Here is a 288,358-nt window from a genome sequence, read left to right on the forward strand (position 1 = left end):
CCAATTGATAATATCATGGTCCATCTGATTGTGGTCCCAATACCTTCCTGTCTGCCCCCATAACCCTCGGCTCCTTGTCTATAGTAACATCTGTGTCTGTGCGAGTTTGCCTTTGTCTGTTTGTGTGTGTGTATTTGTGTGTGTGTGTGTGTGTATTTGTGTGAAAATCTGTCTGTGTGTCATGGCCAGAGGGTGGGTTAGCAATGTTAAACTTGGGGAAGGGCTGACTATGAAAGCATTGATCAAATTCTGATGTTGAAAAGAGCTGTGATTGCATTGTGTGGCTAGAAGTTTTCAAAGAGGAGTCTTTTTTTGTGTGTATGTGGAAGTGTGTGTGCAAGTCTGCCTGCATGTGTATCTGTGTTAAAGTCTGCCTGTGTGTGTGTGTGTGTGTATGTGTGCATGTGTGTCTATGCAAGTGTCTGTGTATGTCTCTGCATGTGTGTATGTACGAGTGCCTGCCTGTGCATATCTGTGCAATTGCATGTTTGTAGGTGTATTTTACCTAAGTGTTTACTCCTGAGGCAAGCTCCTCCCACTATCCTGTCTCTATTCCTAGCCCCACCCCGCTAACCCTTCAACCATTCGTGCCCCTTGGATTATATGCAAATGCTGAGTGTGGTGATAGGGCTTCCTGTAATGTGTCTGCAATACTACGTCTCAACATTCAAAAAGGAAGTAAGTGATGCAGAGAAGAAACTACATGTTATCTGTGCGGTTGTTCTGGACCAGGGCAGCTAGGAGTAATCATAGCTGCGCTCCAAAATGGTGAGGAATCAACATGTGTGTGCATTTGTGAATGTGTTGACATGTTTGTGTGTGCGTTTGTGAGCGTGTATTTGTTATTGTGTTGGTGTGTGTATGTGTTTGTGAGTGTTGAGATACATGAGCATGTGTTTGTTCATGTGTGTGTTGATATGTATTTGATCTGTGTATGTTTGTGAGTGTGTTTGAGAGTGTGTTGAGGTGTGTTTATGGGTGTGTTGAGGTGTGTGTTAATTGGTATTTGATCTGTGTGTGTTTGTGTGTGTGTTTCAGAGTGTGTTGAGGTGTGTTTACGGGTGTGTTGAGGTGTGTGCGTGTCTGTGAGTGTGTTGAGGTGTGTGCGTGTCTGAGTGTGTTGAGATGTGTTTGTGAGTGTGTTGAGGTGTGTGCGTGTTTGTGTGTGTTGAGGTGTGTGCGTGTTTGTGGGTCTGTTGAGACGTGTTTGTGTGCGTATTTGTTTCTGTTTGTGGGTGTATTGCTGTGTGTGCGTGTATGTGAGTGTGTTGAGGTATGTGTGTGTTTGTGAGTGTGCTGAGGTGTGTGCATGTTTGTGTGTATTGAAATGTGTGAGTGTGTTTGTGTGTTGAGCGGTGTGCGTGTTTGTGAGTGTGTTGAAGTATGTGATTGTGTGTGTTGACGTGTGTTTGTGTGTGTTGAGATGTGTGTGTGTTTGTGTGTGTTGAGATGTGTGCGTGTTTGTGAGTGTATTGAGGTGTGTGCGTGTCTGTGAGTGTGTTGAGATGTGTGCGTGTCTGTGAGTGTGTTGAGGTGTGTGCATGTCTGTGAGTGTGTTGAGGTGTGTGTGTGTCTGTGAGTGTGTTGAGGTGTGTGTGTGTCTGTGAGTGTGTTGAGGTGTGTGTGTGTTTGTGAGTGTGTTAAGGGGCGTGTGTGTTTGTGAGAGTGTTAATCTGTATGTGGGGTCTTGCTCTTGCTAATTGTAACATTGCCCTTTCAATAATTGTTTTGGTTTATATGCTGTTGGATTGCAGTTTTGGGATGGTGGAATTTGCATTCAGTATTCAAATTCAGGATGTGTGTGAAGATTGGTACCAGTTTCTTTGACAATACGCCCATGTTAAACTTCAGTCGGCCTTTGTGCACTTGCTCTGCAGATTGGATGCTCAATTCAGGTTTTGGAGCTGTTCCCAGACTGGAAAATATTTGTTAGATCATCACATGACAATGGCTCTCAAGTACCTGACATTACATCCCTGAACGAGAGAAAGTGAGTACGAGAGGCAGGCAGGGAGGGAGAGAGCGAAAAGAATAGATTGAGAGAGAGAGTTAAGAAAGAAACAGAAAGAAAGAGTTTTGCATAGAATTTACAGCCCATAGGCCCTTTGGCCCAACTTGTCCATGTCAATATTAATACTCTATACAAGCCTGTACCCATTCTATCTACTCCGATCACCATATCCTCTTCCTCTCTCTCTCATGTGTTTATCTAACTTCCCCTTAAAGTCATCTATACTATTCACCACATTCCTTGTCAGAGAGAGAGAGAGAGAGAGTGAGAAAAATTACATAGTGTTCAAGTTCAGAGACAGACCATTTGGCCCAACTGATCTCTGCTGGTATTTATGCTCCAAAGAGATCGAGAGAGAAAAAGAATGTGAGGTGGGACAATGAAAGGGAAGTACTTAGTAGTTCTACCCACAGTTCTCTCGTTCTGTGTTTGTTGTTTCAGTTTTCCAACATATTTGCAGTTTTTATTTGGCTTTGAGATGCAACTTATTGAGACACGCAGGGCAGGGACAAACAAGGCTAGGCAAGGCCGGGTGGCTGGTCATGGAGATTGGCATCAAGGTGGTAACTGGCCTTTAACCCTCTACATCCCTGGTCACTGGATGAAGGCAAGCTCAGTGACAGAAAGCAGAGAACGAAACTGAGCTTTATCAGGGGTTTTGTGGGTGTGTGTATGTGTGTGGTGTGTGTGTGTGGAGCGGTTCATGATGTTTAGATCGAACCAGATGAGATGCATTGGTTCACAGAAGGGTGATGGGGCTGAATTTCCTCTGGAGCTTTGTTGGGACTAAGGAGGAAGTTCACTGGTAACATAGCTAACAGGGCCTCCACTGGGTTTATGGTGTGGAGCGGGTCAGTATGCTGGGGGAGGTGAGCAGCAAGCAGAAAGCAAATTCACCTGTGATGTGCATGTGTGTGTGTGTGCGTGTGTGCCTCCTGGTTGGCCTATGTAAACTTCAACTCATCCAAAACTGCAGCTCAAATTCTAATTCATTCCCCCTGTACTTGCAGATGTACTGGGCCTCGATACCTCTCATCCTTGTTTTGAAATTCCTTTGTGGTATCATCTCTGGTCTTCCCCAGTCTTACAACCCTCTGGGGTCTCTGTACTCCCCCAATTCTGGCCTCTTACACACTCCCGAATTTAATCATTCCACCATTGGTGGCGTTCCTTCAGCTGCCTTGGGCCCCAAGCTCTGGAATTCCCTCCCTGAACCTCCCCACCTCTCCTACTTTATTTGATCAAATGTTTGGCCGTCTGTCCTAATAACTTTTTACTTGTTTGGGTGTCATTTCATATTGCAGCATTCTCTTGGCACTGTGTTAAAGTGATCTATAAATGCAAGTTGTTCCAGGGATTTTCATAGTCGTGCAGCTGGAGACAATGGGTGATGGGTTCCTGAACTCTCCTTCCCCCATTAAAGATTCTGACATAAAGAACAGCACTGTGGGTATCTGCTGGAACCATGGGATGTTATCCCAGTAACAGGCAGGAAGAAGATTTTGGAAGTGGAGGATGAAATGTCAGGGAGATGATGTGAAAAACATTGGATTATTGGAACATGGCGAGAGTGAGAATCTGATCCCTTTTTGAGTTTTGATGTGCAACAACTTGTGGATTGCCAAGCACTCGGAGCAATTGGTATCTTGGCACACACAATCTTCCGATAGCCACACCTTTCTCAAGAATGAGTTATGAGTTTATATTTGTAATCATTCCTCATTATCTCCTCAACTAAGTACAAAAAATTCACCATGGGCTTGTGTCAGCAGAGAGCTATGCCCAGATCAATCTAAGCATTCGGTAATAACTCGAGGATCAAGACAAATATTAATGTTGTAAACAGGTCTTGAATCTGGTTTATCTGCCATTGATCCCCTGCTGATAGGAGTGTGAGCTGTGTCATCCCAAACAGTATCCGGTATTGAGAGAATAGAGTATTCAGTATACACCCAGAGTGATCTCCACACACTGCGATGGTACAGTCCACAAGGCGAAAAAAGTGAATGATGCAACTAACAGACAATGAGTTTATTGTGAAATCAGTTGTTGTTAGACAAGAGGATAGAATCATTAGTCTGTGAGTAGTGAGGCGGGAGAGAGGAATCTCGGCACTGTTCTATTAAGCTATAACTCATGAATCTATGTCATGAGACATATGAGGAACTGAGAAGTATAGTCCTCTAAGCCAAAAACGCCAACTCTGGAATAAATGTTCCAGTCATTGATGCAAGATGCTGACTGTGCTCCTGGAAGCCCTCCCTCTAAGCTGTTTAGAGTGAATGGCAGTTCAGCTCTGCCAAAAAGGCAGACATAAGAATTTCACACCATCCTGCCTTGCATAATTGGGTTCCAGTTTTAGTCATTATCAGAAATTTATGGACTAAAATGTTGAACTATTGTTTGATCCAAAACGCTAGAAACTCTCTGGAGATAAGAACATAAAGAGCAGGAGTAGACCATTCGGCCCCCTCGATCCTGCTCCACCATTCAATATGATAATAGCTCATCTTCTATCTCAGCTTCACTTTCCCGCCTGCTCCTCACACCCATTGATCCCTTGGGAGACTAAAAATTTCTCTATCTCAGCCTTAAATGTATTTAACAATGAATCATCCACAATCCTCTGGAGAAGAGAATTCCAAAGATTCACCACTGCCTCAGCGAAGAAACGTTTCCTCATCTCACTCTTAAATGATTGGACACTGCCCCCATTTTCCAGATTCCAAGGCAGGGAAACAACTTTCCAGTGTCAACCCTGTCAAGCCCCTTCAGGACTCTTTAGATTGCAAGAAGAGCACCCAACACTCTCTCCTCCCGCCCATCGCCGTATCAAGCTTGTTAATTGTGTATTAACTGTGTTTGGTTGAAAGCAGGGCAGTGGGCATTAACTGGGCAGTCCATTCTGCTCCAAAAGTAGGAACAGATTGAAACTGTGGTGCTTGCATTAGGAGATGCTTGCTTCTAATGTGTATCTCTATAAATACAAGTCTATAAAAATATATGACCATTACTTTTTATTCATTTGTGTGGGATGTGGGTGTTGTTGGCCAAGCCAGCATTTCCTGCCCATCCCTAATTGTCCTTGAGAAGGGGGTGGTGAGTCACCTTCTTGAACTGCTGCAGTTCATGTGGCGTAGGTACACCCACAGTGCTGTTCCAGCTGGTTCCACTTCTGACCTTCCCCACAGGCTTTCTGGAATAGGGAAGCAGCGCGGGATGTGGGTGCCATTGGAAAGGATAGGTATGCATTATCCATCACTAGCTGTACTGAGATGGTGGTTGGTGTCGGCCTGCTTTATATGACACACAACACTGTCCCCATCAAACACTCCCAGGGCAAGTACAGCACGGGGATGGATACAGAGTAAAGCTCCTTCTGCACTGTCCCCATCACACACTTCCAGAACAGGTACAGCACGGGGTGAGATACAGAGTAAAGTTCCCTCTACACTGTCCCCATCAAACACTCCCAGGACAGGTACAGCACGGGGTTAGATACAGAGTAAAGCTCCCTCTACACTGTCCCCCATCAAACACTCCCAATACAGGCACAGCACGGGGTTAGATACAGAGTAAAGCTCCCTCTACACTGTCCCCATCAAACACTCCCAGGGAAGGTACAGCACAGGGTTAGATACAGAGTAAAGCTCCCTCTACACTGTCCCCATCAAACACTCCCAGGACAGGTACAGCACAGGGTTAGATACAGAGTAAAGCTCCCTCTACACTGTCCCCATCAAACACTCCCAGGGAAGGTACAGCACAGGGTTAGGCACAGAGTAAAGCTCCCTCTACACTGTCCCCATCAAACACTCCCAGGGAAGGTACAGCACAGGGTTAGATACAGAGTAAAGCTCCCTCTACACTGTCCCCATCAAACACTCCCAGGACAGGTACAGCACAGGGTTAGATACAGAGTAAAGCTCCCTCTACACTGTCCCCATCAAACACTCCCAGGGAAGGTACAGCACAGGGTTAGGCACAGAGTAAAGCTCCCTCTACACTGTCCCATCAGTCTCAGTTAATCTTCACACTCCAATTTTAATTTCAGTAAGACACCCACATTACTGTTTTCAGAAACCAAAAATTCTAAGACTTGTGTGTTTACATTGGGGATCATTTAGTGCTAAAAACCAAAGTCACTGGGAAGTGGATTGAGATTGACAATATTATTTCATATATAGGGGTTTATCACACTTAGACTTAGTTCCTGCCTGCTGGACAATGGCAGCGAGACTCTGCCACCGGCCTCAGTCCATCACAGTTACTTTTGCTCCAGCCCAAGTCGTGTCCCCCACTTGAAGGCATGTACTTGTACTTGGCCAGGTCTTCTTTGGCTGACCCTGTCTTCTTCTTCCACCTACTAGTGTCCATTTTACTGCCGCTCTGCTGGCGTGTACATCCGGAAGGCAAAATACGTGTCGGGCTAGTTTCAGTTGTCTCTCCGTCGCCATGTCCAGTTCTCTGTCACACTTCCTCATTGGTAATTTTGTCTCTCCATGTGACCCTCAGGATCTTACTTGGGTAACGTTGGTGAATGACGCCCAACTAACGCCACACCTTTGCTGTTCTCATCCATGACTCATTGGCATAGATTACAGTTGGTATAGCTGCTTTACCGATTGTTGTGTGGACATCAATCAGTACATCACACTTCCTGGAGATTTTGCTTCCTATTCCTAGGGGAATTGGATGACATCCTTGATGTTCTGTTGTCCGACGGTGATGAGAGAGCCTTGTTGCATCCAACTGTCTCTGTCTTGGTCTTCCCGCAGTTGATGTGTAGACCAGCCCTGGCGCCGCTACTTTCAAGGCTGGTGGTCATGTCTTGGAGCGCACGATTCTTTAGCTAGCGTGGTGATGTCATTTGCAAATCTAGGTCCATCAACTGGTGGTGTTGCCGCGGGATACAAAAGCTTCCGCCCACCATTGCCTTCCTCATGGTGAAATTGATAACCAAGAGAAAAAGGAATAGGGATGACATGCAGCAAGCCGTACTCTCGTGGTGATGTGGAAGGGATCCATGGTGCCCATGCTGGTCTTGATGCAGCAGCTAGAATTGCTTTATTAGGCTTTGAGATATGAAATACTGCTCTGGGATGCTGCACTGTCTTACATTGTACACGAGTGACGGCCAAAGGATGCAATCGAAGCCTTCTTGAAATTGATGAAGTTGAGAACAAGTGGCTTCTGATACTCTAGGCTCTGCTCGGTAATGTTCCTGAGTGTAAAGATTAGCTTGTTGCATGATCTGCCAGCCTAGAAACCTGTCTGTTATTCATGAAGGATACCATCTACTTCTGCTTTCAATCTGTTGGACACCGTGCTAAAGACCTTGCCTGGTACTGACAACAGTGTTATGTCTCCCCGAGTTGCTGCAATCGCTGAGGTCCCCTTTCTTTGGCAGCTTGATGATTAGTCCTCACCTCCAGTCATCCAAGACCTCCTCCACAGCCCGGACCTTGTTGAACAGGTTCGTGAGCTCTGCTCTGACGGTGTTCTTGCCACGTTCCAATAGCTCTGCTGGTATCTCGTCAATCCCAGGTGCCATGTTGTTCTTCAGGTTCTTGATGGCCCTTTGAACCTCTGACCTGGCAATTCTCCCAGGCTGATGTTCAGCTGCTGAGGTGTGGTGCTGTCATTGAACTTGAACATGGAGCTAGGGCTCGGCTGGTTGAGCATCTCCCGAAAGTGTTCCACTCACCTTGTCACGAATCACTGGGGATAGTGCACTGTAATATCCAGCCCCACTGTTCCCCAAACTGCGACAAATGTGAAAAGTTTGATCAAACCACCAGACTGCCCCAGTTCTACCTAACTGTTTAATTTAGGTTAACAGAATACGAGCACCAGCTTTGTAAACTTAAAAAGTAAATAATTGTTTATTGAACAAACTGTCGTTAACCAGTGGCAAAAGAAAGAAATATGAACTGCTCATTTCTAAATCTACAACCTAAACTCTACCCCCCTCTTAAATCCCTATACACACATACAAGACACATAAGACACACAGAATCATGGATTTTAAGGGTGGGATAAAACAGTTCAATAGCACCAATTCCGGAGTACAGGATTCTATGGGTTGATATTGATCGATGTCTTCCAAATTCCTTTCAGTTCTTGTTGATGACATGAGGTAATCTTCCAGTATTTAGTTCACTGGTTGAGCACTCGCCTTTCAATGTCTCTAGCAGTGATTTTCCCCTTTGCCTCTTGACAGGGGTTTTCAGTGCGAGAGAGAGAAAGCAGGTTGTAGAGATATGAGAAGAAAAAAGCCAGCTTGCTATTATAATGGAATTACTGGAATCTTCCACACACAGGAGAAAGAGGTTTTAGGTCTTGTTCCTTTCAGGCTAGGAGCTATTCAGCTGAACTGCTGATCTCTCAAAACCTGGTCACCTGGTCAGGAGCCAATTAAAACATTGTTGCCAGGCAGCTCCCTTGGTCCAGGTTTCCTTTCCGGCACCATCCTGTCTTTCATGGCACACCTTATTCCAGGACTGCAACATTGTATATACCTTTCACTCTGTTCCAGTGGACACGTCTTTCAAATTGCAACCATTGTAATTTTAATCCACAATCCAATAGAAAATAAAAAGATATGTTCTTTACAACAGTCCAACAGGAATAAAAAGATATGCTCCTTACAACTTTGCCCCCGTTCCTCATCCGCCAATAGCATCCTGCCACCCTTGCCCTTGATTGGTACAGTGGTGTTGCTTCTTGCAGCAGTTACTTCCCATATGTCCCTACAAAGCATCTTGGAGTTGTTCCAATTTGCTGCTTCTGGTGCCTCCCAGCCTTTTGGGGCTAGTTCAGTAGGTAACATAAAAGAAGAAATCCAAAAGTCCTATATAAACATATAAATAGTAAGAAAGTGATCAAAGGATATGTGGGGTCGATTAGGAACCCACAAAAGAGATCTTGTTGAGGCAGAGAGCATGGCTGAGGTATGAAAAGAGCACTTTACCTATCTTCACTAGTGAAGTGGGTGCTGCCAATGAAGCATTAAAGGAGAAGGCAGGCGCAATATTGGAAGGGATAAAAATAGAAAATGAGGAGGTATTTAAAAGGTTCGCAATGTTCAAAGTAACCTGGTTGGGATGTGTCCCAGGTTGCTGAGGGTAATAAGGTTGGAAATTACTGAGGCTCTGCCACAATTTTCCAATCTTCCTTGGATTTGAGCATGCTGCCAGAGGACTGGAGGATGGCAAATATTGAACCTGGTTCTTGGGAATGAGGTGGGCCAAGTGGATCAAGTGTTAATGGGGAAATATTTAGCGGACCGTGATCATTGTATCATAAGGTTTAGGTTGACTATGGAAAAGGACAAGGAGCAATCCAGAATAAGAATGAGAAACTGGGGGAAGAATGGATCTGACCCAGATAAATTGGAAACAAGGATTAACAGGAAAAGCAGCTTTTAAAGAAGAGAAGTACAGTCAAAGTATATTCTCGCAAAGGCAAAAAGTAGGACAAACAGTTCCAGAACTTGCTGGTTGGCGAAAGAGATAGAACTTAAGATGAAGAAAAGCTATGCTTATGACAGCTGTCAGGTAGATAATGCAATGGAGGAGCAGGCTGAATATAGAAGGTTCAGAGGGGGAGTGAAAAAGCAAATAAGAGAAGGAAAGAGAGAGTATGAAAAGAGACTGGTAGCTAACATAAAAGGGAATTCCAAAGTCTTCTATAGACATATAAATAGCAAAAGGGTGGTAAAATGAGGACTGGGATTGATTAGAGACCTAAAAGAGGATCTACACGTGGAGGCACGGGCATGGCTGAGGTATTGAATGAATACTTTGCATCTGTCTTCACCAAGGAAGGAGATTCTGCCCAGGCCATGGTGACAGAAGAGTTAATTCAGACTTTTAAAGGGTTTAAAATTGATATAGAAGAGGTACTGGATAGGCTGTCTGTACTTAAAAGTTGATAAGGCACCAGGACCAGATGAGATGCATCCAAGGATGCTGAAGGAAGTGAAAGTAGGATGATACCAAGATTGGTAGGAAATTAAATTGTCAAGAGGAGATAGGGAATCTTCAAAGTGAGGTAGACAGGTTCTCTGCAACCTGTCTAATAGAGAGAGTACGTAGAGCTTGGTGGTACAGAGGGACCTGGGTGTCTTGGTACATGAATCACAAAAAGCTGGTACGCAGGTATAGCAAGTGATTAAAAAGGCAAATGGAATGTTGGTACTTATTGCAAGGAGAACCCTGTGGCTGTACAGGGCCTTGGTGAAACCACGGAGGGGATTTTCTGCACCTGCCCGCCTCCGGGATCTTCCGGTCTCGCCCACAACAGGGTCAGAAAATCCCAGCCCACATCTGGAATACTGTGTATAGCTTTGTCTCCTTACTTTAAAAAAGATATAATTGCATTAGGGGCAGTTCAGAGAAGGTTCACTCAACTCATTCCTGGGATAAGGGGCTTATCTCATGAAGGAAGGCTGAACAGGTTAGGCCTATACCCATTGGAGTTTAGAAGGACGAGAGGTGATCTTTGAAGTATATAAGATCTTTAAGGGACTGGATAGGGTGAATACCGGGAGGATGTTTCCTCTTCTGGAAGAGACTAGGACTAGGGAACACAGTTTAAAAATAAGAGGTGCCCCTTTGAAGATGGACATGAGGAGAAATTTTAATCTCTCAGAGGGCTGTTAGTCTGTGGAATTGTCTTCGTCAGAAAGAAATGGAGGCTGGGCCATTGAATTTATTCAAAGCTGAGTTAGATAGATTTTTGATCGACAAGGGAGTCAAGGATTACAGGAAATTGGAGTTGAGGCCACAACTAGATCAGCCATGAATTTATCAAATGAACTCCTGCTCCTTCCTCCTATATTCCTATGAGTGGCAATTGCAGTGTCACTAGTCATAATTTTCCAATCTCCTTAGACTCAGGAGCGGTGCCAAAGGACAGGAGAATTGTCACACCCTTGTTCAAAAAAGGATGAAAAGATAAGCCCTGCAACCATAGGCCAGTCAGTTTAACCTCAGTGTTGAGGAAGCTTCTAGAAACAATAATTCAGGACAAAATTAATAGTCCCTTGGGCAGATGTGGGTTAATTAAGGAAAGCCAGCACGGACTTGTTAAGGGCAAATCATATTTATCTAGCTGGCTTGAGTTTTTTGATGAAATTACAGAGGGTTAATACTGTTGATGTGGTGCACATCATCTTCCAAAATACAATTTGATAAGGAGCTGCATTACAGACTTGCGGGCAAAGCTAGAGTTTATTAAATAAAAGGGACAGTAACAACATGGATACAAACTGGCTGAGTAACAGGAAACAGAGAGTAGTGGTGAATGGTTGTTTTAGTGACCGAGACCTTGGTGCAAAGGGCACAATTTCAAAATTTGAAAATGATACAAAACTTAGTAGTATTGTATACCATGAGGAGGTATAGTGCGCCTATAGTGTAGTGTAGTGTAAAACTTCAAACGGACATAGACAGGATGGTGGAATGGGCAGACAGGTGGCAGATGTAATTTAATGCAGAGAAGTGTGAAATGATTCATTTTGGTAGGAAGATTGCAGAGAGACAATATAAAATCAAGCTCTGAAAAGGGTCATATGGACTCAAAACATTAACCCTGTTTCTCTCTCCACAGATGCTGCCAGACCTGCTGAGTTTTTCCAGCATTTTCCACCTTTATTTCAGATTTCCAGCATCCATAGTATTTTGCTTTTATTAAGATAAAGAGTGCTATTCTAAAGGTGAGAGCAGGGGGGCAGGGGGCAGGGTGGGTGGTGGTGGTGCAGGTGGGACCTGGGTGTATATGTGCATAAATCATTGAAGGTGGTAGGACAGGTTGATAGCACGGTTGACAATGCATATAGTATCCTAGGCTTTATTAATCGGGGCATTGAGCATAAAAATTAGTTATGTTAAACCTGTATAAAATACTGATTGCATCTCAACCGTATTGTGTCCAGTGCTGGGCACCACACTTTAGGAAGAATATGAAGGCATTGGAGAAGGTGCAGAAAAGATTCACGAGAATGGCTCAAGGGATGAGGGACTTCAGTTACGTGGATAGATTGGAGAAGTTGGGGCTGTTCTCCTTAGAGAAGGTTGAGAGGGGATTTGATAGAGGTGTTCAAAATCATGAGGGGTCTGGACAGAGTAGATAGGGAGAAACTGTTCCCATTGATGGAAGGATTGAGAATCAGAGGATACAGATTTAGGGTAATAGGCAAAAGAAGCAATGGAGACATGAGAAAATTCTTTTTCACACAGCGAGTGGTTAGGATCTGGAATGCACTGTCTGAGATTGTGGTGGAGGCAGGTTCAATCGGGCTTTCAATAGGGAATTGGATCATTATCTGAAAAGGAAAAATGTACAGGGCTACAGGGAAAAGGCAGGGGAGTGGCAAACAGTGAATTGCTCTTTCAGAGGGCCAGCACAGACACAATGGCTGAAGGGCCTCCTCCTGTGCTGTAACCATTCTATGATTCTGTTTAAAAAAGGGGAAGAGGTATAAACCCAGCAACTACAGGCCATTCAGCTTAATGTCAGTGATGGGAAAACCTTCAGAGACAATAATCTGGGACCAAATTACTTGATATTTGTAAAAATATGGACGAATAAATGAAAGTCAGCAGTTAACAGGTTTGTTAACAGGAAATTGTGTTTGACTAACATGATTGCATTCTTTGAAATAACAGAGAGTTGGTCAGGGTAGTGCAGTTATTGTTGGCCATATGAACTTTCAAAAGCAGCTTGAAAAGGTACCACATAAAGGACACGTTAGCAAATTAAAGGCCATAAATGGACAGTGCAAACATGGCTAGGAAATGGGTTAACCCAGAAAGCTTAGTTTAGTGGTGAACCATTGTTTTTTCAGGCTAGAGAGGAGTGTACAGTGATGTTCCCCAGGTTCAGTATTCAGACCGCTATCTTTTTATATATATATATATATATATATGACAGACTTCTATTGAGGTATACAGGGCATCATTTTAAAGCTTGCAGATGATATGCAACTTGAAAATGTAACAACAAAGAGGATAGCAACAGACTTCAGGAGGACGTGGACAAACTGGTAAAATGGACAAATGCATAAAATGTACTGCAGAGAATTGAGGAGTGATTAATTTTGATGGGCAGAATGAGGAGAAGCTTTATAAAATAAAGGATACAATTCTAAAGAGATGTAGGAAGACAAATTTTGTGAAGGTGGCAAGCCAAGTTGAGAAGGCTGTTAAAAGGGCACACATGAACCTTGGCTTTATTATGAGAAGCATAGAGTACAAAAACAGGGAAGCTATGGTAAAACTCTAGCTGGGCCTCAGCTGGAGAATTGTGTTCAGTTCTAGATATCACATTTTAGGAATGAAGTCAGGGCCTTTGGGAGGGTGAAGAGGAGATTTACTAGAATAGCAAGGATGGGGGACTTCAGTTATAAGGGACGGAGATACTGGGATTGTTCTCCTTAGAGCAGAGAAGCTTAAGAGAAGATTTGATTGAGGTGATCAAAATCATGAAGGGTTTAGATTCCAGTGGCAGGAGGGTCAGTGGCCAGAGGACACAAGGTAATTGAACCAGAGGCAACGTGAGGAATAAGTATTTTACACAGCAAGTTGTGTGATCTGAAAGGCGCAGTCTGAATGGACGGTGGAAGATTCAATAATCATTTTTAAAAGAGAATGGATAAATTCTTGAAGGGGAAAATTGTGCACAGCTATGAGGAAAGAGTGGGGGAGTATGATTAATGAGGTAGCTCTTTCAGAGAGCTGGCAAAGGCATGATGGGTTGAATTCCCTCCTTTTGTGCTGTATCATCATACATGATTCCATGATTCTAAGATCCTTACAACAAGCAGATAGAGAGAGATTTCATGCCAGCTTGGCTTTGAATCACAGTTGCAGAAGTTTAAACTTTATTTTTGTAATCTGTTCTTGGCAAGGCAACATTTATTGAGGGGATCAAGTCACTCATTCATGGTAGGACTGGAGTCACATACATGCCAGACCAGGCAGGAATGACATAATCACTGCCAGTGTTACAATCCCAGCTGATGTTACTAAATCCCAGGGTGGCATGAACATATGAACACGGAGCAAGAGAAGGCCATTCAGCCCCTCGAGCCTGCTCCTCCATTTAATAAGATCATGGCTGATCTGATAGTAACCTGAAATCTGCATCCCGCCTACCCCCGATAAACTATCACCCCCTTGCTTACCAAGAATCTATCCACCTATGCCTTAAAAATATTCAGACTCTGCTTCCACCACCTTTTCAGGAAGAGAGTTCCAAAGAGTCACCACCCTCTGAGAGAAAAAGTTTTGCCTCATCCCTGTCTTAAATGGGCAGCCCCTTATCTTTAAACAGTGGCCTCTAGATTCTCCCACAGGAGGAAACATCCTCTCCACATCCACCCTGTCAATACCCCTTAGTACCTGGCTTCATAGACCCTAACTTTTATTTTTTGTTTAGAAACGTGGAGGGTGGCTTTTGAACAGAGTCACAGGTGTCAGCTGATGAACTTCTAACAAAAGAATAAAACATTTATTAAAGAAGAAAAGATTAACTATATTACAATACTCCTCCACCAACAACTATACCTTTACAGGTATATATAGATTTGTAAGGGTAACACAAGTTACAAAAGGTATCTTATACTCTAATGTTCACAGTAAGTACACAGTCCATGTAAACCAGTAGGCAATCTGTGGTCAGACACACCACACTCTGAAGCTAAGTGACTGATGCAGCCCCAAACAGACCCTACAGACCCATCAGATGCTTGTCAACTGTGGGCCAACCAGCCTCACTGAACTCCGTCTTTCACATGAAGCTTTGGAATCGTCTCCCAAATGATGCTGTCTCTCAGATGCCTTCCACAAGACTCCACCTCCAGGGTTTTGATCTCTCCTTCCGATGTTCCTCTCCCCTGGATTGCCATGTGCATTCAAGTTTCACCTTCTATGTACTGTCTCTCAGATACTCAGCCGTGCCAACAGAACACCACTGCTTCCCAGGCCCAGAGTAAAGAGTTTCAGACCTTCAGCTGTCTCCTTGGATCTTCTGGCTTCTCGCAAGACTAGCTTTAAGTCTGCTTCCTGCAACTTTCTCCCTTTAATTTGGAGCCTTCTCCTTTGCTCCTCACTTTAACTTCACTGAACAGGACTTTGTTCAGATTCCTGTTCTTCTCCTTGACTTCACTGTTTCATGACAATCCTGCAGCCCTTTCAAAGAGTCATCACAGGCACAATGGGCCAAATGGCTTCCTTCTGGGCTGTAATATTGTATGAACCTGTACTTTTTGTTGGCTTGCCTTTAAGTTATTGTGCAAAGATCAAATTCCCGAAGATCTCAAGAGTTGTAAAGAGGTATTATAAAACCCCAAGTGAACCAGTTTAACATCCTATCGGAAGGAAAGTATTTCCAACAGTGTTCTCTGTCGCTAGTTTCTCACTATCTACTCTATCAAACACTTTAACCATCTTAAGCACCTCAAGCAAATCACCCCTTAATCTTCTACACTAGAGGGAATAGATGCTTATTCCATGCAACCTGTCCTCATAATTTATTCCTTTTGTAGTCCTTTTAGTTGACTCCCTGGGCAATTGAGAGGGTATGGGGTGGATTTTACAGGGGGTTGGGTATATCGCTTGCCTCCCCCTGCCCGCCACACCCCCAAATTAGAAAAGTCAGCTGCAAATGAACCGACTTTGACAAGGCTGCTCGGCAGTGGTAACACACTACATGTGGCCTTATCAAACTGAGAATGGGGCATCTGCCCCTCAGTTGAGGAAGTCCCAACTGTGAGAGCTGATGGCCAATCTGATTGGCCGGCAGCTCCAGCAGTCCTAGCAGCACCAGAACTCAGTAGTGAGTGCTGCCAGACTGCAAGCAGGCTCCTGGGGAAGGCAACTTTACAAAGTCAGGCACCTTTTTGGGCGGGCAGGGATCTGGCATCCTGGGGCAAGGGAGTGGTGAGGGTTTAGGTTTTGGAGGCCGTGGGGGGGTGGGGTCACAAAGGGGAAAAGTGCCTGTGCCCCTGATGCGCACAGGGTACCCCCTCAAAGGAGGGAGCTTCCTTCCCACCTTTTCACCAGAGGTGAAAAAACAACCTGCCCACTCTCAACTGCCTTCCACGGCCAACCCTGTTATGGAGGCAGAAGCAGAATTACACCTTTAAATGCACCTTAACTGGGCCGTTAAGGGCCTCAATAGGCCTACGGATGGGCAGGCAGGCAGGAGCCTTACCCACCCAATGTATTATGGGGATCGGGTCAGGGGTGGGTGGGAACGTGGTATGCTAACCACCATCGCACTAGAGTGCGACCTCACCGGAGTGCTGGGAGTTTGGAATTGGTTCTTGCTCTGCTACAGGGGCAGAAGCTAGCTATTTGGTGAATATCTGAGTGGTTAAGGTCTATTCCATTGCTAAGGTTTAAAATAGTACAGGAATTTGTGGTAAGATTAATAAAGTACATTAAAAAAATTAAACAATTGAATATAATTATTAAGTAGTTAATTAAAACACATTAAGGATGGCAGGACAAGTGATGTGTCACGGCTGCAGCATGTGGAAGCTCCTGGATACCGGTGTTATTCAGGGCAAACACGTCAGCAGTAAGTGTTTGTGGCTTGAGGAGCTTCAGCTCAGAGTCATTGAGCTGGAGGCTGAGCTGCAGACACTGCGGCACATCAGGGAGGGGGAAAGTTACCTGGATGCTTTATATCAAGAGGCGGTCACATCCCTTAGGTTCTTCTGATTTGGAAGGTGGTCAGGGACAGGAGAATGTGACTGCAGCTGAGGCAGGTAGGAGACCCAGAGGGCAGGAGTGCAGGAGTGTCAGCCTCTGCAATTGTCCAACAGGTTTGAGGTTCTCTCAGCTTGTTTGGATAAGAGTGGGGGCTGCAGGGTGGATGAGCAAACTGATCATGGCACCGTGGTACAGGGAGCCACCCATGTGGGAGGAGCAAAAAGGAATGTAGTGGTATGGTGAGGAGGATTGACACTGTTCTCTGTAGCAAAGAACTAGAGCCCAGGTGCCTGTGTTCCCTGCCTGGTGGCAGGGTGCGGGGCATTTGCTCAGGTGTGAAAAGGAACTCATAGTGGGAGGGGGAGGATCCAGTTGTCATGGCCCATGTATGCACCAATGACATAAGCAGCATGAGGAAGAAGGTACTGCATAGTCAGTATGAGGAACTAGACACCAAATTAAGGAGCTGATTCACAAAGATAATAATCTCTGGATTATTACCTGAGCAACGTGCAAATTTGCATAGGGCAAATAAGATTAGAGAAATAAATGCATGGCTCAAAGACTGGGTGTGGGAGAGGTGGGTTCCAGTTCGTGGGGCACTGGCATCACAGGGGAAGGTGGGGTCCATACCGTTGGGTCAGTCTACACCAGAATCATAAAAACAAAAAACTACTGCGGATGCTGGAAATCCAAAACAAAAACAGAATTACCTGGAAAAACTCAGCAGGTCTGGCAGCATCGGCGGAGAAGAAAAGAGCTAACATTTCGAGTCTTCATGACCCTTCAGCAGAACCAGAATCATGCTGGGGCTGGTGTTCTGGTGAGCTTCTTAACGAGGGCAGTGAAGAGGGTTTTAAACTAAACAGTGGGGGGAAGGGATCAAATTTGAGAAGATGTGGTAAACCAAAGTGTAGAGAAAGGCACTAATATAGAAAATTATAAGCAGACAGTGACAGGAAGGGACAGATAGCACAAATCTAAGAGTAAATCAGCAGTTAAGGCTACACGTTATGATCAGTCATGATCATAATGAATGGCGGAGCAGGCTCGCAGGGCCGAATGGCCTACTCCTGCTCCTAGTTTCTATGTTTCTATGGTACAAAAATAATAAAAGGACAAAATCAAAGGCTTTGTACCTGAATGCATATAGCATTCGAAACAAAACAGATGAACTGATAACGTAAATAGAAATACTTCTGCTCCTAATTCATATGTTTGTATATTTTATGTGCCCCAGCCCTGCCAAAAGTATACCCAGCAAGGGACCATAAAATTCTAGCAGAAGACCTCCCGCTGCTGATCATTGTGCAGTGGCCCCTTGCTGGAAAGCCTGTGTGCAGACACCAGTTTCCACCATAAGCAAGCTTGGGCCACATGCAGAGAAAGTCCACTGGATTGGTTCCCAGGGAGTTAATGCCAGCGAACGTTTGAGCTCTCTGGAGAAGTGTGGAGTAAGAAACTTTGAGAGATTGGCGAGGCTTCTTCTGTAGGTTGGAGATCATTTTCGGCCTGGACTGGACTGTTGCATTAGATTGAGAAGGCCATTCAGTCCCTCAAAACTGTTCCGCCAGCGAACAAGATTATGGTTGAACTGTATTTTAACTTCATTGAGCCACATTGGTTCTGTAATTCTTGATGTCCTTAACTAACCAAAATCTATCAATATCAGTTTAGAAATTTTCAATGAACCCCTAGCTTCAAGAGTTTTTTTAGTGCAGCAGTTCCAGATTTCCACTAACCTTAGTGTGAAGAAGCTTTAATTTTTTTAAGGTTAAGCCCTCTTGTTTTGGTCTCCCTGCATCAGAGTAAATAAGTTTCTCTCTCTAACTCTGTCCTAGATCTCCTGTAAATAATTAATTTCACACACACTGAAAGGGAAGATTTCACAGTCTCTCAGCTGGAAGCTGTGATCTGAAGGGCTGTCGAGCAACTCGCACAGACTGTGGAACTTATTCCAATCCCTCAGCTCACACCCTGGGTGAGACAGCAAGTCCAGCCCCCCACAATGATATCTAACTCTCAGCCAGGCTGCACCGCTCTGAACAACCCCTCCCGATCCTCCACATTGCCATTACAGGTCAGTACTCATTTATCAAAATACCTCCCTCCCCCTACCTGATTTTCGTTTCTTAAATGCTGGGCAGGTGAGTCTCTCTGTCATTCTCTTGGTGTCTATACCTCGCTTTATTTGTCTTTCTCTCTCTCTATACGTCTCGGCCTGTGTGTTTGTCTCTCTGCTACTCTGCTTCGATCTCTATCTCTCTCTTTATCTCTATTTGCCAGTGTCGACCCCTCTGTCTCTTTTTCTCTCGCTCAGTCTATGCCACTTTCTCGATCTCTCTTTCTCTCATTTGCTTTGCACTCTTGCTCTTAATCTGGCTCTGTGTGCCTCTCTACTCTATCGCAATCTCTTTTCCTGTGTTTTTGCCAGTGGCTATCTCTCTAAAGTTCACTCTGCCTCTCTATCACTCTCTCTCAATTTCTGCCCCTCTCTCTCTCTCTCTCTGTCTCTCTCCCGTGTCTTCCTTGCACTATCTCCCTCTGCCACCCTTAATGCCTATCTCTGTCTTTTTCTCTCTCTATCAGTCTCCTTCACTTTATCTGTCTCTCCCTCTCTTCCTCTAACCATCCCAGTACCACTCTCTCTATCTCTCTTTCACTCTGTCTCTCTGGTGGTTATTTTTCAGCAGGCGTCATCTTAATTGTTTCTCACTGAAAATTGGTGGTCAATGGAGAAAAATGAGGCCGGTGGGAGGGGGGCGGTGGTGCAGGGCATGGAAAGAGGGGAGGAAGAAGGGGCCTGTAAGTGATCCGCCAGAATTTCAGCCTGTTTCCTGTTTAAATATGCAAATTAGTTGCAATGTTGAGATGTGAATGAGCGAATAGTCTCAATCTGGTTGTTTTATTCATTTATGAGATATGGGCATTGCTGGCTGGGCCAGCAGTTATTGCCCATTCCTAGTTGCCCTTGAGAAGGTGGTGGTGGTGAGCTGCCTTCTTGAATTGCTACAGTCCATGTGGTGTAGGTATACCCACAGTGCTGTTAGGGAGGGAGTTCCAGGATTTTGACCCAGCGACAGTGAAGGAACGGCGATATATTTCCAAGTCAGGATGGTGAGTGACTTGGAGGGGAATTTCCGGGGGATGGTGTTCCCATCTGTCTGCTGCCCTTGTCCTTCTAGGTGGTTGTGGTCGTGTGTTTGGAAGGTGCCCTCCAAGAAGCCTTGGTGAATTCCTGCAGTGCATCTTGTAGATGGTACACACTGCTGCTACTGTGCGTCGGTGGTGGAGGGAGTGAATGTTTGTGGGTGTGGTGCCAATCAAACAGGGCTGCTTTGTCCTGGACAGTCTTAAGTTTCTTGAGTGTTGTGGGAGCTGCACTCATCCAGGCAAGTGGGGAGTATTCCATCACACTCCTGACTTGTGCCTTGTAGATGATGGACAGGCTTTGGGGAGTCAGGAGGTGAGTTACTCGTTAGATCAACATACAAGGGTGCTCAGACAGCGTTCATACAGGGATGCCAGGATTGCCCCAGCCAGGCTCCATAACATGGCCCCATCAGGCCATTTCCTACTGCAGTTACAAACATGGCTATACAATAAAGTCCTGCCATTCACATGGGTTACGTTCTTGGAAATCCTCACAAATGGCAAACATCTTATGATGGGAGTCAATTAGATAGGTTCCAACCATACAAAAATTTGATACTGTAATGACTTGACATAGTGGACAGGTATCCACTTGAAACAGATAACTTTATTACAGAGAGCTCTTCAGAAGCTACATGCTTGAACCAGGTGCTTGACTAGAAGCTCCGCTCCCCCTGGATTACCCGCACTTAGGGCTCATTGGTCGGAGCCTACAAGAACAATCACGTGACCTCGATAGGCAGTAGGAAAGGCTATACCCTCAATTCCTACATTTCCTCCCCCTTTAGTTTTTTTACAGGTTCTATTTACAGAGAACACTTGAATAACCCACAACATATACATACGTACAACTCAGGTGGTTAAAGATTAGGCCTCTGAGGCCCGTTCCTTATTCGGTTAGAGTGCCATAAGCTCTACCACTTGAGGTTCTCCCACTGGATCGACATGATCAGGAACTGCAGCTCCAGATACATCATTAGAAAGTGGCAGGTCAGGGTTAGATAACTCTACAAGACATCGGATATGTCTATTCTAGGTCACCCAGGGATTACTGGTTCAATGTTAATCGCAAGGCAGAATAGCTGATTATTGGAATGTCTCTCTATCCCTAAGATGATCCATGTGTTTTTGAACAACTGGGTCTTCCACTTCCAGCTGGAAGGACAAGGGACCAGTTTCTGAGACCATTATAGCAGGAACCCAACAAGGTCCACTTCCAAAATTCCGCCTGAAAACTGTATCTACTACAGTGAATCTTTCAGCTTTGCTATGACTATCGTGATTCAATTTTTGATTACGCTGATTCTTCTCTATCTTCCCCTCTAAATTTGGAAACACCAGACTTAACCTTGTACATAGGTGGCATTTCATTAACAAATCTGATGGAGTTGCATGATAATTGAGAATGAAGTAGGAAACTCAAGTTTCCAGAGTACCCTCGGATAACCTCTTCATTCCAGATTTGAAAGTTTGCACAGCTTTCAGCTAACCCATTTGATGAGGGATGATATGGGGCTGTTTTAATATGTTTGATTCTATTTAAACTCATGAATCTCTGAAACTCAGTACTGGCAAAGACTGTACTGTTATCCGAAACGATGACTCCGGGTAGGCCATGATTACTAAAACATTGACGCAGCTTTTCAATAATCCCACTCGATGTCGGTGATATGACTTCATACACTTCCATCCATTTAGAATGTGCATCTACGATCAATAAAAACATGGTACCTAAGAGTGGTCCTACATAATCAATATGTAGTTTAACACAGGGTCGACCAGTCCACTCCCACAGATGCAGTGGAGCTGAAACGAGCAGCTTCTGTTGTTGCTGACAGTGGAGACAGTGCTTGACCATGCTTTCAATGTCACTGTCAATGCCTGGTTACCAGACATAGCTTCACACAAGCATCTTCATCTTCGAAATGCCTGGACGCGCACTGTGAAGCTTTGCCAAGAGTGGTTCTCTTCCTTGTGAAGGCACAACGACTCTTGATCCCCACAACAAGATTCTATCTTGACAACTCAACTCTATTTCTCGGGCATGGAATGGTCGCATCTCTTCAGACACTGGTGAGTTTGACCACCTTTGCAATACAAGGTCTCTGACTTTCGACAAAATTGGATCTCTGTTCATCCAATTCCTAATTTGCTTCACACACACAAGTGAAGAATCCAGGAAATTTAATACAAGCACAACGTCTTGTGGCACTGGAGTATGTACAATGCTATCTGGTAACGGGAGACGACAGAGTGTGTCCGCATTTGCAATATGTAAGCCAGGATGGTGCATAAAGGTATACTCATACACATGGTCCGACACAATGGTGAAATGTCATCCACGCAGATACTGGTGGAATTTCTTCACTCCGAATATCACTGATAAACCTTCCTTTTCTAGTTGTGAATAACCCTTCTCGGCTGCAGAGAGGGTGCTGGAGACATAGCCGATTGGTCTTTCTGATCTCATTTCTGTCTTCTCTTCTGTTTGCTGCAAAGTTTTGTCTCATCCTTCATTTTGATTTCACAGTCGGCCAAATTCCTCTCTGGTGAAATCTTAACTTGGTTCAGTTCGGTAGTTGAGCTACCCATGGCTTCATTATCCACTTACATCTTGGAAAGTTCCATGACTTTTACTTCTAATGCCCCTTTTGTTTCATTTAGCTGATTCTTCAGCTCCTCAGTCTCTTTCTTGTATCTCTTGGCTTCCTCCTGGGATATTGAACATTGTTGTGTCTTTTCCACCAACTGTTTCCTCAGTTTGTTCAGAGCGGCACTAAATTCGTTTTGTTTCTCTTCTTGGTTTTCCAGAGGAACCAACTCTGACCTGAGGAATCCTTGCAGCATTTGAAGGTCCTTTGATTCTCCCAACTCATCCAGAAATACACTGTCGTATTCCCTTAGTAACTCAGGAACTCCTTCTGTTCTCAAGTGAAATATTTCAGACTAGCTGAGCTCGGTTTTTTGTAACCCGCCTTGGCCCAGAATACTAGGTCCTTCACCTATCACTGTGATCACTGGAAACTGGGCTGGCTGTTGCCTATAGAACAGGACTGTTGCCCTTTACCTGTATGGATTCTCTAGTGTATGTTTTCAATTGAGCTGCTGTTCGCTCCAGATTCAGTGGCTGGATACCTTCATTTAGGTAGTTAAATGTCTGCTCTCCCACCCACTGTGGCTGAGGCTCCTGTATCTACCTCCATTATTGGTGGCTTCCCATTCCCTTGGATTGTGATGGTAATAGGTTCAGTTTTTACCGCTGTGACATTGTACGAGGAATAGATAATGGTATCAGCAGCTTCAGGTTCTGTTACATTATTTACTTCAATCATCTTGGCCTGCTGCCTTATGGACCGTCTCGATTTTGCCCTGCATTGCTTTATTACGTGACCTTTCTTATGGCAGTAATGGCATTCTGCCTCCTTGAATCTGCAGGTATCCGGTACGTAGTCAGCCACATATTTGTGACAGATTAACTTTGGCGTTGCTGCTGAAATGCTTGCACTGGGCCTTTTCATGTTTCTAGCAGCAGAGATTGCCTCTTGCTTCACTGCTGTGTCTCTGGTTTTTGCACCACGCCTGGTGGTAGGTTCCCAGCCCACATGAAGAACAGCATCATGTACGTTCTGTAAAGCCTGAGAGTCTCTCGCAGCACTTTCCGTGCCCTGCGCTATTTCCATGGCGCACTTCAAATTGATGTTGACTTCTGCGAGTAAACAGCGCTGAATGGCATCGTCGTGAACTCCACAAACTAATCAGCCCCACAACATATCATTGAGTGTTCTCCGAAGTCACAATGCTCAGTCAACTGCTTCAACTTTGTTATATAGGCTGCGATGGACTCTCCCAGGGCCCTTACCCTGGAGTTAAACTTAAACCTCTGCATTATTACAGACGGCTTTGGCTAATAATACATCTTCACGAGGTCTACTAATTCATTGAAAGATTTAGAATTGGCCACGTTCGGGGCCATCAGACTGTGGATGAGATTGTATGTCTTGCTGCCACAGACACTTAAAAGGATTGCCTTCTGCTCCTCCCCCGCGGTAATGTCGGTCGTCACATAATAAAAACCAAGGCGCTCTACATCCTGGCTCCAGTCTTCCATAGACGCATCATAAGGATCGATTCTGCCGAAGAGTGGCATGACTGGTGAGTGTAATTTTCCTTTTTCTTAAGATCTGATGTATTCGCTTTCACAAGGCAAGGTGCAGCTTCGGAACTATTTACCCTCGTCGCCAAATGAAATGGCTTGATGTAGCAGACAGGTTTCTACTTGAAGCAGATAACTTAATTACAGGGAGCTCTTCAGAAGCTACATGCTTCAACCAGCTCCTCGACTAGAAAGTTCCAACCCCCGGATTACCCGGGCTTAGGGCTCATTCGTCAGAGTCCACAAGAGCAATCACGTGACCCCTGAGATGCAGTAGGAAAAGACTATATCTTCAATTACTACAGATACCAATAGAGAATAAAAGACAATAAAAACAATGTTCTAATAAATATAAAGATGTCCTGCTGTTTAACAAATTAAGAAATATATGGTAGTCACACTTACCCTTATTCTAAGGCTCTCCTGCAGAATGTGATGGGCTTGGAGGTGAAGTTGGTGGAGGTTTATTTGAAGGTGGAGGGAGTGGGTGAGGTGGCTGATGTAGATGTTAATATGGCAATGGATAAAAAAACAATGTTATTTTTGACTGCTTCGCCTTTTGTTCCTCAATCTTGTAAAGTTCTCTCTAAGGAGCATTGGAGTGTCAATCACTTTACAATAGATAATGCTTCTTTCCATGTCTGGCAGCATCGGCGGAGAAGAAATCAGTTAACGTTTCGAGCCTTCATGGCCCTTCGGCAGAACTGGAGCATAGTTAGAAGAAGGGAGAAATATAAATTGGTTTAAGGTGGGTGGCGGGGGGGTGGGGGGGAGCTGGAGAGAGAGACATTGAGGGTGTGGTGTGGTGATTGTGCAGATGAGCAGGTGAAGCCCAACGCAAACTGGAGGAACAGCACCTCATCTTCCGACTAGGCACTTTACAGCCTTCCGGGCTGAATATTGAATTCAACAACTTTAGATCTTAAACTCCCCCTCCCCCCATCCCCACCCCGTTTCTTTACCCCCCCCCCGCCTTTTTTTTTTTCTTTTTTTTTTCTCTTTTTTTTTCAATAATTTATATAGATTCTTCTTTCCCCACCTATTTCCATTATTTTTAAATCTAAAACTAAAACCTTTAGTCTTTCCACCCCACCCCCACTAGAGCTGTACTTTGAATATCCTGTCTTCCATTCTTAATTAGCACTTTTCTCAGACAAATCCCACCACCTTCAACACCTCTTTGACCCTGTCGTCTGTGACATCTTTTGATTATCTGCTCATCTCCACAATCACCACACCCTCAATGTCTCTCTCTCCACACCCCCCCCCACCCCCCCGCCACCCACCTTAAACCAATTTATATTTCTCCCTTCTTCTAACTATGCTCCAGTTCTGCCGAAGGGCCATGAAGGCTCGAAACGTTAACTGATTTCTTCTCCGCCGATGCTGCTAGACCTGCTGAGTTTTTCCAGGTAGTTCTGTTTTTGTTTTGGATTTCCAGCATCCGCAGTAGCTTTTAGCTTTTTGTTTTTATGCTTCTTTCCATGTTGTGTCATAGTCTGTCACCTGTATTTTCAATTCTTCAGCTGATCTTCTGAGTTCTGCCATTATCTTGAGTATAAGGTGAGCCTCCGTAGGCTCTTCTTCCTCCTCTACATTCTCTTGATTTCATCGGTTTCATCAATTCTTCTGTAGAGAGTTCCACTCGATGAGACTGAAGCAAATCCTCTACTTCATCTGTGGCCAGATCTTCAAATCCCTCCCCTCCAACTTCTTTTTTCAACTCAGCAATCTTCAGCATCCACATTGGGAAATGCCGTGAAATCATTCACAACCTCAGGCCAAATTTTTTTCCAGCAGGCATTTGTGGTTGATTTTTTAACCTCTTCCCATACGTCCTTAATTATCCCTATTTATTTAAGGATGTTGAATTCATTCAGCAATCACGGACGATGACTGAAGAGTTTATTTGCATAACGTTGAGAACGTGGCTAAGACTTCTACGGGTGTAGTTAGCTCTGAAGGTTGCAATGACCCTCTGGGCCATTGGCTGGATGAATGAAGTCCTATTTGGGGGTAAAGACAAAATGTCAGCATCTGTATGGCTCTCTTCAAGAGAGGATGGATGTCCAGGAGCATTATCAAGGATAAGTAAGACATTGAAGGTCAATTTCTTTTTCCTCAAATAAGTCCTGACCTCATGCAGAAAGCAATTCTCAGACCAGTCTTCAAACACTGCTGCTGTAACCCAGGCCTTGCTGTGAGCCTTCCAAAGAACTGGTAGATGAGATTTATATTTTCCTTTAAAAGCTCGAGGGTTTAATGTCCTATAAACCAGCATTGATTTACACATAGAACCAGCCACATTGGCACATAGTAGGAGTGTTAGCCTATCCTTTGCAGCTTTGAAACCAGGCACTACCCTTTCTTCTTTGGGTCTGCAAGTCCTATTTGGCATTTTCTTCCAGAATAGGCCTGTTTCATCCACGTTAAAGTCCTGTGCTGGCTGCTACCCTCTCTCATCAATGCATTCCTGCAGTGCCTTTGGGAAACTCTCCTGCAGCCGACGCAGCCTCCCCCACCAACTTCACATTATGACAACCAAAACACTTGTTAAAGCGATCAAACTATCCTGTGTTGACTGAGAATTCTCTGGAAGGCGGAGAGGCCCCTTCTTCATCATCACCAGTAGCACCAGCACTACTCTCTTTAATACTTTTTATGTGCTGGTACAGTTCAGCACCTTATTTCTAATAATTGGGTCTTTAACTGGGATTTTGTTTTTGATGCTGGTGCTCTACCCACACGTTGATTAACTTCTCTATTACTTACAACTTACAAAAGTTAACCTGGCAGTACAACTATCAGAGACACTAACACTAGCCTTTATTTAATCTTCAGACTGCCTAATGTACCTAATTGTAAATTCATTAACACTGTTTTCCCTGGCCAACATGGTAGCACTAGCGCCACTCTTCAGCCTATCTAATATTGTCACTTTTTCGGCTAGTGCCAAACTGCTTGGTTTATATTCATTCATTTTTCAATAATGGTGACTTAAAGATTGTCCAGGTACTGTACTGTAAATACAAATGAAATCATAACAACTCTGAACACCCACGTGCAAACACTGAACTAAGCAACATGGCAGATGACATTATATATTATAGAGAATCAGAGTCCCTGTGTATTTTATAGAGAACAGTAGCTCCTGTCTATATTGTAGAGAATGGTGGCTCATGTGTATATAATCGAGAATAGTAGACCTTGTGTATATTGTAGAGAATAGCAGTCCCTGTATATATTATAGAGAAATCAGAGCCACTGTGTATATTATAAAGAATAGGAGCCCCTGTGTAAATTATAGAGAATCAGAGCCCCTGTGTATATTATAGAGAATAGAAGCCTCATGTGTATATTACAAAGCATGGCAGTCCCTGTGTATATTATAGAGAATCAGGGTCCCTGTGTATATTATACAGAATCAGGGTCCATGTGTATATTATAGAGAATCAGAGTCCCTGTGTATATTGTAGAGAATCAGAGCCCCTGTGTATATTATAAAGAATAGCAGTCCCTGTTTATATTATAGAGAATCAGGGTCCATGTGTATATTATAGAGAATCAGAGTCCCTGTGTATATTATAAAGAATAGCATTCCCTTTGTATATTATAGAGAATCAGAGTCCCTGTGTATATTATAAAGAAAGCAGACCCTGTGTATATTATAGAGAATCAGGGTCCCTGTGTATATTATAGAGAATCAGAGTCATTGTGTATATTACAAAGACCAGTAGCCCCACTGCACATTGTAGAGAATAGCAGCCCCTATATATGTTATGGAGAATGGCACCCCCTGTGTATATTATACAAAATAGCAGTTGATGAATATATTATGGAGAACATTTGGTCCCTGGGTGTATTATAGAGAATCAGAGTCCTTGTGTATATTATAAAGAATAGGAGCCCCTGTGTATATTATAGAGAATAGAAGCCCCATGTGCATATTACAAAGCATGGCAGTCCCTGTGTATATTATAGAGAATCAGAGTCCCTGTGTATATTACAGAGACCAGTAGCCCCACTGCACATTGTAGAGAATAGCAGCCCCTATGTATGTTATGGAGAATGGCACCCCCTGTGTATATTATACAAAATAGCAGTTGATGAATATATTATAGAGAATATTTGATCCCTGAGTGTATTATAGAGAATTAGAGACCCTGTCTATTTTACAGAGCACAGTAGCTCCTGTATACATTATAAAGAACAGCAGCCAATGCGTATATTCTGCAGAATCGCAGCCCCTGTCCATATTCAGGAGAATAGCAGCCCCTGTGTATATTCTGGGGAATAACACCCTCTGTGCACATTATGGAGATTAGCAGTCACTGTGTATATAATAGAGAATAGCAGCTCCTATGTATAATATCAAAAATAATAATGAAGTTGTCCCTTGCTGGTGGCTCGACATGATCTCTGCTGATGCCTTGTATGCAGGGCTGTGTCTGCTTTGGAAAGCCTGAAACCACGTGTCTTCATGGTGGCCAACTCCTGCCCGCATTTGCATCGATCATCAGTTAGAGTTTCCCACGTCATGGTTGATGCGGAGAGCTTTCATGTCTCTTACAGCAGTATCCTTGAATGGGAGCTTTGGCGCCCTGGTGCTCTCTTGGCACAGGCCACATTCCCCTATAGCATATCCTTGGAGATGCAGCCATCTTCCATCCAGCACACATGCCCCAACCAGCGAATAGCAGCCCTTGTATATTAAGGAGAATAAAAGACCCTGTGTAGATTGTGGGGAATAGCAGAGATAAAAGCAAAGAACTGCGGATGCTGGAAATCCAAAACAAAAACGGAACAGAAGTACCAGGAAAAACTCAGCAGGTCTGGCAGCATCGGCGGAGAAGAGCACAGTTGACGTTTCAAGTCCTCATGACCCTTCAACAGAACTAAGTAAAAATAGGAAAGGGGTGAAATATAAGCTGGTTTAAGGTGGGTGGGGGGGGGTTGTTGGGACAAGAAGCCAGTAATAGGTGGAGATAATCAAAAGATGTCACAGACAAAAGGACAATAGCAGGGAATAGTAGGGAATAGCAGGTCCTATATATTATAGAGAACAGCAGCCTCTGTATATGACAGAGAATAACAGCCCCTGTGTGTATTATGGAGAATAACAGCCCCTGCGCAGAATTTAGAGAATAGCACCATCTGTGTATATTATAAAGAATGGCCAGCCCTCTATATTATAGCAAATAGGAGCTCCTGTATATATTATGGAGAATAGCAGTCTCTGTGTATATTGTACAGAATAGTTAGTCCTTGTCTATAATATGGAGTGCATTGGCCCCGGTCCATATTCAGAAATTTGAGATATTACAGTTGTAGAATAATCACTACTGTATCGTCATTTGGTGACATTTCAGTACATTGGGCTGTAAAGTCTGAGCTCCCTAGTGTTGGATTGGGGGGATACCCCAAAGATGTGCTGGAGAATCCTGTTCAGAAGTTCCCAGGTGAGGGTTTGCACAGCAATTGTCTAGAAGTGCAAACATCCTGTAGACATTCGCACTGCGCTTTGAACCATCCAGAAATGTGACTTAAATTGCAAACTTCAGATGGTTCCAACTGTGTTACACAAATAGTTATCCAGAAAAAGTTAGAAGAATTAAAACCTCTTCTAACTTCTGGATAACTATTCTACAGGGCCAGACTGACCCCCTACAAAGGACACCTCTCACACCCCCAACCCACCTAGGGACTCCCCCTACTCACTGACTAACCACCCCCACCACGGGACCACCGCCCCCCCACCCCCTGACAAACCACCCAACCCGTGGGATTCCTCCCACCCCCATGGGTCTGACACACCCGAGCCAAACCCCTTCTCCACACCTGACCCATCCCAACCGCACCCCTGCCAGAGGGCCCAAACCCACCCTGTCCCGAAACCCCTTGCCGCAGACCCAACACAACATCCACCCCATCCCCAGGGCGCGACCCAACTGAAACTGAACCTCCTCCTCCCCCAATACCCGTCCCATCCCAACCCCCAAGCCCTGCTGGCCCAACCCCACCACCGCCCCCCCCATCCCAACCTGACCTGAACCAACCTCCCCCACCCCAGCAGGGCATGACCCGACCTGGTCTGACCCCCCCGCAGTTCCAACACCCGCCGACCATCCTGACCCCAGCCCCAGAGGACCGACTCACCCCCACCCCATGCTTGAGGTCTGACCCACCACCCACTTCCCCACTGAGGACCGTCCCAGTCCCCCACCCCCTCCCGAATCCGAATCATCCCCAATCCCCAAAGTCCAACCCACTGACCTAACCCCCCCCACCAAGAACCAAACCTCCCCAACCCCCTCAAGGCCCTACCCCCACATCCCCACTGAGGTGCAATAGCCCCTGACCTCTTATACCCCCCAACCTCAAATCATCTCCACCCCCCAAACCCCAGCGACTTACCTTGGACACTTACCTTCTCCCTGGCCTGTCAATTTCAATGGGACCTTCAACTTTGCTGGTTTATGGCAGCTAGCATCTTTCACAACCAACAGGCATGTCAAAGCGCCCTATTGCAAACAAAGTACTTTTCCAAGCATGGCCGCTGCTGCACTGTAGGAAACGCAGCAGCATTTACAGGAACAGGTCAGAGGCTGGGAATCCTGCGGCGAGTAACTCACCTCCTGACTCCCCAAAGCCTGTCCACCATCTACAAGGCACAAGTCAGGAGCCTGGTGGAACACTCTCCACTTGCCTGGATGAGCGCAGCTCCCACAACACTCAAGAAGCTCGACGCCATCCAGGACAAAGCAATGTGATTGATTATAAACTGCCCTCTGAAATGGCCTATTCAGCCATTCAGTTCAAGGGCAATTAGAGATGGGCAGCAATGCTGCCCTTGCCAGTGATGCCCACATCGCATCTAAGAAGAGAGAAAAAAGTCCATTTGATTAGCACCGCATCACCGACTTAAACATTCACTTCCTCCACCACCGATGCACAGTAGCAGCAGTGTGTACCATCTACAAGATGCACTGCAGGAACTCATCAAGGCTCCTTCAACAGTATCTTCCAAACCCACTACCCTTACCATCTAGAAGGACAAGGGCAGCAGATAGATGGGAACACCACCACCTGGAAGTTCCCCTCCAAGTCACTCACCATCCTGACTTCGAACCATATCATCGTTCCTTCACTGTTGCTGGGTCAAAATCCTGGAACTCCCTCCCTAATAGCAGTGTAGGTGTACCTACACCACTGCACTGGTTCAAGAAGGCAACTCCCTTCTCAAGGGTAATTAAGGAAGGGCATAAATGCTGGCCCAGCCAGCAACACCCACATTCAATGAAAGAATAAAAACAAAATCTGCTCTCCTCCAATTCTGGCCTCCTGCATCTCCTAGTTTCTCTCCACTCTACCAATGGCACTCAGCTCTGGAATTCCCACCTTAAATCTCTCTTCCTTTTTCCGCTCCCTCCTTATTTAACCTGCCCCTTATGACCTTCCTTTTTGACCAGGCTATAGTCACCTGCCCTAATATCTCCTTATGGCCAGTTTAGATTTTGTAATGCTCCTGTGAAGTGCCTTGGCGCGTTTTACCAGTATAAAGACACGGTACAAGTTGATGTTGTCGGATGGGGTCATAACTTCATGTGATAGCACTCATATAAAGAATAGTAAGGTGGAGTCGGTGTAAGGGAGAAAGTCATGAAGTCTAAATCAGGGTTACTATGCATGTATGTGAATGCACGGAGTATAGTGAATAAGATTGGGGAGTTACAAGCACAGATTGCCATGTGGAAATATGATGTTGTGGTGATAAGGAGACCTGGCTCAAGGGAGGGCAGAACTGGGTGTTAAATATTCCTGAGTAAAAGGTGTTCAGAGGAGATAGGAAAGGAAGGAAAGGGAGAGGGGTGCTGGTATTGGTTAAGGAGAGCATTGCAGTGCTGAAGAAAGAGGGTGTCCCAAAGGGGTCAAGGACAGAATCAATTTAGCTAGAGCTAAGGAACAAAAAGGGTGCAATTACATTGCTCGGTGTAATCTATAGACCACCAACTAGTGAGAAGGATGTAGAGGGACAAATCTGCATGGAAATTACAGAGAGATGCAAACATTATAGAGTAGTTATAATGGGTGACGTTAATTACCCGAATGTAGACTGGGACAGTGGTAGTGTAAAGGGTGAAGAGGGGAAAGAGTTCCTAGATCGTGTTCAGGAAAATTTTTGACAGCAGAATTTGTCCACTCCAAAAAGAAAAGATGCACTGTTGAACCTGGTTCTTGGAAATGAGGTGGGCCAAGTAGTTCAAGTGTCAGTGGGGGAACACTTAGGAGACAGTGATCACTGTAACATAAGGTTTAGGATGATGACAGAAAAGGACAATGGGCAATCCAGAGTAAGAGTAATTAACTGGGAGAGAGCCGACTTCAATGGGGCAAGAAAGGAGCTGGACTGGATAGATGGGAACCAAAGATGGCGGGAAGAACTGTAGCTGAACAATGGGCGACCTTCAGTAAAGAAATGGTTTGGGAACAGTCAAGGTATATCCCCTCAAAAGGGAAAGGTAGGGCAAACAAATCCAGAGCCCCATGGATGAAAATGGAGATAGAAATTAAGGTAAAGAAGAAAAGGTGTGCTTATGACAGGTGTCAGATAGAAAATATAACTGAGAACCAGCGGAATAAAGAAGGTTCAGAGGGGAGGTGAAAAACAAATAAGAGAAATAAAGAGGGTTTATGAGATAAGACTGGTAGCCAACATAAAGGGGGATATCAAAGCCTACTATCGGCACACAAATGGCAAAAGGGTGGTAAAAGGAGCAGGGCCGATTAGGGACCAAAATGGGACTTACACATGGAGGCAGGGAGCATGGCTGAGGTGTTAAATGAATACTTTGCATCTGTCTTTACCAAAGAAGCAGATGCTACTGGGGCCATGGTGACAGAGGAGGAAACCCTGTCACTAGAAGGGTTCAAAATTAATAAGGAGGAAGTGTTGGATAAACTGTCAGTACTTAAAGTTGACAAGGTACTGGGACTGGATGAGATAGATTCAAGGATATTGAAAGAAATTGCAGGGGCACTGGCCATAACCTTTCAGTCTTCCTTAGACTCAGGGGAGTTGCTAGAGGACTGGAGATTTGCAAACATTATGCCCTTGTTCAAAAAAGGTTTAACTTCAGTGGTGCGCAAGATTCTAAAAACAATTATTCAGGATAGAATTAGTAGTCACACGAAAAAATATGGGTTGATAAGGAAGAGCCAGCATGGATTTCTAAAGGAGAAATTGTGCTTAACTAACTTGCTGGAGTTTTTTGAAGAGGCAACAGAGAGGGTTGATGAGGGTAATGCTGTTGATGTGGTGTACTAAATGCATTCGCCACACAACCGACTTGTGAGAAAAGTTATAGCTCATGGAATAATAGGGACAGTAGCAACGTGGATACAAGATTGGCTGAGTAATAGGAAACAATGAGTACTGGATATTTTTCAGGTTGGCGGAAGGTTTGGTTGGTATTGGGACCATTGCCTTTCCTGATATATATTAATACTCTAGATCTTGATGTGCAGGGGACAATTTCAAAGTTTGCAGATGATATGAAACTTGGAAGCATTGTAAGCTGTGAGGAGGAAGGTATAGAACTTCAAAAGGGCATAGACAAGTTGGTGGGTTTTTTTTAATTCACTGGATGTGGATGTCACTGTCCAGGCCAGCTTGAATTATATTTACTGCCCATCCCTAATTTTTGAGAGTCAAACATTTGTTGTGGGTCTGGAGTCACATGTAGTCCAGACCAGGGAAGGACAGCACATTTCCTTCCCTAAAGGGCATTAGTGAACCAGATGGGTTTTTACAACAATCAATTCATGGTTATCATTAGACTTTTAACTCCGGATTTTTATTGAATTCAAATTCCACCATCTGCCGTGGTGGGATTTGAACCCGGGTTCCCAGAGGATTATCCTGGGTTACTAGTTCCACTGCACCATCACCTCCCTTGATGAAGTTCAATGCAGAGAAGTGTGAGGTGATACATTTTAGTAGGAAGAACAAGGAGAGACCATACAAAATAAGGGGTACAATTCTTAAGGGGGTACAATTCTTAAGGGGATGCAGGAGCAGAGGATGTATATGTGCATAGGCCATTGAAGATGGCAGGATGGGTGGACAGAGCAGTTAAAAAAACATACAGTATCCAGGCTCTATTAATAGAAACATAGAGTAGAAGAGCAAGGAGGTTATGCTGAGTTTATACGAGACAGTGGTTAGACCTCAGCTGGAGTATTGTGTACAGATTTGGGCGACACACCACAGGAAGGATGGGAATGCATTGGGGAGAGTGCAGAAGAGGTTTACAAGAATGGTTCCAGGGATGAAAACTTCAGTAATGAAGATAGATTGAAGAGGTTGGGACTGTTCTCCTTGGAGAGGAGAAGACGTAGAGGAGAGTTGATAAGAGTTGTTCAAAACCATGACGGGGCTGGATAGAGTAGATAGGGAGAAACTGTTCCTGCTCGAAAAAGGGTAGGGAACGAGAGGGCACAGGTTTAAAGTGAAAAGATAAAGCAAAAAAAGCAAATGCGATGTGAGAAAACACTTTTTCGCACAGAGAGTATTCAAGTCTGGAATGCACTGTCTGGAAATGGTGGAGGCAGGTTCAATCAAGGCATTAAAGAGGGCAACAGACAACTATTTAAATAGATACAATGTGCAAGGGTACAGGGAAAAGGCAGGAGAATTGCACAAAACCATAATGCTCATTTGGAGAGCCGGTGCAAACATGGTGGGCCGAATGGCCGCCTTCTATGCCATAAGCATTCTGTGATGGATCGATGGGCCAGTTGGACATTCTCTGTTTCAGATTTTTGTATATTAGTATTTAAAGTGGGAGGACAATCAAAGCGAACACTAAGTAATGAACCAGGTTTCTCTTGTTATTCATGTTAGTGCAGGCTAATGCTCTGCAGACGTGGGTTCAAATCCCATCACAGCAGCTGGAGGAATTTGAAATCTATGAATTTTTTTTTATTCATTCACGGGATGTGGGCATTGCTGGCCAGGCCAGCATTTGTTGCCCATCCCTAATTGCCCTTGAGAAGGTGGTGGTGAGCCACACTTTTGACTTCCGCATTCCATGTGGTGTAAGTACACCAACGATGGTGTTAGGGGGGGAATTCGAGGATTTTGACCCAGCGACTGTGAAGAGCCGCGATATATTTATTTCCAAGTCAGGATGGTGAGTAACCTGGAGGGGAAATTCCGGGTGGTGGTGTTCCCATCTATCTGCTGCCCTTGTGCTTCTAGATGGTAGTGGTCGTGGGTTTGGAAGGTGCATTCTAAGGAGCCTTGGTGAATTTCTGCAGTGCATCTTGTCGTTGGTACACGTTGCTGCTACTGTGCATCGGTGGTGGAAGGAGTCAATGTTTGTAGAAGGAGTGCCAATCAAGCCGGCTGCTACTCCTAACTTGAGCGTTGTAGATGATGGACAGGCTTTGTCAGGAGGTGATTCGCAGGATTTTCTTAAATTCATTCACAGAATGTGGGCTTCACTGGCTGGGTCAGCATTTATTACCCATCCCAAGTTGCTCTTGAAAAGGTGATGGTGAGCTGCCTTCTTGAACCACTCTAGTCCATGTGCTGTAGGTACACCCACAGTGCTGTTAAGAACGGAGTTCCAGGATTTTGACCCAGCGACAGTTAAAGAATGGCAATATATTTCCAAGATAGGATGGTGAGTGACTTGAAGAGGAACTTCCGGGTGGTGGTGTTCCCATCTAACTGCTGCCCTTGTTCTTCTAGGTGGTAGTGGTTGTGGGTTTGGAAGGTGCTGCCTAAGGAGCTTTGGTGAACTCCTGCAGTGCATCTTGTAGATGGTACACACTGCTGCTACTGTGTGTCGGTGATGGAGAGAGTAACTATTTGTGGTGCCAATCAAGCGGACTGCGTTGTCCTGGACGGTATCCAGCTTCTTGAGTGTTGTGGGAGCTGCACTCATCCAGGAAAGTGGGGAGTATTCCATTTCACTCCAGACTTGTGCCTTGTAGATGGTGGACAGGATTTGGGGAGTCAGGAGGTGAGTTACTCATTGCACGATTCCTGGCTTCTGTCTTGTTCTTGTAGCCACAGTATTTATATGGCTAGTCCAGTTCAGTTTCTGGCCAATGGTAACCCTCAGGATGTTGATAGTGGGGGATTCAGTGATGGTAATGCCATTGAACATCAAGGGGCGATCGTTCGATTCTCTCTTGTTGGAGATGGTCATTAACTGACAGTTGTGTGGCGCTAATGTTACTTGCCACTTGTCAGCCCAAGCCTGGATATTGTCCAGGTCTTGCTGCATTTGAACATGGACTGCTTCAGTATCTGAGGAGTTGCAAATGGTGCTGAACATTGTGCAATCATCAGTGAACATCCCCACTTCTGATTTTATGATGGAAGGAAGGTCATTGATGAAGCAGCTGAAGATGGTTGGGCCGAGGACGCTACCCTGAGGAACTCCTGCAGTGATGCCCTGGAGCTGAGATGACTGACCTCCAACAACCACAACCATCTTCCTTTGTACTAGGTATGACTCCATCCAACGGAGAGTTTTCCCCCTGATTCCCATTGACTCCAGTTTTGCTGGGGCTCCTTGATGCCACACCCAGTCAAATGATGCCTTGATGTCAAGGGCAGTCTCTTTCACCTCACCTCGGGAGCTCAGCTCTTTTGTCCATGTTTGAACCAAGGCTGTAATGAGGTCAGGAGCTGAGTGGTCCTGGCGGAACCCAAAATCAGTGAGCAGGTTATTGCTAAGCAAGTGCCGCTTGAAAGCACTGTTAATGACCCCTTCCATTTATTTACTGATGATTGAGAGTAGGCTGATGGGGCAGTAATTGGCCAGGTTGGATTTGTCCTGCTTTTTGTGTACAGGATATACCTGGGCAATTTTCTATATAGCTGGGTAGATGCCAGTGTTATAGCCATACTGGAACAGCTTGGCTAGGGGTGCGGCAAGTTCTGGAGCACAAATCCTCTGTACTATTGCCAGAATATTTTCAGCGCCCATAGCCTTTGCAGTATCCAGTGCCTTCAGCTGTTTCTTGATATCACGTGGAGTGAATCGAATTGGCTGAACTCATCAGCGAACATCCCGACTTCTGACCTTATGATGGAAGGAAGGTCATTGATGAGGCAGCTGAAGATGGTTGGGTTGAGTACACTACCCTGAGGAAACCTTGCAGTGATGTCCTGGAGCTGAGATGACTGACCATCAACAACCACAACCATTTCCCTTTGTGCTAGGTATGACTCCAACCAATGGAGAGTTTTCCCCCTGATTCCCATTGACTCCAGTTTTGCTGGGGCTCCTTGATGCCACACCCGGTCAAATTCAGCCTTGATGTCAAGGGCAGTCACTCTCACCTCACCTCGGGAGCTCAGCTCCTTTGTCCACATTTGAACCAAGGCTGTAATAAGGTCAAGAGCTGAGTGGCTCTGGTGGAACACAAACTGAGTATCAATGAGCAGATTATTGCAAAGCAAGTGCTGCTTGATAGTACTGTTTATGACACCTTCCATCGGTTTACTGATAATTAAGAGTAGACTGATGGGGTGGTAATAGGATTGGTTGGATTTGTCCTGCTTTTTGTGTACAGGACATACCTGGGCAATTTTCCACATAGCTGGGTAGATGCCAGTGTTGTAACTGTACTGGAACAGCTTGACAAGGGTGCGGAAAGTTCCAGAACACAAGTCTTCAGTACTATTGCTGGAATATTGTCAGGACCCATAGCCTTTGTAGCATCAAGCGCCTTCAACCATTTCTTGATATCACGTGGAGTGAATCAAATTGGCTGAAGACTGGCATCTGTAATGCTGGGGACCCCGGGAGGAGGCCAAGATGGATCATCCACTCTGCGCTTCTGGCTGAAAATTGCTGCAAATGCTTTAGCCTTATCTTTTGCACTGATGTGCTGGGCTCCTCCATCATTGAGGTTGGGAATATTTGTGGAGCCTCCTTTTCCAGTGAGTTGTTTAATTGTCTACTACCATATATGACTGGATGTGGCAGGACTGCAGAGCTTAGATCTGATCCGTTGTTTGTGGAATCACTTAGCTCTGTCTATCACTTGCTGCTTATGCTGTTTGGCACACGAGTAGTCCTGTTTCATAGATTCACCTGGTTGACACCTCATTTTTAGGTATACCTGCTGCTGCTCCTAGCATGCCCTCCTGCACTCTTCATTGAACTAGGGTTCATTAATTAATAATTCTGGAATATAACATTAGTCTCGGTAACGGTGACCATGGCAACTAATTGTTGTAAAAACCCATCTGGTTCACTACTGCCCTTACCTGGCCTGGCCTACATGTGACTCCAGACCCACTGCAATGTGTTTGACCCTTAACTGCCCTCTGAAATGGCCTAGCAAACCACTCAATTTAAGGGCAATTAGGGATGGACAACATGCTGGCCTTGCGAGCAATGCCCACACCCCTTGAAAGAATAAAAAGTAAATGAGTCTGTACCTTCCTGGAGTATCTATAGTCCGTGTGGTATTTGCATGTCATGAACCGCATGTGTGCTCCCTCTCAACCACATAATGACAATGACAGTCATATGAATAACTGCACTACTGCATTGGAAACCTAGATCAAGAATCCCATTCTCTTAGAGTTTCTGTAGTGTGAATGACAAACAAATACATTGGGCGGAATCGTCCATGCCCACTGCCGTCGAGCATGTTTGTCGACATGAGCAGACAATATGGTGAGAAGGCCATCGTGAAACCAGTTTGCGATCGTCTGCTTAGCCAGTCAATGGCAGGCTCCGTTCACCACCATTGGACGTTGGGAGCCTCATTTTAATACGTCTGCAAATCATTATAAGGCCAGTCCGTTGTGATCAACCCCATCCGCCCCGGATTGTCCGCCAACGTCAGCATACGTCGGTGCAGAACAGGTCTTGACAAGTGTGACGTGCAGAAATTGGGACTTACCGCCAGGGCCTTGCTTACACCACAGACATCCGAGGATCAGAAACCTCTGGAGCCCTACACTAAAGGCACACTGGAGGAACGTCCATGGCATGCTGGGTGGATTCTCATGGACATGGCTCCACCGCGAAGCAGTGCACAGAAGTTGGAAAGTCACCGTTGGGGGTCTGCTCACAACAGATGATGGTCGGGGGTGGGAGGGGGTGAAGAGGGAGGTCAAGCTGTGCTTGGGAAAGAAAGGTCTAGGATCGACTGGGAGAGGGAGAGATGTCAGGATGGGGTGAGGTTGGGAGGGGGGGGATGAAGGTGTCAGGATGGGGTGAGGTTGGGAGGGGGGGGATGAAGGTGTCAGGATGGGGTGAGGTTGGGAGGGGGGGGATGAAGGTGTCAGGATGGGTGAGGTTGGGAGGGGGGGATGAAGGTGTCAGGATGGGGTGAGGCTGGGAGGGGGGGATGAAGGTGTCAGGATGGGGTGAGGTTGGGAGGGGGGGGATGAAGGTGTCAGGATGGGGTGAGGTTGGGAGGGGGGGGATGAAGGTGTCAGGATGGGGTGAGGTTGGGAGGGGGGGGATGAAGGTGTCAGGATGGGGTGAGGTTGGGAGGGGGGGATGAAGGTGTCAGGATGGGGTGAGGCTGGGAGGGGGGGATGAAGGTGTCAGGATGGGGTGAGGTTGGGAGGGGGGGATGAAGGTGTCAGGATGGGTGAGGTTGGGAGGGGGGGATGAAGGTGTCAGGATGGGGTGAGGCTGGGAGGGGGGGATGAAGGTGTCAGGATGGGGTGAGGTTGGGAGGGGGGGGATGAAGGTGTCAGGATGGGGTGAGGTTGGGAGGGGGGGATGAAGGTGTCAGGATGGGTGAGGTTGGGAGGGGGGGATGAAGGTGTCAGGATGGGGTGAGGTTGGGAGGGGGGGGATGAAGGTGTCAGGATGGGGTGAGGTTGGGAGGGGGGGATGAAGGTGTCAGGATGGGGTGAGGTTGGGAGGGGGGGGATGAAGGTGTCAGGATGGGTGAGGTTGGGAGGGGGGGATGAAGGTGTCAGGATGGGTGAGGTTGGGAGGGGGGGATGAAGGTGTCAGGATGGGGTGAGGTTGGGAGGGGGGGATGAAGGTGTCAGGATGGGTGAGGTTGGGAGGGGGGGGATGAAGGTGTCAGGATGGGGTGAGGTTGGGAGGGCGGGATGAAGGTGTCAGGATGGGGTGAGGTTGGGAGGGGGGTGATGAAGGTGTCAGGATGGGGTGAGGTTGGGAAGGGGGGGATGAAGGTGTCAGGATGGGGTGAGGTTGGGAGGGGGGGATGAAGGTGTCAGGATGGGGTGAGGTTGGAAGGGGGGTGGATGAAGGTGTCAGGATGGGGTGAGGTTTTTTTTTATTCATTCATGGGATGTGGGCTTCGCTGGCTGGGCCAGCATTTATTGCCCATCTCGAGTTGCCCTTGAGAAGGTGGTGGTGAGCTGCCTTCTGGAACCTCTGCAGTCCATGTGGTGTAGGTACACCTACAGTGCTGTTAGGGATGGAGTTCCAGGGTTTTGACCCAGCGACAGTGAAGGAACGGTGATATATTTCCAAATCAGGATGGTGAGTGACTTGAAGGGGAAATTCCAGGTGGTGGTGTTCCCGTCTATCTGCTGCCCTTGTCCTTCTAGATGGTAGTGGCCGTGGGTTTGGACGATGCCGTTGAAGGAGCCTTGGTGAATTCCTGCACTGCATCTTGTAGATGGTACACACTGCTGCTACTGTGCATCGGTGGTGGAGGGAGTGAATGTTTGTGGATGGGGTGCCAATCAAGTGGGCTGCTTTGTCCTGGATGGTGTCAAGCTTCTTGAGTGTTTTGGGAGCTGCACTCATCCAGGCAAGTGGGGAGTATTCCATCACACTCCTGACTTGTGTCTTGTAGATGGTGGACAGGGTTTGGGGAGTCAGGAGCTGAGTTACTCGTCACAGGATTCCTAGCCTCTGACCTGCTCTTGTAGCCATAGTATTTGTATGGGAAGGGCTAAGCAAGGGTGGAGTCCAGGTGGGGGGACGACCATGGGGAGGGGAGTCCGGGGGTTTAAGCTGGTTCCAAGGGGGGGATGGGGTCCAGAAGGGGGAAGGGGTCCACAGGGGAGAAGGGGTTCCAAGGAAGGAAGGGGTCCGGAGAGGAAGGGGTTCTAGGCAGATAGGGTTTCAGGGGGAGGACGGGGTACCAGGCAGGAAGGGGAAGGGGTTCCAGAGGGGGGATGTCCAGGTAAATGTGTATGGGAGGGGTCTGATGAGTCCATGCCTCCCTCCTGGGGAGTGAACTGAGGGTGGATGTGGTATGAGGGAATGGTGAGAATGACCGAGGGCAGAGTCCGGCTGCAGGGTGGGAGGGTGATGGTCCTACGGTAACAGTAGAAGGGATGGCGAGTGTAGTGGATGGGGACCCGGAGGTGGACACAGACCCTGGGGTGGGGAGGAGGAGGTCGGGAAGTTTAATGTGGATGGGGATAGGGGTTTTCGGGCAGGAATGGAACATGCACGTTCACCTGGACATCCCCAAAGGAAAAGGGTTGTGGCTGGTAGGTCACGGAGGGGAGGTGGAAGGTGATACTGGGGGGGTCAACTGTGATGGGAGAAAAGGAGTGGGTGACTGGGGGAGGGGAAAACATGGGGAGCTCATGAAAAAGCGAATCCAGATCATGCTGTCCAAATTGAAAGTGAAACTTGAGTCGTGGTGGGTGAGATCAGGTGCTGCATGGGAGTGTGATCAGTGGGTAGGCGGAGATGTAGGTCGGCTCAGATGGACAACTGAAAGTGAACCCCGGCAGGCATCAGTGAAAACCCTCGGGATATTGGGTGAGTATGAAATGTGAAGGACCCACATGCGTGGGAGAATGCTTGCATGAGGCTCCGAAAGACACTGCCACACACACACACACTTCTCCCTCCAAAATCACTCATTGGCTAGTTGCTCCCTCTGCGGTGACAGAGGATGAGGCTGAGGGGCTCACGGGCAAAGGGGACTCAGGGGGAGCAGATAGCCTTTGAGTGGATGACCCGGGGTGTCCAACTGCCGCTCCTCCTCCCTTTGGGCGCCCTGGCCTGACTCCTTGAAGGGAAGGAGCACCTGGAGAACCTGTTTCCCTCTCAGGTTGTCACTGCAGGAACTCATCCATGGCTCCTGCGATGGTGTGCAGGTCTGCACACATCTTCACATTCTGCTGGACCAGGGTTTCAATGGCGTCTGCCATCCTCCCCATGGAGACCTCCATAGATGCACATGGGTGTCACTTCATTAGAGAGCAAGTGGACACACTCCTCCAACTCGCGTGCCACTCTGTTGAGGACTTCCAACAGCTCTGTGTGATGTTCCCATGCCTTCTGCTGACTCTCCGTGGTGAGTTGGAAGGCCAAATCCAGAGGTGGAAGGCCAAATCCAGAGATTCGTCATCTGACTTGGACCTCACAGATGCCTCTTCCCAAGCAGTCCTACGAGTGCCGGGGAGTTGAACCTGCCTCTTGCTGCCGTGGACATGTGTCCGTCTGGTGACCACCAGATTGTGAACCGGATCCTGCTCTAGATCTCGGTCCCACCGAGATGTGTCTCTCTGCGCTGGCGGAGGGTGTGGGTAAGCGCTGTGATGGGTCTTCCAGGCTGCTTATTTCCAGCTCTTCAATGGAGGAGGTGTCCTCTTGGCAGGAGGTGTCCTCTTGGCAGGAGGTGTCCTCTTGGCTGGAGGTGAGGACCTGGATGGAGCTGAGGGATTGGCTGGCTGAGGGTGTCAGTCACTTGGCAGAGCTCCCTGTGAACCAAAGTAAAGATAATTAGTGCCTGGCAGCAGAGAGCAGGCAAAAAGCAGAAGAGAGAGAGAGAGCACTCGCATTTGCGTTGAGAGAGGGATGATGTGGTGCACGAGGGTTTTCACTGCCAACCTCACCGTCACCACAGGTAGGGCCCACGTCCTCCCCAGTCAGTGTGATGGCATGCTCCTCAAAGTGAGTGAGGGGTCTAATGTTGGCCACTCCACCCCCCCAGTCTGGGACCTCTCCCTGCTGCTGTGAGCCAGCTTCTCCTGCATGAAACAGATTGACAGAGTGTGAGCGGGACACATGGCACTGCGTGGAATGTTTGTGTGGTGAGCAGAGACATGGACAGGATGAGGATACGAGCTCCAGAGGATATGAGCCTAATGGAGATGTGAGGGTGTGTGTGAGAGTTAGTGGTGTTGTCCCTTGAGGTGTGAGATCCCTGTAGATGTGTGATTGGTTTGTGAGTATGTGAGTTGAGAGTGATGAGAAGAGTGAGTTACCCTGGCAGAACAGATGAGACCATTCATCCTGTAGTGGCACTGGGTGGCTGGCATCTTTTGCAGGGCAATGGCCCTGACCACTGCTGCCACCGCCTCCCAAGCCAGATTAGTGAGGTTGTTGCCTATCCTATGGCCAGAGTAGGAGTAGAGGACATTACGGCTGGCCTCCATAGCGTTCAAAAGGCACCTGAGGGACATGCCACTGAAGCAGGGGGCTGTAGTCATTTTACCTTTCAGGGCCATCCTGTCTTCCGCCTGGCACTCGTGGGCTGCAAGCTCTGAGAGGTGTGCGCCCGGCGTGATAAAGCAGCATGGTGATGGTGTGGCGGGTGAATGAGAGCCTGTCCGCCATGAAATGGCCTGTTACCCAGGAATGCAGAATTAATGCAGTGGGTTTGGGACGATACGGTGTGAAAAGCCGCTATTGCGGCTGGCGGGTAAGTCATCATTTTACCCACCCGCTATCACACTTAGTGCAAATCTGGGACGATACTGCCCATTAAATCGTAATCCCCTGTCACTTCAGGAAGAAAGTGTTTGTGCTCCACTTGAACACCACTTGGAGGTAGCACTGAGTGTGGCAAGGGTGAAGAATGTACTCTGGTGAGGGCTTCAATGTCCACCACCAAGAGTGGCTCAGTAGCACCACTACTGACCAAACTGGCTAAGTTCTGAAGGACATAGCAGCCTGACTAGGCCAGCAGCTGGCGATGAGAAAACCAACAAGAGGGAAAAACCTACTTGACCTTATCCATTTGCTGATGATTGAGAGTAGACTGATGGTTGGCCGGATTGGATTTGCCCTGCCTTTTGTGGATAGGACATACCTGGGCAATTTTCCACATTGTTGGGTAGATGCCAGTGTTGTAGCTGCACTGGAACAGCTTAATTTGGCATGGGGTTAGTTCTGGAACACAAGTCTTCAGTACTACTGCCAGTATATTGTTAGAACCCATAGCCTTTGCAGAAACAAGTGCCTTCTGCAGATTCTTGATTTCACGTGAAGTGAACCAAATTAGCGGGAGATTGTCATTGGAGATTTCAGGAGGAGACCAAGATGGATCATCACTCAACCCTTTGGACCGAAGATGTTTGCAAAGGCTTCAACCTTGTCTTTTGCGCTGATGTGTTTGGCTCTCCCATTGAGCAGTGGACTTTTCTTTGTGCCTCCTCCTCAGGTAAGTTGTATAATTGTCCGCCATCATTCATGACTGGATGTGGAGGACTGCAGAGCTTTGGTCTGATGCATTGGTTGTGGGATGAACTATATCTGTCTATAACATGCTGCTTCCAATGTTTAGAATGCATGTGATTCTGGTTTTGAAAGGCACTAAAGAAATGAAAGTCTTTCTTTACACATTCCAAACCCTGTTACAAACTACTTAACGGGTTAATCAGGCACTTCCGTTTAAACAGATTATTGATGTGGTTCTGTGTTTAACAGACTCAGTGTCGTTTGTTCATTAACTTTTCAATTATTCCAATAATGAACTCCCTTTGCTTGATCTGGAGCTTTATGATGTGATGGATAATTTTAAATCGATTCTTGTGTTTTTTGTTCCATTCTCATTTGCCATGACCCCCTTTCCCCCTTTAAATGACTTTGTGGTGAGGTTTTTTTTTAACTTGCTTACTGTTCCTCTTTACTGCTTCCTCACTGCCTGGGCTGGGCTGGGAGACTCATTCTCACTCTCTCTCTCTGTCTCAGTGGTGGCACTGGACAGTTTTCAGGCGGTGAGCACTCGGAGTTAAATAGTCTCTGATCAGCAAGTTTCACAAGCGCCCTTTATTGATGACCCGACCAGACGCTCAGTCAACGGCTGAACTTCTCTGCAATTTTTCTGTTAAGGTAAATCTTCTTTCTTCTCTCAGAGCGCTTTAGAATCTGAAAGGGCCGCGTGAAGCAGGAACTTTCAGTGTAGCGTAGGTCAGATGGCACATCCCAGTGGTGGGTTGGGGGCTTTGTTCACCCTTTGAACAAGCATCATCACTGAATGTTGCAATGCAACCAGCCTAGCTTAAAGTTTAACACGTTCAAGAATGGACAAGATATTTTAGTTCTTACCTCCAAATCTGCATCATTGATATGCCTTAGTGTATAGGACATCCCCTTTCTTTCTCCACCCCATTGCTCTGTGTTGGGATACAGGACTCCCCTGCCGTCTCCTCCCAGATTACTGCTCCGTGTTGGGGTACAGTACTCCCCTCTCATCCCAGGTCACTGCTCCATTCTACATATATAGGTCTGGGCAGCGGCATACTCTTACACCCTGAGGGCAATATTGCTCTCACTTATTATTGACAATACACACACAGTCTCTCTCTCTCACACACACACACACACACACACACACACACACACACAGCCTCCCTCACACACACAGATATATACACACACGCCCATACGCGCACACTCACAATGACACACACAATCACACATACACAATCACACACACACATAATCACACACACACTCAGATACACACACGCACTTCTCAGCATGGTGATCTCCTGCTAGCAACCCTGAGTGGGGTGAGCGAGGTTGAGAGGACAATTGGGGACAGTGTGTGGCTCTCTGTCTGCCCCTTCCCATCCCCTAGGTTGTAAAAGCTTTTCACAGGAAGGGACTTCTCTCCTGCGACAGCTGAGGCAAGGGTCAGGAACTCAACATCTTTCCCCACTGTGGAGGATTAATTTTAACTTCCTGTTCTGCTACTAACGGATGTGGTTGTTTTTTGTTTAATGGCTGCTTAACTAACACTTGCAGAAAGCTTCCAGTGATATTGCAATCCTGGGATGGTGCAACAACAAGGGTTAACTAACCTGATCACATGTCAGTTTGGATCAGGACATCTCAGCCCCTCAACTGGCAGGATAGCAATGACCATGTGTCTATGTGCCAGGATTCCACTGGCCATGACTCTCACTGTATGCCTTACATTCACATCGCTTCTCTGGTTTGCCAGTGACTCCTACTCTGACCGAGCTTCTTTTATTCTTTCACAGAATGTGGGCATCATTGGCAAGACCAGGAACAATTCCAGAATCTATAGAATTTTGGAAGGCAACCACCTATGTATCCGCTATTAGCGAAGCCCACATCCCATGAATGAATTTTTTTAAAATCCCTATAGCCACCTCCGTCAACACTCTGGGATGTAGCTCATCAGATCCAGGGTACTTATCAATTTTAGTCCCTGTAATTTCTCCAGAGCTACTTTTTTAATGATACTAATTCCTTTCAGGTCCTCAATCACACTAGCCCCTTGGTTCTCTAGCATTTTGGGGAGGTTTTTTTGTTTTTTGTATCGTGCTCCATGAAAATGGACTCAAAGAAGGCAGGGGTGAGTGAGCCAGAGCAGACACGACCATTGGAATGCCACAGGCATCAGTGCTGGGCCCTCAGCTATTTACAATCTAAATGCATGAGGTTGATGAAGAGACAGAAAATAAAGCTTTCTGAGGATATGAAACATTGGGAATGTAAGTTCTCTAGCCCACAAAGTTGTGTATGCTCAGTCATTGAGTATATTCAAGCCTGAGATCGATAGACTTTTCATTGCTAAGTGGATAATAAACAAAAGTACAGGAAGGATTTTTTGAATGCTCATATGACTTTTCACCTGCTCTTTGCTTTGAGCTTTGTCCTTGAGATTAAACTTCTATTGCTGGAGGGTTCAGGACAGTCCTGAAAGGTTGGCAAATCCTCCAACCTCAACCGTTCCCCTCTCTAGACCTTGAACCTGTCAACTCACTCACAGCTCCAATTCTAACATCGGTTGTATCTTGCAATAAAGCAGTAATGAAGCTGGTGGTGTACAACTTGGAGCAGAACTTCCAGGTGGTGATATTTCCATGTGTATGCTGCCCTTGTCCTTCTAGGTGGTAGAGGTCATGAGTTTGGAAGATGCAATTTAAGGAGCCTTGGTGTGTTCCTGCAGTGTATCTTGTAGATGGTATACACTGCTGCTACTGTGCATTGGTGGTGGAGGGAGTCAATGTTTAAGGTGGTGGATAGGGTACTGATCAAGTGCACTGCTTTGTCCTGGATGGTGCAAAGATTCTCGAGTGTTGTTGGAGCTGCTCTCATCCAGGCAAGTGGAGAGTATTCCATCACACACCTAACTTGTGCCTTGTAAATGGTGGACAGGCTTTGGGGAGTCAGGAGATGAGTTACTCATTGTAGGATTCCTAGCCTCTGACCTGCTCTTGTAGCCATAGTATTTATATGGCTAGTCCAGGTCAGTTTCTGGTTCATGGTAATCCCCAGGATGTTGATAGTGGCAGATTCAGCGATGGTAATGCCATTGAATGTCATGGAGAGATAGTTAAACATAGAAACATAGAAAACAGGAGCAGGAGTAGGCCATTCGGCCCTTCGAGCCTGCTCCGCCATTCATTATGACCATTGCTGATCATCCAACCTGCTCCCGCTTTCTGCCTATATCCTTTGATCCCTTTTGCCCCAAGCGCTATATCTAACTCCTTCTTGAAAACATACAATGTTTTGGCCTCAACTACTTTCTGTGGTGGCGAATTCCACAGGCTCACCACTCTCTGGGTGAAGAAATTTCTCCTTATCTCAGTCCTAAATGGTCTACCCCGTATCTTCAGACTGTGACCCCTGGTTCTGGACTCCTCCACCATCGGGAACATCCTTCCTGCATCTATCCTGTCTAGTCCTGTTAGAATTTTATAGATTTCTATGAGACCCCCTTTCATTCTTCTGAACTCCAGCGAATATAATCCTAATCGACTCAATCTCTCCTCATATGTCAGTCCCAACATCCCAGGAGTCAGTTGGGTAAACCTTCGCTGTATTCCCTCTATAGCAAGAACATTCTTCCTCAGATAAGGAGACCAAAATTGCACACAATATTCCGGGTGTGGTCTCACCAAGGCCCTGTACAATTGCAGCAAGACATCCCTGCGCCTGTACCCGAATCCTCTCGCTATGAAGGCCAACATACCATTTGCCTTCTTTACCGCCTGCTGCACCTGCATGCTTACCTTCAGCGACTGGTGTACGAAGACACCTAGGTCTCGTTGCACATTCCCCTCTCTCAATTTATAGCCATTCAGATAATAATCTGCCTTCCTATTTTTGCTACCAAAGTGGATAACCTCACATTTATCCACATTATACTGCATCTGCCATGCATTTGCCCACTCACTCAGCTTGTCCAAATCACACTGCAGCATCTCTGCATCCTCCTCACAGCTCACCCTCCCACCCAGCTTTGTGTCATCTGCAAATCTGGAGATATTACATTTAGTTCTCTCATCTAAATCATTAATATAAATTGTGAATAGCTGGGGTCCCAGCACCAATCCCTGTGGTACCCCACTAGTCACTGCCTGCCATTCGGAAAAAGATCCGTTTATTCCTACTCTTTGTTTCCTGTCTGCCAACCAGTTTTCTATCCATCTCAATACACTACCCCCAATCCCATGCACTTTATTTTACATGTTAATTTCTTATGTTGGGCTTTGTCGAAAGCCTTCTGAAAGTCTTTTTAAATAGTTGGGTTACATTAGCTACCCTCCAATCTGTAGGAACTGTTCCAGAGTCTATAGAATTCGGAAGATGACCACCAATGCATCCACTATTTCTAGGGCCACTTCTGGGATCTAGATTATCAGGCCCTGGGGATTTATCTGCCTTCAATCCCATCAATTTCCCCAACACCATTTCCCTACTAATACTGATTTCTTTCAGTTCCTCCCTCTCACTAAACCCTGTGTTCCCCAACATTTCTGGTATGTTATTTGTGTCCTCCTTTGTGAAGACAGAACCAAAGTATGTATTTAGTTGGTCAGCCATTTCTTTGTTCCCCATTATAAATTCCCCTGTTTCTGACTGTAAGGGACCTACATTTGTCTTCACCAATCTCTTTCTCTTCACATATCCATAGAAACTTTTACAGTCAGTTTTTATGTTCCCCACAAGCTTACTCTCAAATTCTATTTTCCCCTTCTTAATCAATCCCTTGGTCTTCCTTTGCTGAACTCGAAACTGCTCCCAATCCTCAGGTCTGTTGTTTTTTCTGGCCAATTTGTATGCCTCTTCCTTGGATCTAATACTATCTCTAATTTCCCTTGTAAGCCATGGTTTGGCCACCTTTCCTGTTTTACTTTTGCGCCAGACAGGAATAAACAATTGTTGCAGTTCACCCATGCGCTCTTTGAATGTTTGCCATTGCCTATCCACCATCATCCTTTTAAGTAACGTCTCCCAATCCATCATAGCCAACTCATGCCTCATACCATCTTAGTTTCCTTTATTAAGCTTCAGGACCCTAGCCTCAGAATCAACAATGTCACTCTTCATCTTGATGAAGAATTCTATCATATTATGGTCGCTCATCCCCAAGGGGCCTCACACAACTAGATTGACAATTATTCCTTTCTCATTACACAATACCCAGTCTAGGATGGCCTGTTCTCTTGTTGGTTCCTCAATGTATTGGTCCAGAAAATCGTCCTGTATACACGCCAGGAATTCCTCCTCTGCGGTGTTGTTACTAATTTGATTTGCCGAATCTAAATGCAGATTAAAGTCACACATCATTAAAGATGTTCCATTATTGCATGCGTCTCTAATTTCCTGTTTGATGCCATTCCCAACATCACCACTACAGTTTGGGGGTCTACAACCCCCACTGACGTATTTTGCCTCTTAGTGTTTCTCAGCTCTACCCATAAAGATTCCACATCGTCGGAGCTAATACCTTTCCTCACTATTATGTTAATTTCCTCTTTAACCAGCAATGCAACTCCACCATCTTTTCCTTTTTGTCTGTCCTTCCTAAATACTTAATACCTGGATGTTCAGTTCCCATCCCTGGTCACCCTGCAGCCATGTCTCCGTAATCCCGACTATATCATACTTGTTTACATCTATTTGCGTGGTTGATTCATCCACTTTATTGCGAATGCTCCTTGCATTAAAGCACAAAGCCTTAAGGCTTGTGTTTTTAACATCAATTGTCCCATTCCCACTATTTTTCACTGAGGCCCTGTTTGATTCTTGCCCTTGATTTCTCTGCCTATCACTTTTCTTATTCCCCTTTCTGTCTTTTGTTCTTGTCCTTGATTCCCCCTCCTCTGACTCCTCGCATAGGTTCCCACCCCACTGCCATTTTAGTTTAAACCCTCCCCAACCACTCTAGCAAATATTCCCCCTAGGACATCAGCCCCAGTCCTGCCCAGGTGTTACCCGTCCACTTTGTACTGGTCCCATCTCTTGTTAGTTTAAATTAGATTAAATTAAATTAAATTAGATTCTCTCTTGTTGGAGATTGTCATTACCTGGCACTTGTGTGGCCCGCATGTAACTTGCCAATTGTCAGCCCAAGCCTGGATATTGTGCAGGTCTTGTTGCATGAGGACATGAACTGCTTCAGTATCTGAGGAGTTGCGAATTGCTTTTATTGACTGGCACAGCAGCAAACATGAACTGAAATGGGTTGAGCACACTACATTCATGTCTGGGGACCACAAGTGTACTGAGATAAACACAGTCTTGCATTTGTATAGCACCTCAAAATATCCCAAAGTGGAATGGTGCTTTGGGCTGCATTAGAGTGTTTCAGTTGGAGTTTGGTGAGAGAGGGAGTTCAGTGAAGCGGGAAGGAGGTGTTCCTTTCCTTTTCTACCTTTCTTCAGTAAGAAGAGCAGCAGCCTTGGTACATAGGAGCTGGTAAGTATTTCTCCTGTCCTTAATATTCTCTAAACTAGAGGAAGTAAAAGTAAAGGGAGTAATTTAAGGGTAAGCCATGCCAGTGCGGCTCGGCCAAGTGGAATGCTCCTCCTGTACGATGTGGGAAGTCAGAGACACTTCCAGTGTCCACGGTGACCATGTGTGCAAGAAGTGTCTTCAGCTGCAGCTACTTGAAATCCGTGTTTCGGAGCTGGAGCTGCGGCCGGAGTCACTGCGGAGCAACTGCAAGGATGAGCTCTTCGTGGGTAGCACTTACAGTGAGATGGTCATGTTGCAGGTAAAGAGTGCACAGGCAGAAAGGGAATGGGGGACCACCAGACAGAGTAAAGGCACTAGGCAGGTGGTGCAGGTGTCCCCTGGGTCCATCTCAATCTCTAATAGATTTTCCGTTTTGGATACTGCTGGGGGAGATGGTTTCTCAGGGGAATGCAGCAAGAGCCAAGTCCATGGCACCACGAGTGGCAGCTGCACAGTGAGGGACAAAAATGCATGGAAGAGCAATATTGATTGGGAATTCTATCGTAAAGGGAACAGTTAGATGTTTCTGCAGCCGCAGATGTGGCACCAGGATGGTATGTTGCCTCCCTGGTGCCAGGATCAAGGATGTCACTGAGCGGCTGCAGGACAGTCTGAAGGGGAGGGCGAACAGCCAGAGGTCATGGTCCAACAACATAGGTGAAAAGAGGGATGAGGCCCTGAAAGCAGAATATAGGGAGTTAGGGAATAAATTAAAAAGCAGTTCCTCAAAGGTAGTAATCTCAGGATTTACTCCCAGTGACATGTGCTAGCGAGATCAGGAGAATAAACCAGATGAATGCATGGCCGGAAAGCTGGTCTAGGAGGGAGGGATTTAGATTCCTGAGGCATTGGGACCCACTTTGGGGAAGATGGTACCTGTACAAGCTGGATGAGTTGCACCCCAGCAGGACCGGGACCAATATCATCACACGGGGATATTTGCTAGCACTTTGAGGGAGGTTTAAATTAGACTGGCAGGAGGTGACACAAGAGAGGGAAACAAAGACAAGAATGAAAGACGGAAAAGTAGAAAGCAAAAGTGGAAGGCAGAGGAAACAAGGGCTAGCAGCAAATAAGGCCATAGTATAAAAAAATGTGTAAAAATTTTAAAAGGACAAGTCTAAAGGCACTGTATCTGAACGCATGAAGCATTCATAATAAGGTAGACGAATAAACAGTGCATCTAGTGCGATATGATTGTGATTACAGAGACATGGCTGCAGGGTGACCAAGGCTGGGAACTGAATATCCACGGGTACTCGCTATTTCAGATGGACAGGCAAAAAGGAAAAGGAAGTGTCATGGCATTATTAGTTTAGGATGAAATCAGTGCAATAGTGAGAGACGATATTGGCTCAGAAAATCTAGATGTAGAATTAGTCTGGGTGGAGCTAAGAAGCAACAAGGTGCGGAAAATATTAGTGGGAGTTGTCTATAGGCCTCCAAACAGTAATGGACAGCATTAAATAGGAAATTAGAGACGCATGTAACAAGGGAACTACAGTATTCATGGGTGACTTTAGTCTACATATAGACTGGGCAAATCAAATTAGCAATAATACTGTGGTTGTTGAATTCCTGGAGTTGTACGAGATGGTTTTTTAGACCAGCATGTAGAGCAAACGACTAGGGAACAGGCTATTCTAGATTTGGTATTGTGCAATGAGAAGGGGTTAATTAATAATCTTGTTATGCAGGGTCCTTTAGGGAACAGTGACCATAACATGATAGAATTCTTCACTAGGATAGAAAGTGAACAAGTCCAATCCAAAACTAGGATCCTAAATCTAAATAAAGGAAACTAGGAAGGTATGAGGTATGCGTTGGCTAAGATAAATTGTGGAACTCCATTAAAAGGCATGATGGTGGATAGACAATAGCTAGTACTTAAGGAATGAATGTATGCATTGCAACAGTTATGCAACAGATATTTGTGGTGCAAAATCATAATAGGAAAAGCGGCCCAACCACGGCTAACAAAAGAAATTAAGGATAGTATTAGATCCAAAGAGGAGTCATATATAGTTGCTAGAAAGAGTAGCAAGCCTGAGGATTGGGACCAGTTTAGAATTCAGCAAAGGAGGACCAAGAGATTGATTAAGAGGGGAAATATAGAGTATGAGAGTAAACTTGCAAGGAACATAAAAGCAGACTGTAAAAGCTTCTATAAGTATGGAAAAAGTAAGATTAGTGAAGACAAGTGTAGGTCCCTTACAGTCTGAAACAGGAGAATTTATAATAGAGAACAAGGAAATTACAGAGCAATTAAACAACTACTTTAATTCTGTCTTCACGGAGGAAGACACAAATAACTTCCCGGAAATACTAGGGAACCAAGGGTCTAGTGAGAAGGAGGAATTGAAGGAAATTAGTATTACTAAAACATTAGTGTCGGAGAAATTAATGGGACTGAAAGCCGATAAATACCCAGGCCCTGATAATCTACATCCCAGGGTACTAAAGGAGGAGGCCATGGAAATAGTGAATGCGTTGGTTGTCTCACCTCACCTCGGGAGTTCAGCTCTTTTATCCATGTTTGACCAAGGCTGTAATGTGGTCAGGAGCTGAGTGGCCCTGGCAGAACCCAAACTGGGCGTCAGTGAGCAGGTTATTGCTAAGCAAGTGCCGCTTGACAGCACTGTTGATGACCCCTTCCATTACTTTACTGATGGTCAAGAGTAGACTGATGGGGCAGTAATTGGCCAGGTTGGATTTGTCCTGCATTTTGTGTATAGGACAAACCTGGGCAACTTTCCACATAGTCGGATGAATGCCAGTGTTGTAGCTGTACTGGAACAGCTTGGTTAGGGGTGCAGCAAGTTCTGGAGCACAAGTCTTGAGTACTATTGCCAGAATGTTGTCAGGACCCATAGCCTTCAGCCTTTTCTCGATATCATGTGGAGTTATAGCACGTTGAGTGAATTGGCTGAAGACTGTAATGCTGGGGACCTCCGGAGGATGCAAGATTGATCATCCACTTGGCACTTCTGGCTGAAGTTTGTTGCAAATGCTTCAGCCTTATCTTTTGCACTGATGTGCTGGGCTCCTCCATCATTGAGGATGGGGATATTTGTGGAGCCTCTTCCTCCAGTGAGTTGTTTAATTGTCCACCACCATTCACAGCTGGATATGGCAGGACTGCAGAGCTTAGACCTGACCTGCTGGTTGTGGGATTCCTTAGCTCTGTCTATCACTTGCTGCTTTGCTGTTTGGCACGCAAGTAGTCCCTTGTTATAGCTTCACCAGGTTGACACCTCATTTATAGGTATGCCTGGTGCTACTCCTGGCATGCCCTCCTGCACCCTTCGTTGAACCAGGGTTGACCCCCTGGCTTGATGGTAATGCTAGAGCGGAGGATATCTGGGACATGAGGTTATAAATTGTGATTGAGTACAATTCTGCTGCTACTGATGGTCCACAGCACCTCATGGATGCCCAGACTTGAGTTGCTAGATTTGTTTGAAATCTATATCATTTAACACCGTGGTAGTGCCACACAACACAATGGAGGGTATCCTCAATGTGAAGGTGGGACTTCGTCTCCACAATGACTGTGCAGTGGTCACTCCTACCGATACTGTCATGGACAGAAGCATCAGCGGCAGGCAGGTTGGTGAGGATGAGGTCAACTATGTTTTTTCCTCTCGTTGGTTACCTCACCACCTGCCGCAGACCCAGTCCAGCAGCTATGTCTTTTAGGACTCAGCCAGCTCGGTCAGTAGCGGTGCTACCAAGCCATTCTTGGTGATGGACATTGAAGTCCCCCACCCAGAGCACATTCTGTGCCCTTGTCATCCTCAGTGCTTCCTCCAAGTGGTGTTTGACATGGAGGAGCACTGATTCATCAGCTGATGGAGGGCGGTACGTGATAATCAGCAGGAGGTTTCCTTGCCCATATTTGACCTGATGCCATGAGACTTCATGGGGTCCAGAGTCGATGTTGAGGACTCCCAGGGAAATTCCCTCCTGACTGTATACCACTGTGCCACCACCTCTGCTGGGCCTGTCCTGCCAGTGGGACAGGACATACCCAGGGATAGTGATGGTGGAGTCTGGGACATTATCTGTAAGGTGTGATTCCATGAGGATAACTATGTCAGGCTGTTGCTTGACTGGTCTATGAGACAGCTCTCCCAGATGTTAGTAAGGAGGACTTTGCAGGGTCAACAGGGCTGAGTTTGCCGTTGTCGTTTCCGGTGCCTCGGTCGATGCCAGTGGTCTGTCTGGTTTGGTTGCTTTTTTGAGACTTTGTAGCAGTTTGATACAACCGAATGGCTTGCTGGGCCATTTCGGAGGGAATTTAAGAGTCAATCACATTGCTGTGGGTGTGGAGTCACATGTAGGCCAGACCAGGTAAGGACGGCAGATTTCCTTCTATAAAGGGCATTAGGGAAGGAAATAAAGGACTGGATGCAGGGATGATGTTTCCTCTGGCTGGGGGTGTCTAGAACCAGGGGTCATAGTCTCAGGGTACATGATAGACCATTTAGGACTGAGATGATGAGAAACTTCTTCACTCAGAGGGTGGTGAACTTATGGAATTCTCTACCACACAGGGCTGTGGAGGGCAAGTCACTGAATATATTTAAGAAGGAAATAGACAGATTTATGAACTCTAAAGGTGTCAAGGGGTATGTGGAGAGAGCGAGAGTATGACATTGAGATACAGGATCAGACATGATCATATTGAATGGCGGAGTAGGTTCGAAGGGCCAGATCACCTACTCCTGCCTCTATTTTCTGTGCTTTCTAAGCACTTTTAAGTGTAGTCGCTGTTGTAATGTAGGAAACCTGTTTTAGTGATGTTGATTGAAGGATGAATATTGACCAAGACACTGGAGTGAACTCCCCTGCCTGTCATCAAAATAATGCAATGGCATCTTTTAATACCAACTGAGGGGACAGAGAGAGCCACACCTTTCTGAAAGATGACACCTCCAAAAATCTAGTACTCCCTCAGTACTGCAGCTTTTGTGCGTAAGCCCCTGGAGTGGGATTTGTACCCACAGCCTTCTGACTCAGAGGTAGGTCATTTGGGGTGCAACTGGAACCAGGGTTTCTGAGGACCAATGGTGCACTGTCACACATCTGGAAGCTGGTTTAGAATGCAGCTTTAGCTGATGGGACATGAGCACTGACATACCATGTGCTGAGTGACATTAACATAGGGTCTGTCCGTACTCTGTTCCTAGTGGGCTACATTATTGAGCAGATGACATTTCAGTCGTATCGTCAGCAAAAATGTAGACGAATGTGCCCTTAAATGGAGACAACCTTAACAATGGAGCCTGTCGCTGTTCTGTATTGTGTGACACCCCATAGTTTCAGTTTAGTTGCTGGTTCCTGTAGTGATCTTGCAATGTGACATTGAGATAGAAGGAAGTGCCCCTATCTAGCACTTGTGGCCACTCCACTAACATGCACACACCTTGCTGTTGCATTTATTGTTGCAAAGCTTGTTCAGACCACAGCAAAGGAAAATTTGGTTGGCCTGTTGCTACAATGACAGGAAACTGAAAATGTCACGCTGTTGCAATGATCCAATTAGGGAGCTGTTACCAAGAAAACCTCCTTTCTTTTAAGCTTACTCTCGCACAAACCCTACTTCTAATTTATTTTTTTCTATTTCTTTCGTCTTGGGGTTTTGTAGGATGGTAAGTCAGATGTGAAAGCTCTGATGGCGAGGTTTGGCAACAAGCCTGTGGAGGAGACATCTGCCATTGGCCCCCGGCCTGTCAAGTTTACTCCCCACTCTTCACTCCAAGGAAACATGTCTTCAGTCGCCAGCAAAGCTGCTGGGTTTGAAAGCTCCTCGGCTCCCAAGTTTCCAGCACTCAGGTCGACAGGATCTTTCAGCGAGAAAGCCAGTCATTCCGCATCCAACCTGATCTCAGGGAAGCCTGCCTTTCCCAAACCATCAGCTGTGAAAGCTCAGTTTGAGGGACTCCAGAAGGAAACCAATGATAGCAAGCCTCCATTTATAAAACCCAGCTTGGGGAGTAAATCTTCCCTGAACACCTTCACTGCTCTGAAAGATGAGAGAGACGAGAGGGCTCATTTCACAAAGCCTCACTTTGGGCTGAAGCCCACGGTGGACCCGGTTGGTTCACACAAAGAGAATGAAGTCCGATCAGGCTTTCTGAAACCATCTCAATTTTCCAAACCATTGAATCCTGTAACTTCCCACGAAGCTAAGCCAGCCTTCCCCAAATCCCAATTCCCAAAGCCAACAAATTCAGGCAACGTAAGCGAAGACAAACCCTTGAAGCCTGTATTCTCCAAACCACCGACCGGGTTGAAGCCTTGGAATGAATCTAGCAGTTCACCGAAAGAAAACACAGAGGACATTGGAAAAGAGGACAGCGGGATTGGGAGAGGCACTGGGCCCTTTACTTTAAAGGCATTCAAGCCCGTGAATGAGCGAGGGAGATTTCCCAGTCAGACCAGCGAGGACAAGGTAGCAACACCCAACGAGGGTGGCATCAGGCCCAGTGGCCTGAAGAGCTTTCCCCCAAAACCCAAACAGGAAGAGGCCACCCCATCACACTCTGGGCCCAGCAAGATCCAGAAACTGCAGAACCAGTTCCTGATCAAGGCGCAGAGTCAAGAGCTCGAGGAAGGGGACAAGGATCCAAATGTTCCCAAACGGAGACCACTTCCTGCTCCCTGGACCTTGGGGGCCCCACCTCAGAAACCCAACAGACCCCCGACGGTGAACTTGGACCTTTTCCGACAGCCCCAGTGGATGGAATCCCCGACACTTCCAGGTATATCACCCATTTTTTTTAATATCATTCATGTTGTGTTGATAAATTTTACCTGTGTCTTGGAAAAAGCTAGTGTTTGAAGAATGAATCATTTTTCTATTGGCATCTGCTATCTAACTCCGCTCTGGATTTTTGCATTACAGATCTGTAAGGGCAGCATGCAGACTTTTTATTAACCCATTTGTTATAGTCAACAGAACTCAAAAACAACAACTTGCATTTATAGCTTTCCTTTGACATGGTAAAATATTCCCAGGCATTCACATAAGGGTCAGTAAGCAAAATTTGACACCAAGCCGCATAAGGAGGTGTTCAGACAGGGGAGGTTGATTTTAAGGAACATCTTCAAGGTGGAGAGTGAGGCAAAGAGGTTTTGGGGCAGAATTTCAGAGCTTGAGGCCCAGGCAGCTGAAGGCATGGCCACCAGTGGTCAGTGTTGAAGTAATTAAAATCAGCCAGAGGCCAGAATTAGAGGACCGTAGAGATCTTGGGAATTGTCGGGCTAGAAGAGGCTACCAAGATAGGGAGGGGTTGAAAGAAGGACAAGAGTCTTACTGAATGAACAGGCTAGTAGATAGTTATTGTCTCAAGAAGACTATGGGAATAAAGCGTTCAAACGCTTGGTCGTAAGTTCCCTTACCAGTGTCACTCCAGAATCAAGTGATGACCAGGTTCATGAGGATGGATGGCAGGAAGAGAGAAAAGCCAATGGCTCGATGGACCATCTCCTTCCCCACCTTCCTTTCATTACTTATGGCCTCTGCTCAAAAATTTCTTTCTTCGAGGGGTAGGACCGAGATTAGGAACTCGCTGTGCGGAATGTTCAGCTTTACCAGGTTCTGAATAGAGGTAAACCAGGAAATAGTGGAGCGAACGACTTCATTGGGTGGGGAGCATAATTAATGCCAGCTTAGTGGGTAGCACTCTTTCCTCAGGTCAGGGGCCATGTGTTCAAGTCCTCCTCCAGAGACGTGGGCGCAAAAATCAAGGGTCACACCAGTGCAAAACTGAGGGCGAGTTATCCTATCACAAGTGATGTGATGCTAAACTGAGGCCCAGTCTGCCCTCTCAGGTGGACATAAAAGATCCCATGACGCTTTTCTGAAGAATAGCAGAGGAGTTAAGTGTCTTGGCCAATATTTATTCCTCGACCAACATCAGTGAAACAGATATTCTGGTCACTATCACTTTGTTGTTTGTGGGAGCTTGTTGTGCACAGTTTGGCTGCTGTGTTTCCTACATTACAACAATAACTGCATTTTTAAAAATACTTCATTGGCTGTAGAAAGTGCTTTGAGCCATCCTGATGATCGAGAGTGGACTGATGAGGCGGTAATTGGCCGGATTGGATTTGCCCTGCTTTTTGTGGAGAGGACAAATCTGGGCAATTTTCCATAATGTCAGGTAAAAGCCGTTGTTTTATCTGCACTGGAATGGCTTGGCCAGGTCGGTGTTTATTTTTGGAACAGAGGAGGTCAAGGAGAGATTTAATCAAAGTGTGTGAAATTATATGGGACCGGGAAGAGTGCATTGTAAGGACTGATTTTCCTTACCAGAAAGGTCAATAACCAAGGGGCAGAGATTTAAAGTAATTGGTAGAAGAGGGGAGTTGAGGAGTAACGGTTCCACTCTGCCTCAAAGGGTGGTGGAGGCAGAAACCCTCAAAGCATTTGAAGAAATACTTTGATACGCGCTTGAAATAACCCACAAGGCTACAGACCAGAAGCTGGAAAGAGGGATTAGGCTGGATGGCTCTTTCTCTGCCAGCATGGATATGATGGGCTGAATGGTTGTGAAAAATGCCAAATGAAATGAGAATTTTTTTCTTTTTGTAATGTCTATATTTGACCGTGCCACCTACAGTAAACACAAGTGGTCATGTACCAATGGTGATTTAGGTGTACACGTAAGTATCACGAGAGGGGGTCCACCAGTGTGCAGCTGAGGAACTCTACCACTGCTCCACCATTTTGAACAGATACGTGTTTTTCCACATTGAGATCTATCAGTGTCAATCATCTAATTACCAAGAAAATTCACTGTTTCTTCCCCCATGAGCACTTTGTGCTAATTGGAGGACAGTCTTCTAAGTGCAACTGGAGATTTGGTGTTGTATGTGGGAGAGGGGAAGGGCAGGGTCGGTGAGGGACAAGGACATGCAAGAGCGGAAGTGGAGCACTTTACCATGATCTGTGACTCTGGCCTGTTTGCCTCCGCAACCTGAGGGGATGAATCACCAAGGACTCTACTTCCCAGTGACCTGCTTTGCTAGAGAGTCCCCAGTGATTGAGCGTGAAGGATAGGATCAAATTGTGATGCCTTCCATTGCTGACTATCCCCACTGTGTAAATAAGGAATGGCTGTTATTTAGCCCTCTTCAAACTGTGCAACAGCAAGGGCATGGTGGGGGTGGAGTGAGGTGCACGGTGGGGGAAATACCTTCAGGATAGGAGGGGAGAAATGGGTCAGCCAGTCAGGGGTTCCAGGTTGAACTTTTATCTCCAACTTCAAGGTCATGGAGAGAGAGTACCGGGGTGAAGAACTTCAGTCATATGGAGAAGCTGGGCTGTCTTCATTAGAGCAGGGAAGGTTAAACGGATATTTAACAGAGGCATTCAAAATCATGAACAGTTTTGAAAAAGTAAAGTAGAAGTTGTTTCCAGTGGCAGAACGTACAGGAACCAAGGACATCAATTTAAGGTGATTGACAAATGAACCAGAGGGGAGATGAGGAGAATTATTTTTCACTCAGTGAGTCGTTATGATTGGAATGCACTGTCTGATGGGATGGTGGAAGTAGATTCAATATGGAATTGAATAATTACTTAAAAAGGGAAAATTTTCAGGGCTAATAGGGAAAGAGCAGAGGTGAGTGGAACACATTGGACAGCTCTTTCAGAGAGCTGGCACAGGGATAATGGGCCATATAGTCTCCTTCTACGCTGTATCACTCAATGATCTGATTCTGCCTGAACGAAATCAACTCCATCAGCACAGCATGAGTTCTACACTGTTTACTTGGCTGTGTGGCTCAGTATACTCTTATTCTTCACCCAATTTCATTAAATAGGCATTGAGTATAGATTAACCTGCCTGCCATTTCCTCCTGTTACGCTTTCACGCTCCTCAGTTGGGGCTCTGCTCCTTCTGCCGGGCTCGGTTACGTGTGAAGGTGGAGAGGAAGTTTGCAAACGGAGCTGTGTCACAGTTCCCACCTTGTGCGTTGTGCTGTCAGGAACCTCACTCCCACTATCCTCATCTGCACCTTCCTCACCTGCTGACTTAACCACTCCAGCTAGATCCTCATGGACCTCCATAGGTGCACCATAAACAACAGCCTGTCAAACCCTCATCCAAGCCCACACAGTCTCTCTCCCTAGCGCTCTGTCCTTGTCAGTCTCCAATTTCTCCCCATCTATTAAATGCAACGTCCTGATCCTTATTTACCAATTTCTCTATGTCACCGCTCCTAACCTCTGCAACCTCCTTTATCCATACGTCACACTTCAGTTTTTGGGCAGGATTGTAAGTCCCACGGGCACACGCCAGACCTGATCTGGCATCAAATAGCACGTGATCAAGAATTAAGGGCTCTATTAAGGCCATTAGTCAATGAATTAAAAGTTATTTTTCGCTGCCCATCCAACTGTTGCGTTGATGGGTGGGCGAATCGGCCAAGCAGCCTTTGGATTTTTTTAGGAAACCTCATCCGCGGGCGGGCTGAGGATTCCAACTTAATTTTAAAAAATGTTTTGACGATATTTTTACTATGTCCTTGCTCATGTGAGTGAGTCCTGTGTGGGGACATGTTTTACACATTTTCAAAATGTTTATTTTTGATTTAACAATTCTTCAGCTCCCTGAGGCAGTTCATTACCTTTGCGCTCGCCCTCCTCCCGTCCCCCACCCCGGCAGCACTGAGCCTTACAGCGTGCCTTTCACGCTGGCCGTCCGTTAATTGGCCAGCCATGGTCTGGGGCCAATCGCGGGCGGCAGACCATTTCTCGGCCGCTCTTGGACCCGCCTGCTATGCCTGCCCAACAACCCGAAATCTTGCCCTTGTGTCTCAGGCCTACTTGGTATCCCACTGCTCCACCCCTCCCCCAACAAACACTCACTCCTGTCTTCAGGATCCCTCTTTCTGTCTCCCTCTCTCTCTCTCTCCCCTGACCATCCTATGTGATCATACCTGTGGTCAACTGCGCTAATCCCTCTGCTTTGGCTGTTTTCTCATTTATTTGAGACATTTTGCTATTTTAAAGCTGCTTTATAAATGTAAATTAGTTGTTGCTGAAAGAGAGGAAATGATAGGGGATCATAAAAACATTTGGAGCAGTAGGAGGCCCTTCAGCTGCTTCTTGAGTCTCCATTCAATACGACGAAGGCTGACGTGTACCTCAACTCCCACCATTTCGCCACAGCATTTAAAACCCTTACCCAACAGAAGCTATTGATCTCAATCCTGAAGGCTTGAATTTACCAAGCATAAACAGTCTTTTGGGGAAGACAATTCCAGATTTTCACTCTCCTTTGTGTAAAAAGCACTTCCTGCTTTCACTGTTGAACAGTCTTGCCTTAATTTTAAGGCTGAGCCTCTTGTTGTTATTTACTCCACCAAAAGATATAGTAGCTCTATACCTGCTTATCGAATCCTATAAACATTTTAAGCACCTTGATTAAACAGATTCCCCCCCACCATTAAAATAAGATGAAGGTGTTGTTCCGAGGATGAAGCGTGATAGGATTGCTCTGCTGCCCCGAAGCAATGCTGTGGTGGAGCCTCGAATTTGTTTGTGCAGCTCCTATCTTTCCCTCACTGCTCCCATTTCTTTATTAATTAACATAATTTCTCAAAGCAAAGACTGAGATAAACTAAATGGAAAGTACTGTGAGTAGGTCCATCAGGGTCTGAAAGCAACAAAGACCAGGTCCGGGTTTTGGACGAAATCCTTCATTCAAAACCACATAAAGAAAGACTTGTATTTCTATAGCACCTTTCATGACCTCAGAATGTCCCAAGTCACTTCTCAGCTGATGAAGTACTTTTGAAATGTAAACACTGTTAATGTAGGCAAGGCAACAGCCAATTTGTGCACAGCAAGTTCCCACAAACAGCCATGACATAAAGAACAAATAATCTGTTTCAAGTGATGTTAGTTGAGGGATAAAAATTGGCCAGAACGCCAGGGAAAAGTCCCTTGCTCTTCTTTGAAATAGTGCCATGGATCTTTGAGGTTTACCTGAGAGGGCAGAGGGAGCCTCAGTTTAACACCCGACAGTGCAGTATCCCTCAGTACTGAATCAGAGTGTCAGCCTCAACAGGCTGGGGTGGGACTTCAAACCACAACTTTCTGACTCACAGCATTTTAACAGCACAGAAGGAGGCCATCCAGCCCATCATGTCTGCACCAGCTCTCCAAATGAGCATTATGACCTAGTGCCATTGCCCTGCCTTTTCCTTGTACCTCATTGACGAAAATGCTCCCAACTGAGCCACAGCTAAACAGGAAGGATAGGGGAATAGTGAAGAGCTGTTTTCAGAGAGAGTCATTGAATCGGAGGAGTTTGACATCAGAACACTACAAGGAGATTTACTGGATAACAGTTTACATTTGTTTTGTCTCCTCTCTACTTATAAAAACTGAACCAGAGCAGCAGCCAGGTTCAGAAGTCCGATACACCTGAGTTTGAACTGAACAGTTTGTTTCACCGTTAAAGTGGGAGGAATGTCTCCTACTGTACCTGGCCTGACCAAGGTCAATCTTAGTCACCTTCGGGAGGCTCATTCAATTGCAAAGCAACCTCACAAATCGGGTGCCTTCACTAATCCTTATAAGGGATGCTTGGGAGTCAGTCTTCAACATAGATTGAGGTTGCATAGGGTGTGCTGGGTTGTTCTCTGGGGATTGGTTGATTGATATAACTGAGAGAGGCTGGGTTTAGTTATCTCCTGTTTTTATCTCTCTCTCCCACTCACTCCCTTTCTCGCTCGCTTTCTCTTTCACATATATGCACTCAGCATTGTTAAGAATTGCAGAGGAAGGCAGGGTACAAACAGGAAGAAAGAATTCTCAGCAGGTTTCTGAAGACAGCCGTGAAATGAGAAGAGTGAGGGTTCGGATGAAATCATAGAATATTAGAAATGTATTGCACAGAGGAGACCATTCAGCCCATTGTATCCATACTGGCAGAAAAAGTGCCATCCCACTAATCCCCACCTTCCAGCTCCTGGTCCATAGCCCTCTGGGTTACAGTATTTCAAATGCATATAAAAGTATTTTTTCAAATACCTTGAGGATTTCTGCCTCTACCACCCTTTCAGGCAGTGACATCCACATTCCCACCACCCTCTGGGTGAAAACATTACTCCTCAACTCCCCTCTTCTACCAATTATTTTAAAACTCTGCTGCTTGGCCATTGTCCTTTCTGTGAAGGGAAATCAGTCCTTACAATCCACTCTTTCCAGCCCCTCATAATTTTACACTCTTTAATTAAATCTCTTCAGCCTCCTCCGTTCCAAAGAACCTCTAGCCTAGCTAAGCTGTTCCAGTGCAACTTCCACTGGCAGTTACCTGACAATGTGGAAAATTGCCTAGGTATGCCCTGTACACAAAGAGCAGGACAAATTCAAACGGCCAATCACTGCCCCCATCAGGTTACTCTCGATCATCAGCAAAGTGATGGCACGGGAAGACATCAATGCTTTGGAGCGGCACTTACACAGCAATAACCTGCTCACTGATGCTAAGTTTGGAATCCATCCAGGCCATTCAGCTCCTGACTTCATTACAGCCTTGATCCAAACATGGACAAAAGAGCTGAACTCCCGAGGTGAGGTGAGAGTAGCTGACCTTGACATCAAGGCCGCATTTCACCCAGTGTGGCGTCAAAAAATATATGTGCCTCCACATATATTTGTCATTTATATAAATAACATAGATGACTACGTGGGGGATAGGATTACTAAGTTTTCGGATGACACAAAGATTGAACGGGTGGTTAACAGTGAGGTTGAGCGTCTTGGGCTACAGGAAGATATAGATGGGATGGTCAAATGGGCTGATAAGTGGCAGATTGAACTTAACACTGAAAAGTGTGAGGTGTATTTTTGTACAAATCTTTGTAGATTTGTAGAATGTTTCTTTCCATTTGATAGATTCCTTACCTTCTTTATTCAGTCACAGATGATGCTTTCTTCTCAAAGAGTCTTTCTTTCTGGGATAAATATTTGCTGAGAGTTATTAAATATTTCCTTAAAGGTCTGACACAGCATCCCTACTAGTTTCCCAGTTCACTTTAGCTAGCTCTGCTTTCAGCAGGGTGTGACTGCAAGTGAGGCAGGTAGAGGGATCCTGTGTTCAGGAACAGAGGAGCCTCAGCTCTTGACCGTGTCCAACAGGCACGAGGTACTTGCTCCCTGTGTGGTTGAGGAACAGGGCTGTAGGGAGGATGAGCCAGCTGACCACGGCACCTTGGCACAGGAGGCCATTCAAGAGGGGGGAGCAAAAAGACAAGTGATAGTTGTAGGGGATTCTATAATTAGGGGAATTGATAGTTTCCTTTGTAAGCAGGATCAAGAGTCCTGCATGGTATGTTGCCTGCCCGGTGCCAGCGTGAGGGACATCTCTGACCGGCTTGAAAGGATATTGGAGAGGGAAGGGGGGGGATCCAGTTGTTGTGGTCCACATCGGGACAAATAACATAGGTAAGACTAGGAAAGAGAACCTGTTTGGGGATTATCAGGAACTAGGAACTAAATTAAAGAACAGGTCCTCAAGGGTTATAATCTCCGGATTACTACCCGAGCCATGTGCAAATTGGCATAGGGACGTGAGAATAAGGGAAGTAAACACGTGACTAAAGGAGTGGTGTGGGTAAGAGGGGTTCCATTTCGTGGGGCACTGGCATCAGTATTGGAACAGGAGGGATCTGTACCGTTGGGACGGTCTCCACCTGAACCGATCTGGGACCAATGTTCTAGCGAAAAGGCTAAATAGGGTGGTCAACAGGACTTTAAACTAGAAAGTGGGGGGGGAGGGAAGGGTAAAACTCCAAGAAGTATGACTAATGGGAAACAAAGCAGCAGGTTAGCGTGTGGCGGGGTGGATTCAACTTCATAGAAAATTATGAAAAAACTGAAAAGAAAGGAGAGCCCAGGAGAGACTATTAAAGTCTCCAGAACACAAAATAGGACAGAGTATCTGGAAAGGGCTAGGAATCTAACTTCAAGCACATCAGATAAAGTGACGACAATGAGAAAGGGGATGGGAAATACAGGACTGAAGGTGTTGTATCTGAATGCACGCAGTATATGAAATACGGTAAATGAGCTTGTGGCGCAGATTGAAATTGGCAGGTATGATGTGGGGGGCATCACGGAGACATGGCTGCAAGGGGATCAGGACTGGGAGCTAAATATCCAAGGATATACATCCTATCGAAAAGATAGGCAGGTTGGCAGAGGGGGTGGGTTGCTTTGTTAGTAAGAAATGAAATTAAATCGATAGCAAGAAATGACGTAGGGTCAGATGATGTAGAATCTGTGTGGGTAGAGTTGAGGAACCGCAAAGGTAAAAAAACCATAATGGGACTTATGTACAGGCCTTCGAACAGTAGTCAGGATGTGGGGCACAAGATACATCAGGAGATAAAAAAGGTGTGTAAGAAAGGCAAGGTTACAGTGATCATGGGGGGTTTCAATATGCAGGTAGACTGGGAAAATCAGGTTGGTAGTGGATCCCAAGAAAAGGAATTTGTGGAATGTGTACGAGATGGCTTTTTGGAGCAGCTTGTGGTGGAGCCCACTAGGGAACAGGCAATTCTAGATTTAGTGACGTGTAATGAGGCAGATTTGATAAGGGAGCTTAAGGTGAAGGAACCCTTAGGAGTAAGTGACCATAATATGATAGAATGATACCCTGCAATTTGAGAGGAAAAAGCTGGAATCAGATGTAACGGTAATACAGTTGAATAAAGGCAGCTAAAGAGGCATGAGGGAGGAGCTGGCCAGATTTGACTGGGAGATAAGCCTAGCAGGAAAGACAGTGGAACAACAATGGCAGGAGTTTCTGGGAGTAATTTGGGAGACAGAGCAAAAATTCATCCCTAGGAAGAAGAAGCATACGAAAGGGAGGACGAGGCAACCTTGGCTGACAAGAGAAGTCAGGGACAGCGTAAAAGCTAAAGAGAAAGCATACAGTGCGGCGAAGAGCAGTGGGAAACCAGGGGATTGGGAAGCCTACAAAGACCAACAGAGGACAACTAAAAAAGAAATAAGGAGGGAGAAGATTAAATGTGAGGGTAAACTAGCCAGTAATATAAAATAAGATTACAAGAGTTTTTTTAGGTATATAAAGGGTAAGAGAGAGGCAAAAGTGGACATTGGGCCACTGGAAAATTACGCTGGAGAAGTAGTAGTGGGGAACAAAGAAATGGCGGAGGAACTGAAAAGGTACTTTGCGTCAGTCTTCATGGTGGAAGACACGAGTGACATCCCCAAAGTTCAAGAGAGTTTGGGGGCAGAGGTGAGTATGGTGGCCATTACCAAGGAGAAGGTGCTAGGAAAACTGAAAGATCTGAAGGTGGATAAATCACCTGGTCCAGATGGATTACACCCCAGAGTTCTGAAGGAGATAGCTGAAGAGATAGTGGAGGCGTTAGTGGTGATCTTTCAGGAATCATTGGAGTCAGGGAGGGTCCCAGATGACTGGAAAATCGCTAATGTAACCCCACTGTTTAAGAAGTGAGTGAGGCAAAAGACTGGAAATTACAGGCCGATTAGCCTGACCTCAGTCGTTGGTAAGATTTTAGAGTCTATTATTAAGGATGAGATTTCAGAATACTTGGAAGTGCATGGTAAAATAGGGCAAAGTCAGCATGGTTTCATCAAGGGGAGGTCATACCTGACAAATCTGTTAGAATTCTTTGAGGAGGTAACGAGTAGGTTAGACAAAGGAGAGCAAATGGATGTTATCTACTTGGACTTCCAGAAGGCCTTTGACAAGGTGCCACACAGGAGGCTGCTCAGTAAGATAAGAGCCCATGGTGTTAGAGGCAAGGTACTAGCATGGATAGAAGATTGGCTGTCTGGCAGGAGGCAGAGAGTGGGGATAAGGGGGTCCTTCTCAGGATGGCGGCAGGTGGAGTGGAGTTCTGCAGGGGTCAGTGTTGGGACCACAACTTTTCACTTTATACATTAATGATCTAGATGAAGTAACTGAGGGCATCCTGGCTAAGTTTGCATATGATACAAAGATAGGTGGAGGGACAGGTAGTATTGAGGAGGTGGGGAGACTGCAGAAGAATTTGGACAGGTTAGAAGAATGGGCGAAGAAGTGGCAGATGGAATACAACTTGGGGAAGTGTAAGGTCATGCACTTTGGTAGGAAGAATAGAGGCATAGACTATTTTCTAAATGGAGAGAGAATTCAGAAATCTGAAGTGCAAAGGGACTTGGGAGTCCTAGTCCAGGATTCTCTTAAGGTTAACTTGCAGGTTGAGTCGGTAGTTAGGAAGGCAAATGCAATGTTGGCATTTATTTCGAGAGGACTAGAATATAAAAGCAGGGATGTGCTGCTGAGGCTTTATAAGGTTCTGGTCAGACCACATTTAGAATATTGTGAGCAATTTTGGGCCCCGTATCTCAGGAAGGATGTTCTGGCCCTGGAGAGGGTCCAGAGGAGGTTCACGAGAACGATCCCAGGAATGAAAGGCTAAACATATGAGGAACATTTGAGGACTCTGGGTCTATACTCGATGGAGTTTAGAAGGATGAGGGGGGATCTGATTGAAACTTACAGAATACTGAAAGGCCTTGATAGAGTGGACGCGGGAAGATGTTTCCATTAGTAGGAGAGACTAGGACCTGAGGGCACAGCCTCAGAGTAAAGGGAAGACCTTTTAGAACAGAGGTGAGGAGAAACTTCTTTAGCCAGAGAGTGGTGAATCTACGGAATTCATTGCCACAGAAGGCTGTGGAGGCCAGGTCATTGAGTGTATTTAAGACCGAGATAGATAGGTTCTTGATTGGTAAGGGGATCAAAGGTTACGGGGAGAAGGCGGGAGAATGGGGTTGAGAAACTTATCAGCCATGATTGAATGGCGGAGCAGATTCGATGGGCCGAATGGCCTAATTTCTGCTCCTATGTCTTATGGTCTTATATATCCTTATAATTACCTTTATTGAGGTTTAAAACACTAGCCTTAGGCTCAGTAGTGTGATCCCTCCTGTAATGTAAAAGCAATATACTGCGGATGCTGGAAATCTGAAACAAAAACAAATATTGCTGGAAAAACTCAGCAGGTCTGACAGCATCTGTGGAGAGGAAGAGAGAGTTAACATTTCAAGTCCGTCCTGTAATGTGTTGAGAACTGTACACAGTACTCCAGCTGCTCTCACTAGTGTTTACACAATTTTTTTTTTATTCATTCACGGGATGTGGGCTTCGCTGGCTGGACCAGCATTTATTGCCCATCCCTAGTTGCCCTTGAGAGGTGGTGGTGAGCTGCCTTCTTGAACCACTGCAGCCCATGTGGCATAGGTACATCCACAGCGCTGTTCGGAAGGGTGTTCCAGGATTTTGACCCAGCAACAGTGAAGGAACTGTGATATGTTTCCAAGTCAGGATGGTGAGTGGCTTGGAGGGGAACTTCCAGGTGGGGGTGTTCCCATCTATCTGCTGCCCTTGTCCCTCTAGGTGGCAGTGGTCATGGGTTTGGAAAGTGCTGTCTAAGGAGTCTCGGTAAATTCCTGCAGTGCATCTTGTAGATGGTACACACTGCTGCTACTGTACGTCGGTGGTGGAGGGTGTGAATGTTTGTGGATGTGGTGCCAATCAAGTGGGCTGCTTTGTCCTGAATGGTGTCAAGCTTCTTGAATGTTGTGGGAGCTGCACCCATCCAGGCAAGTGCAGAGTATTCCATCACACTTCTGACTTGTGCCTTGTAGATGGTGGACATGCTTTGGGGAGTCAGGAGCTGAGTTATTCAATGCACGATTCCTAGTCTCCGACCTGCTCTTGTAGCCACAGTATTTATACGGCTAGCCCAGTTCAGTTGCTGGTCAATCGTCACCCCCAGGATGTTGATAGTGGAGGATTCAGTGCTGATGCTGCCATTGAACATCAAGGGGCGATGGTTAGATTCTCTCTTGTTGGAGATGGTCATTGCCTGACACTTGTGTGTCGCGAATGTTACTTGCCACTTTTGAGCCCAAGCCTGGATATTGTCCAGGTCTTGCTGCATTTGGACATGGACTGCTTCAGTATCTGAGGAGTCGCGAATGGTGCTGAACATTGTGCAATCATCAGCGAAAACCCCCACTTCTGACCTCATGTTGGAAGGAAGGTCATTGATGAAGCAGCTGAAGATGGCTGGGCCTAGGAAATTACCCTGGGGAACTCCTGCAGTGATGTCCTGGAGCTGAGATGACTGACATCCAACAACCACAACCACCTTCCCTGTGCTTGGTATGACTCCAACCAGCGGAGTGTTTTCTCCCAATTCCTATTGACTCCAGTTTTGCTAGGGCTTCTTGATGCCACACTCGGTCAAATGCGGCCTTAATGTCAAGGGCAGTCACTCTTACCTCACCTCAGGAGTTCAGCTCACTTATCCATGTTTGAACCAAGGCTGTAATGCGGTCAGGAGCTGAGTGGGCCTGGTGGAACCCAAACTGGGCAGCAGTGAGCAGGTTATTGCTAAGCAAATGTTGCTTGATAGTACTGTCGATGACCCCATCCATTACCTTACTGATGATCAAGAGTAGACTGATGGGGCGGTAATTGGCCAGGTTGGATTTGTCCTACTTTTTGTGTGCAGGACATACATGGGCAATTTTCCACATAGCCGGATAGGTGCCAGTGTGTAGCTGTACTGGAACAGCTTGGCTTGCGGTGCAGCAAGTCCTGGAGCACAAGTCTTCAATACTATTGCCGGAATATTGTCAGTATTGCCAGAATTTTGCAGTGTCCAGTGCCTTCAGCCTTTTCTTGATATCGCGTGGAGTGAATCGAATTGGCTGAAGACTGGCATCTGTGATGCTGGGGACCTCCGGAGGAGGCCTAGATAGATGCTCCACTCAACACTTGCTTCAGCCTTATCTTTTGCACTGCTGTGCTGGGCTCCTCCATCATTGAAGATGGGGATATTTATGGAGCCTCCTCCTCCAGTGAGTTGTTTAATTGTCCAACACCATTCACGACTGGATGTGGCAGGACTGCAGAGCTTAGATCTGATCCTTTGGTTGTAGGATCGCTTAGCTCTATCTATTATTTGCTGCTTATGCTGTTTGGCACACAAGTAGTCCTGTATTATAGCTTCACCAGGTTGACACCTCATTTTTAGGTGTGCCTGGTGCTGCTCCTGGCATGCCCTCCTGCACTCTTCATTGAATCAGGGTTGATCCCCTGGCTTGATGGTAATGGCAGAGTTGGGGATATGCCAGGCCATGAGGTTACATTACATTACTTCTCAGATACCTACCATTTATCATGCATTCCTTTGCCATGTTTGCCCTTGCCAAATGCATCACTTCACACTTTTCCAGACTGAACTCCATTTGCCATTTTTCTGCCCATTTGACCAGTCCACAGCTTTCTCTTCCTGCAGCCTACAGTTTTCTTCCTCACTATCGACTACATGGCATCTGTAAACTTCTTAATCATATCGCCTACATGTAAGTCTAAATCATTGATATATGTCACAAAAAGAATAGGACCCAGTAATGAGCCCTTCAGAACCCCATTGAAAACAGCCTTTCAGTCACAAAAACACTGGTGACCATAAAACTTTGCTCCCCACCGCTGAGCCAAGTTTGGACCCAAATTGTCACTTTCTGTCCCATGAGCTTTTCTGATCAGCCTGCCAATGGACCTTGTCAAAAGCCTTGCTAAAATTTATGTAGGCTACATCATTGGCCCTTCTTGTCACTTTCTCAAAAATTCAATCAAGTTAGTCAGACCCACCTCCCCTTAACGAATCCATGTCTACTGTCCCTGATTAACCTTTCTAATGATTAACACTGTCCCTTAGAATTTTCCCCAATAATTTGCCAAACACCGAGGTTAGGATGGTTTCAATATGCCTTTAAGGATTGGCAGCATGACATCACTCGAAGTGAAATGTGTCATGTGATCCAGTCATAGTTTCACTTTTGCTTTGACCAGAGCGCGCGCACACAGCTCTGATGTCTTCAGGCTTTCACCCTACGTATAACTGTTCTCATGGCCCTAACCTTTATAAATGAATCCACAACATGCTTACCCAATGTCTTATGAGCAACCGGTGTCTTGTACATTAAATAAGACCAAGGTATTATATTATAGTGACACAACAAGACTGACTGGCCTGTAAGTACAATGTTAGGAATCCACTAGTCCTCTCGCACCATGCCTGTTAGCCAGAGAGAAGTGCAAAATCATGGCCAAAGTCTTTGTTATTTTCTCCCTTGCTTCTTCTAACAGCCTGGGATACATTTCACCTGGGCCTGGTGGTTGGTCTGCTTTCAAACATACTATACCTCTTAATATTTCCTCTCTCACCTTGGTTTAACCCAGCCAACATTTCACACTCCTCCCCATTATCTACAATGTCTGCATCATTGCCTCTTTTGTGAAAACAGACAAAAATTATTCATTAAAGTTTATGCCCACATCTTCCTCTTCAACACACATTATCTTTTTGGTCTCTAACCAGCCCTACTCTTTCCTAAGTTATCATCTTGCTCTTTATGTATTTATAAAATATCTTTGGGTTTTCCTTGCCAATATATTTTCACACCCTCATTGCTTTCTCAATTTCCTTTTATAATTTCACCCCTTTCACTTTCTACATTCCTCTAGGCTTTCCGCAGTATTGTGCTCTCAGTATCTTCCCTTTTTTTGCCTTATCCTACTTTGTATGTCCATTGGCATGCAGGGGCCTCTAGATTTGGGAGTCCCATAATTTTTATTTGTTCTGAACCCTCTCTACCTCCTCTTTGAATGCCTCCCCCTGCTCCAAAACTGATTTACCTTCAAGTAGCTACTTCCAGTTCATGTTCACCAAATCTCATCTCAGCTTAGTAAAATTGGCCTTTCCCCAACTGAGAACTCTTACTCCTATTTCATCTTTGTCCTTTTCCATGCTTAAGTTAAATTTGAGTTATGATAAATATCACCGAAACGCTCTCACACTGATACCCCTATATTTTCCCAGATTCATTCCCTTAAAATTAAGTCACAAACTCTCTTGTTGAGCTTGCTACATACTGGTGAAAAAGATCTCCTGAATGCATTTTAAGTATTCTGCACCCTCTATGTTTTTTACACTGAATTTATCTCATTTAATATGATCCAGTTGAAATCTCCTACTCCCTTTTATTTTTGCACTTCTCGGAGGCTTGCCTAAATATTTGCTTTTCTATCTCTCTGACTGTTTTGGGGTTGTGAGTGGGCAGGTTCTATAGTACACTCCCAGTAGTGTGATTGTCACTGGTTTGTTCTTCAGTTTAACCCCTTGTGGCCTCATTTCATGATCTGTCCAAAATATCACCCCCCTCACAGCTACAACTGTTTCTTTAACTAATATTGTAACTCCCTTCTGCTTTTATATACCCCTCCCTATCTCATCTGAAAACCCTGTAACCAGGAATATTGAGCTGTCATACCTACCTTTCTTTAAGCCAAGTTTCAGTGATAGCTGGGATATCATACTTCCAAGCGTGTGTTCCCTCAGTTCGTCTGCCTTATTCAATAGGCTCCTTGCATTGAATTACAAGCTAGTTTAAACCCTCCCCAACAAGCAAATCTTCCCATCTAGATATTGGTCCCAGCTCTTGTTGAGGTGCAAACCATTCAGCTTGTCCGTTTTCCCCCTAAACTGGTCCCATTGTTCCCAAATTTTAAAGCACTTCATCCTGCAAAATTTCTCCAACCACACATTTATTGCTATATCCTTCTATTTCTGTACTCATTACCACATAGCACTTGGATTAATTTGGAAATGACTACCTTTGAGGTCCTAATTTTGGATTATTTTTCTAAATCCCTAAAATCTGCCTGCAGAACCCTCTCTCTGTCTCACTGACTGCACTGACTTTTACTCTCTCTGACTCTCTCTCTCTCTGATTCTCTCTCTGTCTCTCACCCTCTCTGACTTTCTGTCTGACTCACTGTTTGATCCAAAGAGAAGTTGTATAAAGTTTCTAGAAGAAATAGCAAGCCTGAGGACTGGGAACAGTTTAGAATTCAGCAAAGGAGGACCAAGAGATTGATTAAGAGGGGGGAAAATAGAGTATGGGAGTAAACTTGCAAGGAACGTAAAAGCGGTCAGAAAAAACTTCTATAAGCATGTAAAAAGTAAAAGATTCATGAAAAAAATGTAGGTCCCTTACAGTCCGAAACAGGAGAATTTATAATAGGAAACAAGGAAATGACAGAGCAATTAAACAACTATTTTAGTTCTGCCTTCACGGAGGAAGACACAGATAACTTCCCAGAAATACTAGGGAACCAAGGGCCTAATGAGAAAGAGGAATTGAAGGCAATTAGTATTAATAAAACAATAGTACTGGAAATATTAATGGGACTGAAAGCCAATAAATCCCCAGGGCCTGATAATTTACATTCCAGGCTACTAAAGAGGTTGTCATGGATGCATTGGTTGTCATCTTCCAAATTCTGTAGATTCTGGAACAGTCCCGGCAGATTGGAGGGTGGCAAATGTAACCCCACTATTTAAAAAAGGAGGCAGGGATATAACAGGGAATTACAGACTGGTTAACCTAACATCAGTAGCAAGGAAAATGCTGGAGCCTATTATAAAGGATGTGATTACAGGACACTTAGAAAATATCAATGGGATTAGACAAAGTCAACATGGATTTATGAAAGGGAAATTATGTTTGACAAACCTACTGGAGTTTTTTGAGGACATAACTAGCAGAATAGATAAGGGAGAACCAGTGGATATGGTATATTTGGATTTTTAGAAAGCTTTTGATAAAGTCCCACATAAGGGGTTAGTGTGTAAGATTAAAGCTCATGGGATTGGGGGTAATATACTGGCATGGATTGAGAATTGGTTAGCAGACAGGAAACAGAGGGTAGGAATAAATGGGTCTTCTTCAGAGTGGCAGGCGGTGACTAGTGGGGTACCGCAGTGATCAGTACGTGGGTCCCAGCTATTCACAATATAGCAATAATTTGGATGAGGGAACCAAATGCAATATTTCTGATAAAAGCAAAACGCTGCGGATGCTGGAAATCTGAAACAAAAACAAAAGTAGCTGGAAAAACTCAGCAGGTCTGACAGCATCTGCAGAGAGGAATACAGTTAACGTTTCGAGTCCGTATGACTCTTCATCAGAACTAAGAAATATAGAAGTGAGGTGAAATATAAGCTGGTTGAGGGGGGAGGGACAGGTAGAGCTGGATAGAGGGCCAGTGATAGGTGGAGGCAAAGAAGAGATTGCCAAAGATGTCATAGACAAAAGGACAAAGGGGTGTTGCGATACTAAATGTAATATTTCTGAGTTTGCTGACAACACAAAACTGGATGGGAATGTGAGCGGTGAGGAGGATGTTAAGAAGCTTCAAGGCGATTTAGACAAGTTGAGTGAGAGGGCAAATACATGGCAGATGTAGTATAATGTGAATAAGTGTGAAGTTATCCACTTTGGTAGGAAAAACAGAATGGCAGAGTATTGTTTAAATGGTGATAGATTTGGAAATGTTGATGTACAAAGGGACCTGGGTGCCCTTGTACACCAATCACTGAAAGCAATCATGCAGGTACAGCAAGCAGTTAAGAAGGCAAATGGTATGTTGGCCTTCATTGCAAGAGGACTTGTGTACTTACTGCAGCTTTACAGGCCCTTGGTGAGACCACATCTGGAGTATTGTGTGCAGTTTTGGTCTCCTTACCTAAGAAAGGAGGGAGTGCAGTGAAGATTCACTAAACTGATTTCTGGGATGGCAGGATTGTCGTATGAGGAGAGATTGGGCTGACTAGGCCTGTATTCAGTGGAGTTTAGAAGAATGAGAGGGGATCTCACTGAAACATATAAAATTCTGACAGACTGGACAGACTAGATACAGGCATGTTTCCTCTGGCCAGGGGGTCTAGAATGTAGGGTCATGGTCTCAGAACACAGGGTAGGCCATTTAGTACTGAGGTGAGGAGAAACTCCTTCACTCTGGGGCCTGTGAACCTGTGGAATTCTCTACCACAGAAGATTGTGGAGGCCAAGTCACAGAATATATTAAAGAAGGAAATAGATTTCTAGACTCTAAAGGCGCCAAGGGGCATGGGGAGAAATTGAGATAGAGGATCAGCCATGATCATATTGAATGGCAGAGCAGGCTCAAAGGGCCGAATGGCCTACTCCTCCTATTTCCTATGTTTTTCTTTAAATCACAGAATTGTTACAGTGCAAAAGGAGGCCATTCTGTGGTAATCCTGCCACATCCAGTCATAAACTAACTGGAGGAGGTCCCACAAATATCCCCATCTTCGATGATGGAGGAGCCCAGCACATCAGTGCCAAAGGTAAGGCTGAAGCATTTGCAACAATCTTCAGCCAGAAGTGCCGAGCAGATGGTCCATCTCAGCCTCCTCTGGAGGTCCCCAGCATTACAGATGCCAGTCTTCAGCCAATTCGATTCACTCCACATGACACCAAGAAACACCTGAATGCATTGGATACTGCAAAGGCTATCGGCCCTCACAATTCCCTTTTGAATGCTTCTGTCTCTGTCTGTGATTCTCTGTCTCTCTCTCTCTCTGTGACTCTGACTCACTCTCTTTGATTCTCTCTCTGACTCTCTTACTCTGGCTCTCTCTGTCTCCCTCTCTCTGTCTCTCTCCCAGTCCGGGATTTTCTATGCCTGTCGGCGTTAGGCACTTTCGGTGTCGTGGGCGGACAATATGGCGTGATCGGTTTCACAACGGCGTGAAACCAGTTTGCGTTCGTCCACTCAGCCTGCGGATGGTGGGCCGCGTTTCCCACCATCAGATGTCGCGAACCTCATTGTAATTAATCAGCATATCATTATAAGGCCAGCCTGTCGGACTCATCCACTCGACCCCACTGGATCGTCCGCCCACGTTGGCAGGAAAACACACCAACGTATTTCACAACAGCACATAAGCAACATGCAGGCGGGCTGCACTTCGCTTGGGGCTTCAAGGTTTGTTTGCCTACCTTGCATCAGGCAGCACTCACAATCATAAGCACCAGGCTTCACAGGCAGCACCACGTCACTTTCAGGGGGGTTCACGGGTGGTCTCTACCCACGAGACCAGCCGTAAGGCAGGGTTGGCTTTTCAATGGCTGCAGGCGTAGGGCTTGCTTGGGGAAGGGGGAGAAGTGGCCTGAGGCAAGGGAAGAGGCTGCAGGGCGAGGGCTGTACTGGGGAAGGGGAGTATCCCAGGGTGTATGTGGGACACATGTTGAACTGTGCAAGTGGCCTCAAGATGGTGAGGTCTGAGGAGGCAGTCTCCAGAGGAGATGAGGCGAGGTGGGCATGTGAGGGTATGTGTGAGAGAATAGGTGTGATGCCCCTTGAGCTGGCAGTGAATGAGATGCCAGTGAGTGTGTGATGGGCTTGAGTGTGTGAGTTTAGAGTGATGAGATGGTTGCCATACCCTGGCTGCACGAATGAGATCATCCATCCTCTATCTGCACTGGGTGGCCAACCTCTTCTGTGCAGCATTGGCACTGACCACCACTGCCACCACCTGCCATGCTGGATTGGTGATGCCACTGCCCATCCTACGGCCAGAGCGAGGGTAGAGGACATCACGTCGTACCTCCATACCATTCAAATGGCATTCCAATGATGCATCATTAAACCTTGAGGCTGCAGTCTTTTTGCCTTTCATGGACATCTTCCCTGCAGTAGTCGTGGCCTGGAAGCACTGAGCTGTATGTACGTATCCTGGGAATACATAAATAATGCGGTGGGCTTGGGATGGTTTGGCGTGTAAACCCGCCATCACAGCCGGCGTTTACCCGCCCGCTACCGCACTTAGTGCTAATCTGGGACAATTCTGCCCTGTCTCTATCCCTGACTCTGCCCATCTCTGATTCTCTCTCTTTCTCTCGCACACAATCTCACGCTCTGAGTCTCTGCCCCTCTCTCTCTCTCACACACTCTCTCTCTTGCTCTGACTCTCTGTGCTCATTTGTTTTGCTACAATAGGAAGTGTTAAAGGATGTATTTTTGTCTGAACCCACAGCTCCGCTGTCTCTGCTGCACTCACTCTGAGCTGTGGGTTTTGAGAAGGTTGGGTAACACCAGTCTGTGCCTTTGCAGCTTTCCGACTATTCAGTTACCGAGTTAACCCATTGAGAACCAGTGAGAATGGTTACCAGAGAATAGTGATTTCCTGCAATGTAGCTTTTAGAACTGGGGCTTGTCTAATATCCTGTTGTGAGTGCTGGTTTTTAATTATGTATCCAGGCAAAGTATAGTTCTTTTTGTAGATAGATTCTTGATAAGCGAGGGTAGGGGTAGGCAGGAATGTGGAGTTGAGGTTACAATCAGATCAGCCATGATCTTATTGAATGGCGGTGCAGGCTTGAGGGGCCGAGTGGCCTACTCCTGCTCCTAATTCATATGTTTGGGTAAGTTTGTATGCTCATTCTGGGGATGTAGGTGTTGCTGCTTAGGCCACCATTATTGTCCATCCCTGAGTAGGGGTGAGCCACCTTCTCAAACCGCTGTAGTCCATGTGTTATTCTTTGTTGTAAGTAAGTGGCTTTAAGCCAATTCAGAGGGCAGTTAAGAGTCAATTACATTGCTATGGATCTGGAGTCACATGTAGGACAGACCAGGTGAGGCCTGCAGATTTCCTTCCCTGGAGGAGATTAATGAGCCAATTGGGTTTTTACAATAATCTGACAGCTTCATGGTCACTTTTGTTGGTACCAGTTTTTCCATCTCCTGATTTCTTCTTTTAAGACTGAATTGCAATTCTAAAACTGCCATTGGTGGGATTTGAACTCTGGATCTTTGGTCTGGTAACATAGCCATGACACTACATGTGTAACCCCTACATATAACCAATACATCACCATGTTAAACTATTACACACAACTACTACACCCACTAAAGTACAGGATACCATAAAGATCGAAAGTGTGAAAGGGAGGACAAGGTATAACAGGAATAGTGATTATAGGAGAAAGATCTGAGGGAGGTACATGGAGACAGATGTTTCAAAATGACGGCCAGTATTCATTGCACATCGCTAATTGCACATGCGCAGATGATACTGAACTGCTTTCTTGAAGTAGAGGGAAAGTCACATGACCAGAGGGAGAGAGACAATCTGGGCAGGATTTTACGGTCCCCCAGTGGTGGGTTACAGACGGTGGGGGCGGGGAGTGTTGCCCTTAAAATTCCCCGCATTCCTTCTTAAACAGCTGCAGTCCATATGGTATAGCTCCATTATTAGGGATGGAGTTCCAGGATTTTGACCCAGCAATAATGAAGGATGGTCAAAACATGTCAGAGTATCCACGTGATATCAAGAAACGGCTGAAGGCACTGGATACTGCAAAGGCTTTGGGCTCTGACAACATTCTAGCAATAGTACTGAAGACTTGTGCTCCAGAACTTGCTGCGCCCCTAGCCAAGCTGTTCCAGTACAGCTACAACACTGGCATCTACCCAGGTATGTCCTGTACACAGAAAGCAAGACAAATCCAACTCGGCCAATTACCGCCACCATCAGCCTACTCTCGATTATCACTAAAGTGAAGGAAGGAGTCATCAACAGTGCTATCAAACGGCACTTGCTTAGCAATAACCTGCTCATTGATGCTCAGTTAAGCTTCCACCAGGATCACTCAGCTTCTGACCTCATTACAGCCTTGGTGCAAACATGGACAAAAGAGCTGAGCTCGTGAGGTGAGAGTGACTGCCCTTGACATCAATGTAGCATTTGACTGAATGTGATATCAAGGAGCCCTAGCAAAACTGGAGTCAATGGGAATCAGGGGAAAAACTCTCCACTGGTTGGAGTCATACCAAGCACAAAGGAAGATGGCTGTGGTTGTTGGAGGTCAATCATCTCAGCTCCAGGACATCACTGCAGGAGTTCCTCAGGGTAATGTCCTCGGCCCAAACATCTTCAGCTGCTTCATCGATGACCTTCCTTCCATCATAAGGTCAGAAGTGAGGATGTTCACTGATGATTGCACAATGTTCAGCACCATTCACGACTCCTCAGATAGTGAAGCAGTCCATGTCCAAAAACAGCAAGATCTGGACAATATCCAGGCTTTGTCTGACAAATGGCAAGTAACATTCGCGCCACACAAGTGTCAGGCAATGATCATCTCCAACAAGAGAGAATCCAACCATCCTCCTTGATGTTCAATGGTATTACAATCACTGAATCCCACACTATCAACATCCTGGGGGGTTACCATTGATCAGAAACTGAACTGGACTAGCCATATAAATACTGTGGCTACAAGAGCACGTCAGAGGTTAGGACTCCTGCAGTGAGCAACTCACGTCCTGACTCCCCAAAGCCTGTCCACCATCTACAAGGCACATATCAGGAGTGTGATGGAATACTTTCTTTGTGCCTGGATGAGTGCAGCTCCAACAACACTCCATCCTCAAACATTCATTCCCTCCACCACTGACACACAGTAGCAGCAGTGTGCACCATCTACAAGATGCACTGCAGAAACTCACCAAGGCTCTTTAGACAGCACCTTCCAAACCCACAAAGGATGGCAGACACGTGGGAGCACCACCATCTGGAATTCCTTTCCAAGCGACTCATCATCCTTGGAAATATATTGCCGTTCCTTCACTGTCGCTGGGTCAAAATCCTGGAACTCCCTTCCTAACAGCACTGTGTGTGTACCTACACCACATGGACTCCAGCGGTTCAAGAAGGCAGCTCACCACCAGCTTCTCAAAGGCAATTAGGGATGGGCAATAAATGCTGGCCCAGCCAGTGAAGCCCACAATCTGTAAATGAATATTTTTTTTAAATCACTGCGATTTAAAGAATCGTGCAAGATGGGGTGGTCCAGTCCAAGGTGAATCCAAGAGGAGGTACCTTCGCAAGTAAATGCAGATTCTTGTTTGAACGGAAGGCCCTGCCTTTTCCAGTCTAGGAAGATGGACAGTACCCATTTTACACATTGGGGTCTGGTTCTCTTCCTCGTCAGGACGACCTTCACAATCAGGAGCTGCCATTCATGCACTGGGAATAGGGAAATAGGGATGAATGCATGTGTGAAAAGGTAGGAAAGGGGAGAATTACATTGTGTGTGTGTTAACTTTCACTTTAATTCAGAGCACAACCTTGTCAACACTCCTTATTTGATTAGAAGTCATTTTGGACTCAGCCCCAAGCATCGATTCACTGATTCAATTCAGCACTGGAGCAGCCTGCTCATCTTTATTTAAAGCTGGTGCTGCTTTAAGTGTGTCACGGCTTCAGCCCAAAAGTTGCCACCTGGTGCACCTCCCCACCCCCCCACCCCACCCCCGCAGCCCAGGTGCTTTCCAACTGGTTCCCCTGAGAATAGGGGCGATGGTTCAGGATGTTGAATGACTTCCTCTATTGCTAGTCTAGTATCGCTGGCATTTACTCAGGCGTAACTGACTCAAACAAAATGTCTTCCCACAGATTTCTTTCTGAAAGTTCTTACAGATATGGCAACTAAACTCTCTAAAGGTGTGTCATCTGAGGGTGCAGATTCAGCCTGAAAAACCTGGGGCTTTCCTCCCCCTGAGTGGCTCAGTGCTACGTCTGACACAATATTAACCAGCTGAGCCAGAATGAGAAAGGAATACCAAGCCTTGAACTACCTGGGAGCTGGGGGAGCCTATAGCTCCCCGTTGCTTTCTCCATGGCAATGCCCTGGCCAATCAGAGCCAATTTGTCAACCAATCAGCACCCTTTTCTCCCATGGTGCAAATTGTTGCAGCTTTTAAAATTTGGCATTCCTGTGTTTGTCCTGAGGAGTGCAAGACGAAAACCTTCGGTAACATTGCCTCTCTCTTCAGCAATATTGCTGTTTGTGGGGGTTTGCTGTGTGCAAATTAGATGCCCAGGTTTCCTACATTACAACAGTAACTACACTTCAAAAGTACGTTATTGGCTACAAAGAGCTTTGGGACGTCCTAAGGTTGTTAAAGATGCTATACAAATACAAGCTTTTCTAACAGCTATTTCTGCCATCTCTCAGCGGGAGAGGGAATTTCCCCTGAGAATTCCAACCCACTTCCGATTAACCAGAACCTCTTGGGGGGAAAAAAATTAGGTTCAGGACTTACATTCTGCATTCCCACTAAATGTGAATAATGATGTTATTCTTAAGAGCTGATAACATTTAGAATATAATGTAATAGAAGCAGGATTAGTTAAGGACCTCAGAGTGAAGGCACCCCTAGGTAGCAGCGACCACAATACGATTGAATTTTACACCAGTTTGAAAGGGAGAAGACTAAGACTGGTATTTTAAACTTAAATAAGGGTAAATATGTGGGCATGAAAGCTGAGCTAGCTGAAGTGAACTGGGACACTAGGCTAGGGAATAGATCAGTAGAGAAGCAGTGGCAGACATTGAAGGGGATATTTCAGAATACTCAGAATGAGTATATTCCTACTATAAAGAAAAATTCTAAAGGAAGGACCCACCATCCATGGTTAACTAAAGAAGTTAGGGAAAGCATCAAACTTAAGGGAAAAGCATATAACTGCGCAAAGATGAGTGGCAGGATAGATGATTGGACAGAATATAAAGAACTGCAGAGAATGACTAGAAGGTTAATCAGGAGAAAGAATTTAGGATATGAGAAGAAGCTAGCTAGAAATGTGAAAACGGATTGCAAGAGTTTCGATAGGTAATTAAAAAGGAAAAGAGTAAGTAAAGTGAGTATTTTTTTTATTCATTCATGGGGACTTCATTGGCTGGGCCAGCATTTATTACCCATCCCTAATTGCCCTTGAGAAGGTGGTGGTGAGCTGCCTTCTTGAACCGCTGCAGTCCATGTAGTGTAGGTACACCCACAGTGCTGTTAGGGAGGGAGTTCCAGGATTTTGACCCAGCGACAGTGAAGGAATGGCAATATATTTCCAAGTCAGGATGGTGAGTGACTTGGAGGGGAACTTCCAGGTTGGAATGAGAATGGGTACTTAATATTAGATAATGAGGAAATGGCGGATGAAATGAACAAACATTTTGTTTCTGTGTCCACTATAGAGGATACAAAAAACATTCCAGTAATAGCTGTAAATCAGGAGGTGGAGGGGAGAGAGGAACTTGGTGAAGTTGAAATCACTAGGGAAACGGAACTGAGCAAACTGATGGAGCTGCGGGCTGATAAGTCTCCAGGTGCTGATGGACTTTATCCTAGGGTCTTAAAAGAGGTGGCTAATGAGGTAGTAGATGCACTGGTGTTAATTTTCCAAAATTTGCCAGATTCTGGAAAGGTTCCATCAAACTAGAAAGTAGCAAATATAATCCCTTTATTCAAGAAAGGGGAGAGGCAGAAAACAGGAAACTATAGGCCAGTTATCTTGATGTCTGTCATGAAGAAGGTGTTGTAATCAGGAAGATTCAGCATGGTTTTGTGAAATGAAATCATGTTTAACCAACTTATTGGAGTTCTTTGAAGAAGTAACATAGGCTGTGGATAAAGGGGATCCTGTTGACGTTCTGTACTTGGATTTCCAGAAGGCATTTGTTAGGGTGCCACATCAAAGGTCATTGCAGAAAACACAAGCTCATGGTGTAGGGGGTAACATAATAGCATGGGTAGAAGATTGGCTATCTGGCAAAAAACAGAGAGTATGCATAAATGGGCCTTTTTCTGATTGGCAGTATGTGACGAGTGGAATCCCACAGGGGTCAGTCTGTGCTGGGGCCTCAGCTTTGTACAATTTATACCAATGACTTAGATAAGGAGAGTGGAAGTATGGTAGCCAAATTTGAAGATGACACAAAGATAGATAGGGAAGTAGGTTGTGAAGCGGTCATAAGGAGGTTGCAGACAGATATAGATAGGTTGAGTGAGTGGGCAAAAATCTGGCAGATGGAGTATAATGTGGGAAAATGTGAAGTTGTTCACTTTGGCAGAGTATTACTTAAACAGTGAACATCTGCAGAATTCTGAGGTGCAGAGGGATCTAGGTGTTCTAGTGCATGAGTCACAAAAAACAGAGAGTATGCATAAATGGGTCTTTTTCTGATTGGCAGGATGTGACGAGTGCAGGTACAGCAAGTAATTAAGAAGGTTAATGGAATGCTATCCTTTATTACGAGAGGAATTGAACATAAAAGTAAGGATGTTATGCTTCAGCTATACAGGGAACTGGTGAGACTGCACCTCGAATACTGTGTGCAGTTTTGGTCTCCTTATTTAAGGAAGGATGTAAATGCGTTGGAGGCGATTCAGAGGAGGTCTACTGAATTGATACCTGGAATGAACAGGCAGTCTTATGAGGAAAGGTTTGACAGACTGGGCTTGTTCCCGCTGGAGTTTAGAAGAGTGAGGGGTGACTTGACTGAAGTACATAAGATCCTGAATATTTGACAAGGTGGACATGGAGAGGATGTTTCCTCTTCTGGGTGAGTCCAGAACTAGGGGGCACTGTTTTAAAATTAGGGTTCGTCATTTTAAAGATGAGGAGAAATTTTTTCTCTCAAAGGGTTGTGCAACTTTGGAGCTCTCTGCCTCAGAAGGCAGCGGAGGCAGGGTCATTGAATACTTTTAAGGCAGAGGTAGATAGATTCTTGTTAGGCAAGGGAATCCAAGGTTATCAGGGGTAGATGAGAATGTGGAATTCAAAACAGGAACAGATCAGCCATGATCTTATTGAATGGTGGAGCAGGCTCGAGCGGCTGAATAGTCTACTTCTGCTCCTATTTCGTCTGTTTGTTTGTTCTTCAGACTTTATTTTAAATCTTGCAATCTTGCATTATTTAAAGTTTACCACAAAAGTAACCACTCATAAGCAAGTCCTTGGCGCAGTAAGCTTACTTTTTTATAGGTACTAGCTGTTGCAAGGTTAGAGAGTTCTTGCACTAATTTGAGCTTGATGTTTGTTACAAAAATACATTCCTGGCTACTTTCGCTGTCCCAAGCCCTGGTTACAGTGATAGGTTTAGCAGCCAAGAGTCACAAGCTTGTGGGTTTGACTCTTGCATTAGTATTTGAGCACGTAATCAGGCTGATATAACCAGGCAGACAAATCACAGAATGACTAGAGCACAGATGGAAGTTGTTTGGCCCATCGTGTCTGTGCAGGCTCTCTGCAAGTGCAAATCAGCTCGTCTTGCACCCGTGCCTTTTTTGCATAGCGCTGCAAGTTTTTTCTCCTCCTAGTTATTGAATTCCCTTTTGAAAGTCACAATTAAATCTGTCTCCACAACTCACTCTCTGCATTCCAGATCCTAACCATTCACTGCGTAAAAAAAGTTGCTCATGTCATGTTGCTTCTTCAAACAGTCACCTTAAATTGGTGCTCTCTGGCTCTGGACCCTTCCATCAAAAGGGGACAGTTTCTCCCTATCTACCCTGTCCAGACCCCTAATGATTTTGGACATCTCTATCAAATCTCCTTTTAATCTTCTCGTCTCCAAAGAGAACAATCCTAACCTATGTTCCAACCTATCTACGTATCTGAAGTGCCTCATCCCTGGCACCATATTCGTGAATCTTTTCTATACTCTCTCTAGTTTGCATCCTTCCTTAAGTGTGGTTTCCAGAACCAGATATAATACTCCAGTTGAGGGTGAACAAGTGTTTTATACAGGTTTATCATAACTTAATAACCATATGCTTTATTAACAACTCTCTCAACCTGCCATGCCAGCTTCAATGATTTGTGCATCTATATCTGCAGGCCCCTCTGCTCCTACACCCACTTTAGAATTGTACTTGTTATTTTATATTGCCTCTCCTTGTTCTTCTTACCAAAATGAGTCAGCTCACACTTCTCACCATTACCTTCATTTGCCACTTGTTTACCCATTCTCCCAGCCTGCCTATTCCAGCTATAATAAGAATAGAAAATACTAGAAATGCTCAGCAGGTCTGGCAGCATCTATGGATAGACAGAGTTAACATTTCAAGTCTACCTGGGCCCTATGAATGTTATCTTTTCTTTACTTCTTCTAGGGTACCTCCATGATATCCAACTTTCCTCAGTAGGGCCCACCTCCTCTGTTGCAGCCCCCAAGGTTTCAGAGGTGCCAACCTACTGACTGGGGAGGCAGCATCAGGAAGCCAACAGCTGTACCAGAGTCTGGCTCCTGACAATTCACTCAAGTATACATACACACACGTCCTCAAATACATAAACACACTCACATGTAAAAATATACTCAAACAGATGCTTTCGAATCACACAAACTCAGCACACATTCACAGAAATGGTCTCAAATACACACTAAAATAAAATACACTCAAACACTTGCTATCAAATACATGTGCGTGCACGGGCACACACACACACACTCTCAAATACACACACTCTCACACATAAACTCATTCAAACAAGCAAACTCTCACACAGACACTCGCTCACACAAAAACTCTGTCATACATTCTCTCTTACACACATACACAATTACTTTTCTTTATTTATTCATTCATGTGATGTTGTGGCCAGGCCAGCATTTATTGCCCATCCCTAATTGCCCTTGAGAAGGTGGTGGAGAGCCGCCATGTTGAACCGCTGCAGTCCCTGTGGTGTGGCTACACTCACAGTGCTGCTAAGAAGGGAGTTCTAGGATTTTGACCCAGTGACAGTGAAGCAATGGCGGTATATTTCCAAGTCAGAATGGACTATGAATTGGAGGGGAACTTCCAGATGCTGGTTCCCATGCGCCGACTGGCCTTGTTCTTCTAGCTGGTAGAGGTCACAAATCATTAAAGGTGGCAGAACAGAGACAGAACACAGTTAATAAAGCATATGGGCTCCTGGGCTTTATAAATAAGGGCATAGAGTACAAAAGAAAGGAAGTTAATGAGATTGCAAGATTGGAAGATGCTGTGAAAGGAGCCTTAGTGAGTTGTTGTAGTGCATCTTATAGATGATACACAGTACTGCCACTGTGTGTTGGTGGTGGAGGGAGTGAATGTTTAAGTTGTGGATAGCATGGCATTCAAGCGGGTTGCTTTGTCTTGGATGTTGTTGAGCTTCTTGAGTGTTGTGGGAGCTGCACTCATCCAGGGAAGTGGAGAGTATTCCATCACACTCCTGGCTTGTGCCTTCTAGATGGTGGACAAGCTTTGGAGAGTTAGGAGGTGAGATACTCAGTGAAGAATTCCTAGTCTCTGACCTGTTCTTCTAGCCACAGTATTTATATGACTAGTCCAGTTCAGCTTCTGGTTAATAGTAATACCCAGGATGTTGAGGATTGGGGAATTTTCAAATGGTAACCTCACTGACTGTCATGAGGAGATGGTTAGATTCTTTGTTGTTGGAGATGGTCATTGCCTGACACTTGGGTGGTGCAAATGTTACTTGCTTCTTATCAGCCCAAGCCTGGATATTGTCCTGGTCTTGCTGCATTTGGACATGGACTGCTTCAATGTTTGAGGAGTCACAAATGGTGCTGAACATTGTGCAATCATCAACGATCATTCCACATCTGACCTTATGATGGAAGGAAGGTCATTGATGAAGCAGCTGAAGATGGTTGGGCCTAGGATACTACCCTGAGGAACTCTGCAGTGATGTTCTGGGGCGGAGATCGCTGGCCTCCAAAAGTCATAAACATGTTATGCCAGGTCCTGATTCCCATTGACTTCAATTTTGCTAGGGCTCCTTGATGCCACACTCGGTCAAATGCTATCTTGATGTCAAGAGCAGTCACTCTCATCTCACCTCTGGAGTTCAGCTCTTTTGTCCATGTTTAGACCAAGGCGGTAAAGAGATCAGGAGCTGAGTGGCCCTGACAGATCTCAAACTGAGCATTGTTAAGTAGGTTATCGATGAGTAAGTACCGCATGATAACACTGTCGACCACACCTTCCATCACTTTACTGATGATCGCGAGTAGACTGATGGGCCAGTAATTTGCCAGTTGGATTTATCCTACTTTTTGTGCGTAGGACATACCTGGGCAATTTTACATATTGCCAGGTAGATGCCAGCATCATAGTTGTGGTGGAACATCTTAGCTAGGTGTGCAGCTAGTTCTGGAGGAGCATAAGTCTTCAGTATTAGGACCAGAATGTTGTCAGGACCCATAACCTTTGCAGCATCCAGTGACTTCATCCATTTCTCAATATAACATGGAGTGAATCGAATTGGCTGAAGATTGACATCTGTGTTTCTGAAGGCCTCAGGAGGAGGCTGAGATGGATCAGCCACTTGGAACTTCTGAAAGAAGATTGTAGCAAATGCTTCTGCATTGTCTTTACACTGATGTGCTGGGCTCCCCCATCATTGAGGATGGGGATGCTTATGGAGCCTCCTCCTCCGATTATTTAATAGTCCATTATTCACATGGCAGGATTACAGAGTTTTGAACTGATCTGTTGATTGCGGAATCATTCAGGTCTGTCCAGACTGTTTATAACTTCCACTACTCAGAATGCATGAAGTCCTGTGTTGTAGCTTCACCACGTTTTAAGTTTTTAAAAATTCATTCACGGGATATGGGCTTCACTGGCTGGGCCAGCATTTATTGCCCATCCCTAGTTGCCCTTGAGAAGGTGGTGGTGAGCTGCCTTCTTGAACCGCTGCAGTCCAAGTGGTGTAGGTACACCGACAATGCTGGTAGAGAGGGAGTTCCAGGATTTTGACCCAGCGACAGTGAAGGAACAGCGATATATTTCCAAGTCAGGATGATGAGTGACTTGGAGAGGAACTTCCAGGTGGTGGTGTTCCCATCTATCTGCTGCCCTTGTCCTTCTAGAGGATAGTGGTCATGGGTTTGGAAGGTGCTGTCGAAGGAGCCTTGGTGAATTCTAACAGTGCATCTTGTAGGTGGTACACACTGCTGCTACTGTGTGCTGGTAGTGGAGGGAGTGAATGTTTCTGGATGTGGTGCCAATCAAGTGGGCTGCTTTGTCCTGGATGGTGTCAAGCTTCTTGAGTGTTTTGGGAGCTGCACCCATCCAGGCATGTGGGGAGTATTCCATCACACTCCTGACTTGTGCCTTGCAGATGGTGGACAAGCTTTGGGGAGTCAGGAGGTGATTCCTAGCCTCTGACCTGCTCTTGTAGCCACAATATTTATATGGCTAGTCCAGTTCAGTTTCTGATCAATGATAACCCCCAAGATATTGATAATGGGGGATTCAGTGATGGTAATGCCATTGAACATCAAGGGACAATGGTTTGAGTCTCTCTTGTTGGAGATGGTCATTGCCTGACACATGTGTGGCGCGAATGTTATTTGCCATTTGTTAGCCCAAGCCTGGATATTGTCCAGGTCTTGCTGCATTTGGACATGGACTGCTTCACTATCTGAGGAGTTGTGGATGGTGCTGAACATTGTGCAATCATCAGTGAACATCCCCACTTCTGACCTTATGCCGGAAGGAAGGTCATTGATGAAGCAGCTGAAGATGGTTGGGCCCAGGGCACTACACTGAGGAACTTCCTGCAGCTTTGTCCTGGAGCTGAGATGACTGACCTTCAACAACCACAACCATCCTCCTTTCTGCTAGGTATGACTCCAACCAGCAGAATGTTTTCCCCCTGATTCCCATTGACTCCAGTTTTGCTAGGGCTCCCTGATGCCACATTCTGTCAAATGCGGCCTTGATGTCAAGGACAGTCACTGTCACCTCAGCTCGGGAGTTCAACTCTTCTGTCCAGGTTTGAACCAAGGCTGTAATGAGGTCAAGAGCTGAGTGGCCCTGGCGGAACCCAAACTGGGCATCAGTGAGCAGGTTATTGCTAAGTCAGTGCCGCTTGATAGCACTGTTGATGACACCCTTCCATGAATTTACTGATGATCGAGAGCAGACTGATGGGGCGATAATTGGCTGGGTTGGATTTGTCCTGCTTTTTGTGTACAGGACATACCTGGGCAATTTTCCATGTAGCCTGGTGATACCAGTGTTGCAGCTGTACTAGAACAGCTTGGCTAAGGGCGCGGCAAGTTCTGGGGCACAAGTCTTCAGTACTATTGCCGGAATATTGACAGGGTCCATAGCCTTTGCAGTATACAGGCCCTTCAGCCGTTTCTTGATATCACGTGGAGAGAATCAAATTGGCTGAAGACTGGCATCTGTGATGCTGGGGACCTCCAGAAGGGGCCAAAATGGATCCTCCACTCAGCACTTCTGGCTGAAGATTTTGGAAATGCTTCAGCCTTATCTTTTGCACTGATGTGCTGGGCTCCTCCATCATTGAGGATGGGGATATTTGTGGAGCCTCCTCCTCCAGTGAGTTGTTTAATAGTCCACCACCGTTCACGGCCGGATGCGGCAAGACTGCAATAATCCTGGTTCTGTTGCTGGCATGCCCTTCTACACACATCATTGAACCAGTGTTGGTAATAGTAGAGTTAAGGATATGGCAGGCTATAATATCATATAATGAGGCATAATACAATTCTGCTGCTGCTGATGGCTCACAGTGCCTTGCGGATATCTAGTTTTGAGCCGCGAGGTCTTTCTGAATCTAAGTAGGTCTGGCAGCATCTGTGGACAGAGAAACAGAGTTAACATTTTGGGTCCATATGACTCTTCTGTTTCTCTCTCCACAGATGCTGCCGGATCTGCTGAGCTTTTCCAGCATTTTCTGTTTTTATTTCAGATGTCCAGCGTCAGCGGTATTTTGCTTTCGTCTTTCTGAATCTATCTCATTTAACACAGTGCAACACAATACAATGGAGGGTATCCTGTGGGTGAAGAGGGGACTTGGTCTCCACAAGGACTATACAGTGGTCACTCCTATGACACACATACTATAGGCAGGATTTTCGGGTCATCAGATGGACGCGGCGGGCAGGCCGAAGAGTGGCCAGGAAACGGCCCGACTCTGCGATTGGCCCCCGACCACAATTTCATGCTGGCTGGCCAATTAATGGCCAGCTAGCATGAAAGGTGCACTGAGAAGCTCACTGCTGCTGGGGTGAGGGTGGGAAGAGTGCGAGCGCTAAAGTCTGTGCATGCACAGGGGAGCGTGACACTGAAAGCTCCCTGAAGGCAGGGAGCTGCCTCAGGGAGCTGAAGAATTTTAAAATCAAGAATAAGCATTTTGAAAATCTGAAAAAAATGTCCCCACATAGGACTCATTCACATAAACAGCAAGATAATAAAAATTCTGCCCCCAAATTTTTTTTTATTGTTTAATTACGGAAACTCATCCCACCCATGAATGTGGTTTCCTAAAAAATCCAAAGGCCACCTGGCACCGTTCGCCAACCCACCAACCATAACATTGGACAGGCAGTGAAAAATACACGTTAATTAATTGATTAATGGCCTTAGTAGGCCTCTTAATTGTCGGCTGGCACGCTGCCGACTCTCGCACGCACCCGCCGACCGAAATATCGTGCGAGTGCGCGATGACATCGGGACACTCGCCCAACGTCATCGCGCACTATTTCACATTCGGGCATGTGGGCATGCACCTGCACACCGAGCGGAAAATCCTGCCCTATCTCTTAAACACACATTCACATGTAAAGTCTCACACACGTTCTCTTACAAACACTCAGAAACTCTCAAATACACAAACTCTCTCTTACTTATGAGGTCTCACAAATAGACAAAAACTGTCCTCCACACACACAAACACTCAATGAGGGCAAAAGGGGGAATTAAAACAAAACTGAACTCTCGCTGCTTGAATAAATTTTAAAACGCCACAAAATATATTAAGTAAAAACGCTTCTGTTCTCTTTGTTTCCCAGCCCACTAGAGCAGGTCTGCAGCATTGTGGTTTGATCCACACATTACAGGCTGAAACTCACTCTGTACCTGCCCTGGGAGTGTTTGATGGGGACAGTGTAGAGGGAGCTTTACTCTATATCTAACCCCATGCTGTACCTGTCCTGGGACTGTTTGATGGGGACAATGTAGAGGGAGCTTTACCCTGTGTCTAACCCCGTGCTGTACCTGTCCTGGGAGTGTTTGATGGGGACAGTGTAGAGGGAGCTTTACTCCGTATCTAACCCTGTGTTGTACCTGTCCTGGGAGTGTCTGATGGGGACAGTGTAGAGGGAGCTTTACTCTGTATCTAACCCCGTGCTGTACCTGTCCTGGGAGTGTTTGATGGGACAGTGTAGAGGGAGCTTTACTCTGTATATAACCCTGTGCTGTACCTGCCCTGAGTGTGTTGGCTAGGACAGTGTAGTGGTAGCTTTGCTCTCTATCCAGAAGGTATATTGGGATGGGAAACAAAGCGCAGAAGAAGGCCATTCTGCCATTGTGTCAGTACCAGCTCTTTGAGTAAGCATTTTACCATTGTCATCCACTGCCTTCTCCCCATTACTCTCACATTCTTCCTTTTCAGAAAACAGTTTAATTCCTTTTTTAATGCCACAATTGAACCTGCCTCCAGCACGTTCTCAGGCAGTGCATTCCAGACGCCAACATCTCGCTGCATGAAAAAGTTTTTCCTCAAACTGCTTTTGTTTTTTTTGTCAATACACAGAATAGATACACTCCAACGAGAAAGGGAAATTCCAAGAGAAGAGCCCACCATCCGTGGTTAACTAAAAAGTTAAAGATAGTATCAGACTTAAGGAAAAATGATGCAAAGATGGATGGCAGGTCAGAATTCAGAACAGAATATAAAAAGCAGCAAAGAATAACTAAAAGGTTAACAAGGAGGGAAAAATTAGAGTACAAGAGAAAGCTAGCTAGAAATCTAAGGACAGATAGTAAGAGTTTCTATTCATATTTTCAAAAGAAAAGAGTTAACAAAGTGAATATTGGTCCAATAGACAGTGAGTCAGGGGAATTGATAATGGAAAATAAGGAGATGGCAGGTGAATTGAACAGATATTTTGCATTGGTCTTCACTATAGAGGTACAAGTAACATCCCAGAAATAGCTGTAAATCAGGAAATGGATGGGAGGGAGGAACTCAAGAAAATTACAATCACCAAGGAAGTGGTACTGAGCAAATTGTTGGAGCTGTGGGCTGACAAGTTGCGGGTCCTGATGGACTTCATCCTAAGGTCTTAAAAAAAGTGGCTCATGAGATAATTGATACGTTAGTTTTAGTTTTCCAAAATTCCCTATATTCGGGGAAAGCTCCATTTGATTGGAAAAAAGTAAATGTAACTCCTTTATTCGAAAAGGGAGGGAAACAGAAAGCAGGAACCTGCAAGCCACTTAGCTTAACATCTGTCATAGGGAAAATGTTAGAAACTATTATTAAAGACGTTATAATGGGACACTTAGATAAATTCAAGGCAATCAGGCTGAGTCAATATGGCTTTACAGGGGAAAATCATGTTTAACCAATGTATTGGAGTTCTTTGAAGAAGTAACATCTGGATAAAGGGGAAACGGTGGATGTACTGTACTTAGATTGCCAGAAGGCATTTGATATGGTGTCTTATCAAAGGTTATTGTGGAAAATGAAAGCTCATGATATAGGGGTTAAGAGATTGGCATGGATAGAAGATTGGCTAGCTAACAGGAAACAAAATAGGCATAAATGGGTCTTTTTCAGGTTGGCAAGATGTAATGAGTGGTGTGCCACAGGGGTCAGTGCTGGGACCTCAATTGTTTACAATTTATATAAGTGACTTGGATGAAGGAACCAAAGGTATGATTGCTAAATTTGATGATGACACATGTCTCTATTAATAAAGCTCAGGATACTGTATGCTTTATTAACCACTCTCCCAACCTGTTCTGCCACCTTCAATAATTTATGCACACTTACACCCAGGTCCCTCTGTCCCTGCCCCCCATCCCTTTAGAGTTGTATCCTTTATTTTATATTGTCTCTTCATGTTCTTCCTACCAAAATGAATCACTTCGCAATGAACTTCACCTGCCACGTATCCGCCCATTTCACCAACTTTTCTATGTCCTTTTGAAGTTCTACATTATCCTCCACTGTTTCACACTGCTTCCAAGTTTCATATCATGTGCAAATTTTGAAATTGTTCCCTGCACATAAAGGTCTATGTCATTGATATATTTGAGGTAAAGCTAAGGCCCCAATACCAATCCCTGGGGAACTCTACTGCAAACGTTCCTCCAGCCTGAAAAGTATCCATTAACCACTACTCTGTTTCCTGCTACTCAGCCAATTTCGTAGCCACATTGCTACTACTCCTTTTATTCTATGAACTATAACTTTGCTCACAAGTCTGTTGTGTGGCACTGTATCAAATGCCTTTTGGAAGTCCATGTTCTCCACATCAACCTCATTGCCCTCATCAGCCCTCTCTGTTACCTCTTCAAAAAAACTCCAAGTTTGTTAAGCACAATGTTCCTTTAACAAATCCATGCTGGCTTTCCTTAATTAACCCACATTTGTCTACGTGACTATGAATCTTGTTCCGAATTATTATTTCTAGAAGTTTCCCCAACATCAAAGCTAAACTGTCTGGCCTGTAGTTGCTCAGCTTATCTTTGCACCCTCTTTTGAACAAGGCTGTAAGATTTGCAATTCTTCAGTCTTCTGCAACCACCACTGAATCTAAGGAAGATTGAAAAATTATGGCCAGTGTCTCCACAGTTTCCATTCTCACTTCCTTCGGTATCCTTGGATGCACCTCATCCAGTCCCACACCCTGCCCTCCTCCCTAAACTTCCCAAACCCTGGACCCTGGACTTAGCTTGCTCCAGGATCCATAGGCCTTTTGCTTGGGTCTGTTTGCAGTCCCATGTACACCCACTAATTTGCTCTTGGCACTGGTGGGACTTGTTCTCCAGTGAAGGCTGGAACCCCACTGGCAGCCTATTTGGTTTGCCGACAGCACATTATGGTTCTGGGATGGGCTGGCATGGAGCAAGTCAGCTTGACCCACATCAAATTTGATTCCAGGGTTGGGGCAACGAGCCGTCCGCCACTTCCTCACGCTTACATGTAACATACTTCCCTCATAGTCAGCTCCTGTACAGGTCATGTGTGTTTCAGTGTCAGCTCCTGTACTGTCCTTGTATGTGTCTCAGTGTCAGCTCCTGTACTGTCCTTGTGTGTGTCTCAGTGTCAGCTCCTGTACAGTTCGTGTGTGTCTCAGTGTCAGTTCCTGTACTGTCCTTGTGTGTGTCTCAGTGTCAGTTCCTGTACTGTCCTTGTGTGTGTCTCAGTGTCAGCTCCTGTACTGTCCTTGTGTGTGTCTCAGTGTCAGCTCCTGTACTGTCCTTGTGTGTGTCTCAGTGTCAGTTCCTGTACTGTCCTTGTGTGTGTCTCAGTGTCAGCTCCTGTACTGTCCTTGTGTGTGTCTCAGTGTCAGCTCCTGTACTGTCCTTGTGTGTGTCTCAGTGTCAGTTCCTGTACTGTCCTTGTGTGTGTCTCAGTGTCAGTTCCTGTACTGTCCTTGTGTGTGTCTCAGTGTCAGCTCCTGTACTGTCCTTGTGTGTGTCTCAGTGTCAGCTCCTGTACTGTCCTTGTGTGTGTCTCAGTGTCAGCTCCTGTACTGTCCTTGTCTGTGTCTCAGTGTCAGTTCCTGTACTGTCCTTGTGTGTGTCTCAGTGTCAGTTCCTGTACTGTCCTTGTATGTGTCTCAGTGTCAGCTCCTGTACTGTCCTTGTATGTGTCTCAGTGTCAGCTCCAGTACTGTCCTTGTGTGTGTCTCAGTGTCAGCTCCTGTACTGTCCTTGTGTGTGTCTCAGTGTCAGCTCCTGTACTGTCCTTGTGTGTGTCTCAGTGTCAGTTCCTGTACTGTCCTTGTGTGTGTCTCAGTGTCAGTTCCAGTACTGTCCTTGTGTGTGTCTCAGTGTCAGATCCTGTACTGTCCTTGTGTGTGTCTCAGTGTCAGTTCCTGTACTGTCCTTGTGTGTGCCTCAGTGTCAGCTCCTGTACCACCCTTGTGTGTGTCTCAGTGTCAGCTCCTGTACGGTCCGTGTGTGTCACAGTGTCAGCTCCTTTACATTTATAGTACACAGCAAGTAAAAAGGAAGGATTCAGATATGTGATTTAGAATTCAAATAAAAAGGCAGTTTCAAAGCACTGAATTAAAATATATTTATGATATAAATATCAAAATTTATACTATTAGCAAGTTTTTTTAAATTGTTGTTCTGCAGCTGAAGTGTTTAATTAAGATACGAAGGACAGGCAAAGCAGATATTTATAATTGCAAGTTTTCACAAGATTGGGCATTGGGAGCAGCAGTTTATTTGTGAAACAGTATGTGAAATGTGCAGACATTGTGTGAAAAAAGCAGGAGAGAAGTGGCAAAGAAAGGAGTGAAAAAACATTGGGCTTTTACGTCAGTAACGCCTACTTGTGTGATATTAATAAGAGGCATTGGAGGATGGGCATTATAAAATAAAGGATAAAGTTCACAGGGCCTCGAAGCTGTTGACCTGGAGTTCTCTCGTGCAGACAGGCTGCTGGTCCCGATGGACATCAGGAATTCCTCACCAACTGGTGTCAGCTTTGTAGGACCAAATGCAGAGAGTTCTCTGGCTACAGGTTCATAACCACATAATTGCAGGCAACGTAGAGAGAAAGAGAGAGCCAGTTAGGGTAGTCTTCCTTCCTCAGCTTGTTCCCCAAAAGGCTGCCTTCAAAACCAGCAGATTCGCAACTTAACTATTTTCTCTCTGCCATGTGATTTCCAGCAAGTTACCAGCCTTTGCTTTTTGGGGTTTTTTCCCCCCATCAGTTAAAGTGATTGTTGTTCAAAACAATCAGATCTTCCTCAAGTACCATAAAGGTCAAGTGATTTCTTGGTAGAGGCCTGCTTGCTGACTGTTCAAATGTGAACTTATGACGTTTTTTTTAAAAAATTACAGGTTAGCACCCACATGTCCTGATAATGTCTAGTCCTTCCATTTTGTAAAAGAAAAATTCAGTCTTGAGAGACATGATTTTAACATAATGTACAGACGGCCATTCAGCCAGAGAGTGATACTGTACAGGGGGCATTCTGTCATCGAGTGATACTGTGCAGAAGGGACATTCTGTCATCGAGTGATACTGTGCAGAAGGGACATTCTGTCATAGAGTGATACTGTACAGGGGGCTTTTGGCCCGTTGTGTCCATGCTGGTTCTTTGAAAGCACTATCCAATGAATTTTGCTGAAAAGAGAAATATGTTGCTGAAGCTTTTCATCTTCCACTCATCAGGACCAATACAAGAATGCCAATTTCAAACGATCACAACAATTTATAGTACAGGAGAAAAGAGTGCTGGCAGGACCTGCTCCCCAGTGAGGGGTGGAACTCCACTGAGCACTGTCTCCTAAATGTTCCCCGTTGACACTTGACCGACTTGGCCCACCTCATTTCCAAGAACCAGGTCTAGCAATGCTTCCTTTCTTGTTGGACTGGGCACATATTGCTGTAGAAAAGTTTCTTGAACACGCTCTAGGAACTCTCTGCCCATTACAATACCATTATCCCAGTCTATATTCAGGTAATTAATGACTAGCATTATAAATACTCTATAATGTTTGCACCTCTCTGTAGTTTCCCTGTAGATCTGTTTCTCTACATGCTTCCAACTAGTTGGTGGCCTATAAACTATCTAAACAATGTAATTGCAACCTTTTGTTCCTTAGTTCTAGCTAAATTGATTCTGTCCTTGAACCCTCTGGGACATCCTCTTTCTCCAGCACTGCAATGCTCTCCTTAACCAAAAGAGCCACCCCTCCTCCTTTCCCTCCTGACTTATCTTTCCTGAACACCTGTACCCAGGAATATTTAACACCCGGTCCTGCCCGTCTTTGAGCCATGTTTCTGTTATTGCCACAACATCATATTTCCACATGGCAATCTGTGCCTGTAACTCCCCAATCTTATTATACTTCACATACATGCAATGTAACTGATTTAACTTCATTACTTTCTCTCTTACTCCAACTCTGCCTATTAACTTACTATTCTCTATTCTAAAAGCATACTGTAAAAGCTTCGATAAGTATGTACAAGGAAAAAAATTAGTGAAGACAAATGTAGGTCCCTTACAGTCCAAAACAGAACACAGAATACAGAATACAGATCAAGGAAATGGCAGAGCAATTAAACAATTACTTTAGTTCTGCCTTCACGGAGGAAGACACAAATAACTTCCCAGAAATACTAGGGAACCAAGGGTCTAATGAGAAGGAGGAATTGAAGGAAATTGGTATTACTAAAACAATAGTGCTGATGGAATTAATGGGACTGACAGCCGATAAATTCCCAGGGCCTGATAATCTACGTGGTGGCCATGGAAATAGTGAATGCATTGGTTCTCATCTTCCTAAATTCTGTAGAATCTGGAACAGTCCAAGTAGATTTGAGGGTGGCAAATATAACCCCACTTTTTAAAAAAGGAGGGAGGGAGAATACAGCAAATTACAGACAAGTTAGCCTATCAGTAATAGGGAAAATACTAGAGTCTATTGTAAAGGATGTGATAACAGGACACTTAGAAAATATCAACGAGATTAAACAAAGTCAATAGGGATTTATGAAAGGGAAATCATGTTTAACTAAACCTACTGGGGTTTTTTGAGGATGTAACTAGCAAAATGGAAAAGGGAGAACCAGTGGATGTGGTGTATTTGCATTTTCAGAAAGCTTTTGATAAAGTCCCACATAAAAGCTAATGTGCAAAATTAAAGCACATGGGATTGGGGGTAATATACTGGCATGGATTGGGAATTGGTTAACAGACAGGAAACAGAGAGTAGGAATAAATGCGTCTTTTTCAGAATGGCAGGCAGTGACTAGTGGAGTACTGCAGGGATCAGTGCTTGGGCCCCAATGAGTGAACCAAATGTAATATTTCCAAGTTTGCTGGTGAAACTAAACTTGGTGGGAATGTGAGCGGTGAAGAGGATGTTAGGAGGCTTCAAGGTGATTTAGACAAGTTGAGTGAATGGGCAAATACATGGCAGGTGCAGTATAATGTGGATAAGTGTGAAGTTATCCACTTTGGTAGGAAAAACAGAATGGCAGAGTATTATTTAAATGGTGATAGATTGGGAAATGTTGATGTACAAAGGGACCTGGGTGCCCTTGTACACCAATCACTGAAAGCAAGCATGCAGGTGCAGCAAGCAGTTAGGAAGATAAATGGTATGTTGTCCTTCATTGCAAGAGGACTTGAGTACAGGAGCAAGGATGTCTTACTGCAGCTGTACAGGGCCTTGGTGAGACCACACCTGGAGTATTGTGTGCAGTTTTGGTCTCCTGACCTAAGAAAGGATATACTTTCCATAGAGGGAGTGCAGCGAAGATTCACCAGACTGATCCCAGGGATGGCAGGATTGTTGTATGAGGAGAGATTGGGTAAACTAGGCCTGTATTCAGTGGAGTTTAGAAGAGTGAGAGGGAATCTCATTGAAATGTGTAAAATTCTGACAGGACTGGACAGACTAGATATAGGGATGATGTTTCGTCTGGCTGGGAGGGTCTTGAACAAAGGGTCACGATTTCAGGATACGGGGTAGACCATTTAGGATTGAGATGAGGAGAAGCTTCTTCATTCAGAGGATGGTGAACCTGTGGAATTCTCTACCACAAAAGGCTGTGGAGGCCAAGTCACTGAGTATATTTAAGCAGGAAATAGATTTCTAGACTCTAAAGGCATCAAGGGGTATGGGGAGAGAGCAGGGGTACAGCATTGAGATAGAGGATCAGACATGATCATATTGAATGGTGAGCAGGCTCAAAGGGCCGAATGACCTATTCCTGTTTCTAGTTTTGATGTTTCTGTTATAACAATTATTTATTTTTTGTTTTCTTTTTGTTGCAGCAAAGGTTTTTAAAACTCCAACCTCCCACTTTGTTTCCACAGGAAACTGCATTTGATTTAATTACTTTGCTTTGTTTCTGTGTTTTTTTTAACTAACTGAACCCAAAAAGGCACAGGTTTACAGCCCAGTCTGTGCTGTGCTGGGTGAAAATCTGCATTTTGTGTAACAACAACTTGCAATCATATATAATCACATATAGTGCCTTTCCTGTCGTTAAATTTCCCAAAGATTCACCACAGTAGTGTTACTGAACAAAATTTAACATTGAGCCACACAAACTTGGTCAGAGAGGTAGGTTTTAAGAAGCATTTTAAAGGAGGAAGAGCCTTTCAGAATCACAAAACCTCTCAAAACACTCTCCAGCCAATTAAGTACTTTTTGAGGGTAGTCACTGTTGTAATGTAGGAAACACAGCAGCCAATATGCACAGCAAGCTCCCAAGAACAGCAATGCATGAATGATCATATCTGTTTTGTGGTGTTGGCTGAGGGATAAATATTGTCCAACAGTGCAGCACTCCCTCAGTACTATACTGGAGTGCCAGTCTGTATTTTTGTGCTTGAATACTGGAGTGGGACCTGAGACACAACCTGTTGACTCAGAGACAAGAGTGCTACCCACTGACAACCAACAAACCATGACCGTCAGTTATGGAGGAAATTCCAGGTTTTAGGGTCTAGGCCGCTGAAGGCATGGCCCAATGGTGGAGCAATGAGAATCAGGGATATTCAAGAAGCCAGAATTTGAGTTAGGTCACAGATCATCCATAATCTCATTGAATGGCAGATCAGACTCGAGGGGCAAAATAGCCTCCTCCTGTTCCTGTGGAGGAAAACAGATCTTAGAATGTTGTAGGCCTGGAGGGTACACAGATAGGTAGGGGCAAGGCCATGGAGGGATTAGAACACAATGATGAGAATTTTAAAATCAAGGCTTTTCTGTGCCAGGAGTCAATATAGGTGAGCACAGAGGTGATGGATGAAGGGGACTTGCTGCAAGTTAGGATCTGATCTGTTTTGTGCTTGATAGGACAGTGAAGGGACAGCCTTACACATATCAAACTGCGCTGTATTGATCTGGATTTGATGGGACAGCTTGCAGGCAGAGCTTTACTCTGTATCTAATCCCGTGCTGTACCTGTCCTGGGAGTGTTTGATGGAAACAGTGTAGAGGGAGCTTTACTCTGTATCTAACCCCGTGCTGTACCTGTCCTGGGAGTGTTTGATGGAGACAGTGTAGAGGGAGCTTTACTCTGTATCTAACCCCGTGCTGTACATGTCCTGGGAGTTTGCTGCATTGGTTTAAATTTTCCAAAATTCCCTGGATTCTGCAAAGGTCCCAGCGGATTGGAAAATAGTGAATGTGACTCCTCTATTCAAGAAAGGAGTGCGACAGAAAGCAGGAAACTACAGGCCAGTGACCTTAATATCTCTCATAGGGAAATTGCTGGAATCTATTATTCCAAAGATTAGAGCGGGGACTTGGAAAATCTCAATGCAATTAAGCAGAGTCATCATGGTTTTGTGAAAGGGAAAATGTTTGACTAATTTATCGGAGTTCTTTGAGGAAGTACCAAGCAATATGGATAAAGGGGAACCTGGTGATGCGCTTAGATTTCCAGAAGGCATTGGACAAGGTGCCATATCAAAGGTTACAAAGCAAGTAAGAACTCATAGTGTAGTGGGTAACATATTAACATGAACAGAGGTTTGTTTAGCTAAAAGGAAACAGACAGTAGGCATAAATGGGTCATTTTCAGGTTGGCAAGATGTGACGAGTGGAGTGCCACAGGGATCAGTGCTGGGGCCTCAAATATTTACAATTTATATCAATGACTTGGATGAAGGGGCCAAATGTATGGCAGCTAAATTTGCTGATGACACAAAGATAGGTACAAAAGTAAGTTGTGAAGAGGACATAAGGAGTCTGCAAAGGATCGCGGATAGGTTAAATGAGTGGGCAAAGATTTGGCAGATGGAGAATAATGTGGAAAATGCGAACTTGTCCACTTTGGCAGGAAGAATAAAAAGACAGTATACTATTTAAATGGAGAGAGATTGCAGAACTCTGAGGCACAGAAGGATCTGGGTGTCCTGGTACATGAATCACAGAAAGTTAGTAGCAGGTGCAGCAAGTGATTAGGGAGGCAATGGGATGTTGCCATTTATTACAAGGGGAAAGGAATATGAAATTAGGGATGCTTTTCTACAGCTGTACAGGCTGTTGGTGAGACCACATCTAGAGTACAGTGTACAGTTTTGGTCTCCTTAATTTAGAAAAGGTATAAATGCATTGGAAGCAGTTTTGAGAAGGTTTACTAGACTAATATCAGGGATGGACGCATTGTCTTTTGAGGAAAGGTTGGAGAGGTGAGGCTTGTATCCACTGGAATTTAGCAGAGTAAGAGGCGACTTGATTGAAACCTTTAAGATCCTGAGGGGTCTTGACAGAGTGGAGGTGGAGAGGATGTTTCCTCTCCATATAGAAAATCTAGAACTAGGGGTCAAATTTTAAAAATTGCAGCAGGGGTGGGATGATTTTTTTTCATTCATTCATGGGATGTGGGTTTCGCTGGCTGGGCCAGCATTTATTGCCCATCCCTAAGTGCCCTTGAGAAGGTGGTGGTGAGCTGCCTTTTTGAACCGCTGCAGTCCATGTGGTGTAGGTACATCCACAGTGCTGTTAGGGAGGGAGTTCCAGGATTTTGACTCAGTGACAGTGAAGGAAAGGTGATATATTTCCAAGTCAAGATGGTGAGTGGCTTGGAGAGGAACTTTCAGGTGGTGATGTTCCCAATGTGTCTGATACCCTTGTCCTTCTAGATGGTAGCGCTTGTGGGTTTGGAAGGTGCTGTCTAAGGAGACTTGGTGAATTCCTGCAGTGCATCTTGTAGATGGTACACACTGCTGCTACTGTGCGTCGGTGGTGGAGGGAGTGAATGTTTGTGGATGGGGTGCCAATCAAGCGGGCTGCTTTGTCCTGGATGGTGTCAAGCTTCTTGAGTGTTGTAGGAGCTGAACTCATCCAGGCAAGCGGAGATTGTTCCATCACACTCCTGGAATGTGGGGGTTTATCTTACGGAGAAATGTTGAACAGACAGGGCCTGTATCCATTGTGATATAGAAGAATAAGAGGTGATCTTATTGAAACATTAAAGATCCTGAGGGGACTTGACAGGGTGGATACTAAAAGGATGTTTCCCCTTTTGGGAGAGAGGTTAGAACTAGGGGACACCGTTTAAAAATAAGGAACCTCCCATTTAAGATGGAGATGAGCAGAATTCTTTTTTTCTCAGGGGGTTGTGAGTCTTTGGAACTCTCTTCCCCAGAGACCAGTGGAGGCAGAGTCAACGCGGTGACAGCGGTGGTCAGTGCCAACGCCCTGCAAAAGAGGACAGCCATCAAGTGCTGCAAGAGGATGAATAAACTGCCCATTCTGCCAGGATAAGTCACTTTTTTCATCACTCCAACTCACATCACAAACCCATCACACATCCACAGGGCCCTCACTCACTGCCAGTTCAAGGGATATCACCATTCAGTCTTTCACACACACCTTAATTGTCCTCATCACTCACCACTCACACTCACAAATGCCAGGCATACTTATCATCTGGCCTGACAGGCATCCTGCTTACACTCTCTCCATCTCTACTTATGCAGGACAAGTTGGCACACAACAAGAGGGAGAGGTCACAGACCGGTGGCCAAATGCCTGAAATTAAGGTCCTCAAGGACTTTGAAAACAGAGCCATCCAGCTGGCTGGCATTGACCAGGACTGGTCCTGTGCTGATGGTGAGGTCGGCGCTGCTCTACCAAGTGAGGGTCCAGCAGTGCAACATCTGTCAGACAACCATGCCATGAGTGATGTGCCGTCTTTCACAGGCCACTGCCATGCACTAATTATCTCCCCTTGCTTCCCAGGCACATCTGGGAAACAGCTGATGTAGCCCATGGCCCAGGGCCTCCAGTCAAGCCCCAAAGAAACCTCTGAAGGGGAATCTGAAGGCACCCTCCCTGAAGTCCCATCACAGCGCTTGCCCCAACCCCCCACCAGCACAGAGACACACACCTCAGTGGGACCTAGCTTTAGAATAGCCTCGGGATCACAATCTGGTGAGCACATCACACTGTCTGATTCACAGCAGGCAGCAGGGACTTCCAAGGTCTCTGGCACTCGGAGGGCTGCTGGAGGCCAGAAATTTGCTGAGTCCGAGTCAGATGACAAGCCTCTGGACTTGGTCATGTCACAGTTGCTGGACCTGCAAAGGCAAGCGAGGGAACACCAGGAAGGGATATCCGCTCTACTCCTCAGATTGCAAGGCATGATGGAGGAGTCTGTCGGCCTTCAGGCTGAGGTGATAGCGCTGGCATTGCAATGCACCGAGATCAACTCTGGCAGGTTGGCGGCCACCATGGAGACCTTGGTCCAGGACTTCACTCCTGCTCTGCTGCACAGGCTCAACTCCATCGCTGATGCCATAGTTGGCCTCCAACAGTGTGTATGCAAGAGGGGTGTGGGGCAGCTCAATCTCACTCCAGGTACAACTTCTCCTCAAGGAGTCAGCCTGGGGCCTTTGGGAACCCATAGGGAGGAGGATCAGCAGGTGCACCCCCTGGGCCATCCACCCAGGCAACTCCAAGTGTGTCCGGCCCATCTGACTCCCCTCTTCCTGTGACCTCAGCAGCTTCAGCTCCACAGGCCAAGGAGGATGCCACTGTCACACAGCAGGACCCCGAAAGCAGGCCTGGACCCTCCAGAGGGTACCCGTCAAGGTCATCACAGACAGGACGTAGCAGTCAACAGGCTGCCTCCACCTCTGCTGTGGATATCCGGGAGCACCAAGGCGTAGCGGCAGGGTTAGGAAAGTTAAGAAGATGTAGTTGCACAGCCTGGGCACAGGGGTTAATCACTTGTACATAATGTTTACTATTGTCAATAAAGACCTAAGAATGTCTTCCTGCCTGTGGCCCCTTGTTCTTGTCACAGAGATGTGAAACCTTCCTGCACAAGATAAAGGCAGGTTTCTTAATCCAGGGCCTCTTCCCTGTGCTCTGCAGCTTTCAGACTGAAGTGATGGTCCAGCCTCACACTCCCTGGACACATTACTGATGCCTGCACCTCGATGGTGCTGGTCATTACTGCCAGAATGTAGTGGGCAGGCGACACAGAGTTCCATCATTCTCTCTGTGTGCTCTCAGCAGCTTTACGGTGGGGCTGGCCCCCATCTTGTCAGCATCTGTGACCAGTGATGCTGTGCTTCAGCTCCAGAAGGGCTCAGGTGCTGAGGGCTGACAAAGGATCAGGTGCTGTTAAAGTTTCATGGCTACGTCTCTATGATATGACTCTGATCATAGACAGCAAGCGAGCTGCCCTTGGCCAGAAGAGTCAGGCATTCTCAGAGGCTATGTGAAGATCTATGGACTGCCCTCACTGCATGTTGTCATCATCCTCCTGGAATCAAGCTGCAGTCTGAGGCTGCCGCATGGGTGTCATCAGCCACCTCCTCTGTGGGTAGCCCTTGTCCTCGAGAAGCCACCCCTGCTGGACCCTGGAAGACATTGGGGATCTGTGACCGACTGAGAATGTAGGAGTCGTGCACACTCCCTGGAAACAGTGCGCAGACCTGCAGGATGTGTTTGTGGTGGTCACACACCAGCTGCACATTCAGCGAATGGAATCCGTGTGTTGCCACGGAGACCTGAGCGCAAAGTGAGTGCAGTCGATGGCACCCTGCACCGGTGGGAAACTCGAGATCTGGGCAAATCCAATCAGTCTTGCACGCTGGCTGTCCCAGTCCTGGGCGAAATGCACAAAGTTGTGTGCCCTCACAAAGATGGCATCCGTGACCTCATGGATGCATTTGTGGTTGGAGGCTTGTGAGGTCCCTCAGAGGTCACCTGTGTAGCCCTGAAAGGAGCTACTGACGTAAAAATTGAGCGCCATGTTCAATTTCACAGCCACGTGCAGTGTATAGCCTCCACGTCCCCGTGGTGGCAAATCCTGCTGTAAGTGGCAGATGTGACCCACCAGTTCCCTGGACATGCACAGTCTTCAGAGACACTGGTTCTCGGTCATCTGCAGGAATGAAAGGCTGTGCCTATAGACCCTGGGTCCAGCTAGGCACTGACCAGCGATGGCTCGTTGTGTTTCTTCGGTGGCGTGTGCAATAGCCGCAGCCACCCCTTCTTTGAGAGGGTGCTGCTCCTCCCTCTGCGCAGCCAGGCGCCTCAGTCACTCTCTTCTCAGTCATCTTCGATCTCTGTTCGCCACGAGGCATACAGCTAGATCACCAGGCTCCATAATCCTGATATACTCCTCCTGCAGGATGAAAGAAAGAGACACATGGGTTAGCTTGGGTGTGCTAAAAAAAGTCTTGACTAAGTCTGAAGGCCCCTTAACGCATTATGGAGAGTGCTGGCCATCGCTTGGATTACCAGAGATTAGTGCACTGTGTGGCTGCCTGAAACCCCACCCACCTCTGCCACATTTCACCCGACCTATTGGCGGCAGCTTTGCCCACTGGACTGCAGGCTGTGCTCTCAGCTCAGGCACAGGCATTCTCCTAACCCGCACTGCAAGGCTGCCCTGTTAGCTTGAACTATGGGGGAGACTGGTCCAAACCGGGATGCTGACAATACAAGGGGCTGTGAGCACCTCCACCAGTGACTGCTCCATGGTGAGCTTCAGCAAGGAGATTGTACAACGTGTGCAGTCGTCCAACTGTTCTGCAGTCCACTAAAACACTCATTCGTTTGCAGTCTGTGCCCAAGGAGTGAAAAGCTCTGGAGCACTTGGTGACACTTTCATGCCCCTGTGTTGTTTGAGTGGGCAGATAAGCTAGAGGCCCAACTCCAATCATATCAATGTGGCTGCTCCTGAACTGCCTCAGCTGCAGAGGAACGGTCACTTTATACAAGGTGTCCCTGATGTGTGGCTGCTTCCCTCACCCCACCCCCCCCTCCCCCCCCCCCACCCCCACACGTGCTTGTGCGCTACCACCAACCTCAGTGCAGCCCTTGCCCCTTCCCCCAACGCGCCTCAACCTTGAAGTCCAGCAGGTGACCCGGGCGAGCACTCCGCAACGTTACTACATACTCACCTGAGTTCCCTTCAAAGTGCAGCCTGCCAAGTTGCACGCCTTTTATATGCTGTTGTGAAACACGTCGGTGTGTAATCATGATGACGTGGGCGGACGGTCCAGAGTCGGTGGGGGGGCGGTTCCGGCAGATGTATTACAATGAGGTTCCCGATGAAACGCGGCCCACAATCGGCGGGCGGAGTGAACAATCGCAAACTGTTTCACGACATCGTGAAACCAATTTTTGGCCTTCTCGCCATGTTGTCCACTCACGCTACCAAACACGCCCGACGGCAGCAGGCACAGACGATTCCGCCATTGAACCAGTGTTTCATCCTCTAATTCATCTGTCACCCCTCTCAAATTCTAGATGTTTCAGTATTAATGTAGACAATTTTAACACGGAGAGATCTGACAGAAATTAGGGGGATGTGTGATTGAGTAAGACTAGCTGAAATATGTTAAATATTTATAGGGGGAAGTAAGAAGCAGAGCGTTCAAGCATTTGTAAAAGCTGACACCATTTCCTGAGAGGGAAATCTGCATCCTGTATTGGGACACTGAACTCACGAGCTCTGTTTCCCTCTCTATGCTATGGAGTAAATAAGGCCTGTGGTTGAAATTCCCTCCCCTCCTTAACCACATTTGATTTGCATTACCAGGAACAGGCAGTCGCTGTACTGGAACCCAGATTTGAAAGCCGCAGGGTCATTTCCCTGCACGCTTTCTGCCTTCAGCCTCAACCTTTTGACTCTAGTGTGTTTCAAATTTAGCTGCCACATCTGAGCATCTGCCACATTACTTGCTAAAGTTGTGTGGCACTCAGCGCTGGACTTTAAATGGAGAGAGACTGCAGAATTCTGCAGTACAAGGGGACCTAGGTGTCGTTATACAAGAATCAAAAAAGTTAGCATGCAGGTACAGCAAGTAATTAGGAAGGCAAATGGAATATTGGCCTTTATTGCAAGAGGGGTGCAGTATAAAAGCAGGGAAGTCTTGCTACAACTGTACAGGGCATTAGTGAGCCCACACCTAGAGTACTGTGCACACTTTTTGTCACCTTATTCAAGGAGGGATGTACTTGCATTGGAGTCAGTTCAGAAAAGGTTCACAAGGCTGATTCTTGGAATGAAGAGATTGTCTTATGAGGAAAGGTTGAACAGGATGGACCTGTATTGTGTGGAGTTTAGAAGGATGAGAGGTGATCTTATTGAAACATATCAGATTCTGAGGGGGCTTGACAGGGTGGATGCTGAGAGAATGTTTCCACTTGAAGGGGTTATCTAGAACTAGAGGCACAGTTTCAAGATAAGGGGTCTCCCATTTAAGTCAGAGATGAGGGGGAATTTCTTCCTTCAGAGAGTTGTTAGTTTTTGGAATTCTCTTCTCCAACGAGTAGTGAAGGATAGGTCAATGAGTATATTCAAGGCTGAATTGGACAGATTTTTGAATGGAGTCAAGGGTTATGAGAACAGGCAGGAAAGTGGAGTTAAGGTCACAATCAGATTAGACACGATCTTATCGACTGTCAGAGCAGGCACGAGGGGCCAAATGGCCTACTCCTGCTCCTATTACTTAGGAGGTAGAGGTGTGACATTTTTTTAAAGGAAGAGAGATGTTTTTATTTATTATTTACAGGATGCGGGTGTTGCTGGCTGAGCCAGCATTTATTAACCATCCCTAGTTGCCCTTGAGAAGGTGGTGGTGAGCTGCCTTCTTGAACCACTGCAGTCCCTGTGGTGAAGGTACACCCACACTGTTGTTAGGGAGGGAGTTCCAGGATTTTGACCCAGCGACAGTGAAGGAACGGTGATATATTTCCAAGTCAGGATGGTGAGTGACTTGGAAGGGAACTTCCAGGTGGTGGCGTTCCCATCTATCTGCTGCCCTTGTCCTTCTAGTTGGTAGTGGCCATGGGTTTGGAAGGTGCTGTCTAAGGAGCTTTGGTGAATTTTTATATTATTTGTAAAGAGCTAGGAATTATTTGTTATCTGAATATATATCCTGGGGTTCCGCATTCACTGTTGCACTGTAGTCATGTGCCAAGTAATAATGTACAGTCTGTCAGTCCACCAGCCACATGGAGAGCAGCATGAGATACACTCAATGAAGATCCAGCATTTTGAGTCTAAAGTTTGATTATTTCTACCTTAGGGGAACCAGAAGACATAACAATCTGTGAATGTTCCCTAAATTCCAAGGCAATGAGCTCGCTTTCATCCTCAGCTAAAAGACCATTACATCAAATCCATGAATGAATCATTTTCCAAGGACACAAAAGCAAAATGCTGCAGATGCTGGAAATCTGAAATAAGAACAGAAAATGCTGGAAATACTCAGCAGGTCTGGCAGCACCTGTGGAGAGAGAAACAGAGTTAATGCGGGAATGTTAACCAAACAAAGCGGGAAGATTTGGGGAGGGGTGTGTTAAACTCTTAAAAACTGGGATCCCAACTGCTTTTGTTATTTAATCTCTCCTGCCTGCCACACTATCACAGATCTTCCTTTTTGTTTTTTTCCTTCCCTCCCTCTTTCTCTCCCTCTGTACTTGCTTAAACACTGTTGACACCTATAACTTTTGCCGATCCTGGCGATAGATCCATCGACCTGAAATGTTTACTTCTGTTTCTCTCTCCACAGATGTTCCCTGACCTGATGAGTATTTCCAGCATTTCCTGCTTTTATTTCAGTTTTTCAAGAAGTTGTGGTCACGTCTCAAAAGCTGTTCCCACATAGAAATTAAATCGAGGACATAAACCAAATTCATTGGTGATTGGAACTCATTACCCCTTCTGTTTCTGCTTTTCTACAGTTCTCCTTCATGCTTCCTTTTTTCATATATTACTGTTCTGCTCAGAATAAACTGGTAGGAATTAAATGGTCTTACACAGCACATTTAATGCAGGCATAATTAATCAATGTTACAGGGAAAAAATAGAGTAAATAATGAAAGACTTGCATTTGTATAGCATCTTTCATTGCCACAGGATGACCCAAAGCCCTTTACCTATCATGTAGCAATGGAGGTGCCTCAGCCCCTGGCTTTGTCCATCAAGTGCTTGCTACCTGTGTGGATGAGGAAAGGGACTGTGTTATGACCAGGTGAGAATAGACCTTCCATCTATTCAGCCTCCTTGGTTGGTCACAACAAAGGGTTTTTAAATTCTTTTGCCTGTGGATCCAAATGTATGTTTTACTATCTATACAGTGAACAATAAGGAGCCAATCATGAGGTTTTCTTGAGTCAAAAAAAGAGCAAATTTATTAATTACTAAGCCAGAGGGGAAAGAAAAGACGTGACGCCTCTCACAAACACATACACACTCACTCACTCACTTACACACTCATTCACTCACATACACACTCACTCACTTACACACTCACTCACATACACACTCACTCACAAACACTTACACACTCACTCACTCACTTACACACTCACTCACTCACATACACACTCACTCACATACACACTCACTCACAAACACATACACACTCACTCACTCACTTACACACTCATTCACTCACATACACACTCACTCACATACACACTCACTCACTCACATACACACTCACTCACTTACACACTCACTCACTTACACACTCACTCATTCACATACACACTCATTCACTCACATACACACTCACTCACAAACACATACACACTCACTCACTCACTTACACACTCATTCACTCACATACACACTCACTCATTCACATACACACTCATTCACTCACATACACACTCACTCACTCACATACACACTCACTCACATACACACACACTCACATACACACTCATTCACTCACATACACACTCACTCATTCACATACACACTCATTCACTCACATACACACTCACTCACTTACACACACACTCACTCACATACACACTCATTCACTCACATACACAATCACTCACAAACACATACACACACACTCACTCACATACACACACACTCACTCACATACACACTCATTCACTCACATACACACTCACTCACTCACATACACAATCACTCACAAACACATACACACTCACTCATTCACACACACACTCACTCACAAACACATACACACACACTCACAAACACATACACACACACTCACTCACTTACACACTCACTCACTCACATACACACACACTCACTCACTTACACACTCACTCACAAACACATACACACACACTCACTCACTTACACACTCACTCACTCACATACACACTCACTCACAAACACATACACACTCATTCACTCACATACACACTCACTCATTCACATACACACTCACTCACTCACATACACACTCACTCATTCACATACACACTCACTCACTCACTTACACACTCACTCACATACACACACACTCACTCACTTACACACTCACTCACTCACATACACACTCACTCACTCACATACACACTCACTCATTCACATACACACTCACTCACTCACTTACACACTCACTCACTCACATACACACTCACTCACTCACATACACACTCATTCACTCACATACACACTCACTCATTCACATACACACTCACTCACTCACATACACACTCACTCATTCACATACACACTCACTCACTCACTTACACACTCACTCACTCACATACACACACACTCACTCACTTACACACTCACTCACTCACATACACACTCACTCACTCACATACACACTCACTCACTCACATACACACACACTCACTCACTTACACACTCACTCACTCACATACACACTCACTCACTCACATACACACTCACTCACAAACACATACACACACACTCACTCACTTACACACTCACTCACTCACATACACACTCATTCACTCACATACACACTCACTCATTCACATACACACTCACTCACTCACTTACACACTCACTCACTCACATACACACACACTCACTCACTTACACACTCACTCACTCACATACACACTCACTCACTCACATACACACTCATTCACTCACATACACACTCACTCATTCACATACACACTCACTCACTCACATACACACTCATTCACTCACATACACACTCAATCATTCACATACACACTCACTCACTCACTTACACACTCACTCACTCACATACACACACACTCACTCACTTACACACTCACGCACTCACATACACACTCACTCATTCACATACACACTCACTCACAAACACATACTCACACACTCACTCACTTACACACTCACTCACTCACATACACACTCATTCACTCACATACACACTCATTCACTCACATACACACTCATTCATTCTCATACACACTCACTCACTCACATACACACTCATTCACTCACAAACACACACACACACACTCACTCACATACACACACATTCACTCACTCACACAGACACACACACTCACTCACATACACACTCATTCACTCACTCACACAGACACACACACACTCACTTACACACTCACTCACTCACATACACACTCATTCAATCACATACACACTCACGCACTCACATACACACTCACTCATTCACATACACACTCACTCACAAACACATACTCACACACTCACTCACTTACACACTCACTCACTCACATACACACTCATTCACTCACATACACACTCATTCACTCACATACACACTCATTCATTCTCATACACACTCACTCACTCACATACACACTCATTCACTCACAAACACACACACACACACTCACTCACATACACACACATTCACTCACTCACACAGACACACACACTCACTCACATACACACTCATTCACTCACTCACACAGACACACACACACTCACTTACACACTCACTCACTCACATACACACTCATTCACTCATATACACACTCACTCACTCACATACACACTCATTCAATCACATACACAATCACTCACTCACATAAACACTCACTCACTCACATACACACTCACTCACTCATACACACACTCATTCACTCACACAGACATGCACACTCACTCACATACACACTCATTCACTCACTCACACAGACACACACACACACACTCACATACACACTCACTCACTCACATACACACTCATTCACTCACATACACACTCACTCACTCACATACACACTCATTCAATCACATACACACTCACTCACTCACATACACACTCACTCACTCACATACACACTCATTCACTCACATACACACTCACTCACATACACACTCATTCAATCACATACACACTCACTCACTCACATACACACTCATTCACTCACACAGACATGCACACTCACTCACATACACACTCATTTACTCACTCACACAGACACACACTCACTCACATACACACTCATTCTCTCACAAACACATACACAAACACTCACTCACATACACACTCATTCACTCACAAACACATACACACACACTCACTCACATACACACTCATTCACTCACAAACACATACACACACACTCACTCACATACACACTCATTCACTCACAAACACATATACACACACTCACTCATACACACTCATTCACTCACTCACACAGACACACACACTCACTCACATACACACTCATTCACTCACAAACACATACACACACACTCACTCACATACACACTCATTCACTCACTCACACAGACACACACACTCACTCACATACACACTCATTCACTCACAAACACATACACACACACTCACTCACATACACACTCATTCACTCACACAGACACACACTCACTCACATACACACTCATTCACTCACAAACGCAGACACACACACTCACTCACTTACACACTCATTCACTCACTCACACAGACACACACACTCACTCACATACACACTCATTCCCTCACAAACACGTACACACACACTCACTCACATACATACACACTCATTCACTCACAAACACATACACACACACTCACTCACACACAAAGACACACACACTCACTCACAAACACACTCATTCACTCACAAACACATACACACACACTCACTCACATACACACTCATTCACTCACTCACACAGACCCACACACTCACTCACATACACACTCATTCACTCACTCACACAGACACACACACTCACTCACATACACACTCATTCACTTACTCACACAGACACACACACTCACTCACATACACACTCATTCACTCACTCACACAGACACACACTCACATACACACTCATTCACTCACAAACACATACACACACACTCACTCACATACACACTCATTCACTCACAAACACATACACACACACTCACTCACACACACAGACACACACTCACTCACATACACACTCATTCACTCACAAACACATACACACACACTCACTCACATACACACTCATTCACTCACAAACACATACACACACACTCACTCACATACACACTCATTCACTCACAAACACATACACACACACTCACTCACATACACACTCATTCACTCACAAACACATACACACTCATTCACTCACTCACACAGACACACACACTCACTCACATACACACTCATTCACTCACTCAAACCGACACACACACTCACTCACATACACACTCATTCACTCACTCACACAGACACACACTCACATACACACTCATTCACTCACAAACACATACACACACACACACACATACAGACTCACTCACTCACATACACACTCATTCACTCACATACACACTCACTCACTCACATACACACTCATTCAATCACATACACACTCACTCACTCACATACACACTCGCTCACTCACATACACACTCATTCACTCATATACACACTCATTCACTCACATACACACTCACTCACTCACATACACACTCACTCACTCACATACACACTCACTCACTCACATACACACTCACTCACTCACATACACACTCATTCACTCATATACACACTCATTCACTCACAAACACATACACACACACTCACTCACATACACACTCATTCACTCACAAACACATACACACACACTCAATCACATACACACTCATTCACTCACAAACACATACACACACACTCACTCACATATACACTCATTCACTCACAAACACATACACACTCATTCACTCACATACACAGACACACACTCACTCACATACACACTCATTCACTCACATACACACTCATTCACTCACTCACACAGACACACACACTCATTCACGTACACACTCATTCACTCACTCACACAGACACACACACTCACTCACATACACACTCATTCACTCACAAACACATACACACACATTCACTCATATACACACTCATTCACTCACTCAGACACACACACTTACTCACATACACACTCATTCACTCACTCACACAGACACACACACTCACTCACATACACACTCATTCACTCACAAACACATACACACACACTCACTCACATACACACTCATTCACTCACAAACACATACACAAACTCACTCACATACACACTCATTCACTCACAAACACATACACACACTCACTCACATACACACTCATTCACTCACTCACACAGACACGCACACTCACTCATATACACACTCATTCACTCACTCACACAGACACGCACACTCACTCATATACACACTCATTCAGTCACTCACACAGACACGCACACATTCACTCACATACACACTCATTCACTCACTCACACAGACACACACACTCACTCACATACACACTCATTCACTCACTCACACAGACACACACGCTGACTCACATACACACTCATTCACTCACAAACACATACACACACACTCACTCACATACACACTCATTCACTCACAAACACACACACACACACTCACTCACATACACACTCATTCACTCACAAACACATATACACACACTCACTCATACACACTCATTCACTCACTCACACAGACACACACACTCACTCACATACACACTCATTCACTCACAAACACATACACACACACTCACTCACATACACACTCATTCACTCACTCACACAGACACACACACTCACTCACATACACACTCATTCACTCACAAACACATACACACACTCACTCACACACACACTCATTCACTCACACAGACACACACTCACTCACATACACACTCATTCACTCACAAACGCAGACACACACACTCACTCACATATACACTCATTCACTCACTCACACAGACACACACACTCTCTCACATACACACTCATTCCCTCACAAACACGTACACACACACTCACTCACATACATACTCATTCACTCACAAACACACACACACACTCACACACAAAGACACACACACTCACTCACATACACACTCATTCACTCACAAACACATACACACACACTCACTCACATACACACTCATTCACTCACTCACACAGACACACACACTCACTCACATACACACTCATTCACTCACTCACACAGACACACACTCACATACACACTCATTCACTCACAAACACATACACACACACTCACTCACATACACACTCATTCACTCACAAACACATACACACACACTCACTCACACACACAGACACACACACTCACTCACATACACACTCATTCACTCACAAACACATACACACTCACTCACATACACAGACACACACTCACTCACATACACACTCATTCACTCACATACACACTCATTCACTCACTCACACAGACACACACACTCACTCACATACACACTCATTCACTCACTCACAAAGACACACACACTCACTCACATACACACTCATTCACTCACAAACACAGACACGCACACTCACTCACATACACACTCATTCACTCACACACAGACACACACACTCACTCACATACACACTCATTCACTCACTCACACAGACACACGCACTCACTCACATACACACTCATTCACTCACTCACACAGACACACACACTCACTCACATACACACTCATTCACTCACAAACACATACACACACATTCACTCACATACACACTCATTCACTCACTCACACAGACACACACACTTACTCACATACACACTCATTCACTCACTCACACAGACACACACACTCACTCACATACACACTCATTCACTCACAAACACATACACACACACTCACTCACATACACACTCATTCACTCACAAACACATATACAAACTCACTCACATACACATTCATTCACTCACAAACACATACACACACTCACTCACATACACACTCATTCACTCACTCACACAGACACACACACTCACTAACATACATACTCATTCACTCACAAACACATACACACACTCACTCACATACACACTCATTCACTCACTCACACAGACACACGCACTCACTCACATGCACACTCATTCACTCACTCACACAGACACACACACTCACTCACATACACACTCATTCACTCACTCACACAGACACGCACACTCACTCACATACACACTCATTCATTCACACACACACACACACTCACTCACATACACACTCATTCACTCACTCACACAGACACACACACTCACTCACATACACACTCAATCACTCACAAACACATACACACACACTCACTCACACACACAGACACACACACTCACTCACATACACACTCATTCACTCACAAACACATAGACACACACTCACTCACATACACACTCATTCACTCACTCACACAGACACACACACTCACGCACATACACACTCATTCACTCACTCACACAGACACACACACTCACGTACACACTCATTCACTCACTCACACAGACACACACACTCACTCACATACACACTCATTCACTCACACACAGACACACACACTCACTCACATACACACTCATTCCCTCACAAACACATACACACACACTCACACATACACACTCATTCACTCACAAGCACATACACACTCATTCACCCACATACACAGACACACACATTCACTCACATACACACTCATTCACTCACATACACACTCATTCACTCACTCACACAGGCACACACACTCACTCACATACACACTCATTCACTCACACACACAGACACACACACTCACTCACATAAACACTCATTCACTCACAAAAACAGACACGCACACTCACTCACATACACACTCATTCACTCACTCACACAGACACGCACACTCACTCACATACACACTCATTCACACACTCACACAGACACACACACTCACTCACATACACACTCATTCACTCACTCACACAGACACACACTCACTCACATACACACTCATTCACTCACATACACACTCATTCACTCACTCACACAGACACACACACTCACTCACATACACACTCATTCACTCACACACACAGACACACACACTCACTCACATACACACTCATTCACTCACAAACACATACACGCACACTCACTCACATACACACTCATTCACTCACACACAGACACGCACACTCACTCACATACACACTCATTCACTCACTCACACAGACACACACACTCACTCACATACACACTCATTCACTCACTCACACAGACACACACACTCACTCGCATACACACTCATTCACTCACTCACACAGACACACACACACTCACTCACATACACACTCATTCACTCACTCACACAGACACACACACTCACTCACATACACACTCATTCACTCACTCACACAGACACACACACTCACTCACATACACACTCATTCACACAGACACACACACGCACTCACATACACACTCATTCACTCACTCACACAGACACACACACTCAGTCACATACACACTCATTCACTCACATACACACTCATTCACTCACTCACACAGACACACACACTCACTCACGTACACATTCATTCACTCACACACACACTCACTCACATACACACTCATTCACTCACAAACACAGACACGCACACTCACTCACATACACACTCATTCACTCACTCACACAGACACGCACACTCACTCACATACACACTCTCACTCACTCACACAGACACACACACTCACTCACATACACATTCATTCACTCACTCACACAGACACACACTCACACACACACACTCATTCACTCACATACACACTCATTCACTCACTCACACAGACACACACTCACTCACATACACACTCATTCACTCACTCACACAGACACACACACTCACTCGCATACACACTCATTCACTCACTCACACAGACACACACACACTCACTCACATACACACTCATTCACTCACTCACACAGACACACACACTCACTCACATACACACTCATTCACTCACTCACACAGACACACACAGTCACACACATACACACTCATTCACACAGACACACACACGCACTCACATACACACTCATTCACTCACTCACACAGACACACAAACTTAGTCACATACACACTCATTCACTCACTCACACAGACACGCACACTCACTCACATACACACTCATTCATTTACTCACACAGACACGCACACTCACTCACATACACACTCATTCACTCACTCACACAGACACGCACACTCACTCATATACACACTCATTCACTCACTCACACGGACACGCACACTCACTCATATACACACTCATTCAGTCACTCACACAGACACGCACACATTCACTCGCATACACACTCATTCACTCACTCACACAGACACGCACACTCACTCATATACACACTCATTCAGTCACTCACACAGACACACACACTCACTCACATACACACTCATTCACTCACTCACACAGACACACACACTCACTCATATACACACTCATTCAGTCACTCACACAGACACGCACACTCACTCATATACACACTCATTCACTCACTCAAAGACACGCACACTCACTCATATACACACTCATTCAGTCACTCACACAGACACGCACACATTCACTCACATACACACTCATTCACTCATTCACACAGACACGCACACTCACTCATATACACACTCATTCACTCACAAACACATACACACACACTCACTCACATACACACTCATTCACTCACAAACACATACACACACACTCAATCACATACACACTCATTCACTCACAAACACATACACACACACTCACTCACATATACACTCATTCACTCACAAACACATACACACTCATTCACTCACATACACAGACACACACTCACTCACATACACACTCATTCACTCACATACACACTCATTCACTCACTCACACAGACACACACACTCATTCACGTACACACTCATTCACTCACTCACACAGACACACACACTCACTCACATACACACTCATTCACTCACAAACACATACACACACATTCACTCATATACACACTCATTCACTCACTCAGACACACACACTTACTCACATACACACTCATTCACTCACTCACACAGACACACACACTCACTCACATACACACTCATTCACTCACAAACACATACACACACACTCACTCACATACACACTCATTCACTCACAAACACATACACAAACTCACTCACATACACACTCATTCACTCACAAACACATACACACGCTCACTCACATACACACTCATTCACTCACTCACACAGACACGCACACTCACTCATATACACACTCATTCACTCACTCACACAGACACGCACACTCACTCATATACACACTCATTCAGTCACTCACACAGACACGCACACATTCACTCACATACACACTCATTCACTCACTCACACAGACACACACACTCACTCACATACACACTCATTCACTCACTCACACAGACACACACGCTGACTCACATACACACTCATTCACTCACAAACACATACACACACACTCACTCACATACACACTCATTCACTCACAAACACACACACACACACTCACTCACATACACACTCATTCACTCACAAACACATATACACACACTCACTCATACACACTCATTCACTCACTCACACAGACACACACACTCACTCACATACACACTCATTCACTCACAAACACATACACACACACTCACTCACATACACACTCATTCACTCACTCACACAGACACACACACTCACTCACATACACACTCATTCACTCACAAACACATACACACACTCACTCACACACACACTCATTCACTCACACAGACACACACTCACTCACATACACACTCATTCACTCACAAACGCAGACACACACACTCACTCACATATACACTCATTCACTCACTCACACAGACTCACACACTCTCTCACATACACACTCATTCCCTCACAAACACGTACACACACACTCACTCACATACATACTCATTCACTCACAAACACATACACACACACTCACACACAAAGACACACACACTCACTCACATACACACTCATTCACTCACAAACACATACACACACACTCACTCACATACACACTCATTCACTCACTCACACAGACACACACACTCACTCACATACACACTCATTCACTCACTCACACAGACACACACACTCACTCACATACACACTCATTCACTCACTCACACAGACACACACTCACATACACACTCATTCACTCACAAACACATACACACACACTCACTCACATACACACTCATTCACTCACAAACACATACACACACACTCACTCACACACACAGACACACACACTCACTCACATACACACTCATTCACTCACAAACACATACACACACACTCACTCACATACACAGACACACACTCACTCACATACACACTCATTCACTCACATACACACTCATTCACTCACTCACACAGACACACACACTCACTCACATACACACTCATTCACTCACTCACAAAGACACACACACTCACTCACATACACACTCATTCACTCACAAACACAGACACGCACACTCACTCACATACACACTCATTCACTCACACACAGACACACACACTCACTCACATACACACTCATTCACTCACTCACACAGACACACGCACTCACTCACATACACACTCATTCACTCACTCACACAGACACACACACTCACTCACATAAACACTCATTCACTCACAAACACATACACACACATTCACTCACATACACACTCATTCACTCACTCACACAGACACACACACTTACTCACATACACACTCATTCACTCACTCACACAGACACACACACTCACTCACATACACACTCATTCACTCACAAACACATACACACACACTCACTCACATACACACTCATTCACTCACAAACACATATACAAACTCACTCACATACACACTCATTCACTCACAAACACATACACACACTCACTCACATACACACTCATTCACTCACTCACACAGACACACACACTCACTAACATACATACTCATTCACTCACAAACACATACACACACTCACTCACATACACACTCATTCACTCACTCACACAGACACACACACTCACTCACATGCACACTCATTCACTCACTCACACAGACACACACACTCACTCACATACACACTCATTCACTCACTCACACAGACACGCACACTCACTCACATACACACTCATTCATTCACACACACACACACACTCACTCACATACACACTCATTCACTCACTCACACAGACACACACACTCACTCACATACACACTCATTCACTCACAAACACATACACACACACTCACTCACACACACAGACACACACACTCACTCACATACACACTCACTCACAAACACATAGACACACACTCACTCACATACACACTCATTCACTCACTCACACAGACACACACACTCACGCACATACACACTCATTCACTCACTCACACAGACACACACACTCACGTACACACTCATTCACTCACTCACACAGACACACACACTCACTCACATACACACTCATTCACTCACACACAGACACACACACTCACTCACATACACACTCATTCCCTCACAAACACATACACACACACTCACACATACACACTCATTCACTCACAAGCACATACACACTCATTCACCCACATACACAGACACACACATTCACTCACATACACACTCATTCACTCACATACACACTCATTCACTCACTCACACAGGCACACACACTCACTCACATACACACTCATTCACTCACACACACAGACACACACACTCACTCACATAAACACTCATTCACTCACAAAAACAGACACGCACACTCACTCACATACACACTCATTCACTCACTCACACAGACACGCACACTCACTCACATACACACTCATTCACACACTCACACAGACACACACACTCACTCACATACACACTCATTCACTCACTCACACAGACACACACTCACTCACATACACACTCATTCACTCACATACACACTCATTCACTCACTCACACAGACACACACACTCACTCACATACACACTCATTCACTCACACACACAGACACACACACTCACTCACATACACACTCATTCACTCACAAACACATACACGCACACTCACTCACATACACACTCATTCACTCACACACAGACACGCACACTCACTCACATACACACTCATTCACTCACTCACACAGACACACACACTCACTCACATACACACTCATTCACTCACTCACACAGACACACACACTCACTCGCATACACACTCATTCACTCACTCACACAGACACACACACACTCACTCACATACACACTCATTCACTCACTCACACAGACACACACACTCACTCACATACACACTCATTCACTCACTCACACAGACACACACACTCACTCACATACACACTCATTCACACAGACACACACACGCACTCACATACACACTCATTCACTCACTCACACAGACACACACACTCAGTCACATACACACTCATTCACTCACATACACACTCATTCACTCACTCACACAGACACACACACTCACTCACGTACACATTCATTCACTCACACACACACTCACTCACATACACACTCATTCACTCACAAACACAGACACGCACACTCACTCACATACACACTCATTCACTCACTCACACAGACACGCACACTCACTCACATACACACTCTCACTCACTCACACAGACACACACACTCACTCACATACACATTCATTCACTCACTCACACAGACACACACTCACACACACACACTCATTCACTCACATACACACTCATTCACTCACTCACACAGACACACACTCACTCACGTACACACTCATTCACTCACTCACACAGACACACACACTCACTCGCATACACACTCATTCACTCACTCACACAGACACACACACACTCACTCACATACACACTCATTCACTCACTCACACAGACACACACACTCACTCACATACACACTCATTCACTCACTCACACAGACACACACAGTCACACACATACACACTCATTCACACAGACACACACACGCACTCACATACACACTCATTCACTCACTCACACAGACACACAAACTTAGTCACATACACACTCATTCACTCACTCACACAGACACGCACACTCACTCACATACACACTCATTCATTTACTCACACAGACACGCACACTCACTCACATACACACTCATTCACTCACTCACACAGACACGCACACTCACTCATATACACACTCATTCACTCACTCACACGGACACGCACACTCACTCATATACACACTCATTCAGTCACTCACACAGACACGCACACATTCACTCGCATACACACTCATTCACTCACTCACACAGACACGCACACTCACTCATATACACACTCATTCAGTCACTCACACAGACACACACACTCACTCACATACACACTCATTCACTCACTCACACAGACACACACACTCACTCATATACACACTCATTCAGTCACTCACACAGACACGCACACTCACTCATATACACACTCATTCAGTCACTCACAGACACGCACACTCACTCATATACACACTCATTCAGTCACTCACACAGACACGCACACATTCACTCACATACACACTCATTCACTCATTCACACAGACACGCACACTCACTCATATACACACTCATTCAGTCACTCACACAGACACACACACTCACTCACATACACACTCATTCACTCACTCACACAGACACACACACTCACTCACATACACACTCATTCACTCACTCACACAGACACACACGCTGACTCACATACACACTCATTCACTCACAAACACATACACACACACTCACTCACATACACACTCATTCACTCACAAACACACACACACACTCACTCACATACACACTCATTCACTCACAAACACATATACACACACTCACTCATACACACTCATTCACTCACTCACACAGACACACACACTCACTCACATACACACTCATTCACTCACAAACACATACACACACACTCACTCACATACACACACACTCACTCACACACACAGACACACACACTCACTCACATACACACTCATTCACTCACTCACACAGACACACACACTCACTCACATACACACTCATTCCCTCACAAACACGTACACACACACTCACTCACAAACATACTCATTCACTCACAAACACAAACACACACACTCACTCACACACACAGACACACACACTCACTCATACACACTCATTCACTCACAAACACATACACACACACTCACTCACATACACACTCATTCACTCACTCACACAGACACACACACTCACTCACATACACACTCATTCACTCACTCACACAGACACACACTCACATACACACTCATTCACTCACAAACACATACACACACACTCACTCACATACACACTCATTCACTCACAAACACATACACACACACTCACTCACACACACAGACACACACACTCGCTCACATACACACTCATTCACTCACAAACACATACACACACACTCACTCACATACACACTCATTCACTCACAAACACATACACACACACTCACTCACATACACACTCATTCACTCACAAACACATACACACACACTCACTCACATACACACTCATTCACTCACAAACACATACACACACACTCACTCACATACACACTCATTCACTCACAAACACATACACACACACTCACTCACATACACACTCATTCACTCACAAACAAATACACACTCATTCACTCACATACACAGACACACACTCACTCACATACACACTCATTCACTCACATACACACTCATTCACTCATTCACACAGACACACACACTCACTCACATACACACTCATTCAATCACTCACACAGACACACACACTCACTCACATACACACTCATTCACTCACTCACACAGACACACACACTCACTCACATACACACTCATTCACTCACAAACACAGACACGCACATTCACTCACATACACACTCATTCACTCACACACAGACACACACACTCACTCACATACACACTCATTCACTCACAAACACATACACACACACTCACTCACATACACACTCATTCACTCACTCACACAGACACACACACTCACTCACATACACACTCATTCACTCACTCACACAGACACACACACTCACTCACATACACACTCATTCACTCACAAACACATACACACACATTCACTCACATACACACTCATTCACTCACTCACACACTCATTCACTCACTCACACAGACACACACACTTACTCACATACACACTCATTCACTCACTCACACAGACACACACACTCACTCACATACACACTCATTCACTCACAAACACATACACACACACTCACTCACATACACACTCATTCACTCACAAACACATACACACACTCACTCACATACACACTCATTCACTCACTCACACAGACACACACACTCACTAACATACACACTCATTCACTCACAAACACATACACACATTCACTCACATACACACTCATTCACTCACTCACACACACACACACACTCACTCACATGCACACTCATTCACTCACTCACACAGACACACACACTCACTCACATAAACACTCATTCACTCACTCACACAGACACGCACACTCACTCACATACACACTCATTCACTCACACACACACACACACTCACTCACATACACACTCATTCACTCACTCACACAGACACACACACTCACTCACATACACACTCATTCACTCACACACACACACACACTCACTCACATACACACTCATTCACTCACACACACAGACACACACACTCACTCACATACACAGACACACACACTCACTCACATACACACTCATTCACTCACAAACACATAGACACACACTCACTCACATACACACTCATTCACTCACTCACAGAGACACACACACTCACTCACATACACACTCATTCACTCACTCACACAGACACACACACTCACGTACACACTCATTCACTCACTCACACAGACACACACACTCACTCACATACACACTCATTCACTCACTCACACAGACACACACACTCACTCACATACACACTCATTCACTCACAAACACATACACACACACTCACTCACATACACACTCATTCACTCACAAGCACATACACACTCATTCACCCACATACACAGACACACACACTCACTCACATACACACTCATTCACTCACATACACACTCATTCACTCACTCACACAGGCACACACACTCACTCACATACACACTCATTCACTCACACACACAGACACACACACTCACTCACATACACACTCATTCACTCACAAAAACAGACACGCACACTCACTCACATACACACTCATTCACTCACTCACACTCACTAACATACACACTCATTCACTCACTCACACAGACACACACACTCACTCACATACACACTCATTCACTCACTCACACAGACACACACTCACTCACATACACACTCATTCACTCACATACACACTCAATCACTCACTCACAGACACACCCACTCACTCACATACACACTCATTCACTCACACACGCAGACACACACACTCTCTCACATACACACTCATTCACTCACAAACACATACACGCACACTCACTCACATACACACTCATTCACTCACACACAGACACGCACACTCACTCACATACACACTCATTCACTCACTCACACAGACACACACACTCACTCACATACACACTCATTCACTCACTCACACAGACACACACACTCACTCGCATACACACTCATTCACTCACACACAGACACACACACACTCACTCACATACACACTCATTCACTCACTCACACAGACACACACACTCACTCACATACACACTCATTCACTCACTCACACAGACACACACACTCACTCACATACACACTCATTCACACAGACACACACACGCACTCACATACACACTCATTCACTCACTCACACAGACACACACACTCAGTCACATACACACTCATTCACTCACATACACACTCATTCACTCACTCACACAGACACACACACTCACTCACATACACACTCATTCACTCACTCACACAGACACACACACTCACTCACATACACACTCATTCACTCACAAACACATACACGCACACTCTCACACACACAGACACACACACTCACTCACATACACACTCATTCACTCACAAACACATACACACACACTCACTCACATACACACTCATTCACTCACTCACACAGACACACACACTCACTCACATACACACTCATTGACTCACTCACACAGACACACACACTCACATACACACTCATTCACTCACTCACACAGACACACACACTCACTCACATACACACTCATTCACTCACTCACACAGACACACACACTCACTCACATACACACTCATTCACTCACTCACACAGACACACACACTCACTCACATACACACTCATTGACTCACTCACACAGACACACACACTCACATACACACTCATTCACTCACTCACACAGACACACACACTCACTCACATACACACTCATTCACTCACTCACACAGACACACACACTCACTCACATACACACTCATTCACTCACAAACACATACACACACACTCACTCACATACACACTCATTCACTCACAAAAACATACACACACACTCACTCACATACACACTCATTCACTCACAAGCACAAACACACTCATTCACTCACATACACAGACACACACACTCACTCACATACACACTCATTCACTCACATACACACTCATTCACTCACTCACACAGACACACACACTCACTCACATACACATTCATTCACTCACACACACACTCACTCACATACACACTCATTCACTCACAAACACAGACACGCACACACACTCACATACACACTCATTCACTCACTCACACAGACACACACACTCACTCACATACACATTCATTCACTCACTCACACAGACACACCCACTCACTCACATACACACTCATTCACTCACACACACAGACACACACACTCACTCACATACACACTCATTCACTCTTAAACACAGACACACTCACTCACTCACATACACACTCATTCACTCACTCACACAGACACACACACTCATTCACTCACATACACACTCATTCACTCACTCACACAGACACACCCACTCACTCACATACACACTCATTCACTCACACACACAGACACACACACTCACTCACATACACACTCATTCACTCATAAACACAGACACACTCACTCACTCACATACACACTCATTCACTCACTCACACAGACACACACACTCACTCACATACACACTCATTCACTCACTCACACAGACACACACACTCACTCGCATACACACTCATTCACTCACTCACACAGACACACACACACTTACTCACATACACACTCATTCACTCACTCACACAGACACACACACTCACTCACATACACACTCATTCACTCACTCACACAGACACACACACTCACTCACATACACACTCATTCACACAGACACACACACGCACTCACATACACACTCATTCACTCACTCACACAGACACACACACTCACTCATATACACACTCATTCACTCACAAACACATACACACACACTCACTCACATACACACTCATTCACTCACTCACACAGACACGCACACTCACTCACATACACACTCATTCACTTACTCACACAGACACGCACACTCACTCACATACACACTCATTCACTCACTCACACAGACACGCACACTCAATCATATACACACTCATTCAGTCACTCACACAGACACGCACACTCACTCATATACACACTGATTCAGTCACTCACACAGACACGCACACTCACTCAGATACACACTCATTCACTCACTCACACAGACACGCAAACTCACTCATATACACACTCATTCAGTCACTCACACAGACACGCACACTCACTCATATACACACTCATTCAGTCACTCACAGACACGCACACTCACTCATATACACACTCATTCCATCACTCACACAGACACACACACACTCACTCACATACACACTCATTCAGTCACTCTCACAGACACACACACACTCACTCACATACACACTCATTCAGTCACTCACACAGACACACACACACTCACTCACATACACACTCATTCACTCACTCACACAGACACGCACACTCACTCATATACACACTCATTCACTCACAAACACATACACACACACTCACTCACACACACAGACACACACACTCACTCACATACACACTCATTCACTCACAAACTCATACACACACACTCACTCACATACACACTCATTCACTCACAAACACATACACACACACTCACTCACATACACACTCATTCACACACAAACACATACACACACACTCACTCACATACACACTCATTCACTCACAAACCTATACACACTCATTCACTCACATACACAGACACACACTCACTCACATACACACTCATTCACTCACATACACACTCATTCACTCACTCACACAGACACACACACTCACTCACATACACACTCATTCACTCACACACAGACACACACACTCACTCACATACACACTCATTCACTCACAAACACAGACACGCACACTCACTCACATACACACTCATTCACTCACACACAGTCACACACACTCACTCACATACACACTCATTCACTTACAAACACATACACACACACTCACTCACATACACACTCATTCACTCACTCACACAGACACACACACTCACTCACATACACACTCATTCACTCACAAACACATACACACACATTCACTCACATACACACTCATTCACTCACTCACACAGACACACACACTTACTCACATACACACTCATTCACTCACTCACACAGACACACACACTCACTCACGTACACACTCATTCACTCACAAACACATACACACACACTCACTCACATACACACTCATTCACTCACAAACACATACACACACTCACTCACATACACACGCATTCACTCACTCACACAGACACACACACTCACTCACATACACACTCATTTACTCACTCACACAGACACACACACTCACTCACATACACACTCATTCACTCACACACACACACACTCACTCACATGCACACTCATTCACTCACACAGACACACACACTCACTCACATACACACTCATTCACTCACTCACACAGACACACACTCACTCACATACACACTCATTCACTCACAAACACATACACACACACTCACTCACACACACAGACACACACACTCACTCACCTACACACTCATTCACTCACAAACACATACACACACACTCACTCACATACACACTCATTCACTCACTCACACAGACACACACACTCACTCACATACACACTCATTCACTCACTCACACACACTCACTCGCATACACACTCATTCACTCACTCACACAGACACACACACTCACTCACATACACACTCATTCACTCACTCACACAGACACACACACTCATTCACACACACAGACACACACACTCACTCACATACACCCTCATTCACTCACACACACAGACACACACACTCACTCACATACACACTCATTCACTCACAAACACATACACACACACTCACTCACATACACACTCATTCACTCACAAGCACATACACACTCATTCACTCACATACACATACACACACACTCACTCACATAAACACTCATTCACTGACATACACACTCATTCACTCACTCACACAGGCACACACACTCACTCACATACACACTCATTCACTCACAAACACAGACACGCACACTCACTCACATACACACTCATTCACTCACTCACACAGACACGCACACTCACTCACATACACACTCATTCACTCACTCACACAGACACATACACTCACTCACATACACACTCATTCACTCACTCACACAGACACACACTCACTCAGATACACACTCATTCACTCACATACACACTCATTCTCTCACTCACACAGACACACCCACTCACTCACATACACACTCATTCACTCACACACACAGACACACACACTCACTCACATACACACTCATTCACTCACAAACGCAGACACGCACACTCACTCACATACACACTCATTCACCCACACACAGACACGCACACTCACTCACATACACACTCATTCACTCACTCACACAGACACACACACTTACTCACATACACACTCATTCACTCACTCACACAGATACACACACTCACTCACATACACACTCATTCACTCACTCACACAGACACACACATTCACTCACATACACACTCATTCACACAGACACACACACGCACTCACATACACACTCATTCACTCACTCACACAGACACACACACTCACTCACATACACACTCATTCACTCACTCACACAGACACGCACACTCACTCACATACACACTCATTCACTCACTCACACAGACACGCACACTCACTCATATACACACTCATTCAGTCACTCACACAGACACGCACACATTCAGTCACATACACACTCATTCACTCACTCACACAGACACGCACACTCACTCATATACACACTCATTCAGTCACTCACACAGACACACACACTCACTCACATACACACTCATTCAGTCACTCACACAGACACACACACACTCACTCACATACACACTCATTCAGTCACCCACACAGACACACACACACTCACTCACATACACACTCATTCAGTCACTCACACAGACACACACACACACACACACACACTCACTCACATACACACGCATTCACTCACTCACACAGACACACACACTCACTCACATACACACTCATTCACTCACTCACACAGACACACACACTCACTCACATACACACTCATTCACTCACTCACACAGACACACACACTCACTCACATACACACTCATTCACTCACTCACACAGACACACACACTCACTCACATACACACTCATTCACTCACTCACACAGACACACACACTCACTCACATACACACTCATTCACTCACAAACACAGACACACACACTCACTCACATACACACTCATTCACTCACAAACACATACACACACACTCACTCACATACACACTCATTCACTCACAAACACATACACACACACTCACTCACATACACACTCAATCACTCACAAGCACATACACACTCATTCACTCACATACACAGACACACACACTCACTCACATAAACACTCATTCACTCACATACACATTCATTCACTCACTCACACAGGCACACACACTCACTCACATACACACTCATTTACTCACACACACAGACACACACACTCACTCACATACACACTCATTCACTCACAAGCACAGACACGCACACTCACTCACATACACACTCATTCACTTACTCACACAGACACGCACACTCACTCACATACACACTCATTCACACCGACACACTCACTCATTCACTCACTCACACAGACACACACTCACTCACATACACACTCATTCACTCACATACACACTCATTCACTCACATACACACTCATTCACTCACTCACACAGACACACCCACTCACTCACATACACACTCATTCACTCACACACACAGACACACACACTCACTCACATACACACTCATTCACTCACAAACGCAGACACGCACACTCACTCACATACACACTCATTCACTCACACACAGACACGCACACTCACTCACATACACACTCATTCACTCACTCACACAGACGCACACACTCACTCACATACACACTCATTCACTCACTCACACAGACACACACACTCACTCGCATACACACTCATTCACTCACTCACACAGACACACACACACTCACTCACATACACACTCATTCACTCACTCACACAGACACACACACTCACTCACATACACACTCATTCACTCACTCACACAGACACACACACTCACTCACATACACACTCATTCACACAGACACACACACGCACTCACATACACACTCATTCACTCACTCACACAGACACACACTCAGTCACATACACACTCATTCACTCACTCACACAGACACACACACTCACTCACATACACACTCATTCACTTACACAGACACGCACACTCACTCACATACACACTCATTCACTCACTCACACAGACACGCACACTCACTCATATACACACTCATTCACTCACTCACACAGACACGCACACTCACTCATATACACACTCATTCAGTCACTCACACAGACACGCACACATTCACTCACATACACACTCATTCACTCACTCACACAGACACGCACCCTCACTCATATACACACTCATTCAGTCACTCACACAGACACACACACTCACTCACATACACACTCATTCACTCACTCACACAGACACGCACACTCACTCATATACACACTCATTCACTCACTCACACAGACACGCACACTCACTCATATACACACTCATTCACTCACTCACAGACACGCACACTCACTCATATACACACTCATTCAGTCACTCACACAGACACACACACACTCACTCACATACACACTCATTCAGTCACTCACACAGACACACACACACTCACTCACATACACACTCATTCAGTCACTCACAGACACACAGACACACACACACACACACTCACATACACACTCATTCACTCACTCACACAGACACGCACACACTCACTCGCATACACACTCATTCACTCACTCACACAGACACGCACACTCTCTCATATACACACTCATTCAGTCACTCATACAGACACGCACACTCACTCATATACACACTCATTCACTCACTCACTCACAGACACACACACTCACTCACATACACACTCATTCACTCACTCACACAGACACGCACACTCACTCATATACACACTCATTCAGTCACTCACACAGACACACACACACACTCACATACACGCTCATTCACTCACTCACACAGACACACACACGCTCACACACTAATATATGCACTCATTCACCCACTCTCATAGATACACACACTCACTCACTCACACAGACACAAACACTCACACAGACACATACACACGCTCACACACTAACATATTCACTCATTCACCCACTCACACAGATACACACACTCACTCACATACACGATCATTCACTCACACACACACACACACACACACACACTCACACACACACTCATTCACTCACTCACACAGATACACAGGCGCACAGACACATACATACACACTTACACAGACACGCACTCATACACACACACATACACTTACACACGCGCACACTCATACACACACTTACACACACACATACATACACACACACATACACACATGCACACTCATACATACACACAGACACAAACACACACACCCAAGCGAGAGAGTGAGATTCCTTTCTGCGCCATTAGCAGCTTCTCCAAATTCCTGTGCTTTTGTTTGGCAAAGCCAGTTCTTAAAGTCCTGCTCTCTGCATATTCCAAGGGAAATTGATTACCATGTCTGCTGAGATTATTGTTGTCGAACAAGCAATCACATTTTGATGGTTCCTTTCAAAGTTTTGACACATTTCAAGACAGTGGAAACCAACAGGATATTGGGTTCTTTCATCCTCCACAGGGGTTTTGAGTGTCTGTTGGTTGTATATGCTGGCCAGCTAGCAGTTCCCCATTGTCTTGATAGGATTACAGTTGATTTAAGTCCAGCACTTTGCATTTTAAATTTCTTCCTTTCAATAGTCCTTTTTGAAGTGAACCTTGAACCCCTAGGTGTGAAATTCCAGGAGCAACATGTCAGGGCATATCTGCAGTACAATCCATATAGTAACAATTCCAGACATCAGGGAGCTTGTGGCAGCCATCTTTAGTCAACGTGTTTTCTTGTATTTGAAAAAGAAGGTCCACTTTAAACAGTTTGGTATGTTTTTAGTTAGCTAGTGAAGTTATAGGTAGATATCACTCAATCACAATTTCCCATCGTCATGACAACTGCAAGGTGGATGAGCAGACTGACCATGGCACCATGGTAAAGGATACCATTGAAGTGGGTGGAGCAAAGAGGAATGTGATAGTGATAGGAGATAGTGATAGTTGCCTGCCTGGAGGAGGGGTTAAGGACATTTCCTCGAGGCTGGAGAGGAACTTGGAGTGGGAAGGGAGGGATCCAATTGTCATGGTCCACGTGAGAACCAATGACATAAGTAGAAGTAGGAATGATGTTCTTTTAAGAGAATTTGAGGAATTAGGGTCCAAATTTAAACGCAGAACATCAAAGGTAATAATCCCTGCATTGTTACCTGAGCCACACACTGATTGGCATAGGTTAAACAGATTAGAGAATTAAACTCATGGTTCAAAGAGTGCTATGGGAAATAGGGGTTCTGATTCATGGGACACTGCCATCTGTACTCAGGGAAGAGTGGGCTATTTCAGTGGGATGGTCTCCACTTAAACCAGCTGGGACCAGTGTTCTGGCTAATAGTATAACTAGGTCTGTGTACAGGGCTTTAAACTAACAGAAAAGGGGGAGGGTTCAGGTGAAGGGAGACTTAGAAATCCAATGAGAAAGGTCAAGGTATCAGAACAGTATAGTGGTGTGGGTAAAGACAAGCAGAGTGGGACAGGAAGGGACAGGGTTTAACAAAACATTTACATCAATGAATAAGGTCATTGCAGGGAACAGAAGTGAACAAATTAAATTAAAGGTTCTTTACCCGAATACATGAAGTATCTGCAATGAGGCATGAACATACAAATTAGGAGCAGGAGTCGGCCATTTAGGCCAAGATAGGTGAATTAGTGGTATAAATGGAGATAAATGATATGGCTCTAATTGTCACTATATGGTTACAAGGTGATCAAAGTAGGAAAATAAATACTCCAGGGTACACAATATTTCAGAAAGACAGAATGGCAAAGGAAGGTGGGATAGCCCTTGGCAAGAATTGTCTAGAAGATGAGTTTGTAGAATGTTTTTCTGACAGTTTCTTGGAGCAGTACAGAGTGGAACTGACTAGGAATCTAGTATTGTGTAATGAAGCAGGGTTAGTTAGTAATGTCATAGTAAAAGATCCACTGAGAAATAGTGATCATAGCACCATTTAATTCCATGTTAAGTTTGAAATTGATGTATTCCAATCACAAACAAAAATCTTAAACTTAAACAAAGTCAATTATATATGTATGAGGGGAGAGCTGGCTAAGGTTAATTGGGTAAATAGACTAAAAGATATGGAGGTAAATGAACAATGGAAAATGTTTAAAGAAACAATTCAAAATGTTCAACAAAAATATATTCCATTTGTTGCAAGATTGGCAAGCTACTTTGCACTTGTACAAGTGGACAATGGAAGTAACTTTGTATTTTTGCAGGATGGTTCCTTGTTCCCAGATAGACTGAAAGATTTCAGTAAGCTTCTTGACCTGGTATTGACCTCTAGCCTTGTAACCCCCAGATGGGATAGCATCAGCTCCTGGAGATTTGCTGTTCAATAGGAGTTTGGTTGTGTTCATCATTTCTAACATCAACAGAACAGTTGTTAGCAACCTGTGGAAGCCTGGTATTTGCACCTTCATTGATGGATGAAGGCCAATTGAGGATATGGTTACGTGCTCTGCCAGCCTTTCTAGAATTTGGGTTTCTTCTGTGAGCAGTGTTGACTCGTCAGCATCAAGGATTGGTGATGAACCTGTAAACTGGGGCCCGTAGCTAGATTTTAGACCATTGTAGAATCTCTTTCATTGCAGAGGCTTTGGGCAGAATCTTACCGACATTGTTTTAAAAGGGAGCTGGGACCAGATGCGCATCCCAACTCTGATGCTGTCTGAATCCTGCGGACCAATACAATCTTCCCAGAGGCAGCCAATTAACAGATGCCTCAGGGACACCCATCCAATTAGATTTACAAATTCCACAGGTGGGTGGGCCAATTGGAGCACCCAAAGCTGTGGGTAACAGGCAGCCCATCAGGAGAGGTGGGTACTGCCATTATTGATGTGGAACTGTGAGGGCGCCTTAAGATGAAGGTGTCATTTGACAACTTCAAAGAATGAAGAAAGAATGAATACAGTATGGCTGCAGCTGCCAGGCCATCAATGTGGAGGGACAATCCATTCTCAGGATACCCTTCAGTCGCAGCTGTGGCCCTCTGGCAACCATGACTCCAGGAGGGGAGGGGAGAGGGAACAGGGGTCATGTTTTAATCTGAGCAGTAACAAGATCCTTGAAAGAGCAATGTTTAACAAACATGCCCAACAGCCAGGAGAACCTGTTGACTCCTTCATTAATGAGCTGTACAGAATGGCTGAAGGTTGTGACTACGGTGACCTGAAATCAGAGCTAATCAGGGACAGAACTGCTCTTAGAATGGTGGATGATACACTCTCAGTCATGCTTCAAACTAAGGAAGATTTGACGATTGTCAGGCAATGCGAAATCTGTTTACAGCATAGATCCGTCTTAAGGGGCGAAGGCAAGCCATGGTACAGTGCAACCCCCAATGTCCAGCTAGTAAAACAGCAGAGGAACAAAGACACTCTAAGCCAAGGGAACCAATACCCTAACCAACAATTACAGAGTGGGTGACCATGCCAGTGCTGTGCAGCCAAGTGACCCTACAGGCCTGTTGAATGTCCGGCAGTCTCAGCACAGTGCTTTAATTGCAACCACAAAGGACATTTCATAAAGCTATGCAAAGCTAACACAACCAGACGCACTGTTGATCCCAAGATGATTCACAAGGTTGAAGTACCACACCAAGAGGAAACATAACCACACTCCTTCAGTGATGCCAAAGATCAGGGATTCTCACTGTGGAACATGGACATCTGATAAACTTTAAACTGGACACTGGGGCCAGTGTTACTGTCCTCACTATGGACGAGCTGCAAGTTCGTTCTCCCCGTAAGAAATAGGATAAACCAATGACCATTGATAACACCAGATGGGGAGTTCGAGAAGGAATGGTTCAACTCCAAAGAACAAACAAAGTGAATTAAAATCAACCAACCAAATGCCAGACCAACCACATCTAAAACACTCTCCTATTCTTCAAGGTTTACGCAGTGCAACAGAGTCTACCACTCCTTCGACTGTTGTAAAGGCAAGATGTCAAAGAATTATAATGCCTCCAGACTGCCTGAACCTGTAAACACAGAGATTGAGGTGGAGGAGAAGGGGTAGTAAAAGTAATGTAAATATGTTGGGTAAACAAGGATGCATTGTAAATACATTGGCTGAAGACTTGGGAGCAATGTGATATAAGGGTCTGGCTTAGAAAGGGTTAATGTGGAACTAGATACAGCACCGCCCACAGTGTGATGCAAAAGAACACATGACCTAAGTCGAGATGGCCGTCTTGTACTGGACAGAGACATGTGTAGAGACAAGCATGGAGACAGCTTCGATCTTACACTGTATATATGTATATACAGTAGTTAATAAACACTTACGTTAAACTATACAAAATTAGAAACCTCTTCGTGAGAACTACCAAACTACGCACAACATCTTACAACAGTAAAAACCCAGCTGGTTCACTAATGTCCATTAGGGAAAGAAATCTGCCATCCTTACCTGGCCTGGGCTACATGTGACTCCAGACCCACTGCAATGTGGTTGGCTCTTAATTGCCCTCTGAAATGGCCTAGCAAGCAACTCAGTTCAAGGGCAATTAGGGTTGGGCAGTGATGGCCCACACCCCATGAAAGAATAAAGAATCTCTACTCTCTGTTTTCTGTCCTTTAACCAATCCTCTATCCATGCTAAAATATTACCCCCAACTCCATGAGCCCTTCTCTTGGACAACAATCTTTTGTGTAGCACCTCATTGATGCCTTTTGAAAATCAAACAAGGTCCAAGCTATTAAACCCCAGGATTTCTGTTATCATAACAACTATTTCTTAATTTCTTGAAGGATATACGTGCATTGGAGACAGTACAGTACTAAATTGGTCCCTGGGATGAGAGGCTTGTACTATGATATCAGGCTGAGTAAATGTTTTTTATTCACTTATGGGGTGTGGGCATCGCTGGCTGGGCCAGCATGTATTGCCCATCCCTAATTGCTCCTTGAGGAGGTGGTGGTGAACCGCCTTCTTGAACTGCTGCAGTCCCTGTGGTGTAGGTTTACCCACAGTGCTGTTAGGGAAGGGAGTTCTAGGATTTTGACCAGTGACAGTGAAGGAACAGCGATATTGTTCCAAGTCAGGGTGGTGAGTGGTTTGGAGGGGAACTTCCAGATGGTGGCTTTCCCATGTTTCTGTTGCCCTTGTCCTTCTAGATGGTAGCAGCCGTGGGCTTGGAAGGTGCTGTCAAAGGAGTCTTGGTAAGTTCCTGCAGTGCATCTTTGGTGATGCACTGGGCTTTTATTCACTGGAGTTTAGAAAAATGAAAGGCGATCTCATTGAAACATACAAGATTCTGAAGGGGCTTGATAGGGTGGATGGTGAGAGATTGTTTCCCCTGGTTGGGGAATCTAAACCATGGGGCACAGACTCAGGGTAAGGGGCTGATCATTTAGGACTGCGAAGTGAAGAAATTACTTCATTCATAGGGTTGTGAATCTTTGGAACTCTCTACTCCAGAGAGCTGTGGATGCTCCATCGTTGAATACATTTAAGGACAGGATAGACAGATTTTTGGTCTCTCAGGGAATTAAGGGGTATGGGGAGCTGGTGAGAAAATGGAGTTGAAGCTCGAGATCAGTCATGATCGTATTGAATGGCGAACCGAAGACACCGTGCCATGTGGTCTACTCCTGCTCCTATTTTTTGTGTTCTTGATTTGTCTTGTCTTTAATTTTAATCCTCTATTTTCCCACTAGTTGGTGTTCTAGGATCGCAGATGGTTCCTTTCTCTCGCTGTCTTGCTATCTGGTTTTTTTTCTCTACTGCAGCACCTGCATAATATTTGACTTCCTGTCTTGTTCATTTTTTGTCCTTTTCTGTCTTGCAGTTTCCAACCGTCCTGCCAATAAGATGCCACCTCCACCTAGTCCCATGGCACCCAATCTGCCACCTCGCCCTCTGACCAGCAGACCACCTGATATCATGTAAGTAAAATGGCACAAGAGAGTAAAATTAGACTCCAGTTGGTATTTTGGTTTTCAGCGGTTGACCAATCAACATTAATTACTCTCAGGTGACTATCAGACTGACCTGGAGACTCTGCTCATTGCTGCAGCACCACCCCTTCTGCATTTAGCTGTTTGCAAAAGATATTTCTCCACACCCACTCCCCCATGCACACTCCCTCTTTCTCATACACAGACAAAATCACACCCTTGACACACTCGTTCGATCTCATAAACACGTACTCACGCTCTCCCAGACACACCTCACCCACTCTTGTGCACACTCACAAGCTGGAAATTCTGCAATGAGTAACTCAATCCTGACTCCCCATAGCCCTTTTTTTATTCATTCACGGGATGTGGGCATCGCTGGCTAGGCCAACATTTATTGCCCATCTCTAATTGCCCTTGAAAAACTGAGTGGTTTGCTAAGCCATTTCAGAGGGCATTTAAGAGTCAACCACATTGCTGTGGATCTGGAATCACATGTAGGCAAGGCCAGGCAAAGATTGCAAATTTCCTTCCCTGATTACAGAAGTAGGGAGGCTTCAATTGTACAGGGAATTGGTGAGGCCACATCTGGAGTATTGTGTACAGTACTGGTCTCCTTATTCAAAGAAAGATGTAAATGCATTAGAAGCAGTTCAGAGGAGGTTTACTAGACTAATACCAGGAATGGGCAGGTTGTCCAATTAGGAGAGGCTTAACAGGTTAGGCTTGTATCCACTGGAATTTAGAAGAGTAAGAGGCAACTTAATTGGAACCTTTAAGATTCTGAGGGGTCTTGACGGGTGGACGTGGAGAGGATGTTTCCTCTTGTGGGAGAATCTAGAATTAGGGGTCACTGTTTAAAAATAAGGGGTCGCTCATTTAAGACAGATGAGGAAAAAATTTTTCTCTCAGAGGGTTGTGAGTCTTTGGAACTCTCTTCCTCAAAAGGCGGTGGAAGCAGAGTCTTTGAACATTAAGGCAGAGCTAAATAGATACTTGATTAACAAGGGGGTGAAAGGTTATCGGGGTAGGCAGGAATGTGGGAATGTGGGGTTGATGTTACATTCAAATCAGCCATAATCTTACTGAATGGCAGAGCAGACTCAAGGGGCCGAGTGGCCTACTCCTGCCCCTAATTCGTATGTAAAGGGCATTAGTGAACCAGATGGGTTTTTACGACGATCGATAATAGTTTTATGGTCATCATTAGATTTGTAATTTCAGACTTCTGTTGGATTCAAATTCCACCATCTGCCATAGTGGGATTCAAACCTGGGTCCCCAGAGCTTTACCCTGGGCTGGATTTTCCCCTCGTCAGGCAGGCACGGCGGGCGGGCTCAGGAGTGACCACGAGATGGACCGCCGCCCACGGTTGGGCTCCAACTGCGATTTCATGCTGGCAGGCCAATTAACAGCCAGCCAGACAGCATGAAACGCGTGCTAAGAGCATCAGCGCTGCCGGGGTGGGGGGCGGGAGGAGCGTGAGAGCGCAAGTCTGCGCGTGCACGTGGGAGCACACACTTAAAGCTCCCTGAAGACACAGAGCTGCCTCAGAGAGTCGAACAATTTTAAAATGAAAATTAAACATTTTGCAAGTGATATAAATATGTCCCCACATGTGACTCAGTCACATGAAGAGGGACATGTTAAAAAATTTGTATTTTTTTTTTAGTAACTGTTGGAAACCTCATCCCGCCCATGAATGAGGTTTCGTAAAGAATGCTAAGGACTATTTACCCGCCCGCCAACTGAACGGTTGAGCTGGCAGCAAAAAATACAAATCAATGACTTGCTTGAGGGCCTTAATAGGCCTCTTAATTGTCGGCGGGCATGCTGCTGCCTCTCACGCGCTTCTGCCAACCAAAAGATCGCAAGAGTGCGCAATGACATCGGGAAGCTCACGCACCCCATGAATGAATAAATAAATACACACATACACTCCCATACCGACACAAACACACACATAATCACTCTGTCACACAATCACTCAAGTAAGAACACATTGAGAAAGTATATAATTAGTTGCTATTTTGTTCCCAAGGTTTCTGTACTCAGGGAAGTGTCCAGACAAATTATCGAAGGTAATTTCAGGTCGATGTTCATCTTCAGGTGTAAATCAGTTCTAATTTGATTTGCATTACTTTAGTTATGATCTCCAAAGAGACTGACAACTTTTAAAAAGAAATTCAAACTTCCAGTGAATAGCTTCTACTGTAACAAACAAACACTATTTCAGTAAGCAACTTATACTCTAAAGTACAGAACAGAATTTTTAACATTTAAAATGACCAAAAATCTCCTGCTCTGCAGTTATCCTTTACACTGTCCTTTAACTACACATTCAATTCTCCCAGAACCAGTCCAAACTGATTCTTAGCTCCCAAGGGTTTGCTTACGTTCTTTTTTTCCTTTCCCAGCATGGTAACTTTTCACCCCAGAACTGTTTTTCACTGTGCAGGTTTCCCTGGAGATTCTCCCTATGGCTTAAGCTAGACAAATCTTCAAGCCTCGTTTTAAATCCTTACAAATTTGATCTTTTCAGTCTGAGGTTGAACTCCCTCCCGCATTTCCACACGATGAACCTTAGAGACCTGTTGCCTCCCACTGCTCCCTCTCTCTTTCAGATTCTCGCAGACTGCACTGTCTTTAAAATTCAGAGACATCCATTAGAAAAGCCTTATAATTTGATCATACAAAGGCTTCCTATGCACCTTTGCCATCTCAAATACTATAAGAGCATAAGACATAGGAGCAGAAATTAGGCCATTCGGCCCATCGAGTCTGCTCCGCCATTCAATCATGGCTGATAAGTTTCTCAACCTTATTCACCCGCCTTCTCCCCATAACCTTTGATCCCCTTACCAATCAAGAGCCTATCTATCTCAGTCTTAAATACACTCAATGACCTGGCCTCCACAGCCTTCTGTGGCAATGAATTCCATCGATTCACCACTCTCTGGCTAAAAAGTTTCTCCTCATCTATGTTCTAAAAGGTCTTCCCTTTACTCTGAGGCTGTGCCCTCGGGTCCTAGTCTCTCCTACTAATGGAAACATCTTCCCCACGTCCACTCTATCCAGGCCTTTCAGTATTCTATAAGTTTCAATCAGATCCCCCCTCATCCTTCTAAACTGCATTGAGCATAGACCCAGAGTCCGCAAACATTCCTCATATGTTAAGCCTTTCATTCCTGGGATCATTCTCGTGAACCTCCTCCGGACCCTCTCCAGGGTCAGCACATCCTTCCTGAGATACGGGACCCAAAATTTCTCACAATATTCTAAATGTGGTCTGACCAGAGCCTTATAAAGCCTCAGCAGCACATCCCTGCTTTTATATTCTAGTCCTCTTGAAATAAATGCCATTGCATTTGCCTTCCTAACTACCGACTCAACCTGCAAGTTAACCTTAAGAGAATCCTGGACTAGGACTCCCAAGTCCCTTTGCACTCCAGATTTCTGAATTCTCTCCCCATTTAGAAAATAGTCTATGTCTCTATTCTTCCTACCAAAGTGCATGACCTCACACTTCCCCAAGTTGTTTTCCATCTGCCACTTCTTTGCCCATTCTCCTAACCTGTTTAAATCCTTCTGCCGCCTCCCCGCCTCCTCAATATTACCTGTCCCTCCAGCTATCTTTGTATCATCTGCAAACTTAGCCAGAATGCCCTCAGTTCCTTCATCTAGATCATTAATGTATAAAGTGAAAAGTTGTCGTCCCAACATTGACCTCTGCGGAACTCCACTAGTCACCGGCCACCATCCTGAAAAGGACCCCTTTATCCCCACTCTCTGCCTCCTGCCAGACAGCCAATCTTCTATCCATGCTAGTACCTTGCCTCTAACACCATGGGCTCTTATCTTACTGAGCAGCCTCCTGTGCGGCACCTTGTCAAAGGCCTTCTGGAAGTCCAAGTAGATAACATCCATTGGCTCTCCTTTGTCTAACCTGCTCATTACCTCCTCAAAGAATTCTAACAGATTTGTCAGGTATGACCTCGCCTTGATGAAACCATGCTGACTTTGCCCTATTTTACCATGCACTTCCAAGTTTCTGAAATCTCATCCTTATTAATGGACTCTAAAATCTTACCAATGACCGAGGTCAGGCTAATCGGCCTGTGATTTCCCGTCTTTTGCCTCACTCGCTTCTTAAACAGGGGGATTACATTGGCGATTTTCCAGTCCTCTGGGATCCTCCCTGACTTCAGTGATTCCTGAAAGATCACCACTAACACCTCCACTATCTCTTCAGCTATCTCCTTCAGTACTCTGGGGTGTAATCCATCTGGTCCACCTTCAGATCTTTCAGTTTTCCTAGCACTTTCTCCTTGGTAATGGCCACCATACTCACCTCTACCCCCCAACTCTCTTGAACTTTGGGGGTGTTACTCGTGTCTTCCACCGTGAAGACTGACGCAAAGTACCTATTCAGTTCCTCCGCCATTTCTTTGTTCCCCACTACTACTTCTCCAGCGTAATTTTCCAGTGGCCCAATGTCCACTTTTGCCTTTCTCTTACCCTTTATATATCTAAAAAAAACTCTTGCAATCTTCTTTTATATTACTGGCTAGTTTACCCTCCTATTTAAACTTCTCCCTCCTTATTTCTTTTTTAGTTGTCCTCTATTGGTCTTTGTAGGCTTCCCAATCCCCTGGTTTCCCACTGCTCCCACACAGATTCCTCATCATCTGACCCTACATCGTTTCTTGCTATTGATTTAATTCCATTTCTTACTAAAAAAGCAACCCCACCCCCTCTGCCAAACTGCCTATCTTTTCGATAGGATGTATATCCTTGGATATTTAGCTCCCAGTCCTGATCCCCTTGCAGCCATGTCTCCGTGATGCCCACCACATCATACCTGCCAATTTCAATCTGCGCCACAAGCTCATTTACCTTATTTTGTATACTGCGTGCATTCAGATACAACACCTTCAGTCCTGTATTTCCCGTCCCCTTTCTCATTGTCATCCCTTTATCTGATGTGCTTGAAGTTAGATTCCTAGCCCTTTCCAAACACACTGTCCTATTTTGTGTTCTGGAGACTTTAATAGTCTCTCCTAGGCTCTCCTTTCTTTTCAGTTTTTTCATAATTTTCCCTGAAGTTGAATCCACCCCCCCACACGCTAACCTGCTGCTTTGTTTCCCATTAGTCATACTTCTTGGAGTTTTACCCTTCCCTCCCACCCACTTTCTAGTTTAAAGTCCTGTTGACCACCCTATTTACCCTTTTTGCCAGAACATTGGTCCCAGATCAGTTCAGGTGGAGACCGTCCCAACGGTACAGATCTCTCCTGTTCCAATACTGATGCCAGTGCCCCACGAAATGGAACCCCTCTTTCCCGCACCACTCCTTTAGCCACGTGTTTACTTCCCTTATTCTCGCGTCCCTATGCCAATTTGCACATGGCTCGGATAGTAATCCAGAGATTATAACCCTTGAGGACCTGTTCTTTAATTTAGTTCCCAGTTCCTGATAATCCCCAAACAGGTCCTCTTTCCTAGTCTTACCTATGTTATTTGTCCCGACGTGGACCACAACAACTTTTCCCTATCTTACTGCGGAGCTGAGGAAGAGCGAATAGTTGATGGGTTTGTTTGAATACAATAACTTTATCAGTTTCTAGTGGGTTAGATGTAAGTACATGGGAGATGTCATTGTTTTCTAATTAGAAGCTAAATGGCAGCAGGGGGACAGATTCATAAATCAATGAAAGTAGCAACACTCCCGCTGAATCCTCACTCAGGTAAATGCAGCAACGTGTAAATGGTGAGAAAATATTTAGTGATATAAGTGTTACAGAATCAATTTCATGAATATGTCTAACCAACATTAGTAACCCCAGCACTGACAGAGTTCAATCAACACAACCAATAAATACTGAAAACTCACCTCTTCACAGATGCTGCCTTGCCTGCTGAATGTTAACAGAATCCTCTGGGCTTATTTCACTATCTTTTCACATTCGTAAACAGTCTCCGAAGAGACTACCAAAAATTGCTAATAGTGACTTTGTTGTAAGTCACCAAAGCGGGGTATTGGGAAAAGTTTTCAATAAGCAATAATCTCCATAGCAACATGAATCACTTTTTTTTATTCACTCATGAGGTGTGGGTGTCGCTGGCTGGGCCAACATTTATTGCCCATCCCTAATTGCCCTTGAGAAGGCTGTGGTGAGCGGCCTTCTTGAACCACTGCAGTCCATGTGGTGTAGGTACACCCGCAGTGCTGTTAGGGAGGGAGCTCCAGGATTTTGACCCAGCGACAGTGAAGGAACAGCGATATATTTCAAAGTCAGGATGGTGAGTGGCTTGAAGGGGAACTTCCAGGTGGTGGTGTTCCCATGTGTCTGCTGCCCTTGTCCTTCTAAATGGTAGTGAGTTTGGAAGGTGCTGTCTAAGAAGGCTTTGTGAATTCCTGCAGTGTATCTTGTAGATGGTACACACTGCTGCTACTGTGTGTCAGTGTTGGAGGGAGTGAATGTTTGTGGATGTGGTGCCAATCAAGTGGGGCTGCTTTGTCCTGGATGGTGTCAAGCTTCTTGAATGTTGTGGGAGCTGCACTCATCCAGGCAAGTGGGGAGTATTCCATCACATTCCTGACTTGTACCTTGTAGGTGGTGGACAGGCTTTGGGCAGTCAGGAGGTGAGTTACTCATCACAATTCCTAGCCTCTAATTTGTTCTTGCAGCCATAGCGGAGGATTTTTCCCTCGTCAGGCAGTCTTGGCGGGGGCGGGTGTGGTGGTTGGCTCGGGGCTGGACTACGATTTCACATGGTGGGCCAATTAAGGACCACCCAGTGTGAAACATGCGTGGCAGCACTCAGCGCTGCCTGAGTGGACGGGGGAGGAGGACAAGACCACAAGTTCATGCATGTGTACAAGGGCGCGCTGGAAAAGCTCCCTGAGTCAAATGCTTCCTTGATGTCAAGGGCAGTCACTCTCACCTCACCTCGGGAGTTCAGCTCTTTTGTCCATGTTTGAACCAAGGCTGTAATGAGGTCAGAAGCTGAGTGACCCTGGCGGACTCCAAACTGGGCATCAGTGAGCAGGTTATTGCCAAGCAAGTGCCGCTTGATAGCACTGTTGATGACCCCTTCCATCACTTTACTGATGATCGAAAGTAGACTGATAGTGCAGTAATTGGCCAGGTTAGATTTGTCCTGCTTTTTGTGTCGGGGCATACATGGGCAATTTTCCACAAAGCTGGGTAGATGCCAGTGTTGTAGCTGTACTGGAACAGCTTGGCTAGGGGTGCGGCAAGTTCTGGAGCACAAGTCTTCAGTACTATTGTCGGAATATTGTCAAGTCCCATAGCCTTTACAACTATCCAGTGCCTTCAGCTGTTTCTTGATATCAAGTGGAGTAAATAGAATTGGCCGAAAACTGGCATCTGTGATGCTCGGGACCTCCAGAGGAAGCCGAGATGGATCATCCACTTGGCACTTCTGGCTGAACATTGTTGCAAATCTTTTGCTGGGCTCCCCCATCATTGAGGATGGGAATATTTGTGGAGCCTCCCTCTCCAGCGAGTTGCTTAATTGTCCACCACTATTCACGACTGGATGTGGCAGGACTGCAGAGCTTAGATCTGATCCATTGGTTGTGGAATCACTATCACTTGCTGCCTATGCTGTTTGGCATGCAAGTAGTCCTCTGTTGTAGCTTCACTAGGTTGATACCTCATTTTTAGGTATGCCTGGTGCTGCTCCTGGCATGCCCTCCTGCACTCTTCATTGAACCAAGGTTGATCCCCTACCTTGGTGGTAATGATGGAGTGGGGAATAGGCCGGGCCATGAGTTCACAGATTGTGGTTGAGTACAATTCTGTTGCTGCTGATGGCCCACAGTGCCTCATGGTTGCCCAATCTTGAGTTGCCAGATCTGTTCGAAAACTATCCTGTTTGACACGGTGATAGTGGGGGGCTTGACAGGGTAGATGCTGAGAAGCTGTTTCCCCTTCTGGGAGAGTCTAGGACCAGAGGGCATAATCTCAGAGTAAGGGGGCGCCCATTTAAGACAGAGATGAGGAGGAATTTCTTCTCTCAGAGGGTAGTGAATATGTGGAATTCTTTACTGCAGAGGGCTGTAGAGGATGGGTTATTAAGTATATTCAAGGCTGAGATAGACAGATTTTTAATGAGTAAGGGAATCAAGAGTTATGGGGAAAAGGCAGGAAATAGGAATTGAGGATTATCAGATCAGCCATGATCTCATTGAATGGTGGAGCAGACTCGATGGGGCAAATGGCCTACTTCTGCTCCTACACGGTCACAACACGATGGAGGGTATCCTCAATGTGAAGATGGGACTTCATCTCTATAAATACTGTGCGGTGGTCACTCCTACCGATACTTTAGTCGACAGATGCATCTGCAGCAGGCAGGTTGGTGAGGATGACGTCAAGTATGTTTTCCTCTTTTCAAGTATGTTATCCTTTCAGCTCGGCCAGTTCAGTCAGTAATGGTGCTACTGAGCCACTCTTGGTGATGGACATTGAAGTCCCCCATGCAGAATACATTGTGTGTCCTTGCCACCCTCAGTGCTTCCTCCAAGTGGTGTTCAACATGGAGGAGCACTGATTCATCAGCTGAGGGAGGGTAGGGGTGTGCAGTGCATGAGGTTTCCTTTCCCATGTATGACCTGTTGCCATGAGACTTGAACTGTTGGTGAAAGGGTAAGTCAGGTCAAGCATAGGGCAGGATATGAAAGAAGGTCACCTGAGGTTATTATGGCACACCACACAAATTAATCAAACAGTCTGATTTGTAGTGTCCTGTAGTTTTTTAACCTAATGATCTGTGAGCTCCAAAACAATTCAACTGAAGCAGTGATGGTTGGTCATTTCATTAAGCCAGCAGCAGCAAATTACAAGAGGAAATTAATGAGTGTCTGGAGAATGTAGCAGAGAGATATTCACAAACATTTCATGGTGTAACCAAGGCCTCCCTATGAATTTTACAAATGATTGTTTGTGGAATTTTGTAAGTTCCTAGGCCCATTGGACTCTTCAGTCATTTAGTTCTCAGTGATCTTCCCTTTCAACCAATCCAGGATTTGGGGAAGCTCCAGAGGGATGGAGAGAAATTCTGCCCTAGTGAGACTCTGTCCCCACCAAAAGGAGAATTCCAGCAACTCAGTCACTGAAGAGCTGTGGACAATTTTGACATTCTCCAGCTCAGAAACAAAGCTGTACAGTCAGGTCTTTGCGCTCATTGTTTCCATACACCCAATATATAAGCCACTGCCTGAGTCGTGATCACAATGTACCCAATGAATTGCAACTTGCGCCGATTACAGCTTTCCCAGGTCAGTCAAGGAACACTCTGCATCAAGGGGTCAGCCAGTCAAAAACCATTTTCTATGACTGGTAGGAAATGGCTTTGAAAACACTTAAATACTTGACGACAGTTATTTCAGGTTTTGCCAAGTAACCAGCAAGTCCTGCCAAACACCTGCTCAGAGGCAACCAGGGATGGGCAATAAATGCCAGACTTGCCAGCACTGCCCATATCCCAAGATGGCCAGCCTTCCATCTCTCACCCTCAATAAATTTGACTTCATTCAAAATTTTGCTGCTTGTGTCTGAACACATGACAAGTCCTGTTCATCCGCCGCCCCTGTACTTGCTGAACTATATTGGCTCCTGGTCCAATAATACCTCGGTTTTAAGATTCTCTTCCTCATGTTCAAGTCCCTTCATGGCCTTACACTTCCTTAAGTCTTAAATCGGCCCTATATCTCTCTTCCAATATCTGTGCACCCACATCTCTGGTCTTTTGAGCATTCCTGATTTTAATCGCTCCTCCATTGGTGGTGGTGCCTTCAGCTTTCTAGGCTCTGCCTCTGCCCTCTCTAACTATCTCTCCTTCTTTAAGATACTCCTTAAAACCTATTTCCTGTCATATTATGTGGCTCGTTGCCAAATTTAGTCTGATTACACTCCTGTAAAGCGCCTTTGGGGGTTTTACTGTGTTAAAAGTACTGTTTGAATGCAAGTTGTTGTGGATGTTGTTGAGATTTCTTTTTAATTTGGTAAAGCTCCTCCTACCAAAACTGTGTTTGTTTTTTAATGGATTTTAGAAACCAAATTCCCCGGTTCAACCTCCTTCCCTTCAGATTCTCAAATAAGATCATGTGTAGTAGATTGGAAAAATGGCTAGAGATTGACATTGCCAAGTCTCTGCCCAATTTATCCATTGCATGGATTTATGGGGTAGGAAAGCAAGGACTAGAGTACCTACTTAAACACGGGGGAGCTTCACAAAATATCAGTCTGGGGCTGGGCAATACCCTACGTACCATTTCCTGACTTTACAGAGTGTAGGCCCATATGAACCAGGGTAAATAGTTAGCAGTAAGTAAATAAATTTGTTTAGAAGACACGTTAACCACTACTGATGGAATTTTTAATTTTTTAAATTCATTTATAGGATGTGGGCATCGCTGGCTAGGCCAGCATTTATTGCCCAATCCTAAGTGCCCATGAGAAGGTGGTGGTGAGCTGCCTTCTTGAACCAGACCATAAAAGCATAAGGTGTAGGAGCAGAAGTAGCCCATTCGGCCCATCAAGTCTGCTCCGCCATTCACTGAGATCATGGCTGATTCCACTTTTCTGCCTTTTCCCCATAACCCTTGATTCCCTTATTGATTAAAAATCTGTCTATCTCAGCCTTTAATATACTCAGGAGCCCAGCCTCTACAGCCCTCTGCGGTAAAGAATTCCACAGATTCACTACCCTCTGAGAGAAGAAATTCCTCCTCATCTCTGTCTTAAATGGGCAACCCCTTACTCTGAGATTATGCCCCCTGGTCCTAGAGTTTCCCACAAGGGGAAACAACATCTCAGCATCTACACTGTCAAGACCCAAAAAATCTTATATGTTTCAATAAGGTCATCTCTCATTTTTCCAAACTCCAATGAGCACAGGCCCAACCTACTCAACCACTCCTCAAAAGAAAATCCCTCCATACCTGGGGTAAACCTAGTGAACCTTCTCTGGACTGTCTCCAATGCCAGTATGTCTTTCCTTAGATAAGGGGACCAAAACTGTTCACAGGTGCGGTCTAACTAGTGCCTTGTATAGTTTCAGCCAAACTTCCCTATTTTTATACTCCATTCCCTTTGAAATAAAGGCCAACATTCCATTTGCCTTCCCAATTACCTGCTGAACTTGTATGCTAGCTTTTTGTGATTCATGCACAAGGACCCCCAAATCCTTCTGTGCTGCAACTTTCTGCAGTCTTTCTCCATTTAAATAATATTCAGTTCTTCTTTTCTTCCTGCCAAAGTGCATGACCTCGCATTTTCCCACATTATATTCCATCTGCCAAGTTTTTGCCCACTCATTTAACCTGTCTATATCTGTCTGTAAACTCTTTGTGTCATCCTCACCACTTGCCGTCCCACCTATTTTTGTGTCATCCGCAAACAGTACATTAATTTCCCTCACCCAAGTCATTATTATATATTGTAAATAATTGTGGCCTCAGCACTGATCCCTGTGGCACTCCAGTAGTTACATGTCGCCATCCTGAAAATGCCCCCTCATCCGTCTTCTATTAGTTAACCAATCTTCTATCCATGTTAATATACTACCCCCAACACCACGGGCTCTTATCTTATTAAGTAGCCTTATGTGCGGTACCTTATCGTACACTTTTTGGAAATCCAAATATATTACATCTACTGGTTCCCCATTACCTATCCTGTTTGTTACCTCCTCAAAGAATTCTAATAAATTTGTCAGTCATGATTTCCCCTTCATGAAGCCAAGCTGAGTCTGCTTTAATTTATTATGTATTTCTAATTGCTCTGCTATTACATCCTTTATAATAGACTCTAACATTTTCCCAATGACAGGTGTTAAACTAACTGGCCTATAGTTACCTGTTTTTTGTCTCCCTCCCTTTTTGGATAAGGGTGTTAAATTTGCAGTTTTCCAATCCTCTGGGACTTTTCCAGAATCTAAGGATTCTTAGAAGATTACTACCACTGCATCCACTATCTCTGTAGCTACTTCCTTTAATATCCTAGGATGTAAATCATCAGGTCCAGGGGACTTATCGGCCTTTAGCTCCATTAGTTTCCCTAGTACCTTTTCTCTAGTGATATTTATTGTATTTATTTCCCCCCCCCCACCCCCCCCCCACCACCTTTGCCCCTTGATTATTTAGTATTTTTGGAATGCTATTAGTGTCTTATGCCGTGAAGACTGATGCAAAGTATTTATTCAACTCCTCTGCCATTCCTGGTTCCCCAGTATTATTTGCCCAGCCTCATTCTCTAAGCGGCCTTTGTTCACTTTGGCGCCTCTCTTCCTTTTTACATATTTAAAGAAGCCCTTACTGTCTGTTTTCATATTATTTGCTAGTTTGCCCTCATAGTTTACTTTCTCCTCTTTTTTATTTTTTGGTCAGCTTTTGTCGGATTTTAAAACTTTCCCAATCCTCTGGCTTACCACTAATCTTTGCCACACCGTGGGCTGAATTTTACCCCCATCGGGGGAGAAGTTGAAGGGCAGGTGCGCACAGGCACGCTTCCAATTGACGCCCCCAACTGGAGGCGCTGCGCCATTTTACGTGGGTGGGCCAATTAAGGCCCTCCCAGCATGATGTCCGCACAGAAGTGCTATGTGCTCCTTGTGTGGGTGGGGGGGCAAATCCCAAAATCAAGAGTGCGCTCTTTCATGCACACAAAAGAGCTCACTCATCTCCCTGAGGCTGAGTGCAGCCTTAGGGAGATCGGCTCAAAATGTACAAAACCTAAAAATAGAAAGTAAAAATTTCCCTAACATGTCCCCTCATGTGACAATCTCACATGAGTTGGGACATATCCATAATTGTCACAAAAATTTTATTAAAATTTTTAAAAACCTACATGAAACCTCATCCTGCCCGTGGATGAGGTTTCATGCTTTTTCTAGTTCGTGCCAGGGTGCCTGGCCTGCCCGCCAACCTTAAGGCTGGACGGGCAGGTCCTTTAATTACATAATTGACTCTGTCAATGGCCTCAATTGGCCATTGACAGGTCGGCAGGCACGCAGCTGATTTCGCTGCGCCCCCGCCTTCCTGAAAATTTAAATGGGGCGCAGTGACATTGGGGATTCCCCCTGACATCACCGTGCGTCATTTTACGCGTCGGCGAGTGGGCCCTGCCCCCACTCGCCAATGCGTAAAATCCTGCGCTGTATGTTTTTTCTTTCAATTTGATACTATCCTTAACTCCCTTGGTTAACCATTGTTGGTTTCTCCCCTTCCTAGAACCCTTCTTCCTCACTGAGTATATCTTTGTTGTGAGTCATGGACTATTTTCTTAAACATCTGCCATTGTTCATCAACTGTCTTTTCTGCTAAACCCCTTTCCTAGTCCACTCCAGCCAACTCTGCCCTCATTCCTTTGTGATTACCCTTATTTAAGTTTAGCACAGTTGTTTCCAACCCAAATTTCTCACTCTCAAACTGAATGCTAAATTCTACCATGTTATGTTCACTGTTTCCTCGAGGATTTTTTACTCTGAGATCATTTATTCAACCTGCCTTACCACCATTACCAGATCCAAAATAGTCTGATCCCTGGCTGGATCCAAAACACATTGTTCTAGGAAACTGTCCCAAATACATTCTATGAATTCTTGCTCGAGTCTACCTCTGCCAATTTGATTTTCCCAATCTACATGAAGATTAAAGTCACCATGAATAATGTACTGCCTTTTTACATGCCCACATTATCTCTGTCCTACAGTATAGCTACAGTTAAGGGGCCTATAGACTACTCCCACCAGTGTTGTCTTCCCCGTGTTATTTCTTACCTCCATTCATATGATTCTACATCGTCCAATCCAAGATAATTTCTTGCTATCGTACTTATTCCATCTCGTACTAACAAAGCTACCCCACCACGCTTTCTTTCCTGCCTGTTCTTTCGAAAAGTCACATACCCCTGAATATTTAGTTCCCAGCTTTGATCTCCTTGTAACCATGTCTCTGTAATGGCTATGAGATCATACCCACTGCAGTCCACGTGGTCTAGGTACACCCACAATGCTGCTAGGGAAGGAGTTCCAGGATTTTGACCCAGCAACAGTGAAGGAACAGCAATATAGTTCCAAGTCACGATGATGAGTGGCTTGGAGGGGGACTTCCAGATGATGGTGTTCCCATGTTCTGCTGCCCTTGTCCTTCTAGATGGTAGCAGCTGTGGGTTTGGAAGGTGCTGTCTAAGGAGCATTGGTGAATCCCTGAGTTCCCCCATTTCATCATTCCTACTACTAATTCATTCCCCAATGGAATTCCCCCTTTTCATCATTCCCACTACAAATTGATTTCCCAATGGAATTTCTTCTATAGCATAATTCCTGCAATCAATTGGTAATAAATCAATCCAACCAAATAGCTGGAGCCTGTGCTCATTGATCTGGCAGTGTGATGGGGCAATGCAGTGGACATCCCACGTATTCTCCAATGAGTCTCTGGTATGGACTCAATGGGCTGAACAGCCTCCTTGAATACCGTAATGACTTGATGAATTAGGTTAAGTGTTAAAGCAAGACATTACATTGGATATATGGCACAGACACAGGCCATTTGGCCCAGCCAGTCTATGCTAGTGTTTATACTCTACTCGAGCCTCCTCCCATGTTTCTCATCTAAATCTACCATCATAACCCTCTATTCCTTCCTTCCTCATATGCTTGTCTAGCTTCCCTTGAAATACATCTATAATATGTGCCTCAATCACTCCCTTTGGTAGCAAGTTCCGCATTTTCACTGCTCTCTGGGTGAAGAAGATTCTTCTTAATTCCCTATTGGATTTCTTGGTGTTTATCTTATATTGATGGTCTCTAGTTATGCTCTTCCCCACAAGAGGAAACATTCTCTCTGTAACTACTCTGTCAAAACCTTTCAGAATTTTAAAGATCTCTATTAGGTCACCCCTCAGCCTCCTTTTTTTTGTGAAAGAAGAGAGCCAGCCTGTCAATCCTTTCCTGATATGTATACCCACACATTTCTGGTATCATCCTTATAAATCTTCTATGCACCCTCACCAGTGCCTCTATATCATTTTTATAGTGATAACCAGAACTGCACACAGTATTTGAAGTGTGGTCTAACCAAGGTTCAACACAGGTTTAACATAACTTCCCTACTTTTCAATTCAATCTCTCTATAAATAAAACTTAATTCTTGGTTAGCTTTTTTTTATAGCCTTGCAAATCTTTGGCGCAACTTTTAATGTTTGATGCATTTGTACTCCAAGATCCCTTTGTTCACTTGTTAATCTGTACATGGTGGTGAACAAAAACACAAGTTTCAGTTCATAAGCTACTCATATAGAAACTCTGTCTAGCTATAGACATGAAGGCAAGTTGAAAAAATGCCCCAAACTACAAGCATCCCAGACTATATCATGTTTGAGTTTTTTCTATTTCAGAGACCGGCCATTACTCTGCATTTGCTAACTGATTGCTAATTTTGGTCAAATTATCACTTAAATGGACCAATGCACAACCAAGACATGGCTGAGAGTGGTCCAACTTCATTTTGTGTAGGACTCTTGCAGCTAACCGGGGACAAGGGGAGGTTTACATCCTATCAGCTTGAGTTATACTGCTCCCAGAGGTGAAGACAGAGTGGGTTAAATCACTACACCGTGCAGTGCCTCAAGGTGTGATTTCAAAACAAGTGTTATCTGAGTAGGCTCTGGTCATCATACCGATAGGTATCAAAGAGTACAAGGAAATGAGAATTTATATTTACAGTATATACTGTAATTATTCAATTGAATGTAGTCAAACAAATGTTTCCTCTATTATATTTCCCTTTTGGAACTCTGGTTACATTAAGATTCACGGGGCATCAGTCCCCTCTAATGTAGTCCATAGATTGCTGCAATGCCAGTTTTGTGGGAGTTTGCTGCACACAAATTGGCTGCCACATTTTCTACAACAGTGACTATACTTCATAAGCATTCCATTAGTTGTAAAGTGCTTTGGGACTCCTGAAGCTGTGAAATGTGCTGTAGAATGTGGCAGTCATTATAAGAATAACACCAGACTCAGCCAGGCAATAAGGGGAAGGGTTCATGCTCCATTTGCACTTCCCTTGCCAAATATTCCTTCTTGTTGACAGCCCAACAACGGAAGAGGATGAAAACTATGATGACGTCCAAAGTGTTGGGCCACCACCTCTTCCACCAATGAAACCAGAAGGTAAGGATTCATTCAAACCAAGGATTCCTGAAAGAAGTGAGTGTGTGAAAAATACAGGAGATGGATAAAAAAAAACTGCAAATGGGGGCTGGACAGTACAGTGGGTGAGAAACTGGCTTTTTGTCTCTGCATTCAAATCCAGCCTAAACTGAAGGATTGAAATACTCTAAGTTCTGACTAGGGGGACTTTTTTTTCATTCTCAGAATATGGACATCACTGTTGGCGAAGCCAACATTTATTGCCCATTCCTCATTACCCTGAAACGGTGTCAGTGGCAGTTAAAAGTCAATCACATTGATGTAGAATAAGTTATAGGTAGTCTCATTCCAGTCCCCGTTGGACATTGGGCACCACCAAAACAACATTATCTCTAAGTTGGCACTAATTGGAACCTTCAAACCGAGAGGTTGCAAATTGGTTGGAATGAGAAATGGAAAGGGGAAGGTGATGGCGTAGTGCTTTTATCACTGGACTAGTAGTCCAGAGACCCAGGGTAATGTTCTGGGGACCTGGATTTGAATCCTGGAATTTGAATTCAATAAAAATCTGGAATTAAAAGTCTAATGATGACCATAGAACCATAAAAAGCCATCTGGTTCGCTAATGTCCTTTAGGGAAGGAAATCTGCTGCCCTTACCTGGTCTGGCCTACATGCACCTCCAGACCCACAGCAATGTGGTTGACCCTTAAATGCCCTCTGAACAATTTTTAAAAAGATGCCACAGAGATATGATTAAGCAGGGCTGAGGCATGTTGTTGGAGTGGGAGTTTCTCTCTGCATCTGACTAGGTTATACCAGAATGTGTAATGCTGACACTGGTTCCATTCCATAGTACTCATCTCAATTAACACATCTTTTTTTTAACATTTTAAAAATTGTATTTGCAGAAAACTGAAACCAAAAGCAGAGAATATTGACATAGATAGACAACCACACAATGCAGGTATAGATGTTCAAACAGACATCAAGCTATGTAGACAATTAGATAGACAAACAGGTGGAGAGACTGGTACAAAGACATGCAGTCTGAAGAGTGAATCTGGAACTTCCAATCTGAGCAATCTATACTATTTGTTATTCATTTATATTTTTCTCCCATGACTTTTACCATTTCAGATCGCTGGATTCCGGCAGCTTCCAATAATCCTGAGGAGGTAAGATTGCTATTTATTTTGTGATTCCAGAGTCCTATTAATGCAAATAAAACAGATCATGCTGGAAATACTCAACAGGTCAGGCAGCATCTTTGGAGAGAAACAGAGTTAACATGAGTCAAGATGACCTTTAATCAGAAGTGAAGAAAGATAGAAATGTAAGAATTTTTAAGACAGTAAAAGGGGGGAAGGTGCAGAAAGAACAAAATGGAAGGTCTGTGCAGATGCAGGTGTAGGTGTGATAGAGACCGTGTGAGGGCATTTGTGAGGAGAGTATGTGTTTATGTTGCGAGTTTGGATACGTGTGTGTGTGGTGGGGGGTGGGGTGTTAGTGTGTCAGGAGGGTTGTGTTGTGGCAAAGGATAAAAATAAATGTTAATTTAAAATCAGAGAAAATTGTTTTCCTTTATTTCAGAAAGATGAATCTGATGGAGAAATGTATGAAGATTTGGACAACTACAGGTACAATTTAATCTTTGAACTGAATTATTTGTTCTTGTTATTTAGGCACAATGTATTCATTGGTAATTCCTCGTTACCTGAGGGTAGGTTCAAACATGTCGGACTGGAGTCATGTATAGGTCCAGACTGAATATGGGGTGCCGGTTTCTCACCATGGGAACAGGAGTAAGCCAGTTAGAATCTCTACAACAATGTGGCTCATCTGGGGATTACAGCCAGAGCCAAGCCCATGGCACCATGACTGGCTCAGCTGTACAGGGGCGCACCAAGAAGACTGGTAGAGGAATAATGATAGGAGATTCAATAGTTAGCGGAATCGACGAATGTTTCTGCACCTGCAGATGTGAATTGAGGATGGTACGTTGCCTCCCTGGTGGCAGGGTCAAGGAAGTCACTGAAGATTGCACGTGTGCAGGATGACACTGGGATGCCTGAGGTCTCGCACTATTTTATGCCCGATCGAGTCGGGCACACTCCCACCCGCGAGGCGTAAAATTCTGGCCATACATTTATACACAATACTGTTGCAGCTGGCCAGGCTGTTTAGTCTGTGAGTTAGTGGGAAAGTACAGGACGTATGAAAAACAAAATACAACTGGAAAACAGCTCACACCTATCAGCTATAGTGACTCCATCTCGAGCAAAACACATCTAGGAAAAACAATAGTAGATGTATAGGCCAAGGGTATAATAGCATAAATACAGTGAGAGAGAGATAGCTTTCATGAATATAACTTACCTTATAACTCATATTAACCATATTAATCCTTTATTCCTCACATCAGTTACCATATACATGGTTGAGCATCATGTGACAATACACACAGCACTGCCAACTTTGCAGCTGTGATTGATAAGAAACAGAGTGAGAGTTACAGGGCGGGTAGGAGAGAAAAGGAGAAGTGGTGGGGAAAGAAGCAGAGAGCAAAAAGGTCAGATAAGAGGGGTAAGCCAAGGGGAAGAGCAGGTAAGGGGGAAAACTAATTGGGTATTTTTATACTACTCTTGTTAAATAAAGTCTCTGTGAAATAAAACATATTTAATGGAGATGATGGAACAAAAAAAACAGAAACCTGTGAGATAAACACAATCCACAGTGGTGGCACCAAGCATTTCACAATCCATACTGCAATACATTGTATGCTTAAACGTTATTGTAACATCTGTTGACACAGTTGGTTTTATTTTGAATGCCCTACTCTAAGGGCGGGATTTCCTGGCCCTGCCCACCGCCAGGATCGTCCGGTCCCGTCGAAAGACAATGGGCTTTTGGCTGGCCCGCGACGGGTCCGGAAAATCTCGACCTAGAACTTGAACACATAGCATCACAGAATGTCAGTGCCAGCTCTTTATTAGAGATATCCAATTGCCCACTCCCCTCTTATTTCTCCATAGCCCTGTCATTCCATTGAAACTGCATTCTCCACATTCTAAGGCAATGGATTACAGATCATAACACGTCACTGTATAAAATAAAATGATTCCTCATATCACCTCTAGCTCATTTGCCAAGCATCTTAAATCGGTGTCCTCTGGTTACTGACCCCCCTCCTACTAGAAACAGTTTCTCCTTATGTACTCCATCAAAATTATGTATGATTTTGAACACCTCTATTAAATCTCCTTTTAACCTTTTCTGCTCTAAGCTTCTGTGGTCTCTCCACATAACCCAGACTGAAGTTCTGTCCCGAAGTCTTGGTCAACATTCCTCCCCATAACAAACACCTTTAAAACCAGTCAGTTGTCACTTATCTTATTTGCAATTATGGGGCCTTGCAGAATATTACAGGCTGCAGTTCTAACCTATATTTTTTTTATTCGTTTACGGGATGTAGGCATCACTGGCTAGGCCAGCATTTATTGCCCATCCCTAATTGCCCCTGAGAAGGTGGTGGTGAGCTGCCTTCTTGAACTGCTGCATTCCTTTTTATTGACTTTTTTTAGTGGTTTGATACAACTGAGTGGTTTGCTAGACCATTTCAGAGGGCATTTAAGAATCAACCACATTGCTGCGGTTCTGGAGTCACATGTAGGCCAAACCAGGTAAGGATGGCAGATTTCCTTCCCTAAGGGACATTAGTGAACCAGATAGGTTTTTACGACAATCGACAATGGTTTCATAGTCATCACTAGACTTTTAATTCCTGATTTTTATTGAATTCAAATCGATGGTGGTGGGATTCACACCCGGGCCCCCAGAGCATTACCCTGGGTCCCTGGGATTACCAGTCCAGTGACAATACCACTATGCCACAGCCTCCCCCGTAACAAGTTATAAACAGGTTGTGTAATAACTATAAGGAAAGTTACCCTTCTATTCTATCTGCAATTTCAGTTCCTTACACAATGTCATCTAATTTAAACAGAAAGGAGCCATGGATGCTAATTACATGTTGTATTGATGATTGCTCTGTTATTCTTCAGCATTTGGAGATTAGGCAGCTCTTATCCTGTCTCCTTGTTCTCACACTGCCACAATCTTCCTTTCTGCAGTGGAATTTTAAAAAATTCATATTGTGGGCATTGCAGGCATTGTTGGAATTTTTTGCCCATTCCTAGTTGCCTTGAGAAGGTGCTGGTGAACTTTCTATTGTAACCACTAGTGGCTCATTAGCAAATATTTTCCCTTGATTAGGCACGGCAGTATTTATAAATATGCCCTTTTGTGCCGGGTCTACACAAGTGGTTCAGTGAAAGAAATCCAATAGGGAATTCGGAAGCATTTTGAACACCTCTGTTAAATCTCCTCTTAACCTTTTCTGTTCTAACCCTCGAATTATTGCTCAAAGATTTGTTACATGATTTATTTCTAGATCCTTTTTATCCCCTGCACAAAAAGCCTTCAGAGAAGACTTACATGTAGGCCAGACTGGGTAAGCATGGCAGATTTCCTTCCCCAAAGGACATTAGTGAAACTGTTGGGCTTTTACAAGAATCCAACAGCTTTCTGGTCACTTTTGCTGGGACCAGCTTTGTACTTTCCACTGATCTGGCTTTGGATAGAATGTTCTTTACACAGGATATACAGCGCAGCCATTTGGCCCAACTAGTCCATGCCAGTCTTTCCTTATCTAAATCTACCATCCTAACCCTCTATTCCCTTCTCCCTCATATGTCTAGTCTAGTTTCCCCTTAAGTACATCTACATTATTCACTTCAGTAACTCCCTGTGGTAGCGAGTTCTACATTCTCACGACTGTCTGTGCGAAGAAGTTTCTTCTGTTTTCCCTATTGGATTTCTTTGACTGAAACACTTGTGTAGACCTGACACCAAAGAGCATATTTATAAATACTTCTGTATCTAATCCTGAGGAAATATTTGCTATTGAAGTTTTCAAGGAATTTCATTCAATGAAACTTCAGCCCTAATCCCACAAACACTCTGTCCCAGTCTTAAACTCTCTCCTTCTAAAGCAAGGTAGTCATCTAACTGTTTTCCCTAGCCTGGCTTTCAGTCAAGTGTAATCAAAGACACCATGTCCCTGACCCTCTACCTCCTGCTCCAACTCTTGCCTCTCAATATGATCTTGGATCGATTCTAATTAACCCCTTGAACCCTTGCTCAGAGGTTTGTTACATCATTTATTTCAATCCTTCTTATCCCCTGTACTCAAAGGTCACTGAAGGAACTGAAAGAACAAGAGAGGAGAAAGGAGAAGGAAGATAAGAGACGACAAGAGCAAGAGAGAAAAGAGCAGAAAGAGAAAAAGAGAGAGCTGGAGATGAGGAAGAAATTCAAGGTAATGAGCATTATTCCTAAAGAGTACCATCTGATGAGCTCAAAATAATGTATATTAAATGAGAACTGATTCTTAGCAAATGAGCCACCTCTCAATTGATGCTTCTTTCTCTCTGTGAAGGATGTCCAATGGATACTAGAATCATACAATCATACATACCATTCGGCCTATCATAGCTGTGCCAGCTTTCTATTCAATTGGCCCCACTATCCTGCTCTTTCCCTATCACCCTTCACAATGTTTTTTTCAAGCATGTATCCAATTCCCTTTGAAAGTTATTAATGCATCTGCTTCAATCATTCTTTCAAGCAGTGCATTCCAGATCACAACAATTTGCGTAGTAAAAAAAAAATTCCTCCTCATCTACCCGCTGGTTCTTTTGCCAGTTGCCTTATAATTAAATGGCCAGAAACCACTATCTGCTTGTGCACAATGTCCTTCTTCTAATAGTTTCGCCGGAAATCCCTGCTTTTTATTAATTCATTAGATGTGAGCAGGGTTATCTTATGAGAAAAAGTTGAGTACATCTACACTTGATAATCAACAAAGTGGAGAGTATTCTATCACACTCCTGACTTGTGCCTTGAAGATAGTGGATAGGTTTTGGGGAATCAAGGGGTGAGTTACTGGTCACAGAATTCCCAGCTTGTGAGTGTGTATGAGAGAGTGTGTGACTGTCTATTGGACAGTTTGATGTGTTTGGGAGCGGGTGTGTGTGTCTGAGAGAGTGTGTGTGTATGAGAGAGTGTGTGTGCATGAGAGTGGGTCAGTGTGTTTATGTGTATCAGCTTCTAAAGTGTTATTGGAGCTGCACTCATCCAGGCAAGTGGAGAGTATTCCATCACACTCTTGACTTGTATCATCTAGATGGTGGGCAGACTTTGGGGAGTCAGGGCGTGAGTTATACATGCAGAATTCCCAGCCTCTGATCTGTTCTTGTTACCACAGTATCTATGGGGTTAGTCCAGTTTAGTTTCTGTTCCTGTCCTGCTGATGTGACGAAATAACCCTTTCTTTTTTGGTTTCTTGCCCTTCCTGAAAATTGTGCTGCATGCATGCCAGACTTCAGCTTCATCCTGCACCAAACATCCTCCAAAGTTAGTGCTGGAAATCAGGATGTCCCCAACCTAGTTCATCTGATCCCCACACAGTCGCACCTACGGGAACTTCTGAGGAGTGGTCACTAGGCAGTGGTCAGGAGCAGTGGTCTGGGTGGAATGTTACCCACTCAAAACCATGGGCAATCCAATTGAAAGAATCAGTTCAGCTGGCACAGTCCAAGGGAAACTTCTTGGGCTAAATGACTCAGATGTCACCATAACACATGGTGGCAGCAGTGGTATATGAGAGGTGCCATTTTAAATGATGACCTCAGAACAGGATCCCAAGGTACGAGAAACTAAAAATAGCTGAAGCCTGACCACTAGACGTGCACCTAAGAAGAAAACTTGAAGAAACGGTTAAAGAAGCTTCACTACAGGCTTAGAAGTTGAGGAATCCACCAGAGTGAGTGGAAGTCCATTGAAGACCCCCGAGTGACACAGAGTAGAAAAGAAAACAACTTGGTCAGATCGCAACGACAGGTGAGGACAAGTACAAAAATTGCAAGACCCCTGAGAGAGCAAAGCAAAAAAGACTGCACAGATCACAAGTAGGGTGTGCAACACTGCAGAAAATTGCAAGATCCTGAGTGACACAGAGTCAAAGGACCTGGACAGTTCACGAGAAAGTGAGCAAAAATACAAAAAGGAAGCTGTACTCATATTGTAGAATAGGTGGCAGTCCCACAGCTCAGCATATTTGTAGGGTAGCTGGAGGAAAGCTACAACACCAGCCGGCACCATATAATATGGGGTGGCCAGGATGAAGTAAAAAAAAAGTTATAAGACAAGCAGATCAGAAGAAGAAGCTGCAGAGTAAAAAAAAAGAGGAAATGCTGCAGAATAAACAAGAACCTGCTCAGTATAACAAAAAAAATCCCCTTCACAGCAAGCAGAGCAAACAAAAAGAAGTGGTGCAGCTTTGAGTTTAAAAGAAAAATGGGCCTCAACTGGAACACGAGCCCACAAAGTCTCCCAAACTGCGGGATATAAAAAAAGAGAGAAAAGTTCCTGCAGCGGTTCTTTTTTAATGAAGAAAAAAGTTTTAAAAGTTTAGAAAGATTAAACAAAAGCCACGATTACTAGTGGATTTCCGCAGGGGTCAGTGTTGGGACCACAACTTTTCACTTTATACACTAATGATCTAGATGAAGGAACTGAGGGCATCCTGGCTAAGTTTGCAGATGATACAAAGATAGGTGGAGGGACAGGTAGTATTGAGGAGGCAGGGAGGCTGCAGAAGGATTTGGACAGGTTAGGAGAATGGGCAAAAAAGTGGCAGATGGAATACAACGTGGGGAAGTGTGAGGTCATGCACTTTGGTAGGAAGAATAGAGGCATAGGCTATTTTCTAAATGGGGAGAGAATTCAGAAATCTGGAGTGCAAAGGGACTTGGGAGTCCTAGTCCAGGATTCTCTTAAGGTTAACTTGCAGGTTGGCGCGGTAGTTAGGAAGGCAAATGCAATTTTGGCATTTATTTCAAGAGGACTAGAATATAAAAGCAGGGATGTGCTGCTAAGGCTTTATAAGGCTCTGGTCAGACCACATTTAGAATATTGTGAGCAATTTTGGGCCCCGTATCTCAGGAAGGACGTGCTGGCCCTGGAGAGGGTCCAGAGGAGGTTCACGAGAATGATCCCAGGAATGAAAGGCTTAACATATGAGGAACGTTTGAGGACTCTGGGTCTATACTCGATGGAGTTTAGAAGGATGAGGGGGGATCTAATTGAAACTTACAGAATACTGAAAGGCCTGGATGGAGTGGACGTGGGGAAGATGTTTCCATTAGTAGGAGAGACTAGGACCCGAGGGCACAGCCTCAGAGTAAAGGGAAGACCTTTTAGAACAGAGGTGAGGAGAAACTTCTTTAGCCAGAGAGTGGTGAATCTATGGAATTCATTGCCACAGAGGGCTCTGGAGGCCAGGTCATTGAGTGTATTTAAGACCGAGATAGATAGGTTCTTGATTGGTAAGGGGATCAAAGGTTACGGGGAGAAGGCGGGAGAATGGGGTTGAGAAACTTATCAGCCATGATTGAATGGCGGAGCTGACTCGATGGGCCGAATGGCCTAATTTCTGCTCCTATGTCTTATGGTCTTATTACCAGGGAGCCCATCAACATTGGAAAAGTGTGGGAAAATTACTGGGAGAAAACCGACAGGCTGCAGACAGTCTGAATAAAAAAACGGTTACTGCACAGTTAACCCTAAAGGGGCAACAACATTTAAAGCTGTAACTAAGAGAAAAAAATGGCTATGAACTGCAAATTAGAAGAGCCAGATGCATTTTTGCTATGGAAAGTGCTAAATTAGGCCCAAGAATGAGAGTCTTGGAGAAAACAAATTTTAGTGTACAGGAGAAATACAAGATTAAATAAGCAATCAGAATGAGTACAAGCCGATAAATTTTAATTCATCTTTGGTTCATTTGATGGTGAAGTACTCTGCAGCCAGTGTATAGATCAAAACTTGGCGACATTTGGTGAGATATTAAAAGACATTGACAGAGGGCTACTCCTAATAAAGTGCCGAGGGCAACAAAAGACCATAGAGAAAGCACAACAGGAACAAGAGACCCCAGAGAGAAGGCAACAAAAGACTACAGAGCAAGGGAAACAAAAGATCCCAGGATGAGGGCAATGAAAGACCTCAGTGAGAGGGCGGCAGAAAACCACAGCGAAGGGGAGACAAAAGACCCCAGAGCGAGGGAAGGAGATGGCAGTGCGGATGAATCTGCATGAAGGAAAGGACATTCTTTTGGGGGAGGGCAAGCAGCCAGAGGTTGTGGTCCACATTGGGACAAATGGCATAGGCAGGAAAAGGGATGAGGTCCTGATAGCAGATTTTAGGGAGTTAGGAAGGAAATTGAAAAGTAGGACCTCAAGAGCAGTAATCTCAGGATTATTCCCAGTGTCACTGAGCATAAGAATAGGAAGATTGAGCAGTTCAATATGTGACTAGATAAATGGAGTAGGAGGGAGGGCTTTGGAATTCTGAGGCATTGGGACCGGTTCTGGGGCAAGTGGAACCTGTACAAGAAGGACAGGTTACACCTTAAGAGCACTTGGACTAATGTCCTCACAGGGATGTTTGCTAGTGCTATTGGGGAGGGTTTAAACTAGATTGGCAGGGGCATGAGAACCTGAGAGGATAAAGTTCAATGCAGAGAAGTGTGAGGTGATTCATTTTGGATGGAAGAATGTGAAGAGACAGTATAAACTAAAGGGAGAAACTCTAAAGGAGGTGTAGAAACAGAGGGACCTCGGTGTATATGTACATAAGTCATTGAAGGTGGCAGGGCATGTTGAGAGAGCAGTTAATAAAGCATATGGTATCCTAGGTTTTATTAATAGGAGCATTGAGTACAAGAGCAAGGAGGTCATGTTAAACTTGTATAAGACACTAGTTAGGTCTCATCTGGAAGACTATGTCCAGTTCTGGGCGCCATACTTGAGGAAGGATATGAAGACATTGGATGGAGTGCAGAGGCGATTCACAAGAATGATTCCAGGGATAAACAACTGTAGCTATGAGGATAGATTGGAGAGGTTGGGTCTGCTTTCCTTGGAGAAAAGAAGGCTGAGAGGAGACTTGATAGAGGTATTCAAGATCCTGAGGGGTATGGGCAGGGTTAATAGGGAGAAACTGTTCCCCCTCAAGAGTATATCAAGAACTAGAGGGCACAGATTCAAAATAATTGGCAAAAGGAAGTGATGTGAGGAAAAACTTTTTCAGCCAGAGGGTGGTTGAAGTCTGGAACAAAGTTCCTGAAAGGGAGGTGAAGGCAGGTTGGATGGAGGTATTAAAAAGGTAATTGGGTTGCTACCTGAAAAGAAAAAATGTGCAAGGTTACGGGGATAAGGCAGGGGAGTGGGAGGTAGATTGTTCTTTCAGTGAGCCAGTACAGAATCAATGGGCCAAATGGCCTCCTTCTGCACTCTAAAGATTCTGTGATTCTAACATCTGAGGTAACTTAAAAGGAGCAAAATATGCAAAAAAGTAAATGAAGCTGTTCTACAGGAAAGTGTATGCATCAAAGCTGAACTGGAAGATTTGAAGCACAAGATTCAAGCTGAGTACATACCTTTGAAAACGCATGATAAACTGAAGTGTTCAATGAACCAACCTGTTCAAGATCTGAACAAACAAATTTCAGAGACAACACAAAAGCATCAGGATAAAGGCCCTCTATTCCACAGTTGGCAAATTAAAGCAAGAGTTGGGAAAACTCAACCAGATATACAGCCAGGCAACATAGCAGGCAGAAAAGGCACACAAAGAAGTTGCAACCCTGAAAGACTCCTTGAAGAATCAATATGCAGCCATGGAAAATCATGAGGAGCTATAAAGGATGTCGAATAATACTTCAGGAAAAGCTGCATTGGAACTGTCAGTTGCAACAAAATGACGCACTGAAGCACAGAGTGAGTTGGCAAGAGGTCAACATGAAAATAAACAGTTGAAAGAGTTAACTTTCCCCTGTTTAAGAGTTGATTGTCCTTCAAGATCAAATGCATAACCATTCGGCAACATCAAGAAATTAAAACTGTCTTAAACAGTAGAATGGAGGAACAGCAGAAGAAACTCAAGGAGACTATGCTGAATTACAGGAAAATTCAAGACAAAGCAAGCGAGCTTCGCAAAGGAAAGGAAAACTTGTTGAAGAATCTTCACATGCTACAAGGACACCTTAGGTCAAAGTTTATTCTTCTGGAAAATTCCGATGAGAAGCAAAATGGAAGATTTTGTCCCTCTGAACAAATTTAAAAACCAGCTGACAGAGCTGACTCAGCAGTGTTTAATATTCCAGGAGGATGCCGAAAGCTACAAGAAACACACTGAAGGGCTGAAGAAGCAGTTGAATGAAAAAGAAGAGGCATTGAATGGAAAGGCCGCAAAACTTTCCAAGCTGTGAGCAGATAATGAAGCGCTGACTAGCATAATTACAGAACTGCAGCAAGATCAGACTTCACTGGAGACAGACTGGCCAACAGTGAAACCAAAATGAAGGACAAAGTTCTCTTGCTAGCAGAGGAAGATAAGACAGAAATAAGATCGGAAAATGTAAATCTGACACTGAAGTGCAAGGACCTAGAAGAAGATGTCTTCTTGGATTGTTTCAGACATGCTGAGAACTGTTGAGCTGAATGAAAAATTCATAAGCTTGCAAAACGATTCGAAAATAAAACAGAAAACAAATGTTTAGATGCGATTGTGAACCAAGTGGAAATGAAGGTTCCAAATTCTGAAATGTCAACGTCCAGCAAGAACATGGCGAATACCATGGAAAAAGAAAATTCGAGTCCACTTAAGGAATGAACATGTGCACATTCCCTTCAGAAGGAAAGGGACAAACCCACAGTGTTCAAAAAGAGCAGATGGATTGTTAATAAAGAGAAACGCAACTTGAAGGAGCACAAAAAATGAATCAAATGGAGATAACCAAGTACCAGAAACAAAGTACATTACTATTCCTCAAACTTGACAGATAGAGATCTGAAAGGACTGTCAAGCCTCAAGACTGCCTGAATTTCTAAAGTCAGAGATTTGAGGTGGGGGAGAAGGGATAGCAAGTAAAGATTGTATTGTAACACTCCATTGGAAGGGGGAAAAGCTTTCTTTGGAGAAGAAAGGGTGATGTTGTACGATGTTCATATGCCTGCATGCCATTAGAATGTAAAGGTGCTCAGCAGAGCAAGGAGACTGGAGAATAGCACCACCCATGGTATGATGCATAGAGTCACATGGTAATGGACTGAGAGAACAGTCTAGAAAGCACACTCTGGAAGCAGCCTACCTGCATGGAGGCAGCAGCACCATGCATAACATTAGCTGAGATCTGTAAATAGTTAAAGATTAACAATAAAGGGTTCATGTTTAAACATACAACTCTCAAGATCTCATCACTGAGACTTCAAATGCCACCATAACACAACACCAACTATCTTTGAACAATTAGACCAGGCTGTCTTTTATTTGTGAGGAATGTATTTTGCATATTAAAGTAGCCAGATGTTTCAAAACTCAGAATAATTTTTTAATGCATCTATTGACTGAATCTTGTGGATTTGTCAGGGTTCTTGTCTGTTGGCTGGAGAGCCAGCAAGAGACCCACACTGCCTCTTTTTGGGAAGGTCCACTGAACCATATGCAAATCAGGCAGGGGCAAGGCCAGCCGCAGGCCTTCTTCTGGAATCAAGACTGTGGGGGTAGAAATCTAGCCTACTGAGAGCTACTGGCCTCTTGTGCTCAGTAATACCACTGGGGAGGCCGTGGCTGCTGTTGGAAGGACAGGCACTGGAGTCCCAGAATTGAGGAGTGACCCAGACCACAGGTAAATAATGTGGTGGGAGGGGAGGGGGTGTGGGTGTTCGCAGGGTCGGGGGTCATGGGGAGAGGAGTGCTTGGGGGTCAACAGCAAAGGCAGGGGAATGGCTCTCAGCGAGCACCCACTTCACGATATCCAATCCCTCGATAAAAACAGAGTGCCTTTGATTGAAGATACCCCCTGTCCAAAGGTGACAAGCTGGCTGCATGGTTTTGGCTGCCACTCACTCCGCATGGTGACAGACCTGCTTGCAGCTGGGTTAATACCTGCAGCGGTGGGGTTAGACCCTTTAAGGTTATTGATTGGCCACTTAAGGACCTCAGTTGGTGGCAGGGCGGAAGGTCGACCATGGGCCTTCCCACCCAGAACTTAATGCTGGCCGAGTCCAAGCTCGTCACTAATGAGAGCGTAAGATTCTGCTGTTCCGGTGTTCCTACCTGGGTTTTGTTCAGAGCAGCTTAATCTTTAACTTCAGGTAACCTCAGGACAATCCTGGTACACAATGGCCAAATATCAATTTAAATTGTCCAAAAATCTCACACAAAAAGCAGCTAAATTTTCTAAAGCATGTTCTTGGTGGGTGAATTTCTCCACAGTTGCCTACAAAAGTTCTTAGTTCAGAAATAGTTAAGGGTAGATTTAATAGAGGTGTTCAAAATCATGATGGGTTTGTTAGAGTAAATAAGGAGAAACTGTTTCCAGTGGTAGAAGGGTTGATAACCAAATGACATGAGGAAACATTGTTTTATACAGCAAGTTCTGTAATCTGGAATGCGCTGCCTGAAAGGCCGATGGAAGCAGATTCAATAATAGCATTCAAAAGCAAATTGGATAAATACCTGAAAGGAATAAAATTAACATAGGCTGTGGGAAAAAAAGCAGGAGAGTGGGATTAATTTAATCGCTCTATCAAAAACAGAGCACAGGCACAATGAGCTGAATGGCCTCCTTCTATGCTGGATCATTTTATGATCCTAGTAGCCCGACTGAAGCTGGATAAACTCATTTCATATGTTAATAACAGAAAGGGGAGTCTCTCATTCCACCTGTCTGGTCTGGATTTGAACTTTGATTCCTAGAAGTGAAAGGTCACTGTGTTAACCCATTGCTGCACCCAGACACCCTCTGGGATTCGGTAATTTAGCTCCTTATGTTGGTCATCAATTTTGAGCTGTATTGGGAATACTTTCACTCCTCACTCCATGGATGGAATCTTCCTGGTCCCATGGAGGCCAGGGAGAAAATTCACTGATCTGAGGTTCGGGTCAGAGGCATTCCTGCCTCCGAGCAATCTTCCCAGAGATGGGTCACCATTGGCACTGGCTATCCCCTGGCAACGGAGGGTAGCAAACTTGAATTTATTAATTGCCCATTTGTGGGCTAATTGGGGACACCAGCAGGATATTCCCAGCAGGAGATGGGCCTCTCACTGAGGTGCAAGCCTGGCAGATGCCTGGGCAGGGCTTGGCGGCCACTGGCAAGGGGACTTGTGCTCTTACTACGCACACACGCCTGCCTCTCCACCAGAGCAGCATTGATCAGAGGGCAGCAGCTTTGGCCACCAGCGGCCCCATGGAGGAGTGACCTGGCAGCTAGAGTTTATTTTTTAAAAATTCAAACCTCTTCAGCTCAATATCCCCATCCTGCAGTGACAGCACCTTCCTCTAATCGAGCCTTCAGCCTCAGGAACCCGGCCGTCCATCACCCTTATTTGCATGGTGCCCAGAGGCAGCCAATTAGGAGGCCGCTTGTTAGAAGAAGGTGGTCACGTTGCCAGCAAGTGTGGGTCAGGACCCAGAAATCATCCCGCTCCTCAATTATTTTTAAAAAGGATAAGATTCACCCTCACCCTTGTTCCTCATATAAATCATTCAAGCATTAGATTATCAATGTGTTACACCCAGCATAGGCTGAGAACAATAATGTTCCGAAGAAAAGTCATATCGGACTCGAAACGTTAACCGTGTTTCTCCCCCCACAGATGCTGCCAGGCCTGCTGAGTTTTTCCAGCATTTTCTGTTTTTATTTCAGATCTCCAGCATCCACGGTATTTTGCTTTTTGTTTTAGAGAACAATAGTGTGCTTTGTTGAATCCTTAGGTTCTACAAAGAACTAGAATTTTCATTGCTTTGCTTTAAAGGAGATTATAGGCAATGCACTGTCATTTACAGGAGGGACCAATATACTTCCTTATTCTCATGTTGAATGCTCTCAGACTAGCAACAAGAGCTCGCTCAAGTGGCATAATTGGTTACCCAGCTAAGGTCTGCATGTCAGCATTTGCTGTTATAAATGCACTTCTGTTTTCTTAAATGCTAAAATACTTTAATAATGTAAGGGCCGATTACCCATTAAAGTTATGCCAATGGGGTGATTTTCAGAGATACAGCTGCCAACATTGAAGCCTCAAGGTCTCTGACCTGTGGACACCACCAGGCCAACTCTGCCAGAATCACTCCTATAATGTTAAACATAGTAACTGATAGATGTAAAAAGATTGAGGTCCATCTTGTTCTTCTATATTCCTGGTAGTCCAATGTTTGCAACAATAATGAAGTTGTTGACTAATTCTAGCAATCGGTCTTAATCAGTTAGTCTACAACACAAAATGAGGAAAACCCCTAGTGTTGAAGAGCTTTGGAAACCATCGGCTCAAATTCATCTGCCCCTCTCAAGCACACTACATTTACCACATGACATGTCTTAAATTACACGTAGACTATAATTATTTTCTGAAGGAAGAGTATTTGTATGAATCAGTACAAACTGCGAACACCATCCCCCTAGGGAGACTGTTTCACATTTTTTTCTTTGTTCTTTCTGATGGCATGTGGGCATCACTGGCAAGGCCAGCATTTGTTGCACATCCCTAATTGCCTTTGAACTGAATGGATTGCTAGGCAGTTCAGAGGGCAGTTAAGAGTCAACCACATTGCTGTGGGTCTGGAGTCACATGTAGGCCAGAGTAAAATAAGGATGGCAGAGCCATGTGGGCTTTTACAACAATCAATGACAGTTTCACGGTCACCATAACTGAGACTAGCTTTATATTCCAGATTTATTAATCAAATTCAAACTCCACCAGCTGCCACGGGCTTCTGAATTACTAGTCCAGTGACATTACCACTACACCATCATCTCCCCTGGGGACTGGCCACTCCCCTCACTGAAAACAGCAATCACTGTATCCCTCAACCTTCTCCTCTACATTGAGAAAAGGTCCAATAATAAATGATTAATATAGTTCACAAGTTTACTTCATCATCCATCATTGGGCCTCTGAGGGCAGCTCAAGTACCTCTGTTAAGGGTGGGTGTGGTTGCACCAATCTGCTTTAGGACTAAACAGTTTGGATCTTTGGGTGGGAAGTTTTTGGAAAGTCAATCTCAATCCTTTCGTTAACCCAACCACTTGCCAAATGGTTTCAACTTGCTGGAAGGTTTCAAGATGAGAATCTGCTCCAATGGGTGGTTGGCTGAACAAAGTCTTATCTTCTATTTAGCTCTCAGGGGCGATTGAGGTGATCCAGAATGTGAAGGTCACAATGGATTACAAAGGTGGAAAGAACGAGCTGTCGTGCAAGCAGGGCGAGTGGCTCGAGGTCATCCGTATCACAGACAATCCTGAGGGCAAATGGCTGGCCAGGGCACTGGATGGTTCCTGTAAGTACAGTGACGCTAAAAAAAAACAACTTATGCTTATATGGTACCTTTAGTGTAGTAAAACATGACAGGAGAGAAATCAGACAGAAATTTAGCTCTGAGGTGTGTGGACAGGTGACCAAAAGTTTGGTCAAACTGGTAGGTTTTAAGGAACATCTTAAAGGAGGAAAGTGAGGTAGAGAGATGGAGACGTGTAGGAAGGGAATCCCAGAGCACAGGGCATAGGCAATGAAGGCACGGCCGTCAATGGTGGAGTGATTAAAATTGGGGATGCTCAAGGGCCAGAATTAGCTGAGTGCAAATATTTCAGAGGATTGTAGGGCTGGAGGAGATTACAGAGATAGAGAGGATCGTGGCCATGGAGGGGTCTGAAATGAAGGATGAGTGTTTTAAAATCAAGGTGTTACTTGAATGGGAGTCAATGTGGGTCAGTGAGCCATGCTGTAGAGGGTGATGGGTGAAGGGGACTAGGTGTGGGTTAGGACACAGGCACCAGAGTTCTTTGGATGAGCTAAAGTTTTCGGAAGGTAGAAGATGAGAGACTAACCAGAGGCATAGATGAAAATCCTAGTCAGAAATTTTATAAGCAATCAATGAATCAGCCTATTTCTGTATTTTTGAAACAATTACTATAATTCTGAGTCCACAGCAGGTTTAAGTGGGACCATGTGTAAAACTGAAGTTTTCAGATCAGTGAGTGAGGGTCTGTTGGTGAGGCTGCTGAAAATCATCATTGCAGTGGATGGCAGCTATGGGTACTTAAGATGTTTGTCAAATCAATAAGAAAGAACATGTGTTATGCCGTTTCGTGCCTTTCATGACCTTAGGGTATCTCAAACCAAAGCACTTCACAATCAATGAATTACTTTTGAAGTTTTGAAGTTTAATGTTGGAAACACAGCAGCCAATTTGTGCACAGAAGACCCCTATAAACAGCAGTTTGGTAAAGTCCAGATCACCTGTTTTTGTGATACCCCGTCCCCATGAATCCCATCCTGCCATCCCTTACCTTTCTCCAAGGATCCTACAATGTACCCTGGTGAAAGCCCAAGTGAATTACCAGTAACAGCCACTGCTCCCGGTTGCACTGCTGGTAATGGAGAGCTCCAGGCCTCTGATTGGCCAGCAGCTCTTGGGGACAGGAGTTCCAACTTACTGGGGAAAGTACTGCAATTAAATGTCTCCCGAAGCACTGGGAGCCCCAGTGGCAGGGTTCCCGCTGCCAATTAGGGGTTTAATTCCCTCGGGGCTCCTGGCAAAGGGGTTGGCAGGGGTGCCACGAGTTTTGGTGGCGGATGTTGGGCCTCCCGCCACCCTCACTAAATTCCACCCTGTGTGACAGTTGCTTCAAATAAGGAGATAGCAGTCTGATTAAAGCAGATCTTTTTGTGAATGACAAAGTCTAGAGTAATAAACAATGAAAAATCTGCCTTGCAAGGAAGAACAGCTGAAACTTGCATTGCATTCCTGATAGTTCAGCATCTGTGGCAGATTCTGTGGAATTTGTCTCAGCTGTCTGCACCCTTGATTCTAGGTCAGATGATCATGGATTTGACTCCCACTTGAACTCAAGTTCACGCACATAGGCTGATATTCCTGAGGGAGTGCTGCATTGTCAGAAGTCCCACACTTAGAATTTTAGCCCTGGCTCAGTAGAAAGCACACCCACCTCTGACTTAGAAGGACAACAACAATTTGTATTTATATATTGCTTTGATGGCATAAAATGTCCCTTGGCACTTGACAGGAGCGTTATGAAACAAAATTGACACTGAGCCACATTAGGAGATATTAGGTCAAAATGTTGGTCAAAGGTTGGAAGGTTTTAAGGAATGTCTTAAAGGAGGCGAGGCCTTGGAGAGATTTGAAAACGAGAAGGAGAATTTTTAAAACGAGGCGTTGCTTAACCAAAGCCAATGTAAGTCAGTGAGCACAGGGGTGATGGATGAACAGGACTTTGTACAAGTCAGGACATTGGCAGCAGAATTTTGGATGACTTCACACTTATGGAAGATAGAATGTGGGAAGCCAGCCAGGATTGCATTGGAATAATTGAGTCTACAGGTAATAAAGGTATGGATAAGAGTTTCATCAGCAGATGAGCTGAGGCAGAGTGTTAGATGATGTTATGGAGGTGGAAATAGGCAGTCTTAGCAATGGCACAAATATATGGTTGGTCGGTTATCATGGAATCAAATGTAACAGCATCAGACAGCTGCCAGGGAGAGAGATGGAGTCGGTGGCTAGCAAACAGAGTTTGTAGCAGGGTTCGAATTAGACAACATCCACAAACATTCACTCCCTTCACCACCGACGCACAGTAGCAGCAGTGTGTACCATCTACAAGATGCACTTCGGGAATCAACCAAGGCTCCTTAGACAGCACCTTCCAAACTCCACGACCACTACCATCTAGAAGGACAAGGGCAGCAGATAGATGGGAACACCACCACCTGGAAATTCCTGTCGAAGACACTAGCCATCCTGACTTGGAAATATATCACCGTTCCTTCACTGTCGCTGGGTCAAAATCCTGGAACTCCCTCCCTAACAGCACTGTGGGTGTAACTACACCACATGGACTGCAGCAGTTCCAGAAGGCAGCTCACTACCACCTACTGAAGGGCAACTAGGAATGGGCAATAAATGCTGGCCCAGCCAGCGACGCACATATCCCGTAAATTAATAAATAAAAATTATCTGATTTGCTCTTGTAAATAGCTGACATAGACACAACGGGCTAAATGGCCACCTTCGGTACTGTGTTTTCAAATGATGTCGCTGAGGGGCAGCATGTAGATGAGAAATAGGAGGGGCCTTGTTAACCCTGTTTTCTCTCTTCAGGTACTGTCCCCTCTTTCAAATCTGTAGTCATCACCCTTCTCCTCAACCCTTGACCATCCATTCTTGCAAACCACTGCTCCATTTTCAACCTCCCTTTCCTCTTTGAAAACCTTGAATAAGTTGTTGCCTTTCAAATCTGTTCCTATTTTTCTCCAAAACTCCATGTTTGAATTCCTCCAATCAGGTTTCTGCCTCTGCTACAGTACCGAAAGATCTTTTATCAAAGTCATTTAAAAATCCTATGAGCCAAGGCCGAAATGAGGTCAGGAGCTGATGGCCTTGACAAACTCAAGCTGAGCATCAGTGAGCAGGTTATTGCTAAGCAAGTGCAGATTGATAGCACTGTTGATGACCCCTTCCATCACTTTACTTTTGCATCTCTGACTGTGCTGCACTGTGAGAGGTGCCATCTTTCAGATGAGAAATTAAACCAAGATCCCATCTATTCCCTCAGATGGATGTAAAAGATTCTGTGGAACTATTTTGAAAAAGGACTGGAGAGATCCCCCCAATATCCTGGGCTCAATAAACATCACTAATGCAGGTTATTACCACATTGCTGTTTGCAAGAGCTCGCTATATGTAAATAGACTATCATGTAGGTAGGTCCCTGGTCCCTGGATTACTGCCTCTCTGTGGCAGCTGGAACTCATCATCACTAGAGAATTAAACCGCTGTAGTAGTGTCCTGGTTACCTTGATGCCACAATGCACTGGATCTCTGCAACATTGTGATTCCTCTATTAAACAACTGTTTGTCCATCCTCTCTTTTGCAGATGGGTACATTAAGGTGACGTGTGTGGATATCAACTATGATGAGATAAAGAAGAAAACAGGCATCAGGCCAAAGGAATCCATGCCCATCATGAAGCAACCAGTCCAAGATCAGGAACTCTATGATGATGTTGCACCAAACGATGACACGTAAGGAGAAAGGAACCCTTCATGCAGGAGCTAGACTTTCAACATTCATGCATTTCAGTCCATGTGTTTTATCTCCTGTTCCCCCTGACCCACAAGGAAATTAATCATTTAATTACCTTGAATAGCCATTTTTGGTCCCAGAGCCTCTTTCCATGCAATCTTCACCTGGCTTTCCCAATCTGGCTGGAGCTAAAACTGAGGCATGCTTGGGCCCTGATCAGCCTGAGTAAAGAAGGACCACGTCAGCTTCAGGAAGGTCTTTTAACCACCTGATCAGAGGAGCAGGTTAAAATCAGGATTGGCATAAAGCAGACAGGAAATGAGCTTGTTGGTGACCTGGGGCAATAAAATAGCTCACCTATCTGGTTTCTACCAGGAGGGTAAGGTTAAAATCACCCTCATGCTTCTAGTCCCTGTATCCGCTCACCCCTCTCTGAATCATTATAAGATCATAAAATCATAACTAATAGGAGCAGGAGTAGGCCCATCGAGCCTGCTCCACCATTCAATGAGATCATGGCTGATCTGATTGTGGCTTAATGCAATTTTCTTGCCTTCCTGCCCCGTAACTCTTGACTCCCTTGTGAATCAAAAATCAAAAATTGCTGGTTCAACATTCAATTTGAGGCAGGTTTGTACTTGTTGGCAGTGGTCACCAGGAACTAAATTTAAACCATTCCATTTGTTTCTGAACTGAGAAATTGACAGATGCAATGGCAGAGGACAATCTAACCCCATTCTGAAGCAGGCTTAGTGGTACATATGAGGACCTACCAAAAATGCCCTTTATAACAAATGACCCCTGTTAGTTACTTTGGAAGATTGGAACCAAGTCAAACCTCTATGGCAGACTAGTAATCTGTTGCCTACTCCAGCTAACAGCAGCAACAACTTGCATTTATAGAGCACCAGGCATTTCAAGGAAGCATCAGCTCGAAATTGAATAGTGAAGCAAAGGAGGAAGCTTAGTCAAAGAGTTGGATTTTAAGGAAGAGTGGGAGGTGATGTGGTGGAAGGGTTTAGAGAAGGAATTCCTGAGCCTTTGTCATAGCTTTATCTGTCCTGTAGACACAGGAAATTCAAATACTGCAGTTTCCAAGCTTTCAAACTTTGAGGAGGGGAAGATGGGGAAGAGGCACAGGGAGGAAAGTTGTTGGAGAGGATGGGAGAGAACAAGTAAGGGTGGGTGAGGTTACAAAGGGTTACAGGAAGGAATGAGTGAAGAATGTTGCACTATTTTGCATTTGAAATTTTGGTTTGTAGGCTTCTTACAGGTGTATTCATTCGGGTCTCACAATTGTTTATTGATGGGGTGTTATTATGTATGAAACACTGGTTGGATCTCAGCTGGAGTATTGTGTCCAGTTCTAGTCATCACACTTTAGGAAAGATTTGAAGGCATTAGAGAAAGCACAGAAAAGGTTCATGAGAATGGTTTCAGGAATGAGGGACTTCCGTTATGTAGATAGATTGGAGAAGCTGGGGCTGTTTTTCTTGGAGAAGAGAAGATCAGATTGAAGTATTCAGAATCATGAGGGTCTGGACAGTGTAGATTGGAAGAAATTGCTTCCATTGGTGGAAGGATCGAGAACCAGAGAACACAGATTTAAGGTAATTTGAAAAAGCAGCAATGGCGACATGAGAAAAACATTTTCACGCAGCAAATGGTTAGGATCTGGAATGTGCTGAGAATGTGGTGGAGGCAGATTCAGCCATGGCATTCAAAAGGTAATTGGATCATTATCTAAAAGGAAAAATGTGCAGCACTATGGGAAAAAGCAGGGGAATAGCATTAAGTAAATTGCTCTTGCAGAAGGCCAGCACAGATTCAATGGGTTGAATGGCCTCTTTCCATGCTGTAACCATTCAGGAATTTAACTTGCAGGGTGTCTTTGTGTTTTATTGGCCTGTAGGTGGCCTTGCATTTATTTTGTAAAACGTGAGCTCACATTTTCCCGTCCATAGAGGTTTGCATTTCCAGTTTTGACATGTGCATCTGGCCCCAGTTGTCCAAATGTTGGACAGTTTTGCCTTAATGGGTAGGTTGGTGCTGGCTGGACATACAGCTGGATGATTATTAGTGCTTCTGGCTGGTAGGCTGGTTAAACTCCGGCAATAAGCAAGTGCACATTTGAGGGGTCCCCAAACCTTGCCTCTGCGAACATGTCGAGTTATAAACATGGAATCTATAAGAGAAGCAGTAACAAATCCAACAGGGAATTCAGGAGAAACTTCTTTTTCCAGGGAGTTACAATGTGGAACTTATTATCACAGGGAGTGGTTGAGGCAAATAGATGGATTTAAGGGGAAGCTCCTTGCCTTTCCCCTCACATGCGGAGTGCTGCTCCTCAAGTTATATATAACCAATTGTCTCTCTCTAATGAAGAGAGGTGCCAATGGTCCTTTGTAGGCTATGACTAATTACCTATAATTACCTAGGGAGAAAGGAATAAAAGGATATGTTGAAAGGGTTAGGCAAAGTAAAGTGAGAGGAGGCTCATGTGGAGCATAAACACCAGATGGACCAGTGGGGCCAAATGGCCTGTTTGTGTGCCAAAACTTCTATGGGAAACATTTTCCCCCCATTAGGGGGGATGTACAGGTGCGGGCGGGCAGGTTCCCGATTGGTGTCCCCGATTGGGGGCGCGCCACCATTTTACGTGGGCGGGCCAATTAAGGCCGGCCCAGCGTGATGTCTGCTCAGAAGCACTGTGCGCTCCCTGTGCAGGCGGGGTGGGTGGGGGGGGATTCCCTGGGCCGGGAGTGGGCTCTTTCGTGCATGCATGCGAAAGAGCGCACAGATCTCCCTGAGGCAAAGTGCTGCCTCAGGGAGATCGCTGGAAGTTTTAAAAATTTGTGGAAGCGTGGAAAAAAAATTCCTGACATGTCCCCTCATGTGACACTATGAGCTGGGTCATGTCAATTTCTTTAATTTCAACATTTCATAAACATTTTAAAGCCCTCATGAAACCTCATCCCACCCATGAATGAGGTTTCATGTTTTTTTTAAAAGCCGCCTGGCCTCCTCGCCTGCGCACCAACCTTAAGGTTGGATGGGCAGGTCCTTTAATTAGCTTAATTACTTTTTTAAAGGCCTTATGTGGCCATTGACAGACTCGGCTGCGTGCCTGCCAAACTGAAAATCTAAATGACGCGGGGTGACTTCGGGACACATGCCCGATGGCACCCCGTGTCATTTTACGCACCGGCGAGTGGGCCCTGTCCCCTGCTCGCCGACCAGAAGATGCAGCCCTATGTAATTTTATGTAAAATGGCAACAGTCACTAGACTAGGAAACAGCCCTATGGGAGAGAGAGTGTTGACTAAAGAAAATCTCTACCTAGATTTGTCAGTTGCTGGATTCTGAGATTCTTAAAGCACAATGATGTGTTTCTGTATGTGTCTAAACCCAGCTCATAATTCTGCACAGATAATGCTCAGGTGGACAGTTAATGCAGTCCATTGTTCCAAGACACATATTGGCCTGAATGTGTCAAGAGCAATACGTGTGCAAATGCATCCTATCTCAAGTTAACACTAAGCCAAATTACCAGAAGGATCCTTCCATACTTTGTCACTACTAAAAGGAATTAGTAAGATGCCACTTTTGTTTTTAATTCTGTATCAAACTGTTGCTGATTTTGGACTTCTTTCCATTGTTCTCCAGGGGTCCCGGGAGCAATACAGGGGGCAGTGGTGAGTATGACATAAGCAGTCATTCCCTATTTTGGACGTCAAGTTCTACCTTTGCAATTTATGCTGGGAATGTGTCAACACTTTCCGCATCTCTCTGAGGTCTCCTCGTACATTGTAAAGCCAAAGTCCTTTATCCCTACACTCCCTCATCTACCTCCCAATTTCCAACCCAATATACCAAATATATCACCACCTATAATAATTGAGTGAGATCACTGTTCTGTACACTGTGGAGTAGCCTGGTCAGTAATCTTCATTTTGCAAAAACAAAATGAATCGACTCCCACCACTCGCACAGTGTATCCTTATGGCATAATGGGAGACACTTCAGTAACACCACTCCCACCACTCGCACAGTGTATCCTTATGGCATAATGGGAGACACTTCAGTAGCAACTATTTCATTTCAAAACTCAGCTCATGGTTCAGCTTCATCCCTCCCCATTACATTGCTGTAGGGTGAGTGAATTGGCTCAGAATGTAAGAGCCATTAGAAATGGAAAAAGGCCAATTAACCCAAACCTGCTTTGATAGATGAACACTAGCTTATTTCTTTTAGCTGGAGTATCTAGAACAAGAGTCACAGTCACATAATAAGATACCCGGCCACTTAGGACAGAGATGAGGAGGAATTTCTTCATGGAGGGTTGTTAATCTTTTGAATTCTCTGCACCAAAGATTGTTGTTGCTCAGTCTTTGAGTATATTCAAGTCTGAAATTGATAGATACTTGGGCACTAAGGGAATCAAATGGTTTGGGGATAGAGTGGGAAAGTAGAGTCGATATGGAAGTTCAACCATGATCTTGTTAAATGGTGGAGCAGGCTCAGGGTCTTCTGGCCTGCTCCTAGTTCTTGTATTTTTACCCAACTCCTCAACATGTCCCTCACTCATTGTGCTTGAGAACCACCTTCCATTGTCTCCTGAACCATTTACACTTTCCACTTCAACGTTCTTCTCTGCTAAATCATTCCCCATTTCAATTATCCTTTAGCTGAAAATGTTCTTCCTGCTCCCCTGCCTTCCCCCATCTATAGCTTATGACCTCTAGTACTTACACTTTAATTATGAATACATATAATTACTACTGCCATCCATCAAATTTGCCCTCCCTGTACCTTTCTAACTGTGGACCTGACAGTTTTGTGTCTTCCTGTCAATCTCAGGGGTCTTTCCTTCTCCTCCTTCCGGTGAAGAAATCTATGATGACGTTGATGGTATACCTGAAGACATTGTGCCTAGGTAAGAACCATGCCTGAGGGCGGGTGAACCTAAAGCTGCTGTGAGCTTGGACTGCGGTTATGGAACAGGGTTTAGATTTTGAACTGATCCATCACCTGCCCAATGAAAGGGATCAGGGGCCCAAATCATTTTCATGGTCAGATTTAATTTAACTTTAGTCAGTTTGTTGACTTGCCTTTATGGAGAAGCTCAGCAAATGATGTAAATCAGACAGCTACACCACCTTCATAGTCTGGGTAGGTTGAAGGAGTGGAGTGGTGATCACAAGGGAGGGCTGTGGAGGGTCAGGCAACAGAAGGCAGTTGGACGGTGGGCTAAGGGATTAGTTTGCTGGATTACTCTGTCACTTTAAACTTTCCTCTGGTGTGCGGGCTGGTTTCCGCAGTGCTTGACCTGATGAGCTGACAATTGAGACCTGCTGAGGGTGGCGGAGGGGCTGGAGGGAGTGAAACATTTACATAGCACATGGATCAAGCCCTCGGCATATTTCCAGGTGATGGGGGTTTGAATCAAACTTCTCCATTGATTTTGGCAGCATTGGAACATACAATAGCTCATTGCTGATCCAAAATCTAATACAATTAACCCACTGCATATTCGCAACGATAGGATTAAGACCAGGACATATGAACACATAGTGCACTTGCAACAAATTTGAAAGGAAGTTAACACTTCTTAAAGTAGCAGCAGGAATAAATTGATACAGCAGCACTGATTGGAATTTCTATCCTTGCATTCTCATATCCTGAACTCTAATACTCTATGCAAGTATAGATATTATCCTGACTGTCCACAGATATTACTACTATGAAAGGGTCTGCATCAAAAACTAAACACCAAAATAAATTATAATGACAGAGCCTTATTCCAAAGTCGGAGCTTTGCGATTTTTTTGCAAACAGTCATAACTGCAATCCAATGGTAGTGGTCAAGAACAAATGGCTTGGGGTGACCAAGTGCAACTGAGCCTAAGATTTGTTAACCAGTAAATAATGCCCTGCATGCTTTGAAGCCCTGCATCACAGGATGCCTCAAAGTTTGGGTCCTGGTCCTGGGGACTCCTGAAGAAGAAGAAGGCGGAGAAAGATGACAAAGACAAAAAGGCGAAAGAAAAGGAGAGCAGTGAAGTTCAGGGTGAAAGCGGTGAACGCCAACTCCTGTAAGACACCAAACAACAAGAGCACCATTTTACTAATAACTGCACTTGGTACTAACGTGTTGGATGATTTGTGCTAACTGCATGGAGTGCTTCAAAATTGTCACTGACTCATTAATCATGAGTACCAATATCAAGGCTGACCCTAACCCAATCAAAATCTCTATACATTCAGTTAGAGTAGACTACAGAGATAAATGTCCAGTTTCTGCCCATTTCTTTCGCACTTATTTTTCTTGCTCATTACTTCTTAAGTTATGCCCTCACGTTCGCTCAATCTTCCCCCACCAGTAGTTCACATGGTCTCTGGGCAATGTTAGTGTTCATCTTTGTCCACCTCCCAGGAGGTGCACCTGTTAGGAAGCGATTCTCCCCCCTACCTCCCCATGCCCTATCCCAAACATTCACCACAAGAGTCTGATAGAGGTTGTAGTACTGGACAGGCAAGCCAGTCAAATCTTACCCTGGCAAGCTGTGACATTGAATTCAATGAATCTGATCATTTATGGGCTGTCATCAGAAAGAATGACCATGAAAATCTGTTGGATTGTTGGTTCATGAATGTCCTTCAGGGAAGGAAACCCTGCCCTCCTTGCCTGGTCAGGGAATATAATCCACCACATTATGTGGTTGACTTTTACTGCCCTCACAGCAACTGGGGACAAACAATAAAGGCAGCCTTGTCAGTGTCCCAAGAACAAAAATGTTAAAAATGGTAGTACAGAAATTCAGTATTTCTGAAAAAAGAGATGTTTTGTTGAAGCTTTTCATCTCGCACTCCTCAGGATAATTCGTAAGAATACAATGTAAGGGAAACCAACAAAGTTATACTGTATGGGTTTCCCCCTGCTAGTTTACCTGCCAATATGTATTTTTTACAAGAGACAAATTGTAGAAGATCAGGAGGATGTCAGGACCCTCTCATAGGAGCAGGAGGAGGCCATTCAGCCCTCAAACCTGTTCTTCCATTCACTTTGGTCATGTCTGATCTGTATCTTAACTCCATTTACCGCCCCACTTCCCCCCCCCCAGTTTGGTAACACTTTATAGCCTTATCTAACAAATGTCTGTTTCCTTTATCTACATGTTAGTGCTCTACATCCAGAGCCATGTGGATGAGCATTTAGGGATGGACTGCAGAAAATATTTTGTAAATAATGAGCTATACAAAAGGGGAACTACACTGGGCACTTGCTTTCTTCCTCACCCCTATTGTCAGATAGGGTATCAATTTTCAGCCCTCTCAGGAGAATGTTCAGGACTTAGCAACTGAACCATTTGTAGCAAGATTCCACTTTTTCTCTAAAATTGTTGATTGGAACTGAAAGAGATGCCAGCATTCCCAATCTAGAAATATATTGTCATATGCTACCTACTCAAAATTCCTCCGATCTTTTAGCAAAAATAAATGTTGCAATCTGGAATGTGCTGCTGAAAGGGTGGTGGAAGCATATTCTGTCATAAGTTTTAAAAGGGAATTGATTACACGAAAAAGACACATTTGCAGGGTTACGGGGTCTAACTGGATAGATCTTTCAAAGTGTCAGTGTAGCCAAAATGAGTTGAATAGTTTCCTTCTATGCTGTATCAATAGATGATTTTAAATGGATTCTACATGGTTTCCAGGCTGTTCCAGAACTAGTCTGATGTTCAGAGGAATGAAAGGCTGAGTTGAGTAGGGGGTGAGGGGTGGAGAAAGAGGATCAAAAAAAAGGCAGGACTGGATATTAAATATTCCTGGATGCATAGTGCTCAGGAAAGCTAGGGAAGGAAAGAAAGGAGGAGGGGTGCTAGTAGTGATTACGAAGAACACTATTGTTGCTGGAGAAAGAGGATGTCATGCAAAGGTCAAAGACAGAATCTATTTGGTTAGTGCTAAGAAACAATGGAGGTGCCATTACACTACTGGGTATATTCTATAGGCCTGCCACTAGTGAGGAAGGTATAGAGAAGCAAATTTCCAAGGAAAAATTACAGAAAGGTGCAAATACATTAGAGTGGTTATAATGGGGTACTTTAATTATTCTAATATAGACAGATGATAATAGGACAGAGAGAGGGAAGAATTTCTAAACTGTGCTCGGGAGAATACTCTAGATCAGGACATTTCCAGTCCAATGAGGAAGTCCAATGTTGGATCTGGTCTGAGGAATGAGGCAGATCAAGTGTCACAATTAGTATAACAATTAGTGGTTTAGGTTAGCTATAGAAAAGGACAGGGAAGATCCAAGGTAAAAATAATTAATTGGAGTAGGGACAATTTCAACTATGTGAGAACAGATTTCTCCCAGGGAAACTGGAATTAAAGATTGGTAGACAAAACTGTAACAGAACAATGGGCTACTTTAAAGAAGAAATGGGTTGGGTACAGTCAATGTACATTCCTATGAGGGAAAAGTAGAACTAACAAAGCCAGAGCTTCCTGAATGATGAAAGAGATAGCGGGTAAGACAATATAGAAAAAGGGTGTCATGTCGATAATTCAAGTGAGAACTGGGTTGAATATAGTAATTCCAAAGGAGGAGTGATAAAACAAAATAAGAGAAGCGAAGAGAGAGTATGAGAAGAGTCTGCCAGCCACCATAAAAGATAATCCAAAAGTGTCCCACAGACATATAAATAGTAAAAGAATGGTAAAAGGAGGAATGGAACCGACTGGGGACCAAAAAGGAGATTTACGCATGGAGGTGGAGAGCGTGGCTGAGGTACTAAATGTGTACTTTGCATCTGTCTATACCAAGGGAAAAGATGCTGCCAAAATCATAGTGAAAGAGGAGTTGGTTGATACACTAGATGAGCTAGCAATTGTTAGAGAGGGGATTTTAGAAAGGCTGGCTATACTTAAAGCTGATCAGTCACCAGGACCAAATCAGATGCATCGAAAGTCATGACATAGTAGCATTATGACTAGACAGATGAGGAAACTCTGTCACTAGAAGGGTTCAAAACTGATAAGGAGGAAGTGCTGAATAGACTGTCAGTACTTAAAGTTGACAAGGCACCGGCACTGGATGAGATGCATCCAAGGATATTGAAGGAAGTGAAAGTAGAAATTGCAGGGGCACTGGCCATAATCTTTCAGTCTTCCCTAGACTCAGGGGTGGTGCCAGAGGACTGGAGAATTGTAAACATTACGCCCTTGTTCAAAAAAGGTTGTAAGGATAAGCCCAGCAATCAATCAGTTTAACTTCAGTGGTGGGCAACATTCTAGAAACAATTATTCAGGTTAGCGTTAGTAGTCACATGGAAAAATATGGGTTGATAAGGAAGAGCCAGCATGGATTTCTAAAGGGGAAATTGTGTTTAACTAACTTGCTGGAGTTTTTTGAAAAGGTAACAGAAAAGGTCGATGTGGGTAATGCTGTTGATGTAGTGTACATGGACTTTGAAAAAGCATTTGACACAGTGTCACTCAACCGACTTGTGAGAAAAGTTATTGCTCATGGAATAAAAGGAGACAGTAGCAACGTAGTTACAAAATTGGCTGAAAAATAGGAAACAGAGAGTAATGGGCAATGGATATTTTTCGGGCTGGGGGAAGGTTTGTAGTGGAGTTCCCCAGGGGTCGGTATTGGGACCCTTGCTTTTCCTGATGTATATTCCTGATCTAGATCTTGGTGTGCAGGGAACAATTTCAAAGTTTGCGGATGATATGAAGCTTGGGAGTGTTGTGAACTGTGAGGAAGACAGTGTAGGACTTCAAAAGGACATAGACAAGTTGGTGGAGTGGGCAGATAGTTGGCAGATGAAGTTCAATGCGGAGAAGTGTGAGGTGATGCATTTTGGTAGGAAGAACATGGAGAGACAATATAAAAAAGGGTGGAATTTTGAAGGGGGTGCAGGAACAGAAAGACTTGGGTGTATATGTGCATAGATCATTGAAGGTGGCAGGACAGGTGGAGAGAGCAGTTAATAAAGCTTATAGTATCCTGGGCTTTATTAATAGGAGCAGAGAGTACAAGAACAGGGAGGTTATGCTCAAGTTATATAAGAGACCTCAGCTGGAATATTATGTACAGTTTTGGGCACATATTGTAGGAAGGATGTGAACACATTGGAGAGAGTGCAGAAGAGGCTTACAAGAATGGTCCCAGGGATGAGAAACTTCAGCTATGAGGATAGATTGGAGAGGTTGGGACTGTTTTCCTTGGACAGGAGAAGACTGAGAGGAGACTTGATAGAAATTTTCAAAATCACGAGGGGATTGGATAGAGTAGATGGGGAGGAGCTGTTCCCACTCGTAAAAGGATCGAGAACTAGAGGGCACAGATTTAAAGTGATTTGCAAAAGAAGCAAATGCGATGTGAGAAAAATCTTTTTCACACAATGAGTGGTTCAGGTCTGGAATCCACTGCCTGGAAGTGTAGTGGAGGCAGGTTTAATTGAGGCATTCAAGAGGGCATTAGATCATTATTTTAATAGAAACAAGGGGCAGGATTTTCCCCCCGTCGAGGGGGTTGTGAGGGAGCCGGCGCAAGCAGGCGGGTTCCCGATTGGCGCCCCCGATTGAGGGCGCGCCGCCATGTTATGTGGACAGGCCAATTAAGGCTGGCCCAGCGTGACGTCCGCCCGGAAGTGCTGTGCGCTCCCTGTGCGGGCAGGGGGCGGATTCCCTGAGCCGGGAGTGCGCTCTTTCGTGCATGCGCGCGGAAGAGAGCACAAATCTCTCTGAGGCAAAGTGCTTCAGGGAGATCAGCTCAAGATTCAAAAGTTCACTGTCACATGAGCTGGGATATGTCAATTTCTTTTACTTAACATTTTATATAAATTTTAAAACTTCATGAAACCTCATCCCACCCATAGATGAGGTGTCATGTTTTTTCTGAAGCTGGGCTCTTTGCCTGCCCGCCAACTTTAAAGTTGGACGGGCAGCTCAGTTGATTGTTTTAATTACTCGTTAGCTGGCCTCAATAGGCCTTTGACAGTTCGGCGGGTGCGCAGCCAATTCAGCTGCGCACCTGCTGAACTGAAAATCTAAATGACGCAGGGTGACGTCGGGACGCACGCCAGCAAGCGGGCCCCACCCTCGCTCACCAACCGGAAAATGCAGCCCAAAGTGCAGGGGTACAGGAAAAAGACAGGGAAATGGCACTAGGTCATAATGCTCATTTGGAGAGCTGGTGCAGGCCTAATGGGCTGAATGGTCTCCTTCTGTGCCGTTAAGATTCTGTGTGACTAGTAATCCAGAGGCTCAGGCTAATGTTCTGGAGACATGGGTTCGAATTCCACCACAGAATTTAAATTCAATTAATAAATCTGGAATTGAAAGCTAGTCTCAGTAATGAAACTATCTTCGATTGTCATTAAAATCTCGTCTGGTTCAATGAAGAGTGCAGAAGGGCATGCCAGGAGTAGCACCACCTTCTGAAGGGTAATTAGGGATGGACGATAAATGTGGCCTAAACAGTGATGCCTACATCCCATGAACAAAGAAAAAAAGGGAAAAAATGCCCTGTCAGGAAGGAGATCTTACCTGATCTGGCCTACATGTGACTCCAGACCCACATCAATGTGGTTGACTCTGAACTGCACCCTGAAATGGCCCAGCAAGCTATTCAGTTCAAGGGCAAATGACAGATGGGCAAAAAATACTGGCTCTATCCCATCAAAGAGTAAAAAAAAATCTGAAGATGCTAGATAGATATAAAGTAATAAGAAAATTGCATAATTATGAACATTTCAGTATACAAATAATTTCAATATGTGGAAAAATGTGGGTTTCCTTAATATACAGAATAAAAATGCAATGTCTACTGCGCTCTATATTTTGTATTAAGGTCCATAAATCACATGTTGTCAGGTTGAGTTCATTAAATTCTCAATCATTTACATACTATTGATGAGTTTTACAGAGTAGGGGATTGGGCTGCCTTGTACTCTAATTGCTCTGTATCAGAATAGTGTCTTCTTAATTCCATTGCATGTTCACTTTCGTGTAGTTTTGGCAAGAGATAGTGGCAATGGAAGGTGGGATTCAAGAGTTTTCTCATGAAATAATGAGGGAAGTAAGGGTAGAAATTGTGGAGGGACTAGTCATAATTTTCCAATCCTCCTTAGATAAAGGGGTGGCGCCAAAGGACTGGAGAATTGAAAATGTTTGCTCAAAAAAATGATGTAAAGGTAAGCCCAGCAACTAAGGCCAGTCTGTCTAACCTTGGCCACAACAAAAACAAAAATACCTGGAAAAACTCAGCAGGTCTGACAGCATCTGCGGAGAGGGACACAGTTAATGTTTCGAGTCCATATGACTCTTCATCAGAACTAAGGAAAAATAGAAAAGAGGTGAAATATAAGCTGGTTTAAGGGGGGGTGGGTCAGGTAGAGCTGGATAGAGGGCCAGTGATAGGTGGAAATAGCCGAAAGATGTCATAGACAAAAGTTCAAAGAGGTGTTGAAGGTGGTGATATTAGCTAAGAAATGTGCTAATGGTGACATTAAGGGTAGAAAGCAGGATGAGCAAGGGACAGATAGCCCTAGTGGGGGTGGGGTGGGGGGAAGGGATCGAAATAGGCTATCTGTCCCTTGCTCGTCCTGCTTTCTACCCTTAATGTCACCATTAGCACATTTCTTAGCTAATATCACCACCTTCAACACCCCTTTGTTCTTTTGTCTATGACATCTTTTGTTTATCCCCACCTATCACTGGTCCTCTATCCAGCTCTACCTGTCCCCCCACCCCCACCTTAAACCAGCTTATATTTTACCTCTTTTCTATTTTTACTTAGTTCTGTTGAAGAGTCATACGGACTCGAAACGTTAACTGTGTTCCTCTCCGCAGATGCTGCCAGACCTGCTGAGTTTTTCCACGTATTTTTGTTTTTGTTTCGGATTTCCAGCATCCGCAGTTTTTTGCTTTTATCTTAGTCTAACCTTGGTGTTTGCTCAGCTTTTAGAAACAATAATCTGGGACAAAATTAGCATTCACTTGAACAAATGTGGATTAATTAAGGAAAGCCAACATGGAATTATTAAGGGCAAATCATGTTTTACGAACTTGCTGGAGTTTTTTGATGATGTAACAGAGAGGGTTGATGATGATGCTGCTGATGTGGTGTGCATGCACTTCTAAAAGGCATTTGATAAAGTACTCCACAACAGACTTGTGAGCAAAGTTACAGCTCATGGAATAAAAGGGACAGTAGCAACATGGATATGAAATTGGCTGAGTGACAGGAAACATAGAGTAGCAGTGAACAGTTGCTGTTCGGACTGGAGGAAGGTTTGTAATGGAGTTCCCTAAGGGTCCCTCTTAGGATCCCTGTTCTCCTGCTCTTCCTGATGTACATTAATGACCTAAACCTTGGTGTACAGGGCACAATTTCAAAACTTTTGAATGACATGAAACGTGGAAGTATTGTGAACTGTGAAAAAGATAGTGTTAACTTCAAAAGGATATATATAGGTAGGTGGAATGGGTAGCCAAGTGGCAGATGAAATTTAATGCAGGGTAGTGTGAAGTGATTCATTTTGGTTGGTAGAACATAGAGAGACAATATAAAATAAAGAGTACAATCCCAAGTGGGGTGCAGGAGCAGAGGGATCTGGGTATATATGTGTATAAGTTATTGAAGGTGGCAGGACAGGTTGAAAATGTGGTTAATAAGGCATACGGCATCTTGGACTTTATAAATAGGAACATAAGAGTACAAGAACAAGGAAGTTATATTAAACCTGTACAAAACAGTGGTTCAGCTTCAACTGGTGTATTGCATCCATTTCTGGGCACAACACGTTAGGAAGAATATGAAGGCATTAGAGAGGATGCAGAAAAGATTCACAAGAATAGTTCTAGGGATAGATTAGATAGGGAGAAACTGTTCCCATTGGCATAAGCATCAAGTACCAGAAGATACTGATTTGAAGTGAATATCAATAGAACCAAAGGCAACATGAAGAAAAACCTTTTTTAATGCAGTAAGTGGTTAGGATCTGGAATGCATAGACTAAGAGTGAGGTGGAGGCAGATTCAATTGTCACCTTCATAAGGGTACTGGATAACTATCTGAACATAAAATATTTGCAGGGCTACAGGGAAAAGGTGGGATTGAGACTGGCTGAGTTGCTCTTGCAGAGAGCCAGAACAGACACAATGGGCTGAATGGCCATCTTCTGGGCTGTAACCATTCCATGATTTTACACAAGTATCAGTGTATTCCCACCAGTTCACGCGCTTGTATAAAGAAAAAATACATATTTATATAGCAACTTTCACAACCACAAGACATTCAAAAGCATTTTACAGCCAATCAAATACCTGTGAAGTGTAGTCATTGTTGTGATGCAGGGAACGTGTCAGCCAGTTTGCGTTTGCCAAACTCCCACAAACAGCAAAATGCTAAGGACCAGATAACCTGTTTTTTGTACTGAGGGATAAATATTGGCCCAGGACACCAGGGAGAACATAGTGCACGGGAACCTTTATGTCCAATCTGAGGGGACAGACAGGACCTTGGGTTTAACATCTTTTCTGAAAGACATCTCCCTCAGTATTGCACTGGAGTGTCAGCCTTGATTCTGGAGTGGGATGTGAACCCATAACCTTCTGACTTAAGAGGTGAGAGTACTACCCACTTAACCATGTCTGAAATGAAGGCATTGATGGCTGCAGCATGCTCGCTGTAAGTCACTGAATTGTAAGCCCTTTGAGGCATTTCTGTGACATGACAAGGCGCGAGAGCCTAATGCTTCCTCACATGGTGAAAGACTGCCATCTGCTGGACAAACTAAAAGGACCAACTTTTAAAAAAAACAGTCAAGCTTTGACTGAAGTAATTTCCTTATTGGCAATGTCATTTTCAGGCTAGGGAAAGTTGAATTGTCTGCACCAAGTTGAAGCTCATAAGCCTGGTCAGACTATATACAGTTCTTGCAACAGAGAAATTCTGCCTTAAACATAAGCTTAGTTAGAAACTAATAAAAGCAATGCTAGAAATACTTAGAAGGCCCTTCAATGTGTGAAAAGAAAAGGCAGGTTGATATTACGAGCCAAGGTCTTTCAGCTGTGACAATTTTAACACGGGTTTCCACTGCAGCCTGATTTTTGAATTTATCTGGGTTTATTCATACAAAGTCAAACCTACCCTCAAATCAGCCAGACGAGGCTTTCACACTGTGAAGTTACTGTCACTGGGCTACTTTAACACAGATATTAACCTAATTAAAACTAATATCACCCTCGCTGGTGTATAACATTTTGAATGCATTTTGTTTGCATCTCTTCTCCCCCCTTGTGAATTCTGCTATATCCGGATTATTATTAAACAGTTCCTTCTTGTGGTGTAAATTTGTGCTTTTATTCTTTTCCTAGGTCCAGTGCTCCACCTGCAGAGCTTGCTGGTAAGAGAGCTTCTGATATGAAACCGTGTTAAATTACATTTAGTTGCTTTCTTTTGCTAGGAAATCAAGGATCTTGCATTTCCTTTACACAGAGGCCAAGATTCCTTCACCAGGTCTGCTGCAAGCATTAGCAGAACCTAGGTGCGATATCATTAGGTTTAGTGAGGGAAGGGGTGAAACCCAGTGTAAGATTAAAGAGTCATTGCTGGCCTGCTATAATTGGGTGAGGGTTGAGACAGGGATTATAGCCTTGACCTCTGAATAATGAAGGGTTATTTTGTTTCCACTTTGTGTACTGAGACTGGATATCCCACAAACTCAGGCCAGGTACGCATCCACCATGAGTTATATGGCATTCACATCAGCTCCATGCAAATTAGGTGTCCTACTCTGGGCCTCAAAGATTCTAATGGTTCTGTGCCAGAGGGCATCACTCAACATGATCCTGGCATAATTGTCAGAGAGGCAACTGGTGGAAATTTGAAGGCACTGTGATGGCTCAGTGCAGAGATGTCATTTTAGCCTGGTGCGAAACTATGGGACATCAGGGTTAGATACAGAGTAAAGCTAACTGTACACTGTCCCACCAATGTGGCTAAGATGAGCGGTCCCTTCTGCTCCGCATTGGCATTTTCTGTGTTCCTAATGGCCATTCTTTGATCTCCCTGAGCGAAAATACCAATTTACGATCACTTCTTTCCCAGTTAGGAGCAGCTATGTGCTGTGGGTTAATACTCACTGGGAATGGTGCTTTGAGTTTGCTATAGCTTGACTGAGACCAGTTAAGGGTGGATTGTAATGGATCAATCTTTTGAGTCCTATGTCCTCCGTTTTTTTTAAAACACTGAGAGGCATACAAGATATCAATGTAAGCATGTTACTCAATTAAAACTGCAGGTCTCACATAAGATACCTACTGCTCTCAAGCAGAACTCAAGAAGCATCTTGCCCACAGAGAAGTGGAAAGAAGCCCCTCAGTAAAAACAGTTAACTGTCATGTTGAGTGACCACTTTGAAGGGGAGCTGAGGATGTCTTTCCTGTGTTTGTCACTGACTCTCATTTTGCATGCTGACAGTATTCATGTCACTCCAGCCACTTTACTCAATGGTGATAAGAAAGTACAAGCTAAACTTCTCTATAAAGGAAAAGGTTTTAAGCATCAGTGGTTTATGCAAAATAAACCACTCATGTCATGGTTGATGCCACTTGACTGATTTTCTACAACAGCCTGCGGCAATTCTGCTAAATGTGGCTGGCAACTGTGGTTTTTCTAATGTAAAGCATCTTTTATTCTTGATACTGATGTTGGATTTTGTGCTCCTTGACTCTTGCTTTCTCCCGTAGACGGGGAAGATGTCTACGATGATGTTGGCGCTGAAGAATTCCCACCTCTGCCTCCTGAATTCAGGTACAATCTACCCTAACTAAGTATATATTAGCTTCAGGTAGCAGTGCTGCTTAATAGAGACAAGAGTCATAGAAATGGACAGTACAGAAGAAAGCCATTCAACCCATTGTGCATGTTCTGACTCTGAAACCCGTGTTTAGTCCCACACCCCCGCTGTTTTTTTATATAACATTGTAAGCTCCTCATCCAAATCACTTCAAAAATTATGTAGGCAACAATGAGGAACTGGTGGCATAGTGGTAATGTCATTGGTGGCAGCTGGCGGGATTTAAATTCAATTAATTAATTAATTAAAATATGGGATTGAAAACTATTCTTCGAAATGAGGATCATGAAACTATTATTGATTATCATAAAAATGCATCTGTTTCGCTAATGTCCTTTGGGAAAGTAAATTTGCATCCTTACCCTGGCCTAGCCTACATGTGACTGCAGACCCATAAGAACATAGGACTTAGGAGCAGTAGCAGGCCATTCGGCCCTTTGAACCTGCTCCGCCATTTGATAAGATCCTGGCTGGTCTGATTGTGGTCTCAACTCCACTTGCCTATCTGCCCCCCCATAACCCTTGACTCCTTTGTCTACCAAAAATCTATCCAATTCAGCCTTGAACAAATTCAATGACCCATCCTCCACTGTTCTCTGGGGAAGAGAATTCCATGAACTAATGACCCTTTGAGAGAAAAAAAATTCCTTATCTCCATCTTAAAAGGGAGACATCTCATTTTTAAACTATATACCCTAGTTCTAGTATCTCCCACGAGAGGAAACATCCACCCAGTATCTGCTCAATCAACTCACCTCAGGATCTTATATGTTTCAATAAGATCACCTCTTATTCTTCTAAACTCCAATGGGTATAGCCCCAACCTGTTCAACCTTTCTTCATAAGATAAGCCCTTCATGCCAGGGATAAGTCAATTGAACCTTCTCTGAACCACTTCTATTGCAAGTATATCCTTTTTCAAAGAAGCAGACAAAAACTGTACACAATTCTACAGATGTTGTCTCACTAAGGTTCTGTACAGCAATATGGTTGACTCTTAACTGCCCTCTGAAATGGCCCCTCAGCTGTCAAGGGTAATTAGGGATGAACAACAAATGCATTGCCCACATCACATGAAAGAATAAAATAACATCAGATTCTGCAAAGCCTTCAACCATTCAGATTCTCAGTGCAAAAAAATTTCTCCTCATCTGCCCTCTACATGTTTTACCAATGATTTTGAATCCTTGACCGCTAGTTATTGTCCACTCACCAGAGAGAACAGATTTATCTATTCTATCAAAATCCATCATCATCATCATCATCAACATCATCTAGAAAATCTCTTTTAGGTCACCTCTTAACCTTCCTGTTCCAAGGAGAACAGTTTAACTTTAACATCCTCTGCCCATAACTGAAGTCCCTCATCCCTGGAAACATTTTGGTAAACTTCCCCTTTCTATGGTCTTTATATCTTTCCTAAAGTGTGGTGCCATTGCCCACAATACTACAGATAAGGTCTAACCAGTGTTACGATCCCAGTAATAGACCGATAACCTGAGATGAATTTCCCAAACAACCAATGGAAATAATCAAAGGCAAAATTTGACGCTTTAAGACTTTCACTGTAACAAACAAACTGAAATCAACATAAAACCAAACAATACTTAAGAGGCAACTAATACATCGAATTAAAGAAAAGGGACTTTTGCATTAACTAACTAATGCATTTAAGATATGTCTTACATCTCCTTTCACTGTGCATCGCACTTCTGGCAGATATGTAGCATCGTGTTCTAATTTGATCGTATGAAAGTAGTATCAAACAGCACGTCCCTTTGGCTGTTCTCAATAGGCAGAGTACTGACCGCACTCAACCAGCTTGGCAAAACTCAGAACATAATGTCTAATGTTAGATGTGATTCTGCGATTGGACATCGCTTGCTGAACAATGCCAAGCGTGCTAAAAATTGGACTAAACCAATTTAAGATAAAAACAGAATTACCTGGAAAAACTCAGCAGGTCTGGCAGCATCGGCAGAGAAGAAAAGAGTTGACGTTTCGGGCGTGCAAGGGAGTTGGCAGCGCGACCAGCGACAATTAAAAGACCCATTAAGGCCATTAACAACCCAGTTGATTTAAATTTTTCGCGGGCAGGCGAAAAGGCCAGGCAGCCTTTGCATTTTTTGCGAAACCTCATCCACGGGCAGGATGAGGTTTCAATCCGTCATTAAAAAAAATTTTCATACTAATTTCTAACATGTCCCTGCTCATCAGGGGACATGTTTTTGAACATCTTACAATGCTTTATTTTTCATTTTCAAAACTGTTTATCTCCCTGCGCCTCAGCAAGCTTTTCCAGTTGCATGCTCTTCCTCCTCCCCACCCCCTCAACACAGGCAGCGCTGAGCGCTGCAGCATGCCTTTCACAATGGGCAGGCCTTAATTGACCTGACAGCATGAAATCGCAGTCCAGCCCCGATCACGGTTGGCAGTTGGTTTCCCGACCGCTCCCATCCATTCCCGCCAAGCCCGCCCACCAAGAGCAAAATTCTGCCCATAAGAACATAAGAAATAGGAACAGGAGTAGACCATTTGGCACCTTGAGCCTGCTCCGCCATTCAATAAGATCATGGCTGATCTTCTTGTGTTTCGATTTCCACATTCCCATCTACCCCCAATAACCTTTGATTCCCTTGCCTAACAAGAATCTACCTCCCTCTGCCTTAAAAATATTCAATGACCCCGCCTCCACCACCTTCTGAGGCAGAGAGTTCCAAAGTCGCTCAACCCTCTGAGAAAAAAAATTTCTCCTCCTCTCTGTCCTAAAAGGGCGACCGCTAATTTTAAAACAGTGCCCCCTAGTTCTGGACTCACCCACAAGAGGAAACATCCTTTCAACGTTCACCTTGTCAAGGCCGTTCAGGATCTTGTATACTTCAATCAAATCACCCCTCACTCTTCTAAACTCCGGTGGAAACAAGCCCAGTCTGTCCAACCTTTCCTCATAAGACAACCCACTCATTCTAGATATCAATCCAGTAAACCTCCTTTGAACTGCCTCCAATGCATTTACATCCTTCCTTAAATAAGAAGACCAAAACTGAACACAGTATTCGAGGTGCAGTCTCACCAGTGCCTTGTATAGCTGAAGCACAACATCCTTTCTTTTATGTTCAATTCCTCTCACAATAAAGGATAGCATTCCATTAGCCTTCTTAAGTACTTGCTGTACCTGCATACTAACTTTTTGTGACTCATGTACTAGAACACCTCAGAATTATGCAGCCGTTCTCCATTTGAGCACTACTCTGCTTTTTTGTTCTTCCTGCCAAAGTGAACAACTTCACATTTTACCACATTAAACTCCATTTGCCAGATCTTTGCCCATTCACTCAACCTATCTATATCCATCTAAAACCTCCTCATGTCCTCTTCACAACATACTTTCCTATCTATCTTTGTGTCATCTGCAAATTTAGCTACCATGTTTTCACTCCCCTCATCTAAGTCATTGATGTAAATTGTAAAATGTTGAGGCCCCAGTACAGACCCCTGTGGGACTTCATTCACCACACCCTGTCAATCCGAAAAAGACCCATTTATATATACTTTCTGTTTTCTGCCAGCCAGCCAATCTTCTATCCATGCTAAGATGTTACCCCCTAATCATGCGCTTTTATTTTCCACAATAACCTTTGATGTGGCACCTTATCAAATGTCTTCTGGAGTAGTCGTTCTACATTTGCAGCTTTCCAATCTGCTGGGACCTAGGGAATCTGGACAGTTTTGGAATATTACAACCAATCAATCCAGTAACTCTGCAACCATTCCCTTTAAGGCTTAGGATGCAGGCCTTCAGGTCCAGAGGATTTGTCAACCTTTCATCCCACTAGTTTTCCTAGTACATTTCCTCTAATGATCGTGATTGTTTATGTTCCTCCCTCCCTTTTGCCTCTTGATTTTCTATTATTCTTCGGGTGCTTCCTTTGTTTTCTACTGTGAAGACAAATACAAAATCTCTGCCATTTCCTGGTTGTCCATTATGAATTTCCCACTCTCAGCCTCTAAAGGACCAATGCTTACGTTAGCTACTCTTTTTCTTTTAATATATTTGCAGAAGCTTTTACTGTCTGTTTTTATATTTCTTGCTACTTTTCTCATACTCCAATTTCACCTTCTTTATTATTTTTGTTTGTTATTCTTTGCTGGTTTCCAAAATTTTCCTAATCTTCTGACCTACCACCAGTCTTTGCAGCATTGTACATCTTTTCTTTCAACTTGATACCATCCTTAATTAGCCATGGATGGTGCTTCCATCTTGTAGTATCTTTCTTTCTCAATGGAATATATCTCTGTTGAGAGTTATGGAATATCTCCTGAAATGTCTGCCACTACTTCTCTACCATCTTATCTTTTAACCTATTTTCCCATTTTACATTAGCCAAATCTGTCTTCATACCCTTGCAATTGACTTTATTTAAGTTTAAAAGTAACCAGTCTCAGACCCACATTTCTCCCCCTCAAACTAAATGTGAAATTTTATTTTGTTGTGATCATTATTACCTGGATTATCCTTTACTATGAGGTTATTAATCAATCCTGTCTCATTACACATTATCAGGTCTAAAATAGCCTATTTCCTGGTTTGTTTCAGAATGCATTGTTCTAAGAAACTGCCCCAAATACACCCTGTGAACTCATCCTCCAAGCTACTTTTGTCAATTTGATTGTCCAATCTAAATCAAGATTCAAATTTCCTACGTTTATTGCAGTACCTTTCCTACAAGCCCCCATTATTTCTTGATTTATACTCTGTCCTACAGTATAGCTACTGCCAACGGGCCGATAAACCTATAAACTTCTTTCCTTTGCTACCTCTAATCTCCACCCAAGCTAATTTTACATCTTGATCCTCCAAACCAAGATCATTTCTCACTACTGTGCTGATTTCATCCTTTATTAACAGAGCAAAACCACTTACTTTTCCTTTCTTCCTTTCCTTTCAAAATGTCCAAGCTATGGTGACATTGCAAAAATGTCTCTGTAATGGCTATCATATCATACTTATTTAATTCTATTTGTGCTATCAATTCATCCATCTTGTTTCGAATGCTGTGTATATTCAGATAAACAGCCTTCAATTCTGTCTTTTTGCCAATTTTCCCTAATCTGACCTATTTGCTGGTGCTCTTTTGTTTGTATGCTCTGTCCCTTTCTATCACATTCTGGTTATCATTATCCACATCACTACCTGCACTATTGCCTTGTCCTTTCTGTTTAACTTTCCAAATCTCTCCTGACTTGAACGCTCGACCTCACCCCCACCCCCACTATTTAGTTTAAAGCCCTATCTACAAGCCTGGTTATACAATTCGCCAGTACATTTGTCCCCACACAGTTCAGCTAAAGGCCACCCCAAAGGTACAGCTCCCTCCTTCCCCTAATATCAACTGATATGGCTCAGTGTCAAACTTTGCTTATAATGCTTATACGAAGCTCCTTGGGACTTTTTAATTACATTAAAAGTGCTACATTATTACAAATTGTTGGCGTTCAACCACTAACCCTGGAAGTGAATTCCACAATCTCACAAACTCTGTTAAGAAATTTCTCTTCCCCTAAATCTCTTAGGTTGGAAACAGTCTGCTTTTATCTAGCCTGTATCACCCTTTGATAATTTTAAACACTTACATCATGCCATTCCTTCATCATATTTTCTACATAATTATATGTTTTCTTACTAAGTAACGTCTTAGTGACTCTGTGTTTTACTCTCTCTAAAGCCTTTAAAGGGGAAGAAGAAACACCAAACAGGATTCCTCTTCCTGACACTACCCAGTAACTGCTGCTCATGAGGGAGTATGTTGGGTGAGGACAGGGAAGGACTGAGAAAGAAATGGGGTGATACCTTTCGTGAGGAAGAATGAGGAGAGATAGTACAAGCTAAATGGTATGCTTTTAAAGGGGGTGCAAGAACTAAGGGATCTGAGAGCGATCGTACACAACATTTTGAAGATAGCAGGATAGATTAACAAAGCAATTAATAAATCATATGTGATCCTAAACTTTATAAACAAGGCATAGAATGCAAAAGCCTAGAAGTTATGCTTAATCTATATAAAACAGTAGCTCAGAAAAAACTGGAGTATTCTGTCAAATTCTAGGCACCATATTTTAGGGAGGACCTGAAGACTTTCGAGGGTGTAGAGAAGAGATTTCCTAAAGTAGTTCCAGAGATGAGGGATTACAATTGCATGGGTGGACTGGGAAAGATGGGGCTGTCCTTCTTCGAGCAGAGAAGGCTAAGAGGAAACTTTATAGCGATATTTAAAATAATGAAGGATTTAGGTATCACAGAATCACACAGAATCACAGTGCAGAAGAGGCCCTTCGGCCCATCGAGTCTGCATCGACAGGTCAGAAACACCTGACCTACCTACCTAATCCCATTTACCAGCACTTGGCCTATAGCCTTGAATGTTATGACGTGCAAAGTGCTCATCCAGGTACTTTTTAAAGGATGTGAGGCAACCCACCTCCACCACCCTCCCAGACAGCGCATTCCACACCGTCACCACCCTCTGGGTAAAAAAGTTGTTCCTCACATCCCCCCTAAACCTCGTGCCCCTCACCTTGAACTTATGTCCCCTTGTGAATGACCCTTCAACTAAGGGGAACAGCTGCTCCCTATCCACCCTGTCCATGCCCCTCATAATCTTGTACACCTCCATCAGGTCACCCCTCAGTCTTCTCTGCTCCAACAAAAACAACCCAAGTCTATCCAACCTCTCTTCATAACTTAAATGTTTCATCCCAGGAAACATCCTGGTGAATCTCCTCTGCACCCCCCACCCCCTCCCAGCGCAATCACATCCTTCCTACAATGCAGCGACCAGAACTGCACACAGTACTCCAGCTGTGGCCCCACTAAGGTTCTATACAACTCCAACATGAAGAGTAAATATGACTGGAGGGTCGACAAACAGAAGGCACAGATTAAAGGTTATGGACAAAAGAACTGGAGGTGACAGGAGGAAAATCAATTTATAATGCAATTTTTAGAATTTGGAATGGACTGCCTGCTGTGGTAGGGGAAATGAATTCAAAAGGGTATTGGATAAATACTTGAAGACTGTCAGTAAAGTCATGTGGTCAATCTGCTCACATTCTCTTAAAGGTGTATTGCACCTCAGATTACCACATCCCTCCCCCTTAACTCGAAAGTACAATTTACAATCTTTACAATATATCAACTATTTACATAAATAAACTATTTACAAATTCAGTCTTTCTGGAGGCTTCTCCAAGCCTGTCAAATGTCATAGTTCTAAGACTTCAGATGATTTATCTGAGGCCTCCCTCTCAAGAGTCATCTGTCCACTAGGCTCTCCAGTAGGAACCTGAAAGTTTGTTTCTTTGACTTAGGCTCAGCAGGTCCTACAGGCACTTCCAAGCAAAGTGGAGTTCCTTCCACGTGTGGTGTAGACTCCAATGGGAATGCTTGGCACATCCTTTCTTATAGATCTGTTTCTCTTTTCCTGAGGTGATCTATGTGTCTCTTAATTATCCAACCTTCGACTGTTATGTGATAGGAAAGGGGTCCTGTCACAGCACTAACTTCACCTGATAGCCATTTGGGCCCATCTCCAAAATTCTTTGCAAAAACTGTGTCTCCAACAGTGAAGCTTCTTCCATGACTGTAGTAATCGTGTCCATTTTTCTGGACCTCCTGACCTCTCTCAACCTTCCCCCCTAAATTCGGCCTTATAAGACTCAAACGTGTCCTGAGACATCTCTTCATCACTAACTCTGTGGGGGCAATATCAATGGTTATGTGTGGCGTAGTCCTATAGCTGAATAGGAAATGTGATAATCTAGTTGCAATAGAGTCTCCATCCAGTTTTTTCATTCCGGACTTGAAGGTCTGGACTGCCATCTCGGCCAAACCATTGGACGCAGGGCGGTATGGTGAGGTCTTAACATGTGTTATGCCATTGAGACTTGTAAATCTTTGGAATATCCCGTTGGTGAATGCCGTTCCATTATCAGAACACTATTAGCTCTGGTAACCCGTATATTGCAAAACTCTGACGCCATCTGTCTATGGTGGCAGCAGATGTGGGTGATCTCACCTCGTATACATTCATCCACTTCAAGTGAGCATCTATAATCAAGAGGAACACTGCGCCCAAAAAGGTCCCACGTAGTCAACGTGGAGTTGGACGCATTGCCTTCCTGGCCATTCCTAGGAATGCAATGGAGAAGGAGGAGGCAATTTCTGTACTTGTTGGCACTGTATGCAGCTCTTGACCAAGTTTTTGGTTTCTGTATCCATCCCTGGCCACCATAAGTAGCTGCGCACCAACATTTTCGTTCTAAGGATTCCGGAGTGAGCCCTATGAAATTCAGTCAATAATGGCTTTCTTACTCTCGGAGGCACAATGACTCTCGCTCCCCAAAGCAAGATGCTATGCTGGCAGGTGAGCTCATATCTCCTATTAAAATAGACCTTCATTTCGTCAGACTTTGGCTCATTGGACCATCCCTGTAAAACTCGTTCCCTTACGTGAGACAAATCTGGATCACAGTCTGTCCACTCTCTTATTTGTTTGGCATGTACTAGTGACGAATCCAGAAACTTTAATAACAAGACAAGTTCTTGAGGAATTGGGACATTCACATTACTGTCTTTTAGGAGTAATCAGCTCAGTGTGTCGGCATTTTTAATCTGTCTTCCCGGCTGGTGGATAAAAGTATATTCGTAAGCAGCTAGAATTAGTGCCCACCTTTGGGTACGTGCAGAGGCAATTGGAGGTATTGCCTTATCTTCCCCGAACAAGCCTAGCTTCTGGTCAGATACAATGGTAAAGTGGCGACCATGGATGTATTAGTAGAACTTCTTAATGCCAAATACGATGGATAAGCCTTCTTTCTCTATTTGTGAGTATCATCGTTCTGCAACACTGAGTATTCTTGAGATGTAACCAACAGGGCCATTCAGAGCCATCTACCATCCGGTGGGAGAGTAAGGGGATGCATTGCAGGTCAAAATTAATTCTTTCTTTAGGTTGAAATGTAACAACAGGGCTGATGAATGTAGCAACTGCCTTACTGTCGTAAAAGTCTGTTGTTATGGAGCTTGCCAAGTCCATCTGTGGTTTTTCTTGAGCAAACCCTATAATGGGGCCAGTACTGTTGACAAATTTGGGAGAAAACGGCCATGATAGTTAATCATTGCTAAGAAGGACTTGAGTTCTATGGCGTTTCTCAGTGCTGGCACCTCAGGAATAGCTCTCAGCTTGTCTTCTGCTGGGTGAAGGCCCTGCGAGTCGACCCAATGACCCAGGTAAACCACTTCTTTTGCTTGGAAGATACACTTTTCTCTTTTCAAACATACCCTGGCTTGTGAGAAATGCTTCAATACCTCTTCCAGATTAGCCAGATGTTCTTCATCAGTTAGTCCTGTTACTAGGACATCATCGAGATTATCCACAACATGGAGCAAACCTTGAAGTGAATTTTCTGTTGGAAAATGGCACAAGCCAATGAGACTCCAAAGGGTGACCAGGTATATTGTTATAACTCCTGATGTTGATAGTCACAAAATTCCAAGAGGCCTTTTCTTGCTTGACCTGCTGGTAAATGTGGCTTATGTCAAGCTCCATATATGTGGTTCTCCCTGTCAGCTTGGAGTACAATTCATCAATTTTCATTACTGGATGCCTGTCAAGTCTGGCCACTTTGTTAACGGTCAACTTGCATATTCACGCACTCTGGTCAGGCTTTAGTCCGGGAACTATGAGTGCAGCCCATTTGGAAAATTGTACAGGTTATAAGACTCCAAACCTTTCTGTCCTGTCTAATTCAACATCAACTATTTCTCGTAATGCCATAGGGGACTGGCCTAACCTTCAAGAATCTGGGGGTTGCTCCAGGATCCACGTGTATTTTAGCTTGCAGCCTTTGAATCTTCCCAAGCTCTTCCCTGAAAATCTGGGCATATTTCTGTAGTAATTCTTGCAGGTCTTTCATTCTGAGTTGAAAAATCTCGGCCCACTCCAACTTTATTTCCTTAAGCCAGTTCCGACCAAGTAGACTTGGACCCTCCCCTGCTACCACTATCAGGAGTAAATTAACGGGCTGATTTCCATCAAGAACTGGAACCTTGCATATACCTCTTACTCGCATGTCTTCACCAGTATACGTCTTTAATTCTACTCATTCTTTAATGAGTAGTCTCCTCCATTCAGATTATTGAATGTATGTTCCCCTATAACTGTCATGGATGTCCCTCATGTATTCACCTCCATTCAGATGGGTTTCCCGTTGACTTCCGCTGTCACATAGATTGGCTCTGTTTTACCCATTTTTAGGTTGTGCAGTGAGTAAATATCTGACTAGTTCCTCGCTTATGTGGATTTCACAATTTCTACCTTTCTGCTTAAAGTCTTAATCTGTCTTTACAATATCACATAATGTGCCCATTATGATGGCAGTAGAAACACTTGATTCTTTTAAATTGTCATTTGCTTGCAGGCTCTCTGGTTCCATTTCTGCCATTATTATAGTGGGTTTTCTCTGTTAAACTCTGTTAATTGTGGCTGTTTCCCACCTTTCCCCGGAGCCCTGCCCTTTTGCACCATTTCTAACCAGTGCTTTCCCCCCTCCCCGACGTGAAGGATGGTGCCATTTTGTGTTCCCTTGATTGCTACTGGATCCCTGACTGCCCTCTCCGTTGCGAGCGCCAACTCCAGCGCCTTATATAGAAACATAGAAACTAGGAGCAGGAGTAGGCCATTTGGCCCTTCGAGCCTGCTCCGCCATTCATTATGATCATGGCTGCTCATCCAACTTAATAGCCTGCTCCCGCTTTCTCCCCATATCCTTTGATCCCTTTCACCCCAAGAGCTATATCTACCTCCTTCTTGAAAACATACAATGTTTTGGCCTCAATTACTTTCTGTGGTAACGAATTCCACAGGCTCACCATTCTCTGGGTGAAGAAATTTCCCCTCATCTCAGTCCTAAATGGTCTACCCCCTATCCTCAGGCTGTAACCCCTGGTTCTGGACTCCCCCACCATCGGGAACATCCTTCCTGCATCTACCCTGTCTTGTCCTGTTAGAATTTTATAGGTTTTTATGAGATCCCCCCTCATTCTTCTGAACTCCAGCGAATATAATCCTAACCGACTCAATCTCTCCCCATATGTCAGTCCCGCCATCCCAGGAATCAGTCGGGTAAACCTTCGCTGCACTCCCTCTATAGCAAGTACATCCTTCCTCAGATAAGAAGACCAAAACTGCACACAATATTCCAGGTGTGGTCTTACCAAGGCCTTGTACAATTGCAGCAAGACATCCCTGTTCCTGTACTCCAGTCCTCTGGCTATGAAGGCCAACATACCATTTGCCTTCTTTACCACCTGCTGCACCTGCATGCTTACCTTCAGCGACTGGTGTACAAGGACACCCATTCCCCTCTCTCAATATATAGCCATTCAGATAATAATCTTCCTTCCTGTTTTTGCTACCAAAGTGGATAACCTCATATTTATCCGCATTATACTGCATCTGCCATGCATTTGCCCACTCATTCAGCTTGTCCAAATCACACTGAAGCATCTCTGCCTCCTCCTCACAGCTCATGCACACTCCCACCCAGCTTTGTGTCATCTACAAATTTGGAGACATTACATTTAGTTCCCTCATCTAAATCATTAATATATATTGTGAATAACTGGGGTCCCAGCACCGATCCCTGCGGTACCCCACTAGTCACTGCCTGCCATTCGGAAAAAGATCCGTTTATTCCTACTCTTTGCTTCCTGTCTGCCAAACAGTTTTCTATCCATCTCAATACACTGCCCCCAATCCCATGCACTTTAATTTTACATGCCAATCTCTTATGCGGGACTTTGTCGAAAGCCGTCTGAAAGTCCAAATAAACCACATCCACTGGCACCCCCCCTCATCAACTCTACTAGTTACACCCTCAAAAAATTCCAGTACTTTTGTCAAGCATGATTTCCCTTTCGTAAACCCATGCTGACTGTGTCTGATTCTGCCAATGTTTTCCACTTGCTCAGCTACTAAATCTTTCATAATGCTTGAATGCTGAAGTCTAAATTCGTTTCTGACAACAACCTTTTTCGAATGGCGTCTTCATTAATCTCACATACTAATTGTTCTCTTACTATGTCAGTAATTGACGTCTTGAATTCACAGTGCTCTGTCAGTCGTTTTAAGGCTGCTACATAGCAAGCGACTGTCTCTCTAGGGGCACGACACCTCTGAATTAAATTTAAAATGCTGCATTGTTTCCGAGGCTTTCGGCTGAAGGTGGCTTTTCACAACATTTACCAACTCATCAAAGGTCTTGGAATCTGGGGCGTTGGGTGCTGTTAGACTACGAATTAGGCCATATGTTTTACTGCCAAACGTCGATAAGAGGACTGCTCGTCTCTTCTCCTCCCCCGACATGTCACTGACCAATAAGAAGAACGCAAGGCGTTCAACATAATGTGATCAGTGGTCTGATTAAACGATTTGATACTGCCAAACTGTGGCATGCTGGAGGAAGATAACTCTGGCAACTATGATGAGGGCTGTACTTTGAATTGCCTTGCAAGGTACAGCTGATTTACTTCTGTTTAATTTCCGTGGCTTTTGTTGGTGTCGTCGACTGGTCGTGTTTTGCCTCATCGCCAGTTGTTATGTTCTTTCTATCGGGTTGCTTTGCTCAGCAAACATGGTTGCACGCCTATCTTCCGATGAGTGAGTCGGTAAACAAGATACTGCAGATGCAGATGAAGCACATGCTGTTTATTAACATAAGTCACAGAGCACTAACACAATGTGTGCTTCTCCAACCAGACACTATTCTAAATTACTGATTAACATTGTAACCCGCACTATGCAGCAATTAGGAAATACAATCACGTGATCAATCTACTCACATTCTCTTAAAGGTGTATTGCACCTCAGATTACACAGGGACTAACTGGATTGCTTTTCAAAAGAGTCAGCGCAGACTAAATGGGCCAAATGGCCTTTTTCAGCACTGTACTTTTCAATGATTCTATTTGTTTTTTCTGCCAGCTGAGTTCAAGGAGAGGAGAGAGAGAGCAAAAAGTGGTATCAATTTATGGGAAGAGGTAATATGTTCTAAGTTCCCATAGTTACCAGACTCAACAAGTAACTAATTGCTATGGTCTTAACTGCAAAACTTTAGGCAGATTAATTTGTGTAGTTGGTGAATTTCTCTTTTATAAATTTAAAGAACGTCTTACTTTACAAGTCTCCCAGTGGGTGTAACTACTTTCCGGTTCTCATTGTTGGTGACAAGCCTCCTGACTCCAGTCAGAGTACAGAGCATTGCATGAAACACTGGGAGCTGGGAGTGGGGTTTTTCTGCTTTAATCAATGGTTGCACTGCTATCCAAATGCTTAGTGACAGTATTGCAAAACCTATAAAAGTCAGTGTAGTCATCATCTGTTTGTTCTAGCAGTTAAAGGAAAAGAATGAGGTAACCAACATTTTGTTTACACTGTTGGTTCCTGCTAATCTCCTAATGCTTTGCCAAGAAATGTCATGCTTGGATCAAGGCATCAAGGAACTGCAGATACCAGCTAGTCAATTTACAACTGTTTGCAGCATAGCCCATTCTGTTGTTCATTCATCATTTTTTTTTTGGCAATATCCCACTCTCAGCTTCACAATCGAGGGAAACTCTTTCGAGTTACCAACAGTCACAGATTGCAACTTCTTTCGAGTACAATCACAGTTCTTGGTTTTTCCGGGAGTGGGACATGAACCCACAATCCTCTGATTCAAAGGCGAGGGTGCTATGAACTGAGCCACAGCTGACACCTCCCTCAATTCAAGCAGAACCAAAACAACAGGGAACACTAAACATGAAATGAAGCTGACTCATAAAGAGATTAGGTCTCACAAAATTGCTTCAAAGTCACATTTGGCAGTGAGTTGACTGTTTTTTGTTTTGCTGCTGAGTGTCAAATAGAATATATTTAGATTGGGAATGATTGGGAAGGCATTTGTATTTTTATACCTTTCCCCACAGGATTCAAGATAAAGGATTTGTATAAAATGGAAATGAGTGAGAAGAGATTTGATCTATTGGGTCTTTATATAGTGGGAATAAGTAGGAAACGTTTGGTCCATTGGGGTTTTACAGCATGGGAACAAATGAGAAGGAGATTAATCCATTGGGATTTTATAGAGTAGAATCGCAGAGGGTGGTTAGGACCTGGAAACTACTGCCCGAGTGTGGTGGAGGTAGATTCAATCATGGCTTTCAAAAAGTAATTGGATAAATACCCGAAGAAAAAAAATATTGCAGGGCTACAGGGAAAGAGTGGGGAGTGGGACTTGCTAAGTTGCCCTTGCAGAGAACTAGCATGGACACAACAGGCCAAATGATCTCCTTCTGTGCTGTAACCACTCTATGACCCTATGGGTTGAATTTTCACTTTAGGGGAGGGAAACAGGAGCCAGGACTGTTTCCAGGTCCCGAACCTGCCCTCGGGTGGGTGGGGGGAGGAGGGGGAACAGCCACTGTCTGGGATTTTGACCTAGGACCATCGTTAATTAGCATGCAGACAGGTTCCCTCTCCAATCGAGGATGGTGGACAGGCTCTTGAAGCTGGAGCTTTCCAGTCTCAGAGGAGCAGTTGGCAGCAGTAAAGGGTAAATAACTGAGCGGGTGTCTGAACAAAAAAATGTCCCTTCACCAACCTTTTAAAAAATTTAACAAAAACAGTACTGCTGGTTAGGTCACTTGATGCCAGGACACGTGGGCAAAGCATGCCACTTTCAAAAACAGTTCCTCTGACATGTCTTCCTTCTTCCTTAACCAAGGTTTTCCATCCACGGTGGTTGACAGGGCCCTCAACCGTGTCCGGTCCATCTCCCGCGCATCCGCCCTCACACCTTCTTCTCCCTCCCAGAACCATGATAGGGTCCCCCTTGTCCTCACTTATCACCCCACCAGCCTCTGCATTCAAGGATCATCCTACGCCATTTCCGCCAACTCCAGCATGATGCCACCACCAAACACATCTTCCCTTCACCCCCCCTGGCGGCATTCCACAGGGATCGTTCCCTCTGGGACACCCTGCTCCACTCCTCCATCACTCCATACACCTCAACCCCTTCCCACGTCACCTTCCCATGCAACCGCAGAAGGTGCAACACCTGCCCCTTTCCTTCCCCTCTCCTCACTGTCCAAGGGCCCAAACACTCCTTTCAAGTGAAGCAGCATTTCACTTGCACTTCCCTCAATTTAGTCTAATGCATTCGCTGCTCCCAATGCAATTTCCTCTACATTGGAGAGACCAAGCGCAGACTGGGTGACTGCTTTGCGGAACACCTTCGGTCTGTCCGCAAGCATGACCCAGACCTCCCTGTCGCTTGCCATTTCAACACTCCACCCTGCTCTCATGCCCACGTGTCCGTCCTTGGCCTGCTGCATTGTTCCAGTGAAGCTCAACGCAAACTAGAGGAACAGCACCTCATCTTCCGACTAGGCACTTTACAGCTTTCCTGACTGAATATTGAGTTCAACAATTTTAGATCATGAACTCTCTCCTCCATCCCCACCCCCTTTCCGATCCCCCCTTTTTCCAATAATTTATATAGATTTTTCTTTTCCCACCTATTTCCATTATTTTAAATGTATTTCCATCCATTGTTTTATCTTTGCCTTTTAACCTATTTCGATCCCTTCCCCTCACCCCCACTAGGGCTATCTGTACCTTTATTATCACATTCCTTAGATAAAATCACCAGCTTCAACACCTCTTTGTCCTTTTGTCTATGACATCTTTTGGTTATCTCCACCTATCCCTGGCCCTCTATCCAGCTCTACTTGTCCCACCCCACCCCCCCCACCCCCCCTTAAACCATCTTATATTTCACCTCTTTTCTATTTCTCCTTAGTTCTGTTGAAGAGTCATATGGACTCGAAAAGTTAACTGTGTTCCTCTCCACAGATGCTGTCAGACCTGCTGAGTTTTTGCAGCTATTTTTGTTTTTCTTATACCAAAAAATGAGTTGGCAACCCGGTGAAGCTACAACACAGGACTGCTTCATGCGAAATAGCATAAGCAGCAAGGATAGACAGAGCTAAGCGATTCCACAACTAAAGGATCAGGTCTAAGCTCTGGAGTCCTGCCACATCCAGTCGTGAATGATGGTGGACAATTATCAACTCAATTAAACAAAGAACTCTAGCCAAACTGGAGTCAATGGGAATCAGTGGGGAAAGGTCCCCGCTGGTTGGAGTCATATTTAGCACAAAGGAAGTTCGTTGCGATTGTCGAAGGTCAATCATCTCAGTTCCAGGACATCACTGCAGGGTAATGTCCTAGGCCCAGCTATCTTCAGCTGCTTCATCAATGACCTTCCTTCCATCATAAGGCCTGAAGTAGGGATGTTCGCTGATGATTGCACAATGTTCAGCACCATTCGCGACTCCTCATTGACTGACGCAGTCCATGTCCAAATGCAGAAAGACCTGGACAATCTCCAGCTTGGGCTGACAAGTGGCAAGTAACATTCCCACCGCACAAGTGCCAGGCAATGACCATATCCAACAAGAGAGAATCTAACCATTTCCCCTTACAATTCAAATGCATTGCCATCACTGAATCCTCCACTATCAACATCCTGAGAGTTACCATTGACCAGAAACTGAACCGGACTAGCCATATAAATATGGCTACAAAAGCAGGTCAGAGGCTAGGAATCCTGCGGCAAGTAGATCCCTTCTATCTCCCCAAAGCCTGTCCACCACATATAAGGCACAAGTCAGGAATGTGATGGAATTCTCTCCACTTGCCTGAATGAGTGCAACTCCATCAACACTCAAGAAGCTTGACATCATCCAGGACAAAACAGCCCGCTTGATTGGCATCCACAAACATTCACTCCCTCCACCACTGACGCACAGTGGCTGCAGTGTGTGCCATCTACAAGATGCACTGCAGAAACTCACCAAGGCTCCTTAGAATCTTCCAAATCCACAACCGCTACCATCTTACAGGATAAGGGCATCAGATACGTAGGAACACCACCAACTGGAAGTTCCCCTCCAAGCCACTCACTGTCCTGACTTGGAAATATATCACCGTTCAGTTACTGTCCCTGGGTCAAAGTCCTGAATTCTCTCGCTAATAGCTCTGTGGGTATACCTACACCGCATGGACTGCAGCAGTTCAAGAAGGCAGCTCACCACCACCTTCTCAAGGGCAATTAGGGATGGACAATAAATGCTGACAAGGTGGACATGGAAAGGATGTTTCCTCTTTTGGGTGAGTCCAGAACTAGGGAATACTGTTTTAAAATTAGGGGCTGCCTAGAAATGAGGAGAATTTTTTTCTCTCAGAGGGTTGTGTGGCTTTGGATCTCTTTGCCTCTGAAGGCGATGGAGGCAGAGTCATTGAATATTTTTAAGGCAGAGGTAGGTAGATTCTTATTAGGCAAGGGAATCAAAGGTTATCAGAGGTAGCTGGGAATGTGGAATTGGAAACAGAAAAAGATCAGCCATGATCTTGTTGAATGGCAGAGCAAGCACGAGGGGCCGAATGGCCTACTTCTGCTCCTATTTCTTATGTTCGTATGTGCCAAGGGTCGGGAAGCCGAGGACCAGGGATCCAAGGGGCAGGGCTGGGGGAGTTGAGGGCCCGGGAAAGGAGTTGCGCTGGAGCGGAGCTGCTGGAGACTGGGGCACAAGGCAGCGGCTGCAGGGTCCACTGGTGCCTGAGCAAGTGAGTGACTGGAGACTGTGAGAGATTGTGCAAGGTGGGGTAGGAGAGTGTGAGATGGGGGAGTGAGAGAGTGTGAGATGGGGGAGTGAGAGAGTGTGAGATGGGGGAGTCAGAGAGTGTGAGATGTGGGAGTGAGAGTGTGAGATGGAAGAGTGAGAAAGTGTGAGATGGAGGAGTGAGAGTTTGAGATGGAAGAGTGAGAGAGTGTGAGATGGGGAGTGAGAGAGTGTGAGATGGGGGTGAGATAGTGAGATGGGGGTGAGAGAGTGGAGAGTGTGAGGGCGGGTGAGGGAGTGTGAGATGGGGAGTGAGAGAGTGTGAGATGGAGGGTGCAAGAATGTAAGATGGGGGTGAGAGAGTGTGAGGGCAGGTGAGAGAGTGTGAGGGCAGGTGAGAGAGTGTGAGGGCAGGTGAGAGAGTGTGGGGGCAGGTGAGAGAGTGTGGGGGCAGGTGAGAGAGTGTGAGGGCAGGTGAGAGAGTGTGAGGGCAGGTGAGAGAGTGTGAGGGCAGGTGAGAGAGTGTGAGGGCAGGTGAGAGAGTGTGGGGGGTTGAGAGAGTATGGGAGGGTGACAGAGTGTGAGGGGAGGTGAGAGCATGTGAGAGGGTGTAAGTGTGGCATGGGTGAGAGAATGTGAGAAGGACTGTGCGTGAGGGGAGTATGTATGTGGGGGCAGAGTGTGTCCATAAGTCTGGCTCATTCCCAGTTCTCATTCACCCTCACCCACAAGCACTTTCATTCACACTCAGTGGGTGAGGGTGAGTGAGTGAACATCCGAGACTGTGAGTGAGCTGGACACACACACTCACCCTATCACATTCTAATATTCATCTTTATTACTCAATTTTTTTTTTGCTTATCGTGTTTTTTTTCATAGCTGTTTTTGTTTGAAAGTCATGTTTAATGTTGTGGAAAATTTTATCTTTCCGAAATTTGCACATCGGCCTCTTGAGTGAGAAAAATTTTGAAATGTGGTCCCCCATGCGTAAAGGTTGCACATACCCATTTAATATCATGCCAAAGCTGCTGAACTGCAGTAGGATAGATGGATTGAGAGGCCACTGGTGCAATAAGTTAAAATTGACCCTACTGAGTGCTTAAGCATTGCTGTCAAATCTGCTTTTCAAAATCAAATAGGGTCTAGGATGATTTCAGGGAACTTATCACAAAGACAAACACCACACTGAAGGTAAATTGAAATGCACAGCTGATGGAATGTTGTGATGAGGCAACAAGGGAGTCATGGGTTTTGGGTAAGTGGTCAAATTAACACTTAAAAGTTATGTTCTCTTTTTGTTTAGTTTGCTAAAGTCCTCGAAGGCACCAATACCTGGTAAAGGCAAAAAAGATGAGAAAGATTACAAAAAAACCAAGAAGATGGAGAAGGAGGAAAAAGACTTCAGGAAAAAATTTAAAGTAAGTTTTAAACTTGTTTGAATTATTTAGAACTTGTTAATTTTATCATAACTCACCCAGCAGAAAGCTGAAGAGTTCAGTCAGGCATGCATCCCAATGGAGCATAAAATCAGGCAGTGTATAAAATGAGCACCTTTTACCCTACCTTGGGTTAGGTTAAAATTACCCCTGAATGTCTAATCTACATGAAAAGTGTCTATGCTTTTGAAGTACAGTACAGAATCATAGAATGATACAGCATAGAAGGCAATTCAGCCCAGCATGCCAATGCTGGTTCTTTGAAAGAGGTATCCAATTAACGCCAATCCTCTGCTCTTTCTCTAGCCCTGCAGATTTTTGAATATTCATCAAATCCCCTTTTGAAAGTTATTATTGGATCTGCTTTCAGTACCCGTACAGACAGTGCATTCCGGATAGAAATATAAAAAACATACTCCCACTCCCTCCCCATACCCATTGATGCCTTTAGAGTCCAGAAATCTATCCATTTCTTTCTTAAACATATTCAGTGTGGCCTCCACAGCCTCTGTGGTAGAAAATTCCATAGGTTCATCACCCTCTGAGTGAAGAAATTTCTCCTCATCTCAGTCCCAAATGGCCTACCCCATATCTAAGATTGTGACCCCTTGTTCTAGATACCCCCAGCCAAAGGTAACATTATCCCTACATCCAGTCTGTCCAGCCCTGTCAGATTTTATACGCTTCAATGAGATCCCCTCTCATTCTTCTAAACTCCAGTGAACACAGGCCTAGTCGACCCAATCTGTCCTCATACAACAATCCTGTCATCCCAGGAATCAGTGTGGTGAACCTTCGCTGTACTCGCCGTATGGCAAGTATATCCTTTCTTAGGTAAGGAGACCAAAACCGCACACTATACTCCCAAGTGTGGTCTCGTCAAGCCCCCGTACAGCTGCAGTAAGACATTTTTGCTCCTGCATTCAAATCCCCTCGCATTGAAGACCAACATACCATTTGCCTTCATAACTGCTTGCTGCACTCGAATGCTTGCTTTCAGTGATTGGTCTACAAGCACACCCAGGCCCTTTTGTACATCAACATTTCCCAATCTGTCACCATTTAAATAATACTCTGCCATTCTGTTTTTCCTACCGAAGTGGATAACTTCACATTTATCTACACTATACAGCATCTGCAATGTATTTGCACACTTACTCAACTTGTCTAAATTGCCTTGAAGCCTCTTAACATCCTCTTCACCACTCACATTCTCACTAAGTTTCGTGTCATCAGCAAATTTAGAAATATTACATGTGATTTCCCCCATCCAAATCATTGATATATATTGTGAATAGCTGGGGCCCAAGAACTGACCCCTGCTTTACTCCACTAGTCACTGCCTGCCACTCCGAAAAAGATGCATTTATTCCTACGATAAAAGCAAAATACTGCAGATGCTGGAAATCTGAAGCAAAAACAGAAAATGCTGGAAAAACTCAGCAGGTCTAACAGCATCTGTGAAGGAAAAAAACAGAGTTAACGTTTCGAGTCCTTATAGTCATAAGGACTCGAAACATTAACTCTTTTTTTTCTCCACAGACGCTGTTAGACCTGCTCAGTTCTTCCAGCATTTTCTGTTTTTGTTTGCATTTATTCTTACTCTCTGGGCAGGATTTTCCCATCGGCAAGCAGGGGGTAGCGCCCACTCACCGTCGCGTAAAATGATGCGCGGTGACCTGGGGCGGAACTCCCGACGTCATCGCGCCCCATTTAAATTTTCAGGTAGGCGGGGGCGCAGCAAAATTAGTTGTGCGCCCGTCGACCTGTCAATGGCCAATTGAGGCCATTGACAGAGTCATTAAACTAATTAATGGCTAGGAGCCAGGAGTGCTGGCGGGAATTTAAAAAAGCATGAAACCTCATCCACAGGCGGGATGAGGTTTCATGCAGGTTTTTAAAAATTTAATTGAAGTTTTTTAAAAAATTATGGACACGTCCCAACTCAGGTGACAGTGTCACATGAGGGGACATGTCAGGGAATTTTTTTTTTCTATTTTTAATATTTTTGACAGTAGAGGCGATCTCCCTGAGGCAGCACTTAGCCTCAGGGAGATGAGTGCACTCTTTCATCCACATGCACGAAAGAGCGCACTCTCAGGTTTAGGGATTCCCCCCCCCGCCCGCACAGGGAGCGTATAGCGCTGCCGTGCGAACGTCATGTTAAGGCCCGGCCATGTAAAATGGCGCTGCCGATCGGAAGTGCGCCTGTGCACGCCTGCACTTCAGCTTCGCCCCCGACAGGGGCAAAATCCTGCCCTCTGTTAACCGATTCTCAATCCATGCCAATATATTACCCCCGATCCCAGGTGCTTTAATTTTGCACATTAACCTCTTATGTGGGACTTTATTAAAAGCTTTCTGAAAATAACATAACAGTGCATTCAGATCATAAAAAATAATGTTTTTTTTTCATTTTACCTCTGATTCTTTTGCTAATTACATTGAATCTGCTTCCTCTGGTTACTGACCCATCTGCCACTAAAAAAAGTCTCCTTGTTTACGCTATCAGAACCCTTCATGATTTTGATCACCTCTACCTAATCTCTCCTCAACATGTTCTGCTCCAACACAAACAACTGAATTGCTGTATCCTTGCTGCCATTCCAGTAAATCTCTTCTGAAATCTTTCTAACCTCTTGACATCCTTCCTAAAGTGTGGTGCCAGATCTGGGCGCAATACTGTGGACCTAAACAATGGCTTGCAAAAGTTTAGTCTAACTTCCAGGCATTTATGTTCTATGCCTCTGTTTATGAAGCCAAGCATACCACAAGAGGCTTGAGAGAATTCATTCAAAAATCAAAACCAGGACACGTTGACAAGCTTCTGTTAATTTTGAGTTTCACATTAAGGGGGGTATGAGAGTCTCTGTGATTGTGCCCATTCCCGTGTAGTACTGAGCTGTTTCTCCCCAGCCCCCTCATTGAGCATTTTTACCTGGAGCTATACCACCTGCCATACATCCTCCGCCATCAGAGAGCTCATGGTTGCTCAGAGATGCTGTTAATGCCGTATCCGGGAGAATGGCCCAGGCAGATCTCGCAAGAGCTCCTACATCACAGAATCACACAGTGCAGAAGAGGCCCTTCAGCCCATCGAGTCTGTATCGACACATGAGAAACACCTGACCTACCTACCTAATCCCATTTACCAGCACTTGGCCCATAGCCTTGAATGTTATGATGTGCCAAGTGCTCATCCAGGTACTTTTTAAAGGATGTGAGGCAACCCGCCTCCACCACCCTCCCAGGCAGCGTATTCCAGACTGTCACCACCCTCTGGGTAAAAAAGTTTTTCCTCACATCCCTCCTAAACCTCCTGCCCCTCACCTTGAACTTATGTCCCCTCATGACTGACCCTTCAACTAAGGGGAACAGCTGCTCCCTATCCACCCTGTCCATGCCCCTCATAATCTTGTACACCACGATCAGGTCGCCCCTCAGTCTTCTCTGCTCCAACAAAAACAACCCAAGTCTATCCAACCTCTCTTCATAACTTAAATGTTTCATCCCAGGAAACATCCTGGTGAATCTCCTCTGCACCCCCTCCAGTGCAATCACATCCTTCCTATAATGTGGTGACCAGAACTGCACACAGTACTCCAGCTGTGGCCTCACCAAGGTTCTACACAACTCCAACATGACCTCCCTACTTTTGTAATCTATGCCTCGATTGATAAAGGCAAGTGTCCCATATGCCTTTTTCACCAACCCACTAACATGCCCCTCTGCCTTCAGAGATCTATGGACACACATGCCAAGGTCTCTTTGTTCCTCAGAACTTCCTAATGTCACGCCTTTCATTAAATACTTCCTTGTCAAATTACTCCTTCCAAAGTGTATCACCTCACACTTTTCAGGGTTAAATTCCATCTGCCACTTATCTGCCCATTTGACCATCCCGTCTATATCTTCCTGTAGCCCAAAACATTCAACATCACTGTTAACCACCTGGCCAATCTTTGTGTCATCTGCAAACTTACTAATCCTACCCCCCACAAAGTCATCTATGTCATTTATATAAATGACGAATAATAGGGGACCCAGCACAGATCCCTGTGGTACGCCACTGGACACAGGCTTCCAGTCACTAAAGCATCCTTCTGTCATCCCCCTCTGTTTTTCAACAACTAAGCCAATTTTGAATCCACCTTATCAAATTACCCTATATCCCATGTGCATTTGCCTTCTTTATAAGTCTCCCATGTGGGACCTTGTCAAAGGCTTTGCTGAAATCCATATAAACTACATCAGCTGCACTACCCTCATCTACACACTTGGTCACCTCCTCAAAAAATTCAATCAAATTTGTTAGACATGACCTCCCTCTGACAAAGCCACGCTGATTATCCCTGATCTAACCTTGCCTCTCCAAGTGGAGATCGATTCTCTCCTTCAGAATTTTCTGCAGTAGTTTCCCAACCACTGACGTGAGACTCACTGGTCTGTAGTTCCCTGGCTTATCTCTGCAACCCTTCTTAAACTTCACATCATTAAACTTCACATCCATCTTCACCCAAGAGAATGAGGATGAAGGTATGGAACTCAGGGAGAGAGACTGGAGCGCAAGCCTGGGTGATGTTGTCTCCCAGGGATCAGCTGTCAATCATCCCAGGTGGACCCCAGCCTCACTGTACCTTCTCAGTTTATATTCCAGTTGCATTAGCATTTTGCTCATTTAACCTTGTTCCCATTGGCATATTTTAAACGTTGTCCAAAAATGGAAAAGCTAAAAACCGAACATTTGAACGACTTTGAGGAAATTGTTGGGACACTGGGGCATTTAATGAAAATCTGGGACTGTCCTGGCAAAACAGGTCATCCTGTTTCTAGCGAATGCCCCAACTAGTCTAGAGAATATTAAAGACAGGTCCTACTTACCAAGGCCACCAAAGGTAGGAAATGAAAGATGCATCTGCAGCAGGCAGGGTGGTGAGGACGAGGTCAAGTGTGTTTTTCCTTGTTGGTTCCCTCACCACCTGCTGCAAACCCAATCTAGCAGCTATGTAATTTAGGACTCAGCCAGCTCGGTCAGTAGCAGTGGTGCTACCGAGCCACTCTTGATGATGGACATCGAAGTCCCCCACCCAGAGAACATTCTACCTCCTTGTCACCCTCAGTGCTTCCTCCAAGTGGTGTTCAACATGGAGGAGCACTGATTCATCAGCCCAGAGAGGGTGATACATGGTAATCAGCAGGAGGTTTCCTTGCCCATGTTTGACCTGATGCCATGAGACTTCATGGGGTCCAGAGTCGATGTTGAGGACTCCCAGGGCAACTCCCTCCCAACTGTATATCACTGTGCCGCCACCTCTGCTAGGTCTGTCCTGCCAGTGGGACAGGACATACCCAGGGATGGTGGAGTCTGGGACATTATCTGTAAGGTATGATTCCGTGAGGATGACCATGTCAGGCTGTTACTTCAACTAGTCTGTGAGACAGCTCTTCCAATTTTGGCTCCAGCCCCCCCAGATGTTAGTAAGGAGGACTTTGCAGGGTTGACAGGGCTGTGATTGCCATTGTCATTTCTGATGCCTAGGTCAATGCCGGATGATTCGTCCGGTTTCATTCCTTTTTTTGTGTCTTTGTAGAAGTTTGTTACAACTGAGTGGCTTGCTAGGCCATGTCAGAGTCACCACATTGCTGTGGGTCTGGAGTCACATGTAGGCCAGACCAGGTAAGGATGACAGATTTCCTTCCCTAAAGGACATTAGTGAACCAGATGGGTTTCTACAACAATCGACAATGGATTCATGGTCATCATTGCACTTTTAATTCCAGATTTTTATGAATTCAAATTCCACTATCTGCCATGGCGGGATTCGAACCTGGGTCCCCAGACCATTACCCTGGGTTTCTGGGTTACTAGTCCAGCGACAATACCATAACGCCATTACCTACCCCCCTTCTTAAATATATTCAGTGACTTGGCCTCCACAGCCCTCTGTGGTAGAGAATTCTACAGGTTCACACTCTCTAAGTGAAAACATTTCTCCAAATTCAGTCCTAAATGGCCTACCCCATATCCTGAGGCTGACCCCTTGTTCTAGATGCCCCCAGCCAGAGGAAACATCATCCCTTTATCTAATCCGTCCAGCCCTGTCAGAATTTTATAATGTTTCAATGAGATCCCCTCTCATTCATCTAAACTCCAGCGAATACAGCCCTAGTCAGCCCAATCTCTCCTCATACGACAATCCTGCCATCCCAGGAATCAGTTTGGTGAACCTTCGCTGCATTCCCTCTATGGCAAGGAGACTAAAACTGCACACATTACTCCAGGTGTGGCCTCACCAATGCCATGTATAGCTGCTAATTAGTTAACCTGCTTAAAACAGGTTTTCAGAAGCTAGATTCAGACTGCATAAAAGCAAGCCATCTACAGTGCTGCTTTTGTCTGCACTGGAGTGCTGCTTTGGGCTGCATTAGAGTGCTTCATTCAGAGTTTTGTGAGAGAGGGAGTTCACTGAAGAGGGAAGGAGGTGTTCCTTTCATTTCCTACCTTTCCTCAATGAGAAGAGCGGTGGCCTTGGTAAGTAGGACCTGGCAAGTATTTCCTTTGTCCTTAATATTCTCTAGACTAGAGGAAATAAAAGCAAAGGGAGTAATTTAAGAGCAAGTCAAGGCAGGGCAGCTTGGCCCAGCACAATGTTCCTCCTGTGGGAAGTCAGGGGGCACTTTCAGTGTCCAGGGCAACCATGTGTGCAGGAAGTGTCTCCAGCTGCAGCTACTTGAAGTCTGTGTTTCGGAGCTGGAGCTGCACCTGGAGTCACTGTGGAGCATCTGCAAGGATGAGATCTTCGTGGGTAACATGTACGTTAAGGTTGTCACACCGCAGGTAAAGAGCGCACAGGCAGAAAGGGAATGGGTGACTGCCAGACAGAGTAAAAGCACTAGGCAGGTAGTGCAGGAGTCCCCTGGGTGCATCTCTGTCTCCAATAAATTTTCTGTTTTGGATACTGCTTGGGGAGATGATTTCTCAGGGGAGTGCAGCAAGAGCCAAGTTCGTGGCACCATGAGTGCTCAGCTGCACGGTCGGGGGGCAGGGTGGGTGCAAAAAGAGTGGGAGAGCAATGGTGATAGAGGATTCTATTGTAGATGTTTGTTTCATGGTTTATTTGTTTATTTTATGGGTTTTTTAAAAGAGCATATAACCAATATAGTTGAGAGAAGCCATTTATTCACTTGGTGACTTTTCATTTTAATTTTTTAAAATATGCCACATGTTTTGACTAAATTGTGCTTTCCCACCTCAGTATGATGGAGAAATTCGAGTTCTAGGAACTGTTGAGGTTATCCAGAACTTACCTGCTAGGAAATGGGCCAACCGAGAGCTGCCAGTGAAAGCAGGCGAAGTGTTAGACATTATTCAGCACACCGATGACATAAAACTGCTCTGTCGGAATGAAGATGGAAAATGTAAGTTTTTTTTCAAATGAACAGTATCTTAAAGCTTTAATGAGAGATTGGTGTATATTTTTTATTCCTCAATTTCCTCCTTTACTCCTCTGGACAAAGGTTTGTAGTGGAGTTCCCAGGGGTGTTGGGACCCTTGCTCTTCCTGATATATATTAATGACCTAGACCTTGGTGTATAGGGCACAGTTTTGAAATCTGCAGATGATACAATACTTGAAAATAAGGTGAACAATGAGGAAGATACTTTAGAACTTCAAAAGGATATAGACAGGATGGTGGATTCGGGTGGGGAAAACAAGTGACAGATGAAATTTAATGCAGAGAAGTGTGAAGTGATTCATTTTGGCAGGGAGAAGGCAAAGAGACAAAATAAAATGAGAGGTACAATTCTAAAGAGGGTGCATGAAGAGAGGGACCTGGGTGTAGCTGTGTATAAATCATTGAAGCTGGGAGGACAGGTTCAGAGTGCAGTTAATAAGGCATACATTATCTTGGGCTTTATTAATAGGGGCATGGAATATAAAGCAATGAAATTATTTTAAATGTGTATAAGACACTGGTTCGGCCTCAACTAGAGTATTGTGTCCAGTTCTGGGCACCACACTTTATGAAGGATGTAAAGGCATTAGAGAAGGTACAGAAAAGATTCATGAAAGTAGTTCCAGGGATGAGGAACATCAGTTATGTAAAGATTGAAGAAGTTGGAGCTGTTCTCCTTGGAGAAGAAAAAGTTGAGAGGAGATTTGATAGAGATATTTGAACTCATGAGGGGTCTGGACAGAGTAGATAGGGAGAAATTGTTCCCATTGATGGGAGGATCGAGAACCAGAGGGCACAGATTTAAGGTAATTGGCAAAAGAAGCAATAGCAACATGAGGAAAAACTTTTTCACGCGAGTGGTTAGGATCTGGAATGCACTGCCTGAGACTGTGGTGGAGGCAGGATCAATTGAGGCTTTCGAAAATGAATTGGATCATTATCTGAAAAGGAAAAATGTGCAGGGCTTCAGGGAAAAGGCAGGGGTGTGGCACTAGCTGATTGCTCCTTCAGAGGTCCAACAGAGACTTTACAGGCAGCATGGCCTACTTCTGTGCTGTAACCATTCTATGATTCTACAGGCTGTGATTCATACTAGAATATTGTTTGCTGGGCAACAGTCTTATACCTCAACAAAGTGCTCATTCTTCATGTGGAAGCCTAGGCATTAAGTGGTGACAAGCAGTTTGACTTTAGGGGGCCTCACCTGACACACGCATACAACAACTTGCACTTATATAGCTCTCTTAACATAGTAAAATATCACAAAGTGCTTCACAGGAGCGTTATCAAACAAAATTTGAGACTGAACTACTTTTAAAAATGGGGACATAGGTTTTAAGGAACATCTTAAAACAATGGAACTGTAGGTGTTGAGAGATAAAAGGGGAGTGATCTGAGATGTGATCAAGACCATGAGGGGATTGAAGCCATGTCAGGTGGCAAGGTTGAGGGGTGACTATGAATATGTGTTGGAAAGTTTATATTGAAGGACAGCTTTAAGGAATAGAGAACTGTGAACTCAGAGGAGAGAAGGGAAGGGGAGAAAGATGGAGAGGATTAAGGAAGGAATTCTAGAGCTTAGGACTTAAGCAGTGGAAGACCAATGGAAGGGAAAAGGAAACTGGGGATGTGCATGAGATCAGAATTGGAGGAACATAGAGATTGCTGAAGGTTGTAGGCTGGAGTTTACAGAGATAGGGAATGAGTGAGTCTGTGGAGGAATAGTAGAAAAGAACAATGGGCAATCCAGAATGAGAATTATTAAGTGGGGGAGAGCAGACTTCAATGAGGCAAGAATGGAGCTGGGCCGGATAGACTAGAACCAAATGTTGGTGGAAGAAACTGTTGCTGAACAATAGGTTACCTTCAAAGAAGAAATGGTTCAGGCACAGTCAAGGTATATTCCCTCAAAACGGAAAGGTAGGACAAACAAATCCAGAGCTCCCTGGATGAAAAGGAGATAGAAATTAAGATAAAAAAGAAAAAAGTGTGCTGATGTCAGGTGTCAGATAGAAAATACAACTGAGAACCAAGCTGAATACAGAAGGTTGAGAGGGGATGTGAAAAAACATATTAGAGAAGCGAAGAAGGATTATGAGAAAAAACTGGCAGCCAATATAAAGGGGAATCCCAAAGTCTTCTATAGGCATATAAATAGTAAAAGGATGGTAGCAGAAGGAGAAGGGCCGATTAGGGACCAAAAAGGGGATTTACACATGGGCATGGCTGAGGTATTAAATGAACACTTTGCGTCTGTCTTTACCAAGGAGGTAGATGCTACCCAGGCTATGGTGAGAGAAGAGGGAACTCTGTCACTATAGGCTTCAAAATTGATAAGGAGGAGGTATTGGATAAACTGTCGGTACTTAAAGTTGACAAGGCACTGGGACCAGATAAGATGCATCCAAGGATATTGAAGGAAGTGAGAGTGCAAATTGTAGGGGCACTGGCCATAATCTTTCAATCTTCCCTAGACTCATGGGAGGTGCCAGAGGATGGAGAACTGCAAACATTATCCCCTTGTTCAAAAAAGGTTGGAATTAATGGGGCATAGAGTACAAGAGCAAGGAGGTTATGCTGAACTTATGTAAGACACTAGTTAGACCTCAGCTGGAGTATTGTGTACAGTTCTGGGTGCCACACTACAGGAAAGATGTGAACGCATTGGAGAGAATGCAGAAGAGGTTTACAAGAATGGTTCCAGGGATGAGAAACTTCATTTATGAAGATAGTTTGGAGAGATTGGGACTGTCCTCCTTGGAGAGGAGAAGGCTAAAAGGAGATTTGATAGAGGTGTTCAAAATTATGAGGAGGCTGATATAGTAGATAGGGAGAAACTGTTCCTGCTCGTCAAAGGATCAAGAATGAGATAGCACAGATTTCAATTGATTTGCAAAAGAAGCAAATGGATGTGAGTAAAAACATTTTCACACAGCGAGTGGTTCGAATCTGGAATGCATTGTCTGGAAATGTGGTGGAAGCAGGTTCAATCAAGGCATTTAAGAGGGCAGTAGATGATTATTTGAATAGAAACAATGTGCAAGGATACAGGGAAGGGGAAGGAAAATGGCACTAAATTACAATGTTCATTTGGAGAGCTGGTGCAGACACGATAGGCCGAATGGCCTCCTTCTGCGTCTTAACAATTGTGTGATTCTGTGAATTTGAAAAAAAAGCGCACACCATATATCAGCATGTAGAGATCAAAGATGATCAATTTTAACCCACCCCTCCTCCAAGACACAGATGCCAATTTTAGGGTCACGACTACGCCCCAGTGAAATGCAGATAACTGAGTTCACACAGGGTTTGAACATGGGGATTTTCTGATCTGCATCACTCTGTACTACACAGTGTAGTATGTTTACTAACTGAGCTATAGACTATTTGGAGTTATGCACTGATGGGAACTCATTGCTGACATCAGCTGAATGGGTTTCTGTTGGGTTTGCAGACCCAAGACAGAAGGCCATAGAGATGGGAAAGATGTACTAGAGGTTCCATATCATTTTTTCGATGGCAGTGAGGAATTTAGCTTGAAAAAAAATCATCCAATGCCAATGTCCGTATTTTTTTTAAAAAGAACAATGGAAATTTAGGCGCTGAGAGATACATTGGCAAATGGTCAGAGACTATGAGAGTAGTGAAGCCATGTGAGATGGCGATGTTAAGGGGGTGGCATTGGAAAGTTTATATTGAGGGAGAAGTTTAAGGAGTATAGGAGTACAGTGAACCCAGAGAAGACAGGAGGGAGGGAACTGAGGTGAAGATTAAAATCTCCAAGGTGAACTTTGGAGATGAGGGCCACACAGTCACTGAGATAGTTTGGGTAGGGCAGATGGCGTAAAGTGTAATCAGTTGAGGAAGTTTCAATAAAGAACAAGGTTTTACCACCAGTGAGCCAAGCTTCAAAGCTAGAATGTCAATTGTTATTAATTAATATAACCTGCCCTATATGTGCTTGATACTGATATTAATATCCGTCACCGGCAGGGTCATAAAACAAAAAGATTGAAAACAGGATTGAAAATCTACTTTTAACTGTTTCTTTTAACCTCTAAATCTAAGGCCGTTCCCCAGATCCTACTCACCCAATGTAATATGACAGGGCAGAACCTCTGCCCATGTTTCTCCCGCTTCATCCCCCACGCCAGACATTCCTTTCCCCATTCCATGCTGATTTGAATAGCTAGGTGGAATTTTGCAACGGCACATCAGCGATAAACTCCCTGACTTTAGCTGATCTGCCCTAGTGAAGCAGAGTGAAGATCTCTGCAGGGCCTCAAGTAAGTACTCCTCCTAGCTCAATGAGGAAGTTTAAAAAAGTTTTTAAAACCTACCTGTTTTGGCCTCCTCTGACCCTGACTTTCTTTTTCCCATTGGATTGCCCTGACTGAAAAGCCACAACCTCTTTCCAGCTCAAGCCAATTAAAGTAGCTGATGAGGTGCCCATGGTATCAAAGCCCAATCTGCATTTTTAAAGGATATCACCGGTTTCCTGTGGATGTGCCACCTCTTCAGATGAGCAGGTTAAAGTAGATGGGAGCAGGAATTCAAGTCTCTGGTGTTTGTAACTGTTCACTCCCCGAGGTGGGCAAGGTTAAAATCAGCCCTATTCCATCTTTTTGGATGCTGATAGATCTTTTAAGTATTTTCAACATTTTCTATTGTGGTGCAATAACAGCATTTATGAATCCTGTTTATCGGACATGATTACTAATTTGATGCCTTTTCTTTTTTAAAAAAACAGATGGATATGTTCAAAAAGCCAACTTAGCATTAGGGTGAGTATATCTTACAATGTACTAATGCCGCTACCCCATGAGATTTTTCTGTTTAATTTTCCAAAGAAATGGAAATACTGCTGAAGTGTAGTCACTGTTGTAATGAAGGAAATGAGACAATCAAATTGCACACAGCAACATCCCACAAATAGCAATGTGAAAATGACCCAGATAACATATTTATGGTGATGTTGGTTGAGGGAGAATTATTATAATGAAAGTTCACATTTCCCACATCTAAAATAAAACATGACCTTGACAGCTGTTCTAAAGCTCTCAAATATAAGAGCAAAAATAATTGCAACACTTAAGGGAGAATGTACAATGTAGATAAATATTAGTGGAGTTATACTGAATGAGGGCATACATTTAACACAGGAATTGTGGCCTCAATGTCCAGTTGTAAATTGTCTGCCAATATCCTTGATGTAAATGGTAATGTTGCTAGTTTAACCGACCCAGAGCAAGTCGAGGTTTTTGTCCTGTTATTGGCTGGTAACAATGCCAAGGTCTAGTGCTGGCTAATCACCTTGGCATTTGCTGGGTTGAATGTTTTTGTTCTGCAGTCTCCTAATTATATTTCTTAACGTAACATTTACCTTAGTACCTACCCTACACCTAACAGTGTTTGTCAATCTATCATTCTTAGTCTGCCTTCCTGAAATTAAGTCATTGTATTCCTTTTCTATTTTGTTATATATTGAGTTACAATGTGGCCAATGTTAGCTAGCTGCTCTCTGACACTGCTTCCACCATTCCCTGGCTATCACATAATAGTAAGGCAAGTATTGCTGCCCCCTTGTAGTTTATATCACAGAGTAATCCACTTAGCCTATTTATATTGTGATCTGCTCCACTAATCCCCGCCAAAGTGAATCCCCTATTACAATTTTATTAGCTTCCATATGTACTTCCCTGATTTGAGAATGAGGTATCTTCATAAAATAAAAGGATGAAGTTAATGGCCCAGATTTTTGTCCTGACACAGAGTGGATGAAAGCAGAACTGCCTGAAAATCTAAGTCCCGCCCCCAAACATGGCACTTACCATTTTCACGTGTGGGAATGAGGGCAGGCCACATTTCACACATGCGCGTTTTACAGAGGCAGCTGGCCATTTGAATCATCAGCTGCTTCCACTCTAGTCTGACTTTATAAGCCTAGGAGTGTGGATCCCAAAGTGTGCCAAGTAAACCTAATAATAGCAGGTCTAAATTTGGCACATTTCTTTGGATAGCCAGGGGCCCTTTTGGAGAGGTAGGGTGCCCCTCTGGAATTTGCCTTAAAATTTTATTCACATCCCCAGAAGTGGCACAAATCAAATTCCAAATTGTCTTTCCTTTACCCAAGGGCATAGGAGGGTGGGGCTCCTGGTCTTCCAGGGGCAATTTGCCCCTCCTGACTTTTGCACCGAAATGCCAGGAAGAACATTGTGCTAGAGAAGAGTGCATAGCGCTTTGTATGAAGGAAACAGAAGATGGACAAGGTATGCTGACACATATAGGCCATAGAAGCCAGTCACTGTGAGTAGCTGGAGGCCAGGGGGAGGGCAGAATATAAGGAGGTAGAGGCTGCTGCCTGCACACCAGGAAGGAGGAGGTGAAGAGGCAGGACAACCGGGTACTACCCTGTGAGGAGGGTGTACAGACCTTGGATCTCCTACCTCAATGTGATGGAGAACAGTGTCGAAGGCAACTGAGACTAAGCTATGAGGTGGTGATATACATATATCGCATGGTCAAGCTGCAAGTTGAGCCACAATCCATCAACCCCATACCCTGCCATTGGCTGTGAATGTAACCGTCGCTCTCAATTTCTATACCTCAGGGTGTTTTCAGGAATCATCAGGAAACTGGTCTGGTATATCCCAGCACACAGCTGCATTAGGCTCTAACTAATCCCCTGTTTGTTCATGTGGGGGTATCACATTATAGATTTGACATTTTGGATGCAGAGAACCACAGCCTTTGCCCATCTAGCAGGCTTCTCTCAGGTGCAGGGTGTTATTGATTGCACACATGTTGCCATAAAGGCCCCAAATCAAAATGCAGACACCTTTGTCAACCAGAAGTCCTTCCACTCAATCAATGTACAGGCAGTTTGTGACCAACACAAGGTCTTCCTTCAGGTGGGTGCAAGGTCCCTGGCACTGACACAAATCCTTCATACTAAGGAGTTCCCAATACCCTCAGCTATTTTAGCCACCAATGCAGATTCGTAGTTGGCTTCTAGGAGAAAAGGGGCTACCACTTCAGAACTTGGATAATGACCCCCCTTTAGGAGCTCACAGACAGAGGCAAAGTAACAACAACAACAGCCATGTTGTCACCAGGAGTACCACCGAGCAGGCAATTGGCACTAAAGGTATGCTTCATGTGCCTCGATTGCTCAGGTGGAGCTCTGCAATGTGCCCCAGCATCCACAAGGGAGACAATAGACAATGAGTCGGACTCAGTCATATTCATATGGCTGAAGCCCTCATCATAATAACCATAGGCCTCATCATATTTCAAATATACACTCACAACCTGCCTTCACATTGAGGATACCCTCTATTGTGTTGTGTGGCACTACAACCCTGCTAAATGGGATAGATTTTGAACAGATCTAGCAGCTCAAGACTGGGCATCCATGAGGCACTGTGGGCCATCAGCAGCAACAGAATTAGAAACATAGAAACTAGGAGCAGGAGGAGGCCATTCAGCCCTGTGAACCTGCTCTGTTATTCAATATGATCATGGCTGATCCTGACCTGACAATATTCCAGCAATAGTGCTGAAGACTTGTGCTCCAGAGCTAGCCAAGCTGTTCTAGTACAGCTACATCTACCTGGCTATGTGGAAAATTGCCCAGGTATATCCTGTACACAAAAAGCAGGGCAAATCGAACCCGGCCAATTACCGCCCCATCAGTCTACTCTCGACCATCAGTAAACTAACGGAAGGGATCATCAACAATGCTATCAAGCGGCACTTGCTTAGCAATAACCTGCTCACTGATGCCCAGTTTGTTCCGTCAGGGCCACTCAGCTCCTGACCTCATTACAGTCTTGGTTCAAACATGGACAAAAAAGCTGAACTCCCGAGGTGAGGTGAGAGTGACTGCCCTTGACATCAAGGCAGCATTTGACTGAGTGTGGCATCAAGGAGCCATAGAAAAACTGGAGTCAATGGGAATCAGGGGGAAAACTCTCCACTGGTTGGAGTCATACTTAGCACAAAGGAAGATGGTTGTGGTTGTTGGAGGTCAGTCATCTCAGCTCCAGGACATCACTGCAGGAGTTCCTCAGCGTAGTGTCCTTAGCCCACCCATCTTCAGCTGCTTCATCAAAGGCCTTCCTTCCATGATAAGGTCAGAAGTGGGGATGTTTGCTGATGATTGCACAATGTTCAGCACCATTCACGACTCCTCAGATACTGAAGCAGTCCATGTCCAAATGCAGCAAGACCTGGACAATATCCAGGCTTGGGCTGACAAGTGGCATGTAACATTCGCGCCACACAAGTGTCAAGCAATGACCATCCCCAACAAGAGAGAATCCAACCATCATGCCTTGATGTTCAATGGCATTACCATCATTGAATCCGCCACTATCAACATCCTGGGGGTTACCATTGACCAGAAACTGAACTGGGCTAGCCATATAAATACTATGGCTACAAGAGCAGATCAGAGGCTAGGAATCATGCAACAAGTAACTCACCTCCTGACAGGAGTGTGATGGAATCCTCCCTACTTGCCTGGATGAGTGCAGCTCCCACAACACTCAAGAAGCTTGACACCGTCCAGGACAAAGCAGCCCGCTTGATTGGCACCACATCCACAAGCATTCACTCCCTCCACCACCGATGCCCGGCAGCAGCAGGGTATACCATCCAAAAGATGCACTGCAGGAATTCACCAAGGCTCCTTCGACAGCACCTTACAAACCCATGACCACTACCACCTAGAAGGACAAGGACAAGGGCAGCAGATAGTTGGGAACATCACCTCCTGGAAGTTCCCCTCCAAGTCACTCACCAACCTGACTTGGAAATATATCGCCATTCCTTCACTGTCACTGGGTCAAAATCCTGGAACTCCCTCCCTAACAGCACTGTGGGTGTACCTACACCACATGGACTGCAGCGGTTCAGGAAAGCAGCTCACCACCACCTTCTCAAGCGCAACTAGGGATAGGCAATAAATGCTGGCCCAGCCAGCGAAGCCCACATTCTGTGAATGAATGAAAAAAAAAAGCTCTCAGTACTTTCACTCTCCTCAGTGACCTGCACAGCCCTGCATTGGCCTTCAGGTGGGATTGATGGGCCTGGCTAATGGTGCGCAGCTGTAGTCCATTCCAGCAACCTCTGTGCCAACAATGCAGCTGACCTGTTAAGGTTGCGCAGCTCCACATGTATTCCAAGGAAAGCAGTGCTCATACCTGAGCGGACTGATCCAAGCTGTAGAGGGAGGTTTGCACCCTTTCCTGGCTCAGACATTGTCCTTACACCCACTCCAAATGCTACTGCATGTGTCTCTCCATGAGATTGGCCAATCTCTTCTTGTCAGAGCTCATGTGATTGACCCGCCAGGACAATATGGAGCTCATAGCAGCGATGGACCCCTCATTTCTCATGATGCATCTCAGCCAGCCTGACCTAGCCCCAGTCCAGGCTATCTCCATGGCGTTCTTTGCCCTTTTCAACTGCAATGATAACATGAATTTATGTTAGCCTGATATATTGTGCATGGAGGTATATTGCTCTTCACTGCTTCAGTGCATCACAGTGCTCATTCACGTGTTCTGTGCACGCTTACGTGAGCTGTGTACACATACAAGCCTCAATGCCTGAAGCAAAAGTATGTGCCATTTCTCCCACCTTAGCTGCAGCATGCAGATATGACCCTTCCCTTGGAGCTCTATGTAGATGAGCTAGGCTACTCACATTGCAGCAGGTCATCGATCCTTTTCCTGCACTGAATCAATGAGCATTAATGCTCCTGCTGCGCACAATGCAGCTGCTATTTGAATCCAGGTCTTCTTGGTTGATCCAAGGGCATTATGGCAGCCTGTAGGATAAAGAACTAGTCTCTTCTTTTGGACCTCTTCCACCAAAACATGAAGGTCCTGGTCAGAAAATCATGGAGCAGCTGGACCGATCCATTCCCTTGCGTCTCCTCTGTGTGACATTCTATGAATAAAAATGTAAGGCGAAAGGGTCACGAGCCATTCAGATTACAACGCTCTCATTCACTTTTGTGTGCTTACATGCACTAACCATTTTCACCATATCATCAATGATTACTGGTAAGATGTGGTGGAGAAACTGATTGCGCAAATGTTTGCCATGTATGTTGTGGCTATGACTCCAAGGTAGCATGCTGTGCTCCACGATCAGTGACAGCCCTATTGGTTTCCTTCCTTTTAGTCACATTGTTGTGCCGTGACAATGTGCAGCTTTGAGAGGCCTGGTCAAGAGTCAGTAGTGTGGGTGGACCCTGATAGATGGGTGGCAAGAGTGCAAATGGATGGGATAATGGGCATGGCACTGTTGATCATTCATCCATCCACTGAGTCTTGGCAGCAAACTACATGACTGCAGAATATCTGTACCAGGCAGAGGTGGCAAGATGATGTCATTGCCATGGCTGTGTCTTGAGAATCCACTCCATGCTTTCAGTGGTTCAGTAGAGTACATTTTGATTAGGCAGCAGCAATGAGATTTCTTCCCTAGGGAAAGCCCATGATGGGACATCCGTCCCAGGGTCAGCTAACAGTTGGACAACATTTACAGCTTGGACACTCACCTGACAAGGCAATGACATCTCCTCCAAGGCACAGGGACTTCACCATTGGTGACCTACCTCTCAAATGGCCTTTCAGAAGGCCTGCTTTTCACCTGCGCCTGATCCATGTCAGGCCTGCCTCCAGCCACTCACCACTTCTGGGATCGCCTGCCCCAACTCCTACTCTAGCCCGACCCCCAGACCAAAAATCGGGTGTTTGGGCAGACATCTTTAGAGGTTGGTTTCGCCGAGTCAGGAATTCTGCCATCTTTGTGCACCCAGCGCAGAAACGAAAATCTGAGCCAATGTCAGAGTAGAGGGGAGGGACTAGAGATATTAGATAGGATAAAATAGATAGAAAGGAGATGCTAAATATGTTGGCATCACTGAAAGTTAAGAATTTACCCAGTTTATATGGGATACTAGTTGCTGAAGGAAGCTAGGGTAGAGACAGCAGAAGCTCTGACTGTAATCTTTCACTCCTTCTTGGATATGGGACCGGTGCCCGACGACAGGATGACTGCAAATGTTACAACCTATTCAAAAAGGGAAGTGGGATAAACCTGGTTCACTGTCAGTAGTGGGAAAAATACTAGAGATCCTTGTGAAGGGCAAAATTAATTCTCACTTAAAGAAGCATATGTTAATAAAGAACTGGAATTTGTTAAAGGTAAATCGCGTCTGATTAAGCCAACTAAGTTGTTTGAAGTAGCAGGAGGATTGATGAAAATTATGGACTTTCTAAAGATATCTGATGAAGTACCAAATACACTTATTTCAAAAATAGAAGTACATGGCATTAAATGGATACTGGTAACTTGGGTACATTATTAATTAAGGAAAAGAAGGCAGAGAGCAGTGGTGAAAAGACGTTATTCTAATTGGTGATAAATATGCTACCTCGACCACCTAAAAGGACAAAGGCCAGCAGACACGTGGGAACACTACCTCCAAGTTTGCACACACCACCCTGACTTAGAACTATATCAGTCTTTCACTGTTGCTAGGTCCAAAACCAGGAACTCCCTTCCTAACAGCTCAGGGTTCCCTAGACCACGTGGACTGCAGCTGTTAAAGAAGGCAGCTCACCACTACCTTCTCAAGGGCAATTAGGGATGGACAATAAATGTTGGTCTTGCCAGTGACACTCACATCCCAAGAATGAATTAAAAAAATAGGCTCCCCCCAGGAACCATTGGAATTAGAACCATTGTACCATTAGAGACATTGGGCTAAATTTTCCCAGCCCCGTGGTAGTGAGGTTGGAGTGGGAGCCAGAAAAATATTGGAAAGCCATGTTGGGATGGCTCCCTGACACATTTCTGCTAGTAGGGAAGTTTCCAAGGGCAGCCTGGGAAATGGGTCGGCTGCTCGCTGAATGGAAGTAGGCAGTCGATTTACATACTTAAAGCCCCAAATGATTTTGTGGCACCACCAGCATTTTGCCAGCGGAGTAGCTTCCCATCACATATGGAGACCACTAGCTCCATGGAGGAAACTTCCCTGCTGCAAGCCAGTGGATAACGGAGCTCGAAACTCAATGCCCCAAAAAGGGGATCAACGACAGGAAAGGCCAGCAGGAAAGGCTGTGCCCGTGGCCCAAACCTTTCCTCCAGGGGGCTTTCCCCATTCTCTGAGGGGCCAACCAGCTTGGTCCCTCTGAAAATTTCATTAAGACCTATTGCCCATTACTGGTTGGCCTGAGATGGTGGTGCTGGGCTTTACTTTTTGAACCATTGCAGTCCATGTGGTGTTCATTATAGCAGTTTGATTCGACTAAATGGCTTGTTAGTCTGACATACTCGGCTTGTTAGGCCAGGTCAAAGGGAAGTTCAGGGACAAACACTTTGGTGTGAGACTGGAGTCAAATATAAGACAGATCAGGTAAGGATGATATGTTTCCTTCCCTGAAGAACATTAATAACCAGTTGGCTTTTTATGACAATCCAATAGTTTCATTCCTACTTTCAATTATATTTAAATTATTAATAATTGTCCATTCTTAATTTTTAAAACTGTAATCAAATTCTCAAACTGCCATGTTGGGATTTGAACCCTCATTCTCTGGATCGCTAATCCAGCCTTCTGTACAGCTAATACAGTAACATAATCACTACACAACCCAACCCTTAAATAGCTGAATGGGCTCAATCAGCTCATTCATATACAGCTACCACTTACAAAACCATTACTTTCATACTTGGCTAGTCAGTCAAACCCACACAGTCATTATTTGAAATAAAAGCTAGCCAGAAATAACCCAGTCACCATTTAAACAGCTACCTCTACTTAACAGCAAAGTAGTCAATAAATCATGCAAATGTATAAAACTGATGGACAGGAAAAACCAGCTGGTCTATTGAGCCTGTCCCACATAGTCATGTTGCAACGTAGCATCATGACCTTCAAAGCTGCCCACCAGCAGCCATATAATCAACTGGGAGAGGCAGATAAAACAACCCTCGGCCAGTTCAGGGGGAAAAGAATTCTGCAAAATTCCTTTCGGGCCCCCAAAGGTGATCAAAAAAAAGAGTTCCAAGAGGCCACAGTGACCATAAGACATATCATTCTACAACACACCTAGTTTTGACAGCAAACATCAATCACAGCCAGGAAATCAACCAGATAAAATTTTGTACAATATTCATCCACCTCAGGTCAGGCCGAACTCCGGACTCTAATCCAAAGAAAGTACTTGTTCCACTTCTCAGAACGGAATGATTATTTTGCAATTTAATTGTGGGGATGGGATGGCCAAACTATTAGCGTTTGCATCACAGGAAGTTAATTATTTTTCAGAGTTGAGCTGAAAAAAGATGAAGCATATAAAACACTACAGCTGAGTAAAGATGCATCTTACTGTTAGTGTTTTAATAGAAAACATTAAGATTAATTGCTTTTAATTTTTCTTTTTAGAAATGATGGGGACAGCGAGATCTATGATGATATTGATGCAGGTACGTGAACAATCAAAAGGTTCCCTTTGAAGAGGACCTGAGGATGGGTGACATAGATTGATCCACTGAGAAAGATGCATTAAGTTCTGAAAGATCTGTGATCTGTCAGCAATCCAGTGTGATGTCACACTGGCATGCAAAAGGAACAGAGTGCAAACAACAACTGCAGTCTCCCGAAATGTTGTCTATTCCACTGAGTGAGGCAACAAGGGAAAGCTAGCAGCTCTGCCACTGGGAGAGGGACAAGAAAAGATCACAATTCTTAAAACAGCCCCTGAAGGTCAGCATTAAGAGTAGGCTGCTCGATCTCTTTTGGCCAGAGCTTGACGCAAAGCACAAAGAAATCTAAAGGAGAAAATAATAAGAACCAGCAAGGTGCTTATGCTGAAAGATCAAATTAACTCAAACAATTGCTGCAATTAAAAAAGGAACTCCTTAACTCCTTCAGTATATGCTTCCTCTTACAATCTACTAAACTCATGGGCAGAATTTTTAGCTTAGCGGGCGGGCGTGCGCCCGACCCGACCAAGCATGAAATGACGCGGATTGATGTCAGCCTGATTGATGCGGATTGATGTCCAGTGTGCTGACATCAATGCACAGTCGCACGATAGTTCAGTTGGCGGATGCGTGCTGGAGCCTGCAGCGAGCCCACCGACAATTAAAAGGCCATTAAGTAATCAATTGTCCTTAATTTTTCACTAAGCCTAATGGTTGATGGGCAGGCGAAAGGCCAAGCAGCCTTTGCATATTTTTTGGAAACCTCATCCATGAGCGGGATGAAGTTTCCAAAAGCAAAGATAAATGAAATATAAACTTTCATTTTTAATTAAAAATATGTGCCTGCTCGTGTGATAGAGTCACATGAAGGGATATGTTTTATTAATTTTTTCTGTTGTTTAATAATGTTATCAATATATTCCTCATCTCCCTGAGGCAGCTCCGTGCCTCAGGGAGATTTTTCAGTGCTCTTTCGCGCGCATGCACGAAATGCGCACTAACCTGCTCGCTCTCCTCCCCCCGCCCGCTCAGCATTGCCGTTCACGTATCACGCTGGGCGGGCCCTAATTGGTCCGCCAGTATGAAATTGCAGTGCACTGTCGATCACGGGCGGCGGTCGGCTTCCCACCGGCCGCCGCCCACCCCCACCGATCCCACATGCCAAGCACAAAATTCTGCCCAACCTTTTCAATGCCTTTCAGATGGTCAAACTATTACTCCCAGCATCTCCTGCTATTCAGTTACTCGCTTAGCATATAAAAATATATGTAGTTTTGCAAGTCTGTGTTCACTGTACCGGATCGTGCTCAGTGCCAAGGCAAGTTTGAAATGGGGCTATAACATTACAGCCTCAATTCTCAAACTCAGCTCACCACCAATGAGACTCTGCACCAGAAGTGGAGCCGTGTAACATTATTCCTCTATGATTTATCCTGGAGTATATACATATATATATATTCAATTTTAAAATGTGGGAGGAAAATGAAACACACATTAAAAAAGTTACAGTGAAAGCGAAGATCTTGAAATGATATTGTGTGCTATAAGCAAATGAATGCATATTGCATTCTTGTGGAATTCCTCAGTGCTTTGATTAACAGAATCATTGATGCAGCGGAACAAGGCAGTTGAAATGAATGCATCAAGAATTCATAATCTAATTCATACAATATAATTTCAATACCCAAAAACACTACTTTAATATTCAGCACCAAAAAGGAAATGTCCTAGAGTTATTTTTCTATTTGGAGCAGGGATTAAATTCATGATTCAAAAACTGTTTGGCTCCATTGTATCTGGGCTGTTAAATGTGCTGAATAAATCTATTTAGGAGGATCCCAGGCTCAATCCGTAGTTTACAAAGGTAGGCAATCTCACAACTGTAGTCCTGGGATAAGGGGGTAAAAGTTCAATCAGGAATTCTGCTCCTTATTAATATTCAGTGATTCTGATCATTTTCTGAGCCACAAAGCAGCATAAACAACTAATCTTAAGACAGGAGAATAATGACCATGTTCTAATAAAGTTCATGTGGAAAATAAATAGGAGAAGTAGTCAAAAGTCAAGGGGTTGGACTGCAAAATAAATCATGAAAAAGGGTTGTAAAATCTGGCAGACAATGCAGCAGATCAGCAATGAAAGGTATTGGAACGTTAAAAGGATAACATACAGGATAAGTGTATCAATGAAAGTAAAAGAGGTCGTGAAGGCAGGGACTCCATGGATCAGGAGATTATGATTGGAAAAGTTTAGAAAAGAGAAATGATAAATGCAGACAAAAAACAAAAAATAATAAAAAGAGGGTTAGGAAGACTAAGAAGGAATATTAAAGAGAGCTGAATTAACAAGGATGAAAATAATGAGGACTTTTAAGAACATAAGAAATAGGAACAGGCCACCCATATCTGCTCTGCCCATTCGATAAGATTGTGGCTGATCTTTAACCTTAATCTTACTTTCCCGCCCCATACCCACATCCCTTGATCTCCGAGATCAAAAGTGTATGGCCAGAATATTCTGCTTGGTGTGCGGGAGTGGGCCCTGCACGCCAACGTGTAAAATGACGCACGGTGATATCAGGCGTGCGTCCCAACGTCACTGCACATCATTCTGATCTTCTGTTCGGCAGGCATGCACCAGAGTCAGCTGCACACCCACTGAACTGTCAAAGGCCTGTTAAGGCCGTTAATTATGCAATTAACCCTATTGAGAAAGCTGCCTGTACAACCTTAAGGTTGGTGGGCAGGCGAAGAGCCCAGGCGGCCATCACATTTCTCATGAAACCTCACCCATAGGCGGGATGAGGTTTCATGAAGGGTTTGTTAATTAATTTAAAAATTTTATTAAAATTCATAAACATGTCCCAGCCCATGTGACACTGTCACATGAGGGGACGTCTGAATAATTTTATTTTTTTATTTTTAATCATTTTTTGCACTGAACTTAATCTCCCTTAGGCAAGGAGCTGCCTCAGGGAGATTTCTGTGCTCTTTCGTCCACATGCACGAAAGAGCACAGGCTTTGATAAGGGTATTGGATAATTATCTGAAGAAAAAAGATTTTCAGGGATACAGGGAAAAGGCAAGGTATGGAATGAGCTGCTTTATTCTTGCAGAGAGCCAGCATGGATGCTGTAACTGCTTTTTCAACCTAACCTGCCATCTTCCACAACTTGTACAAAAATAACATCAGCTCCTTCTGCTCCTCCACTGCTTTCAAATTGTACTCTTCATTTTATATTGCCTTTCCTCATCCTTCCTACCAAAATATATCGCTTCACACTTCTCTGCCTTCTATTCGATCTACCACATGTCCGCTCATTCCACCAGCCTACGTATGCCCTCTTTATCACTATTTTTCTGATAGTTCACAATGGGCTGTATCTTCCGGTCGGCGAGCAGGGACGGGGCCCGCTCGCCGACGCATAAAATGATGCGGGGTGACGTCGGGCGTGTGTCCCAACGTCACGGCATGAAATTCAGACTTTCAGTTTGGTGGGTGCGCATCCAAGTCGGCTGCACACCCGCTGACCTGTCAACAGCCTATTAAGGCCATTAACAAAATAGTTGAAGTCATTAATGGACCTGCCCGTCCAACCTTAAGGTTGGCGGGCTTCTGAAAAAGCAAGAAACCTCATCCACGGGCGGGATGAGGTTTCATGAGGTTTTAAAAATCTCACAATATTTTAAAATAAAAGTTATGGACATGTCCCAACTCATGTGACACTGTCACATGAGGGGACATAGCAGGGAAATTTTTTTCTCAGCTTTATTTAAAGTTTAAAATGTGAGCTAATCTCCCTGAGGCAGCACTTTGCCTCAGGGAGATCTGTGCGCTTTTCCGCGCACTGAGGGAGCACTGCACTGTCAGAGGGTCAGTACTGAGGGAGTGCTGCACTGTCAGAGGGTCAGTACTGAGGCAGTGCTGCACTGTCGGAGGGTCAGTACTGAGGGAGTGCTGCACTGTCAGAGGGTCAGTACTGATGGAGTGCAGCACTGCCTGAGGGTCAGTACTGAGGGAGTGCTGCACTGTCAGAGGGTCAGTACTGAGGGAGAAGCGCACTTTTAGAGGGTCAGTACTGAGTGAGCTCCACATAAAATGGAATGCCCACGTAAAATGGTGGTGCGCTCCCAAACGGGGACGCCGATTGGAAGCCCGCCAGCGCACCTCCCCTCCCCCCCACACCCGATGTGGGGAATATGTTGCCCAATGCCTGCAAATTTTGTGTCATCTACAAATTCTAAAATTGTGCCCTGTACACCCAAGTCTAGGTCATTAATATAGATCAAGAAAAGCAGAGATCCTAATACCAACTCCTGGAGAACCCCATTATATACCTTCCTCCTGGCTGAAAAGCAACCATTCACTACTGCTTTCTGATTCCTGTCATTCAGCAATTATCACTTTTATTCCATGGGATTTAGCTTTATTGTCAAGCCTGCTATGAGGCATTTTATCAAATTCCTTTTGGAAGTTCATGTACACGACATAGCTGCATTACCCTCATCAACCCCCTTTGTTTTCTCATCAAAAACAAAATAAAGTTAATTAAATATGATTTGCCCTTAATAAATCTGTACTGAGTTTCCTTAATTAATCCACATTTATCAAATTTAATTGTTAATTTTGTCCCAGATTATTATTTTTATAAGTCTCCCGTCACCAAGGTTAAACTGATTGGCCTGTAGTTGCTGGGATTATCCTTAGACCCTTTTTTGAACAAGGGCGTAACATTAGCCTATACACTGATTTAACCGAAATAAATTTAAGAGTTAAATAAATAAAGACTCACCAGCTACTCACCAATCAGCTGCTTCTTCTGTGATGTTGTCACTTTATTTTCGAGGAAGTTAACATAAATGTTTTACTTAAGTCTTATTGGGCAAAATTTACCTGGCCCTGGGGTGGCGGAAGTAAAGGCAGGAGCACTGGAAAAATAGCGGGGAGCCAGGTCGGGACAGTTCCCAATGCTTTCCCGCCATTGGAGATGTTTCCCTGAGGTGGGCAGAAATACAGATCGGCTGCCCATTGCAAAGCCAATTTGTTGTTAAAGGCCTTGATTAGGAGCAATTTAGGACACTTACCAGCATTTTGCCAATGGCCCCTCTATTGAGGTGGCCTCCCTCCATCAAGCCGGGGACCCATCAGAGCCGGAGGCCCAATTCCCCCGAAAAGCAACCCACCTTGGCAGCCCAAACGCTACTGCCAAGAGTTTCCCTTACAATTGGAGCCTGCCTGCTCGGCCTCTCTAAAAAATTTTGATTATTTTGGTCTGTCAAAGATGCTTCTGTTTTGAGGTGGCCTGGAGGTCTCCTATCAGCCTCAGCAGCACCCACCTCTCATGGTGGGTGCTGCCAAGGCTCCAGAGCAAAGTCAACAGCATCAGGAGACCACCCACTGTCCTTAATTGGACGGCAAGTGTGGAGGCAGCCAATTTGGAGATCAATTCTGGAAAAATAGCTTCCATGGTCTGGTGTCCAGCAAGTGCTGGTTCAGGGCCCTGAAGGAAAATCCTACCCATTATCTATCTTCCTCAGATTTTAATTTATTTAAAAATTCAGATCCCTATAGTGTTACTAGCCCTTGCTATTTAATTTTAACTTTAGCCCCTAGATCTGATTAATTAATTGAATACTGACTGTAATCATATGATAAATTATCAAATTGGGTTTAGTTTTTATACTAATTAATTGATCTAGTCTTATTTCTTAGTTGATTAATTTAAATTAAATTAACAGCTTACCAGTATATTTACCCCCACCTTGACTTTTGGTACAGGATGTCTCACAGTCCAATCACAGCGCTCCTCCCGACCTTGCTTTTTACATTGCTCCCCCCTGCCCCCAGCTTTGTTTTTTAAGCTGCTCTACTCCACTTCCGGACTCGCGTTTTATGCTGCTCCACTCTGCTTCCAGCCTTGCCTTGTATGCTGTCACTCCTGATCTATCCTTTTACACTTCTAAGGATGTGAACAGGGAGAGATGAAGCCATAGGGGGATTTAAACACAAAGGCTAATACATATAAGAAATAAAAGGACTGAAGAAGGGGTGGAACCACTTAGAAATAAAAATGATATGGGCTCAGCTTGGGATAAACCAGGACGTCAATTGTGCATATAGTTCTCGTTCAACCTGAGACAGCGGCTGGGGAGGGAGCTAGAATCGGTGGCTAGGGAATAAGGAAGAAGCTGGTTTCAGCTGCAGGTAACTGCAGCTCATCCAAGACTGGATGGGACAGCACAATTGCCTTAAAGTTATGCCCTTGAGCTTCCAACTCACCAATTAATCAAATTAATTTTCCTTAATTACCTTATTGAAACCCCTCAAAACTTTTAACACGAATATCATATTTTCTCTAAATCTTCTTTGTTCTACTGAGAAGAGCCTTAATCACAGAATCTTAATGGCACAGAAGGAGGCCATTCAGCCCGTCATTGTCTGCACCAGCTCTCCAAATGAGCATTATGACCTAGTGCCATTGCCCTGCCTTTTCCCCAAACTCCTGCACATTGTTTCTATTCTAATAATCATCTAATGCCCTCTTGAATGCCTCAATTGAATCTGCCTCCAACACACTTCCAGGCAGTGCATTCTAGACCCGAACCACTCGTTGTGTGAAAAAGCTTTTTCTCACATCATGTCACACTTATTTAAGTTCTCTGTTCTTTTTTCATAACTAAAACCTCTCATCCTAGGTACTCTTCCACTTGATGTATTTTCAGCATTTTGTTTTATTTCAAATTTCTATAATTCTCACTTGCCTGTGTTATTTTTGTTATTTAGAATGTATCTACGATAATGACTGACCATAACTCAAAGGAATTGGAAAGAGCTGCCAGAATCCAGTTCGCCCACACCTCCTTCCATTTGCGCTGTTTAACAATCCAGAACTTGTACTCTGTAAAGAAAAGAGACCTGCAGATTCTTCAGCTATCAACATCTTGCTTCTCAAAGACTAACTGTAAGCTGATCCCCCTGTCTCCACAGGGATGATCCATAAAACAAAAGATGACATAAGTTACATTATGCAGCATGATTGATATTTGAGTCGATTTTATTTTTCAACCATTGTGAATCATGGATTTCCTTTGGGAATAGGAATTATTTATATAAATGTGAGTGTTTGAACTAATCCAATAATGTTGAACATTGAGCAGTTTTTATTATGTTGTTTTTCTTCCTGAGAATAATATTTTGTACACATGATTTGATAGGTTGCATTACTGCTGTTGAACTATTCCTCAATTCCAGTGAATAAAATATACAAACACATGCAGTGATACACATCCGACTTTTGTAGTAATTGAGTTAAATATCTTCTCATTTCCTTAATTAATTCGTTCTCCTTTTGTTAATAATCACTTGGTTATGGGCAGTGATTAACCTGTTTTCTGTGTGATTAAAGAACTACTGTCTACCTTGCAATTCTTTGTAAATATTGCCCGCTACACAGCTGTTGGAGTAATGCTAGCACTGTCACAAACTATTTTTACAAGTATTTTTAAAGGGAGGTTTTCTTTTATGGTATTTCCCCATTATGTGATGGGGTGCTGACTCATCTCCCATATGATGTGACCCAGTTCAAGCTCACCCCTGCTGAAGGTTGCTGACTAAAGTAGAATTAGGGTTCAGCTGAAGATTATTCACAGGATGAAAATTTGAAATGATTTGAAATTGACATGAAATGGTGCTGAAAGAACCATTATTAATGGTGAAATGAGTATGAATAATTGAAATAGAAACAGAAAGTGCTGGAAAAACTCAGCAGGTCTAGCAGCATCTGTGAAAAGAGAAACAGAGTTAATGTGTTGAGTCCAGTATGACTCTTCTCCGGAACAGGAATAGTTGACCTGTTTTTCATTAATAGTTAAAGATCTGGTAGGAATGTTAGTATACCAAATTGCAAAACACATGAAGAGGGTATGGGAGGAGGGAGGGCTCGTTTTGGATGTAAAATACATATAAGCACTACTCAGTACATGATCAATATCTAAGTACTTAGTTTCAGATGCCTTCCCTGACGAGCAACCATATGCCAAACTGTGTTGGAGTTAATGAAAGGATTCACTGATAAGGCCTATTGCAATTGTCACAGCAACAACTTGCACTGATTAATGCAATTAAATGTCCCAGGGTTCTTCACAGAAGTGTTAAAAAATCAAAATTTTGACACTGAAGCACATAAGGAGATATTGGGCAGATCAAAACATTGGTTAAAGAGGTATATTTTAAGGAGCATCTTAAAGGAGGAAAGAAAGAAGGAGAAGTTGAGAAGTTTAGGGAGTGAATTCTAGAGTTTAGGGACCAGGCAATTGAAGACATGGCTGTCATTATTAGAGTGATTAAAATTAGGAGTTGCTTAAGAGGCAAGAATTGGAGGAGCGCAGATATCTCAGAGGGTTGAAGGACAAAGATAGGGAGGGGTGAGGCTATGTAGGGACTTGAAAACAAGGGAGAGAATTTAAAAATCATGGCAATGCTTAACTGGGAGCCAATGTAGGTCAGCCATCAGAGGGCTGATAGGTGAATGGGATCTGGTACAGGCTAGGACAAAGGGAGGAGAGATTTAGATGACCATAAGTTTATAGAGGGTTGAACATGGGATGATGACCAGTCTGTGTTTGAATAGTAAGGTCTAGAGGTAAGAAAGGCATGGATGAAGGAATGAGCATGAGCTGAGAAAGGGTTGGGTCGGGCAATGTTATGGAAGTTGAAATAGGGGTCTTAGTGATGGCATGAATATGTGTTCGCAAGCTCTTCTCAGGATCAAATTTGCCACCAAGGTGTGAACAGTCTGGTTCAGCTTCAGACAATTGCCAGGGAGGGGATGGATTTAGTGCTTAGAGAATGGAGTTTGTGGCAGGAACCAAACATTATATTGGGAAGACCGAAGCCATTTAGATGAAGGAAATTTCTGCCCATATAATACATTAGACAAGCTTTTCGAGGTAATATAGGGGTTAAGAGAGTTGGTGGTGAGGTAACGCTGCGTATCATCAGTGTACAAGGAAACATGTGATGCTGTGCTTTTGTATTATGTCACCAAAGAGCAAATGGCAGGTTTGGGGTATCTATGGGGTTGGGAAAACTACATATAATTTCAACACCTCTCCTACAAGCTAGGTGAATCTTAATTGATTTCAATTTCTACATTTACTCCCAATGAGTCATGAGTTCCTCATACACTTAAAACAAAGCCAGTTATTCCCATTATCAGACACAATACTTTGCATTTTGGGTAGGCATCTTCGAAGGCCCTTGAATTAAAAGCACACCTCTTCTTGCTGGGTCTGGCAAGAAGAAATGCCAAACAGAGGAAAGAAATAAAAATGTTTCGGTATCAGTTACACAGAAGCAGAAGACTGCAAGATTGCTTACATGTCTCATGTAGGGAATCCTGTGTGGCACAGAACAGCCTTAAAATGAAGAGAAAAAACCCCAAATAAAATAAAATGCAGATCTAATACATTGCCTGCTTCCTTGCCTGTTTAATTTCCTTAAAACCTTGAATGTGCTTGACAATCAAATCCTATAGAAGTTAGCACTGCTGATCACTATAGCCACGGATTACACTGGCATAACCTCAAAAGTAGAGCTAGGCCATTCGGTGGTGACGTCAGGAACATTTCTCACACAAAGGATGATGAAAGTCTGGAAAACTCTCTGTAAAAAAAGTAGATAAAGTTCAGGTTCAGACACAAATCAGTGTTGATCTAATGGTGGGACAAGCTCGAGGGGCTGATTGGCCTACTACTGTTCCTACATTTTTTTTTGCTATGATGGTTTCACAACTAGGTTTCAGTTTTGAGCGTTAACAAGCAAGCAGGTTAATAACTTTTTCTCAATCTGCCCAAATTCTCTAGGAAGTTTCAGAATGTGCTCCAGTAAGGGGTGAGAATTGAGCTCCCCAGGTGTAATATGACAAGCTGGTTTGTTCCATCCCAAACCAGAACACATTTCAAAACATTCAACAGTAGGCTTGTTTATGTATAAATAATTGAAAACTGTAGAACTATGATATTTTTTCACTCTTGCTCACAATGGTCAAGGCTGACAGTTACTGCAAGCTAAGGCCTTTGTAAAGAAATGTCCTATTGCAGACTTCCAGTCTCGAAGGTACAGCAAAGGTGGTATACACGATTCAGAGGACAGCTGTTGTATGGTAAGATCTTCTAAATGTTTTTATTTATAAAATTAGCATATGTGGCTTCTTTTAGATATAGGACTCAAGGATAAGGCTATTATGTGTCTTTGTTCTGCAGCATTCATCTGAATGGGGTTGAAAGCCTGTTTGGACATCCAGTAACAGCAACATGTTGCTATGATTGTATGGCTTTACAGGTAGATCAGAGACTAAGGGTGGAATTTTCTGCGCCCATTGGCGGTGGGCTTGTTTGGCAGCATGACTGGACAATATGGCAAGAAGGCCAAAAATCGGTTTCACAGCATCTTGAAACTAGTTTGCAATCATTCGCTCTGCCCGTCAATGGCGGGCCACATTTCCTGCCGTCAGACATCGGTAACTTCATTATAATACATCTACATATCATTATAAGTCCAGTTCATCGGAATCATCCCCCATGCTGGATCATCCAAGCTCACCGATGTGTTTCACAACTGTACATAAGCGACGTGCACCTGGCGAGCTGCACTTTGCTCAGGACTTTGAGGTTTGTTTGCCTAACTTGCTTCAGGCAGCACTCGCAGTCATCAGCTCCAGGCTTCACAGACAGCACCACATCACATTTAAAGAGGTTCACAGGCAGGTCTCTACCTACCAGACCAGCCAAAAGGTGGGGGTGGCTTTTCAATGGCTGCAGGGCTAGGGCTTGCTTGGGGAAGGGGGAGAAGTGACAAAGGCAAAGGAAGAGGCTGCAGGGCAAGGGCTGTACTGGGGAAGGGGGGTACCCTAGGGTGTGTGTGGGGGCACAAGTTGAACTGTGCAAATGGCCTCAAGATGGTGAGGGCTGACGAGGCAGCCTCCAGAGAAGATGAGGCCAGATGGAGATGTGAGGGTGTGTATGAGAGAGTGAGTGGTGATGTCCCTTGAGCTGGCAGTGAGTGAGATGCCAGTGAATGTGTGATGGGCTTGAATGTGTGAGTTTAGAGTGATGCAATGATTGCCTTACCCTGGTGGCACGGATGAGATCATTCATCCTTTTTCTGTATTGGATGACCAACCTCTTCTGTGCAGCATTGGCACTGATCAGCACTGCTATCACCTGTCAAGCCAAAGTGATGAGATTGCTGGACCTCCTGCAGCCAGTGCGGTGGTAGAGGACATCATGGCAGGCCTCCAGGGCGTCCAAAAGGCGTTCCAGGGACGCGTCACTGAACTGGGGGGGCTGCAGTCCTCTTACCTTTTGAGGCCCTAGGCTGGAAGCACTGAGAGATATGCATGCGGCTGCACTTTAAATATGGCACCCAGAGTGAGGGAGCGGCAAGATGACGGTGTGATGGGCAAATAACAGCCCGCCCACCATCGAAATGGTGTTTCCTGGGAATGCATGATGAATGCGGCAGAATTGGGATGATATGGCATGAAAAGCTGCCATTGCTGCCAGCGGGTAAAACATTCTTTTTCCTGCCTGCTACCTCACTTAGTGCAAATCTGGGACAATTCTGCCCTAAATATACGTTTGTAAATAGTCATCTAATTATATCTCAAAATTAGTTGGGCTAAATAAATTGTTACTTACATGTAACCGCTAATGTTGTACAGCACAAGTCATTTCATTTGTCCTGAACTGTCAAAGATATTAAACAGTCTTTATGTAGATTCTTTTATACTCCCTCCAGTTCTTGTTGCTTTGCATGAGAGTATAGGAAAATAACCTGCTCTTAGGCCTTTGACAATATCAAACAAACTGGCCACTAGTTTCTGCTGTATGATGGGCCAACCTCAACTTTTGCCTTCCCATCCATAGGTTTGACATCATACAATCCTCCTCCTTCTGGACTGGAATAAGATACTCTCTGTGTGGGTGTGTTGAGTGCATATTTTGGTTAGTTCAAAAACATTGATGGTGAGGGACTTCATCAATCAAATAAAACCCTCCCGCGCTACTGGCTCCCCAGTATGAGAATGAATTTAACACTGAGAGCTAGGTCATGCTAAAAGTACTTAAGCATACCCGATCAGACCACAATAAGACACAGCGCCTACCTTACACACCTACTCTGGACTACAAATTCAAGCCAATTAAACTTTCGCATTGCATTTATGCAGGAAAGGGAATGTGCATGAAGAGCAAATTTTTCCCTGACTATTTCTCTGTGTTCTTGTAAAGTTTTCTTTTATGGTCATGTTTAAAATTAGTTGTCTACTAGGCAGCCTAACCAAAAACTACTCTATGGGACAGTAAGACAAAAGCAAAATACTGCGAATGCTGAAAATCTGAAACAAAAACAGAAATTGCTGGAAAGCCTCAGCAGGTCTAACAGCATCTGTGAAGACAAAGAAAAAGAGTTTATGTTTTGAGTCCGTATGACTCTTCTTCAAAGTTCTGAAGAAGAGTCATATGGACTCGAAACGTTAACTCTTTTTTCTCTCCACAGATGCTGTTAGACCTGCTGAGTTTTTCCAGCATTTTCTGTTTTTGTTTCTATGAGACAGTGTGTGTGAGCATCACTCACAAAGTAAGCAACATCCTGGGCAGAATTTTACGAGTCGGCGAGTGGGGGGCGGGGCCCACTCACCAATGCGTAAAATGACGCGCAGTGACATCGGGGGGAACTCCCGACGTCACCGCGCCCCATTTAAATTTTCAGGAAGGCGGGAGCGCAACAAAATCAGCTGCATGCCCGCCGACCTGTCAATGGCCAATTGAGGCCATTGAAAGGGTCAATTAAGTCATTAAAGGTCCTGCCCGTCCAGCCTTAAGGTTGTCGAGCAGGCCAGGAGCCCTGGCAGGAGCTAGAAAAAACATGAAACCTCATCCACTGGCGGGCTTTAAAAAATTTAAATAAAGGTTTTGTGAAAATTATGGACATGTTCCAGCTCATGTGACATTGTCACATGAGGGGACATGTAAGGGAAATTTTATTTTTCTATTTTTGTCTTTTTCACATTTAGAGCCGATCTCCCTGAGGCAGCACTTAGCCTCAGGGAGATGAGTGCACTCTTTCATGCGCATGCACGAAAGACCGCACTCTTGATTTTGAGATTCACCCCTGCCCACACAGGGAGCACATAGCGCTTCCGTGCAGACGTCACGCTGGGCAGGCCTTAATTGGCCCGCCCACGTAAAATGGCAGCGCGCCTCTGAACGGGGGCGTCGATCAGAAGCATGCCCGTACGGGGGGAAAATTCAGCCCCTTTAATTTGTTTTAGTAATAGAGTGGCGGTATACAATAGGTGAACACTCACCTACTGTTCCCATCTCCCCATAGGAGTATACAGGAATTGTAGCAAATCACTGAAAGAAAATGTTCTGTATCAATAAAATCTGCATCCATATATAAGTGTATGCCACTGTAAATGCATTCATGTATTCCACTTATTGAAAGGTTTTGTTTTAAGAATTACAACCGGATTTCTAATCTATTATTCTAATCAGTAAATCTGTAAGGTTGGGATGCTGAATCTGGGTTATCACAGAAAGTATCTGTCCAAAACGCAGAAAATCCTTCATTTGATGGCTTAGTTCTTATTATTTATCCACAACAGTCAATCCCTCCCCTCATAATGAGTATTGGCATGTTTCATCTTTTTTAGATGCACGCACCATGTCACCTCCCTGTTATGACCAGGATGAGAGTGCACAAACTGTCAAGCCCCATTACTCCAAAGGCTGTACCATTAATTTAAATGTTTAATTTTCACACTGAAACGAAGAGTCATTCGAACTTGAAACATTAACTCTGTCTTCCTCTCTACAGACGCTGTCAGACCTGCTGAGTTTTTCCAGCAATTTTTGTTTTTGTGGCCAATTGTGAAAATCAGTGGATGTCTGGAAGTTCTCACCAACTGGTCTCAGCTTTACAGGTCCAAATGCAGACTAGTTGCACTCAGATGAGGGTTCTCTGGCTACAGGTTGATAGCCACACCCAATTTTAGACAAGATACAGAGAGGGTGCCAGCTAGGGTAGCCTTCCTTCCTCAGTTTGCTCCCCAACAAGACTCAAAGCAAAAGCACAAGTTCAAACTTAAGGGGCTGAATTTTAACCCCTGTGTGGGGGGTTGTGTGGGGGTGGGCGGGAGCGAGCGCGAACCTGATCGGCGCCCCCGATCAAGTGCGCACCACCATTTTACGTGGGCGGGCCAATTAAGGCCTGCCCAGTGTGACGCTTGCCCGGAAGCGCTAAGCGCTCCCTGTGTGGGTGGAGGGGGGGATTCCCTGAGTCGGGAGTGCACTCTTTCGCACAAGCACGTGAAAGAGCGCAGAAATCTCCCTGAGGCACAGAGGTGTCTCAGGGAGATTTGTTTAAGTTTAAAATTTCTAAATAAAGTATTTAAAACATGTCCCCTCATGTGACAGTGTCACATGAGCTGGAATATATCAATGATTTTTTTAAAAATTTTATTGAATTTTTAAACACTTCAAGAAACCTCATCCCGCCCGTGGAGGAGGTTCCTTGAAAAATGCAAAGGCCACCTGGGCTCTTCGCCTGTCCGCCAACCTTAAGGTTGGATGGGCAGCTCATTTAATAGTTTAAATTAATTTTTAACAGGCCTTAATAGGCCTTTGACAGCTCGGCGGGCACGCAGCCGTCTCAGCATGCCCGCCGAACTGAAAATCTAAATGACGCGCAGTGACTTCGGGACGCCCGCCTGATGTCACCGTGCGTCATTTTACATGTCAGCGAGTGGGCCCCGCCACCGCTCACCAACCGGAGATTTCAGCCCAAGGTTTGCCTCTGTCATGTGATTGCCTTTTTGTCTTCCAGCTTATAATTAATTAAAGCATTTTGCAGTTCAAAACAAAGAAACAACTCCTTCTCAAGTACCATGCAGGTCAGGTGATTTCTTGGAAGAGGCCTGCTTCTTTTAAAACAAAATCCCAGGTTAGCATCCAGATATCCAGATCATGCCATGTCCCTTCCATTTTGTAAAAGAAAAATTCAGCCTCAAAAGATATGATTCTAATATCCCCTTCCAATGTTCTGTCTCCTCTCAAAAGTGCTGACTTCTGATGAGGCACTGAACCAAGGGTACTGGCTACTTTCCATTCATTCACCCAAGTGAGTGAGTGGGCAACCTATTTAACAGTTGAGGTCATCATCACAGATAAACCGAATTTTGTTTGCATCCAGCATCCACAATTTTCAGCAACAGTCACTGGCTAGAGATCACGAGCAGCAACCCAGGCTGATTATCTGCCCTCTTGCACCCAAGAATACTGAGAGCAATTGTAGAGGTCTGAAGGCCTTTGGACATTGTGTAACTCAGTGTACTAAGATTCGAACTTGATAGATCCATTTGTTACGCCATGAAAAGTGAATGCCTTTTGTAGTTTTAGAAGTGTGTTATTTGAGGTCTGGCAAAAAAGACTGTACATTTCAATGTTGATTATTATCCAGTTTATGGGAAGAATTTTCCCCCTGTTGTGTGGGGAAGTTCAGGAGCGGGCGCATGCGGGCGCGCCTCCAATCACTGCCCCCGATCAGGGGTGCGTCGCCATTTTATGTGGGCGGGCCAATTAAGGCCCGCCCAGCGTGATGTCCGCCAGGAAGCACAATGCATTCCCTGTGCAAGCGGGGGGGATTCCCTAAGCCGAGAGAGCGTTCTTTCGCGCGTGTGCACGAAAGAGCACCCTCATCTCCCAGAGGCTAAGTGCTGCCTCAGGGAGATCAGCGCCAAATTCAAAAATGTGAAATATAGAAAATTAAAATTTCCCTGACATGTTCCCTCAGGTGACACTGTCACATGAGTTGGGACATGTCCATCATTTTTAATTAAACTTTTATTAAATTTTTAAAAACCTACATGAAACTCAGGAAACTGGCATAGTGTATAAGGAAGGAAGGGAAACAAGCGGTAGTTTCATGGAACATATAGAGATTAAAGAGGAAGCGGTGCTTGCTGCCTTACAGCGAATAAAGGTAGATAAATCCCCCAGGCCTGACATGATATTCCCTCAGACCTTGAGGGAGACCAGTGTAGAAATTGCAGGGGCCCTGGCAGAAATATTTAAAATGTCCTTAGCTACGGGTGAGGTGCTGGAGGATTGGAGGGTAGCTCATGTTGTTCCGTTGTTTAAAAAAGGCTCCAAAAGTAAACCAGGTAATTACAGTGAGCCTGACGTCAGTAGTAGGTAAATTATTGGAAAGTGTTCTGAGAGATCGGATATATAATTATTTGGACAGCCAAGGGCTGATTAAGGATAGTCAGCATGGCTTTGTGCGTGGTAGGTCGTGTTTAACGAACCTTGTAGAGTTTTTCGAGGAGGTTACCAAGAAAGTAGATGAAGGAAAGACTGTGGATGTTGGACTTGCACACCCATTAAGTAATTTTTGGGCCTTTGTAAGACTTGTGCACAGTCTGTGCTGGATTTAACGGCCACAGCGGTGGCCCCATCCACCAGTTGTAAAGACCATTGCAGCCATTGTCAGAAGCCCCGATTTGGTTGCATGTCCATCAGACAGTTAATGCCTGGCACTGGGGCTTCGTAGCACAAAGGAAGAGGGTTGATGGAATGTCAAGGGGAGATAGTTAGATTCTCTCTTGTTGGAGATGGTCATTGCCTGGCACTTGTGTGGCATGAATGTTACCTGCCACTTATCAGCCCAAGCCTGAATGCTGTCCAGATATGCTGCACATGGACACAGACAGCTTCAGTATCAGAGGAGTCATGAATGGTACTGAACACCGTGCAATCTTTAGTGAAATCCATGCTTCTGACCTTATGATGGAGGGAAGGTCATTTATGAAGTAGCTGAAGATGGTTGAACCTAAGACACTACCCTGAGGAACTCCTGCAGTAATGACCTGGGAATGAGATGATTGACCTCCAACAACCACAGCCATCTTCCTTTGTGCTAGGTATGACTCCAACCAGTGGAGAGTTTCCCCCCAATTCCCATTGACTTCAGCTTTGTTAGGGTTCCTTGATAACACACTCGGTCAAATGCTATCTTGATGTCAAGAACAGTCACTCTCACCTCACCTCTAGAATTCAGCTCTTTTTCCATGTTTTGACCAAGGCTGTAATGAGATCAGGAGCTGAGGGGCCCTGGCAGAACCCAAACTGAGCACCAGTGCACAGGTTATTGCTGAGCAAGTGCCGCTTAATAGCACTGTCAACGACAGCTTCCATTACTTTGCTAATGCTTGAGAGTAGACTGATAGGGCAGTAATCTGCTGGCTTCGATTTGTCCTGCTTTTTGTGGACAAGACATACCCGGGCAATTTTCCACATTGTCAGGTAGATGCCAGTGTTATAACTGTACTGGAACAGCTTGGCTAAGGAGCATGGCTAGTTCTGGAGCATAAGTTTATTGTACTATTGCTAAAATATTGCCAGGGCCCATAGCATTAGCGGTATCTTGTGCCCTCAGCTGTTTCTTGATATCACATGGAGTGAATGAAGCTGGCATCTGTGATGCTGGGGACTTCAGGAGGAGGCGGAGATGGATTGTGCACTTGGTGCTTCTGCCTGAAGTTGGTTGCAAATGCTTCAGCCTTGTCTTTTGCACTGATGTGTTGGGCACCCCCACCATTGAGGATTGGGATGTTTGTGGAGCCTCCTCCTCTGGTTAGTCATTCAATTGTCCACCACCATTCACAACTAGATGAGGCAGACTGCAGAGCTTTACTATGATCCTTTGGTTGAGGGATTGTTTAGCTCTCAGAGAGGGGTAGGTGATGGCATAGTGGTATTGTCACTGGACTAGTAATCCAGAAACCCAGGGTTTGAATCCTGCCGCAGCAGATGGTGGAATTTGAATTCAATAAAAAAAAATATGGAATCAAAAGCTTGATGATGGCCATTAAACCATTGTCGATTGTTGTAAAAACCCATCTGGTTCACTAATGCCCTTTAGGGAAGGAAATCTGTCATCGTTACCTGGCCTACATGTGACTCCAGACCCACAGCAATGTGGTTGACTCTTAAATGCCCTCTGAAATGGGCTAGCAAGCCACTCAGTTGTAACAAACCGTTACAAACTCTATCACATTCTGCTTTCGCTGTTTGACATGCAAGTAGTTCTGTGCTGTAGCTTCACCAGGTTGATACCTCACTTATAGGTATGTCTAGTGCTGCTCCTGGCATGCCCTCCTGAACCAGGGTTGATCCCCGGCTTGATGGTATTGGTAGAGTTGGGTATTTGCCAGGCCATGAGGTTACAGATTATGGTTGAATACAATTCTGCTGCTACTCATGGCCCACAGTGCCTCATGGATGTCCACTTTTCAGTTGCTAGATCGGTTCAAAATCTATCTGAATTAGCATGTGGCTGTACCACACAACACAATGGCAATTATGCTCAATGTGAAGATAGGATTTTGTCTCCACAAGGACTGTGCGATGATCACTCCTACCAATACTGTCATGGACAGATACATCTGCAACAGGTAGACTGATGAAGACAAGGTCAAGTAGGTTTTTCTTTCTTGTTGGTGTTAGGAATCCAAGGATTATATGCTATTTAAAAATTGGAAGGATATTGAATTTTGGACACTCTCCTGAGTTTTTTTTAAAGGCTGCAAGTTCACTTTGGTCTGTGAGCAAGCTGTTTTTCACAGAATCACAGAATAATTAGGGTGTAGAAGGTCATTCAGCCAATTGTGTCTGCACTGGCTCTCTGAGCATTTTAACTTAGTGCCAGTCTCCTGCCTTTTCCCCATAACCCTGCACATTGTTTCTATTTAGATAATCATCCAATGCCCTCTTGAATGCCTCAATTGAACTTGCTTCCACCCCCAGGCAGTGCCTTCCAAACTCTAACTACTCACTGTGTGAAAAAGTTTTTTCTCACCTCGCATTTGCTTCTTTTGCAAAACACTTTAAAATTGTGCCCTCTGGTTCTCAACCCGTTTACTAGCGGGCACAGTTTTTCCCCATCTACTCTGTCCAGACCCCTCATGATTTTGAAAACTTCCATCAAGTCTCCTCTCAGCCTTCTCCTCTCCAAAGGAAAACAGTCCATGGTACAGGGAACCATTCAAGTGGGGTGAGGAAATAGGAACATAGTAGTGGTAGGGGACTGTATAATTAGGGGGATAGATACTGTTATCTGCAGTCATAAGCGCAAGTCCTGAAGGTTGTGTTGCCTGCCCGGTGCCAGGGTTAAGGACATCTCCTCAGGGCTAGAGAGGAACTTGGAGCAGGAGGGGAGGGATCCAGCTGTCGTCGTCCACGTTGGCACCAATGACATTGCTAGGACTAGAAAGGAGGTTCTGCTGAAAGAATTTGATCTGTTAGGAGCTAAATTAAAAAGCAGAACCTCCAAGGCAATAATCTCGGGATTACTACCTGAGCCACAGGCAAACTGGCATAGGGTAAATAAAGTCAAGGAGTTAAATGTGTGGCTCAAAGATTAGTGCGGGAGGAATGGGTTTCAGTTCATGAGGCGCCGACATCAGTACTGGGGTAGAAAGGAGCTGTTTTGATGAGAAGACCTTCACTTGAACCATGCTGGGACAAGTGTCCTGGCGAATCGAATAACTGAGACTATAGAGAGGGCTTTAAACCACATATTTGGGGGGAGGGTTCTGGAGAGGGGATAAGTAAGCTTACAAAGCAAAAGGATATGGCAGCATTACAAGGCAGCTACTTAGATAATGATAACCAGAGTGTGACAGGAAGGGACAGAGTACAAACATAAAAAAACAGCAGCAAATAGGGTCAAAGGGGGAAAAAATGGTAAAAAGGCAAAATTAATGGCTCTTTACTTAAATGCATATAGTATTCAGAACAAAATAAATGAATTAACAGCACAAATAGAGGTTAATGGGTATGATCTTATTGCCATTACAGAGACATGGTTACAAGGAGATCAAAGCTGGGAACTAAATATTCAGGGGAATGTGACTTTTCAAAAGGACAGGCAGGAAGGAAAATGTGGTGGGGTAGCTTTGTTAGTACAAGATGGAATAAGCACGATACAAAGAAATGATCTTGGATCGGAAGATGTGGAATTCATATGGGTGGAGGTAAGAAATAACAAGGAGAAGAAGACATTGGTGGGATTAGGCCCCCTAACAGTAGCTGTACTGTAGGACAGAGAATAAATCAGGAGATAATGAGGGCATGTAAAAAAGGCAGCACATTAATCATGGGCGACTTTAATCTTCATGTAGATTGGGAAAATCAAATTGGCAGAGGTAGCCATGAGCAAGAATTCATTGAGTGTATTCAGGACAGTTTCCTGGAGCAATATGTTGTGGATCAAACCAGGAATCAGGCTATTTTGGATCTGGTAATGTGTAATGAGGCAGGTTTAATAAATGATCTCAGAGTAAAAGATCCCCTAGGAAACAGTGACCATAACATGGTGGAATTTAACATTCAGTTTGAGAGTGAGAAACTTAGTTCGGAAACAACTGTGCTAAACTTTAATAAGAGTAATTACAAAGGAATGAGGGCAGAGTTGGCTGGAGTGGACTGGGAAAGGAGTTTAGCAGAAAAGACAGTTGATGAACAATGGCAGACATTTAAGAAAATTGTTCATTTCTCACAACAAAGATATATCGCAGTGGGGAATAAGGGCTGTAGGAAGGGGATAAACCAACCATGGTTAACAAAGGAAGTTAAGGATATTATCAAATTGAAAGAAAAAACGTACAATGTGGCAAAGATTAGTGGTAAGCCAGAGGATTGAGAAAGTTTTAAAAACCAACAAAAGATAACCAAAAAAAAATAAAGAGGCAGGAAATAAGCTTTGAGGGTAAACTAGCAAGTAACATAAAAACAGACAGTAAGAGCTTCTTTAAATGTATAAAAAGGAAGAGAGATGCCAAAGTCAATATAGGCCCCTTAGAGAATGAGGCTAGGGAAATAATAATGGGGTACTAGGAAATGGCAGAGGAGTTGAACAAATACTTTGCATCAGTCTTCATGGTAGAAGGCACTAATAGCATTCCAAAAATATTAAATAATCATGGGGCAAAAGTTGGGGGGGAGGAAATAAATACAATAACTATCACTAGAGAAAAAGTACTAGAAAAACTAATGGGGCTAAAGGCCGATAAGTCACCTGGACCTGATGGGTTGCGTCCTAGGATATTAAAGGAAATAGCTGCAGAGATAATGGATGCACTGGTAGTAATCTTCCAAGAATCCTTAGATTCTGGAAAAGTCCCAGAGGATTGGAAAACTGCCAATGTAACACCCTTATTCAAAAAGGGAGGGAGACAAAAAACAGGCAACTATAGGCCAGCTAGCTTAACATCTGTAATTGAGGAAAGCTTAGAGTCTATTATAAAGGATGTAATAGCAGGGCATTTAGAAATACAAATTCTAATCAAGCAGAGACAGCATGGCTTCATGAAGGGGAAACCGTGCCTGACAAATTTATTAGGATTCTTTGAGGGGGTAACAAGCAGGATTGATAAAGGGGAACCAGTAGATGTAATATGTTTGGATTTCCAAAAGGCATTCGATAAGGTACCACACATAAGGCTACTTAATAAGATAAGAGCCCATGGTATCGGGGGTAGTATATTAGCATGGATAGAGGACTGGCTAACTAATAGAAGACAGAGTTGGGATAAGGTGGGCATTTTGGGGAAGGCAACCTGTAACTAGTAGAGTACCACAGGGATCAGTGCTGGGGCCACAATTATTTACAAACATATTAATGCCTTGGATGAGGGAAATTAATGTACTACTGCCAAGTTTGCAGATGTCACAAAAATATGTGGGAAGGCAAGTGGTGAGGATGACACAAAGGGTCTACAGAGGGATATAGACAGGTTAGGTGAATGGGCAAAAACATGGCAGATGGAATATAATGTGGGAAAATGTGAGGTTATGCTCTTCAGCAGAAAGAATAGAGGAGCTGAACATTACTTAAATGGAGAAAGACTAAAGAATGCTGCAGCACAGAGGGATTTGGGGGTCCTCGTGCATGAATCCCAAAAAGCTAGCATACAAGTTCAGTGTGTAATAGGGAAGGCAAATGGAATGTTGGCCTTTATTTCAAAGGGAACGGGGTATAAAAATAGGGAAGCCTTGCTAATACTATACAAGACACTAGTTAGACCACACCTAGAACACTGTGAACAGTTTTGGTCCCCTTATCTAAGAAAAAATATTCTGGCATTAGAGGCAGTCCAGAGAAGGTTCACTAGGTTGATCCCGGGTACGGAGAGATTTTCTTATGAGGAGAGGTTGAGTAGGTTGGGCCTGTACTCATTGGAGTTTAGAAGAATAAGAGGCGACCTTATTGAAACATACAAGATTCTTAGGGGGCTTGTCGGGGTAGATGCTGAGAGGTTGTTTCCCCTTGTGGATGAGTCTAGGACCAGAGGGCATAATCTCAGAGTGAGGGGTTGCCCATTTAAGACAGAGATGAGGAGGAATTTCTTCTCTCAGGGGGTTGTTCATCTGTGGAATTCTTTACCACAGAGGGCTATAGAGGCTGGGTCATTAAGAATATACAAAGCTGAGATCGACAGATTTTTAATCAGTAAGGGGATCAAAGGTTATGGGGAAAAGGCAGGAAAGTGGAGTTGAGGATTATCAGATCAGCCATGATCTTATTGAATGGCAGAGGATACTGGATGATCCGAATGGACTCTGCTTCTACGTCTTATGGTCTTATAGTCCCAACTTCTCTAATCTTTCCTCATAACTGAAGTGTCTCATCCCTGGAACCATTCTCATAAACCTCTTCTGCACTCTCTCCAATGCGTTCATATCCTTCCTATGGTATGGCACCCAGAACTGTACGCAATACTCCACTGAGGTCTAACCAGTGCCTTATGTAAGTTCATCATAACCTCCCTGCTCTTGTACTCTGTGCCCCTATTAATGAAGCCTCAAATACTGTATGCTCTAGAAACATTTCTCTCTACCTGTCCTGCCACCTTTAATGACTTATGTACATATACACCCAGGTCTCTTTGCTCCTGCACACCCTTTAGAATATTATCCTTTATTTTGTACTGTCTCTCTATGTTCTTTGTACCAAAGTGTATCACCTCACACTTCTCCACATTGAACTTCATCTGGCAACTATCCGCCTACTCCACCAATGTGTCAAAGTTCTACACTGTCCTCACAGTTTACAATTCTCCCAAGTTTTGTGTCATCAGCAAACGTTGAAATTGTCCCCTGCACACCAAGATCTAGATCATTTATATATCTATCAGGAAGAGCAAGGGTCACAATACCAACCCTGGGGAACTCCACTACAAACCTTCTTCCAGCCCGAAAAATACCCATTAACCATTACTCTCTGTTTCCTATCCCTCAGCCAATTTTGTATCCACGTTGCTACTGCCCCTTTTATTCCATGACTTACACAAATCTTTCTTCACAAGTCTGTTGTGTGGCACTGTATCGAACGCCTTTTGGAAGTCAATATACACCACATCAACAGCCTTGCCTTCATCAACCATATATGTTACCTCTCAAAAAACTCCAGCAAGTTAGTTAGACACAATTTTCCTTTAACAACTCCATGCTGACTCTTCCGAATCGATCCACATTTTCCCATGTGACTATTAATTCCATCCCGAATAATTGTTTCTAGAAGTTTCCCCTCCACCGAAGTTAAACTGACTGGTCTGTAATTGCAGGACAGAGCTTTACTTTTTTGAACATTATGATAGCAATTCTCCAGTCCTCCAGCACCTCCCTCAAACCCAGGGAACATTGAAAAATTATTGCCAGTGCCTCTGCAATTTCCATTCTCACTTCCTTTAATATTCTTGGATGCAACTCATCCAGTCCCAGTGCCTTATCAACTTTAAGTACCGACATCTTTTCCAATACCTCCTCCTTATCAATTTTAAGCCCTTCTAGTGACTGAGTTTCCTTCTCTGTCACCATGGCCTGGGCAGCATCTGCCTCGTAGGTAAAGACAGATGCAAAGTATTCATTTAACACCTCAGCCATGCCTCATGCCTCTGTGTGTAAATCCCCTTTTTGATCCCTAATCGGTCCTACTCCTCCTTTTACCACCCTTTTACTATTGATGTGCTTATAGAATATTTTGGGATTTCCTTTTATGTTAGCTGCCAGTCTTTTTTCATAATCCCTCTTTGCTTCCTGTATTTGCTTTTTCACATGCCTTCTGAACCTTCTATATGCAGCTTGGTTCTCAATTGTATTTGTTACCCAACACCTGCCATAAGCACACTTTTTCTTCTTTAACTTAATTTCTATCTCCTTTGTCATCCAGGGAACTCTGGATTTGTTTATCCTACCCTTCACTTTTGAGGAACATACCAAACCATCTCCTTTTTGAAGGTAGCCCATTATTCAATTACTGTTTTTCCCGCCAACCTTTGGTTCCAATCTATCCGGCCCAGCTCCATTCTTGCCCTATTGAAATCCGTTCTCTGCCAGTTGATTATTCTTACTCTGGATTGATCGGTGTCATTTACCACCATCATCCTAAACCTTATGAAACAATAATCACTGTCCCCCAAAAGGTTCCCTCACAGTTACTTGATTTACTTGGCTCACCTCATTCCAAAGAACCAGTTCTAGCAGTGCCCCCTTTCTTGTTGGACTGACACATACTGCTGTAGGAAATTCTCCTGAACATAATCTAGGAACACTTGTCCCTCACTGTCCCTTACACTACCACTATCCCAGTCTATAAATGGGTAATTAACGTCCCCCATTATAACTACTCTATGATGTTTACACCTCTCTGCAGATTTGTTCCTCTATATCCTTCCCATTAGCTGGTGGTCTGTATATTACACTGAACAATGTAATTGCACCCTTCTTATTCCTTAGCTCTAGCAAAAATGATTCTGTCCTTGAATCCTCTGACACATCCTCTTTTTCCATTACTGCAATACCCTCCTTAACCAAAAACGCCACCCCGCCTCCTTTTTTGCCTTTCCCATCTTTTCTGAACACCTTATAACCAGGAATATTTAACACCCAGGTCTGCCCTTCCTTAAGCCAGGTCTCCATTACCGCCACAACATCATAATCCCACAAGGCAATCTGTACCTGTAACTCCCCAATTTTACTAACTATACTCTGTGCATTCACATACATGCATTGTAACCCTGATTTAGTCTTCATTGCTTGTTCCCTTATTCTGACTCCGATCATTAAGGTTCTATTCTCTATTTTAGTGCTTTCTGCCTCTTCCAGCATCCCATGCACCCTGGTATTACTTTCTGATATTCTCTCCTGGTTCCCACACCCCTGCTAAATTGGTTTAAACCCTCCCCAACAGCACTAGCAAAACTCAGTTCCTGCTCTGTTCAGATGCAACCCGTCCGGTTTGTCCAGATGCCATCTCCCCCAGAGCCACTCCCAATGTCCCAGGAATCTAAAGCCCTCCCTCCTGCACCATCTTTCCAGCCATGCTTTCATCTGTATTATCTATTTCTGTACTCACTGGCACGTGGCACTGGGAATAATCTGGAGATTACTACTTCAGAGGTCCTGCTTGTTGATTTTCTACCCAGCTCCCTAAATTTAGATTGCAGGACCACATCCCCCTTCCTACCTAAGTCATCGGTACCGATGTGGACCACGACCTCTGGCTGATTGCCCTCCCCCAGAAGAATGTCCTGCAGCCGCTCCGTGACATCCTTGACCCTGGCACCAGGGAGGCAACATACCATCCTGGACTCATGTCTACGGCCACAGAAACACCTGTCTGTTCCCCTAAACAGTGAATACCCTATCACTTTTGCTCTTCCTTTCTTTTCCCTCCCCTCTTATACAGCCGAGCGGCTCGTGGTGCCACAAACCTGGTTCTAACTGTACTCCTCTGAGGACCCAGTGCCCTCACCAGCTTCCAAGATGGAAAACCAATTTGTGAGCAGGAACCCAGGGGACTCCTGCACTATCTGCCTACTTCTCTTGGATTGCCTGGTGGTCACCCATTCCCTCTCTGTCTTCTGGCCCTTAAGCTGTGATGTGACCACCTCTTTGAATGTGCTGCCCATGTAGCTCAAAGCCTTTTTGCCAAGAAATCACATGACTTCAGTTAGATGACCAGCAAGATACCTGGTGAGACAAGAGTTATTTTACTTACTTGAGTTAACATAAAAAAACTGCAGTTGCCAGGACTTGGGCTCCTGATGATTGACTGAAAATACCTGGCCTAGAAGAAGCTCTCTCTAAACATTTTATTTTGAACTCAGTATGTGTGTGTGCCTTAGGAGCAAACTGTGAAGGAAGACTGCTTCTCTCTCCCTCTCTCTCTCTTTCTATCCCCCTCCCCCTCCACCCCACATTGCATGCACTCCAGAGTGGAGTGTTCACCTTCAGCCAGGAAATTCTCCTCTCAGCATAGCTCATCTACATTTTGAAAGCCAGTGATGCTGCGACAAGTGAGGGTTAACAAAGGCAGTGTATCACTGAAGATCCATCTGAAAGGACTTCCAAATAATTTCTGTGACCAGCACCCTGTCACATCAACAGCATCAAGACCTCTTTAAACTTTATCCTTTTTATAGTGTTCCCTTATGCCAACCTCTGCAGAGGCCTTGTTTGTTGTGTCCTTTGTTTTGTGTATGTGTCTTGGGATATTTTAAAAGGGGGTAAATCATTACATTTCTGTATTACAAATTGTATGTTAACCAGTTTTGCAACTTGTTTTTAAAAATGTTTCGTTTAAAAATAAATCAATTATTTTGAGTTTATTGAAAGAAGCCTGGTTAGTCTCTTTTATTCTAGGTCTAGCTGTAGCGAAGGTAAACAATTGGCCATTTGGTGAGCGAGTTAAACATTTACACTTGCAGTGCACCAGTGGAGTAGTGAGGGCTAGAGAATCTGCACACTCCTCCCATCCCAATCATAACATAGATTGGGAGCGGTTGTGGGATTTTGAAATATGGACAATGGGTAATTGGATGTAGATTAATACTAATTGGTAAAGGATAAAAGGACAGATACCAGGTTTCTTATACATTAGTAAACTAAAATGGCTTTGGAAGTTGCTGAGACTTTCCTGGGAGAAGAAGATGCAACAGTAGATTGTTTGAAATTCTTGACTAAAGCTAAACTGAGAAAGTTAGCAGATAAATTGAAGGTACAAATAAAGCAGGATCTCGTAAGGATGACATGATTAAAATAATTACCCAGCATTTAGAATTAAAAGTGGAGACACCTGAAATTGGTGTATCACAGCTAGAGTTAGCTAAGATTCAGTTGCAAATGAAGCAGCTTGAGATACAAAAATATAGAGAAAAGCAGAAGCTTGAACTTGCAAATGAAAGGGAACTGAAAAAAAACTTGAATTGGAGGAAAGGGAGAGAGAAAGAGAAATGGAAATATGAAAACTTAACCTCCAGTGAGAGAAGTTAGAAGAGGAAAAAGAGAAGGAGTGAGGAAGGGAGTACAAGCTTAAAAGTCTGGAATTTAAAAAAGGATCCTCAGATGCTGAGGTAATTTCTGATCATGAAGAACTAACCCCAACCCAGAGCCCAGTGGGGAGATGTTTAAATTTGTACAAGCCCTTCCAAAATTTGAGGAAAGGGATGTAGAGGCATTCTTCATTCCATTCAAGAAAGTAACTAGGCAAATAAAATGGCCAAAAGAAAACTGGACACTGCTCCTGCAAAGTAGATTGGTGGGCAGAACTCATGAACTTTATTCATCACTTTCAGAAGAGGTTTCTATGGGTTATGATGAAGTAAAGAAGGCTAGTCGTGGTGGGAATGAGTTGGGCCCTGAGGCATACAGGCAGAAGTTTCGAAACAAAAGGAAACAGCCTGGGAAGGCTTATCTGAGAGGGTAAAGCAAAGTGATTTTAATTGTTGGATATGGGCATTAAAAGTAGATGCCACATACGAAGCTCTTAGGGACATAATTCTCCCAGAAAAATGTAAAAATTCACATCTTCCCATAGTTAAAACCCATGTTGATGACCAGAGCATTACAACAGCTAGACTGGCAGCGGAGATGGTTAGCAGTTATGAGTAGTCCATAAATCCAAACCCTTTTTCCATCACCCTCACAAACCCGAGAAGGATAGAAAGTGAGAGGGTGAAAGGAAGGCAAGTAGCCAGGGAAGAGAAGGGGCAGCTGTGAATACCCCAGGAACCCATACTCAGATCAGCACGGAAGGTGCCGAGGGTGGAGGTGATATTCAAAGGCCTAAGTGTTTCCATTGTAACAGTGTGGGATACCTTCATGCAAACCACTAGAATTACCAGACACCACCATCACCATCCCTGGGTATGTCCTGTCCCACCAGCAGGACAGACTCAGCAGAGGTGGCGGCACAGTGGTATACAGTCGGGAGGGAGTGGCCCTGGGAGTCCTCAACATCGACTCCGGACCCCATGAAGCCTCATGGCATCGGGTCAAACATGGGCAAGGAAACCTCCTGCTGATTACCACGTACCGCCCTCCCTCAGCTGCTGGATCAGTGCTCCTCCATGTTGAACACCATTTTGAGGATGCATTCAGGGTGGCAAGGGTGCAGAATGTACTCTGGGTGGGGGACTTCAATGTCCATCACCAACAATGGCTCGGTAGCACCACTACTGACCGAGCTGGCCGAGTTCTAAATGACATAGCTGCTAGACTGGGTGTGCGGCAGGTGCTGAGGGAACCAACAAGAGGGAAAAACATACTTGACCTCATCCTTATCAGCCTGCCTGCTGCAGATGCATCTGTCCATGACAGTATCGGTAGGAGTGACCACCATACATTCATTGTGGAGACGAAGTCCCGCCTTCACATTGAGGATATCCTCCATCATGTTGTGTGGCACTACCACCATGCTAAATGGGATAGATTTCGAACAGATCTAGCAACTCAAGACTGGGCATCCATGAGGCACTGTGCGCCATCATCAGCAGCAGAATGGTACTCGAACACAATCTGTAACCTCGTGGCCCGGCATATCTCTCACTCTACTATTACCATCAAACCAGGGGATCAACACTGGTTCAATGAAGAGTGCAGGAGGGCATGCCAGGAGCAACACCAGGCATACCTAAAAATGAGGTGCTAACCTGGTTAAGCTATAACACAGGGCTACTTGCATGCCAAACAGCATAAGCAGCAAGTGATAGACAGGGCTAAGTGATCCCACAACCAACGGATCAGATCTAAGCACTGCAGTCCTGCCACATCCATTCGTGAATGGTGGTGGACAATTAAACAACTCACTGGAGGAGGGGGCTCCATAAATATCCCCATCATCAATGATGGAGGAGCCCAGCACATCAGTGCAAAAGATAAGGCTAAAGCATTTGCTACAATCTTCAGCCAGAAGTGCCGAGTGGATGATCCATCTCAGCCTCCTCCAGAGGTCCCCAGCATCACAGATGCCAGTCTTCAGCCAATTCAATTGACTCCATGTGATATCAAGAAATGGCTGAAGGCACTGGATATTGCAAATGCTATGGGCCCTGACAACATTCCGGCAATAGTACTGAAGGCTTGTGCTCCAGAACTTGCCACACCCCTAGCCAAACTGTTCCAGTACAGCTACAACACTGGCATCTACCTGCCTATGTTGAAAATAGCCTAGGCATGTCCTGTGCACAACAAGCAGGAAAAATCCAACCCAACCAATTACTACCCCATCAGTCTACTCTCGATCATCAGTAAAATGATGGAAGAGGTCACCAGCAGTGATATCAAGCGGCACTTGCTTAGCAATAACCTGCTCACTGATGCCCAGTTTAGGTTCCGCCATGGCCACTCAGTTCCTGACCTCATTACAGCCTTGGTTCAAACATAGACAAAAGAGCTGAACTCCCGAGGTGAGGTGAGAGTGGCTGCCCTTGATATCAAGGCAGCATTTGACGGAGTGTGACATCAAAGGGCCGTAGCAAAACTGGAGTCAATGGGAATCAGGGGAAAACTCTTCCCTGGTTGGAGTCATACCGAGCACAAAGGAAGATGGTTGTGGTTGTTGGAGGTCATTCATCTTAGCTCCAGGACATCACTGCAGGAGTTCTTCAGGGTAGTGTCCTGGGCCCAACCACCTTCAGCTGCTTCGTCAATGACCTTCCTTCCAACATAAGGTCAGAAGTGGTGATGTTCACTGATGATTGCACAATGTTCAGCACCATTCACGACTCCTCAGATACTGAAGCAGTCCATGTCCAAATGCAGCAAGACCTAGACAACATCCAGGCTTGGGCTGACAAGTGGCAAGTAATATTCACACCACACAAATGCCAGGCAATGACCATGTACAACAAGAGCAAATCAAACCATTGCCCCTTGATGTTCACTGGCATTATCATCACTGAATCCCTCACCATCAACATCCTGGGCGTTGCCATTGACCAGAAACTGAACTGGACTAGCCATATAAATACTGTTGCTACAAAAGCAGGTCAGAGTCTAGGAATCGTGCGACGAGTAATTCACCTCCCGACTCCCCAAAGCCTGTCCACCATCTACAAGGCACAAATCAGGAGTGTGATGGAATACTCCCCACTTGCCTAGATGAATGCAGCTTCCACGACACTCAAGAAGCTTGACACTGTCCAGGACAAAGCAGCCTGCTTGATTGGCACAACATCCACAAACATTCACTCTCTTCACCACCGATGCACAGTAGCAGCAGTGTGTACCATCACAAGATGCATTACACAAATTCACCAAGACTCCTTCAACAGCACCTTTCAAGCCCACGACCACTACCAGCTAAAAGGACAAGGGCAGTAGATAGATAAGAACACCACCATCTGTAAGTTCCCCTCCAAGTCACTCACCATCATGGCTTGGAAATATATCACTGTTCCTTCACTGTCGCTGGGTGAAGATCCTGAAACTCCCTTCCTAACAGCACTGTGGGTATACCTATGCCACATGGACTACAGCGGTTCAAGAAGGCAGCTCACCACCACCTTCTCAAGGGCAACTAGGGATGGGAAATAAATGCTGGCCCAGCCAGCAAAGCCCACATCTCATGGATGAATTTTTTTTAAAGTTACATGGGAAATCCATTGGGACTTATTGGGATATGTAAGGGCAATGCAGAAAAAAGAGCACCAGCTGAAAATGTAACAGATCAATTTGTAGTGTTAATTACAGCTGTGGTTCCAAGTGTGAACACTGCTGTGAGTTCGGGGGAAGTGGGTAAGGTACATGAGGATTATAAAGAATTTTTGTCAAGGGTGAAAGTGACCCCTTATCCCTCAAATGAGACAGCTAAACCTATAATTATACTAAGAGATAAAAGAGCATTCAAATACTTTTGCTGGGGAAAGGCATAACTTTTCCACCAGGGAGTGCATTAAAAGCCAAAGTTTTAATAAATGGTACTGGTGGGGGGTATTTACCTGTATCTTTGTACCAGGTGCACTTGGAGTGTGACCTAATGTCTGGGACAGTGACAGCAGGAGTTGATCAGAAGTTACCTGTAAACGAAGTTGACTTACTCCTGGGAAATGATTTAGCCAGAGCGAAGGTAGTAGCTTCTCCCATAATTATGGAAAGCCCAAGTGAGGTTAAAGGGACTGAGCAGTTACAGGAAAAAGTTCCAGGAATTTTTCCTTTGTGCATGATGACCCAAGCAATGGCTAAGCAAACTCCATTATCGGAAGTCAAAGTGATACCACAGACAGATATTTGGATAGCCAAAATTTTCTTGAATTTTTTTTTTCCCTTTATTAAAATTTTTTAAACTTAAACTAATTTCCCTGAGGCAGCCCTGTGCCTCAGGGAGATTTCTGCGCTCTTTCGTGCGTATGCCCGTGCCTGCTCCAGCACAACCCCCTCCGACGGGGAGAAAATTCTCCCCCATATTCTTAGACTTAGAGGTAGGACCGCAAGAAGATCTAGTGAGATTAATTACAGAATTTAAAGGAATCTATAGGGATAAACCAGGGTGTACAACTTTAGCCACATATGATGTGGATATAGGGGAATCCTCTCCTATAAAACAACGCCCTTATTGTTTAAGCCTGGAGAAGCAGGCTCAGGTGAAATTCAACATATGTTGGAAAATCATCTAACTGAACCTAGTCAAAGCAGTTGGAGTTCTCCCATTGTGATAGTGCCTAAACCTGATGGGTCAACCAGATTTTGCATAGATTACAGAAAGACTAATGCAGTTATAAAAACCTACTCACTCCCTGTTTTAGAAGATTATATTGTAAGGGTTGGCAGTGCCACATTCCTCACTCAGATAGATTGGTTGAAAAGATGCTGACAAGTGCCTTTAACATCATGAACTAAGAAGATATTGGCTTTTGTCACACCAAATGGTCTATACCAATACTAATGCTGAGTGATGCCATTCAGGCCAAAAAGTGCTCCAGCCACTTTCCAAAGACTAATGAATCAAGTTATAACCAGTGTTCCTAACCTAACTAATAAACCTTGACAAAAGTGAGTTTGTGAAAGCACGAGTAACTTACCTCGGGCATATTGTAGGGCAAAGACAAGTGTTGCCAAGAATAGTGAACATAAGAACATAAAAAATAGGAACAGAAGCAGACCATTTGGCCCCTTGAGCTTGCTTTGCAATTCAATGAGGTTATGGCTGATCTTGTGTTTCGTTTTCCACATTCCCATCTAACCCCATTAATCTTTGGTTCCCTTGCCGAACATAAGAAAGTAAAAGCTTTGGTGGAATTTCCTGCCCCTAAAACTAAACAAGACATCATGAGATTTTTGTGGATGTATGGCTTCTAATGTAAGTTTGCACCAAACTTTAGAACAGTAGCTGCTCCACTAAGAGATTTATTGCAAAAGAAGGCAAAGGTAGTATGGTCAAGAGAGTGCCAGACAGCTTTTGAGAAGCTAACTAATGAACCGGTGTTAGCTGCCCCAACTTCACTAAACCCTTCAAGGTGGCAATCGATGCTACTGACTTGGGGATGGGTGTGGTCTTATTGCAAGAAGATGAATCGGGCATAGCGAAGCCAGTAGAATATTTATATAAAAAATTAAATCAGCATCAAAAGAGATATTCTACAGTTGAAAAGGAAACCCTGGGATTGTTACTAACTCTTAAACATCTTGAGATACTTACCAGTCATGGCTGTAAAGAAACCCTAATATATATACTGACCATAATCCCTTGGGCTTTGTAGAAACATTTAAGATTCAGAATGACAGACTGTTCTGATGGAGCTTGCTAATACAACCTTATAGCTTAAGGGTTGTCCATATTACTGGGAAGGATAATATAATTGCTGATGTGTTAGCAAGAATGCGATTTTTGTTAGAATTATTTAAAATCAAGAAGATTCTGGGTCTAGCAGTAGCTAAGGTAAACAATTGGCCATTTTGGTGAGTGATTTAAACATTTAGACCTATTGGGGAGACCAGTGGAGTAGTGGGGCTAGGTAATCTGTGCACTCCTCCCATCCCAGTCATAACATTGGCTCCCTAACCCCCTGCTGCAAGCCCTGTCTAGCAGCTATGTCCTTTAGGACTCAGTCAGCTTGGTCAGTAGTAGTACTACTGAGTCACTTTGGTAGTACTTTTGGGCATTGAAGACCTCCAACCAGTACACATTCTGTGCCCTCGTCACCCTCTAGTATTTTACAATGGTTATTCAACATGATCATAGCTGATCTCTACTTTACCAGTAATTCCATGTACCTCCTTGGTTACATGACCCTTAATACCCTCGTATAGCGAAAATTATCAGTCTCACTTCTGAAATTTGAATTGACCCCCAGCCTCTGCAGTTTTTTAGGTGGGGGGAGTTCCAGATATCCATAACTATTTGTGTAAAGAGAGAGTGCCAGACAGATTTTGAGAAGTTTAAGGTAATTCTAACTAATGAACCCGTGTTAGCTGCCTCTAACTTCACTAAACCCTTCAAGGTGGCAATTGATGCTAGTTTCCTGACAGCACTCCTGAATGGCCTCACTCTCTTCATCTAGACTGTCACACCCAGAGGAAATACTCTCTCTATGTATCCTACCAACTCCTTCAATCATCTTAAACACTTCGATTAGATCGCTCCTTAACCTTCTATATTCAAGGACTTAACAGAGTCTGTTATACATCTTCAAGCTGCATATACTTATATTACAAGTACAAGATCGGAGTGAGGAAGTAGCAAGAAAAGCAAAAATCTTTTTTAAATTCAGCATATCAAGTACAATTTTTCTTTTGTGCATTTGCGCTTTATAGAAGTGTCGGTTGCACCCTTCAGTTAGATTCTATTATTCAAATAGGATGCAATTGAATCAACTTTTGTGATCTGAGCCTAATGTGATCAGATTCCTAAGATTCACAAATTAGTATTGTTTGTGTATCTTTAGCTCTCTGGTTCTTTGATCTATCGAATAGCTGTATTTACAGTTTCTATTCCAAGCACTAATTGCTCATAAATGTCTTTGTCACAGAATCACAGTTACAAAGAAATGTTTACACTGGAGGTGATGCCAGAAGAGGGCAGAGATGTGAGCATGGACGAATATTTTGCACTTTAGTTGATTATCTTTAGGGATCAAAGAATATTTTATACCCAATATTAAATGGGTGGTCACTGTAAAGCAAAAAAATTACATTTATAAAGCATCTTATCAAATTTCTCAGGACATTCCAAAATACCTCATATGGAAGGAATTACTTGAGTCAAGAAGATATAATAATATTATTGGAATTTATTGTAAAATCGTGATGTGTGTGTATATGTGTGTGTGCGTGTGTATCTAAATTGGATTAAAAGCAGCTGGTCTGAAGGCTTTGATGTAAACATGGTAAACATGGGGGAAGTTTAGGTGTAAGGTGTAAAAGGACATTTGCATTTTTAAATAAACCAGACTAGGTTGCGTTCAAAGGAGGGAGTGAAATATTACAAAACAAAAATAAAAATACCTGGAAAAACTCAGCAGGTCTGGCAGCATCTGCGGAGAGGAACACAGTTAACATTTCGAGTCCGTATGACTCTATCAGTTCTGTTGAAGAGTCATACGGACTCGAAATGTTAACTGTGTTCCTCTCCGCAGATGCTGCCAGATCTGCTGAGTTTTTCCAGGTATTTTTATTTTTGTTTTGGATTTCCAGCATCCGCAGTTTTTTGCTTTTATCTTAGTGAAATATTACACCTAGCCAGGTGAAGTTAACAAACATTGTGCTTATTTTTCCCAAAGATTACTAGTAAAATTAGTTTTTTTTTGTTCATTCACGGGATGTGGGCTTTGCTGGCTGGGCCAGCATTTATTGCCCACCCCTAATTGCCCTTGAGAAGGTGGTGGTGAGCTGACTTCTTGAACCACTGCAGTCCAAGTTAGTGTAGGCACACCCACAGTAAGAAGAAGCATAGCAACTAGGTAAAAGTATCAGAGAGTAATTGGAAGCTATGGAACCTATCTCAATGAAAGTCACACCTTTCAAGATGGACAACAAAGCAAATCTTCCCCGAGAAAGAAAGAAATTTAATTTAAACACAGTGCTGTTAGGAGGGGAGTTCTAGGATTTTGACCCAGCGACAATGAAGGAATGGCGATATGTTTCCAAGTCAAGATGGTGAGTTACTTGGAAGGGAACCTCGAGGTGGTGGTGTTCCCATCTATCTGCTGCCCTTGTCTTTCTAGGTCGCAGTGGTTGTGAGTACTATGATAATTTTTTATGATCAGGAAGATAAAGTCTAAAGACATAATGGAACAATGGGTATTTGCATTCAAAGGGAAAAATGTATATAAAGGAGCAAAGGCTGTGTGTAAGGTTAGGCATTTTTTTAAGATCTACTAAGTGTGAAAAGCCTTCAGCATCTATGCCTCAAGCTGCTGTTTTCAAAGAGATGAAGTTAAGAAAACCCACTTTGAATTCGACTGGTTCAGGGAATTGTGTCTCACGTTGGCTGGGTCTTTTAAAATCTATGGGCAGAATCTTGCCCTTGTCTGGCAGGCTCAGCGCGGACGGGCGGGGGCAGTCGGGAAGCCAACTGCCACCTGCGATCGGGGCCAGAGGGCAATTTCACGCTGGCAGGCCAATTAAGGCCTGTCCAGCATGAAACACGAGTGGCAGCATGCAATGCTGCCTGTGCGGATGGGGGCAGGAGGGCAAGCGGGGTGAGCGTGACCTTCGCGCATGCGTGCGAGTGCACGCTTCATAATCTCCCTGAGGCACAGAGCTGTCTCGGGGAGAGGAAGAGTTATAAAAAAAAGAAAGAAAATAAAAATGTAACGAAACATGTCCCCTCATGTGACTTTATCGCATGGAACATGTTATTAATTAAGTTTTAAAATTTTTATTTTATTTGTATTTGCTTTAGGAAACCTCATCCCACCTGTGGATGAGGTTTCCTTCACCTGCCCGCCAACTGTAAGGTTTGGACAGGCAGCGAAAAATTCAACTTAATTGATAATTTAATGGCCTTAACAGGCCTTTTAATTGTCAGCAGGCACGCTGCTAACTCCGGCGCACATCCGCAGAACAAAATACCGTGCGACTGCACATTGACGTTGGGACACTCGCCCAACGTCAACGCGCATCATTTTATGCTTCAGCAGGTCGGGCATGTGCCCACCAAGCTAAAAATTTTACCCTATGTGTCTCACTGTTGCCTTAACGAAAGTGTAACTGGGACTCAGATTAAGTAGGAGATTTAGACGTTATTAGAGTAGTAATTTGTTGACATGTATGTGCTTAAAAATCATTTTTCTTGTTAATAAATGTTTAATCTATTTTGTAAAAACTTTTAAGGCTTGGTGGTCTTATTACCACTGAATTCAAGGCACGCATCTTGAAATTTATACAAATTGAAAAATAAGTTGTGGCAGTTGTTTCAAGTTTCCCTTTGGGATTTGAACAACTCAGCATTTACCAACGGCTGTGCCATAACATTTGTACTGCACTGACTGTTGTTATATAGGCACTACAGTGGTTATTTTCTCAAAGTAAGACCCCATAAACAGCAATGCAATGGATGGGCAATAAATCAATTTTGGTGGTATTGGTTGAGAGTGGAATGTTAGCTGGAAGACGAGGAGGTCTTGTGGGTTTTCTTCACATAGTGGTCATGGGACCTATTGCATCCATCTTGTCATGCTCAGCAAAGGCATATCATAGTCATAATTTTACACATGGACTTGTATGGAAGTTTCTGGAACCGTTTAGAATGGACACTGATGAACTGTTAAGATGACTGCTAAGGGGTCAGGTGGCCTTTGTTTATTCAGCACAGACTACTAAGATTCTGGAAAAGTTCAAATTGGTGGGGGTCTCTCCCTAGAATGGGCATACCAAGATGAATGATATCTGTGGAATTCATGCCTGTTGTTTGAAGTTTTTTATTATTTATTTGTTCATGGGACGTGGGCATCACTGGCTAGACCAGCATTTATTGCCCATCTCTAATTGCCCTTGTTCAGAGAGCATTTAAGAGTCAACCACATTGCTGTGGGTCTGGAGTTACATATAGACCAGACCAGTTAAGAACGGCAGATTTCCTTCCCTAAATGATGTTAGTGAACCAGATGGGTTTTTACGACAATAGGCAATGGTTTTGTGGCCATCATCAGACCTCTAATTCCAAATTTTTATTGGATTCAAATTTTACCATCTGCCATGGTGGAATTCAAACCCGGGTCCCCAGAGCATTACCCTGGGTCTCTGGAATAGTAATCCAGTGACAATACCACTATGCCACAAGCTCCCAAAAACAGAGTCATATGATTCTTAGACTCCATCTCCAGGGGCTGAATTCTCCGGTTGGCGAACGAGGGCGGGGCCCACTCACCGACGCGTAAAATGACGGGCGGTGACATCGGGCGGGCGTCCCGATGTCACTGCGCATCATTTAGATTTTCAGTTCGGCAGGCGCGCAGCCGAGTCGGCTGCCAAACTGTCAAAGGCCTATTAAGGCCTGTTAAAAACTAATTTAAACAATTAAATGAGCAGCTCGTCCAACCTTAAGGTTGGTGGGCAGGCGAAGAGTCCAGGCGGCCTTCGAATTTTTCATGGAACCTCATCCACGGGCGGGATGAGGTTTCATGAAGTGTTTAAAAATTCAATAAAATTTTTTTAAAAAAATATCATTGATATGTCCTAGCTCATGTGACACTGTCACATGAGGGGACATGTTTTAAAAGTTTTCAAATACTTTACTTAGAAATTTTAAACTTAAACAAATCTCCCCGAGGCACCTTTGTGCCTCAGGAAGATTTCTGCGCAAGAGCACACTCCCGACTCAGAGAAGCCCCCACCCCTCCGCCCGCACAGGGAGTGCTCAGCGCTTCCGGGCGAGCGTTACACTGGGCGGCCCTTAATTGGCCCACCCACGTAAAATGGTGGCATGTGCCCGATCAGGGGTGCCGATCGGGTTTGCGCTTGCTCCTGCCCGCCTTCGCAGAACCCCCCTAACAGGAGTCAAAATTCAGCCCCAAGTTTGCAATTTAACAAAAGAAAGCTGACAGGGCCAGTTATCCAAAAGTTAAGTGTGAAAGACCACCATCTATCTCCTATTGTGTAGTAATGGCTTTGGACTCCTAAACCATCCTGGTTGGATGATTGCCAATATTGGTTATGTGATCGAAACCGCCTTGCAATAACGAGTTTTATCTAAAGCCTCAAAAGAGACCTCGAAAGGCTGCAGAAAAGCATCAATAAGACAACAGGGAGAGAGAGATGGTGGCATAGTGGCAATGTCACTGGACTAGTAATCCAGAAGCCCAGAATAATGTTCTGGGGACAAGGGTTCAAATTCCACCATGTCAGCTAGTGGAATTTAAATTCAATTAATAATCTGGAATTGAAAAGTTAGTCTCAGTAATGGTGACCATGAAGCCATTGTTGACTGTTGCAAAAATCCATCTGGTTCACTAATGCCCTTTAGGAAAGAAAATCTGTCATTCTTACCTGGTCTAGCCTACATGTGACTCTGGATCCACAGCTTCACTCTGAAATGGTGTGACAAGCCACTTGGTTCAAGGGCAATTAGTAATGGGCAATAAATGCTGGCCTTGCCAGCAAAACACCCACATCCCATGAAAGAATAAATTAAACAAACAGCTGCAGAGAAAGGCTGTTCCACCTTTGCCTTTAAGAGCCATCAGCCAGTCTGAGAACCAGATTCTGAAACTAACTGCAAGTCGTCAAATGACCAAAGTACTTAGCCTGTTCCAGTTTCAAAGTTCACCTGAGAACCAACTTCCTAGATATTCAACTACAACAAACCCACAACCTGCTTTACAAGACCCTCATTTAAACTTTAAATCATCGGACCCATTCAAGAAACCACAGGCCTGTCACATGGGAGACCACAAATCTTAGATCAGGGACTGAATTAACCATAATCTGTAAAAGTGCACTATATTTAACTGTCTCTAATCTTTGTTTTAGTGTGTGTGTCTGTGCGTGTCTGTGTGCATGTGCATGTGCGCGCTTGCGTAAGACTTTGTGTGGCATTGCGGCAATTCAAGATAAGTGTGTTTGAATAAATAACCTTCTTTATTATAAACTCACAAAAAATTGCTGCTGAATTAGTTAATTGGAATACACAATCTAAAGATAAGAAAAGACACAATTCTTTCCATACAAAACCATACTGATTACAGGCAGTAAGGGAACAAGTACACTCTGTCCATGACAATCTGGACTAGTATAAAAACCCTCAATTTAAAATTTCCTCCAAAAATGCAGCAACCTTCATACTGTATTCAATTGTCGATTTTGATTTTTGCTCAAGTCTTGAAATAAGGCTTGAAATAACCTTCCGACTACGAATTCCAGTGTGGAGACAAGGGTGACTGCCCTTAACATCAAGGCAGCATCTGACCGAATGGCGCATCCAGAAGCTGTAGCAACATTGAAATCAATCGAAATCAGGGGAAAAACTCTCCACTGGTTGGAGTCATACCTAGCACAAAGGAAGATGGTTGTGATTGTTGGAGGTCAAACATCTCAGTTCCAGGACATCACTGCAGGAGTTCCCCAGGGTAGTGTCCTAGGCTCAACCATCTTCAGCTGCTTCCTCAATGACCTTCATAACATCAGAAGTGGGGATGCTCGCTGATAATTGCACCATTCAGCACCATTCGCAGCTCCTCAGATATTGAAGCATTCTGTGTCCACATGTAGAAGGACATGGAAAACATTCAGGTTTGGGCTGACAAATGGCAAGTACTTTTGCACCACATTAAAACCATCTTTAAAAGGAGAAAATGCTCACACCATCTTTTCAAGGGCAAGTAGGGACGGGCAACAAATGCTAAACTTGCCAGTCACGCTCACATTCCATGAAAGAATAAAAAAAAGGCAAGAGTTCTCTGTGATGATATAATGGACTGTATATGATCTGTGGAAGGAATGTGTTTCCTGGGTTGAATTACCTTTGCTCATTCCCTGCTTTCTTAAGTTCCTGAGAATGCACTTTTTAAAAATTCTTTCACAGGGTGTGGGCATCGCTGGCTAGGGCAGCATTTATTTCCCACCCCTAATTGCCCTTCAGAAGGTGATGGTGAGCAACCTTCTTGAACTGCTGCAGTTCATGTGGTGTAGATAGACCCACAGTGCTGTTAGGGAGAGAGTTCCAGGATATTGACCCAATCACAGTGAAAGCACGGTGATATGGTTCCAAGTCTTGATGGTGTGTGATTTGGAGAGGAACTTGCAGGTGGTGATATTCCCATGCATATACTGCCCTTGTCCTTCCAGGTGGTGGAGGCTATGGGTTTGGAAGGAGCTGTCGAAAGAGAAAGGTACTGTCAAAGGAATATTACTTCTCACTCACCTCCATCATGCTTTTCTTTCCTTCTTCACATTTCATCTTGCTAGGAATGAGGCAAATGTGAAATAGGAAGCATTTGAAATAGACACTTGAATCTGTGCGCTAGAAATGGTTAAGCAGAGCAGAAACTGAATGAATAGGTGGGCTGGGAAATACTCAGGGCATGAAGGTAGGCAAGCAACTGGCAGAGGTGAATGAACAGGTGGGACTGGAAGCACTCAAGATAGGTGGGCAATGAACTGGAAAGCACTTGGGGTGGATTAGTAGTTAGTCAAGTAACATGGGCCACCAAAGAAGTAGACTAGTTGAGAATCTAAACTGGATGAACAAGCAGGCAGCCCATCAAACACAGTCAAAATGTGCAGTTAGCATGTTACCAAAATGTGCTGTTGGCAGGTAAATAGTTAAATGAGCAAAAAGACCAATCATACTAATGTTAGGCACACAGCAGGCTGTTATGACGTATAATTTTATTCTGTAATGGGTTTTTCAAACACCTATTGAGTTGTACTTTGTATTAGTTAAGTGTTAGTTGCAGGGAAGCTACTAGAGTCTGCCATTAAAGATATAACAACAGAACTTGAGCAAATGTGACCTGATCAGAGAAGGCAGCATTGTTTTGTTAAAGGTATGTCTAACTAACCTAGATGAATTTTTTGAGATGGTGATTAATAAAGTAGTCAAAGGAGTGTCTACGGATGTTATCTATATGGGCTTTCAGAAGGCATTGGTAAGATTAGGGCAAAAGTCAGAGTGCACAGAATTGGAGATTTTTTTTGATTTAGTACTTTGAGAAATGGATGTTATTTTAAAAAATATTTTTGGGGAATATTGTGTTATCCTGTGCAGCGCATTTCTCTGTGTGTGTGTGTGTGTGTGTGTGTGTGTTTTAATGATTTAATTAAGCTGGGCAGAGATTAAAAGGAGACAGGTTGTCTGGGTGGTTGAATACATGAAAAGGACAGAGGTGTTAGGTTTGAGGTACAAGTGAAAAGGTTACATCTAACATTTGCATTTTTAGGTAAGAGAGTTTGAATATCAAAGGGAAGTCGGAGGTGCAAGGAAACATGTTTGCATCAAGCGGGAGTTCCATAGGTAAACAGAAGTGGGGATATTATATTTTATTGATCTGAAAGCAAAGACAAAATAAAGACATGAAAGATTTTATATTTGGAAGAGTTTGAATTTCAAAGAGGTGTGAGAACAATGGAATCTGAGATGAAAGGGGAAACTATATATTTTAGAGTTAATATAGCTGTGAGCTATAGCTGTTGAGCTGTGGCTGAGTTGTGAGCTGTGGCTCTGGACTGGGAGAAGATGCAGGTTTGAATCCGCCATCCAGTCAAGCCAGAAAAGTCTTGGGCTGCAAAAAGCAGTTTCGTTCTGAAGTTTGGATTTCCACAGCAGAGTGGGAGAGAGTTAAGAAGTCACATGGTATGCCTCTAATAAAGCTTTAACAGTTTGCCTTGGATTTTTATTACTGGATTTTTATAGTTAAACATCTATAAGAGAGGGCTGCCTGGAAGGTGTTTACTTGTGGTTCTGATCAAGCAGGGAACCTTTTGGGGGAATGTTTTGTCAGACTAAGTTTAACTGTGTAACTTGCTATGATCCCCAGCTGAGGTTACCACTGGACAAGCCTGATCCCAGGGTGGAACCCAGCCTGATAAATCCTAACTTTTATCAGATTTATTTCAGATCCTAGCTCTGAAGAAGGGTCATATGGACTCAAATGTTAACACTGTTTCCCTCTCCACAAATGCTGTCAAACTTGCTGAGTTTTTCCAACATTTTCTGTTTTTATTCCTAACTTCTATTTGTTTGTTTAGATACATGGAGAGGGGCTACTGAACAGTCACCTGAGTCAGCTAATGAACTTTGAACAAAAGCATAAAACATTTATTAAACAAGAAAAGATGAGCTATATTATAATACTCCTGCACCCACAACTATACCTTTACAGATATATACAGATTTGTAATGATAACACAAGTTACAAAAGCTATTTTATACTCTAACGCCCACAGTAAGTACACAGTCCATGTAAACCAATAGGCGACCTCTGGTCAAACACACCACACTCTGAAACCAAGTGACAGATGCCACCACAAACAGATGCTATGGATCTCTCATCAACTGCCACCCTGCGCCGGCGCCCCCCCACCTCCAAGGCGCTTGTCACACCGTGAGCCAACCAGTCTCACTGAAATCCGTCTTTCACACGAGTGTTTCCAATCTCCATTCTCCAAGGCCTCACTTTAGAATCTTCTCCCAAACTCACGCTTCCTCAGACCCTTCCGCAAAGGTTCACCTCCCGGGTTTCAAACGCTCCTTCCAATGTTCCTGTTCCTTGGGTCACCACATGCATTCAAGCTGTCTTCCACGCGCTCTCTCTCACCGACGCGGCTGTCAACAGTGTACCACTGCTTCACATGCCCAAAGCAAAGAGATACAGACCTTCAGTTGTCTCTTTGGACCTTCTGGCCTCTTGCAGGCTGTTCTTGCTTTAAATCTGCTTTCTGCAGCTTCTGTCCCTCACTCTTAACTTAACTTAACAGGACTTTTTCCAGGTATCTATCCTTCCTTTGACTAGAAGGTCTTCTTGGGACTTGCTCCTGGATTTTGGGGTCTTTTCTTTGGCTTGAGGCTGGCTATCTGCCCTCTTTGCTCCAGTCTCTCCTGACAGCGACTTTCAAAACCAACTGAACTCAAACAGCTTCCAAATCAAACTGCTGTTTCTAGTTTCTTCTGTGTGTCTGTGGGAGGGACCTGCCTCTCTGGACCCCTGTTGCTAGGCAACAGCCCAGTTTCTCTACCCTTGTTTGTTTAACTTAGCTGCAACAGTTGTAAAACTCTCATTATAAATGCAGGCACCTTTTAAAATGAAACTAAAACTCAATTAGACCTATCTTAACACACAGATACAGAAATACAAATCAAACTTAAACATTAAAGCTAAAATTCATTCCTAAACCCACAAATACAAATATAACTTAATTAAACTATCTCTATTTCCGAATAAACTGTATTCTTGTGTGCTTAAATTTTCTTCTATTCTTGTTAATAAAACTTTTACTTTTAATTTTTAACATCCCAAAAGTGTTACTGGACTTCTTGCTGCTGAGATCAATATGTCTTCTTCTCATTTTCAGAATACAAAAAAAAGGGTATGGCCTGTAAGCCAAGTTTCCCTCTGGGATTTGGTTCGTGCAGCAATTAACATTGACTGTAGACATAACAGTAAATAACTTAATTGGGAGGTAGGAAATGGAGGGGAGGGGGAGTGGATATAAAGGGTATGTACTCAATTTGGTAGGATGTGATAAATAGTATCCCCCAGGGGTCTGTTCTGGGGCCGCAATGTTTTACCATATTTATTAATAACTTATTTGCAGGAATAACTCCATTATCCAAAAAAAAGTCAGTGATAGATGACTAAAGAGGTAAGAGACAAAATAAGGTGCTAAGAGGATGTTTCCCCTTATTGGAGAGACTAAAATTCAGGGGCACATTTTAAAAACAAGGGGTCTCACATTTAACATGGAGATGAGGAGAATTTTTTTTTCTCTCTGAGGGTCGTTAGTCTCTGGAATTCTTTTCCCCAGAGAGCATTGGAGGCAAGGTCATTGAATATTTTTAATGCTTAGATTCTTGATTGACTGGGGGGGGGGGTCAAAGGGTATAAGGGGTAGACAGGAAAGTAGAACTGAGGCCACATCAGATAAGCTCTTATCAAATGGTGGAGAGGCTCGAGGGGCTGAATGGCCTACTACTGCTCCTAATTTGTATGCACATAAAGAAAAATGCATTAAAAAATACAAAAAAAAGCACAGATTCTGGAAAATGGGAAAGATACAAAATATAAAGCATGACAAGGCAGATGGAGCTACAAAAGGGGCTATTGAAAGAAAACTTGCATGGAATATCAAAGCCAACAAAAAACATTTTTACAGTTACATTTAGAAAAAGAGAGGTCAGAAGCAAGATGTGCCCCTTAAAAACTGATAACAGTGATATTGTCACTGAAAATAAGGAAATGGAAAACATGCTGAGTAACTACTTTGTGTTAGTACTAACATTAGAGGAAGAGGTCACCATACCATACATCACAAGGAAAATATTGTACAATTAAGGACAGGGACTCAACAAAACTAACAACAATGTATATTTGTATAGCACCTTTAACATAGTATAGTGTCCCAAGGAACTTCACAGGGGCCTTATAAAACAAAATTTAATACCAAGCCACATAAGGAGATATTAAGAGAAAAGCTTGGTCAAAGAGGTAGCTTTTAAGGAGTGTTTTATCAGAGGAAAACAAGGTGGCAAAATATAGGGAAGGATTTCCAGAGCTTAGGGCTTAGGCAGCTGAAGGCATGACCGCCAATGGTGAAGTGATTAAAATCAGGATGTTTAAGAAGCCAGATTTAGATGAGCACAGATATATTGGAGAGTTGTGGGGAGGAAGTTATGTTTTGTTGCATAGATTCCACCTGAAGTACTGTAGTCGGTTCTCAGCACTGCACTTCAGAAGGATATTCTATAATGACTTTGAAGCAATGCATTCATCAAAATGATAAGAGGGCTTAGAGGGTTAAATTATCAGGACAGGTTGCATAAACTTGGCTTCCCTGTGTATAGAATGTAAGAGGTGGGCCAACATTAAAAGTATTTGAAAGGATAGATACAGAAAAGCTGTTTCAACTGAATCAAGAATGGGGGAGCATAATAAAATTTGAGCTAGGCCATTTAGAAATAAAATCAGGAAACACTCTTATACACAAAGGGTGGTAGAAACTCTGCTTACTCACCGCAAGCAACCACAAAATGGTAACCCTAGTGACAAGAATCCATGAAGCTATTAATCCTAATTGAGAAAAGCTTTATAGAACAACATTGAAAGAAAAACTAATTAACACTAACGGAGAGGAATAGATCACTTGCAATTGTCTGAATTGAGCTGAGCCCCATTGTTGAAACTGCGATAATTAGAACCTATATGTCTCGAGAAGTTCTAAGCTTAGGTAGAATGGAAGAACTTTGTAATAAATAAATGGAACATGAATAAAGCTAACCATCCAACTGGAAAACAGCCAAGTGCTGGACCTTCGGAATGAAGAAGCATCAAAAGATTGTGCCCTAAGCCGAGGACAGGACCAGAGAAAGAAAAAAAGACTTTACTTCCAATGCATTGGATCTGGAATGTATGCCTGAAAGGGTAGTGGAAGCAGATTCAATAGTTACTTTCAAAAGTGATTGGTTATAAACTTAAAAAGGAAAGAAGTTTGTGACTATGGGGAAAGGTGGGGGAGTGGGATTAATTGGAAAGCACTTTCAAAGAGTCGACAAAGGACAGTGGCCAAATGGACTTCTCCAAGTGCTGTAAGATTCTATCATTCTATGAAAAGAGAAATGCTTCATTTTTCTTATTCTTTCATGGGATGTGAGCATTACTGGCAAGGCCAGCATTTATTGCCCATCCCTAATTGCCCTTTAGAAGGTGGAGGTGAGCTGCCTTTTTGACTCGCTGCAGCCCATGTGGTGTAGGCACATCCACAGCGCTGTTAGGAAGGGAGTTCCAGGATTTTAATCCAGCGATAATGAGGGAATGGGAATTTGAGTCCAAGTCAGGAGTGTGTGTTGCTTGGAGGGGAACTTGCGGTGTTCCTGTGTGTCTACTGCCCTTGTCCTTCTAGGTGGTAGAGGTAGTGGCTTTGGAAGGTGCTGTTGAAGGAGCCTTGGTGAATTGCTGCAGTGCATCTTGTATATGGTACACACACCGCTAATGGAGGGAATTAATGTTTAAGGTGATGGATGGGGTGCCAATCAATGGGCTGCTTTGTCAAGCTTCTTGATGGAGCTTCACTCATCCAGCCAAGTGGACAGCATTCCATCACACTCCTGACTTGTACATTATGGACAGTCTTGGTGGACAGTCTTTGAGGAGCCAGGTGAGCTACTTGCTGCAGAATTTCCAGCTTCTGATCTGCGCTTGTAACCACAGTATTTAAATGACTTGACCCATTAATTTTCTGCTCAATGTTACTACCGGGATGTTGAAGGTGGAGGATTCAGCAATAGTAATGTCGTTGAACATCGAGGGAGGATTTCTTGTTGGAAATGTCATTCATGCTACATGAGTGCCAGGCAATGTTGCTTGTCACTTATCAGCTCAAGCCTGAATGTTAGCCAGGTCTTGCTGGATGCAGGTGCATACTGCTTCAGGAGCTGAGGAGTTGCGAATGATCTTATGATGGAAGGAAAGTCATTGATGAAGCAGCTAAAACTGGCTTAGGGCACAACTGAGCAACTTCTGCAGTATTGTCTTGGGGTTAAGATGATTGAGCTCCAACCATTACAACTATCTTCCTCTGTACTAGGTATGACAACGAGTAGAGAGTTATCCCCCTGATTTTGACTGGCTTCAATTTTACTAGAGTTGCTTGATGCCACACTTGATCAAATGCAGCCTTGATATCAAGGGCAGTCTCACCTCACCTCTTGAGTTCAGCTCTTTTGTCCATGTTTGAATCAAGGCTGTAATAAGGTCTGGAGCTGAGTGATCCTGGTGAAACCCAAACTGAGAATCAATAAGTAGATTATTACTGAGTAAGTGTCACTTAACAGCACCGTCATGGACACCCTCCATTACTTTGCTGATGATTGAGACTAAATTGATGGGGTGGTATTTGGACGGATTGGGTTTATCCTGTTTTTTGTGACAGGACATACCTGGGCAATTTTCCACATGTTCTGAGTTCTTATATCTGTTCTGAATAATCAGTTCATTTAGAATGATGGTAGTGCCACACAGCATAATGGAGGGTATCCCCAGTATGAAAAAATAAAATAAAAGCAAAAAACTGCGGATGTTGGAGATCCAAAACAAAAACAAAAATACCTGGAAAAACTCAGCAGGTCTGACAGCATCTGCGGGGAGAAACACAGTTAACATTTCGAGTCCATATGACCCTTCAACAGAACTAGGGAAAAATAGAAAAGAGGTGAAATATAAGCTGGTTTAAGGGAGGGTGGACAAGTAGAGCTGGATAGAGGGCCAGTGATAGGTGGAGATAACCAAAAGATGTCATAGACAAAAGGACAAAGAGGTGTTGAAGCTGGTGATATTATCTAAGGAATGTGACAATAAAGGTACAGATAGCCCTAGTGGGGGTGGGGTGGGGGGAAGGGATCGAAATAGGCTAAAAGGTAGAGATAAAACAATGGATGGAAATACATTTAAAAATAATGGAAATAGGTGGGAAAAGAAAAATCTATATAAATTATTGGAAAAAGGGGGGATCGGAAAGGGGGTGGGGATGGAGGAGAGAGTTCATGATCTAAAATTGTTGAACTCAATATTCAGTCAGGAAAGCTGTAAAGTGCCTAGTCGGAAGATGAGGTGCTGTTCCTCCAGTTTGCGTTGAGCTTCACTGGAACAATGCAGCAGGCCAAGGACGGGCATGAGAGCAGGGTGGAGTGTTGAAATGGCAAGCGACAGGGAGGTCTGGGTCATGCCTGCGGACAAACCGAAGGTGTTCTGCAAAGCGGTCACCCAGTCTGCATCTGGTCTCTCCAATGTAGAGGAAACTGCACTGGGAGCAGCGAATGCATTAGACTAAATTGAGGGAAGTGCAAGTGAAATGCTGCTTCACTTGAAAGGAGTGTTTGGGCCCTTGGACGGTGAGGAGAGGGGAAGTAAAGGGGCAGGTGTTGCACCTTCCGCAGTATGAAGATGGGTCTTCTTCTCCACAAGGTCTGTGCATTGGTCACTCCGACCAATACTCAGGCAGATTGATGATGACAAGCTCAAGTTGATTTTTCCCTACGATTGGCTGATCAAATCAAACAACATGTTCCTCAGGCTGTTTGTAACAGGCAGAGTACAGACCACACTCAACCAGCCCACATTTGCAAACCGCAAAATGAAACATCTACTGTTAGATGTGAATCTGTGATTGGGCAGCATTTGGCTGAACAATCCTGAGTATGTTAACAACTACACTACCAACAAATTTAAGATAATCAGTCAAGCTCGTAACTTTGCTCATTTATGCTTGCTAGGAGTGACATACATTTTAAAAAATATATTCATGGGATGTGGGTTTTGCTGGCTGAGCCAGCATTTATTAACCCTCCCTAGTTTCCCTTGAGAAGGTGGTGGTGAGCTGCTTTCTTGAACCGCGGCAGTCCTTGTAGTGTAGGTGTAGGTACACCCACAATAAGAAGAAGCATAGCAACTAGGTAAAAGTATTAGAGAGTAACTGAAAGCCATAGAACTTATCTCAATGAAAGTCGCACCTTTCAAGATAGACAACAAAGCAAATCTTCACCGAGAAAGGAAGCAATTTAATTTAAAACAGTGCTGTTAGGAAGGAAGTTCCAGGATTTTGAGCCAGTGACAGCGAAGGAACGGCAATATAGTTCCAATCAGAGTGATGAGTGACTTGGGGGGGGAACTTCCAGGCGGTGGTGTTCCCAACTATCTGCTGCCCTTGTCCTTCTAGATGGTAGCGGTCGTGAGTTTGGAAGGTGCTGCCTGAGGAGCCTTGGTGAATTCCTTCAGTGCATCTTGTAGATGGTACACACTGTAGCCACTGTGCGTTGGTGGTGGAAGGAGTGAATGTTTGTGGATGTGGTGCCAATCAAGCGGGCTGCTTTGTCTTGGATGGTGTCAAGTTTCTTGAGTGTTGTGGGAACTGCACTCATCTAGGCAAGTGGGGAGTATTCCATCACACTCCTGACTTGTGCCTTGTAGATGGTGAACAGGCTTTGGGGAGTCAGGAGGTGAGTTACTCGTTGCAGGATTCCTAGCCTCAGACCTGCTCTTGTAGCCACAGTATTTATATGGCTAGTCCAGTTCAGTTTCTGGTCAGTGGTAATCCCCAAGATGTTGGTGGATTCAGTGATGGTAATGCCATTGAACGTCAAGGGACAATGGTCAGATACTCTCTTGTTGGAGATGGTCATTTCCTAGCATTTTTGTGGCGCGAATGTTACTTGCCACTTGTCAGCCCAAGCCTGGATATTGTCCAGGTCTTGCTGCATTTGGACGTGGACTGCTTCAGTATCTGAGGAGTCGCAAATGGTGCTGAACATTGCGCAATCATCAGCAAACAACCCCACTTCTGACCTTATGATGAAAGGAAGGTCATTGATGAAGCAGCTGAAGATAGTTGGGCCCAGGACACTGCCCTGAGGAACTCCTGCAGTGATGTCCTGGAGCTGAGATGAATGACCTCCAACAACCACAACCATCTTCTTTTGCACTAGGTATGATTCCAACCAGTGGAGAGTTTCCCCCTGATTCCCGTTGTCTCCAGTTTTGCTAGGGTTCCTTGATGCCACACTCTGTCAAATGCTGCCTTGATGTCCAGGACACTCACTCTCACCTCACCGGGAGTTCAGCTCTTTTGTCCATGTTTGAACCAAGGCTATAATGCGGTCAGGAGCTGAGTGGCCCTGGGGGAACCCAAACTGGGCGTCAGTGAGCAGGTTATTGCTAAGCAAGTGCTGCTTGATAGCACTGTTGATGACCCCTTCCATTACTTTACTGATGATTGAGAGTAGGCTGATGGGGCGGAATTGGCCAGGTTGGATTTGTCCTGCTTTACGTGTACAGGCCATACCTGGGCAATTTTCAACATAGGCAGTTGGATTCCAGTGTTGTAACTGTACTGGAACAGCTTGGCAAGGCGCGGGGCAAGTTCTGGAGCACAAGTCTTCAGTACTATTGCCAGAATATTGTCAGGTCCCATAGCCTTTGCACTATCCATTCCCTTCAGCTGTTTCTTGATATCACGTGGAGTGAATCGAATTGGCTGAAGACTGGCATCTGTGATGCTGGAGACCTCCGGAGGAGGCCGAGATGGATCATGCACTCAGCACTTCTGGCTGAAGATTGGTGTGAATGCTTCAGCCTTATCTTTTGCACTGATGTGCTGGGCTCCTCAATCAATGAGGATGGTATATTTGTGGAGCCTCCTCCTACAATGAGTTGTTTAATTGTCCACCACCGTTCACAACTGGATGTGGCAGGGCTGCAGAGCTTAGATCTGATCCATTAGTTGTGGGATCGCTTAGCTCTGTTTATCACTTGCTGCTTATGCTGTTCGGCATGCAAATAGTCCTGTGTAATAGCTTCACCAGGTTGACATCACATTTTTAGATATGCCTGGTGCTGCTCCTGGCATGCCCTCCTGCACTTTTCATTGAACCAGGATTAATCCCCTGGCTTGATGGTAATGGTAGAGTGGGGGATATGCCAGGCCATGAGGTTACAGATTGTGTTCGAGTACATTTCTGCTGCTGATGATGGCCCACAGCACCTCATGGATGCCCAGTCTTGAGTTGCTAGATCTGTTCAAAATCTATCCCATTTAGCATGGTGGTAACATAGAAACATAGAAAATAGGAACAGGAGTAGGCCATTTGGCCCTTCAAGCCTGCTCCACCATTCATTATGATCATGGCTGATCATCCAGCTCAATAGCCTGCTCCCGCTATCTCCCCATATCCTTTGATCCCTTTTGCCCCAAGAGCTATATCTAACTCCTTCTTGAAAACATACAATGTTTTGGCCTCAACTACTTTCCGTGGTAGCGAATTCCACAGGCTCACCGCTCTCTGGGTGAAGAAATTTCTCCTCATCTCAGTCCTAAATGGTCTACCCCGTATCCTTAGACTGTGACTCCTGGTTCTGGACTCCCCCACCATTGAGAGCATCCTTCCTGCATCTACCCTGTCTAGTCCTGTTAGAATTTTATAAGTTTCTATGAGATCCCCCCTCATTCTTCTGAACTCCAGCGAATATAATCCTAAACCAACTCAATCTCTCCTCATATGTCAGTCCCGTCATCCCAGGAATCAGTCCGGTAAACCTTCGCTGCACTCCCTCTATGGCAAGAACATCCTTCCTCAGATAAGGAGACCAAAACTGCACACAATATTCCAAGTCTGGTCTCACCAAGGCCCTGTATAACTGCAGCAAGACATCCCTGCTCCTGTACTCGAATCCCCTATCTATGAAGGCCAACATACCATTTGCCGCCTTTACCACCTGCTGCACCTGCATGCTTACCTTCAACAACTGGTGTACGAGGACACCCAAGTCTTGTTGCACATTCCCCTCTCTCAATTTATAGCCATTCAGATAACCTCACATTTATCCACATTATGCTGCACCTGCCATGCATTTGCCCACTCACTTAGCTTGTCCAAATCACACTGAAGCATCTCTGCATCGTTCTCACAGCTCACCCTCCCACCCAGCTTTGTGTCATCTGCAAATCTGGAGATATTACAAATTAGTTCCCTCATCTAAATCATTAATATATATTGTGAATAGCTGGGGTCCCAGCACCGATCTCTGCGGTACACCACTAGTCACTGCCTGCCATTCGGAAGAAGACCCGTTTACTCCTACTCTTTGTTTCCTGTCTGCCAACCAGTTTTCTATCCCTCTCAATACACTACCCTCAATCCCATGTGCATTAATTTTACACACTAATCTCTTATGTGGGACTTTGTCGAAAGCCTTCTGAAAGTCCAAATAAACCACATCCACTTGCTACCCCTCATCAACTCTACTAGTTATATTCTCAAAAAATTCCAGTAGATTTGTCAAGCATGATTTCCCTTTCGTAAATCCATGCTGACTCTGTCTGATTCTGCCACTGTTTTCCAAGTGCTCAGTTATTAAATCTTTTATAATGGACTCTAGAATTTTCTCCACTACCGACATCAGGCTGACTGGTCTATAATTCCCTGTTTTCTCTCTACCTCCCTTTTTAAATAGTGGGGTTACATTAGCTAACCTCCAATCTGTAGGAACTGTTCCAGAGTCTATAGAGTGGTAGTGCCACACAACACGATGGAGGGTATCCTCAATGTGAAGGCGGAACTTCGTCTCCACAACGACTGTGCGGTGGTCTCTCCTACCGATACTGTCATGGACAGATGCATATATGACAGGCAGGTTGGTGAGGATGAGGTCAAGTATGTTTTTCCCTCTTGTTGATTCCCTCACTATCTGCCACAGACCCAGTCTAGCAGCTATGTCCTTTAGGGCTCGGCCAGCCTGGTTAGTAGTGGTGCAACCGAGCCATTCTTGGTGATAGAAATTGAAGTCCCCCACCCAGGGTACATTCTGCACCTTGCCACCCTCAGTCCTTCCTCCAAGTAATGTTCAACATGGAGGAGCACTGATTCATCAGCTGAGGGAGGGTGGTACGTGGTAATCAGCAGGGGGTTTCCTGATGCCATGAGACTTCGTGGGGTCCCGAGTCAATTTTGAGGACACCCAGGGCAACTCCCTCCTGACTGTATACCACTGTGCCACCACCTCTGCTGGTCTGTCCTGCTGGTGGGACAGGACATACCCAGGGATGTGATGGTGGTGTTTGGGACATTAAGGCCATTAAGTTATCAATTGTGTTGAATGTTTGCATTTTTTTGAAAACCTCATCCATGGGTGGGATGAGATTTCAAAAATCAAATACAAATGAAATATAAACTTTAATTTTTAATTAAAAACATGTCCCTGCTCATGTGACAGAGTCACGTGAGGGTACGTTTCATTAATTTTCTCTGCTCTCTCTTATTTTTAAAAATATCTCTTCATCTCCCTGAGGCAGCTCCGTGCCTCATGGAGATTATTCAGCGCTCTTTCGCGCGCATGCACGAGGTTCACCATCCTCCCCACATAAAATCGCAGAGCGCTGCCGATCATGGGTGTAAATTTCTGCCCATAGTCATCATTAGACTTTTGATTCCAGATTTTTATTGGATTCAAATTCCACTATCTGCCATGGCAGGATCGAACACAGGTCCCCAAAGCATTACTCTGGATTAATAGCCCAGCGACAATACCACTACACCATCGCCTCCCAAATTCAACATGCAGGGATGCACTCTCTGCAAACAAAAGGAGTATGTTCAAGCCATGCACTTTTTTTGAATTACTTGGAAGCAAAGGAAGCCTATAATTCCCTTTTGCTTTTTCCTTGGCCAATCAGAGTTTACTTGCCAACCAAGTAGCATCCCTTTTCTCCTGTACGACAAATTGTTGGGCAGAAATTTACGCCGGTGGGATTTTATGGACCTGCCGAAGTCAATGGACTTTTGAATGACTCGCCACATTTTACGACCCCTCCCTTGTCATGATGGGGCTGCAAAATTCTGCCCATTGTGTAAGTTTGAAATTTGGCATTCTTACATTTGTCCCAATGAGTGCAAGGCAAAAAGCTTCAGCAACATGTCTCTCTTTTTATCAACATTCAAGTTCTGTACTATCAAGTGACTTCTATTGTACTTGATAACTGTAATTAATGTTATAATTACCACTAGGTCAAACTGTAAG

At 44.4% G+C, this 288,358-nt stretch overlaps 1 protein-coding gene and 1 pseudogene across 4 annotated transcripts; one reads left to right on the forward strand and one right to left on the reverse strand.

Annotated features, from left to right (window-relative positions):
• The first annotated feature begins 601 nt into the window (after positions 1–601).
• On the forward strand, positions 602–241,781 carry LOC144691892 (FYN-binding protein 1-like). Of its 4 annotated transcripts, XM_078560469.1 has the most exons (20): positions 602–768; positions 18,576–18,814; positions 56,636–57,752; positions 140,747–140,843; positions 156,988–157,067; positions 158,186–158,223; positions 158,639–158,685; positions 162,302–162,425; positions 173,356–173,515; positions 177,136–177,283; positions 180,951–180,979; positions 182,145–182,220; positions 183,233–183,379; positions 192,684–192,712; positions 194,058–194,121; positions 213,199–213,313; positions 220,588–220,750; positions 225,539–225,572; positions 234,257–234,297; positions 241,081–241,781. In XM_078560469.1, the coding sequence occupies exons 2-20, from the start codon at positions 18,743–18,745 to the stop codon at positions 241,101–241,103; spliced, it is 2,604 nt and encodes an 867-aa protein (XP_078416595.1). In that variant the 5' UTR covers positions 602–768; positions 18,576–18,742; the 3' UTR covers positions 241,104–241,781. The 4 variants fall into 4 exon arrangements, with proteins under 4 accessions (XP_078416595.1, XP_078416608.1, XP_078416616.1 ...); XM_078560482.1 differs by lacking the exon at positions 18,576–18,814 and having other exon boundaries at positions 241,081–241,777; XM_078560490.1 differs by lacking the exon at positions 183,233–183,379 and having other exon boundaries at positions 603–768; positions 241,081–241,764.
• LOC144671830 (U4 spliceosomal RNA) lies at positions 146,832–146,939 on the reverse strand (annotated as a pseudogene).
• Positions 241,782–288,358: the final 46,577 nt, after the last annotated feature.

This window comes from Cetorhinus maximus, chromosome 2 (assembly GCF_964194155.1).
Source record: "Cetorhinus maximus chromosome 2, sCetMax3.hap1.1, whole genome shotgun sequence".
Taxonomy (NCBI): Eukaryota; Metazoa; Chordata; class Chondrichthyes; order Lamniformes; family Cetorhinidae; genus Cetorhinus; species Cetorhinus maximus.

What these genes read in the sequence shown, in the direction of transcription:
- LOC144691892 (XM_078560469.1), top strand. Translation starts at nt 18,743, where the DNA reads ATGATATCTAACTCTCAGCCAGGCTGCACCGCTCTGAACAACCCCTCC. An exon ending in CCTCCACATTGCCATTACAG is followed by an intron (nt 18,815 to 56,635) that starts GTCAGTACTCAT and finishes GGGGTTTTGTAG; the next exon opens with GATGGTAAGTCAGATGTGAA. An exon ending in AGCAGACCACCTGATATCAT is followed by an intron (nt 140,844 to 156,987) that starts GTAAGTAAAATG and finishes TCTTGTTGACAG; the next exon opens with CCCAACAACGGAAGAGGATG.